Raw genomic sequence first — 288,358 nt, 5'->3', positions numbered from 1 at the left:
CGCACGCCGACCGGCACATAGCAGCTGGAGACTCTGCCCTGTTTGCCACCGGAGCCTGCATCAGCCTGCTACAGCAACTCGCCGGACCCGCTTCGCGGGTCCCGCAGCGAAGCCATAGCCGCGGGAGCAGTGTTGTTAAAGGGGCTGTTCTTCACTGACCGGCAGGGCTGCGAGCACCAAGCAGGGACTCCAAGGACCAGGCGTCCCTGCGCGCCCTATCACGATCAGCTGTGCTGCTCTCCCTGCCGGCCCCGCCCACCCGCCCACGGAGTTAAAGGATTGCACAACCAGCAAGCGAGTGGGTTTCTCACCTGGACGCCGCACGCCGACCGGCACATAGCAGCTGGAGACTCTGCCCTGTTTGCTACCGGAGCCTGCATCAGCCTGCTAGAGCAACTCGCCTGACCCGCTTCGCGGGTCCCGCAGGGCGGCCATAACCGCGGGAGCAGTGTTGTTAAAGGGGCTGTTCTTCACAGACCGGCAGGGCTGCGAGCACCAAGCAGGGACTCCAAGGACCAGGAGTCCCTGCGCGCCCTATCACGATCAGCTGGGCTGCTCTCCCTGCCGGCCCCGCCCACCCGCCCACGGAGTTAAAGGATTGCACAACCAGCAAGCGAGTGGGTTTCTCACCTGGACGCCGCACGCCGACCGGCACATAGCAGCTGGAGACTCTGCCCTGTTTGCCACCGGAGCCTGCATCAGCCTGCTACAGCAACTCGCCGGACCCGCTTCGCGGGTCCCGCAGCGAAGCCATAACCGCGGGAGCAGTGTTGTTAAAGGGGCTGTTCTTCACTGACCGGCAGGGCTGCGAGCACCAAGCAGGGACTCCAAGGACCAGGAGTCCCTGCGCGCCCTATCACGATCAGCTGGGCTGCTCTCCCTGCCGGTCCCGCCACCCGCCCACGGAGTTAAAGGATTGCACAACCAGCAAGCGAGTGGGTTTCTCACCTGGACGCCGCACGCCGACCGGCACATAGCAGCTGGAGACTCTGCCCTGTTTGCCACCGGAGCCTGCATCAGCCTGCTACAGCAACTCGCCGGACCCGCATCGCGGGTCCCGCAGCGCGGCCATAACCGCGGGAGCAGTGTTGTTAAAGGGGCTGTTCTTCACTGACCGGCAGGGCTGCGAGCACCAAGCAGGGACTCCAAGGACCAGGAGTCCCTGCGCGCCCTATCACGATCAGCTGGGCTGCTCTCCCTGCCGGCCCCGCCCACCCGCCCACGGAGTTAAAGGATTGCACAACCAGCAAGCGAGTGGGTTTCTCACCTGGACGCCGCACGCCGACCGGCACATAGCAGCTGGAGACTCTGCCCTGTTTGCCACCGGAGCCTGCATCAGCCTGCTACAGCAACTCGCCGGACCCGCTTCGCGGGTCCCGCAGCGCGGCCATAACCGCGGGAGCAGTGTTGTTAAAGGGGCTGTTCTTCACTGACCGGCAGGGCTGCGAGCACCAAGCAGGGACTCCAAGGACCAGGAGTCCCTGCGCGCCCTATCACGATCAGCTGGGCTGCTCTCCCTGCCGGCCCCACCCACCCGCCCACGGAGTTAAAGGATTGCACAACCAGCAAGCGAGTGGGTTTCTCACCTGGACGCCGCACGCCGACCGGCACATAGCAGCTGGAGACTCTGCCCTGTTTGCCACCGGAGCCTGCATCAGCCTGCTACAGCAACTCGCCGGACCCGCTTCGCGGGTCCCGCAGCGCGGCCATAACCGCGGGAGCAGTGTTGTTAAAGGGGCTGTTCTTCACTGACCGGCAGGGCTGCGAGCACCAAGCAGGGACTCCAAGGACCAGGAGTCCCTGCGCGCCCTATCACGATCAGCTGGGCTGCTCTCCCTGCCGGCCCCGCCCACCCGCCCACGGAGTTAAAGGATTGCACAACCAGCAAGCGAGTGGGTTTCTCACCTGGACGCCGCACGCCGACCGGCACATAGCAGCTGGAGACTCTGCCCTGTTTGCCACTGGAGCCTGCATCAGCCTGCTACAGCAACTCGCCTGACCCCCTTCGCGGGTCCCGCAGCGCAGCCATAACCGCGGGAGCAGTGTTGTTAAAGGGGCTGTTCTTCACTGACCGGCAGGGCTGCGAGCACCAAGCAGGGACTCCAAGGACCAGGAGTCCCTGCGCGCCCTATCACGATCAGCTGGGCTGCTCTCCCTGCCGGTCCCGCCACCCGCCCACGGAGTTAAAGGATTGCACAACCAGCAAGCGAGTGGGTTTCTCACCTGGACGCCGCACGCCGACCGGCACATAGCAGCTGGAGACTCTGCCCTGTTTGCCACCGGAGCCTGCATCAGCCTGCTACAGCAACTAGCCGGACCCGCTTCGCGGGTCCCGCAGCGCGGCCATAACCGCGGGAGCAGTGTTGTTAAAGGGGCTGTTCTTCACTGACCGGCAGGGCTGCGAGCACCAAGCAGGGACTCCAAGGACCAGGAGTCCCTGCGCGCCCTATCACGATCAGCTGGGCTGCTCTGCCTACTGGCCTCACCCACCCGCCCACGGAGTTAAAGGATTGCACAACCAGCAAGCGAGTGGGTTTCTCACCTGGACGCCGCACGCCGACCGGCACATAGCAGCTGGAGACTCTGCCCTGTTTGCCACCGGAGCCTGCATCAGCCTGCTACAGCAACTCGCCGGACCCGCATCGCGGGTCCCGCAGCGCGGCCATAACCGCGGGAGCAGTGTTGTTAAAGGGGCTGTTCTTCACTGACCGGCAGGGCTGCGAGCACCAAGCAGGGACTCCAAGGACCAGGAGTCCCTGCGCGCCCTATCACGATCAGCTGGGCTGCTCTCCCTGCCGGCCCCGCCCACCCGCCCACGGAGTTAAAGGATTGCACAACCAGCAAGCGAGTGGGTTTCTCACCTGGACGCCGCACGCCGACCGGCACATAGCAGCTGGAGACTCTGCCCTGTTTGCCACCGGAGCCTGCATCAGCCTGCTACAGCAACTCGCCGGACCCGCTTCGCGGGTCCCGCAGCGAGGCCATAACCGCAGGAGCAGTGTTGTTAAAGGGGCTGTTCTTCACTGACCGGCAGGGCTGCGAGCACCAAGCAGGGACTCCAAGGACCAGGAGTCCCTGCGCGCCCTATCACGATCAGCTGGGCTGCTCTCCCTGCCGGTCCCGCCACCCGCCCACGGAGTTAAAGGATTGCACAACCAGCAAGCGAGTGGGTTTCTCACCTGGACGCCGCATGCCGACCGGCACATAGCAGCTGGAGACTCTGCCCTGTTTGCCACCGGAGCCTGCATCAGCCTGCTACAGCAACTCGCCGGACCCGCTTCGCGGGTCCCGCAGCGCGGCCATAACCGCGGGAGCAGTGTTGTTAAAGGGGCTGTTCTTCACTGACCGGCAGGGCTGCGAGCACCAAGCAGGGACTCCAAGGACCAGGAGTCCCTGCGCGCCCTATCACAATCAGCTGGGCTGCTCTCCCTGCCGGCCTCACCCACCCGCCCACGGAGTTAAAGGATTGCACAACCAGCAAGCGAGTGGGTTTCTCACCTGGACGCCGCACGCCGACCGGCACATAGCAGCTGGAGACTCTGCCCTGTTTGCCACCGGAGCCTGCATCAGCCTGCTACAGCAACTCGCCGGACCCGCATCGCAGGTCCCGCAGCGCGGCCATAACCGCGGGAGCAGTGTTGTTAAAGGGGCTGTTCTTCACTGACCGGCAGGGCTGCGAGCACCAAGCAGGGACTCCAAGGACCAGGAGTCCCTGCGCGCCCTATCACGATCAGCTGGGCTGCTCTCCCTGCCGGCCCCGCCCACCCGCCCACGGAGTTAAAGGATTGCACAACCAGCAAGCGAGTGGGTTTCTCACCTGGACGCCGCACGCCGACCGGCACATAGCAGCTGGAGACTCTGCCCTGTTTGCCACCGGAGCCTGCATCAGCCTGCTATAGCAACTCGCCGGACCCGATTCGCGGGTCACGCAGCGCGGCCATAACCGCGGGAGCAGTGTTGTTAAAGGGGCTGTTCTTCACTGACCGGCAGGGCTGCGAGCACCAAGCAGGGACTCCAAGGACCAGGAGTCCCTGCGCGCCCTATCACGATCAGCTGGGCTGCTCTCCCTGCCGGCCCCGCCCACCCGCCCACGGAGTTAAAGGATTGCACAACCAGCAAGCGAGTGGGTTTCTCACCTGGATGCCGCACGCCGACCGGCACATAGCAGCTGGAGACTCTGCCCTGTTTGCCACCGGAGCCTGCATCAGCCTGCTACAGCAACTCGCCGGACCCGCTTCGCGGGTCCCGCAGCGAGGCCATAACCGCAGGAGCAGTGTTGTTAAAGGGGCTGTTCTTCACTGACCGGCAGGGCTGCGAGCACCAAGCAGGGACTCCAAGGACCAGGAGTCCCTGCGCGCCCTATCACGATCAGCTGGGCTGCTCTCCCTGCCGGTCCCGCCACCCGCCCACGGAGTTAAAGGATTGCACAACCAGCAAGCGAGTGGGTTTCTCACCTGGACGCCGCATGCCGACCGGCACATAGCAGCTGGAGACTCTGCCCTGTTTGCCACCGGAGCCTGCATCAGCCTGCTACAGCAACTCGCCGGACCCGCTTCGCGGGTCCCGCAGCGCGGCCATAACCGCGGGAGCAGTGTTGTTAAAGGGGCTGTTCTTCACTGACCGGCAGGGCTGCGAGCACCAAGCAGGGACTCCAAGGAACAGGAGTCCCTGCGCGCCCTATCACGATCAGCTGGGCTGCTCTCCCTGCCGGCCTCACCCACCCGCCCACGGAGTTAAAGGATTGCACAACCAGCAAGCGAGTGGGTTTCTCACCTGGACGCCGCACGCCGACCGGCACATAGCAGCTGGAGACTCTGCCCTGTTTGCCACCGGAGCCTGCATCAGCCTGCTACAGCAACTCGCCGGACCCGCATCGCGGGTCCCGCAGCGCGGCCATAACCGCGGGAGCAGTGTTGTTAAAGGGGCTGTTCTTCACTGACCGGCAGGGCTGCGAGCACCAAGCAGGGACTCCAAGGACCAGGAGTCCCTGCGCGCCCTATCACGATCAGCTGGGCTGCTCTCCCTGCCGGCCCCGCCCACCCGCCCACGGAGTTAAAGGATTGCACAACCAGCAAGCGAGTGGGTTTCTCACCTGGATGCCGCACGCCGACCGGCACATAGCAGCTGGAGACTCTGCCCTGTTTGCCACCGGAGCCTGCATCAGCCTGCTACAGCAACTCGCCGGACCCGCTTCGCGGGTCACGCAGCGCGGCCATAACCGCGGGAGCAGTGTTGTTAAAGGGGCTGTTCTTCACTGACCGGCAGGGCTGCGAGCACCAAGCAGGGACTCCAAGGACCAGGAGTCCCTGCGCGCCCTATCACGATCAGCTGGGCTGCTCTCCCTGCCGGTCCCGCCCACCCGCCAATTACACTTTTTGCTATTTAAAGATAGTCGTGTTCCCGCAGCGCGGGAGTGCGCCGGGAGAAGCCCGGGACAAGGGCGGGACCGTCTGTGGCCGTCCGTGGTCGGACGAGGTTGGGTTGGGCCCGGACCCCTGTCAAAATTGCTACTCATACAATTAGCTGCTTTACAATCATTGTGCGGGACCTAAAGGTAAATTGATATAGTTCGTACTTGCAAGGGAGGGCGACACATAATATTTAAAGCACTGAAGGTTAAATTTAATCAACACAAACTGAAAATCATCATGCCACTGAGATCAGGGAAAGAACGGTTAGTTCAGCTACAAACATCAAAGGGTGTACTTTCTGGCCCACTGGATGCCTTCATCACCAGAGCCACAGGGATTCTGGAAAAAGAAATGAAATGGTGGAAAAAAGGCTGTCCTTAGACTTAGTTACTGGAAAGCGCTCCTCAATGGGTGGTTTGGCATTAGCTAAAAGCCCTGTCCCCCTTGCAGCGTCTAACTGCATTTATTCTATGGAGACAGAGGCGATAGTCCATGTGGATGGAGAGGGGTGGTTCTACCCTCATCCCCAGACACTAGAGCCCCGAAACTTAATGACAGCCAGTCAAGGGAGGGGGATGAAAGCCAGAATAATGGGGACAATGAACACAACTCAGACAACTCTTCCCAATCTATTGATTCCACCTCACCTAATTTGACTGAGGTGATTCCCACGAGTCCGAATTTGACATCTCGAAAGAGAAAGCATGATTCGAGCCCCCAGGGGGCGAAAGATCAAAAACAGCCTAAATTGACTGACACCCGTTGTGTGACTCTACCAGCCCCTCAACCACCCTATGGTTTTCCAAATGTGTACTGTCCATCATTCACTCCCTTGGGGTCATCTAATACTTGCCCAACATGCCTCAATAGTGATGATATTCTTTTGGTCAAAATTGAGGCCATGGTAAAAACTACTCTGCTTCCGGTTTTGGAGCGAACAAGGCTGATGACCTCCAAAATTGACGCTCTGGAAAGTGTATTTAATACTAATCTGGGTATACTGCAAAAACTATCCACACCTAGACTTGTGGTAGGGGCCCGCAATCAGACACAGGGCAAAATCCCCCAGTGACTCAGGTAACTAAGCCCGCACCATCAGGGGTAGCCATTAATAAACTTATAGCAGGGGTAAGGTCAGTTGACACTTCCTCTACTATCGTTAGTGGAGGCTCTTTGACCCAAGCACCTAGTAAAATATGCCCACCTAAACCCAAAGTGAACCCTTCTATGTTAGAAGGCAGGATAAAACCATCCAATAGCACTTCAGCTCAGACACCTAGAAGGGGAAAAACCAATCCTCAACCCCCTAGGATGCCTTTTGTGGGCAAACAAAAGATGCGTTCAGCACCCCGAGTTAATTTACCCCTGGAGGCGACCCAATACACTATAGTCCTAACTGGTGTCGTCCCTTAAGAGATGGTATTAAGGAGACACATGGGGAATTGCGCAATAAAGCGATATTTTGGCTAAACAAAAACCGACCACTACCACCATCATCCCCAACAGAAATTCTTTGTTAGGAGAGTAGATTGGGTGAGTAATGGCACCAAAGATCTGGAAGGGGACTGTATTCTAATTTCATTCAAAGACCCCTGGGTGGTCGATTTTATACGGCGGAAAGCTAGATTTGCTCGCCAGGGTGATGTCCAATCTCTGGATCTTGCTTATTTTTACCCTCATAGATAAAGCAACTATCCCTTAGGCCCAATTCGGTGGAGAGAGAGAGATGGGAGGTATAAAGGGCCAAGAACTCCTCATTTACAGCAGTACCCCCTTCTCTTTAACCATTTTGGGCCCTTGTCTGACCTGGAGCTGGTAGACTGACTGAATACACCTAGTACGTTGAATAACCCCATTGATGTTAGTGGGAACGAGGCACTTACTCCACATAAAGCCCCAATGGTATTTGAACCTGGTTATCAGTTTATACCAGACAAAATGGAAGAAATAATGGCCACGGTAGAGGGGGAAAGCATGCAAAAAAGTAACATAGAAGAAACAGGGGAGATAAACGGGCTTACAGGGACTACCCTAATGAATCCCCTACCCCCGCTAATTTTAAAAATAACACAGCAGAACCTACAACAGCAACATTTAATATTGTGTCCTGGAATGTAGCGGGAGTGAAGGCTCGCATGGACTCTGAGGACTGGCTGGAATTTGTCGATAAATATGACCTTGTGTTATTACAAGAGACATGGGCACCCGAACCAATACATAAAGCAGGATTTATAAACTTTTTTAAACCCGCAATCAAGAGCAGTAAAGGGCGAGCATCAGGGGGCCTGACAATGTGGGTTAAACAGGCATGGGGATATAAAATTACCGAACTTTATGAGGACAACCCCGATCTACTGTTCATCAAGTTGAGCAAGGGGGGGCGGACAGGATATGATTATCATTAACATTTATTCTCATGGCCTCCCTGGTGGTCGGTGCCCTCCGATTGTGGAAGTTCTGGACAGACAATTAACGGGGTGGAGTAAAGAAACTTTAATCCTCCTAGCCGGTGATTTGAACTGTACAATCGAGCCGCTCTATGCTGCAGGGGACAGCTGGGGGTCCGCAGAGGACGCAACATGGAACATACCGGATTTACTGACCAGCAAAACTGTTAAAGCAATGGAGGCTGCCTTGAATTGGACAGCACTATGCCTCACTTGGGGGTTAAGGGCAGTAAATGGTCGTTCTCCCTCAGACCTTGGTGCAAACTTTACCTTTGATAATGGACTGAGGAAATGTCGTATAGACTATTTCCTCTTAAAAATGGAATTTTGGTCACTGATGGTCGATATGGAAGTTGTTATTCGCCCAGAAAGCGACCATAACCCCCTGTCATTGAAACTAAGGTTGCATGGTTTGGTAAGACCGGAAGATCCAGATCCCACAGGGCAAGGGGTTGTAACTCTATCTAATGATCGCAGGAGGCTGAACTGGTCAAACATATCAGGCGACGAAACCCTACAGTCTAACATAGAGAATGTGGTTATGATTGCATTAAACAAAATGCTGCCAGGATATTGGGAGGGGAACCTTAGAACCCAACACAATCATGGATCTGCATGAACATTGTTTTGATAAGCTCAAGTTTCTCCTCTCTAAACCTTGTCAGAAGGGTGTAGCACGACCACATGTTAATCGGGCAAAGTTGTATAATAAAGAATGCAGGGAGGCTCACAGTAATTTGGTTGTTAAAGTTAAATCTAGAAATATGTGTGCTGTAAAGGAGGCTAGGACAATGTATAAAAGAGTCCAGTGGGAAGCCAAAAGAACGTGGGAGGATGGTTATTGGGCTGATCTCTTGGATGCCTCCAAGACGAACAACCAGACTAAATTCTGGGACATCGTTAAATGGGGGAAGGATGTTGATGCCCGTATTCCAACTAATCATGTGTCCCCAGAAGCCTGGATAACGCTTTATTCGTCCCAATTTAGTATAGTGGACACTGAACCTCCACCCATGCCGGACATGCTGTATGTAACGCCCACACGTGGAGAAAATCTGACCTTTACTAATATTGAGGCGGCGTCTGCCCTTGGTTTGACACAGCGGGGGAAAGCCCCGGGGTTGGACCAAATACCAGCGGATTTGTTCAAAGCAAATACAGATCTCTGGGTGCCATATATAACCAGTATAGCAAATGCCATAGCAAAGGGTGCATGCGTCCCCAAATCATGGAAGGGGGCTGAGATTCTTCCAATATATAAAAAAGGAGACCGGTCTAATCCGGGCAATTATCGCCCGATTAGTTTAATTGACTGCCTCCAAAAGGTCATTGCTCGAATGATCTTGGCTAGAGTGCAAGGGTGGATAGTATCAGAGAATATATTGTCACCCATGCAGGCAGGCTTTAGATCTGGGACGAGCACCATCGACCAGGTCTTCCGATTTTGTATGATTTTCTGGAAGGTGGTTATGCTCGGCGGTGGTACTATCTTTGCCGCATTTATTGACCTGAAGTCAGCCTTCAATTTAGTGCCCAGGGGCAAATTGTGGCAGGTACTGAGGGACCTTGGGTTACCAGGAGAACTACTTGAGTTAATCATTAGAATACATGAAGACAACTACGCGAGGTTAAGGTGGGGAGGCCAAGGACAATATACAGACTCCTTCCCGGTCACTCGTGGAGTTCGCCAGGGGTGCGTCCTTGCGCCTACACTCTTCCTGCTCTTCATTGACCAGGTAGCTAAATTTTTCTTGGCTACCCATACCCACGCCCCATCATTGGCAGGGACAAAATTCCCCATGCTTATCTTCGCTGACGACACCCTACTCTTATCCAAGACTCGGATAGGCCTACAGCGGGCCTTGAACCGTTTTGAGGAGTTCTGTGTGAAAAATAATCTCGAGATAAACGTGGGTAAAACCAAGTTCATGGTTCTAACTAGGAATAACATCGTCCGTAGTAACGTAAAATTGAGTGGGGTCAACTTGGAACAAGTTGAAACCATGACTTATTTAGGCGTCATCTTGGATCGCAGTTTGGTATGGAAAGAGCAAATCGCGGCCCAACAGCTAAAATTTGCTCAACTGACCGGCTGTCTTTTGCAAGAGCAGAAGAGATCCATAACTAAACGGGTTATCCCTGCTATGAAAATCTATGACACCAAAATAAACGCCGCCATACTATACGGCGCAGATATATGGGGATTTATGGACCTCTCGAGTCTTTATAAAACTCAGTGTAAATTCCTTCGGAACTTGGTAGGATTAGCTCAATCCTCTCCATCGATACCCCTCTGCCATGACATGGGATGCTCTCCAATTAATGATTTGGCAAGATTTAGAGTAGTGGCTCTTTGGAGGCGATTGTGGACCGCCCCGGATCTTACTTTATTTGCAAAGGAGTTAGCAGAAGTGAGGTCGATGGGGGGCTCCGAAAGAATCCCCTGGCTTCGCTCCGTGAAAAGGAGCTTGCAAGATATGGGATTAGAACATCTGTGGGCTTCTCCTGGCACCAACACCTTCCCATCCAAAAAGGAATTCAAAGAACTATATTGGGCCTCGACTCGCCAATCTTTGGTAATTGCTTCCAGTTCTGGCAGTCTTACGGGAAGATTCCTAAGCTTTAAGCTGGACCCCTCCCGTGAGACTTACTGGGACATCATCACCAGACCCTGGATAAGAAACTTTATCATCAGTTTCGAGTAGGTGCCCTACCGCGGAATTCATTTACATCATCTTGGGGTAAAGCAACCTCAAGCTCCTGTTGTTGGTGTTCAGGCCAAAAGGAAACAGAGGGTCATCTATTGTTTGCCTGCCCGCAGTACTCAGAACCTCGCATTAAATGGTTAAAACCTCTGCTTCAGCGCCTCTCATGTAGAAGGTCCTCCGAGGCAATATGGGTCCTAAAAACCAATACCTCTGAAATTTTTGTGGTATGCTTGGCCAAATGTTTAGGTTGGGCATGGGCAATAAGGGCCAGAAGGAATTCTCATTAACTATGTATGACTATATTAACTCGGTAAAATGAAACCTGCAAATTTTAGTTTACTTTAGGTCCAGGTTTATTTCTGTCTTTGTAACTTCTCAAGGTTTAATAATTAGTTTTAGCTGTGATTTAAGTGTAACATAACAACATTGTCAATGTTTTCTTTTTCTATTTATTGTATAGTGGTTAATATGCTTTGTAATGCTTTTTAAACTCTGTCTTTTATGATTTTATCATCGAAATAAAGACATTAAAAACCTGAAAAACCTGAGTGAGAATGCTCTTAGCAAATAATTTCCCAGTCGCATCCAGGAGAGACATCTGTCTAAAACTGGCAGGTGAATTTTTTTAACCCTTTTTGTATAGTGGAACTAATATACTTCCCTTTCAGGATTGTGGGATATCACCATGGACGAACAACGGATGCAGAAATTTCGCCCACTCTTCACCATCCTGTTTTATTATGGCTATTGGTACATCATTTGGGCCCATTGCACTGGAATATCTTGCCCCTTTAATGTAACCCTCAATCTCCAAGCATGACGGTGCACCATAGTCACTCCACGCGCTCGGGGCAATGCTAACCTCTTGATTCTGCAAAACTGCGAGATTTGAAGCATAAAGCTGGGAAATATACGTGATTCAGAAAAGGGGGCGGTGGTGAACAGAGTGTCTGAATTAAGCAGACTACTCTTACCCAGTCCAAAGATCAGGGCTTGATCCATCACCGTTATTTAGCTCACTGCGCCATCCCAGCTCAGAACCTGGCTATATGCAAATTAGTCTGTCCCTGGCCCAGTGCATCATGGGAACAGGGCAGACCAAACTACCAAGCCAATTCTTCACCAGAAAGAAGACAAGCTTCCGGGGACCGGTTTCTGGCATTTCAGCCGTCGTCTGCCCGGCTTGCTTGAATCCTGATGGTGCAGTGAGCAAGGGACTCATGTCTGAGTATACCCTGCCACACCTATAGTGGGAAATATACGTGGACCATTCTGCTTGTGGGATTGAAATAGGTTTTGACTTCTCTCTCCCATCACAACATTTTGCAATCAGTGCCCAATACTTCCTAGTGTCCCCAGAAAGAGCCACCTCTCGAAGTCTAACCCATTTTGCGTCTTCAACCCTTCTACGATCCGATGTCATTTTCCTTTTCCGTACCTGTTTTAGTCTACCAATTTGTTCTTTGCCTTTTTATCATGGGCTGCCTAAATGGGTCTCTAAGTAAACCGTTAATTTCCCGATTCCGTTTTTTAATTTTCCATGGTATTATTACTAATGGTTTAAAACTGATGACTTGCTTCTTTCTTCCAAAGGTTCTAATTGCAGCCAAGACTCTCTCAAACCTATGAACCGGGGTTACTTGGTTGGAAATAAAGACAGTATTTTCAAAGACCCTCTTGAAATTTGGAAGCAAATTATTTGTCCAGCAAGTACGCCCCTGATTGCGATTATATGAGACCTTTTCATTCCTCTGATTCCAGAGTTCAGGATTCTCTATTTATATATCCATATTTACAGCTAAAATACTGTGGTCACTCATATTTGTGGAAAAATTCCTTAAATTGTGTTCATACATTGAATAGTTAGAAAGATACTGCCATGTAATCAATTAGGGAGTGAATAAATAAATGTGGAAAACAATTCCTAGGCAACTACGAAATCATACAAATATGTATCAATTTAAAAGAAGTAAGTCAGAAAAAGACAAACAACTTATATTAAAAAGTTCTGTAGTATTTATGAAATTATAACTACAGATATCTCATTAGTGTTAAAAACATTCATAAATGTAAACATACAATTAAAAAAGACAAAAGTAATGTGATTGTACTTTGTCTAACCAATGAAAAGAATACATACAATGTTAAAAAAACATCAACAACAATTAATACAGATATTACATATATAGAATTCGGTCTTCTTGTAGTAATTATTAAATTTAATAATTACTATAAGAAGTTTTAATTTAATAAATACTACAGAACTTTTTAATATAAGTTTTTTGCCTTTTTCTGACTTATTTTAAATTGAAAATCAACAAAAAGAGAGGTAGGGAAAAAGCAACACTCTTAGTCCCCACTATAACTAGAAAAATAACAACAAAAGAGTGTTACTAGATTGGAAACACAAAAGTAAATGAGCACAAGAAGTCAACAACACCAATTAGGTTTGTTTAGAAAGCCCTCACTCACCGACCTGGTCGGTGACATGCTTCATCATCGGGCCCCACTGGGTGTGACCGAATGTCACCCCAGTGTGCTTCAACGCCAGATTTACTACGGAGCTGGTAATGTGAAGGTGTGAAGGCTAGGTGATGAGTGATGTGCTCGGTAGCGGTCCCCAACGGGGAGCATTTTGGACCGTGCACAGCCGGTAGCGGTCGCACTTATTCAAATTGCACCGCCTGTGAGCGCGTGATCTTGTGACACGCTGCCCTTAAACTACTGATGGCTGCTGGTATGCAGCTAATGGGCAGCCATCAGGTCGTCTGAATTGAGAAAAACATAACCCGAATCAGTAACCCCGATTTTGCCCTGACGAATTTGCTGAAGTAATAGCAATGAAACATGTCGGCATCATTTAAGCATGGTATAATTTGAACCATTTTTAATCTGGACTACTTGAAGCAACAGAATAAAGTTATCACAGCTAGCAAGTGGGTCCACATTTTAATAGCGTTGGCCATTTTTCCGCACTTTGGCCATTGCAGGGGTTTTAGGTGCACGCACTCACTTTTGGTTACTTTGGGATATAGATGAGTGGTTGATTAGATCGTTTTTATACACAGCACTTTACACATTTACACTTCCATAATTATTTGGGTGTTTTTCTCTGTTTGTTTTGTCACGACGAAGAGAGAGCGACCAATGATGAGAAGTGGGTAAACTGGCAATTCCAGGCCAGGAATTCCCCCTGTGTTACTACCGTGAGGCGCTCCCTCTTTGTTTCCACACGTTTTGTACTCTTGTTCCACTAGTGGGAATTAGATAAGACTGTAGTACATTTTGTAACATATACACCACGACCTGTAGACTAGTGTTAAGTATAAGCTTCTTGAGTGAGAGTATGACCTTTTGTGCAACTCTGCCCCAGGTCTGTTTGACATGATGGTGTTTGTTGGAGGAGCTGGTTATTAGCCCCAGGACACCTTTTGGTAACAGTAGCGCACTACAAATGTAAATAATAGGCAGAAGCAGGGGATCCACTAGACCCAAACTTCGGGGGGGGGGGTTAACACTCCCAGCCAGGGCTTGTCTAAGCACTGGTCGCACACAGTGCAACAGTCTTTCCACCTTCTCCATGAATTCCCTCACTACCATTCACCAACAATACACCTCATCTCTCTATAGCACCTGTCTGACAAACATTTCATTTTTTTATAGCGCTACTCATAGTTTACTCACACTCAGTTCTGTGATGTGCATGGTACATCGTCTTTGTACCAGGCACTTTAACCTTCTGCACTGTGTGGGTGACAAGAGTGCCCACGGTGAGCAATGCAACAGTGTGAGAGTATGGTAAAAGGAGTGACAGCCGGGTGAGTGAGGTGACCATATGAATTTGGGTTCGGCTAAAACTGCAAAGTGGGACGAATTAGTGCATGGTTAGTGATGGCCTTGTTTGAGTGAGCTACAGATTGAGCAGTAAGGGGGGGATAGGTGAGTGGAGTGTCACATGAGTGCAGGGTGATAAGTGTGCTCGTGTGACTGCAGGGTGAGGTACAGAGTGAACAATGCAAGGGAATTTTTAGTGCAGAGTGATCACTGTGAGAGCAGGGTGAGCGGGTGAATGTTGTGAGTGCATGGTGATCAGTGTGAGTGCATGGTGATCAGTGTGAGTGCATGGTGATCAGTGTGAGTGCATGGTGAATAGTGTGAGTGCATGGTGAATAGTGTGAGTGCATTGTGAATAGTGTGAGTGCATTGTGATCAGTGTGAGTGCATTGTGATCAGTGTGAGTGCATTGTGATCAGTGTGAGTGCATTGTGATCAGTGTGAGTGCATTGTGATCGCTATGAGTGCATGGTGATCGCTATGAGTGCATGGCGATCAGTGTGAGTGCATTGTGATCGCTGTGAGTGCAGGGTGAGCATGAAAGTGAAGGCAAGAATGAGGAGTGAGTTGTCTGAATGCAGGGTGCAATCCCAGAAACTTGAAGCGTAGGGTTTCAGATATGAGTTAAACTATTGCTATAATTTCATTAATCTGGGTTCGAGGGTGGAGGAAATAAATATTGTGCTGATCCTGCAACAAACTTCCAGTCTAATGATTAGGGTCACCAGCTCATTATTTTGATGGCCCAGAAATAAGCAGTCACCTACAGCTGTATTTTTTTCACTTATCTGTGAATACTTAGAACAGCAAATATAAATAGAAAGCACTTTTAATTGTGTTCTAGGGCTGCCTCAATGATCCATGACTAATAATTAAAGAAAATAAAGACAGAAAAGTCACATCACTAATTAATACATACTTTTTTATTTATAACTCAATTTAGTGTCAAGAGCAGGTCTCTGCAGGATCTTTAAACAACACATAGCAGGCATGTTTCTTTTGGCAACCCAACTTTATATTTCTTTTCATTAAATGCATTCTCACACTACAGCAGTAAGTGTAAAAATACAAATGTAAGGAATAGGCAGAGTGGGGGCCAAGGGGGTACTGGAACCATAAAAAAACTAAGCTTTGGTAATCAGTTAACAAAGGCATGTAAATATGCTAATGGTCTTTAAAGACTTGTGAAAAACTCGGGCGGAGATAAGACTCCAGACACTGCCCAGCCGAGGCCCCAAGAGCGCGAGCTGCACTGCAGCAGCCCGGGCTGAGACACAGGATGGGGGAGGAGGGGGGCTGAAGCCCTGGAGGCCAGGGCAGAAGTGACACTGTGAAGGCGCGACCCCCTTTGCATCGCTCCACGGCCCCCCTGGGGGTCGGGCCACACAGTTTGAAGACCCCTGCCTTAGATGGACCAGCAATACAGAATCTCGGATGGCCCATACCTCCTCCAATTCAGGGTTTGAAAAAAACATAACTGTACTATTGGATAATTTAGCATTAAAGTCACCCACCATCATTATACATGAGCATTCTTCGTTGTTACTTAACCTTTGCACAAAAGTACAGATTGAATCGACCAATACGTTTGACGCCCTCCCTGAAGGAATATACACATTTACCAGTAAAAGAGAAATTGCTTGCCCCAAGTTATCTTCACCAATCCTCAACTTTACTCCAATACAGCATTTTGAGGGGTGCTTATAGATCACAGGATCCCATCTTATGGCAAAGCTAAGTAAAAAAGCTAAACCACCACTTGCATGCCCTTTTACAGATTATTTTGCTGTACAACAATACACATAAAAATTCTCAAACTGAAAAGAAAATCCTCGCACATCCATGTTTCCTGGAGGCAAATTATTTTAGAGTCAAATTCTAATTGTGATTTAAGCTTGCAACTCCTTTTTCCTACCCCCGCTACATTCCAGGACAGGATTCTTCCCAATTGGCTATCCCCGCACTTTGGGCTTTGTGGTGGATATTTTTTACCCTTTCAGGGTATCAGCTACCCAGCTCCACTTATCTACCTCATCCTCCACATTGGAATTACTAAACCTTTGGGCTTCAGGACCTAAAATGTTGAGTTCTCTGTTTCCTAGATTTCTCCCTACCGTTATTTCAATGTCTTTAAGGTTTATAGGGATTTTTGCTCCCCTGTTATTAGAGAACCCATACCCTTGCATCTGATGAATCATTCCTGATCTTTCAGATGGGACTCGGCAAGGGGGTATACTAGAAATCACATCTATACCTCTATTTCATAAGCAATATACATTAGGTATTACTAACGTTGAAACGACCCCAGACGAGAATGTAACTCTAGTACTTGGGGGTGTGCTCCTCCACTCTAAGTAGACCGTCTCAAGGTCTTTACTTGTTATTGGACCCAAGTCCTTTATCTCTGTTAACAACTGTAGAAGGGCACTTCTATTCAGTAACATTGGTTCAGTTTCGAACAGAGAGGCACAAAACAAGGTCCTGCTCACCTGCCTGACTACTGGCCCTGTATTCCTTATTAACCTATTACCGGGCTGCCCTAAAACCAAGCCCCTCCCTAACATGCCCCTATTTCTGTTAGAAACTGTGATCCAGTCCCCCTCCCCAACTATCCCCTGGCCGGAATCAAACCATGCTGGAAAAGTATCCCGTCCACGGGAATGGAGAGGGGCACCTCCAGTAGCTAAATCTTGATCTGTTGCAGGCTCATGTGAGTTTTCCAATACGTTTCCAGGTATGGGGTCTCCACTTATCTCATAAATAATCCAACTTTCTTCCTGTCCCTCTTGGCTCTGTGGGTAAGTAAGCACCAAGTTCGAACAGATCAATTGGTTATCATTATCTTGCCCAGTTTTTTGACCCGTATTCAATTTGAGTTGCCCTAAAGTCCCTGTGACCTTTCAACTTGGAGGAGATTTTGTACTATTTAATTCTTCACTTACTGGAGGAAACTGCCATATTTTCTGTTTCCATTTAGGAATACATTGAATCCTGTTCTTCTTCTTACCCCTTCGACCAAGTCTGATATTACTTTCTCTCAATACGGGGGCCTCCCCTGAGGGTGCAATATCTGAAGTATTTGCTGATTCTTCAATTAACTGTAGACAGCATTATGATCTATTATACAAAGAGGCCTATAGGGAATCTATTAAGACGTATCACAGAGACATCACCCTGGAAAAAAAATCTTATTTTGCTAGAAGAATTGAGGCAGCCACTAACACCAGCAAAGACATTTTCTCAATAGTTAAAGAATTTACTTCTCCCTCTTCGAGTACACCAAAATGCGCCCACTCTGAATTATGGGTTACTCAATTAGCTGACTTTTTTGCCAGCAAAACTAAAAATATTCAGGCATCTTTCTTGCCTTCTGGTGCCGTGGCAGCATCTTGTGCTACGCTTCTCCCATCCCCCTCGGTTGCCGAAGGCCCTACTCTTTCGAGTTTCCCTTTCCTTTCCCTCTCGGCTTCTTTGGACTTTCTCACTAAACTAAAGTCAGGCTCCCCTTTAGATCCCTGCCCGGCCAAATTTCTAGCAAAAACAGCGCAAGTGACTAACTCCCTAATCAGTCCAGTGCTTAATTTATCCCTCAGCACGGGAGTGGTCCCCCAGGCCTGGAAGCAGGCCCTTATTCTCACGCTTTTGAAAAATGCCAACTACAGACCTATCTCTCTTCTGCCTGCCTTTGCTAAGGATGTAGAGAAGCATGTCTATTCCTCTCCAATTTCTTGGAGTCTAATGACATCTTGCATCACACCCAGTCTGGTTTTCGTGCACATTTGAGCATGGAAACAGCATTGCTGGAAGTGACGGAGGCAATCCAGGAGGATTTGGACACTGGGGGAAAGGCCATGCTGGTAATGTTGGATCTCTCGGCGGCCTTTGACACCGTCCCTCAACGCCGCCTCCTTTTAAGACTCCAGGAGATAGGTCTGAGGGGGACGGTGTACAGCTGGTTTGAGTCCTTTTTAGCTGACCACCAACAAACGGTCTGGGCCCCTCCTTACTCCGCTTTAGTGCCGCCACTGGAGGTAGGAGTTCCTCAGGGCTCAATTTTGAGCCCTACTCTTTTCAACCTCTATATGGCCCCTCTGGCGGCTCTGGCTGAGTCCCACGGTGCCCTGATCGTTTCGTACGCGGATGACACCCAGCTTCTCTTTTCCTGGGGTAAGAACTCAGATTTTAATGGAGAGAGCATCAGGAGTTGTCTTGAGGCCGTCTTTGACTGGTTTCAACTTAATAGCCTCAAGTGCAACTCCGATAAATCTGAGGTGCTTTTCTTCGGCTGCCCTCCCGATGCGGGCTGGAAGTCCTGGTGGCCAGCGGCTATGTTTCCACCCTCTGCCGCTACCTCTGCGGCCAAGAATCTTGGAGTAAAGGTTGACAGCGGTCTTACCTTGAAGCCACAGATCCTTGGCCTTGTGGGAAAGTGTTTTGGTCTCCTAAAAATGCTAAGGAAGTTTCTGCCAATACTATCTCTCGCCCACAGAAGAACCACTGTTCAAGCACTGATAGGATCCAGCCTGGATTATGCCAACGTGTTGTACCTTGGCCTCCCTGAATTCCTTTTATCGCGTTTGCAAATTGTGCAAAACTCTGCGGCGCGAGCCATCTTTGTTCTTCATCATAGATCTAGTGGGAAAGACCTTTTAAAAGCTCTTCACTGGCTTCCAGTTAGGAAACGTATTATTTTCAAAACTCTTACTCTGGCCTTTAAGGCACTCTATGGCATAGGTGCCAAATATATTAGGAAAAGATTGGACTTTTATCTGCCTTCGCGGTCGCTCAGGTCGTCTTCTTTGGCCTTGGCTTCTGTCCCGGCAATCATAAGAGCTCGTATTGGAGGTCGCTCCTTCAAACGCTTGGCTCCCCAACTGTGGAATGCCTTGCCTTTGTCCTTGAGGAAGAATGTCAATCTCCTGGCCTTCAGGAAGGACTTCAAGTCGTGGCTTTTTGTTCAGTAAGTCTGCCATCCTCTCCTGCTCCGCACCCCTTTGGGTTTTCAGCGCCGGGACACTCTTCTGAGTAGCTGAGCGCTATATAAAACTCATTTTAACATAACATAACATAACATGGATTGTTTGGGCTACTTTTTTAAAAAATAGGGTAGACCCGTAATGGGAGGGTTACCGGGGATACTTTTAAATTTAAATTTCCCCCTTGGCTGGTATGCTGGGCACTCTCAGGGTGTTTAACTGAGGATAATCTTACATTTGAGCTACCTCTGAGCGGGACACTTTTAGAGCCCTCATTCCATTCCTGACTGAGGCACTCCAGCTGTACACCCCCAAAAGACTGCTGAGATCTGCTAACACTTGCCTTCTACCTGTATGTCGCACCAGAACGGCAACTTGGAGAGACCGTCGCTTTTTAGTGGCTGCACCAAAACTCTGGAACCTTCTTCCACTAAATATCAAAAATGCCCCTAACCTGATGAGCTTCCGGAGGCTCGTAAATACATGGCTGTTTGACCAGTGAACTCTACTATTGTGGTCCTGCTAGCTCACACATGCGCCGAGACACCCCAGGGTAATTGTTTGCGCAATAAAAATCTCAAAAATAAAAATAAATAAATAAATAAATTTGTTTCCTTCGTTTCCCCACCCTCTAATTTAGTACCACTTTTTGGCATCCCATTACATATCTGACATGAGCGACTAGGTGCCTCAGGAACCTTTACCAATTTACTTATGGCTTGATTGATCTGATTAAGCTCTTGGACCCCTATTAGTATGGGAGACAGGACTTCCAATATATGATCAGAATTTACCATACGTTTTTTCTAACAAAGATAAAATTGAGGAGAGAATTCTCTCCAGTGCATAGAAAATCTCCAAGGTTCCCCCTCCGTGCATTCTCAAATGAGTTCATGATGTTCTCTGCCCCCTTATCCAATAATACTCCTGATGTCCCTTCAGTAGAAAATTCTAATAAATGAACGTGGGATGAATTAGTTGGTGTGCTACTATACAGAGCAGGCATATGTGATTGACCGGTTAATAAAACCGAGACACTCCCAATTCCGGATCCATTTCCATGGCGCCTGTTTTTTTAATATGTGCCATCAGTTCTTCATTCTTTTCCATTTGTTTAGCAATATCTGGTAGAATGTAGCCAGTTCAGAACTAGCACTAAGTTCTGTACACTGTGGCACCTTTAGCAACAGTTCACCCAATTTAGGCGGGGAGAGACCTGACTCAAATCCGTTCGTACTTCTTGGATTTACTTGATAATTGTCTAAAAGAGATACCAACCCTGCCAATGGTGATAATGGTGTAATTCCCTTTCTTTTCAAGTTCTCTTTTGAGGAGGCTCCTGCTTTGCCCACCAACATATCCATTTCCATCTTGCTAACCTCCCCTCCTGTTTGTAAAACAACAATGTCACCTTGTGGCTGTGCAGATGACAACAACTGAGTATTTTCACCATTATTGTTCTGTTAAATAATTACGGCAGGGTAAAGGGCTGCTTTAACTTCTAGATTAGTGGACTGAATGCCCTCCTCGTTCCCTAATGTTACATGAGTGTCCATCGCCACATCTTCCTGGACCTCCTTTTTCTCTTCCTTTGTCCCCTTCCCGCGCTGGGAGCACCTTACACCTTTTGTAAACATTGATATCACTGATGGGTAAGTTTTCAGATGAGAAAGGTGATCCTTATTTCTCCTGCGCCAGATGTTTTTTTGAAGTTTAAGGTGACTACTATGGCTCATATAACAACTTACTGAGCTGGCTGACGGCCCTAACTGGCTTGCTGCTGTTTTCGCTGATATGCTTGAGCGCAAACACCTAGATGGCATTACAAGATACTTAATTAAATGTTGTTATGGTTTTTTACAATGAACCACTGAAATCACACTGGGCGGGAAGTGTGAAGAATAAGAGGTCCAGTTCTCTGCTTCTCTACAGTTACTCTGCTTTCACCAACTCCCACCACCTCGCCCACAGTCATTAACTGTGTCCTTTGTAAGTTACTACAACTTACTGGGCTGCTTGAAGGAAATGGGAGTGGGTAATTCAATGCTCTCAACTGACCGTTACTGACATTTACCGATCTTTACTGGACAGTACTGCGAAGTATGAGTACCCCCCCACAAGTCCGGAGGGCCACTAGGCCATAGGCCCACAGAAATCCACAGAGAGCCACAGCTTCTTTCAAGGGCGTTTCATTATGCACGCCACCGCTGTTTCCACCACCGCCCCTGACCACTGCCTTTGACCACCACTGACCTTAACCTCAGCTTCCTATGTCGAGCGGCGCCGTATGGGATGCCAGATGGGATGCAGGAATGGGATGCGGGGTCTGGATGCGGGGTCAATCGAGAGCCTCTTGATCATGAAGCACAGGTCACACAGCGCAAATAGACAGACAGGACATAAAGGAGCTTGCTCTGGAGTGACTCCAGGCTGCTCCCACTTCTCGCCCACTCAACGCAACGCAACACAGCTCAACCTGCTTCGGCATAGAGTTCAGGGCAGGGCAGGATTTCAGAATTCAGGTGCAGGTCGCGAGCGAGTCGTGGGTAATTTTGGGCACTCCTCTCTTCCCACTCGGCCTGCACCTGCACAACAACGCCCAACCTGCTTACGGCTTCTGCTTTGGCTTTCAGCCACTCAGACCGTGCAGCAGGCAGGCAGGCAACACCAACGCTCCGATACACCAACGGTCCTTAACCAAAACCGGAACTCAGACCTGTATCAAACCAGAAGCGCCTCCACTCCAGACACCCGTAGCAGGAACCACACCAGACAAATTGAGTGGAGCGAATATTTGTTAATCCAATATAAGGGTATAATGGCCGTTGCGACTCGGACTGCTTGTTTCTATGTTGTCTCTAAAAGAGGTGACCAAATGGTAAGGTCTTTATTTCAATTCTTCAATTACCCTGCAATTTTCTGGACGGCTCTCACACGGTGAACTTTGGAACGAAAGTGGGCATATCACAGCCCTTTGGTGCCTCGACATTTTATGAAAATTTTATGGGCTTATTTTGGTCCATGAGGTGCTAAAATTAACCTTTCTACCCAATAACAAGTTCATACGTACAGAACTGAAGAATTGAAATAAAGACCTTACCATTTGGTCACCTCTTTTAGAGGCAACATTGGACTACTTTTAATAGAAACAAGCTGTCCGAGTCCCAAGGGCCATTATACCTATATATTGGATTAGCAAATATTCGACCTACTGAATTTGAATGGTGTGGTTCCTGCTACGGGTGTCTGGCATGGAGGCGCTTCTGGTTTGATACAGGTCTGAGTTCCGGTTTGTATGGTGTGGTTCTTGCTACAGATGACATTTACGCAGTGACTTAATAGGACTTGGTCAACCTTAGAGGAAGACCCTGTGTGTTCACAACAAAATGTACTGGATTGTTTTTTTAAGCCTTGAAAAAGTTACTATGTAACGAAACACGTGTCGGCTGCCGATCCATCGCTCTACAGGAGGTTTACTGTATTACACCCTCCATCTCTGTAATACTGTGTCATTGCAATTCATGTTTTTTGAATAAAATTGAATGAAATGTATTGAGAATATTGCTGAGTTTTTGTATCGTATATACATTAAATGGAACTGCAAATTGTTTATTGTTTCTTGTTTGAATTGGGTATCATAGAATAGGATAATTCTCCACGAATAAATCATTGAACTATTACTTATGGAATTGGCCAACTGAACCGCTCATTAAGTAGCACTTCTGTGTCCCCTTTTTTAAGAGTAATTAAGAGTAATAAAGGCAACCTTAGCTCCAGCTTTGCAGTATGGTCACTTTGCTTATCCTGGCGCACTGGATGATGCGTTGGATTATGCCAAAATAAAGCATAGAAAAAAATATTCCACCAACCACGATACATCCGATACTCCAGATTAAGACTTGAGCTAGGGTTAGTAATCCAATCAATAGAGTGTAAGCCATCCTTTTTAGGTCGAGAACCGTAAGGCTGCGCTTGCGAGTCTCCGGTAGGAGATTTAATGATTTCTAGTATGGGGGCTTGAACCCGCCTCTTTCCTCCATTGGCTGGCTTCCTAAACGGAGCCAGCCATTGGAGGAGAGGGGCGTCACTCCTTTCAAGCCCCGTCTCTTTCGGATTCGGGGGAATGTTTTTTTGCGTTCTTTCGACCTGTGACATCATCCATCAATCAGAACGCCAAAACACGCCCCCGATTCCGAAATTTTCGGAGTTGCGGCCACCATTTTGCTGCTTCGGCCTTCCCAGACAATCATGGAAGGCATCCCAGGGGGGCAAGGCAGTCACTGGGGGCATGGGGCTCCACACTGCTGCCACCACTTTGCAACCACGTTCTACATGCAGCCTCCCAGCACCATAGGCAATCAGACCCCCAAGCGGTCTCCTCGCAGTCTCGAGATGCGGCCTGCCAGAAGTCATGCAGGCTGCCACCACCGCGGCCTCGCGTCACTTACTCCACTAGCCCACGAGGTCCCGTCAGTCGCTACCTCCTGCACGTCGTCAATTACACCGCAGGAGGTGCCGTTCCATCATCGCCGTTGTACGGCTAGACTCACTGCGATCTCCTGGGCTCTTCTGTTTTCCCCCGATGTGCGCCTCCCTAGCGCCACCATGAGGTCCCCGGCACACTGGGACCAGGAGTCCGGTAAGGCCGCCACAGCTCTCTACCCAGAAAGAGGCCGCGGCCCCTTTGATCACTTTCCCCCAGCCCGCGGAGACCTTCCGTCAGCCACAGCTGCCTGGCGCCTCCTGTCCGCGTTCTTTTGTTCCCCCTCCTGGGATCAAGGTTCGGTTTCTGCTACTCGGCTGGACACCCCAGTGTCATGGGCCTCCACCACTGTCCTGCAGGCACCCCTGGTCAAAGACGAGAGACGGCCGCTATTACGTGCTTCAGGATTCCCCCAAGTTCCTCTCAGCCTGCACCGCCGTCCCGTCACAGCAGGCTGTTTTCTCCGTGCACCGCCAAGGTAGGGGAGGTTACTGCTGTTTGCATGCATTATGACTCACCACGATCTCCTGGGCTCTTCTGTTTTCCCCCGATGTGAGCTTCCCTAGCGCCACCAGGAGGTCCCCAGCGGTCCTTAGGGTAGAACATTTTTAACCATTCAATGACATATAGACTCCAGTCAGTACTATATCAGAAAGTTTTTCAGTACCCAGCCGGTCCTGAATCTTTTAAGCAAAAATATGAACATAAATACGAGAAGACCACCAGAAGGGTCTGATTCAGAAACTGATAGGGTACAAGCCTGTACCTATCCAGAGCACACTCGAACAAGGTTCGGGGGTGGGAAAAAGGTAAGAAAAAGAAAAAAGATTATAGAATATCAGGCAAAGAGAACGTGGGAGCCAACTGTCCCTTGCATCATTAACACAATTGTAAAGCAAGTTCAGACAGACAATTACTGTAACAACATTTGACACAATAGAAAGGGTTACAGAATTGTTAAAATTGTCGACGACGTTTCGATCCCTGGCTCCTAGTGAACTGGGATCATCATCAGGACTTTGTGATAGTTTGCCTGTTTGTACTTTTGGAAAAGCCTTCAGAGCAATTTGCAATGTGCTCCAGTAAGTCGAGAAGGGGGTCGGGATCAGTGGTTGGAGGACTGATTCCTCGAGATTTCTATTGGTGGACCTGGTACAGTCAACCGCCTGCGATAATTCTTCCCAAAAGGGGGTGTGTATTAGGATCCAATACACACGTTGGTGGGCACTCGAGTTAATACAAGGTCTTAGAAGAACAGACGCTGCTGCCTTGCTCGCAATTCGAGCGGGGATCAGTCGGCGTGTACAATGGCACCGTTCCGACTATGCGGGATTCCCAAGGGAACAAGGTGGACCGAGGTCAACAACAGCGAGACAGGTAAAACTCCAAGGACCTAGGCACAACAACAGAAGTGTTCCCCTTCCCTTATTAGAATGGCAACTCCAAGCACTTTAAATGCATTTGGGACTGCAACAGATAGTGGACCAAATCTGGAATGGAGCAGAAAAACAGAATGAAAAGAATAACTAGAATACAGAGACTGAAACTAGAGACTACACTAGCACAGAGAATAATTGAGATGATAAGGATTCAGAGAGAAAAACAACACAAGGAATTATGAGATCAAGCACCCCAAAAGCCATGCCTACTATGGTAAGCTGTGAGATTCCATGTAACAAATTCATGTCTACATAACTCAGTGAAAAAAATCCACTTTTAACGCACTATTTGCTTTCTAAAAATGCTTCTCACAATGAATAGCCCAGGCCTACTGTCTTTATCGTAGATTTGCATAATAAGCAGATCTGATCTGTCATATCTGACTTAACATACCCCAATAAACGAATCAGGCCTTTAGCCTTTATCATTATCTTGTCACTCTTTAAAGAAATCAGTTACTGTATTGGCCCTAAGTTTCCCAAAAAAGCAGCCATCAGAAATATATAGATATAATACTACAATCGCATATAAAATTGCAATTAGCAAGAAATATACAACCTTTCCTAAACGGGCCTAACAAAACTATCACTGTGAAAATCAGCTATACCTGGGGATGTCGTAGCGGAAGAGCAACACAAAATGTCTTGCTTTCTACAGTAATCTCTATTCCCTGTGACAAAATATCTACAGACTTTAAAATGTTTACTATCTATCACTCTTAAAGACCTATTGTCTTTTACACATGATTTTCACATATAATAAGATGGGCCTACACTCATGCCCTTTCATAATAAGCAAATAAGACATATTGCATGGAATATCTTTCCCTTCCCAAATATCAAATGACTTGTAGCCGTTGTCAATGGCTTGTCAAAATAACCATCTCCGGCCTACTCAATAGAGCACAAGATTTCCCACAAGGCAACAGTCATAAAATTACAAATACGTACAACATTTGATCCGGCAAAACAATGTACAAGTCCTTCTAATACAGTCTAACGGGGATTACCACGATCCAAATATTCTACCTTCAGGATTTATCAGAGTAGTTAGCCAACATCAAAATCTTTGCCTACTACAATAAACTGTGATATCCTGTCAAACAAAACACTTGGTTACAGGCTTTAACATAGTGTAATAACAATCCTCCCTTTAAGGCCTATTGGCTTCAACATGTATGTTTACCCTATAAAAAGCCTTCCCTATAACCTTGGTCATAGCTTTTCATTAAAAAAACATATCAGGCCTATGGAATCTGACAAATGACATCATTGCCTTGTCGCAGTAAACATTTCAGGCCTAATGAACAGAAAATAGGTGTTCAGGTTTTCCCACAAGGTAATAATTTACATGTAGTCATTAAATCACAAATATGTAGAAAAGTACATTTTGCAACACAATATAAACTTTCTCCTAATAGGGCCAAACGAGGATTACCTATATACAGGGTCGGACTATGAGAGAAAAATAGGCACCAAAATTAAAGTTGCTCGCAATAGCTAAAAAGTGTTAATACCATGAACATCAACTGTGAAAAACTGCCCAACTGTCATTAACCTGACCCACAACTGCTACGAAACCGTCCCACACACTGATCTGTCAGACCAGCCCATGGCGCACTGCCTGATTACCCTATAGGCCAGTCGGACCCTGCCTATATACTAGTATACATGTTTCACTACAGTTTAGTTACATTTAGGGCTCCCGGTTTTATGGTATTTTTTTTTTTTTACTTTTCCGTCTGTATTTATCCATATTAATCTTTTGCTAATTTTATCTGTATTTATCTCTATTTTCTTTGGGTTTGTTAAAGAAAAGGAGCTTCAATAACTGATAAATGTGCACTCATGCTTAAATGCCTGAGAGGTGTAAATAGATTAAAACCCACAGATGATAAATCAATCCACTTACATGAAAACATACACATTTTAGTATCAAACTTGTGCATATCTACTGCGGTTTAAGCCTCTTAACTAAAATCCCTTTCTTTTTTTAACCCCCTTGCCTGTCAATCCACATAGCTATTTGTTTGACTGCCACGACTGACAGCATTTAGAATAACTCAAAATACAACCCAATTTCAGTTTTTATCCACATTTACAAATAAATACAAACAGTAAAGTAAATGGGTTTCTGTCTGTATTTAGCTGTAAAAATCAGCAAAAATGGAAAACAGGGAGTCTTAACTACAATCCATCCTTACAGACCTATTGACTTTAACATATGCTTTTCAAAATACAGAAGTCTGGCTTACTGCTTTTGTTGTAACTTCTAATAGCAGATCAGACCTGTGGTATTTGACTTATTACATAGTTGGTTTCTCATCGCAACCAGTTCAGGCCTAATGTACTGAGCACAAACTTCCCAACAAGGCACAATTTGAAGCGCACAACTTCTTGCCAATCAAAAGCTGTAGATAAAAAAGGTATGTAGGTATCATTGGTGCTGCATCGGCAGAATTAAGGCTGTTTTACTATCCTCCCATTTTTAAAAGGGGACCAGTGAATGCTTGCTGCGCCAGTGTTGCTTTAGGCCTAGAGCAAAGCCCATTGGAGGGGAAAATTAAAGCTTATGAGACACCTTAGTTTGGGCATCAGAGAGATAGGAAAGAGAAGGATGGAGGAGATAGCCTCCTTTGCAAGACGGTAGCTATCATTAGTAAAGCAGGTGCAGTGGCACTGGTGCACAGGGGTCTAAGGGACCCATTCAATCAATCAGTCATTTGTTAAGCGCACTACATACCTGCAAGGGTCTCAAGGCGCTGAAGGGGGGGTGGGGGCCGCTACTGATGGAACAGCCAGGTCTTTAGTGTCCTCCTGAAGGCCAGCAGGTCTTGGGTCTGTCGTAGGCTCAGTGGGAGGGTGTTCCATGTCTTGGCGGCGAGGTGGAAGAAGGATCTCCCGCTGGCGGTTCTTCGGATGCGCGGGACGGTGGCGAGTGAGAGGTCGGCGGAGCGTAGCTGGCGGTTGGGGGTGTAGAAGGAGAGCCGTCTGTTGAGGTAGGCTGGGCCGGTCTTGTGGAGTGCCTTGTGTGCGTGGATGAGGTGATTGAAGGATATCCTCTTGTTGACGGGGAGCCAGTGCAGGTTTCTCAGGTGGGTGGTGATGTGGCCGTGTCGTGGTACATCGAGGATCCGTCGTGCCGATGCGTTGTAGTCGATTGATGAGCTTGGTCGGGGTGATAGAGCGCGCTGGTCACCCGACTAACTTCGTTACCGGATAATGCACACTTGGGCCCATAAAAAATAATATTTTCACTATACCTTAATCAGGTAACCTACACACTATTATCAGTAATTCAGTTCACTTCTGTTTGTTTCCGTGTACCTGACTTACCATTCTTTGAAACAGGTACCTATGATCACAATGGATCAGGGAGCTAGCTGTGGGAGTAAGTAGACAACACAATACCATATACCTTTGAATAATGTTTGTACTCCTTATAAGGACCACAGACGCAAGAAGTTTTAAACACCTTTATCTAATCATTTAAGTGCATTGCGCATGAGCAACAAATTCCCACCAGAACTGCGAGTATGTCACATCACATGGGTATGACCGACGCATGCGCAGACTAAATTCCTGCAAAGCAGCGGCCATTTTAGAGGCATGCGTTATTACTGTTTAGTAAACACATAGGCAAGCGTCTCTGGGACACCCCTGTGTAGTGTAAATGTGCAATATTAGTAAGACAAAACAGATTGATTACAAAGTTAAGGTTATTTGAGGTTCTTGAATACAAGCAAGTCGCGTAACATGCAAATACTTGCTCCATCAATCCCCTCTTTGATGATATTTACTATCATCACTATTAATGGAACCAGATGCCAACTTTTCACATTTCACCCAACTCAATTTCTTCAAACTTTTTTTTCAACCTTTTCCCTGCATCCTTATTAGGATGGAAATTCTTTGCTCTTTTGTAAATCTGATTATTTAGTTCTTCTAATTCGAGTTCATCAACATTCCGTTTCATTCCTCTCTTATTCACAGCATACCTCTTTTTGTGTTTTTGACATTTGCAACAAATTATCATGATCAGCACAATTAAACTTACTCCTGCTATTGGCATCAGTGTTTTACTCACAAGACTTTTACCTATTTTAGAAAACCAATTACCTACAGAGGAGAGACCATCAGTTAGTCTCTTCCAGGCACTGTCAACCTCCAGTGGTTTGAGCTCTTTTTCCAAATTTGTTATGTTTCTCACATATTTCTTAATTTCAACACTTTTGTCAGGAATGTAAGTGCAACAATGTTGCGCTTTCAACATTCTACAGACTCCGCCCTCTTTTGCCAGTAAGGTGTCAAGAGCAAGTCTATTCTGTAAAACCATAGATCTGATCGCAACCATTTCGGTATTGATCATCAGGAAACCTGCAGCAGTGTCAGTTGATAACCGATCTACTACTGTAGACAATTTACAAATTCTGTGTGTATTCAGAGTCACTCCCACTGCAGGTATCAATGCACTAAATATATCACCTAATATTTCTCCTACACTTTCTCTTTTACTACGCACTAATCCATTAGTATTTTCATTGCTTCCAGCAACTTCATTCACATGGTATATTTTTGGGAAGACAATTCCAAAGTAACAGCTTCCATACCAGTGATCCGGCAATTTGAAATAAGCCTTGTTTCCACATATATAATAAATTCTGGGAAACACAGGTTCTGACCCATTTTTGAAACCCCAACCTCAATTACCTTGTAATTGTGTTCGCATTCACTGGAACCAATGAATATGTTATTATAATAACTAGTCTTTTCAAAGACAACGTTTCCCTTTCTTTTCGAAATCCAGCAACAAAGCAGGATTAGCTCCACCATTTGAGGTGCTTCCCATGTTTTCTGCCCACTTAGGAGTTTTCTGTCTTTTATCATTTGCTTTTCTTTGGAAACTTTCTCTTCTTTTCTCTGCCATATTTAGAAACATTTTCTCTTGTTCATGTAATGAACATGTTAAGTTATCTCTATGTGCTTCACCTAAATCTATTGTACCTATTGTTAGAAAGTATTCTCCCATATAACGTGTTACATCACTTTTAGTATGTACAGGATTCAGATTTCCACGTATAGGAAGTTCAGAAAATATCACGTCTGAGTTAGAATAATAGTACTGCAATGGTCCTCTTTTATAGAACAAACTAGCTAAAATACTACAGGAAATTCCATAGGTTAGTGGTAAATGATGGTAGGTCACACCCTCAGCTACTGAAGTAGGTAGCTTCATACAGACATAGCAGTCTTCTATTTCCACTGCTTCTACATAGTGTACTAACAGGTTTACAAATACATTTAAGTGAGTTCCATTCTTGATTCTGTGATAATGTAGTCCTTCCTCATCTGATGTATCTAAGTCCCTTCCAGTTTGTCTAAGGCTAAGTGTTTTCTCTAGTGTCTCTCCTCTTTGTGGTGTATCTTTCGTTTGCAGTTCTTCAATGTCCTTTGTCACTAATTTAGTAGGGTACAAATTAGTATCTTTACTCATCATGTAAGGAATAGTAATTGTTAGTCCTATCCATAATATCAGTACTAATGCTATACTACACAAACATACTTTGCAGCATGTTTTACAACAATTGCGTCTAGGTCTTCCATTCACATTGGAATCAGACATTTTAGCTCAAAAGAAGTTTCTCAACCCCTCTTTGTAACTTTGCACAGGTTGCTTACACAGGGCAATGTTCAGGTTGGTTCTTCTTTTTCGGTAGTCTGGTCAGCAATCAATTCTTCATCACTTTCGTCAATTATATCAAGATTTTCAAATTCCTCTAACACCAGATAAGTCCATTCAGGATTCTGATATTTATTGTTTAGTCTTTTTATTCGGGCACTTCTTCTCTTGGGCTTTGCTCCAGACTGCTCTGCTTCACTGGAGTCTTGATTCTCTCGCTCAAGTTTTTCCTCTACAATTTTTAGTCTTAGTCTCAGTCTTTTGACAAATCTTGGTTCTCTATTTTTCTTCTTGAATCTTTTAACTGGCACTGTTATTTGGCTTCCTTCAAATGCTCTTTTATTTTTGTTCAGTTGTGGCACATCTACTTCAACGTCTTCTTCTTCCCTTTCTGTCTGACTAGTCCGAAGTCTTATTTCGGTTTCTTCTGCCTGGTTACTAAACTGGCCTTGTTCAGGTGTATGCTGATTTTGAATTTTGGTTGTTTCAACTTCTATTTCCTGAACACATTTGTCGAGCTCTATCTGATCCTGTTCAAGCACTTCGAACTTTTGATTTTCTTCAGCTTGAACTTCCGCCCTATTTTCTATCTGTCCCTTTTCAGGCTCAGGAGTTCTTGGAGGTGTGTCGATAACCTGTCCTGTCCCTATCTGATTTTCCTCATCATCTGCTTTGACGTGGATTTCGATGATCTGATTATCTCCTTCTATTCCTGTCTCGTCCTCACTATCCTACTCTCTGTCCAAGTACGTTTGTCTTCTGGTTCTTATTGGGTCGAGTGTCAGGTCGATTACTGGGACCCAATCATCTTGACTGGTGCTCGGTTGTTCTTCTTCAGCTACTTCAGGACCAACTTCAGGAGACCCCTCAGCTGCACAACCTTCAGCCTCAGTTTCTTCTTCATCTTCTGTCACCTTTTTCGTATGGCTGGCATGGATCCACCGTGGCACACCCGCACACTTCACCGCTGTTGTGGTAACAAGAATCACTTGTCTTTTCTTTCCCCACTTCGGTGCAAGGCAACTCGACCGAGTATGTTTCTTAATTACAACCCAATCACCAGGGTTCAAATCATGGGCTGGAGTTGCTGGCCTGGCGACGGCGTCTTCCCCAATCTGGTGAGAGATAGAACGCTCTTGGTCACCCAGTTGCTTGCAGTACTCTAGCACCAAATCATCAGAAATGCTTATCAGTTTGTGTCCTGGTACCCATGCCTGTCGCATTACTCTTCCCATCAGGATTTCATGGGGGCTCAGGCCTGTCTTCCGATCTGGAATACTTCTGAGTCCCATCAAGACAAGGGGCAAAGCGTCTATCCAATTCATTCCAGTAGATTCACACATTTTTCCCACTCTTGACTTGATAGTGCCATTCAGTTGTTCTACCACTCCAGAAGCCTCTGGGCGATATGCACAGTGCAGTTTTTGTGTAATTTTGAATGCTTCACAGATTTGGCTTATTATTTCATTCTGAAAATGCCCACCTCTGTCTGATTCAATTGTGACTGGAAAACCATACCTAGGTATTAGTTTTCTCAGTAACAATTTGGCTACAGTGATGCTATCATTTTTTCTTGCAGGATAAGCTTCTACCCACTTTGAAAATAGGCAAACAATGACAAGGACTTACTTCATTCCTTTACAGGGGGGTAACTGAATAAAGTCAATTTGTAATCTTATAAAAGGACCTTCTGCTTTCCCAATTTTACCTGGTAAAACTACTGTTTTCTTTCCAGGATTGTATTGTTGACAGGTCAAGCACCTCTGGCAGAGTGCCTCTGCAATGTTTCTGAACTTCGAATTGAACCATGTCTGTCTAAAGACACGAACCATTGCGTCTCTTTCTACATGTGCATCTCCATGTATTAACCTAGCCATAGGAGCAAGCAATCTGTCTGGCAACACAGGCATCTCATCGATGGAAACAATGACACCATCCTCATTCCTTCTCTGACAACCAAATTTTCTCCACCTTTTCTTTTCCTTTGGTCCTGCTGCATTCTGAAACTCTTTCAGTTCTTCCATGTTTGTACATCTTCAAACACCATAAGTTGGCAGCTGTTTCCACCCCCCAATTTGATATTGACCGCCATTTTATGTTTTGCACAATGTTGGGCCAGTTGGTCAGCATATCGTTTACCTGCTGTCACCTTGTCATCGCCAGATTTGTGAGCTGCACACTTGACCACAGCCAATTCTTTTGGTAACTCGATTGCTTCCAGTAGTTCTTGTACTACCTTTCCGTTTCTGATAGGAGTACCTGAAGAAGTCAGGAATTCTCTTTGCAGCCACAATTGGCCGAAGTCATGAACAACCCCATAACCATACTGGCTATCCGTGTATATGGTTATTCTCTTATTTTTCCCAACTTTACAGGCTCTTGCCAATTCAACCAATTCGGCTACTTGTGCAGACTTAACTCCATACAAATAGGATGCTTCTACTGGACGTTCTAACGTACACACAGCATAGGCAGCACTTAAGCCTCCATCCGCATGTTTCAGACATGAGCCATCTACAAACAGCTCGTAATCTTCAACAGTCAGGGGCATCTCCTTAATGCCTGGGCGTGGTTTTGCACTAAACTCAGTCAGGTCAAGGCAATCATGCTCGACCTCTCCCTTTACTTCTGCAATGAGTGAATTTGGTAATAGGGTAGCTGGATTCAGTATGTTACATCGAGTAATAGTTACATTTACTGCACCCACTAGAATTCTTTCATACTTAGTCAGCCGACTAGGTGTGAGATACTGGGTTTTAGTTCTGGTCAGTAAGATTACAACTGCATGTGGAACATACACAGTTACAGGATGTCCCATAATGATGGATTCACTCTGTTCAACACTCATGCAAGTTGCAGCTACTGCCTTCAGGCATCCAGGTAATCCAGCAGCCACTGGATCCAAAGTAGCAGAAAAATATGCCACTGGGCGTCTAGTCAAACCATGCATTTGGGTTAGGACTGAAAGTGCACAATTGTCTCGTGTGTCAAAAAACAGTGCAAATTCTTTCGAGTAATCAGGCATTCCTAATGCGGGAGCTGTACACAGACATTCTCGTAACTTTGTAAAAGCTGACATGCTTTCATCATCCCACTCCACTGGGTCTTTTGCTCCTTTCTTTGTCATTTTTATCAATGGTTTTGCTAGGACTGCAAATCCCACAATCCACTGCCTACAGTATCCTACAACTCCTAGGAACATTCTGATTTTTTTCTGGGTATTTGGTAGTTCCATGTTTCGAATTTATCTAATTCTTTCTGTGGTAGCCTTCCTGATACCTCTCTCTATCTGGTGTCCCAGATATTTCACTGAAGAGGTGCAGAACTGTAATTTGTCTGGTGATACTTTATGCCCTCCTTCACCTAAATGGTTCAGTAAGGCAATGGTGTCAACAACACAGTCTTTCCGACTTTTAGACGCCACCAAGAGGTCGTCTATGTATTGGACCAGGACCGATTCTCTAGGTAAGACCAAAGATTCAAGGCATTTTTTCAGAATCTGATTAAAAATTGAAGGACTCTCTGTGTACCCTTGAGGGACACGATTCCAGACGTACACATGACTGTCGAATTCAAATGAGAAAAGAAATTTGCTGTCTGGATGCAATGGAATTGAAAAGAATGCGTGACATAGGTCAATGACGATAAACCATCCATCATTCCATGGAATTTGGTACAAAATCACTGCAGGGTTTGGCACAATAGGACAGCAAGGAACAACGATTTTATTTACCTTGCGCAGGTCCTGCACTACCCTGTACTTTCCACTAGGTTTCTTGATTCCAATTATGGGCGAATTACAAGGACTGCTCATCACTTCTTGTACAATGTTTGCTTCTAACAGTCTTTTTATTTCGATGGCAACCCCTGCTTTTAATTCTGCACTCATTTTATACTGTTTAGTGTTCGGGCAAACTGCATCTTCTTTTATGGAAATTTTAATTGGGTCAACATTTGCCATTAATCCTACATCTTTTCCAGTAAAATCCCATACCTCTGGTTTCACTGTCTGTTGGAGTTCTTCAGGTAAGTCTTGTATTGTCAGTCTTTTGATTTCTGAGTCAGGTCTTATTAACATTAATTTATATATTCCGTCTTCATCTGGGGGTTGTATTTCGACGCCTTTTGGTGTGCAAAAGATGGTACAATTCGTTTTGCACAGCAAATCTCGTCCAAAGAGTTCACAGGACTTGAGTCACAGACAACAAATCTATGCATTTCTTTGAAATTCCCTATTGTAATCTCCATGGGCTCGGTAACTGGGGTACTAATTAATTGATTAGAAACACCCACTACTTGGATTGCTTCTCCCGAGAGGGGTAGGTTTGGAACGTCTGCTGTTCTCACAGTAGAACGGGTAGCACCAGTGTCCAATAGAAAGGTGACATAATTTCCTTCAACCTTTCCTTCAATGTATGGCCCTGACTGGTCCACCGGCAAGGAGGCGCCAAGCACGCACTCCTCGTCCTCCCCCCTCAGGCACCGTCAGTAAGGTTCATCACAGAGGAAATTATCATTCAACAGGAATTGCGAAGTTGCTGCATTTCTATCCTCCTTTCCTTCCCAAACCTCTGTTTCCTCACCCTGTTGTGCTTTGCTCCTATAGTTTGGCCTAGGTGCACGAGGCAACTGTTGCTGTTTTACCTGTTGCTGTGTCTTTCGTGGTCCCTCATTCTGCACCTGCGGATTTAAATCATTAATTTGTACATTATCATTCTGCACAGCCTTACACTCATCCCTCCAGTGCCCTATCTTTCCGCACCCGTGACAGGGAAACTTTTTCCGAGCCTCTTCTCAGCTCATTTTCACCCGGGGCTTTCCTCCACCCCCCGGGCCTTGATTCTGGGTATTATTCATTTTACTTAACTGTTGTTCTTGGCGCTCTGCTAATTTTACTTGTGCTCACATAACTTTTTCTTTTAATTCTTTTTGTTTATTTTCCAGCTCATCTTCGCAATATTTTGCATACTTCAGGACCTCATCAGTAGGTTTAGCTTGCCAGCAGATGTTATTGTCTTGGATCCACTGAGAAATCTCAGGTCTTAACCCTAACACGAATCGATAATTGAAATGGGTCATGTCCTTCATTTCAATATTATCTAGCCCACTGTACGTTTTGAACACTTGTAACAAACGTTCATAATATGAATGCACAGTTTCATCTCGATTTTGGGTAGTTCTATCTATGCGGGTCCAATCAGTTTCTTTAGCAGGCACCTTTCCTTTCAAGTACAGTATTACCTGGTTGTATTTCCTCATTACTTCTCCTGAAGGAGCTCCTGTCTTTAGGTCTCTGGCATATTCTTCACTTGGCCAATCAACAGCAATTTTACATTCTGTCCATAAATCTACGGGAACTACAATGTCAAAGAACCCATCTAGATCTTTCAGGAGACATTTTTGAACTTTAATAAATATCTCAACCTGTCTGTACCATTCTACAGGTTTTTCTCGCAATTTTGGGAAATCATTTGTGAATGACACAATATCCTGTCGGGACCATGGCACATGTACATATCCTCCACCTGGTACTTCTCGCATAGGATACAATCTTTCTGCCTTGTCTGCTTCTTTTAGGACATATTCAGAAGTCATTTGTCTGGATCTACTGCCTTCCTTTTTCTTTGCCCACCTGGCTTTCCATTTTTCTAGGTCTCCCCATTTCTGTAACAGATTCAATAATTCTCTTATCTGAACCTTTTTCCCGGACACATTCATGTTTTCTAAGTCTTTGTCAGAAAATTCTGCTCTGTAGGGCTTTTGCAACACTTTAGATCTGCTAACGTCTATTCCCATGCTAGCTGATGTGTCCATTAGTTTCTCATGGAACACTCTGGTGTTTCTGGTAATTCTTTTACAAATGAACAGTAATTCTTCCTCACTAAGGGTGTTCAGCCTTTCTAGTCCCACATTCCCAGCCATTAGTTCTTCCAATTCTATTCTTAATTTGTAAATATCTAATGGTTTTGGCTAAGGATTTATTTTCTCTAATTCTCGGGTCCATCGATCTATTTCTTCCGGAGTCACTACTGTGGCACTTCTAGTACCTGAAGATGACTCTATCTGGACTTCTCTTGCACCAATCTGAGTGTTTCTTCTCTGTGAATTGCCTTCTGGTTCCCTTATGGGCAAATCCATTAGGGAAATTACAGACTCGCATTCACTTGCCTGATCATCAACTATTAAGGGCTCTTTTCTTGGCTGCACCACAGCTGGAGTAATAACTGTAGTCTTTGGGCTAGCCTGTTTATCCCCATATAGAGGAACAACTGGTCCAATAGTTACTGGAATTGTCAGAGCTTCAGGACTTGAATTTAACTGGGATATTTTCTGGATGAGTTCATTTCTCTGTTTAACTAGAGCTTCTCTTTCTCGGTCCTGTAAAACCTTTTCCATGGAGGTTTCATGTATTACTTGTGGAATTAAGGGAGGGTAAAGATTAGGTGCAGTTGGAATTGTCATTCTTGGTCCCTCACCACAAGCAGGCCTATAATATGGAACAGTTGGATCGGGCATGCTCGACCCCTCATTACCGCTAGGCCTATATCCTGGACCTGGCGGATCAGATGCGCTTGCCCTTCTATTACTGGAAGGTCTAAAGAACGCATTTTTCGTACTCCGGGACCTAGACTCCTCATCATATGGCGGTGGATTTTTCATTAATAAATCCTCCAGGTATTCATCCTCAGAATCACCAGCAGTCATTAAGTGTCTGGTTTTCTCTGTCCTTTTTCCTCCTACCATTTCTTCTACAGTACGTACTGGGAACAGTCCTTCTATCATCATGTTTTGTCTCCACTGCTTCATTTTTTTCTCCTTTGCTTCTCCATGCATTTTCGGATACCATTTGCTTATTCCTTTGTCAATTCTAGGTTTATCTCGCTTAAAGGCCTCAATCTCCCATTCTTCTAAAGCCTCATATTGCGTCAATCTTGGTCTGGGATGTAAATCATTCACTCGAGTCCTCAAATTAAACAAAATTCTACCATTAAAGGTACCGTCTAGAGGGAATGCTAAAACTCCGTCATCTTTGGTATATTCCACCCAATTTTCCAACCATACACAGGTATGATACCCTTTGTCAAATAACATGAATGATGCGGGAGTATTAGGTGGTGGAATGATTATACCCTCTCTAGTCTTGATGGGTTTATCCTTCTTGAAATAATTTTTAACTTTGTCTACGAGAGTCATTTTTCTCTTGCTTCCGTACATATTAGAAGGTCTACCTTTTAACATCTGTTCTTTAGCAAAACCTAAATATTTCGGATCAGGTAAAAATTCTGGATACCACATATAATTCGTAAAACCTAGTTTGTGTGTGAATTACGTACCCCTGTTTATTAATTTTCTTCCAATGCTAGCGCGTCTTGTAAATTCCAACAACCAATAAACACTGTGGTTGCAAATAATTTTTAACCAATGGGAGCGCGGCCTTTTCGTGAGACCGGTTCTCACGCTTCTGCGCTCACCCCTCCTTTACAATACCAGCTCCGTTACACACCCGCTGTTTCGACCAATACCAACGCGGCACAGAGTGACGTCAGCGCAGCTCCGCGACTGACTCCCTCCTTCATAAGGTAACAGAAACTTGATTTCTTTCTTAAAGTGCAAGTGCTCTATTTAATTTACAACGTATAACATTCGCCACTGTACTCGAGTGTCTAGAAAGGAAAGATTTGTTTCACTGCAAGTAAACCTTTTCTGTCTACTTTTCGTAAACTGCGGATAGATCCCTTCTGCCTATCCTTCACACAAGCATTAGAGAACCTGCTACTTCTTTGACTCATCCACTCTTTTCGGGATATATATACTAAGTCTAAAGTTTCACTAGGGAACTCCTTTGCTATCACTCAAGCTCCGACGAACCTACTACTCCTTCGGTGTGACCCTTACTAGGTTATATCACAATTGAAGTTTCGTTAGCGAACTCGTTGCTATCATTTATTCAACTATTCATACAGAAAACCCTAATTAGCGCTTCCAGTTCTGCCTAACTATGCACTAATTTTCCTTGAGTCACTGACCTCACCACAAGGTGGATTCTCCTCACCACCCGCTATTCTGCCTCCGGAGATTCCAGACAAACATATAACAATCACTAATGAGTTGTTAATACATATAACAATATAGCAGCATTTCATTACAACATTTAAAAAAACATTTCATAACATTTCAAAGCAATTTTTTATTCGATCGATCGATACTTTTAGCAGCAATAAAATTTTAGCAGCAATTTAATTTTTTCACAGTTTATCAACTAGTAACCTATCTACCTATCTTAACTAGTCCCTAGCCATTTCCTCTGCTACCAGAAAATTACTGATAGAGCGCGCAGGTCACCCGACTAACTTTGTTACCGGATAATGCACACTTGGGCCCATAAAAAAGAATATTTTCACAATACCTTAATCAGGTAACCTACACACTATTATCAGTAATTCAGTTCACTTCTGTTTGTTTCCGTGTACCTGACTTACCATTCTTTGAAACAGGTACCTATGATCACAATGGATCAGGGAGCTAGCTGTGGGAGTAAGTAGACAACACAATACCATATACCTTTGAATAATGTTTGTACTCCTTATAATGACCACAGATGCAAGAAGTTTTAAACACCTTTATCTAATCATCTTCATCATCATATGCCATGAACATAAAATTTACACAGATCAGACTAGTTCTATAACTAGAATTAGAAATATCGTATAGCTATGAATGAGAGTAAGAATGATTTAGAAATCGAAAATAAAGGGAAGGGAAAAATAAGGAACACGCTATTTTAGCTTAACAGACTTTCACAACTTCACTAAAGGCGGGTAAAGAAAGGGAACATACTAATCAAAATAGACTTTCGAAACTTCACTAACGGTTCAGAGGAAACGAAACTTATGAAATTCAATTTATCTAGATATACTTATTCTCTATAGGGAGGGTAAGAATGGAACAAAACTATGTATGCAAACTATTCTGCATTTGACTAAAGGTAGGTAGAAAAGTGGAACATGCTAATAGACAATAAGACATGAAAATCCAATTTCTAGAAGACTGGGGAAGAGAAGGAAAACATATGCAATTATGCTTTATTTGAGACATTAGGAAGGATGTTTTTAGAAAAAGACGAACACCCACATAGATTATAATTACCTAGGATAGATTGAAGACTAACCCTGGCCACGGGTCAGTTGGGAAAGGCAGGAAAGGACCCTCAAGGACTTAGGTTGCCAGTAGGCGAGCAGGTACAGCTCATGGACAGTCAGGACAGGATAACCCCAGGATTGGATCAGGACCGGTTTCACCAAAGGGTACGACCAACACCCGCAGCTTCGGTTGCAACGCCTGTGCTACTCCCTCTCTGCAAGGAATCTGCCAATAACCCCAATTGGGTTCTCGAATCTCCCAGCAAAGTGCTTCGCCAGCACTTAAGGTTCCCAAAACCCCGATTGGGTCTTTGGAAATTACGGACAGAGTGCTCCGCAGCTCTCTGTATCAATCACCTATAGAGTTCGTTGGGTCAGTGACAGGTCAGTTATTCGGACAAGTCGGACAATTTCTCTAGCTAAACCTAGGCTAGTTATACTGTTTTCGGGTCAGTGTACCTCACACCAATGTTGCAATTGAAAGGATCCCCAAGTTCTGATTGGACAAAGGAGGAGGTTAAGTCATCACACCACCTACATTTTAGGTTTAATATTCATTTTCGAACCCACCCCTTAAATTCTAACTTCCCATGGCATATGTTATACAGAGAACAATAAGGTACACAAAAGTAAATACAATTGTATCAGAATTAGGTACAAGTCAGCTTCTTCGGCTAGGTTGGAGTTCAGGTTCCCAGGAGCATCTTGGCTTCGGCTGCCAGCTGGCTGGGTTCCACTGCGGCAGGGTTCATTTCCCTCATCACATGACAAATACCATACAAGCTCCTCAAGATGGAGTAGCAAGCGCCTCCCAGGCCCAAAGAATACGATACATGAAAAGTACGCGAAAACAATTTAGAAACACAGAATAAAAAAATTACACTGTATACCATGAAATGGCTTTACTATACCCCTTACTTTATAATAACTATTGCATTAGGGTAAGTGCAGAACAAACAGCTTTGCAAAAGCGACGATGCAAGCTAGGAGCATATGAGAAACAAAGCAGCCATCTTTAAGTGCATTGCGCATGAGCAACAAATTCCCACCAGAACTGCGAGTACGTCACATCACATGGGTATGACCGACGCATGCGCAGACTAAATTCCTGCAAAGCAGCGGCCATTTTAGAGGCAAGCGTTATTACTGTTTAGTAAACACATAGGCAAGCGTCTCTGGGACACCCCCGTGTAGTGTAAATGTGCAATATTAGTAAGACAAAACAGATTGATTACAAAGTTAAGGTTATTTGAGGTTCTTGAATACAAGCAAGTCGCGTAACATGCAAATACTTGCTCCATCAGAGGCTCCCGCATAGAGGGCGTTTCCGTAGTTGAGTCTGCTGCTGACAAGGGCCTGGGTGACTGTTTTTCTTGTATCAGTCCGAATCCATCTGTAGATCTTGCGGAGCATGCAGAGGGTGTTGAAGCAGGAGGAGGAGACGGCGTTGACTTGCTTGGTCTTTGAGAGCGTTGAGTCGAGGATGCTTCCCAGGTTGCGTGCATGGTCGTGGAGGTTAGGGCCGCCCTCAGTGCCGTTGGCCACCAGGAGTCGCCCCAGGCTGACGGGTTGGAGCCCAGGATGAGGACCTCCATCTTGTCCGAGTTCAGCTTCAGACAGCTGATCTTCATCCAGTCGGCGACGGCCTTCATTCCTTCATGGAGGTTGGCATTGGCGGTGATGGGGTCCTTGGTGAGGGAGATGATCAGTTGAGTGTCGTCGGCGTAGGAGATTATGTTGAGGTCGTGCTGTCGGGCGACATGTGCAAGCGGGCCATGTAAATGTTGCACAGTGTCGGGCTGAGGGAGGATCCTTGGGGTACGCCGCAGATGATCTCCGAGGCTTCGGAACGGAACGGGGGGAGGCAGACGCTCTGGGTTCTGCCGGAGAGGAAGGAGGTGGCCCATTCCAGGGCCTTGTCTCGGATCCCTGCTGCGTGAAGGGTGTGCGCATAGTGTGCAGTGGCAGACGGTGTCAAAGGCGGCGGAGAGGTCTACGAGGATGAGTGCTGCAGTCTCCCTGTTGTCTAGCAGGGTCCTGATGTCATCGGTGGCGGCGATGAGGGCGGTCTTGGTGCTGTGGTTGCTGCGGAACCCTGACTGGGAAGGGTCCAGGATTCTGTTCTCTTCGAGGTATCGGGTTAGCTGTCTGTTAACGATTTTCTCGATGGCCTTGGCTGGGAAGGGGAGCAGAGAGATGGGTCGGAAGTTCTTGAGGTCTCTTGGGTCTGCCTTGGGTTTTTTGAGTAGGGCGTTGATCTTGGCGTGTTTCCAGCTCTTTGGGAAGGTCGCGGTCTCAAGCAAGAGATTGATGACATTGCGTAGGTGGGGTGCGATGGAGCTGCTGGCTTTGTTGAAGAGGATGTGCAGGAATGGGTCTGACGGAGAGCTGGAGTGGATTGTGCTCATGGTCTTGATGGTGTCATCGACGCTCACGCTGATCCAGGCTAGCAAGTGGACGTGGTCGATAGTGTGCGGAGGGTCTGTTGTGTGGCTGTCTGTTGGGGCTGTCTGGGTGTTGAAGCTGTCGTGGATGTCTGCTATCTTGCTGTGGAAGAAGGTGGCGAGGGAGTCGCACAGGGCTTGTGACGGTGGGATGTCGTTGGTGTTGGAGCTGAGGTTGGAGAGTTCCTTCACGATGTTGAAGAGCTCCTTGCTGTCGTGTGTGTTGTTGTCGAGGCGGTCTTTGAAGGAGGTCTTCTTGGCAGCCCTGATGAGGTGGTGGTGGTTGCGGACGGCATCCTTGTGTGCCGCGTGGCTGTCCGGAGTTTGTTCACTGTGCCATTTCTTCTCTAGTTTCCTGCAGGCTTGCTTGGAATCTAGGAGTTCTGCGGTGAACCAGCTGGCCCTCTTGCTGGTGTCTCTGTGGGGGTGGTTTCTTCAGCAGGGCAAGGGTGTTGGCACAGTCCTCGATCCAGCGTCTGAGGTTGTGGGCAGCGACGTCGGTGTTGGAAGGTTTGGTGGGTGGGCTGAGAGCGAGGTTTGCATGTAGTTGGTCTTCTGTGATTTTGCTCTAGCGGCGGCGGGGGATCTGTTGGGTGCGGTGGTGTGTGGTGGGTTTCTGGAAGGTGAAGTGGATGCAGCGGTGGTCGGTCCAGAGGAGTTTGGTGGTGTGGCTGACAGAGATGTGCGGGCTTGAGGAGAAGACGGGGTCGAGCGTGTGGCCAGCGGAGTGGGTGGGCGTTGTGACGAGTTGTCTCAGTCCGAGGTTGGCGAGGTTATCGATCAGGGTTGTGGAGTTGTTGTCGTTGTTGTTCTCAAGGTGAAAGTTCAGGTCTCCGAGGAGGATGTAGTTGGTGGAGGTCAGGGCGTGCGTGCTGATGAAGTCGGCAATGGAGTCGCTGAACTGGGGGCGGGGTCCGGGGGTTCGGTAGACGAGGGTGCCTCTGAGGGTGGAGTTGGGGGTCTGTGTGGATCTGGAAATGCATGTGTTCAGCGGTGCTGAGCGCGTCGTCAGTGCTAGTCGAGACCCTGTTGCTGTTCTTGTGGACGATGGTGATTCCTCCTCTGACTCCGTTGGTGCAGTCTCTGTGGGTGATCTTGTAGCCGTCTGGGATGGCTATGGCGATGTCATGTGCGGAGGAGTTGTTCAACCAGGTCTCTGTCAGGAAGGCGGCCTCCGGGGAGTTTGTGTTGAGCAGGTCCTAGAGCTCAACTGCATGTTTGCGTGCGGAGCGGGTTATCAGTAGTATGCATCGGATGTGATTGAGGTCTTTCTTGGCGGGTGGTTCGTCGGCTCTGTGGCAGGTGTAGCTGCAGTTCCGACAGGTGAAGGGACCGTGTGTGCGTTTCGGGGCAGCCTTGACGCAGTTGTGGGTCCGTCCGGGGTTAAGAGGTTGCAGAGTGCTGGCATCGTAGTGGCGGCAGTCGTCATGGCGGGTGTGGGGGCCAAGGGTTCTGATGCGGTCCAGGAGCGGACGGGCGCAGACGGGCTTGCCACGCGCCAGCGGCGCGAACGCGCAGCAGCCAGCATGTATGGGGAGGTGAGGAGCAGCTGGGAGGCGGGGCAGCGAATGGGCAGTCAGGGGGGCAGAGCCGCAGGGGACGCAGCGGCGGGGGCGGTGAGGGGCGACGAAGGAACAGAAGGCAAAAGAGCACAACAATTAAGGTGGAAACGAGTGGCACAGAGGGCAGAAACGTCACGAAAAGGGCAAAAAGGTCTCAAGAGTACAGGGGGAAACGAGTGCCACAGAAGGCAAAAGGTCACAAGAAAGGGCAGAAAGGTCCCAAAAAACGGGGGAAACGAGTGGCAGAGAAGGCAGAAACGTCACAGAAATGCCGGGGCAGCTAGGCAAAAACGGGCAGAGAGACACGGGGCCGCGAGGGGAGCAGAAGGAAAAACCAGGCAGAGAGACACAGGGAGGCGAGGGGAGCAGAAGGGAAACCGGCAAGAGAGACACGGGGTCAGCGAGGGGAACAGAGGAAGAGAACAGGCACAGACCACGTACAGGCAGCGGGGGAGACAGACAACAGCAGTCACAGACACAACAATCAAAACGCAGTCACTAAAACGGGAGCAATGAAAGAAAATACAGGCAATACAATGGAGGATGAGCAAACCTGCGGCCTACCACTGGCCACCAGGGATGAGGCGCAGGTGGTAGTCTGCGGGTGGAGGAGGGCCTCAAACTTCCTCAGCAGCGGCATCTGGGCAGGGAGGCACAGGCGGTGCTGTGCGGAGGGGGAGCGACCTACCTGGAAGGGTCGCTCTCCTCACTGCGCAGCGGCCGGCCTATATGGGGGGGTGGGAGGGAGGAGCAGCTGGGAGGCGGGAGGTGGGGGCAGCAAATGGGCAGTCAGGGGGGCGGGCCGCAAGGGACGCAGCAGTGGGGGGCGACGAAGAAAACAGAAGGCAAAAGGGCACAACAATTGAGGGGGAAAAGGAGTGGCACAGAAGGCAGGGGAAACGAGTGGCACAGAAGGCAGAAAGGTCACAAAAAGGGCAAAAAGGTCACAAATATACAGGGGGAAACGAGTGGCACAGAGGCACAAAGGTCCCAAGAAAGGTAACAAAAAACGGGGGGAAACGAGTGGCACAGAGGCACAAGGGTCCCAAGTAAGGGCAGAAAGGTCACAAAAAACGGGGGGAATCGAGTAGCACAGAGGCACAAAGGTAACAAGAAAGGGCAGAAGGTCAGATAAAATGGGGGGAAACGAGTGGCACAGAGGCACAAAGGTTACAAGAACGGGCCGAAAAAACGGGGGGAAACAAGTGGCACAGAGGCAGAAAGGTCCCAAGAAAGGACAGAAAGGTCACAAAAAACGGGTGGAAACGAGTGACACAGAGGGCAGAAAGGTCCCAAGAAAGGGCAGAAAGATCACAAAAAACGGGGGGAAACGAGTGGCACAGAAGGCAGAAAGGTCCCAGAAAAGGGCAGAACGGTCACAAAAAACGGGGAGAAACGAGTGGCACAAAGGGCAGAAAGATTCAGAAAAGGGGGTGGTGATGAACAGAGTGTCTGAATTAAGCAGACCACTCTTACCCAGTCCAAAGATCAGGGCGTGATCCATCACCGTTTTTTAGCTCACTGCACCATCCCAGCTCAGAACCTGGCTACATGCAAATTAGTCTGTTCCTGTCCCAGTGCATGATGGGAACAGGGCAAACCAAACTACCAAGCCAATTCTTATACTGGGAAGGAAACAAGCTTCCGGGGACCGGTTTCTGGCATTTCAGCCGTCGTCGGCCCAACTTGCTTGAATCCTGATGGTGCAATGAGCAAGGGACTCGCATCTGAGTATACCCTTCCACGCTTATGGTGGACAAAATGATTCAGAAAAGGGGGTGGTGATGATCAGAGTGTCTGAATTAAGCAGACCACTCTTACCCAGTCCAAAGATCAGGGCTTGATCCATCACCGTTTTTTAGCTCACTGCACCATCCCAGCTCAGAACCTGGCTACATGCAAATCAGTCTGTTCCTGTCCCAGTGCATGATGGGAACAGGGCAAACCAAACTACCAAGCCAATTCTTATACTGGGAAGGAAACAAGCTTCCGGGGACCGGTTTCTGGCATTTCAGCCGTCGTCGGCCCGGCTTGCTTGAATCCTGATGGTGCAATGAGCAAGGAACTCACATCTGAGTATACCCTTCCACGGTTATGGTGGACAAAATGATTCAGAAAAGGGGGTGGTGATGAACAGAGTGTCTGAATTAAGCAGACCACTCTTACCCAGTCCAAAGATCAGGGCTTGATCCATCATCGTTTTTTAGCTCACTGCACCAACCCAGCTCAGAACATGGCTACATGCAAATTAGTCTGTTCCTGTCCCAGTGCATGATGGGAACAGGGCAAACCAAACTACCAAGCCAATTCTTATACTGGGAAGGAAGCAAGCTTCCGGGGACCAGTTTCTGGCATTTCAGCCATCGTCGGCCCGGCTTGCTTGAAATCCTGATGGTGCAATGAGCAAGGGACTCACATCTGAGTATACCCTTCCACGCTTATGGTGGACAAAATGATTCAGAAAAGGGGGTGGTGATGAACAGAGTGTCTGAATTAAGCAGACCACTCCTACCCAGTCCAAAGATCAGGGCTTGATCCATCACCGTTTTTTAGCTCACTGCACCATCCCAGCTCAGAACCTGGCTACATGCAAATTAGTCTGTTCCTGTACCAGTGCATGGTGGGAACAAGGCAAACCAAACTACCAAGCCAATTCTTATACTGGGAAGGAAACAAGCTTCCGGGGACCGGTTTCTGGCATTTCAGTCGTCGTCGGCCCGGCTTGCTGAATCCTGATGGTGCAATGAGCAAGGGACTCACATCTGAGTATACCCTTCCACGCTTATGGTGGACAAAATGATTCAGAAAAGGGGGTGGTGATGAACAGAGTGTCTGAATTAAGCAGACCACTCTTACCCAGTCCAAAGATCAGGGCTTGATCCAGCACCGTTTTTTAGCTCACTGCACCATCCCAGCTCAGAACCTGGCTACATGCAAATTAGTCTGTTCCTGTCCCAGTGCATGATGGGAACAGGGCAAACCAAACTACCAAGCCAATTCTTATACTGGAAAGGAAACAAGCTTCCGGGGACCGGTTTCTGGCATTTCAGCCGTCGTCGGCCCGGCTTGCTTGAATCCTGATGGTGCAATGAGCAAGGGACTCACATCTGAGTATACCCTTCCACGCTTATGGTGGACAAAATGATTCAGAAAAGGGGGTGGTGATGAACAGAGTGTCTGAATTAAGCAGACCACTCTTACCCAGTCCAAAGATCAGGGCTTGATCCATCACCGTTTTTTAGCTCACTGCACCATCCCCGCTCAATACCTGGCTACATGAAAATTAGTCTGTTCCTGTCCCAGTGCATGGTGGGAACAGGGCAAACCAAACTACCAAGCCAATTCTTATACTGGGAAGGAAACAAGCTTCCGGGGACCGGTTTCTGGCATTTCAGCCGTCGTCGGCCCGGCTTGCTGAATCCTGATGGTGCAATGAGCAAGGGACTCACATCTGAGTATACCCTTCCACGCTTATGGTGGACAAAATGATTCAGAAAAGGGGGTGGTGATGAACAGAGTGTCTGAATTAAGCAGACCACTCTTACCCAGTCCAAAGATCAGGGCTTGATCCAGCACCGTTTTTTAGCTCACTGCACCATCCCAGCTCAGAACCTGGCTACATGCAAATTAGTCTGTTCCTGTCCCAGTGCATGATGGGAACAGGGCAAACCAAACTACCAAGCCAATTCTTATACTGGGAAGGAAACAAGCTTCCGGGGACCGGTTTCTGGCATTTCAGCCGTCGTCGGCCCGGCTTGCTTGAATCCTGATGGTGCAATGAGCAAGGGACTCACATCTGAGTATACCCTTCCACGCTTATGGTGGACAAAATGATTCAGAAAAGGGGGTGGTGATGAACAGAGTGTCTGAATTAAGCAGACTACTCTTACCCAGTCCAAAGATCAGGGCTTGATCCATCACCGTTTTTTAGCTCACTGCACCATCCCAGCTCAGAACCTGGCTACATGCAAATTAGTCTGTTCCTGTCCCAGTGCATGATGGGAACAGGGCAAACCAAACTACCAAGCCAATTATTATACTGGGAAGGAAACAAGCTTCCGGGGACCGGTTTCTGGCATTTCAGCCGTCGTCGGCCCGGCTTGCTTGAATCCTGATGGTGCAATGAGCAAGGGACTCACTTCTGAGTATACCCTTCCACGCTTATGGTGGACAAAATGATTCAGAAAAGGGGGTGGTGATGAACAGAGTGTCTGAATTAAGCAGACCACTCTTACCCAGTCCAAAGATCAGGGCTTGATCCATCACCGTTTTTTAGCTCACTGCACCAACCCAGCTCAGAACCTGGCTACATGCAAATTAGTCTGTTCCTGTCCCAGTGCATGATGGGAACAGGGCAAACCAAACTACCAAGCCAATTCTTATACTGGGAAGGAAACAAGCTTCCGGGGACCGGTTTCTGGCATTTCAGCCGTCGTCGGCCCGGCTTGCTTGAATCCTGATGGTGCAATGAGCAAGGGACTCACATCTGAGTATACCCTTCCACGCTTATGGTGGACAAAATGATTCAGAAAAGGGGGTGGTGATGAACAGAGTGTCTGAATTAAGCAGACCACTCTTACCCAGTCCAAAGATCAGGGCTTGATCCATCACCGTTTTTTAGCTCACTGCACCATCCCAGCTCAGAACCTGGCTACATGCAAATTAGTCTGTTCCTGTCCCAGTGCATGGTGGGAACAGGGCAAACCAAACTACCAAGCCAATTCTTATACTGGGAAGGAAACAAGCTTCCTGGGACCGGTTTCTGGCATTTCAGCCGTCGTCGGCCCGGCTTGCTGAATCCTGATGGTTGTGAGAAGGTGGCCTGATATGCAGTGCTCACTATTCTAGTGATCACTATGTATCAGTCCAACAACCCTTATTGATGATTGGTTATAAGTCAACCTTATAGACCAGCTATCCTAGTAGCGTGGATACGAGCAGTCTTCGGGCTAAACTCTAGAGGGTGTGTTAAGCCAGCTGTTATACCATCACATATACCCCTTGAACACCAAGTGAAAGGACACCACACAAGTGTTATGAAAATAAACAGTGTATTTATTAGAATCACAACAGCCCTGTACTCTTTGAGGACAGGGTACTAAGCACAAAACAAAACTCTTACGAAAATACTTAAGTTAGCACAATATACACAAATGCCCGAGGGGCACGAAAAACCATATACTCTAAAAGTGGAATGCGAAATTACTAGCAGGTAAGTACTGTACTAATAGGCTTTGGAATCGCTAGGACTTGACTACTGAACCTTCAGATTACTAATAGGAGGCCTAGGGGACTCGGGTGCAGAGTGTGCACTCTCACGCGGGATGCGGGACAAAGTCTATGGTAGCTAGTAAAGACAAAGTTAGTGTTCTCGGGCGAACCCGACCTGGTAGGAGAAAAACGAAAGTGGATCCTGACCCTTGGATAGTGAGGCTATGCTGGGGCACTGAAATGCCGAAGTTACCTAGCCCAGGGGCTGCAGCTGCATAGGTCTCAAAAGACGTCGGGAATCCTCGTAGACGAACCAGGAGCCTGAAGAAAAGATGCTGGCAGGCGACCAGTGAAGAGAGTTCGAAGTGATCCAAGCCTGGATCTTGAAGATGGACGATACCTGAAAGCAGAGGGGACCAAGTTCGTGACTACTAGCCAGTATGTTGTAAATAGTTGGGTTGAACCCATGTAGTCAGTGGGACCTGGGTGAGTAGTCGGTATAGGTATAAAGGGGTCCCAGACCAAGCATACAATCATTTATTCTTAATCACACAATTAAGTTGAATTGATCCAAAACAGATGAGGGTGCATAGTGTTTTTATTCTCACTGCACCATTAACCATTCAATGATGGAAGAATCAATAATAATACACACAAAATTAAATGCGCCCACAAGGAGAAGGGGAAAGTGCAAGGAAAAAACACACTTCTGATAGTTATACATCACTACTCAGATTCCATATGCATAAGTTCAAAGGTCAAATCATAATTGCCATTGATCCACACAAGAGGTCAAATAAAATATGCATATATCAACAAAACTTTGGGAAAAAGAGACTCCTAGGTTGCTGAATCTATCAAGCTAATATTAGGAGTTCTTGGTTGTAGATAAATGTCTACGTTTCGACCCATAAATTGTAGGACAGTAATCCCTTACTGCGCGGGTCTTCGTCAGGACGTGGGGGGAAGGGTAGGGGGTGAGTGGGGCTGATTCCTAAACATATTGGAAGGAAAAAAGAACTAATTACTTGAAATGGTCTGTAAAAGTCCCAAAGCAGTGAATAAACGGAAAAGGTTCGTTACATAAAGGATTAAAGGGTTTAAATTAGATTGGATTAAGTTAAGGGTCGAGGGTTATACTGAGGCATGTAGAGCATAGTCGGAGTTACCTGTTTAAAAAGACAAAAAGCGGCCCGAAAAAAACGTGGTCCATAACAGGGCTGTGGCTTTGTCGGTTGTTATTTGCTGGGGCTTCGTTATCCGTATCTAAGGACATTAATAAATTAAATTAGGCGCCAAAAACTCATATGCTGAGGACATCGTTATGGCCGTGTACAATGTGGACAAATTAAATATAGCCTACCTCGCCACAGCGGGATAGTGGAAATAGGGGTATATAGTTGCCAGCTCCTTTTCCAGAAACGCGGATGTTTCAAAATTGTCCGTAAAGTGAAAGGATCACTCAGCAAATCTGTAAGGGCAAGGGGTCAGGATAAGTGAACTGATAGGTTTTGCATCAGCAGCCGATTACAAAGACGGCAGATATCGCCTGTAGCGGACTTACCAGAAAAGATTAATCTATTCGCGGAGCGTGCGGGCCAGCGTCTCGCCGCGTGTGCTGCAACCAGGAAGTGTTGCCCCGGTAACTAGGTAGGTTAACAAGCCTCGGTGAAGAAAGACTCCCGTTGTTGTGGTAACCGGGAAAGCAAAAAACCGCGGTTGCTGTCACATATCCAAAAAATGAAAAAAGACTCCCAAGGTAGCGAGACTTATTAAAGGGGGAAATTGAGAACCTCGCTAGGTTAGGTGGAATGTACCATTGTCGTACTTGTGAGAAAAGTTTCAGCTAGAAATAAGTCGCGCAGACCTGCCTAAACGGATCAGTCAAAACGCACTATGGAACCTAAGAATTAATTGGCCACAAAGAACTGCAAAAATGTATCAGGTAAAACACATGCTGAAGGATCCTTCTAAAGGCGCGGACCTACCAAGCATGGTGGTCAGGCGCACGATTTGACAATTAAAGGGGGGGAAAAACAGAGATTTTGTGAATAGTAAAAAGGGGAGAAGTCACAAAATTTAAAAAAAAAACCTCAGTAAGGTCTCAGAGTTACATCAAATAGCACAATGCAATACAGTATTCATTATAAAGGCGCGAACCTGCCAAATATGGTGGTCAGGCGCCAGTCATATCAGAGAAATTCAATTTAACATGTGAATAACATTACATGCTGCAGCATTCTTTGTGAAGGCACGAACCTACCGAGTATGGTGGTCAGGTGCCCGTCATATACCCAAAAAGTTAAATTGACACATGAAGAAACAGCACAGAGGCTTATTGAAAACATGGACAGAAAACAGTGGGTGATCATGTCACCGGGTTCGCGCGAGCTTACTGCATGATGGTTAATCATTTTAGAGGATAGCCATTTGCGCAAAATTGCTCTCGGACTCATTCAAACCCATGCGTACTGAGTCAAAAAATCGGATCCATTTAATCTCCCTAACATTGAGAATTGGTTCTATGCTGCCACCCCTTGGGCCTAATTTGACCTGTTCCAAAACAATCCACCTCAAACTTTCCGGGGGGTGATTTTTCTCATTACAATGGTCAACTAAGGGGGCTCCTACAACCTTACACCTTACACGGCTGCAGTGCTTCAAAAAACGCACTTTGGCTCGTTGTTGTGTCTGTCCCACATATATCAAATCACAGGGGCATGTTATGCAGTACACCACATTAGTGGAATTACAGTTTGTATGTGATTTAAGTGGAACTTGTTGTTGTTTGTGACTGAACACTTTGGTTTGAATTGTCTCTGGGCAGGCCTTACATGAACCGCATCGGTAATGTCCCACAATGGGAGGTAGGTTCCACATGGTTGTTATGGATGGGTCATTGGGGGTCGTGAGGAATGAGGACACCACATGATCCCGGATGTTCTTCGCTTTTTTGAAAGCGTGAAGGGGTGGACCGCTGCTGTCGAGGTCCTCAGATACCAGATTCCAGTAGTTATTGATGGTTTTCTTTATCATATTACTTTTTGTAGAAAAAGTGGTTACACAGATAAGACGTTCGTCATTGTTGCTCTGTCTTTCTCCCGGTTGTAATAAGGTTTCTCTTGGGTTGAACCATGCTCGCTTCTTGGCTTGCTTGACCAATCGCCTCGGGTATCCACGTTCAAGTAGTCTGTCCATGAGTATTATCGATTGCTCCATGTAGTCATCTTTCCTGCTGCAATTACGTCGAATCCGTAAAAACTGGCCGAAACGTAAGTTATCACGGAGTCAGGGTGGCACCAGGAGGGCACCGGATGGTAGTCACCTCGACTAGGTGAGTGGGCGACGCTGGGCTCTGCAGATCTCACGGACCAGGAGGCGTTGTCGGCGACCAGGATGGAGGAGCGAGCTGTCCCACGATGGATGAAGTTGTAGGCGTCGCAGGACCCAATTGGGCAACAAAGCCTTGGCTAATTCAAGCCCACGCAGTGGACCTAAAATGGCGTCTTGAGTGGACCAGGAGGGTCCGGGGTGCTCCTCTTTTGGAAGGGAGCAAGGGCCAGTCTGGAGCAACCAGACCAGCAGCGGTGATGTCGTCGGGCGTCGTTCAGAAGGCCACAAGCCAGCGGGCTAGTAGCCAAACAACGCGGTGAGCAGCAAAAAGCAGAAGGGCCCCACGCAGATCGTGGAGATGCTGGGAGGCTGTACTTCGGTGCTGGAGCTGCTCAGGGTCGGGGCTTCTCGGACCCCAAAGCACTCACCAGAGGATCCCTCGGCGGTCGTGCTGGAAAGAAGTGGTGCAGTCTTGAAGATGGCCGGTCCCTTGAGGTCTCGTCGCACCCACAGTTCTCAGCTTTGCTGTAGAGGTGAGTAGAGGTCAGAGGTGCCAGGGAAGCCGGTTCTCGTCGAGCTGGGCAGTCGGATTCCGGAGGAAGGACTTGCAGCAGACCGCAGTGTTCTTAAGATGGTGCCTGCGGATGCAGGGTGACTACTCCTTAGTCACAAGGGAGAATCTTGAAGAAGAAATCTTGAAGTCCTTTCGTAGAAAGTCGTGTCTTGATTCCAAAGATGATCTAATTTGGAAGGGGGCCCGCTCCTAACTTAATACTAGGAAAAGGGGCTGGCCTGGTGACTAGGTCCTGCCTATGGGTGGGACTAGGAGGGGGGTGGTTACACCCCTCTCCCATGCCGGACTTTCCCCAGGCCAGGGGCTGGTGTGCCCCTGGAACTGGTTCTAGCCGGCCTATGCGTAGTGAGCACCGGGGTGCCACTCAGCAGTCACCTTCCTGTAAAGCCCTGCCTACCCAGGATACACAAAACCCTGTCTGGGATGGTGATAGCACCGCCCCGGACAGGAAACCCTTTGTCCAAGCACTCCTCGCTGGAAGGACTCCCAGCAGCAGGAGGTCAGACTCGTGTCTGTGGTGGCAGCATCCATTTTGTGGAGCTGAGGCTTCAGTTAACTTTAACCGGGGTTCACAGTTACATACATGTCGTGTCCCTCTAGAAGGGTGGAATGCTAACCCCGTCGCCAGAATTGGCGAGGGGTTAGTATTCCAATTCGTATGACACCTTACTCGACATGTTTTGATAAAGCAATACCAAAGATAGGATTTAACCGCGAGGATTATAATGCACTTAAGAGTATATGGTATGCGTTATCATGGAACAGCTATTAGGACTTGGTTCTGCAAGCTGCAGACAGGCTCAGCTCATGCCAGAGCACCATCTCACACGATTCCAAGCACTCTGCCTTCAGGATTGTCAAGGCCTGCCATAGGAGTGACTGATAGGAATCTGTGTGTCCATTTTTAGGGTTAGATATAGGTATACTATATCTAAAGCAAGGGGTGATTACACCACCTTGCCCCAGCTGTCGTGCAGCCAGTTGTGTCAGATTTAGATGGCCATCCAGGGGTGGCATAATACATGCTTCAGCCCCTGGTAGGCCCTGGGTACACCTATGCCCTGAGTTACAATTGGGTAATGCACCTAAGGTACACATGTCAATTTAGTGAGAGAACAGCTAGGCTGTGGGTCTGATTGGCAGGCCCACAGCCAGAGAAAGTTGTAAACCAGTGAAACAAAAGCAAAAAATCTGGGAGATCATAGGATTGCAGACCCTACTCTCCTACAATGGTGCAATGAGCAAGGGACTCACATCTGAGTATACCCTTCCACGCTTATGGTGGACAAAATGATTCAGAAAAGGGGGTGGTGATGAACAGAGTGTCTGAATTAAGCAGACCACTCTTACCCAGTCCAAAGATCAGGGCTTGATCCATCACCGTTTTTTAGCTCACTGCACCATCCCAGCTCAGAACCTGGCTACATGCAAATTAGTCTGTTCCTGTCCCGGTGCATGATGGGAACAGGGCAAACCAAACTACCAAGCCAATTCTTATACTGGGACGGAAACAAGCTTCTGGGGACCGGTTTCTGGCATTTCAGCCGTCGTCGGCCCGGCTTGCTGAATCCTGATGGTGCAATGAGCAAGGGACTCACATCTGAGTATACCCTTCCACGCTTATGGTGGACAAAATGATTCAGAAAAGGGGGTGGTGATGAACAGAGTGTCTGAATTAAGCAGACCACTCTTACCCAGTCCAAAGATCAGGGCTTGATCCATCACCGTTTTTTAGCTCACTGCACCATCCCAGCTCAGAACCTGGCTACATGCAAATTAGTCTGTTCCTGTCCCAGTGCATGATGGGAACAGGGCAAACCAAACTACCAAGCCAATTCTTATACTGGGAAGGAAACAAGCTTCCGGGGACCGGTTTCTGGCATTTCAGCCGTCGTCGGCCCGGCTTGCTTGAATCCTGATGGTGCAATGAGCAAGGGACTCACATCTGAGTATACCCTTCCACGCTTATGGTGGACAAAATGATTCAGAAAAAGGGGTGGTGATGAACAGAGTGTCTGAATTAAGCAGACCACTCTTACCCAGTCCAAAGATCAGGGCTTGATCCATCACCGTTTTTTAGCTCACTGCACCATCCCAGCTCAGAACCTGGCTACATGCAAATTAGTCTGTTCCTGTCCCAGTGCATGATGGGAACAGGGCAAACCAAACTACCAAGCCAATTCTTATACTGGGAAGGAAACAAGCTTCCGGGGACCGGTTTCTGGCATTTCAGCCATCGTCGGCCCGGCTTTCTTGAATCAAGATGGTGCAATGAGAGGGGGGCTTGGCTTAGCAGCATGCAGAGCTAGACGCAAGGCTCGGGAGCTCTCGGCCGTCGCTACCTAAATCCGCCGTAAATTTAATGCCACAGATTTAAAAATCACCACATGGATCTCCTGAAGGGACGCCGAAGCTGCGACGCTGCCGAGAGAGGTCCGCTGAATCGCAGGAAGCCTGTATTCCGCGATTCCCCTGGTCAGAGAAGGAGGAGGCGGCGAAACCAAGATGGCGCCCCGGGATCGGCGCTAGCCTCAGCCGGACACCGGATGACAGGGAGCGGAGCGCAGCTACCGGGAGGTGCTCGCACTGGCACTGCAGGGCGCGGGGCAGGAGAAGAGGGTGTTGCGGCCCGACTGCCCGCACGGACTGACCCCGAGTGACGGTGGAGCCGCGGTTGTCGGAAGAGGTGCTAGCGGTGAGGAGTCCAGAAGCCTGTACCGGGGGAGAACACCAAACTGCACAGCAGACCCCGGCCGGAGCCTGAGACCCCCGGCGGCGGCGACCCACGGAGAGCCCCAAGTAAGAGGAGGGAGTCCCCCCCCCCCCCCCCCCCCCCGCACTGCTCCTCGGCCGCGACCGCACTTTACCAACATGGCGGCCTGACTTGCGGTCGGGGGCCCGGGATTGCCTGGTGGGGACTTGGCCTTCCTGGGACCAGGGTGCGCTGCCAGAAGGAACTCCCCACTTGCCCGCAGAAGATCAGGCGCATCGGCGAGCGGTCCGCACACTTTATTCAAACGGGGCCGCCCTTCACCAACATGGCGCCCAAATGAGGCAACCCCGCGCCTGACAGCGACGCGCACGGGAGCAGCATTGGTGCTGGCGCGGAGAGGGGGCGGACAGCAACGAGCGGAGGTGCCGGCGGACCCTGGAGCTAGTCGGTGCCGGTCCAGGGGAGGCTGCTCACGCATACGCCGGCGAACACCGGAGTGAGGTGTCCCGAGACGGGACACGACGGTGGGGCCCTGTGTTGCTGGGGTGGCAGGCCCAGAAGAAAACGGTGCTGTCCCCGACCTAGATTGTATCAGATCACGGACCTGGAGACTTGCCCGTCCCCCCATCCACGTGGGCTTTATCCCTCATGACCAACTGCCCATCCACTACCATCGACGAGCGATTGGCAGCCGAGCGAGATCCTCCAGGGGAGCGCCCAAGTGACCCTTGAGACTTGAGGAGCAATACGGATACCGTGGCGCAGCAGTGGCGATTAACCATCAGCCTACGGTGTGGAGGAAACCCAACGGGCAGAGAGCGGGAACACGTGGAGCTATCCCGGGACACGGAGTGGGCTCTGGCGGCTGATATGCGCAATCTCTAGAACCATACGGACTGCATCCACCAGTGCGCGGGGGGGAGTGGAACTCACCGGCTCCAGAGCCATACACCTCGTCGGTGGGCGAACATGGGAAAGAAGGATCCTGTCCCTAAAGCCCTGAAGCAAGGCCCTATGGACAATTTTGCGACCTCCCGCCCAGGAAGGGAACACCCCAACGCAGCTCAGGAAGGCTCGCCGGACACCGATAGACTCCTAGCGGCCATTCAAGCCTCAAGATCCGACATCCAGGAGTCGAGAGCGGCGTTGGAAGTTAAAATAGGCGAGGTGGGGTCCGAGGTCACCCTCCTCCGGCAGGATTTCAGGAACCTTTCGGCGCGAGTCACTGAAACTGAAACACGAATTGGAGAGGCGGAAGACTCCCTTACCACGCTCCGCAAAGAAATGGTGGAACTCCAAGCATCTCACAGACAACTCCTTTGGAAGGTGGATGATGCGGAAAATAGGGAACGCCCAAACAACCTACGCTTTGTGGGCTTTAGGGAAGGAATCGAGGGGAACGATATGGCGGCCTTCCTCCACACGTGGCTGACCACGACCTTCCCGACGGCACGCTTCTCGGCGTGCTTCGTAATCGAAAGAGCCCATAGGGCACTGCTGGCGAAGCCCCCGGAAGGTGCAAGACCTAGACCAGTGATAGCACGTTTCCTGAACTTTGCGGATAGAGATCTAATTCTTCGTGAGGCCAGGAAAATGGGGGAGATTCGGCTAGAGAACACCAACATCATTATTTTCCCAGACTATAGCCAGGAGGTCCAGAAACAGCGTCGCTCTTTCGACCTGGTGAAAGCAAAATTGAGGGCACTAAAGATCACCTACATGCTGCTCTTCCCAGCAAAACTCAAGGTTCTATACAAGGACAAATCAATCTTCTTTACACACCCTGAGGACGCTTGGCAGTGGCTGGAGGAGAGGCCTGTCCTCAACAGCAGAGAGGCGGCGGACGCGAGGAATTGGACAGGTCACTGAGAGAGAGAGTCAGCTGGGGGCTCCCAAAACCACAAAGGCGGAAATCAAGGAGGCTGCACTCCCGCGCTCCTGGGACGCCATATCAAGCCCGCACATCCGCGGGGGCCAGAAGAGGGCGATCGGAATCGCCGGGAGAGTCCTCCACAGCGGGTGCACGAATACAAGTCCCACGCCAATCGGCATTCTCGGACGGAGACGGCGAGGATCGAGCGGAAGATGGAGAATCGGAACCTGAGGAGGTGGACCCCAGTGAGGAACGGGACTCGATGCACCTGCTGGAGAAGGAGATCCACCATCTGGAACGGGACTCATCCGGCAAACAAAGCGGAACTGACTCCGCTACGCAAGACTCACACTCATGAAAACTGCAGAGTGGCATACCGGAGAAGACGGCCGGGAGGCACGAAGACACGCAAGTTGACAGTCCTCTCTTGTGTTTGTTATCTTTCCCCTGCCCAGTGTATATGTTTTCTTTCCTTGAACTGGTTGAGACATTGGGCTAGAAATGACACCGGACCTAGTGCTCTCACAGCCTTTCGAGTTGGGGTGAAAGGTGAGGGCTAGTTAAGTTGAGGGGAGGAGTGGGTGGGTGACAGACCGTCTCCCGCTGAAAGCTCGGTCCTATATTGGGATGAGTCTGAAAGGGGAGGGTGGTGGGAAGGGGGGAGGGGGTTCAAGGGGGACCAGAGTTATCTTGAGTTGGGGGAGGGGGGAACAAGGTTGGGGGGAAGCCACAGTTGGGGAACACCCACGAAAACATACTCTACCACTTTCACAGACACACCCACCGTACGCACCGCTAACAGCTGAGAATCAACACACACGATGGCAGGTACACTAACAGCGCAACCAGGAGAGGAAGAGGCACTATCCATTTTAACGTGGAACGTCAATGGCCTCGGGTCGAAAGTCAAACGGGGTCTAGTGAACGCATATCTTAAGAGGCTAGCACCGGATGTCGTTCTCCTGCAGGAGACTCACCTTAAAGGTGACAACTGTGCATTCATAGCGAGAGGTAGGCTCAGGGTCCTGGCACACGCGGGGTACACCTCGGACTCGAGGGGAGTAGCGATTCTGGTTAAAAAGTCACCACCATTCTGCGTCACACACACATGGAGCGACCCACAGGGCACGTACGTGGGGGTTCAAGGGACGTGGAGGAGACAGCGATACACTATAGTGTTGGTCTATGCGCCGCCAAAGCTTCAGCCACGTACACTTCAAGCGATCACGTCACTCCTCATCGACATGGCAGACACCATACAGATAGTGGGATGTGACTTCAATGACGTGATGTCGGACGAACTAGACCGTACGGGGCAACCACGTAGAGGGGGACGACAGACAGTTCTGGCACAAACGATGACCACAATAGGACTCACGGATATATGGCGATGGCGACACCCCACACAACCCGCCTACTCCTTTTACTCGGGGGCAAACAAAGTCTTTTCCAGACTAGATTATCTTTTTATGGCGAGGCAACACTTAACGGCGGGAGATGTAGTGGACTACAAGGCGAGGGGTATTTCTGACCACTCACCCCTGTACGCGAAAGTGGGGGGTGCGAGACGGAGGAGAGGAACTGAATGGCGCCTGGCAGCATGGGACATCCAATCCCCAGAACTTGCCCGCGGCATCAGGGCGGACATTAAAGTGTACATAGCCGAAAATGAAGGGTCCGTTGCCTCTAAGATAACCCTCTGGGAGGCGATGAAGCCAGTACTAAGAGACAGAATACAGGGTAGACTGAAAGAGGCGAGACAGAGGCAGCAGGAGGAAGTGGCGGCCTTAGAGGCCTCCATCCTGACACTGGAGGAGGACTATCAGGCACATAAGGGGGAGGACATGTTGCGGCGCCTGCTGGATACCCAACGGAAATATAGGGAGATGGTATCAAATGAGGCAAAGACACAGTCGCTGGCAACTCTACATCGTCTGTACGATGTGGGGGATAAGTCGGGTAGGCTCTTGGCCTGGCTCAGCAGGAAAGTAAGAGATGCACGGTGGGTGGAGCAAATCAAAACGGGAGATGGTGGTGTGCGCTGCACCAACGCTGAGATAGCGGAGGCGTTCGCGACCCATTACGAGCAATTTTACCCAGCTAGAGACCTAGGGGACGTAGCTGTGGCGCTACAATACCTGGAACAGATGGAGATACCAGCCCTATCTCCTGAGTCCAGTGCGGCCCTGGATGCCGACATAACGCTTGACGAGATTGCAGACGCCATAGCGAAACTAAAAACGGGCAAGACGCCGGGCCCCAACGGGTTCCCAGCGGAATTCTTCAAAAAAGCGTCGGACCTCCTGACTCGGCACCTTAAAAATCTCCTTACTGAATCTTTCCAACAGAATGCGCTGCCACCAGACCTTGCGCTGGCCACAGTTGTGCCGATCCACAAAGAGGGCAAACCTAGAGAGGACTGTGCATCATATCGCCCCATTTCCCTCCTTAATATCGAAGTGAAGGTGTTAGCGACCATCCTGGCAACACGCATGAGGGGGGTGATCCCAGACCTTGTCCATATGGACCAGTCAGGGTTTCTCCCGGACAGGGCGACAAAACTAAACCTTAGACGCACCCACAACTGGCTGCAGGCGGTCAAGGGAAGGAGCGAACCACACTGGTTCCTCTCCCTTGACGCAGAAAAAGCATTTGACGCGGTGCACTGGCCCTTCCTTATGGCGGTGCTCCAGCGGTTTGGTTTCGGTCCGGCAATCTGCAGCTGGATACGGCTCCTATATCATGCCCCAAGAGCTCGAGTGAGAGTGAACGGGAAACTATCCAGCAAATTTAAGGTGGCACGGGGCACGCGGCAGGGGTGCCCGCTATCCCCCCTACTGTTCACACTTACCATCGAAATCTTGGCAATTAACATCAGACGGAACCCAAACATCCACGGCTTTTCACTAGACACCCCAGGGGCGATACAGGAAAAGATATCACTCTACACAGATGATGTGCTCCTGTACATCACCAACCCCGACATAACAGTGCCAGAATTATTCCAGGAACTGGGCAGCTTTGGTGCACGGGCTGGCCACACCATCAATTGGCACAAGTCGGTCCTATATGATCCGCAGGGGAGGGAGCAATGGGGAAACGTCCCAGAACGCCTGGTCACGACCTCTACGGGTTTTCTATACTTGGGGATATATATCACACGGGACGAGAAACTTTCCTTCTCCAAAAATATTGACAGAATCATGGGAGACGCGGTACGTGACATGGACAGATGGAAACTGTTACCGCTCACGCTCCTGGGCCGGGCAGCAATGTACAAAATGATCACCCTGCCTAAGTTCCTCTATGCACTCCAAAATGAATACTACCCACTCCCGACCGATACGATACGGAAGATACATGCAGATCTCCGTACCTTCCTATGGCTGGGAAAGCAGCCGCGAATAGCCCTACAGACACTCCAACGACACCAATACAGTGGGGGCATATCTCTACCGAATCTGGAGGACTACTACTGGGCGGAACACCTGACGCCCATAAACGATTGGATCCATGTCCCGGCGGACCACCCGACATATATGCTTGAAAGACACACGCTATCAAACAGAAACATTCTATATTATTTGTATGGTGGAGGAATTGGGAAATCGCTGCTACCGGCGACGCCAATCACATTAAAGGCATGGCGGCAAGCAACCAAACGTATGGGCTGGGAGGGAAAGCTCACCAGACAAACACCGTTGTGGCACTGCCAGTGGCTCCCGGAACTTGGTAAGCTCAGGGGCTTCCAACGATGGGACGACATTGGTATGTCCCACATAGGCGACATGATCTATAGGGGGAATTGAAGGCGTTCCAGGTTCTCAAGACGAAATTTGGGCTCCACCACTCACAATTGCTCAAATACATGCAATTGAGACACGCTTGGAGGGCACAAAAGATACAACTCGCAGACATACCTGAGTATGCGCCACTAGAGGGTAGACTACTCCAGGAACACATATTGGGTAAAGCGGTCTCCCTCACCTATAAAACCTTGACTAATAATATGCTGGGCGACCTAATGAGACTGAGGGGAGTGTGGGAGGCAGAGGTGGGTGAGATGGAAGATATTGACTGGGAGATGGTCCTTATGCACCCCCGGGAGGTGGCGATCAAATCCAGGCTCCGCCTCATCCAGTTAAACGTACTACACAGGATAGAGTGAAACTGCTCAGGATGGGGAAAATAGCAGACTCCACCTTGTTGAAACAGCCTCTGAGGCGGAAGCCGGAGGACTGCACGCCACCACCTGATTTTAAACTGTCACCTTTATTGAATTTGTGTGTTTTTTAAATCGAACGAAGCTCACCTTCGCTACAGCGCTGGTACCCACGCGCTAAGGCAGCCCTCACAGACCCTCCTGACACAGCGTGCCCACCGCTGACACAGGGGAACACGCCCACACCGCCAGCGCGGTCTCAAGGCGGAGCCACGCCCACTGCGAGGCCACGCCCACCTGAAAAGCATATTTAAACGCTGTCAGTCAGCGCAACGAATCACCTTGTTGAAACAGCCTCTGAGGCGGAAGCCGGAGGACTGCACGCCACCACCTGATTTTAAACTGTCACCTTTATTGAATTTGTGTGTTTTTTAAAACGAACGAAGCTCACCTTCGCTACAGCGCTGGTACCCACGCGCTAAGGCAGCCCTCCCAGACCCTCCTGACACAGCGTGCCCACCGCTGATACAGGGGAACACGCCCACACCGCCAGCGCGGTCTCAAGGCGGAGCCACGCCCACTGCGAGGCCACGCCCTTTATTCTTACTACAAATGTGCCGGCCATACCAGCGCAGCGGACGAGCGCCTAAGGCAAGCCCGTCTGCGCCCGTCCGCGCACGACCGGGCCTAGGGCCAGACTCTATGCCTGTCCCTGCCGCCACAAAGGTAAGCTACTCGCGTAGAGAGCTACTCAGCCTAAGACCCACTAAAAACAGTTCCTGTCTTGTATTACATGACCCTACTGTCCCTTTTCCCCGCTGTGACAAATGCAAACCAGGAAATCTCTTCCTACCGAAACCCCCTGTCCCCCCCCCCTGTACTTAAAATCTCGACTCTCAACTGCAGATCGCTTCCTAAACATTCCCTGCTCATTAACCATCTCATTGTCGACCTCAATCTGGACATACTTCTCCTCACAGAAACGTGGATTACGGAGCATTCCAACGCAGACACAGTTCTGGCCCTTCCCCCGGGCTTCCTTATCATGTCTCAACCACGCCCCCTAGGTAGAGGAGGTGGTTTAGCCATAATCCACAGGGACCACTTCACCTGTCGCACCAAAGAATGCGCGATTCAGGATTCAGAGAGCTGCCTCTTCACGATTCAGCTTTCCTCGACTAACTCCCTGTCAGGCCTCCTGGTGTATCGGCCGCCCGGCCACTCTGGCCCCTTCACGGCCGCCCTTTTGGAAACTGTTTCCTCCTCGGCACACCTGACACCCAACTTCCTTATAACAGGCGACCTAAACATTCATTTCGAGGATCCTCTTGACGCAGGAGCAGCCGACCTAATTGGCGAACTAGCGGCCTTTGATCTGTTTCTTGCCAACTCTGGTCCAACACATACGAAAGGGCACCTTCTCGACCCGGTGTTTTCCAACATCCCCTCCCTCCTTTTCATTAATTCTCAACCTCTCCCGTGGACGGACCATTTTCTGGTCACGACCCACCTCCCTGGAGCATTCAAGAAGCCCCAAAAACCCCCTACCTTCACTAGAGACAGAGCGTGGGCCAGTCTCTCGGTGGAGGACTGGTCCATAGCCCTGGACGCTTCGACCCCAAGTCTCACGGAGGACTCCTCCACCGCCGACTCCCAAGTTAGAGATTGGATATCCTCCTCCCTCGACAGTATCATCCCCATAAAAAATCGAGAGATTAAAAACAGGATAAAGGGCCAGGCTCCCTGGTACACCTCTGACCTCCGTGACCTCCGCAAAGAGTGCAAAAAGGCTGAGAGACAGTGGAGAAAGGACTGGCTCCACAGTAACAAAGACATCTACAATAGCACGGTAAGACGCTACAAATCGGCCCTCAAACTAGCCAAGGCAGGATACTATGACAATAGAATACATAACGCCACTAATTCCGCAAAAGAATCTTACCTGATTGTCAAGGAACTCCTCAATATTCCCTCGGCACCTACTGATTCCCACGCCCCCCCGGACAGAAGTAACGACCTTGCCTCCTTCTTCGACTCAAAAATCTCGCGAATACTGGACTCTCTCCCTACCACCACCCCCCATAATTACGCTGATACAGAGGTCTGTACTAACAGCCCGCGGCTGCCCTCCTTTAGAGCAGTCTCCCTCAGTGAGGTCACCTCTACGTTAGCCAAAATGAAAAGCGGCTCACCCCTTGATCCGGCCCCGGCCAGACTCTTAAAATCTGTGTCTCCCAGCATAGCCCCTACCATCATGGATCTCATTAACATCTCCCTCCTCCAAGGCACAGTGCCTCCCAACTGGAAAAACGCGGTCGTCAAGGCCCTGCTTAAAAAGCCCCATCTGAACCCGGACGACATGTCCAACTACAGACCTATATCTCTCCTTCCCTGTATCAGCAAGATGGCTGAGAAACTAGTTAACTCGCAACTCTCCCAATTCCTTGAGACCAACAAAATCCTGCGCACATCTCAAACCGGCTTTCGGCCCGGCCAGGGCACGGACACAGCCCTCCTCTCCGTCATCGAGGAGTCAAGGTGCATTCTGGATTCAGGAGGATCAGTGGCAGTGATCCTCCTGGACCTCAGTGCCGCCTTTGATACGGTTGATCACCGTGTCCTTCTACATCGCCTGGCCAGGGCAGGAATTGTGGGTACAGCACATGCTTGAATTAACTCCTTCTTATCAGGTCGTTCATTCCAGGTGTGGGACGGCAACTCTCGCTCCGACCCCCTACCACTCACCTGTGGAGTTCCCCAGGGGTCCTCGCTTAGTCCCACCCTGTTTAATGTTTATATGGCCCCCCTGGAAGATGTCGTGACCCCCCACGGGATAAAAATAGTAAACTACGCTGACGACACCCAACTTGTCGTCTCTCTCTCCCAGCTGGATAAACACCCAGACAGCCTGCGGAACTGTCTCCAGGACATTTACACCTGGATGTGCGAATCCTCCCTGAAGCTGAACGGTGCAAAAACCGAAATTATGCTTCTGGGCAACAAATGGTCCTCCATCCCTCCCGCGGTTTGGCCAGACGCCTTTGGTGAGATACCCACACCAAAGACAGAAATCAAAACGCTAGGTGTCTGGCTGGAACCGAACCTCACCATGAAGACCCAGGCTACCAAGACCGCTGGAACATGTTTTGGCCTCCTGCGGTCAATTCGCAAAATTCTTCCTCTCCTCCCCCCCCTCTCCAGGAAACTTCTGGTTCAAGGGCTCATCTTAGCCCGGCTTGACTACAGTAACGCCGTCTACCTCGGCGCACCGGAATTCACCTTGGCCAAACTCCAACGGGCACAAAACGCCGCGGCAAGGCTCATTATGAACCTCCCTCCCAGAGCCTCTGCCAAACCAGCCCTCAAGGCTCTGCACTGGCTCCCTGTCCGCCAGCGAGTAGAGTTTAAAGCCATGTGCACCAGCCACAAACTCATCAATGGTGCCGGCCCGGCCGCCCTGAAAGATCTGGTCGCCCCCTACAAAGCCCCAAGATCACTTCGCTCCGACGACGAACATCTGGCCATCGTCCCTAAATTTAAGAAGGCTCGTACTGGTGGCCGTCGCTTCTCGGTCAAAGCCTCTGCAGGTTGGAACGCACTTCCCCGCAATTTGCGTCTGGAACCCTGCCACGCCCTCTTCAGGAAAAAACTAAAAACCTTTTTATTCCCCAACTAGTCTTCCGGTCCTTTCTCCTCCTGGTTATTTCAACTCTATAGCGCGGGGATGCCTACGGGTCACCAGGCGCTCTATAAATTTATAAATAAATAAATTTATAAATAAATAAATTAAGGTGCGGTAGTCAGCAGGGGGACTTCTACCACATCCTATGGCAATGTACAAACATACAAAACTACTGGACAGCCATCTTTACAGAGCTGGGGGAGGTTTTGGGGGCGGAACTCTCCCAGGAGCCTAAGCTAGCCCTACTGGGCTTGACCACTGAAGTGGACCTGCCTCGACCCCTGCTCATTTTTCTGGTTCTAGCGCTAGTCGTCGCCAAGCGAGACATAGCAAAATATTGGGGAGCAGCAGAATCGCCGACCCTTGAGGAATGGAGACGGGGACTCGACCTTTACATGGCAGCGGAGAGGGTGACCTATAAAGCGAGGGGATGTCCCAAAAAGTTCCGAAGGGTGTGGGCCAAGTGGAGGCAGTATCATGGTCTGGAGGGAGGGCAATGAGGGAGAGAGTCGAAGGGAAAAGGAGGACTGGAATGTGAACTGTGAAGTACCACGAGATGTGTTGACTGTGCCACCCAACAATGAGGTACCTCTAGTACATGAGACCCCGTGGGGTGACAGAAATGCTGAAAGCGGTTGCGGAGGGGGGGGGGGGGGTGGGAGGGGTTGGAGTGGGAATGGTTGTAGATAGATTGGTCTATGTACGTGAACAACGACTCTTGAAAACAACCCAAGGTGCATCAAGTGGCTGTACAGTTGACAAGTTGAAGGGGGGAGGGGGGAGGGAGGGGAAGTTGAGGGTTCAATGGGTTCCACGCCCAAACCACAAACGCAGATATTTACTGTGATATAGACTATTCCCACCGGCTAAATTGGTTTGCCTTCAATATACATCTTGCAAACGCCGCCCAACCTCCGGGGTGTGGGCTGAACGGCTGGGTGACGAAGTGTTTTTTATGCATATTGCCTCTCCCGCATCGGGGACGGCAGAGAAATTGCATACCATGCTAGTCTTTCTGCAATAAAAATACTTTACAAAAAAAAAAAGATGGTGCAATGAGCAAGGGACTCACATCTGAGTATACGCTTCCACGCTTATGGTGGACAAAATGATTCAGAAAAGGGGGTGGCGATGAACAAGGTGTCTGAATTAAGCAGACCACTCTTACCCAGTCCAAAGATCAGGGCTTGATCCATCACGGTTTTTTAGCTCACTGCACCATCCCAGCTCAGAACCTGGCTACATGCAAATTAGTCTGTTCCTGTCCCAGTGCATGATGGGAACAGGGCAAACCAAACTACCAAGCCAATTCTTATACTGGGAAGGAAACAAGCTTCCGGGGACCGGTTTCTGGCATTTCAGCCGTCGTCAGCCCAGCTTGCTTGAATCCTGATGGTGCAATGAGCAAGGGACTCACATCTGAGTATACCCTTCCACGCTTATGGTGGACAAAATGATTCAGAAAAGGGGGTGGTGATGAACAGAGTGTCTGAATTAAGCAGACCACTCTTACCCAGTCCAAAGATCAGAGCTTGATCCATCACCGTTTTTTAGCTCACTGCACCATCCCAGCTCAGAACCTGGCTACATGCAAATTAGTCTGTTCCTGTCCCAGTGCATGATGGGAACAGGGCAAACCAAACTACCAAGCCAATTATTATACTGGGAAGGAAACAAGCTTCCGGGGACCGGTTTCTGGCATTTCAGCCGTCGTCGGCCCGGCTTGCTTGAATCCTGATGGTGCAATGAGCAAGGGACTCACATCTGAGTATACCCTTCCACGCTTAAGGTGGACAAATGATTCAGAAAAGGGGGTGGTGATGAACAGAGTGTCTGAATTAAGCAGACCACTCTTACCCAGTCCAAAGATCAGGGCTTGATCCATCACCGTTTTTTAGCTCACTGCACCATCCCAGCTCAGAACCTGGCTACATGCAAATTAGTCTGTTCCTGTCCCAGTGCATGGTGGGAACAGGGCAAACCAAACTACCAAGCCAATTCTTATACTGCGAAGGAAACAAGCTTCCGGGGACCGGTTTCTGGCATTTCAGCCGTCGTCGGCCCGGCTTGCTGAATCCTGATGGTGCAACGAGCAAGGGACTCACATCTGAGTATACCCTTCCACGCTTATGGTGGACAAAATGATTCAGAAAAGGGGGTGGTGATGAACAGAGTGTCTGAATTAAGCAGACCACTCTTACCCAGTCCAAAGATCAGGGCTTGATCCATCACCGTTTTTTAGCTCACTGCACCATCCCAGCTCAGAACCTGGCTACATGCAAATTAGTCTGTTCCTGTCCCAGTGCATGATGGGAACAGGGCAAACCAAACTACCAAGCCAATTCTTATACTGGGAAGGAAAAAAGCTTCCGGGGACCGGTTTCTGGCATTTCAGCCGTCGTCGGCCCGGCTTGCTTGAATCCTGATGGTGCAATGAGCAAGGGACTCAGATCTGAGTATACCCTTCCACGCTTATGGTGGACAAAATGATTCAGAAAAAGGGGTGGTGATGAACAGAGTGTCTGAATTAAGCAGACCACTCTTACCCAGTCCAAAGATCAGGGCTTGATCCATCACCGTTTTTTAGCTCACTGCACCATCCCAGCTCAGAACCTGGCTACATGCAAATTAGTCTGTTCCTGTCCCAGTGCATGATGGGAACAGGGCAAACCAAACTACCAAGCCAATTCTTATACTGGGAAGGAAACAAGCTTCTGGGGACCGGTTTCTGGCATTTCAGCCGTCGTCGGCCCGGCTTTCTTGCATTCTGATGGTGCAATGAGCAAGGGACTCACATCTGAGTATACCCTTCCACGCTTATGGTGGACAAAATGATTCAGAAAAGGGGATGGTGATGAACAGAGTGTCTGAATTAAGCAGACCACTCTTACCCAGTCCAAAGATCAGGGCTTGATCCATCACGGTTTTTTAGCTCACTGCACCATCCCAGCTCAGAACCTGGCTACATGCAAATTAGTCTGTTCCTGTCCCAGTGCATGATGGGAACAGGGCAAACCAAACTACCAAGCCAATTCTTATACTGGGAAGGAAACAAGCTTCCGGGGACCGGTTTCTGGCATTTCAGCCGTCGTCGGCCCGGCTTGCTTGAATCCTGATGGTGCAATGAGCAAGGGACTCACATCTGAGTATACCCTTCCACGCTTATGGTGGACAAAATGATTCAGAAAAGGGGATGGTGATGAACAGAGTGTCTGAATTAAGCAGACCACTCTTACCCAGTCCAAAGATCAGGGCTTGATCCATCACGGTTTTTTAGCTCACTGCACCATCCCAGCTCAGAACCTGGCTACATGCAAATTAGTCTGTTCCTGTCCCAGTGCATGATGGGAACAGGGCAAACCAAACTACCAAGCCAATTCTTATACTGGGAAGGAAACAAGCTTCCGGGGACCGGTTTCTGGCATTTCAGCCGTCGTCGGCCCGGCTTGCTTGAATCCTGATGGTGCAATGAGCAAGGGACTCACATCTGAGTATACCCTTCCATGCTTATGGTGGACAAAATGATTCAGAAAAGGAGGTGGTGATGAACAGAGTGTCTGAATTAAGCAGACCACTCTTACCCAGTCCAAAGATCAGGGCTTGATCCATCACCGTTTTTTAGCTCACTGCACCATCCCAGCTCAGAACCTGGCTACATGCAAATTAGTCTGTTCCTGTCCCAGTGCATGATGGGAACAGGGCAAACCAAACTACCAAGCCAATTCTTATACTGGGAAGGAAACAAGCTTCCGGGGACCGGTTTCTGGCATTTCAGCCGTCGTCGGCCCGGCTTGCTTGAATCATTTCTTACAAAGGGCAGAAAGGTCACAAAAAACGGGGGGGGGGGGGGGAAACGAGTGGCACAGAGGCACAAAGGTCCCAAGAAAGGGCGGAACGGGGAGAAATGAGTGGCACAGAGGCACAAAGGTCACAAGAAAGGGCAGAAAGGTCACAGAAATGCAGGGGCAGCTAAGCAACAGAAGGCAAAAACGGGCAGAGAGACACGGGCCGAAAGGGGAGCAGAAGGAAAAAACGGGCAGAGAGACACGGGGGCAGCAAGAGGAACAGAGGGAAAGAACGGGCACAGACCACGTACAGGCAGCGGGGGAGACAGACAACAGCAGTCACAGACACAACAATGAAAATGTAGTCACTACAACGGGAGCAATGAAAGAAAATACAGGCAATACAATGGAGGATGAGCAAACCTACGGCCTACCACTGGCCACCAGGGATGAGGCGCAGGTGGTAGCCTGCGGGTGGAGGAGGGCATCGAACTTCCGCAGCAGCGGCAGCTGGGCAGGGAGGCACAGGCAGTGCTGTGCGGAGGGGGAGCAACCTACCTGGAAGGGTCAAGGGTCGCTCATTCATAACTGCATCACAGTTATGAATGTCTTACTATTGTAATGAAAAGTCAGGAAGCTGAGGTGTATATTATAAAAGATGATTTATTTATTAGTCTCAGTTGCAGATAAGTATATTCATAGTAGGTTCTCATCCTAGTCCTTTAGACAGCCAACCATGAGCAGCCTCCCTGCTACTTAGCCCATTCTCCAACTGACCCTCCCCACCTCGCAGGCACCCAAGAATTCCATTGCATCACCACACACTCCAGCATTCCACACAGCACATTCACAATGGCTGAACAACAAGGACCAGAGCACCAGGTAATATGCATAGTAAAGTATAAAAGATATAACACTTACATTAAAAAGAGGCATGGGGGCTTATTTTCCTTGCTAACATTATGGCAGAGGGCACCTTTGCTGCAAAAGGGGGGGGGCAAATGTGTGTGCTCAATTCTTCTAATAAAGGCACACACACATACATGCAGATAGAGCCGGTTCAGGTGGGAGCCTCCTGATTTTTTTTAAGCCAAATTGGCTTTATTTTGGCTGTCTCCCGCCTGAAATTGCCTTTGTTTCAATAGAATTCATTGGGGTAAATACATTCTCTTGATTGTTTGTTAAAAATCTCCCACTTTCCTCTTCTAAAATGTTGGCATCTATGTAAAAAGTCTGTTTCAAGATTGAAGTGATGGTCTGGCATTGTGAAAGAAGAAGAGGAGAGAGACTGCATCTCAGGGTCACATCTATCATTAATGCAGCTGCCGCAGATACATGCGAGCCCAGGAGTGCAAGGGGCTCACAGCACTCCAATTATGAGGAGTAGTGTTTTTGGTCAATTCTGTTTATTTTGTTTTTTACTGTTCATAATACCTGATTGCAGTTCATAGTCTTTACATTTCTGTAGCCTTTTATGTCATTATGTAGGTTGGGTTTGTTTTGGGGTTATTTTATTTTCGATTGGGCTCTTTCATAGGTGCCCAATTACAGTAAAGACAGGAAGTTATTTTGACGTTTCTGCTGTCTATAGGGGCATTTAACAAGGAGTCGTTTAAGCTGGATGTGTCACCTTTTATTGTGCAGACTCTAACCTCGGACTGCGGCCAGTTATAGCTGCATTTAGTTGATTTTTTTTCGCACCTGCACCTGATCTGCTGCTTTCTGCGCCTGGGTGTTATCGGTGCTCACCGGGAAAGCGCCGCTGGTGATGGTGCTGTCTGAGCTGGCCGTGAGGCTGAACAATGCCGACTACAAGAACTGGGTGAAGGCCGGCCACTGCCTGCTGCTGCTCAAGAGCTCCCTGGAGGGCTTCGTGGGCTCCCAGATGAAAAGCTTCCACCAGCGCCTCCTCACCGAGAGCCCCGTGCTCGGCCGAGGGAGGCAGCGCTGCACGGGGCACTGCCGGGCACAGGGCAGGCAGGTGAGTGCAGCGCGAGGACTGAGCGTTCACGTCAGACACAGGTGCGGGAGCCGCACCATTCCTCGGGGTTAATAGCGATAGCTACAGAGCCTAGACGGACGCACTAAGGTCTAGCACCTGGGACCCTTATGTGTCGCCCTCTACGGGCAACTTACTTCTCAGAAATTTAGTTTTAATAACAGGGTGACTGACCACCTGACATGGAGGCAAATTATGGGCAGGACTAAAAATTCAGGAAAAAGAGTCAAAATCCGGAATAAATTATGACTTTCAAGGACACAACAGAGGCGATGGGCATTCCCTACCCTTTATTAGTGTATTTATTTGTTATTTTTGTTGTTGTATTTATTTATTCACTCTGCTACGTATGCAAGTTTCTCTAGGCATGTTACATTCATGTGCTGCATTATGTTGTTGTTCAATAGTTAATTGATGCCATTGAGCACTATGTCAAGGGCATATATGCCAAATATTTTTGAAGAGGAAAGTTGGAGATTTAAAAAAATAATAATAATCTGGAGAATGTATTTCTGCCGTTCACGGCTGTTGAAGCAGAGGCAGTTTCAGGCGAGAGACAGCCAAAATAAAGTAATTTTTGGGTTCAAAAGCCGGGAGTCTCCCTCCTGAATTGGGTCTATTGGCATGTGTGCAAGGGCACAGCCCCTATCAGAATTTACCCAAGAAAGTCCAAGTAACATTTTGATTACGTTTGTAAATATTTCAAACACCATGGTTAGCAGTTTTGGAAGTATTAGGGGAAAGTGACTTTATCACCATTTGTTAGTTAAGACAATATGAATAAAAGCATCTGGTTCACTTCACCCTCCATCAGACATCAACCCCCCCAAAAAAATAAGGGCTAGAAAGGACTCCTATTCAACAATTTGAAAAATCTCTCGACTATTTCATGTGCATGGTGCCAGGCATATGCTAAAGAATGCACCACCATGTACTGCACAGTCTTCAGTTCATTAGGGTCATGCAAACAACAGCGACCCTCTCATTCGCTCCAGTGATTAAACAAATTACTTTTAATAATTGTTAACGTGCTGCATGTGATACGCCCCTCTGCTTTAGCACCACTTCAGCCCTACTTGCCCCCTCCCATCTCCCTCTGATCTCTTCCACCACACGCAAACAACCCGTGTCCCTGAACAAGCAATTTAGTATCAGCATGACCGAGCCAAGCTGAGTGATAAAGGTAAGTTGGGGGGCAGGGGAGTAAAAGTGTTTGTATTCGGAGGCCAGTCACTGCTGTATTTAGCCGGGGACTGAGCAGTAAACACAAATGGACCTACCCTGCTCCATCATCTTATGCAGGAGCAGGTAGGGTGCGACATATCTTCCTGCCCAGGGCACTATCCTAGCAAGGACCGGCTCTGGTAGAAGGCCTCCATAGTGCATCACCATCCACGGAACAGTGTATCATCACCACTGTGTTGTGTTTGTAAGTGCTCTGGTGGAGACAATTAGGGCTGGAATAGGCCAAGGTTAATGTTACAGAAGAGGACATACCTCCAGAATCTAGCCTCACTCCCCACACACATTGACCTGTGATGGAGAGCAGGATCCTGCATCTGGCTGACCCAGAAGATATTGTCAGAAAATGGCAATAATTTAAAGGTTATAAATGTGCCAAAAATGTTGCTCTGAACGGCCTCCTACAGAGCAAAGAACAGTATGCTAGCTCCCGTTGTCAACTGTGTAAATACAGCATATATAACAAGCATTGGCTTAGCCAATAGCTCTCGCCATTGGGACCTTATGTGTTTAGCTATGCACCTGCCCTTGCAAAGTTCTTAAAAGGAACCAAGCCCCGCCCCCTCTGCCAACACCACCGTCCTGGAAGAGGGGCCGCCTGCGAGGCGGAAGAATTGTTCTACCAGAGACATTTATACTGGGCAGGGACAAGCAACACAGGCAGGATGTTAAGCGTCAGTATCTAGCGTCTGTGACTCGTGATGACACCTGCATGGTCAGTCACACACTGACCAGTGCGATGGTGCAGTGGGCCGAGCACCTGCGGCTGAGATCTGTGTGTAACTCGCAGGCTAGTGCTTTAGATTTCCACAGGGCCAACTCAGCCTTTCAATCCCCAAAGGTCGATAAAAACGATAACCTCTTTTAGCAATAGCTATGACTTAAGAGCTATGGCATGATAAAAGTGTTGGAGTCTGTGCTTTAAGAACAGTAAGCATTGCGGCTACTGGCCAATGTGGTAGGTGTTCCTGCAAGATAGATCTATAATGGCTTCTGGAAATGTCGCTCCCCCATCCTACAGTGAGCTAAGATTTCGACAGAAACGCTTGGTACTCAAAAGCACGAGGACGGAAACATCCTGAATGAGCCATTAGGCCCCGGGCTCGGCCAACAGGAAGTAAGGGAATGTCTGGACACTTCCGAGGCGGATGAGATGGTATAGGTCCCTGATGAGTGTTGGAAGGTGCGGAAGGAGGGCCTTCTAGGAACGCCTGGAGCCAGCAATCAAAGGCGGTGGGTCATGGGAAAATATCTGCCATGGAAAAATGTGTCACGCCATTAAAGCCTCGCTTTGAGACCCCGTCATGGCAGGAGACCCCCTTACACACGCCGTGTGGCCAATAATATAGAGAATATGGAAGGAGTCCAAAAGGATAGTATAAAAACATCCAATAAGTATAATTGTAAACAAAAATCACTGTGCACTGAACTGTAAGTAGGACGAGATGTGAAAAATGAGATGCCGCTTGTTAGTGAAGAGACCATATCCATAGAAGGACACTTGTTCTCCCAAGAGTTTAATGTTCTGATGACAAGATGAAAAAAATGAAGTAAACAAGGGCAAAAAGTGACAGACAGATGAGGCCTGGGAGGGGGTGAAACAAATGGGCCAGGAGTTTAGTGAGGTGGGAGGGAACGAAGAGCACAGAAAACATGTAGTGCAACACAAGAATGAACATTACGCAAAGCATGATGAAAGGCGCAGCTGCCATAATTACAGATAAAGCGCTGCTTGACCCAACAAGCCCAGGAGTGGTGCCCGTGTGCGCGCCGCAAAGAATTTAAAGAATGCAGCTGGCACACTGCAGGCCGCAGCTCGCTCCCGAGACCCCTAGGCCATGGGAGTGAAAGTTTTGAGTAAAGGCGGGACATGCACCAGTCTTTGGCCGTTTGTGTGCTTTCATTATTGAAAGCCACATGCAAAGGCCAATGGGATGTGTGTTAGGAACCAGACCCACACGGAGAAGTCTCTTGGAAGTCTGAAGTGATTCCAAGAGGCCCTTTCCTAGGGCAGTGCATGCGCGCTGCGCTAGGCGAGACCGAAAAAAGTAGAGAGCAGCAAAGAAATGAAATTTAAAACAAGTCCTACTGTTCAGGATGGTAGACTGAGTTGTGTGCGGTAGAGACAGGCCTGTACAGGTCTTTGTAACAGGTATAAAACTAGACAGACTGCAAGCTTCTATCCATGGCGGTGGTATCGGGTGTCAGAACCTTTTCAGGGGGCAATGGGAGAGACTAGAGGTTTGCACCGGTGTGTCAGCCTCAGTAATACTTGCATCCAAAGGTTCCCAAAGGGCCCGCCCTCCTCTTTATGATTCTCTTATCAGCGCCATCTCCTTCCTTAGATGTTCCTTGGCCGCTTTGACGAGTGACCTTTCAGAATCAAAGAGCCCCTAGTGATGTGCACCAAAGAGTCTGGCTCTTCCTTCTTCCATTGTGTGTCCTACCAGCTCTCATGACTGCAGTACTTGTTGCCTGACTATGAGAGGTTCAAATGGACCAACTTTCTATTCCCACCTGCACTAATGGAACATTACAACTGGTGGAGGCATTAATGGTGCCTTTCTCCTCCCTCCTGACTTACTGCTTATTTGGCAAGTGGGAAAGGTTATACAGAACCGCAGGGTGTCTCTGCTCATCACTGTCCAGCAGAACAGAGGGTCCAACCTATCTTAGGTTTTTCAAAAGCCCAGGTGTCTTACCATGGGCACTTCATGGGACTGTGAGAACAGGAAATACATGTGCACCAACAGAACTTCTTGCTAGGTTCTAGCTCAGGAGTGACAGGTTCACTCTACAGTAGGCCATCCTCCCAGCCAATATAGTGTTTCACAGCTACTCCTTTGCTGTTCTGTTCTGTGGCTTCCTTCCGCAGTCCCACTGTCATTGGGCACTCTTCCTGTTCCATGGGGAAATCATCCTGGGTAGGCCCCCCAGCAGCTAGCCAACCCTGCAGGACTGTAAGCAACCCAGACTCCAGCACCTAGACCTCCATGACCAGTGCCTTCTCAGAGTCTGCCCTTTCCTGCAAACTACCTTGTCTCCGTCCTTGCAAAACAGGATGGTTCCAGTCTCCTCCTGAGTCTGCTGTGGGGCCTGTACGTTTGTCAACACCTCTGACATGATCCAAGCCATAAAGCTGGCCTTGAGAAAATCATAAAAATGTTACCAGGCCAGCCGGTCTAGTGACTTAAATAATCTACTCAACCTATTTGTTTATGCTCTTGCCCCATAAACATGGGATTCAAATGATGTGATCGAGGGAAAATAATTATTAATTGAGCTGCCATTTTCTTCATTATCACTTTCAAATGTGCGAGTTCAGCATGTCTGCTGTACAAAAAAACTCTTTTGTTTGATTTAATAAACTAAACATTCTTTCCATATGTAATGCAAATCTAGCCACATATAGGATGCACATGACCCCTGACTTGCCTCTTAGTTCATTAACAGCATTTTCATCAGGGCTGAGGCCGGAATGTTTCTCAAATCATGTTTAAAAACTATCACTTTTAACAAATACATAACTAAACATGAAGTGGTAGCACACTGTCATTTGTAATCAGCAGATTTTACATTGAAATGGCCACACACATTCCCACTGACATGCAGCTTTACTGATAAAACTATATAGTGTACAAACAATAATGTTTGGTAATACAGTATTCGAGGCATATGGGCTGCAGACCACACACTGTTGCATTAGATCACCATCTGGTCGTGGGCCCGGATAATTATACTTTGTTGTTGTCCTGGAAGAGTCTTTGTCTGCTAGGTGACTCCTCCCTTAGACCGTAGTACGCATGGGCAGCGACTCCATCCTCAGATTGTTTTTTTCCGCTATCGGGCTCGGATGTGTTCATTGTTCTGTCCCGTAACCGATCTCTTTTCAAATCCATAAATCCATCTACAACATCAATATCGTCTTCGACACTGATTTCGGTCGCCTGCGTCGAAGAGAGCAACCACTTCTCCATTCCAGCGCTCGTCGGGGCCGTCAGGCCCAACTGCGCCATTGGGCCTTTGGCTCATGGAAAGAACACTGTTCAAGAAGTGCCCTCCCTGTGGACACAAGTTTCCCCACACCGATCTACATGAGGTTTGCAACCTGTGCTTGTCTCCAGAGCACGAGAGTAGAGACTGTAAGGCCTGTGCTTCGTTCCGGTCCAAGAAAACAATCAGGGACCGTCGAGCTCGAAGATCCATGGAGCAGTCATCGTCGTCGACACCAGACCTCATTATAGACGAGGCGCCAATCGAGATAGACGTTGAAGAACAGCAAGAAAACGTCGCTTCCGAAGCAGAGGAGTCAGCTTCCGGAGCCGAGGATCGATCTGAAGATGAGGATCTTCTTCCAGCTAGTCAACAGGTCGTGAGTAAGAGCGTCGACCCTGTTCACCCCCCATACCGGGACAGGCTTCGGTTCCACCCCCACCTTCGGTTCCGGGTGCACACCGATCGAAACCTTCCGACGCGCCGCCTTCAGGCTCAGCAGCGAAGAGTATTAAAAAGCCTCCAGTCGACTCGGGCTCGAGTCAGTCTGTCGATCCCGAAAAGCAAAAAGTGCTTAAGCCGAAGTCAACACCGGCACCGAAACACCCAACGATACCAAGAGTTACCAATCCTAAAACCAAGTACGGCACCAAAAGAGGTTCCCAAGGTTACCGAAACAAAAACAACTCCGGTAACTAAAAAAGCGAGCCGAAAGTAGTTTCCATACCGAAACACACTTCGGCACCAAAGGCAGACGAGTCTAAACACTCAGCAACAAAAGCTTCAGATCCAAAAAGCACAGATCCAAAGAAAAGGCAAGAAAAGTCTTTGGAACCGAAACCAAGACCCGTTCCAAAGATAATAGACACTGTGAAGCCTAAACCTGTCAGCTACAAACAAGATAAATCGGCGCCGAAAAAGGATTTACCAATAGAAGAGCTTTTCCAACCTGATGTAAGGCAAAAGACTCTAAAAATTCATCCAAAGACTGGACATGTGTACACAGTGCCTGAAAAGAGGAAAATGGACTGTCCTAAACCATCACCTGTTCCTCCAAAGAAGCATGTTCAAACTTCCCCTATAAGACTTCCTTCACCAGAAGTAGAAATACCAGCAGATATTTCTCCTGTACATTCACCAGCTAGCACACATAACCTTTTACCACTGGATGAGGATTATGGGGATACATACTCACAAGAGAGTTATCATCAAATGGATGATATTAATGGCCCAGGTGATATGACTGGGCCATCAGGTGACCCATGGGAAGATTACAATGCACCAGATCTACCACAAGACGAGGCATACCCGTCTAGGCCATCTCCACCAGATGACACCATTGGGTTCACACAACTCATCCATAGAGCAGCTACTTTCCATGGAGTAGATTTGCATACAGATCCAATAGAAGAAGACGTTCTTATGGATACACTATTAACGTCACATAAAACCACAACCAAACTTCCAATATTTAATGGATTGGTAAGACACAAACCAGAAATATTTAAAGACCCAGTCAGGGCCAGGGTAATTAACCCCAGACTGGAAAAGAAATACAAAGCGGCGCCATCTGATCCAGCATATGTTAAGGGACAGTTGACACTAGACTCACTGGTAGTGTCAAATGCGAGAAAAAGAGCCAACTCGCAGACAACAGGGGATGCACCACCCCTGACAAAAAATCTAAGCTTTTAGATGCTTCAGGGAAACACACACTCTCACAAGCTGCCAATATATGGAGGTTTGCTAACACTCAAGCTCTGTTAGCAAGATATGACAGAGCTTATTATGATGAGTTAGAGTCACTCATGCAACACCTGCCAGAACAATATAAGGCTAGGAACAACATTCATGTATTCCCATATCTCGACGACTGTTTAATAAAATCCAAGTCATACAACCAATGTGTACAGCACACGCATCAGACAATCTGCCTGCTACACATGTTGGGGTTTACAGTGAATCAAAATCACATCTACAACCGTCCCTATCTCAGCAGTATCTAGGTGCCACAATAGATACTTCCAAGGCAATAGCGTACCCCAACTTAGTAAGAATACAAGCTATGCAGACTCTCATCAAACAATTCCAGTCACAAAGCTCACTACATGCTCGAGTGTTCATGCAGCTAATAGGAATGATGGCATCTTGCATTTTCATAGTACCATACGTAAGACTACAAATGCGCCCCATACAAGAATGCTTGGCAGGTCAGTGGAATCAGGCTCGACAAGAAATAACAGATCTGGTGGTGGTAGACGACCAGACGCATCGCTCTCTGCAATGATGGACCACCAAAAACCTTTCCAAGAGCCGGGCGTTTATAGAACCTGTTCCACAAATGATACTGACCACAGACGCATCTCTCACTGGATGGGGAGCGCATTTACAAAGTCAAACACTACAAGGTACGCGGACAACAAAACAAAAAGTACTCCACATAAATTATCTGGAGTGACTAGCAATTTTTCAAGCTGTAAAATCGTTCCAGCATTACATATCAAACAAAGCTGTACTAGTCCGGACGGACAATATGACAACAATGTATTACATTAAAAAACAAGGAGGGACATAATCCCTACAGCTCTCCCGGCTGGCGGAGAGCATTTGAAGATGGGCCATCCCTCAAAACATTTTTCTGTTAGCAGAACATCTACCAGGAGTTCACAATCAATTGGCAGATCTGTTAAGTCGTCAAAGACAACAGATACACGAATGGGAGCTTCATCCTCAAATTCCTCTTGCCATTTTTTCAAAGGTGGGGACAACCAGAGATAGATCTGTTTGCCACACACTGCAATTCCAAATGCCCAAGCTTCGCCGCCAGATACCCACACCCATTATCCAAAGACAATGCAGTATGGATGAACTGGTCAAACAAATTTGCGTACGCTTTTCCACCGCTGCCACTAATTCCATTAGTGGTACACAAACTACTGCAACATTCTCTCACATTGATTCTAATAGCACCAACGTGGGCGAGACAACCATGGTACACAACACTACTACTATCTGTAGTACCACATCACAAACTAAAACTCTCCCCACATCTACTAACACAGAACCATGGAGAGATTATGCATCCAGACCCAATGCAGCTCAATCTAGCTATCTGGCTCCTGAGGTCTTAGAGTTTGGATATCTGAATTTACCTCCTGATTGCATGGATGTCATTAAGAAGGCAAGACGTCCTACCACTAGAGCATGCTATGCAGCAAAATGGAAAAGATTTGTTGTCTATTGCACAAATAATGTTAACCACTTAGATGTTTCTATACAAAACATCATATGCTATCTCTTACATCTACAAAGATCTAATTTAGCGTACTCCTCAATCAGATTACATCTTGCTGCTATAGCAACATATCTCCAAAACAGACAACGTTTGTCATTGTTTAGAGGACCTGCAATCAAAGCTTTTATGGAAGGGCTTAAAATATTAATTCCTCCCAGAATACCACCTTCTCCAGTATGGAATTTAAATATTGTTCTCACAAGACTTATGGGTCCACCCTTTGAACCATTGCATACGTGTGAGTTACAGTTTCTAACATTGAAAGTTGCTTTTTAGTAGCAATTACCTCACTAAGAAGGGTGAGTGAGATCCAGGCATTAACAATTCAAGAACCATTTATACAACTTCATCATAATAAACTGGTTCTCAAAACAAATCCAAAGTTTCTGCCAAAGGTCATTTCACTGTTTCATCTCAACCAATCAATTGAGTTTCCAGTATTTTTTCCACAACCGCAACGGGTTGCAGAAAGAGCTCTACACACACTAGATGTAAAAAGAGCAATTCTATACTACATCGATAGGACAAAACCTTTATGTAAGACTAAACAACTGTTTGTGTCCTTTTCACCTCCACATAAAGGCAATCCTATTTCTAAATCAGGCATTGCTAGATGGATTGTTAAGTGTATTCAAATTTGTTACCAAAAAGCAAAGCCTAGGGCTCATTTTACCCGTTAGTTAGGAGCATCTATGGCATTCTTAGGAAACATACCATTAGATGATATCTGTAAAGCAGATACATGGGCTACTACGCACACTACAAAACACTACTGTGTAGATGTGCAGGCAAAACAGCAAGCAAGTGTGGGCCAGGCTGTACTAAAAACATTATTTCAACCTACTGCAACAGATGTGGGTGACCACCGCTAAGGGAGAAACTGCTGTGCAATCTATGCAACAGTGTGTGATCTGCAGCCCATATGCCTCGAACGGAAAATGCTACTTACCAGTATGCATCTGTTCTTGGCATGTAGGGCTGCAGAACCACACACGCCCACCCGCCTCCCCGGCTACCTATATCTGTTCCAGTATTATCTTATTTAGATACACAATACATGGTCATCCTTATCTGTACTGATACAACTCCATCATTTGCCCAATGGCGAAAACAATATGAGGATGGAGTCGATGCCCATGCGCACTACGGTCTAAGGGAGGAGTCACCTAGCAGACAAAGACTCTTCCAGGACAACAACAAAGTGTAATCATCCGGGCCCACCACCAGATGGTGATCTAATGCAACAGTGTGTGGTTCTGCAGCCCTACATGCCAAGAACAGATGCATACTGGTAAGTAGCATTTTCCTTCTGCAAATATGTGTCATTTACGCATCACCAAGTAAAGCGTTCTGGTTTGTTTTGCTCCTATTTAACTCTTTGTTTGCAGCACATTTCTTAAATACAAAAACATGTGCTTTTGTAATTCCTGATATATTTTGAAATAGTTGTAATATTAATTTACGGGCTATTTATTTAAATGTTATGTGTTAGAGAAAAATAACTGACATCTTCAGACAGCTCACTTGACAAAAACCCTCTAAATGTAGTAAGAGAGAGAAAAATAAACCTAATTAGTTAAAAGACAAAGTGGCATTTGACATCTTTAGTTGAACAGACAGCAAATCTGTTGAGATAAAAACAAGATTTAATGGCATCTTTATTGCTCTCAATGTCAGCTCTCTGTGAACATGATGAGCTCCGCTTGGTAATTGTCCCAGGCTACTACTACTGGCTATGACTCGGCATCCTCTGGCCCCTCAGCAACAGGAATATACTCTTTGGCTTGGTATCTTTTGACTAACCGATTATACTACAACTCTACCACATGCCTCCAGTGTTTGCTGATAGAACCAGACATGCTAACATCGTGGAATGGCTCCGGTAATTTAACACCTTGGCTGCTAAGGCAATTCCCCATCTGTGCTGGAAACTGCTATTTGGCTTTATTCATGACGAGCTCAGCTCGTCATCAGCACAGCTCAACTGTGCCTCATGACGAGCTGAGCTCGTCATGAGCAGGGAAGGGGTTAAAAGGCAGGGTGCAGGCACCCCCAGCGACTAACTATGACAAGGAAATTTCTCTGCCACATCAGGAACTGGGTGTATTACCTTCACGACTACACTCGCTTCCTGAATGGGGCAATCACTTAACACGGGCGGCAACTCCCTACCTATGCGCATCTCTAGACTGCACTTCCGCCCCAGTTACTTAGGTACCACTTTATGCTTGTACTGCCTTTAATTAATAAAAAATAACGTACAATGGCTGTTAATCTAACTGGAAACTGCTAAGTTATAGATATATTCAACATATGTACCTCTCTCCATGTTAACGTTATAACCCCACGCAGTCTTCCACAACTTTTTTCAGTTCCTTAAACTAACATAGTACCTGTTAGTCTTAGCACATGATACGCGATTTGTAACCTATGACCTTGAAAGCTTTTCCCAATGAAGGTGTCCCTCAAATTGACTGGGACCCTTCTTCCTTTCTAAGGAGAATCTTTCTAAATATCTCACGTTAAGTCCCTTCCATGCCAAACGTAGATATTACCTCTACACGTGTGTAAACCCTTTTTTCTACTTGGTTGCGTGCATGGATTAGATGTATATAATTATACCACCATCCACATGCTACCTCTACGTGTTGCTACCTAGATATATTTTTATTGTATGTTTGTTTAATTTCGATCAGTGAGCGTTGTTCACCTCACTGTATGGCTGAGGCCCACGTCACCTATTCTAGATACATGAATGAATTCACCAATGTACCACTAGGGTAACTGAGAACTCATTTTTTTTTAAACTTATTTTTATTGTATTAAACATGGAAGGCGGTTAAACATACAGTTACAGCATCGTATACATATACAGTACATTCACAGTCAGGTCTGCATCAATATAGCATCTGTAAAGCAGTAGGAATTCCGTTAGGTCAGAAAAAGACAAAGAATAGCATACAAACGTGCAAGTAAAACTCTCAATCTGAAAGGGTCTCTTCCCCGTAAATCCGTGGGGGCTCACATATATTTCCCCTGTACTTGTTCCATGCACCCTAAACGTGCTCCCACTTCCCCGGGCATCCCCGGTGGACAAACACCGCTTTTTCGGCCACCATCGCATCATCCATGTCTCTGCACCAGTCTCTCAATGTGGGTGGCACATCAGAGCCCCATAGCCTAGCTATGTTGCGTTTTACCATTGCCATACCCAACATGGCCCAGTCTTGCTGACGATAGGTTCGGTCCGTTGCCTCTCATACATTTAACAGGCAGCGCCGGGGATCGGGCAACAGGGAAACCGTTGTGGTCTGGGAAATGGTGCGCATCACAGCCGTCCAGTACATTGCCACCCGACCACAGTCCCATATAGGGTGATAAAATGTTCCCTCTTCCCCGCATCCACGGAGACAATACACATGGGAAGCCTTTCCTATCTTGTAGAGGACTGTTCTGGTGTAGTATGTGCGGTGCAATACTTTCAGTTGGACCAATTTAAGTCTGGAGGGGATAGCCGTCTCCCGTGGCGAGGAAAGGGCCTCTTGCCACTCCGAGTCATCAAATTCACCGATGTCACTAGACCAGCTCAGTCTCAACTTAGATGACATGTCAGGGAGGTTGTTAACCAGTTTTCGGTATGTAAAGGATGTTGCCTTGCATGACATGTGTTCTGTCAACAATCTATCTTCAAGAGGGGTAGATTCCTGCAGGTCCACCCCCGCCGGGATGGCTGTCTGCAGCGCATGTCGAATTTGGATATATCTAAATCGTTCTGACTGCGCCATGTCGTAATTGGTTTGCAGGAATGAAAAGTCCACCACCCTACGTTTTTTCCAAAGGTCTCCCACCACTGAAATGCCTATGCTGTCCCAGGCCTGGAAACCCTTACTGTTGCGCAGGAAACCCAACCTATGCGAGTCCCACAAGGGTGTCATTTGTGTGATAACGTCAGAGCACTTAAGGCGCCTATGCGCTTTATACCAGAGTAGCACCGTGTGACGTGTAGGACCCAACAGGTCCGACGACACTCCGCGACTGTAGAGGTTCCCCAACAGACCTCTGGACTCCAAACATTGTCTGTCTGCTAAGTATGCAGGCTCAGTCTGCGGAGCATGCATCCAATAATTGATTTGCTTGAGGTGGGCCTCCCAGTAGTACAGTTCGATATTTGGGAGTGCGATACCCCATCGTACCAGTCTTTCACCAGTTTGCATTGCGCAATACGTGCTGGCTTCCCATCCCATAGCAAGGTAGAGACCGCTGCTGCGATCGCTGTAAAATAGGAGGTCGGGACCGGGAACGGGGTATTTTCAAGGAGATACAGGAAGCGAGGGAGGGACATCATTTTGAATAGGGCAGCTTTGCCCAGAAGGGTCAGAGGGAGGGAGCACCATACCTTTGCATCTCGCTTGAACCGGTCCAGCGGGTGTTTCAAATTCAGGGCGAAGAACTCGTCTGGGTCCGATGTTACATAAACACCCAGGTATTTGAAAGCCGTCTCGGTGGGACGCAAAGGACAACTCGCAGGGAGCCGAGGTGGGAGGCCGGCAAGAACGAATAAGACTGATTTAGCCCAGTTGATCCTATAGCCCGACACTCTCCCAAATTTGTTGCAGACATTAAGGAGCTCAAGAAATGATTTTTTGGGGGATGTGAGATAGAGAAGGATATCGTCCGTATAGAGGGATATACGATCTTCCCATACAGCCGACCACCGGATGCCCTTAATAGAGGGCTCCCACCGGATCCAGATCGCTAATGGCTCAAGGATCAGAGATAATAACAAGGGGGATAACAGGCATCCCTGCCTTGTTCCGCGGCCGAGTGGGAAGTCTCTAGAGACGTTACCATTAGCCGCCACCTGGGCCAGGGGTTTGGAATAGAGTAGACGTATCCAGGCGCAGAACTTAGGACCAAAGCCCATGTGTTGAAGCACTTTAACAGATAAGGCCACTCCACAGTATCGGACACCATTGTAGCGTCAAGGGAAAGGAGGACAGCGGGTTCCTGTATATATTCCCTGCGGGCCAGTACCGCCTGCAGGCGGCGTAGGTTGAGGGCTGTGCTGCGATGTGGCATAAAGCCAGACTGATCAGGATGCACCAGAGTGTGAAGGTGGGGGGCCAATCGCAACACCAGCAATTGAGAACTCCTTTTTTAATTACCTGTCGCATGTATCTTTCCATCTTATGTCTCCCTATCTTTTAGGTGGATCAATATGCCTGCATACGTTAAGGGGTAAGCCGGTTAACCTTGTGAGGGCATCCCTTATTAGAAGGGAGACCTGAAGCCCCAAACAGGGGCTTACCGTCCTACCTTTGGTCCTGACGAAGTGCTGCCCGGTCTTTTGGCACTTGAGGCACAATACATGTTGACCACTCCACACTAGAAGCTATCCTTGTACTTCAAGATTACATGATAGCACCACTGGTTTTATTTAGACCTGGTATCTGTTCTCTATAAAAATGTGTCTATTGGATACCAGAGCCTATTTTAGCCACAACTCACTTACTCCACTAGTTACACGGTTATTTAGCTCCCTTACTTGCACTCATCTATACGGCGTCCTCAGATCAAAAGATCGCCAACAAAGAACCCCTAGGCCCGTCTGGCATTGTAGCGCCGGCCTGACGAGGACCGCTCAATGATGAAGCATGACACGCTAACCGGTGTGTGAGGGCACCAAGATCTGACCTTCAGGTCTTCCTGCAACAGGACTACCAGCCACTTGGGTCAACACTTGGTGACCATTTAGGCAAAGGAGGAACTAACCCAATATTGATATCTTTGTTTCTCATTGACTTTCTGAATGAACGAACACCTGTTCCTTTCCAGCCTAAGTTTACTGCCAGGTGGGACTAGTAGGTGCTAAAAATAGCTTGACCTGATCAAATTTTGTCGCAATTGTAGATTTTTCGAGGCCTGCGTAAAGGCTGCTGGTCCTGGGACCAAGGCAGGCACAATCATATCTTTGGCCAAGAGACAACATGCACCTTGCTTCTCCCATACCCCAACATTGAGCTCAGTCTGAACCCTTTCAAGCGGGTAGTCCATGCCCTATCCATTGGCTACTAAACATGTATCCTTGGTATAAAAAAAAATCCACTCCGGCTTAAGGTACTTTCTCTCAACTGTTGTGCGGCGGGCTCTAGTATCCCTCAGGAGAGGTACTTTCCTCCTTTTGATATTTAACTTCCTGCACAAACTCCATCTTGTTAAGGTGAATGTGCTTCAGAGCATCTTGGTTCCTCTCCCAGATGTCCATAGCCACTAGTTTGAGTGCAACTGGGCCCTCCTGGGATCCCTCGCCCATGTAAAGCATATTCACAATCATGGCTGGTACAGGATCTTTCACCGGACAGTCTCTTTTAAGATGTCCAACCAGGTGGCACTTGTAGCAAGTGGACTTGGAAGAAGTTCCCTGACCTCTCCTCTCCTCTCATGATATTCCTTACTAGACGCACCATTGCCAATTAAATTTTTCCTGGTCCCTCCTCTGATCCCATAGGAAAGAGCTCTTCTCTTACTCAGGCTCATAATTGTGCTGTTAGCCACTTGTCAGCCAATGCTGCAAGCTTCCCTGGATTCTTCTCAGTCTGATCTGACAAGCAATGCCTAAGTGGGCCGAGCACTTCTTCTTGAGTCGCTTTGCCACCATCAGCTGGTTAAGGGACTGAAAGTCCTTGTCTCCATCCCTCTCACCCACTCATTCCAATCCTGCAATACTTCATGAATCCATGTCTCAAAATAGACCATTTGCTTTGCCACTGGCATCCATCCTTCCAATGATGGCTGTCCCTTCCAATAGCAAGTACCCCTTTAAGGCAGCTGCAATAGATTCCTCCTTCTAAGTCTGCGCCTTACAAGTGACCTCAAAGCTCATAAACCATTCTAAGATGTCCTGACCTTCCACATACACATGCACAGGCTCTCTTGGAATCTTGGCCACAGCCTGGACTGATTTGGTGGTTGAGTCACTTTTACCAGATGGAGCTGTCCTTGCTGCCATCCTAAGCTTCTCTCTCTCAAGGACTATCTTTTTTCATTCCTTTTCCTTCTGTTTCTTCTCTCATTCTCCCTGTTCCTCCTTCATTTCTATCTTTTTCTCCTCCCTCTCTCCCAACTTCTCTTGGGCACATTCCTCCTGTCTTTCTCGCCTCCGCTCCTCTTGTTCGTGGTAAGCTCGTATCAGCTTCTTCCTCTCAAGCTCCCAGGCTTTCTCCTCTTGCTCAGGATTGGCCTCTGGAGAGCCAACTGCAACTTCAGGGTCTCTGCTAGACGCAACCCACAAAAGGGATTTACTCCTGGAATTGGTGATAGTGGTACTCAAGGTGGTGTAGACACCTGGGGCATTCTACAAACAAAAGACGGTGAGAGTATCTGGGGGAAACTCCAGTAAGTACATTAGGGGACACACTTGGTGTGTGTCTGTGATTGCTTTGGGCAAATGGGACTTGAGAGCCTGCCTCATGAGCCCTCTTCTCATGTGTCCCTAACATGGTTCCCTCCTGAGTCTACTGCAGCCTTTTCCCTTTCACCCAGTGGCTCAAACTGTTCCATTATGAAATCAGCCAGGACCTCACTGTCCTAACTCCTGGGAGTCTTCCACCCTCTGTCTATACATAGAGTCTCCATCTGATCAACAGACAAGGTGCTGAGTTATATTCCCAATCCTGTGTTTTCCAGAATTTAGGTGTACAGAATGCATACGTATAACTAGACCTATTTTGTTACATATGTAAATTGAAAATGGCCAATGCCAACATTCTGCTCTCCTAATCGTTGGTATCCTGCCGCCAGTTGTCAGAACCCCTTTCAGAGAGCCAAGGAAGTGACTAGGGGTTTGCAGTTGGATGTCAGCCTCAGTGATATGTGTATCAAAAGGTTACCAAAGGGCCCGAGCCCTCCTCTTTGAGATTGTATTATCAGACCCATCTCCTTCCTCAAATGTGCCCAGGTCCCTTTGACCAGTGACTTCCTTTCAAAATCAAAAGCTATTAATGTGCACTGAAGAACCTGGCTTCTCCTTCCTCCACTCTGTTTCCCACCCACCTCGCAGGAATGCAGCGATACACAAATCGGTTTGGGTAAAACCTCTGCCTCTACCTCTTCCTGTTCTTCCAGCAAGCCCTTTGTCTCCCAAAATGGAACATAGTGTATTCCATGTGTTGTGTCCATTGTGAGCATCCACACACACACCTCTGAGCACACACATGCAAATCCGCACACCCTATATGCGCACACCCTTCTATGTACTGTACCCTCACATGGGCATCCACACATCCCGGCGCTTCACAGAACACTGAGCTAGCTGCTACATGCGGTGTCACCTTATAGGCCCACATATATCCCTGCGCATGCACTTAATCACATGCACTATGTCCTGATGCACTGTACCTTCTCAGGGGCACACATGTATCCCAATGTGGTCACATAAGCTATGTCCTGATGCACCGTACCTTCTCGCAGGCACACATGTATCGCAGCGCGCATACACAACCAAAAGCGCTATTGCCTGATGCACTGTACCTTTCCAGAGACACCCATGTATTCCAACACACATGCAACTATACACACTATTTCCTGATGAACTGTACCCTTCCACAGGCTCACATAAATCCTAGCTCTGCACAAAATCCAATGCAAGCCAACGATGAATTAAGCACACAGCAGCAGAACTTCACCAGAGGGGGCCAGGAGGTGCCACTCTCATGAAACAGGTCAAAAGGAACTCTTCATTCAGTCTACTGATCACTAAAACTTTAGACGCTGTACGCTGTCACTGCTGCTCATGTGCTACTTAACTCCTGATAACGTTTTTAGATTTTACACTGCCTCGTGGTAGCGCTATGGGTTCCCTTCCTGATTTACGGAGACCCCAGTCCACGAGAGAGGCCTAGGTTATAGCGCATATGCATGATCCAGGTTTGCTCATGATCAAACATTGTTTCCAAAAATCACCACAGTTGAGGCACCTAGGGCAGCAGTACATGTGCATTACTATGCCCCGGACTTTTCGTCCCAACATCAGGCAACGAACAAAACTTTGGAAATGTACTTCCATACTATTCCGCTGTGGACATTGATGTTCTGGAGGTGTGATGTTGCTATGTGACACAGTGGGGATGGTGATGTTGGGTGACCAGTGACTTGCTAAGGGGATTTAGCTCTCGTATAGAATAAAATATTTCACTCAGAGCTTTGGTCTAATTTTCAGCAAGATAGCTCAGTAGATTTTTCCCAAGACTCATAGGTCTATTTGTACCGTGCAGGTCAATGAAGCAAATCTTGGCAGGATCAGCTTAGCCTTTTACTCTCTCCATAATGATCAAATCTGTGTAGCTGAGTTTTTTAAACAATTATGTGTTTGTGTGCGCCAGATAAAAGGGCAGGATGATAGGAATGCATTATTGTCCACTCTGACATTTTGATGACAATAAACACAATTTACTGGGCACGGATATGCTCCTTGCATACTTTACAGGAGTGTTCCCTTGCCCTGAGTGCTCTACTGCGTGTGTATCTGGTATCCTGCCTGTTTTATTTTTGCCCTGGCATCAAGCTGATTTAAACATGTGCACAGAGGCCTAGGCCTGGCACTCCCCATGAGGGTTTCAGACTCAGCACATTTGAACTGTAGGTACGAAATCACTGCACTTGAACCTGATTCAACTTCATTGTGTCTGCTGGTTGATTGTTGAGTGCCGATTCCTGAGGAGCCTGTGATTGCTTTCCCTCACAACCAAGAGGGCCAAGTGCAGAAGGTATTCTAGAGTATAGTAGAATGGGCCCTGGGGCATCAATGACTGAAGATCTCAACCCCACAGCAGAGTCCTAGTATTTCTTGTCTGCCCTGTGGCCCTCTGAAAGGGGTCTGAAAACAGGGGTGTCAGGCAAGCTGTGTGATAATCTTACAGTGGCAGCTTTTACCACTGTGTATTTCATAGCTGGGGCAGAAGACACCCAACAAGTGCCAATCACCTATGAAGCAGCAGTATATATGGACATCCAGATGTGTGCCACTTGCTCTAGTTCAGATAATACAGAGAATGCATCCACGAGAAGCTTTGAGAAAGCACAGAAGCCTTAAAGGGACAGATTTATCATGCCAGCCCATGACACTAGACTGTGCAATAACTGCCTGTGCAGAAACAAGGCAGAGCAAACTGTGTGGGGGACGGACTCACGCCTCTTATCAGGATGCGAGGTACCCACAGCTATCCTCCGGTCTACCAGCTCTAAGGCCTGACTGTTGTAAAAGAGTGTGTTTATATATCAAAGGGGGGGGGGGGGGTGGTAGAAGCGTTCTGAGGATCTCACTCAGCTTCCGAATATACAGCGCTAAATCAAAACGGAGTGGTGCCAAGGGGCCTTGAAGGATCTGGCACAAATATGTAGAAGACCCTCAACAGCAACTTTCCACCTTTGGTGTATTTTTGGCCATTGGCGTAATCTTGGTTGATAGCATCATCATCGGGCCTTTTGTTGGCCTCAACCAGGAGGAGAATCCTCAAAGAATAGTTAGGATCTAGTTTGTGCAATGTTGAAAGTTTAAAATTACCTCTTTACCATTAAGTGCAATTTATTCTAAAAATGATAAGGGTAAGATTAAAAACGGTGGATGTGAAATATGGGACATACAATGTGACCTTCGCATCACTTTGTCAACATGTTTCAGCCTACATGCGCCCTAACCAGGTTTCTATGGAGACAGAGATGCACTGGATGCTGCCAAAGTTGAGAACATCCAAGATGCCTCCCCAACTACCTTGATGACTGAGGTGAGAAGTCTCCGGGGGTGGTTAACTATTATGGCCGTTTCATTATGTAAACTTATCAAACCATCTGCCGTGTGGGAGTCAGGAGTATGATTTTAATGGGCCACACTTCGCAGGTGGTTACAGAGTGGCCGAGTTACTTCTTTATTGCTGTGCCTGCACATATTTTAATCTCTGAAACCCAATTTGACATTTCATGGGGAGTGCAGGGGGCATTATAATAGGAAATTATGTAATATCTACTCTTAATGAATATGGACAAGCCCTCTAAACAAACATTTATGAATTTATGCCCAATGTGCACTCCTGTATCAGATGATTTTCTATTAGTAGAAAAGCTCACCTTTTTCTGGGTGTTTTCCAATTTGGTTTTATGGCTAAGCAGTATCTTATAAAAATTCTATTTAAGCTGCTGTTTGGATAACAACGAAAACATCTGGGTACTTCGATAAGAGCCTTAGTTTGATCAATAAGCCTTTTAGTCTTTGGAACAGGGAATGTCTAAATTTATTAGGGAATCTTGTGCATAAATCATTGAAAATAGCATATAATTCATTTGATCCATAGCTAGTGTAGGATCCTTCCTATCCTTGTCACCCTTTGAACTTGGGTTTTGTCTGGTTTGACTAGTTTACTCTTCCATAAAGGAAGAAAAACAGTATCCTGTATTTTCACCATGGATTTGCTTTTGATAGATCTAAGATTATGCAGAGATTGGTTTCAGCTGGGGATTGTCCTGAAACTAATATAGACCGGAACGATCCAGACTTTAATAAATACTTCTCAACCATGAGCCTTGGTTTATCGACGTTTGGGTGTAAGTTAGCTCAGAAAAGCCTGGAGGTGATTTAAAAAGTGGATAAATATTTGTTGAAATCAGCAAATCCTATACCATGCACATTTTTTTTAAAGTTTGGATTTCGGTATTTGTGGCCGTTGTTGGGCCAAATACCTAAAAGATAAACTCTTCCGTATCCTTGAAAAATGATGGTGGAGATCCTAGCCATAACATTTTTCTTGCATAAATAACAATGGGGTGAAGTATATTTTAGTTGTACCTATCCATCCCCAATAACTTACAAAGTAGACAATTGTTGATTTATGTTACTCTACCTTTCTGCATTATCAGTTTAGCATTCAGTCTCGTGATTTCTTTCATAACAAGGCATCAATCCCATGGATGTTATTGGCTCCCTGTCCATTTCACCTCTAATTGCTCAATATTGCTCGATAATTGATTTGGAGCATAAACAATTTAACAGCACGCAATCAGAGTTTGTCTTATTTGAGGAGGATCCCAGTTCAAGCTGGGAATGGTTAGGTAACAAAATATAACCATAAAACATACCTATGAGGGACACTGCAATGACTTCGGCTCCCAACGTCAGTGCGGAGCAGTCAGGGCACTTGGACACCAGTGGAGCAAATTTCCACTAATGACATGTCTAAATGAATTTAAATTAATTATTTATACAGATGTTATGTTACTCAAAGCTGTAGGATGGATAAGAAAATCCCATGTTCAAGATCTCCATCGTTTGCCATGCTGTCCTGGCATGGTGGGCCAGGGGACATTGATTGCTTATGCTTAAGCTGCTCCAACTTGTAGTCGAAAAAGGACTGTCACACCAACAGCAAGCTTAGAGTATGGCTGCACGGCAGTTGGTCGCGGGTCCACCAAAGCTTAATTGAGTCCCATAGTGTTTGAAGAATTTAAGTTGGGGCCATTTCTTTCTGTAACATTAAAAAGAGAAATGACGGTGGCTTCAATGAAGTTGTCCTTCCCTGTGGGCTTGTGTCCGATGTCTTAATTTCAGCTATAAAATCTTATCCGGGTGGCTTTCCTCACCTGAAACAATATTCATATTACGGTCTTCATGTGCTGACTGGGCCAAGCCCCACATAGTTTTAGCAACAAAACAAGAAACTGTTATGAGGCTCGATGCTCTGTGGTGGTCCAGTGGAGGCGCCTCTAGAAGAGGGCCAAACCAAGGCAATTTAAGTCTATATCATGGCATCTTAAAAACACTCTAAGCGTGTCGCCATCCTGTGTTCAATAAGAACAAACAGATAAAGTAAGGGTCCTAGGGAAATTTTAAAGACCGAGCGCAGTTACGATCCCCAAATTGCAAAACATGAAAAAACACAAAGTAACTGTGGGTCTGAATAAGCTAGTTGTTAAACGTGTCTGACCACCAACCTTATCCCAACTAAAGCATAATCTCAAAAGATAAGTGATACTTCCAGAGTGTAAAAGTACCCATCAGTTATCGTTCGGTGCCGCCCTTGTCATCACTTGGGACTCCTTACACCAAGGCGGATATTCCTGCATCCATAATAAGTGTGGAAAATTTGAACGGATGCCCCAGTGTAACTAAGGGTGTGTAAAAGGTAATCTTATGTTGATAACTGAAAAGCAGTGCGTGATAGGGTGTGTGAATAAGGTGAATAATATTAAATTTGCGAGTGGAGAGGGAAAGGAATTTATTAGATACCTCTCATACTTCCAAAGATAAAAGCCAGTGCGGGAACATACAGGTAGATTCATCATCGGCCCGTTTTGCAAGTCTGTAATAGCGCTTATTAAGGAATCGCTATTACTGACTCGCAAAACGGGAATCCTGTACAAATTGCAATTTTGTTTGCGATTCCTACAGCTTCCTTATTTGCGATTAGCTAATTGCTAATCGCAAATAAGGAATAACTCCCCATTCATTCGAATGGGAAGACATATCCATGTGCGAATCGCTATTAGCGATTCGCATTCTGAGTTTGCGATTTCAAGGGTGCAGGGGTGTCCAAAGGACACCCTGTTGCACCCCTGAAATGATATTAGATGCTGGTGTTACGCACACACATGTCCCAAGGACATGTGTGTGTGTAACATAGAACTTAGAAAAATGCACTTAAGTGCATTTTTCTAAGTTTCCACTATTTACCACGAGGTTTGACTTCGCGGTAAATAGCAGGTCGAAATTGCGAATTCGCAATTTTTTAATGTTTCATGAATTGCATTTAAAGAATCGCTAGTACCGAAAGGAGGTTATCTTTGCCGCCAACAATATTTCTGGCTGACACCCAAGAGGCGGCAGTTGATCTTGATCTTGTAGGTCCCTCACAAGATGCTACTGACGACCTAGATATAAGCCTTGGAGTCACCGCCTCTTTTGCTGATCTTTCATGCGGTCAGCCTTTAATCGAATCTCAGGGAAACCTTCAAAACATGTCATCTGACCCAGTTCCCCTAAGGGTAGATGGAATGCCAGCCAGTGTATCGCCAGAACTAGGGAATATAGGTCCTACTAAGAACGAACCCAAGACAAAGAAAAAAACCTAAAAATAACACCAGGAACCATAACTTAGTGTCACCCGCCCCAAATTCTGCATCAGGCATACCTTGTTGGGTTGAAAATATGGTAGCAGATCTAAAATCGGACCTTGAAGCAACGATAACAGCTCACATTAAGCCCTTAATGTCCAAAATCGATAGATTAACATCACTAATCAACACAAAATGGACTAATAAGGCAAGTGGAAATGTGCCCATACAGACGCACGGGAAAACAAAAGAAGTGCCCCTGGGAAATACCACTAGTAGCAAATCTTCAAAAGATCTTATCACAAAGGCTAAAACTTTACCAGATAACTCAGGAGCAGCATCACAACATCTGTCTCAAAAAGGGGAAAAAGCCGCTGCACCTCCCCCAACTCCTAGCGTTACTGGCCCTACCCCGGAGTCACAAACAACCTCTGGTCCCAAAAAAGTGCTTAATCAACCTGCAAAGGGCTCTAAAAGTTTGGACACTAATTTGACATCAACTACCTCCCCAAACAAGACTCAAGAACCAAAAACAAGGCCGGCTCGTTTTAAGACAATTAACTTGCCGCCGGAAGTCTCACCCTTTGTGGTTGTACTGACGGGTGTACCACCACTGAAGGAGGGTAGAAGAGAAACCTTTGTCGAATTGAAAAACAAGTGTGCCCAGTGGCTTCAGCTGCATAAACCACTACCCATTCACATGTGTGGTGAAATACTTGCAGTTAGAAGAGGAGAGTGGGTGGGCAGAAATACCAAGACTATAGCAGGAGATGTTGTAACTGTCAACTTCAGGGATACAGGGGTAGTGAATTATATATGTAATGCACCTAGTAGTGGACCAGCTACCCAAATCCATCCACTTCCTTTGTCCTATTTTCTACCCATGCCCCCAAGACAACATCCCCCTAGATTCAGTTTTCCAATTAATAGAGGGTATACACAAGCTCCACAACATACTATCCATCAGTGGCAGCAGCCATGGCAAGGACCACCTCCTCCATTTGACCCCTTTGTATCCCAGTTTGCCCACTGGAATAGATTATGTGCTCTTGATGAGGTAGACTGACTTACCTTTGATGAAACTTCCTTCTTACATCTGGACATCAATAGGGGTGAGGAGGAAGGTTCTCAAGTCACACCATATTCGATATGCCCTAATTTTCCAACTACGATGGCCACTAGCCAGATTCAGTTAACATCTTCTGTTCTAGAGAGGGAACGTGCAGAACCTCAAAGTCATAGCGACGTTATTGGCACTAGAGGAGAAACCACCAAGGAGAAAATAAAAATCCTTAGCTGGAACCTCGCGGGCATCCATAGGAAATTGGGTCTGCCCGAGTGGAGTTGGTTGAAGCACACAAGATCTGCATGTTCCAGGAGACCTGGAGCACTGAACCACTCCACCGGGTTGGGTTCGTAACCTACTTTGTCCCAGCTGAGAAACCCAGGGGGGCCTCATTATCTGGGTAAGCATTTCCCTTAACTGCCGAATAACATCTAAGCAGATAAACAACTCAGATATCCTAGGTATTTTATTGTCCAACCCCTGTAGAGGTTTGTCTCTAGTTCTTTATAACGTCTATGCTAGAGGCACAAAAAATGGGTGCACCTCATCTGTAATATCTGATCTTGAGGTGCAGCTTAGGGACCATAAGGAAGCTGATCATACCCTAGTAGCAGGCGATTTTAATTGCACCTACGAGCCACTTCCCTTGGATGGTATCCCTGACCTGGGTGAAGAAGATAGTAGATGGGGTATTCCCTCACTCTCCATCCCTCCGATTAAGCGTTGGACCCGTAGTGCAGTGCAGTTAAATGCACTGACTTTAGAGTTTGGGCTAAGAGCCACTAATGGCCGTACATCTTCTGACCGGATGGGTGCTCCTACGTTCAACAGAGTTGGTCATACCTCGAGGATTGACTATATTCTGTTGGACTTAAAACTCTGGAGTCTGGTCGAAGATATGGTAGTTACACCGACTGTGGAGAGCGACCATAATTCGCTTTCCCTAATTATCACGAAGCCCTGGTCCAATGGTGCATTGTTAGCACCATCCAAATGCATACACAAGATTACTGTCTCCTCTTGCGGAAGACGCTTAAAGTGGAATAAAGTTGCCAGTAATGCTGATAAACTTTCTAGTATAGACGAGGTTCTTATGGCCTCACAAACAGAGCTTGATAACACCAACTTAGCCACGCTAGCCGATAAGGCAACACCCATTTTTGAAGCAGCTGTCAAGGTTATAGGCGAAGCTTTTTGGGTAAAGGGCTCCGCAGGGAGGAATATGTCCCAGCACAAATCTAAGGGGATACATGACTGGTACACCACAGCATGTAGGAAAGCTAAGACTCGCCTAATCGAGGCTGTTAAAGGCAAATCCCAGCCCCTGATACAGATAGCCAGGAAAGAGCACAAGAGAACACTGGTACAAGCAAAAAAGGAGTGGGAAGAGGCCTATTGGTCTACCCTTAAAGAAGCTAGCTCCAAGAAAGATTCAAAATGTTTTTGGGACACCATAAGAGCTAGAAATAGGCCAGATAGTGACTTGATTACTTGTAATATTCCAAGTCCGGCGTGGGTTAAACATTTCTCAAAGCTCTACACCCGCCAAGATGATCATCTTACTCCCATTGCTTCCAGTGATCCTGAAGGGGGGGGTTGTGGCTCCACTATCGTTTCCTCCAATTTGGGACACCCATCCTAAAGATTTCGACTTTACAATTAAAGAAGTGGAATATGCAATAGGCACTATCATCCCTCAAAAAGCTGTTGGCCCGGACGGTATCCCCGGCGACCTTTTGAGATCTGACATCCCGAAGTGGGGAAAACTGATTCACTCCCTACTTGTCGCCATCTGTAGGGGCGCCCCTATCCCCTCTTCATGGAAAGGGGCGGAGGTGGTCCCTATTTATAAAAAAAGGCCCCAGAGAAGATCCATCAAACTATAGGCCCATTAGCCTGTTAGACATTAGTCAAAAAGTAGTTGGCAAGGTCTTACTGGTCAGAATACTAGACTGGGTAGAAGAAAATAAAATCCTTTCTGACTACCAGGCGGGCTTTAGAGTGGGCACCGGGACAATCGAACAAGCTTTTAGATTAATGATGGTGCATTGGAAAGTCGTGGTTATAGGCAAGGGCAGTCTTTACCTCGCGTTCATCGATTTAAAGACTGCCTTTGACCTTGTACCTAGGGAGACCCTATGGAGTGTAATGGCTGATATGGGGTTGCCCCACTACTTACTATCACTACTGGTTAGGCTACATGAAAATAGCTTTGCCCAGATTAGGTGGGGCCCAGGGGGGGAAAAACAAGCAGTATTCCGGTTGAGAGAGGTGTCCGCCAGGGTTGTGTGTTAGCTCCCACCCTCTTTTCCCTTTACACCAATGGGGTGGTTGAGCATCTCCGGGAACATCCTTCAGATGAACCATCCCTGGCTGGCGAACGCAAACCTACCCTCCTCTTTGCGGATGATACGCTTTTAAAATCAAAAACCCCAATAGGTCTCCAAAGGCTCCTAAATAACTTTCAATCCTTCTGCTCTAAACGAGGCCTGGTAATCAACACAAGCAAGACAAAATACCTTGTGTTGAATCCTCCTAAAAAACCAGTCCGCTCTCCTACCCTGAACGCTGAACCTTTGGAGAGGGTAGAAGTCTTCGACTATCTTGGTATTCGCCTCTCACATAAAATGGAATGGACCCCACATTTGGACAAAATGCTGCTAACCCACAAGAGGATAACAGGAGCTCTCCTGAAAGAACAACGCTCCTGTACAATAAGACCAATAGCTGTAGTCCTTGAGATCTATTCGGCCAAAGGGGTTAGTTCTGCTCTCTATGGGGCAGAACTTTGGGGGTCATCCATCACTGACGATTTACCAAGATCCGAGAAGAAAATTTGCAGAGCGATTATGTCACTCCCTCAGGGTACTCCCACGGTCCCGCTAATGTTGGACCTAGGTGGTCGCCCAATTGATGACCTTGCAAGATTCCGCCCACTTTTGCTATGGGCACGACTGTGGCGTGTGGAGGAACTTGGTAAATATGCGCAAGGTCTAGCAGAAATCATGTCATTACCAGGGTGGCATAAAATCAAATGGTTGAGAGATATGAAGACATTGTTACTAAATCTGGGCTTAAACGAAGCGTGGGCAAACAGATCCTCACCCCTGAAGTCAACTCTTAAGAAACTTTATTGGGACTAGATTTTGCTACAAAGGAACACTAGCAATACTATGGGCAGACTTACGGAGGACTTCTTGAAGTTTAAGGACCAACCAAAACGGGAAGTGTACCTTGATATTATCGTAAAACCCTTTGATAGGGCTTTGTACTTCAAAGTTAGAGCAGGAACTCTTCCTTTGTACTCTTTTACTTCACGTTGGAAATCCCCTGCACAGACTACAGAGCTTTGCCCAGTATGCCTAGATAAACCAGAGACAGTGGCACATTTTATGTTTGAATGCGGAGAGTATGCCCTTCCCAGGAGGGTTTGGCTCAAAAATGTATGCAGGCAGCTGGGCACTAGGAGCCACATGGCCGCAATTCGGATATTAATGTCTGACAGTCGTGCCATTTATGCTTGCGCCCTAGCCAAATTTTTATCATGGGCCTGGTCCATTCGAACTAAAAGGCTAAAATTAACTGTTGAATTCTCTTTTTAAACTGAATGCCAAATGAACTGTTTCGTAAATTTGTAAAAATTTTTAACCAACTTTTTCTATTGGGTTAAACTTTTACTGTATGTCCATGTTTGCTTTTTGCTTTTAAACTTGATGTATTTGTGATTTATGTCCAGCTTTTATGATAACTTTTTATCGAAATAAAGCCTTTTTGACTTGATTTAAAGAATCTCAAATAGAGATTCCTTAAATGCAATTCCTCGCAAATTTGCGAATTCTATAATAGCGATTTTTGCATTTGGGATGATGAATCCCAAATGAAAAAATTGCGCTCGCAAAGGGACAGATTCTCAGATTCTGGCCCTTTGCGAGCCGATTTTCCGTTCATGAATCTGGCCGATAGTAGTTTTCAACAAATAGCTACTACTTAGAAAGAATAGGTCGACATGTTTCAGCAGTATGTGGACCCTACCAAATGTCTGCTGCTTTCTTCAGGACCAAAACTTCGCTACTGCCCGTCGGTACTCCGGGCGTCCCTCTGGGCCGTCACCTCCCCGAGACGGCCCAGAGGGTCGCCCGGAGTACCGACGGGCAGAGCGGTGCTCTTCCTACCTGAGCCGCAGCCAGGTGAGGCGCAGCGCCCACGTCCTACCAATTAGAATCTTGGAGGACTATTACTTATCCAAGACGTCCAGGTGACACTTTTGGATTATATTTACACTTGTGATTTTTCTCATTTTGTTTCCCACCACAATGCAGTAGGGAAGTTTTGGTCCTGAAGGAAGCAGCGGACACCTGGTAGGGTCCACATATTGCTGAAACATGTCGACCTATTCTATCTAAATAGTAGCTATTTGTTGAAAACTACTATGTTCCTGCACTGGCTTTTATCTTTGGAAGTTTGAGAGGTATCTAATAAATTCCTTTCCCTCTCCACTCTCCAATTTTATATTATTCACCTTCTTCACACACCCTATCACAGCCTGCTTTTCAGTTATCAACATAAGGTTACCTTTTACACACCCTTAGTTATACTGGGGCATCCGTTCAAATTTTCCACACTTATTATGGATGCAGGAATATCCTCCTTGGTGTAAGGAGTCCCAAGTGATGACAAGAGCGGCACCGAACGATAACTGATGGGTACTTTTACACTCTGGAAGTATCACTTATCTTTTGAGATTTTGTTTTAGTTGGGATCAGGTTGGTGCTCAGACATTTTTAACAACTAGCTTATTCAGACCCATAGTTACTTTGTGTTTTTTCATGGCATCCTGTGTTCACCAGTCTTCATCAGACATCTGTGCTATATCTTTTAACCTTTAGAGTTCGCATAGTTTAGAAATGATGTGAAGAATTATGAAATCTATTACGAGAACCAAAACAAGAAAGCAAATTTATGTAGTGACCCTTATGTCTGAAAGTATTAGGAAATGACTAAAGGTAGCCAGAGGGGAGGGGAACGTTGTGGGTGGAGAGATAATTTTGTATGTTCGGGTTGTTTTCTATTCCTGAGCATTTTCTGATCTTTACAAAAATATGAAAAGTATTTGCCTTGGCTCTAAGGGGCAGCTGACAAATACGGTAAAGTACAGAACTCTTGTGAGCAATGTGATGTAAATGTCAATAAAGTTTTCTTAAATAAAAAATAAATAATTGGTAATACAACTTTTTATTTGCATATCTGTTTATTCCATCTCTGTCTTACTGCCCTGCATTAGTTTCAGCCTCGATGTTCAGTGTGCGCCGAGTGGAAAAAACAGATTTTAAATCATCACATGAACAGGAATGGAGAGGTACACTGGGGGAACTGCAAACCTTCTAATTTTTCCACCAACTACTGGGAACTCGCAAAGGTAACATCACTTTTTTATATATAGATGTATATTTGTAGTATGCAACTCTACACGTGTAACCCAAATGTATTACTTGGGAAAGTTTTGCATTAAACATTCCATAATTGTAATTGTGTACCTTGTATCTATTTACTCTTATTTAAATGTTTAGCATTGAATCATAACTTGAGTTAACAGACCTGAAGAATAACATAAAGATTCCTGAAGAATGTAGACACATCTGGATAGAGCAAAGTGTGTTGCACCAAGGTCTAGTGATTGAGAACAGTATGCATGCTGTCCAGTTGCAAGAGGTCTTGGCGCTGTGAATATGCAGGTGCGTTGAGGCAGAGAGTACTTGCCCTATTTAGTAAAAAACTAAGAGATGAGCACCATAGGAGTGAGCATCCGCTGGCCCACACTAACAGTCTTATCTATGAATCAATTATTCATACATTTTGTCCATGCGTTTTTATTCTGGCACTTATGTGCATTTCTCTTTTAATCTTTTAGGTCTTTCCAAGTTTGAAATGTTGTCTAAGAACAAACTGCCTGACAGCTTCAACAAAATATTAATACTGAATGATACTTACCATATTTTGAGATCCTTCCATTGAAACTGTAGCTCAGTGAACCTGTGTTTGGGGGGCTCTTTCTTCTCTTTCTCGTTGAGATTACTACTTCCATAGTAAAACTGTAGTGTAGGCCCTATGTTGGCACCAACTGTATTGGGTCAGAGGTAGAGCCGTCCCAAAATCCTCTAATTTTCTTTGACACTCTTTGGAACAGTATGAGAAGAACAAAATATGGGATCTCACTCTCTCAGTAATAATGGGCAGAGGCGAAATTGGCCTTAATTCTTTAGAAATTCTAAAGATGCTTACTCAATTGTGTGTATAAATATATATATAGTTAGACATGAAACATGACGAGAAAATTACGATCCTCACAATCCTATTAATTTAGTGCCTTCACTGTGCCACACCTGAAACCCTGATACAGGTTTCAACATTTTGTGTGTTAATGGGCAGATTCAAAGACATCATTACAGGAACATAAAGCGCACATTATGTACAACACTGGTGGGGGGAGCGCATTACACATTTAATCATTACAACATGATCTTACTTTTTATGTAAGAAATACACTTTATTTCTAACAAACACAACATCTAAAACTAACTTATAAAGTGAAGTTTTTATCTCTATTTCGATTTTGAAAGATCCACTACACATCCTTTTCTTCAAGGGCACACCTCCAAAAGTCCTTCAAGACTCAGTTTTTGCAAATAATAATCTTTTCTGCCCACAATAGGTTTTGCAGGATAATCCCTTCCAGAGTAAGATCTTGAATCTAACTGGGGCATTTAGAAAAAGGAAATGAATCAGTCTTATGATCAAAGCTTTGGTGTGGGCAAACAAGCACCAAACAATTGTACCCCAATCGAAGGAGTGAAACCTATAGTCGATATTATGTTTAATGCACAGTAGGACCACACCAGTGATCCACATTGAAGAAGGAGCCAACATAGGTTTCCCTGCATTTTAAGCATCATATTTGTGAGGATATGAGAATATCCTTATCTTCCATACTTCATGAGATGATTTTTAGTGTCGATGTTATGCGCAATCACAATCCTGCCTTCATCGATCAGACACCGATTATTATTTTATTGTCTGATGCCAAATCTATGTTTGCGTTCAATTGGTAATTAAGTAGTTGGGCACCCTATTCAGCCTTCACAGGGCTTACATATTGTCTGTGCCTGAGTTGCTGCCAGCCTTGTACAGAAATGGGTCACTTGGAGTGTAAATGTCTATTACTGCTGAGTTTGTAAACTGAATTGGCTCTCCCACTGGGCCTTTTTTGCTTGAGGTGTGCTTGGAGTGCTTCCTCAAGGGTCTGCTGACCTTTTTTATTCTCTGAGGGTAACCTCTTGTATGAGACTTTCTTTGATGGCCAGCGAGGCTGGGCATATGCTGATTCCCTGTACTGGGTTCTGCACCTGGAGCTTCTTGACGCATACACTTACCCCCTCCGGAACCTGTGTCATTTGCCAGGAATCTAGGTGTCAGGTTCAATACCAAACTTTCTTGCAAAAATCAAATCGACCAAGTTTCTGCAGCCTGTTTCGGGAAACTCCACATGATCCAAAAATGTTTCACCTTCCTACCTCAGGAATCTCGCCGGATCGTTGTCCACGCACGCATCACCTCCCACTTAGACTACGCTAATAGTCTGTATACACGGGCTCCCGCATATCTGATCAGACGTTTACAGATGGTCCAGAATGCTGCGGCTAGGCTGATATACAACATCCCTTATCGCCACTCGATCTCCCCCTACCTCAGAAGCTTCACTGGCTTCCAGTGGCCAAACGCATCCAATTTAAATCTATGGTTCTGGTCTTCAGATCAATACGGAATACGGGCCCGGCCTACCTGAGAGCCCGGCTCAAACTTGCCCAGTCTAGCCTCGCTCTTAGATCCAACCACCTGTGCCTCCTCATATACCCATGTTTTCGTCACGCCAGAATGGGCGGCAGAGCATTTGCAGTGATCGCCGCTAAAACCTGGAGCAGCTTGCCTCTGCCATTGCGATTGACTAATTCAGAATCTATTTTCTGCCGAGACCTTAAGACGTGGCTCTTCTCCAGCACCTAAATACCACTGAGCTTACTCACCTCCTTCGCCTATCCAAGCGCCGGGACACCCCCGTTGGGGGTAGCTGCGCGCTATACAAGCTCCTAGAATAAATACATAAATACACTTAGGAATTACCAACGAGACATTGATCAGCTTTGACATGGGTTGACTCCCTTGAGTGGTCTACCACTGGGCTCTGCTTGCTGGGTTTTTCTTTCTTTAAAGAGTGTCATAGATGGTAACCTGGCCTTCTCTTTGAGTTTGACCCCTTTATGCCCCTTTGTACTTTATATTGGGTCGACCCTGAGTAACCTATTGACCCTACGCTTGGAAACAGCTTATGACCTGATGGCGCTGCATCAAGAGGGTTACGGCCTGGAATGTCCCATTCTGGGGCTTTCTAGCTTACATGAAGCTCTGCTGAGATTGACGGTCTCTATCAGCTGGTCAGACCGGAGACCTGTGCTCCGCAGTTTTAGAAACAATGACCTACCATGGGCTTCCTTTCAAAGATATCGTTGTAGGGGATTTGCATTCCCAGCACATAAGTGTATGCTCTTCTCATGTGTGACCTTGGGGTTGGATAGACACATTTTCAGTCAGTTAAGACTCAGAAGTGATGGGTGAAATGAATGCTTGCACGTCTCAGCCACTAGCACTCGATCAAGCCACATTCCCTACCTTTGTGTTTTTTTTGTCCTACAGTGCCACGCAAGAGACCTACCTTGTGCAAGGCCCTGCTCCAGTAGGAATAGTTCACCTGAATCTGCCAGGTCCCCTCTGGACAGAACCGCAAGCAATCCCAGACCAGTTCCAACCTTTTTCATCTCATTAGTGTGGTGCAGCATGATTGCTGTGGCACAGTGAGCATACCAGTCACAGAGCATCACACATGTATTTGCTTAATGACTTTAGATCCAACAATTACACACCTGAGTTGGCTTTAGCTAAAAAATGGACTCAAGCAATAATCAAGTTTCCTACACACTCTCCTTGGTAAGCCATTAACACCAATTGCAATATCCTGCGGGGCTTCGGAGAAAGATATTTTGATATTGCAAGGAAAAGTTCCACCAGGCAGTAGGCAGACCCTGATGCAGAGGTCTAGCCCGGGACCAGGGTTCAATTCCCCGCCTCGGCTTGTCTTGGGCTCAAAAATTCCACGGACCTGATAATTCTCGCCTCGGTGCCTATTCCAATCATGGAGTCCCACTCTGCAACTCTGGGCAATAGCTTGCTTAATCTCCACAACGGCCCCCACAACGCTAAGGGTGCCTGGCCTCCACCTTTGGGGCGCCCAGGAGTGGACGCCTGTGAGAAGTTGGCCTGATATATAATGTTCACTATTCTAGTGAGCACTTTGTATCAGTCCAAACAACCCTTATTGATGATTGGTTGTAAGTCAACCGTAGACCAGCTATCCTAGTAGCATGGACAAGAGCCGTCTTAAGGCTAAACTCTAGAGGGCGTGTTAAGCCAGCTGTTATACCATCACATATACCCCTTGAACACCAAGTGAAAGGACACCACACAAGTTGTTATGAAAATAAAAGGATATTTATTTAGAACACAACAACCCTGGACTCTTTATGAGGACAGGGTGCTAAGCACAATACAAAGCTCTTTGGAAAAATACTCAAATCGCACAATTTACACAAATGCCCGAGGGGCAAGAAAAACCATATACTCTAAAAGTGGAATGCGAAATTACTAGCAGGTAAGTACTACGCTAATAGGCTTTGGGATCGCTAGGACTTGACTACTGAACCTTCAGATTACTAGCAGGAGGCCTAGGGAGATCGGGTGCAGTGTGTGCACTCTCACGCGGGATGCGGAACAAAGTCTATGGTTGCTAGGAATTACAAAGTTAGTGTTATCGGACGAATCCGACTAGGTAGAGCTGAAACGAAAAAGGATCTGGACCCTTGGATAGTGAGGCTATGCTGGGGCACCGAAATGCCGAAGTTGCCTAGCCCAGGGGCTGCGGCTGCATAGGTCTGGAAAGACGTCGGGAATCCTCGTTGCAGTCTATAGAGCCTGAAAGAAGAGGTTGCTGGCAGGCGACCAGTGAAGAAATTCGGATGGATCCAAGCCTGGATCGTGGATGGAAGACACCTGTAAGCAGAGGGGACCAAGTTCTGAATCACTAGCCAGTGATTAGATGGGCACCAGGATGGCACCGGATGGAGTCACCTCGACCAGGTGAGTGGGCGACGCTGGGCTCTGCAGTCTCACGGACCCGGAGGCGTTGTCGGCGACCAGGATGGAGGTGCGAGCTGTCCCACGATGGTATCTGCTGTCGACGTCGCTGGACCCAGGATTGGGGCAACAAGTCTTGGCAAATGCAAGCCCACGCGGTGGACTTAAAATGGCATCTGGAGTGGACCAGGAGGGCCTGGGTGCTCCTCTGTTGGAGGGGAGCAAGGGCCAGTCTGGAGCAACCAGACCAGCAGTGTTGATGTCGTCGTTCGTCGTCGGGAAGGCCACAAGCCAGCGGGCTAGTAGCCAGACAACGCTGTGAGCAGCAAAGAGCAGAAGGGCCCCACGCAGATCTCGTGGAGGCTGGGAGGCTGAACTTCGGTGCTGGAGCTGCTCAGGGTTGGGGCTTCTCGGACCCCAAAGCACTCACTCGAGGATCCCTCGGCGGTCGTGCTGGGCAAGCGTTGTGCAGTCTTGAAGATGGCCGGTCCCTCGAGGTCTCGTCGCACCCACGGATCTCAGCTGAGCTGACGATGTGGGTAGAGGTCAGAGGTGCCAGGGAAGCCGGGTCTCGTCGTGCTGGTAGGTCGGATTCCGGAGGAAGGACGTGCAGCAAACCGCAGTGTTCTTGGATGGTGCCTGTGGGTGCAGGGTGACTACTCCTTAGTCACAAGGGAGAAATCTTGAGAAGTAGTCGAGAGTTCCTTTCGTAGAAAGTAGTTTCAGGATTCAAAGATGATCTAATTTGGAAGGGGGCCCGCTCCTATCTTTATACTAGGAAAAGGGGCTGGCACGGGAGTAGGTCCTGCCCATGGGTGGGACCAGGAAGGGGGGTGGTTACACCCCTCTCCCATGCCGGACTTTCCCCAGCTCAGGGGCTGGTGTGCCCCTGGAACTGGTTCTAGCCAGCAGATGCATAGTGAGCACCGGGGTGCCACTTGCAGTCACCTTCCTCTAAAGCCCTGCCTACCCAGGATACACAAAACCCTGTCTGGGATGGTGCTAGCACCGCCCCTGACAGGAAACCCTTTGTCCAAGCCTCCCTCGCTGGAAGGACTCCCAGCAGCAGGAGGTCAGACTTGTGTCTGTGGTGGCAGCATCCATTTTGTGATGCTGAGGCTTGAGTTAACTTTAACCGGGGTTCACAGTTACACACATGTCGTGTCCCTCTAGAAGGGTGGAATGCTAACCCCGTCGCCAGAATTGGCGAGGGGTTAGTATTCCGATTCGTATGACACCTTACTCGACATGTTTTGATAAAGCGATACCAGAGTTAGCATATAACCGCGAGGATTATAATGCACTTAAGAGTATATGGTACGTGTTATCATGGAACAGCTATTAGGACTTGGTTCCGCAAGCTGCAAACGGGCTCAGCTCATGCCAGAGCACCATCTCACACGATTCCAAGCACTCTGCCTTCAGGATTGTCAAGGCCTGCCATAGGAGTGACTGATAGGACTGCGGGTGTCCATTTTAGGGTTAGATATAGGTATACTATATCTAAAGCAAAGGGTGATTACACCACCTTGCCCCATGTGTCGTGCAGCCAGTTGTGTCAGATCTAGATGGCCAGCCAGGGGTGGCATAATACATGCTGCAGCCCCTGGTAGGCCCTGGGTACACCTATGCCCTGAGTTACAGGGTCTGATAAGGTGGCCCAGTACCAATTAGATATGTACCTAGGGTACATGGAATCCATTTTAGAGAGAGAGCAGTAGGCCTGGGGGCCTGAATAGCAGGGTCCCAGGTCAACCAAGTCGAAAAACCAGTAAAACACCAGGCAAAAAGTTGGGGGCAACCATAGTCAGGTATCCACCTTCCTACAACGCCTCACAGGGAAAGCCAGGATGGGTTCCACAGCGGTATTCGTACAAGCGCCTTGAGACCCTTGCAGGGGAGTAGTGCGCTATACAAGTATCAATTTACATTTTATACGTGGATAGCTCTAAAGTTCTTCATGTGATGTATCTTCTTTGTAGCCTCAATCTTTGTTCGTAAGTGAGGATATAGTGCCCCAGCATCTTTACCCACCATAACTTCAACTCTTTCTACACCCCCCAATGCATGCCTCTGTACTCGTACACAGACTTTTGAAGGGTAATTCTCATCAGCTATGCTTATGGTGTGGTTGTGGGGCCTCACTGTATAATCAACTTACAACCCTGTCTCAGCCCCAGTCAGCCTCTTTTGTGAAACCTTAGCTCAACCTGGAAAGCTGTGAATTCAAGCAGACAGGCTTTAACAAAGGAACTAGTGCAAAGTATTTAGAAGTACCAACACAATTGAATAAGAAAGAAAGTTAACACTAAGGAATTCCGAATTTTTAGACACCAAAATGAACAAAATCCACTACAAGGTTACTGGAGAAATGAATTTGAAATGTAAATCGTAAATAACTGCTTATCACTCCAAAGATAAACAAGCACAGGCAACTACCATGGTAGTTTTATAATGTAGTGTTTGGGTATTCCTGCCTGCTTTGGCTTAACAGCACAGGCACCTTGCAGTCAAAGCAGTTTTCAGTCCAGTTCCAGGCTCTTTGGATGAATCACCGTAGGCAATATGGGGGGTGGTCCTGACCCAAGGGATTCAAGATGCTGAGGATTCTGATCTGATTGACTGGGGTCTTCCTGGGACCACTCCTCAGTCCATGAACATGGTGGAGTGACATCTGCCATAGATTTCGATGTCCCTTAAAGTCCAGGTGAAGGCCAACCAGAAACAACGTGCCACTGGTCTCTGGTAACAGCAAAATCAGCAGTTCACTGATTTCCCGACCAAACTGCCCTTTGACAACTCTCCCGGGTCCAGCAGACTGTCAGTCAGTGGTGATCAAACAATTGTGGCTAATAACTCAGCCAAGGTGTCTTCTTCAGCTTTTATGGCCTTAGAGCTGTAACAGGAAGTCAGCCAACTGACTCTTGAAGTTCACTTCTTCTGTCTGGTGCTCGAGGACATCTTTGGGACAGGGAAACGTTTCCTAGAGCAGGGCACTACAGGCACAATCCTCCCTTTGCTAGCCCAGGAGCAGCAGGTGCAGTCCAGTCTTTAGTGTAGCATCTCCTTGCCAGATCCAGGGAACAGCAAGGCAACCCTTCTTCATTTTTTTCTTCAGTGCAGATATGATCTGAGGTCTGGGTGTCAGAGGTGCCACTTTTATGCCCACAACATTCCCTCTGAAGATTCAGTGACTATTAGTCAAAAAGCTACCAGGGCCCCTCCCGCCTGATGATGACTTCCTGCAAAATGTGGCATCTAACTATCCCAGAATGCAACATTCTGCCCACTTACATGATGGCAGGACCCCCTCCCAATGTGTGGAGCTTGGGTGGAGCTTGGTAGCCCACACTAGAGGTGTGGCTATCTGAGGGCTACACTCCCATGGGAAAACTGGTTTGGCAACTGTTTTTTCCTCTCTGTCCCTGATGCTAAACATTCTACCAGAGAAAAAGTGCAGCCCATCTTGTGTGTGTCCACTATTTGCCCTTCAAAGGCAGCTTTCTCCTTTGAAACTCATCCTTTGGGCTCACGCCCATGTGGCTTCCTACCAGGCAGAGTTAACACCCTTTAAAAGGGAGGCCTCTTTTGTGTCCTCAGCTGGGAACCATTCGCACGTTTCCCCAGGAGGGCAGAAAGCTCTCTTGTGGCCAGCATCTGCGAACGGTCGCTGAAAAACTTGGGCAACAAGGTGGCAACTTTCTAAAGTTTCCTTTTACATAAAAGTTACATTAAATTCGGCATGGGCAACTAGTCAGGTTTAATGGAAAGATTCTTTTGATACCTTGAAGTACCAGTTTTAGTAGTCCCAATCAGAAGTTAGCACAGCTGCGTTGCCAGTGTGTAACAGTGCACTCGCCAGCGGAGCTACTAGCCTTTCTAAATTACTAATGACAATTTGGGGGTTTCACAGCTAGGAAGTATACAAACACATGTCCTACCTTTTCATATACAGCACACTGCCTTAGGGCTCAATAAGTCTACCTTAGCAGTGACTGATTTATATATTTTTTTTAAATGGCAAAGTCGAGGTAGCAGTTACAAACTGCTCTACCAGTCTGCAGTGTTGTGCTGGGAGTCATGTTTTACTTTGTTGAACTCATGGTGGCTCAACAAGTGGTGCATTTCATGAGGTACATTTCAACTTATAGGCTCTGTATGCTCTGGGTACCATATACCAAGGACTCATAAGTAAGTTAACTTATGACGATTGAGTATAAGCCTATTAAATAAACCCTTTTAATGGTCACAACTGAGTACTTGGCGCTCTTGCACAGTCGGAAAAAACAGTACCTAATAGTCAAAAAGTGGGGTTGAACCTACAAAAAGTCATTTCCTCACACATCTGTCATGCCAGATAGCAATGGGCACTGCCTCACTACAGTGATTAGACCTAAACCTATTTGTTAGTTATAATGAGGGGATAGTAGTAGGCTGATATAATATCAGTATAAAGTGTCATTCCATATACTTGAGCAAAACTTTCATATTTAATTCATGTTGTAAATAGCTACGCTTTGTTAATAAAATCCTAAAGAAGAGAGTATGATTATACGCTAGTTATATGCATTTGGTTCCCGGGTGTATAAAATGCTTGACTTGTATTTTATTTCCGGCAGGCCTATATGCCACGTGGCCAGACAGAGAAACCAGGACCTGACAAGTGTGATGCTGCTGCTCTCCTCAACCTCATCCAGTTCTGCTCTCAGTTTAAATATGTTGATCGAAAGAAAGTTCAAGAGGTATGATCAAACAGTAAAAAATATCACAAGAGATTTTAAAAGATAGTGCATATGGCTGTCAAATAATGTACATCACTTTCTATCATCAACTGTATGGTGCCAACATTTAAGTCTTTCCCACAGTGTCAGCTGGGGCGACGATAAAAAAAACGGTATACTTACGCCTGGCCGCTTTCCCTTATTGAAATTGGAAGTATTCCTGCCTCTTAGTGGCAAATCCATAAACTAGTTGTGTATCTAATAATACAGAGTTTTCACTCCTATATTGTGCCTACATGTGTTCATCGCGGTCGTCCACCAAACGGTCTATGGATCAGAACCTTCTTCTCTGAACTAGTTCCATACATCAACCCAGTTCTGATACCATGACATATTTTGGGGATTTTTAGATGTGTTTTTGTCCTCTGTTCTGTTTTTACTTCAACCTGACTAGGTATGCTGCAATGCTATCTTCAATATAAATGGCATTTGTGATAGAGAGAGAGAGAGAGAGAGAAAGAGAGAGAGAGAGAGAGTACCATCCTCAGGAAGTAGAGAGCTGTTGTGCAAAATTAAGTGGGTGAGGGAGGACTTCCCCAAGGTTGGGGCATAATATCAGTCCTCCTGAAAAACAAGAGGCAATATAAGAAGCAGAAGCACAGAGAGGAAAGGGTTGCCCCCAATGTACCCTATCTGGAAACTCAGCCACTCGGTTCCTGCTGAGCTTTTGCCTCAATACCAGTGCTGCATTGCACCCAGAAGTATGTGACCCTGCTACCTTCTCTTCTAGTAAGCTTCCAAAGTGAGCAAGGATTGGCACTGAATTCCCACAAGGGTTGTGGACTCCATGGTTGACCAAGCAGATTAATTTGATAAAGGTTTTTTATTTGGAGCTGCAAGAAATACAACAGTACAAAAGACCAGTTCGTGAACTTACATACATTGCTATAATAAAATCATAAATAAAAAAGAATTATGAACTTTGCTGCTGGTTACGTAAATTGCATTCTGTAATACAGGCGAGTCCAGATAAAAACATAAGACCAGAAACAAAAAACAAAGGGTCCACACATAATGTCTAATATGCAGATGTAGACGAGTTGCGTCCAAAGTAACACGATGACTTGTTTAGCATGACCATTATCACATGACATGACCTGTGGAGAAAAGAACACCAACATTGGATAGCAGAGGCAACATGAGCTAAGCATTTGTGTAGATCTACACTGTATACAATGGGAGGATGCACATGACAGCTTATGCAGAGAAGTGCACTGAGTACCATGTGCTCAGATTCATGGAGGTTTGAATGCGTCAAAGTGATCATCTAGTGCGGACCAGAGTTTCCTGAGCGGCGGCCTCCATGGGGTGGAAGTTAAAGATATGTTATCTGCACCTCTTAAGTGGGAGACCCAATTTAGCCAGTGGGGAAAGGAAGCTTTGTGCGCGCTTTTCCAGTTATTAAGTATGATTTTGACCCCAGCCGTCAGCAGCAGGTCCAGTAGGGCTTTGTCATCATCATTGAGTGTGACGGCTTTGGCAAAACCTAGAACAAGCGTTGAAAATTCCCTTGGAAAGGTGATATGGAGTACTGTGTGTATGAAACCAAAGATCCTGTCCCAATAGGAGGTAACACAGGGGCATTTGAAGATTAGATGTTCCAGATCTCCTCCCATATTCGCACAATTCCAACATGTGTCGTCGGGTTTGATTTTGTGCCCCCTTCTGTATCACAAAACAAGAAGGATTACACTCCCTGCTGCTCTGTCAACGGGTAATGTCTGTGGGAATGGGCATGGTACAATGGCATGTTACTGCTACGCCCCACATTGCTGGGATCAACGTCTGACTAGGGTTCTTTCCTTGTCTAGCTACTGGGAGATTTCTCCAGGAAGTCGTTGACTCCTAACTTCTACTCTGTTTCGCATTTCTATGAATTTATTTTCCAATACCTTTGTTTCTCCAGTATTAGGATGTCTTTCATAGATTCATATGCTTGAATATTCCCCGTCGTCGAAGTGGGAGTCCCACGGTAAATAAAATAGCAATAAAATACTAATAACAAATGCTTGTAAAAACATAACGCATAAAATACACACTAGAAATGGTTGCAAATACCAAGTCATAATTCCTGCATAGGAATACATGGCAAGAGAGAAAAAACACTTGTAACATATCCTTGTCATTATGTTAGTCAAAACTACAGCCAATCAGGCGCAAGCACCCCTCCAGAACCTTCTCCTCAAAGCTCAGTCCCTCAGATTTTCTACCGCACGTCGTGTGAAGGGAGTCTCCCTGAGCTCTGCTCAGTTTTTTCTCCTACTTCTTACTTGAAGACATAGCAGAATTCACTTGAAATCAGAAGTCTTTATTTAGACCTTGTTCTTCTTGTGGGAAGTTGTGGCTCTACTCTGAAGATGCCCACAAGAAGTGTATCTACTGTTTTATCCGGACCATGAGGTAGGCAAATGTAAGATCTGTAGGACCTTCTCCACTAAGACCCTTGAAGATAGGGAAGGTCGTCTTCTCCTCTGGTTACAAAGGTTAAAGGACAAAGATTAAGCTCTTTCTGATGCAGAAAGCCTGGTGTCAGGAACTTCAAAAGACGCCTCAAAACATAGCAGTGTGCAGGAATTGCCTTCTCCATTCTTGAAGAAAAAGAAACTGTCACTCAAAGAGGCTCCTGTGGTGTCTTCACCTCCTCCTGCTACGCCTACGCCCACGAAATCTGACTCTCAGGCGTCTTCGGCTTCTTCACATCATGTTTCTACCAAAAAACGTGTGAAATCGTCGACGGGAGCGCCGACGGTCATCCATGTCGACTAAGGTATGCCTCAGCTTTAAAACGGTCTCGTTGACGATACCTATCGCCTCGTCGCCATAAAAGACTCCCTCGTCGACAACAAGATCTTCGTTGACGAAGGTAGTTAGAAGGGCCTCCTCGTCGTCCATTCCGTCGACGAGTGCTTCATCGACGGCAGCTTCATCAACGACGACTTTGTCGACGGTGTTTGACGGCAGACCCATCGACGGCGGGCCCCATTGACGGTGGACCTGTCAATGACAGCTTCATCGATGGCGGCTCCATCGACGCCTATGCCGTCGTCAGCGTCTGTTTCGACAACGACTTAGTCGTCGACGATATCATCCTCTTTTGCTTCAATGCCACTGGTACCACTTCCTTCATCAGGGTCTGCTTCTTCTAACGTTGACCCTTTGCACCAGCGTCGACAAGTCCCTGTGGACCAGATCTCCATTCCAAGTGACACACAACCTCCATCACCCTTGTTTGCCACAGGTTCTGAACAGGACTCTGATTCTGAGGAGGATGTAGATGATCATTTTCGAGCGGCACGAAGCCCGTCTGAATTGGTTATTAAATGCCAGGACTATGGCGATGACCATGAAGATGAATATTTTCAGGAAGAAGACCATTCCATTCAAGTTCCTACAGCGACAATGCTGCTGTCTCTCATCTCCAATGTCCAGCACATGTTGGATAATTACAATAGGCGTTTCCTGTCATCTCACCAGGGTTCCCCGGGGCCAAATGCACCTGCGCCTGCTACGGCTCCTGCTGCTGCTCCACTGCCACAACCAGCAGCGCCATCTCCTCAAGTTCAAACTTCTGTTCGGATACACACTAAAGTGTATCCTGATGAGGATGATGAAGATGTCCGTCCAGAGCAAGAGGATGTTGAAGTTCGGGATGATGACGATGATGATGGTAATATGGCCGAGTGGGACGATTACCAGATACAGACCCCATCCCCGCCTCCCGTGACGCCAGGGGATTCCCCTCCTGTGGACAACGCTTTAAGCTGCCTAGGGTCCAAAGAGATGAGGACTGTTTTCTATACGACTTCAAAAGTCAACCTTTTAAGCAGGTCCATACGGTTCATCTGGAATGAGGGGGTAAAATTGATGAAAACGCCTAATTCCATCCCGGCGCAACTGCCTCGCTTAGAGAAGAAGTACAAGGCACCACCTGGTTCACCAGCTTGCCTGATTGCACAGCCTAAACCTGCTTCTGTGGTAACCCAGGCAGCTAAGCGCCGCTCCAGGAACCCAACTTCTCCCATTACGGCTCCTCCTGATCTGGATGGTCGTTGCCTTGACGCCGTTGGGCGTAAATTCTCTACAATGGCCTCTACTACAGTGGGGGCGGCAACTTCCTTAGCCATATTGGGGCGCTACGACCGTCAGATGTGGTCTGACATGTCTGCCTTTGTGGCCCTCATTCCGGAGTCTTCCAAAGCAGAAGCTTTAAAGATCCTTCAAGAGGTAGAGAGAGCGTCGGAAGAAATCATTGACTGCTCTGTACACATCGCTTGCACTGGCTTCCGTCAGCTCGCAGGAGCAGCTGTCTTACGACGTCAGGGTTGGCTCCGTTCGACCTCTTTTCGCCAGGAGGTTCAGGCGAAAATCCTGGATATGCCGTATGACGGCGAATCCCTCTTTGGTGCACACGTTGATGAGGCACTGCAAACGATAAATAAAAAAGGACACTGACACCGCTCGTTCCTTAGGCACTTTGCAGTTCCGTAAGCAGCCCTTTCGTGGTGCGCGCGTACGCGGCACCTCCTCTAGTTTTCGTGGTGGAGCCACTCAATACCTCTCCTAAAATCAAGGAATTCAGCGATATTCCTCCCAGCCACAACAGTCCTCCCGTCAGTAATCTTCTAAATCCTATCGAGGGAAGTCTTCCTATAGAGATTCCGCTTCCAAGAGACAATGACTTGCTTTCACCACACAAAGTTGGAGGAGGAATCTCCCTGTTCTCTTCTCAATGGTCCTTATTCACCTCGGATCGTTGGGTACTGTACATTGTAGCAAAGGGCCATGCTCTGGAGTTCATCAATTTCCTCCTCACACTCCTCCATCTGGCCGACCTCCAGCCCACCTCAAAGAACTTTTCAAACAAATTCTTATTATGATCCAAAAAGGTGCCATCAAAGTGGTTCCCAAGTCTGGGGGGGCGCTAGAGGGTGCACAGCGGGATGGCTGCCTTGTAAGACAGCTCCGCCGGCCAGGTTGTGTAAGCGGCGAAATATAGCGAAATGCGATTTCCAAAGCAGCTGAAAATGTGAGCGCCCGCTGTCGGAACGTCTCGAGCACCTGCAGAGCGCAACAGATGGACTGAGTGAAGACCACAAGCCCCTTAAAACTGTAAGAAAATTGTTGCGGGCTGTCCAGTCCTGCACATCAAGATGGCGGCGCCCTGAGCGACTAACGGACGGGGAGTCTGCGATACCGGCGGCGATGCCTGACCCACATTGCTGGTGCGATTCACAAGCGGACTGGAAATAGAACTGAGACCAGGTTGCAGCCTATTTTCTCGCTACTATAACATAAACCATTATAATTTTAAATATCGGCGCGGAACGAGAAAGGCGCGAATGCGGGCTTTAAGATGGCGGCACCCATGATCCGAAACGCGGATGGTTGCGGAGAGTAGATCGGGCTACGGAGACCTTCCCCTCTCCCACCCGAGGTGACCAGTAAGTGGCGCGAGGGCATTCGAGACGGCTGATGTGGCGACACCCCTGACTGCTGCGTGTAGGTGGACGGACAGCCGGGACACGCTGCGGGGCGATGTCACTGTTCCTAACTCAATGTGCAAGAGTGCTGCCCTCCAATCTGCGCACAGGCAGTCGGATCCTTGTACTAATAGCGGGCATCAATGATTTCCGGTACCTGTGACCCACAGTAAGCCGCAGAGTGCGAGACGAGCTGCGCGAGTGTATACTCATTACCTGCGCCCAGAAACTGTGTACCCCGGAGGCTGGTGTCAATGTGGGTTTGATACTGCACCTACCACGTTCACAGAGTTCGCCTGACAACGCCTTTCTATTGCCCCCTGATGTCCTATCACTACTGCGACCTGGGGCATGTATGGCTGCATGATTCTGATACTCTAGGGATATACACAGCGTAGGAGGTGTGTGTGGAGGGGCCCATAGACGCACTCTTGCAGCGCTCCTCTTCATAAACACACTGTGAACTTGCCGCCATGGGCAAACTGGAGAAACTACAGTCCATGCTGGCATTTCCTGCAGAAAAGCCCGCGAAGGGTGCCACGTCGCAATCAGACACTGAGGCAGACAATGAGGCGGCATCCCACAACGGCATGGAACAAGTCCTCAAAGCCATACAGAAAAGTCTTCAGGATGTGCATGGAAAGCTGGATACCATCTCACAAAGGGTGGACAACATGGCAGCCAAATTAGATAAACATGGCGAACGCATTGAGGAGACCGAGGCCCGACTCTGTGCAGTGGAGGATGAGTCGCGCACCACCACACAGAAATGCTCTGAGATGGACAGGCTTCTGGAAGTCATTAAAAACAAGTCGGAAGACCTAGAAGCGAGGTCTTGACGCAACAACGTTCGGATCGCTGGCCTTCCGGAGTCGACAAACACGGGTAAGATGGAGAGCTAGGTGGAGGATTTGATAAAAAATATCTTTGGAACTGAACACTTGTCCGCAGTATTTATAGTCGAACGCGCTCACAGATCCCTTGCACCGCGACCAAAACCAGGTGCACCTCCACGACAAATAGTCGCCCGTCTTCTCAACTACAGGGACAGAGATGTTATTCTGAAATTGGCGAGAGAAAAGAAAGTCATTGACTACCAGGGCAATAAGCTGGAATTTTACCCAGATTTCACAATGAATGTCCAACTGGCCAGGAGAGAATTTGCCTGTAAAATCGAAACTGAGAGACCTGGGCATAGAGTACGCAATGCTATATCCCGCCCGGCTGCGGATTCCGCAAGATGGTAAACACGTGATATGTCGGACACCGAAGGAAGCACAAGACTACATCAAGAAACTCAGGAGGAGGCGTCGGGACCAACGAAGACCTGGACAACAGCCAGGTTCAGACTAAACAATCGACGAAATGGGAGGACCCATCAGCCACCATGACGGATCCCGCTGCAGCCATTCGGGAACCCTCATTTGCACAGCTTTGTGGATCGCCTGCAGGTGGCCCACTCTTGCACCAGACTCCTCATTGTGCTGTTGGGTGTTGAGTGTGTGGCCTCTTACAGTGTCGGAGGGGGAGTCGGCGGATTCCCACTGTTGGATGTTAACTGATTGCTGAGTGAGTACTGGGCGGGGTGGGAGTGTTCTGCTCATTGAGGGTGCTGTGAGGGAATATAAGTACATTGCATCGGCTGGTTGTTATGGTGTAAGTAAGACTTTGCCCACTACCTGATTAAGGGGCCTTGCACATCCTTCAATTGATGCCAAATATATCCTACATCCCCATTCGGAGAACTATTTGTTGATTTGCATCCCACTGGAATAGGGAGTGGAAGGCTCTGACAGGGGAGTAACGATAATACACAGGACCTAATGTTGGGCGTTTCAGCCTTTAGTCATCATGTCAGCTCGATGACGGGGAGAGCGGGGAAACTATCTGTTACTTGCGTTATAATTGTGAACCTGGCCACATCCACTATGTTGGATGCAGTCGTGTGACACTAGTGGACCCCCCAACAGGGTGTCCCCCTACTACAGTTTTGACAAGTTTTATGTTTGCACTGGGGAGTGTCTTTGGTATAATTGGGATGCTAAAGTGGGTGGGGGGCGGGAGTGAGGGATTGTGGGTATTTGTTTTGTTCTACTGCATTTGAGAAGCACTGCCATAATCCAAAGTGCATACATGCACGTCATTGTTCTTACATGGAGATCGCCCTAGACACACGCAGATAGTACATCACACATACACGTGACTAGGTTTGTGAATAGGATGGGAGATGAGTGACACGCTAATGTCGGACAAATTACGGCTTATCACCTGGAATGTGTGGGGGCTTAAAAATCCAAAAAAGATACGTCAGATACTGGCATACTTCACGAGGCATCATATCGACATAGCTTTCCTCCAGGAAACTCATATACATCCGCACGCCTTGACTCGCATAGGACAGAAATGGGCAGAATCGATGCATGGGGCGGCATATTCATCGTACTCAAGAGGGGTTCTTATCCTAATTTGCAAAGGGGTACATTTTAAAGTTGAACAGGTTTACCCAGATACAGACGGGAGAAACATTGTGGTGACAGGCATACTTAGAGGGCAGAGGGTGACCCTCCTCAACATTTATGCACCAAACGTAGACGATCCGGACTTCTTCCATACACTATGGCAGAAACTACATGTGCATCCAGAGGTCCCGTTGGTATGGGGTGGGGACTTCAACCTCGCCTTGAATGACGTTGTAGATAGGTCACCAACATCGTCAGAAACACACAAACGTGCTTTACAAAAATTGTGTGATATCATGTTAGATAATCAATTAATAGACCTGTGGAGAATGAAGCATCCAACCCAACTAGAAGCCACACACACAACGGCAGCGCATGGTAGTTGGTCTAGGATAGATTATTGGTTAGGTTCCCTAGATATATCCTTATGGACGGACAATGTCTCTCATTTGCCCCGTACGCTGTCAGACCTCAACCCGGTGGTACTTACTTTTAAAATACCGCATTATGTGCCACCACCGTTTAGCTGGAGATTTAATGGGAAAGCACTGCTAGATCCCCTCTACACTGAAACGATTAAGAAAGCAATCATTGAATATTTTGAACTGAATGAACCATCCACGGACGACCCTGGGCTACTGTGGGAGGCTTTCAAAGCCTCTATTAGGGGGATTTGCATCAGCAACCCTGCGGGCATCTTAAAGGACTTGTGTCCCCAGCTAGCTAAGCGGGAAGCGCGGATAAAAGCCTTGGAAGTAGAATATAGTCAAACACACAATCCCGCTCTCTTGGGGGACATCAGAACAGAAATATCGGACTATCAAGTGAGTGCGGAAGAGGAACTCCGCTACATATCCAAACGTCATGTAGCCAGGAACTATGGTGAGGGAGGCAGACCAGGAGCAATCTTGGCGGACAAAATATGCGCTAGGAAACCGCCTCCAGTAATACAGGCAGTTAGGGACGCGGGGGGGACTCTAAAACACGACATACAGGGAATACTGAAAGCCTTCATGCACACAAATGGGAAACTATATACCAGGGAAGATACGGCGACAGTTGCTCAAATTGAGCACTGCTGTGACGATATAGCACTTGCTTGGCTCTCCGATGCACAGCGGTCATACCTCTCCTTGCCCGTAACGGTGGAGGAGGTCACAGAGGTAATCCGGACGCTGCCCAATGGAAAAGCGCCCGGCCCAGACGGGTTCACAGGAGAGTTCTATAAGGCTTATGTAGATCAACTAGCTCCTCACATAGTAGCAATGCTTGAAGACGCGCATGAGAAGATGCTATTGCCACCATCACTACGAGAAGCAGTGATTTTGGCCCTGCTCAAGCCATACAAAGACCCCGAGGACTGTGATTCCTACCGGCCCCTATCCCTCATGAATGTGGACATGAAAATATTATCCAAACTGTTAGCCAACAGGCTGCAGCACCTAATGACAAGATTGGTGCTGCCTGATCAATCCGGGTTTATTCCTACACGTTCCACATCTCACAACGCTAGGTCGCTTTTTGCTTTATCACACTACCTGACCCCCACTACTAAAGCAGCCGCGATTTTGTTAGATGCTGCTAAAGCGTTCGACACGATAGCTTGGACCTACTTACACGCGATACTACACAGGATGGGGTTTCCTCCAGTATTTCTCCAATGGGTGAAACTACTATATGCGGCACCCACTGCTCGCATACGGATTAACAAATACATTTCAGAAGAAATACATATAGCAAGAGGTACTAGACAGGGGTGCCCCCTATCCCTGCTACTGTTTGTCATTGCCCTAGAACCCTTAGCTTGTAAACTGCGGCAGGGACATCACTATTCAGCGCTGCAATTTCCACAGAGGCCACTCCACATATCTTTATACGCTGACGACATGTTATTGTACGTACGAGACCCAGCGACTAACATGAACCCCTTGCTACGGGAATACGTTAAATTTGGGTGGCAATCAGGACTTAGGATTAACTGAGCCAAATCGACAATCATACCACTGACTGATACCACTCAACGCTTTAATACGGACTATCCGTTAGAATGGCAGACAGACCCGGTGTGATACCTGGTGGTTTGGTTCTACAGGGACCCCGAAGTGGTTATCCGTACGAATTATGGAAGGGTGGTCACCGCTATCGAGGAGAAAATAGAAAGATGGATCCAGCTGCCTCTGTCACTAGCAGACCGGTTGGCGATAGTGAAAATGGTGATCCTCCCTAAACTATTATATTTATCCAAGAACATCCCCATCAAACCTCCAATGGCGGTATTTCGTAGGTTGACTTCACTGACACCGAGGCTGATATGGGCTGGGAAGACGGCTCAAATTGACTTGCACTCGTTGACACTACCATACTCGCGAGGCGGGTTCAAAGCACCTGACTTTTTCTTATATTATTTGTGCGCCCAGGCCCAATATGCTCATTATTGGTATCATAAAGTCCTTTTCCTCACACATGTGTCGATTGAAGAAGGCGATGCTGCTCCAATTCCGCTAGACGCCATACTGACACACAGGAGGCCCCCATTACACAGACTGGACATTAACACTCTAGATGCCACAAATGAGGCCTGGCGACTCATAGGTCAAAAAACAAACAACCTTTCGTTGTACACCCCACAATTGCCACTTCACTATCACCTGAGCATATCAGTGACGCAGGAGAAAGTAGGTATGGAGCTACTTAAACAAGTGGGGATAGATTCCATGGGAGACTTGTATCATGATGGAGTGTTTAGAACACTGGAGGATTTGTCCTATGTGCAGAACCAAACAATGCTTTTTAAATTCACATATTATCTCCTGCAGAGGGCAGTGAAAGTCTTGTACCCTACATACCCAACCGAACCTCAACCGTCGAAGACGCTCCTATTACTGCTCACATTGCCCACACCTATACACATAGTGTCCAAATTATACATTGAGCTGCAATCCGAAATAGGGGACACAGCTCATAAGGTGATACAAAGGTGGAACAGTTGCTTGGATACTCCGCTGACTGAGGATGAGTGGGCCGCCACGGGCACACTTACAGAATTGTTGACACCAAATGGTAATTTACGCATGATACACATTAAATACTTGCATCAAACGTATCACACCCCAACACGATTGTTTAAATTTGGACTACGAGCTGACTCCAAATGCCAAAGATGCGGTGTTGGGGAGGCAGACTTTATACATCTTGCTTGGTACTGTCCGAGTGTGGCAGAATATTGGGAGAGGGTGGTGCAAGCACTGGGAGTCATGGTGGATGTTTTGATAGACTTCAATATTAAGACTTGTTTATTGGGATTGTTGCCAGGGGTCTGAGCAATAAAACATAAGTTCTGCGCAATAGAGCTACTTGTGGCAAAGCGTAGAGTGTCCATTACATGGGGCAGTAAAAATATACCTCAGTTCAAACACTGGATACAAGACCTAGTCTATTGCAGGGACACCCTGAAGACGTATGAGGAAGAACTACCACTAGGATCACGCCCTAGGGACTACTGGACTCACCTCATTTCCTATCTCGAGGAACCCGATGTACAACTGTGAGCTGCGTGATCTGTATCATGGGGACAATAAGAATGTATTTATCGTTCTATCTCTTTTTATTACTGTATAAAAACATGTGCTATTGGAGGAGGAGTACTGTAATGCAGTGGGGTTGTAAAGTGTTCTAGACTGTATGATTGACACAGGATGTCGTTGTAAAGCTTTGAAATGCCAATAAAAATTTTTTTTAAAAGTGGTTCCCAAGTCTCAAAAGGGGATGGGATTCTATTCCTGTTTTTTCCTAATCCTCAAGAAGACAGGAGATTGGCTTCCGATCCTGGATTTACGAGCACTAAACAAGTATCTCAAGTGCTGTTATGGCAGGGTTTTTGGCTCTATTTAGCAGTGATATAGACTTTAATCTTGCTCACATCTAGGATAGGTATTCTTAGCTTGTGTTGGCCCTTTTAAGCCCTTTCTTCCAGACCTAGAAGAGGATAGCTGCTTAATATGATGATAGATCCCTTATTCTTGACTCTAACCTGTCTATTGCCTATTGGCTTTGACATACTTGCTTATATTAGACACATTGGTATGGTTTATGTAGGTATTCTGACAGAGCTAAGGGGTATTTCATCCCTTTCAGGCCTACAGGCCTAGAACTAGAGGGACTCCATCTTGATGGAGCTGAGAGGCTTTTTAGAGTAAAGGTAAAGTTTATAGTTAAAGCTGTTGTTCGCCCTAAGCGAACCGGAGAGAACCAGCCAGAGCTGAATCTAATCAGGAATTGTTCCCGGGCTCAGGTCTCTAGACGAAACAAGCAGACTGGTCACTGTGGGAGCGTCTAGCGCAAGGAGCCTGGTGCATGGGATTGGTGGGAGGAAGCTGCTGGCTGGAACTTTCCATGAGGAAACAGCATTCTATATCAGTGAAGTGCAGAGGCGGAGTCAGAGAGTCGAGTGGAGGTGGCGGAGCGGAGAGGAGTCAAGCTGGAGTGGTAGAAGAGTGAGGAGGTGTTGGAGTAGGAGAGAGAGAGAGGGTTCAAGCTGAAGAGAGCTGAGTTGAATAGTGAGCTGGAACTGAAGGAAGCAGTCAGAAGCAGTTACTTATCAGGAGGAGGTGTGAATAGCTGGAGTCTGAAGTAATGCCTTTTAGAAGAGACAGAGGAGAGATCGTGGACTAACCTGTGGGAGCAGCTGGAGTTAATTGGACATTGGCGCAGAGACAGAGTGAACAAGCTAGTGGAATGAAAAGCATTAGAGCGGCAGGAACCATTAGATTGAAGCTGGAAGGTGGAGACAGTTCGTGGGGGAGAGGAGTCCAGTGCAAAGTGATCAGCGCAGAGGTGTATCCAAGAGTGCAGGAGAGAGAGAGTCTGAGATGAGCCAAGGCACAGACGAGAGAGGAACCCAGATGACAGCTAGAACAAGACTTCACACTAATCAGGTGATATTGATTCTTTCACATTAGTTTACTTTACACTTGCATCTTAATCTTGTCTTATTCCCTAGGCTATTGTATGTCTAATCCTTTTCTTTCAGCGGTGTGTTAAAGTTACTGCTAGTTATAGAGACCCCATAGTTTTGTATATGTGTACTTTATTATTGTTACAATAAACAACCCCCAGTTTGTAGTAAACTGAAAGGTGCCTTGTATTCTTGTTCAATCCAGGTAAATGTATCTCCTAGGTGGTTATTGTGTACATGAATGGATGAGTAACCCCAATCAGGTAAGTGGTGATCACATAAATAGGGAGCGAGTGGACCTATGATGCCAAGAATAAGAGGTACATTATATTAATTGGCTAACTCCTAATATTGTAGTAGCAAGCCCTTAGTGAATAGGGAGAGAGAGACTTCCCAACATATAACTGAAGGTGTTCATAGGAATGTGGTCGTCGTTGATATGCGGCGTTAGTGAGAACGCTGGGTTGGATTACCAGCGTGTATACCCACAGGATTGTGGCTTGTGTAAGTGAGAGCGTCAGGGGGGATGACTGGCGTGTAGGTTTGCCGGATTGTAAACCATTTGGAAAAGAGAGCATTGGGTTCTGCAGGCCCATGTGTAGACGCACTGGATTGTGTGTCATATCTGCCCTGGGGTAGATTAGTCTGGGTCTGAGTGGCCGCGAGACTATAAGGTATGAGTGTAGTGTAGGGCATGGATATCCTTAGTAATTAGTGAGTATTCTTAGTATCCCTATAGATTTAGTGGTGTTTCTAATAATATGAGCTTGTATATTGCGAGTTCCCCATCCTCAGGTAGGTACCCAGGTTCCTGGATAGATGGTCCTGAGGAGGGATGTGGTTACGTTCTGGCTGGGTTGGAGGGGCCCCTAGGGGCTGATCCCATCTAATCAGAAAACCCGGCCATGACAAGTGCCAATCCTTCCGCATGCTAACGCTCATGGAGATCTTGCGTCTTCTCTCCAAGGACGACTTCATGACCACCACCGACCTCTAGGACGCCTATTTTCATGTGCCAGTACTCCACAGCATCGGAAGTACTTGCGCTTCCGGGTGGGAAGGAGAGACTTTCAGTTCAGGGTGTCGCCTTTCGGCCTACGCACCGCCCCTCGTGTCTTCACAAAAGTTTTGGCTCCAGTGGTGGCTTACCTGTGTCTGCAGGGCGTCCAAATTTTTCCATACCTGGGCGGTTGCCTCATAAAATCACAATATTGCAGTCAGCTGTCTCGGGATACTCAACTCTGTCAGGACGTTTTTCGCTCCCTCGGTCTTTCCATCAATGCCGAGAGGTCGCAGGTCGACCCAGCTCCCTGCAGAAACTTTCTAGGTGCCACTCTGGATACGTCACTAGCCAAAGCATTCATTTCTCACGAGCGTCAGCTGAAGATTCTCCGCCTGGTGGCTCTTATTTGTTCAAAACTGTCCGTTTCAGTCTGGATCTTGAAGTCATTTCTGGGGATGGCGTCATCATGCATCTCTCTGATCGCAAATTGCAGGCTAAAGACTCACCCCGTCCAAGAGAAATTGGACAGACAGTGGCGTCAGGTCACCGGCTCTTTGAACGACCTGATCTGTGTAACCGCTTGCATGAAGGTGGCTCTCAAGTGGTGGGCGCAACCGCCCAACATTGCAGCAGGGACTTCGTTCCTCTCCACCGCTCCAGAACTCATTCTGACCACGGACGCCTCCTTGGACGGATGGGGCGCGCACCTTCAAGGGCTGTCTATAAAGGGCAAGTGGACTCAGCGCTCTTGGCACATCAACAGGCTGGAATTGATGGCCATTTTTCTGGCACTCAAATCATTCCATTGTCTGATCCAGGGTGAATCTGTGCTTATCCAAACAGACAATACGACCAGCATACACTGTCAACAAGCAGGGCGGAACCAAATCTCCTCTCCTGTCTCGACTGGCTCAGATGATCTGGGATTGGTCACTTAGACACCAAATTACCCTGACCGCTGTTCACCTACCAGGCATCTCCAATATCCTAGCGGATTCTCTAAGCAGGTCCACGTCTTCGACCCACGAGTGGAAATTACATCAGCCAACGATCGACTCAGTTTTTCAACTGTGGGGTCGTTCGCCCTTGGATCTCTTTGCAACCCCGGAGAACCGGAAATGCCCATCTTACGCAAGTTGGCATCCCCACCACGGATCGTGCGGGAATGCCCTTTTGATGAACTGGTGCGATCTATTCGCCTACGCCTTTCCTCCGATTCTGCTGGTGCCTCGTGTATTGTGGAAAATGCGGAGACAGCCTTGCCACATTCTCCTGATGGCCTCGACAAGCGTGGTTCTCGGAGCTGCTTCTCCTCTCACAGTGCGAGCCCATCCTCCTTCCTCTTCGAACGGACCTTCTCACAATGGACAAGGGTCAGATTTGTCATCCGAACCCCTCCTTTCTGAAATTATCGGCATGGAACCTGAGCACCTTGAATTTGCCCATTTGAGCATTTCGCCAGAATGCAGGGACATTCTTGCTCAAGCGAGAGCTCCGTCTACAGTTAAGACTTACAAGCTCAAGTGGAAGAGATTCTGTCACTGGTGCGCAGCTAACAACACCCATCCTGTTCATTCCACGCAGGCTCAGCTGCTGCCATTCTTTTTACAACTGGCTTAGACAGGACTTTCCCATTCCCCTTTAAGAGTTTTCTTGGTGGCAATTTCTCGTTTCCGTCAAGATGGCTCCTCCTCGCTCTGCTCTTCAAGAGTCATTCGACAATTTTTCAAAGGACTATTCAGGAAGTTCCCGCCCATTCGGCGTCCTCCTCCTACCTGGCATCTCCATGTTGTTTCGGCACAATTAATGAAGGCACCATTCAAACCTATCCACAAAGCGGATTTAAAGTTTCTGACCTGGAAGGTGGCCCTTCTTCTTGCTCTAACCTCCTCACGACGAGTGAGTGACATTCACGCTTTCACCATTAAGCCTCCTTTCCTCCAATTCATATCGGACTGTGTGGTGCTTCGCACTAACCCAGCGTTTCTGCCTAAGGTGCCTACTGATTTTCACATTAATGAACCTGTTTTCTTAAAAACTTTCTTTGCCAATCCTCGATCTCCGGCAGAGCAACGCGTACACTCCCTGGACATTAAGAGATGCCTTAAATTTTACATCAACAGGACGGCGCCCTTTCGCAGGTCCGATCAACTGTTCATTGCCTATGGACGCATGCGCAAAGGACGTCCTGTTACCAAGCCAACTATTGCACGTTGGATTTCTTCTGCAATTGTCTTGTGCCATCATAAAGCCGGCAGGCCTCTTCAGTCTACAGTGAGGGCTGATTCCACCAGAGCGATGTCATCCTCTACTGCCCTCTTTGCTGGTGTATCGCTCCATCAAATTTGTCAAGCAGCTACGTGGTCCAGCAGGCACACTTTCACGAAACACTACTGCCTGGAGGCCATCAACGAAGCTGATACGGCAGTGGGACAGGCAGTACTTCGCAATCTTTTTAACTAAGGTGAGCCTCTGTCTTCCCCCCACCTTTATGGTTTTATATGGCTGTTATGAGTACTTGCATAACTTTATTATGTCTCTTTGAGTTTTATACATGCTCTTGCATTACTGGTTCGAGCATCACACCGGCTACTACTGCTCACTATTCTATTCAAGCATGTGAATCTATGAAAGACACCCTAATACCGGAGAAGAACAATTGTTACTTACCTGTAAACAAGTGGTTCTCCAGTATTGGTGTCTTTCATAGATTCACATGCAACCCACCCACCTCCCCTCAGAGGCTCGCTTCTCCTCATAGACTCTTTGGTCACTCCTGTGCTACGAAAATCTGAGAGACTGAGCTCTGAGGAGAAGGTTATGGAGGGGTGCTTGTGCCTGATTGGCTGTAGTTTGGACTAACATAATGACAAGGATATGTTACAAGTGTTTTTACTCTCTTGCCATGTATTCCTATGCAGGAATTATGACTTGGTATTTGCAACCATTTCTAGTGTGTATTTTATGTGTTATGTTTTTACAAACATATGTTATTAGTATTTTATTTACCGTGGGACTTCCACTTCGACGACGGTGAATATTCAAGCATGTGAATCTATGAAAGACACCAATACTGGAGAACCACCTGTTTACAGGTAAGTAACAATTGTTCATAGTTTTGGACACTGCAGCTTCACCCAACTTATATTATACAGTATGGGAGAGAGATGGATAATAGACTAAAAGGATGGAAAACATCATGGAAAAGATGCACAACATGGTGCAAAACTCTGTGGGGAAAGAACAGATGTGTAAATAATTCCTTATATGGTACAGTGTGATAGTAGGGAATGAGAGGTTCCCAAACTGGTGAATGTTGTGTAATACCCTAATACATCTAAGGGAATTTTGGAATATGATGACAACCTCCACAAAAGTCAAATACTTGGCTTGCATAACGTTCTATTAGCGAACCTATCAGTTGAAGGACAGTATTTCTCCATGCACACAGAAGTAGAAAGAGATAGGTCAGTTGCTGTTATCCTGACGAGCGGGTAGTCACTTAGCTTTGGTGGAAAATTACACTACAAATAATTACAGCTTGACTACAATGAGTGTGGCACCTTTGAGGCATAGAAAAAGAGGTTCCTATAGTGAACGGAGTTGGGAGGGAGCTTGATGCACATTAGACAGCATGTTTAAAATTTGCTTTCTAGATTTTAGGGAACTAATATCAGCTATTGAAATCTAAGTATACAGAAACTTTCTTGTTACAGTGTGACTGTGATTTGAGCCCATACCATTAACTCGGCACAAGGCCCCCTTTAGATACACCAGTGCGCTTTCATGAATAAATGTAGTTTTGGAAACTTCACGTTAACATCTTAGATTCAAATTGTTTTAGGAGATTATAGCTAACTGTTAATAAGGCATTTTTAACTGTATTGAGATTTTTTGCCTTGTTGTGCTACCGGATGAGTTGTTACTTCTTAATTGGCGGGGGGGGGGTGAATGGACGTAGGTATTTCTCTTCAACGGCTAGGATATGAGGCATGACACTAACACAAGCTGAAGGCACCTATGGTATTTTGCCACTGTAGTTTTGGAGGTATTTGATGTACACTGACTAGTAGAAATAAGAAGTTGTAGTGTACATAGGTTTGACGAGTGGCTGAAGCAATTTTGAGAACAAATGATGTGTGACATGACAACTGAGAAGGCAAATTCCCATGAGATTTCCTCATTGCACACTGCTCCAAAAGATGGGTTGGGGCCCAGAAAGGACAATTTTTGCTTAGTTTATAGGTTTGAAATGTTGCTAAATAATTCCTTTGAATGCGAAGTTGTGCCACCTTGCCTTTGGCCATCTTTAAGATGCATACCTCACTGAAGAGCTGTCTCACTTGGCTAAATGTCTGCTGCATTGAAAATTGCTTCCCAAACTGGTTTGCAAGTCTTATGATGAATGCATGGGACCATCTCGCTGTGACACCAGTTCCCCTAGGCCCCAAAGAAGCAGAGCCTGGTAGATATGGTGAATTGTCTTTAAGCGGTAAGGGAACTGAGGAGCTGTCAGTCTAGACGTTATCCTGGAGAAACTGGCAACATAGCTACTTGAGGCTGAGGGATTTTATCTTAACGCTTTGACCAGAAAACAGAAGAAGCTGGATACTGTAGTGTTTTTGTGCCATGTGTAAGATTGAGTTAACTTTGATTTGCTGGCAGAGTGTCAGTTAATTGGGAGTCTTAAATCCTCTGATATGTGTACTAGGAACTGTTTAATCCAAATTCCTCAAAAACCTGGGAAACTGATTTAAGGATCCAAAGAAGTCTTACTATTCTCAGCCTCCTGCAACACCTATCCCTCTCTATCAGAAATCTTCTCTTTGAGATCCCACCGAGCTGATTCAATGCTGTGACAGTATTCTGGTCTCTTTTGTTTTGGGCATCGTATGGTCTTAAGTATTATTCCCATATAAACCGAATCACTCCCTAACCTTCTTGGCAATGTTCGTTTAGAACCACTCTTATTTACATGGATTTACAGTTTTGATCGTAGATGTAAACTGAGGTATTCTTTCATGGCCTCACATGATTTTTTGTTCAGAAGTGATCAAATTTGCTAGGTGTGTAATTATTTCTAGAACTTGTGACAAAGTGTCATGTTTAACGGGGTGTGGCCGAGCGACAACCAAGATGGCCTTCTGACTTTGAAGCTCCTGAGCCGCCACAGATAGCCGCACCCACCCACCGATCTACCAGCCCCCCTGGGCGACGATCATGAGCGGCGGGGATGCCACATTGATGGGGCATGGATTGAGCTGCAAGCGGGCTTGATCAGCTGGAGAGTGGCACCGCCGCGACTAGCTCTGCCTGAGGCCTGGCGCGGCCCTCGGAGGCCCTGAGAAGATAGGGGTCTCGGGAGAGCCTGAGGGCAGGGACTCAGGCGTGCAGAGCTGCGGCAGTACAGGCCTCTGACTCCATGGTGACTGCGAGCCACTGAGCCTGAGTGCGGTTGTTCTACCACCGCTGGGGTCACCTTCTACAAAGAAGACCCAAAATGTGCTCAGTGAATGGCCACGGCGGTAAAAGCCAGTGAGTACGGAAGTTCAAAGATATCGCTGGCATAAAAAGCGCTGGGAGGCGGGGCATCGCACTAAACCCATGCCGATCCCTGGGAGCTGGCTGAAAGGTGGCACTCCTGTATCCCCTCCCCCAGTTTGTGTGGCTGTGGGGTGTGAGACAGAGGGGAACAGCTAACACACATATCCTGCAGGTCTTGTGACAGGGGTCTGCTGGTCTGTCTTGCCCCCAGGTGCGAAGTGAGACCGGACAAACGCGCCTACATAGTCTAACATTGGTGGGCACTACTGAAAAACCACGCACCGAACCAGCTGATTAGACCTAATCAGGACACCCCAGTACTTGAAATTGCATTCCTGACCTTGGGCTTTGCTGAGGGCGCTGCTATGCAGCAGGATACTCCTGTGCATGATACTGCTACACACTGCTTTTCCCAGCGATGGGGCGCAGGGATCAAAATCAGCGGCAGCTATCTTTTGATGCTGCAAAGTCCCCTAGGCGTGAGGATGCGGATGTCCAACAGGGAGCTGAGACCCCTCCGTTAGGTGGCACAGATGCTATCATGACAGAGCTGCAGGATAGATTTAAGCCTATTGATGCGAGGCTAGACACGCTTTCATCCTGGCTGGAAGACATGCATGAGCGAATCAATCAACAGGAGACCCGTAGACGAAGTGGAACAGCGTGTGTCGAATCTAGAGGTTTTGCAGCCAACCACTAGTAAAAGATTGGAGAGAGCTGAACGACTTCTTAAAATGATGGCCCGAAAAGGCCGAAGATTTGAAGGCACGATCACGCCATAACATACGCATAGCCGGGGTGGCTGAATCCACAACACTGACCATATTGCCAGCTTTGTCAAGAAGGTCCTAGTTGACTTGTTTCGCAGAGAAGTCTTTTCCGCAACATTTGCTGCGGAGAGGCCGCACAGTTCACTTGGGCCATGCCCGGCACCGGGGACACCTCCAAGATTAATCATTGCGAAACTCCTCAATTACCATGATCTGGATGTGGCGATCTATCCAGCTTTTTTTTTTTTTTTAGTCTTCATACGCCAAAGATATTCTAGAAGTTCACTCAACTGTTAACCGTCCACTGACAACAGGTGTGTCTAGGAATGCTTATAAACTCCGAAGATCTTATTGGAAGCACTTTTTGTAGATACCCAGCTGACATAATAATCAATTCAGTTCATCTAACTAGCCACCATGGAACTGATCTAAGGGTACATTAATCCATAAAAAGGCATAATCATTGGACCTTGTTCTTAAAGCTTATCTAGCCAGGAAATGCACGGAGTCCAGAAATGTTTTTTACTCTTCCAATTTATACTATCTAGTTTCAAAGTATATTTAATTGCATTAATCCAGTCTAAATAAGTTGGTGCGGTGTCTTTTATCCATAATTTACAGATTTCTCTTCAAGCTAATATAACTAAATAAAACAACAACTTGTTAACATCACGAGAGAGTGATTCAAAATTCAAGGCAATACCAAAAAATATAACTGAAGTACTAACCTGTATATTTAACTTCAACACACTTTCCATACCTTCAGATACCACACACCAATAATTTTGCAAGACCGGACATGTTAAAAACATATGGAGATCATCTGCCTTTTCCATCTTACATTTTGGACAACAAGGGATAATGTCTTTCGAAAATGTAGCGAGCTTAGCAGGAGACCAATAAACTCTGTGAAGATAAAAAAATGATTGCGTTTTAAATTGGCGGGAGAGACTGTAGTGTGTAGTATGTCAAAAGATACTTGCCATAGCTTCTCCAAATCGACGTCCGAAATATGTTCTCCCCACAGATGAGCTGGCAGGGTGAAATCGCCATCTTCTACTTCTAGAATGGCCCAATAAAGGATTGCTGTCTTTATCTTCCTGTTCTTCCTTGGAGCAAATCCTCTAAGACGCTTGTTGTTCCTACTTGCGATCCTACAGGCTGACTCCAGCTCTTTATTTGAAAGTATTTAAACTTAGATAGGTTGTTATTAGTCACTCTGGAAATCTCTTCCCAAAATACAGGCGTCCCCTGCGACATTAGCTGACACCAATACTTAATGCCCCCGTCAAGCAAAGGCTTTGCGAGGCTGTCCTTAGTCTACTCCAGGGAACCAGGAGTATCCCAGATAGGAGACATGGATGTATAGTATGTAAGTTTCAAAGCCTTCCTTACTCTAGATCAGGTAAGAGCCATATCCCTCAACATCTTCAATCGCACCTTTTTTTTTTTTAAAACTCGGGTCCCCATATTTAAATAGGAAACCATTTAAACCCCCTTGGGTTCCTGTCAACATTTCCTTAAACATTATGCTTACTTCTGACCTCTCTGGACAGTTAAAAAGCAAGATCCCTGCTTTAAGTAGTTAGGTCTACGCAAATAGCTTCATATCCGGGGCAGACAAACAAACCACCTTTACTTTTTTTCCTACTCAATTTCCTCCACGAAATCCTGATACCCTTTGAGGCCTATACAAAGGAATTAAATTTAGCTTGTATTTGTCTGAGCTTAACCTCATTAAAAGCTAGGGGGATATTCTGGAACAAAAAAATCAGTTTGGGGAGAAGCATCATCTTTATAATATTTACTCTTCCGATTAGTGTCAGGGGAAGAAGAGACCAGCCCTTTAATGACTCAGTAATTTCTTTATTTACTTTATCTAAATTTCTATCCGTTAATTTTGCGATATCCTGAGTGATTTGAACTCCTAAATATCTTATCTCATGTTTTAAAATAGGAAGCTGAGCTTCCACATTCCAAAGCATACACTCTGTTTTGGGCTGGTTGATCTGATACCCAGAATGCTGACCAAACTGAATTGCAGCACTGTATATTAACGGAATTGCCTGTATTGGGTCCGACGTATATATCAGCATATCGTCAGCATATAATGACACTTTTTTTCCCAATTCCTGAATTTAAAAAGCACAATGCTTATATCTTGCCTGATTATCTCCGACAGGGACTCAATATATAAATTAAAAAGCAGGGGCGAAAGAGGGCATCCCTGTCTTGTCCCTCTTTTGATACATATGGGTGCTGATAGATTCCCGTTAACCAGTACTCTAGCTGTTGCATGCTGATAAATTGAAGATATGGCTCTGCAGAAATTTTTCCCCAGATTACATTTCTCTAATACTCTAGTTAAGTAGACCCAATTTACACGGTCAAATGCCTTGGCGGCGTCACGCGTGATAGTAGCCATAGGCAGTTTATATAGAGATGCTATATCTATAGCTCCCACTAATGCTTGATTCAGGTTCTGAATAGATCGACCTCTAACAAATCCCTTCTGATCCTCGTGCACCAATTTATCAGCGACACCATTCAGTCTCTCTGCTAAAATCCCAGCAAAAATGTTATAGTCAAGATTCAGCAGAGAGACTAGCCTCTATGAATCATATGAAAGACGTGGCTTTTCACCCAGCCACGTTAACTCCCCTACTTCTTGCCTCAGGCTACCTGTGGTCTACTAGCGCCGGGACACCTCCTCGTGAGGTAGCTGTTCGCGCTGTATAAAACCCAGTATTATTATTATTATTATTATAACACCTGCGGCTTAGATGGTTTGAGAATTAGCACTACAGTTGCTTCATTCCATGATGAGGGAATATTTCCTCCCTCCTCAAAAATGGAAGAAAACACCCTACAGAGGATTGGGGCAACAACTGGAGACAACATTTTATATAGCTCTGCTGGCAGCCCATCTGGGCCAGGTGCCTTGCCCCTCTTGCTTGAGTTAACTGCAGAGACCACTTCCCTCAGATCTATCTTTCTGTTTAAGTTGTTAGCTGCTTCATCCTCAATTCTCCGAACTGCTTATTGCTCTAACGATGCTTAGATAGTATTCTGAGGAGACAAGTCCTCATTATACACCTGTTCAAAGTGGCTAAAAAAGGCTTTTTCTATGTCAGAAGCCTTCTCTCAGCTCTCACCCGTTATATCCGACAGCACCTCTTTGATTCTATTCCTAGATTGATCTTTTTTAGTTTTCCAAGCCAAAAGCTTCCCCATATTCAAAATGGGCAAGAGAGCTAGCCTGCCACCGTTTCCTGAGTCTAGCATCCAAACCTTCTTCTAATTGAGATTCACAAAATGGTAATTATTGTAGAATAGATGGTTCCGACTGATGTTTCTGAGCTGACAGATCTTGTTCTAGCCTGGCTATTTTAACTTCTATTTCAGATACCTTAGCACTGAATCTTTTTTGCCGAATGGATTGAATAGCCAGGATCACCCTCCCTCAAGAAAGCCTTATGAGCGTCCCAAACAACTTCAATTGGGGCGGTTCCTAGATTTAACTAAAAAAAAACCTCCGACTCCTCTATCAGTTTTTTTGTCACATCATCCTCCAAGAGAATAGTTCGATCCAGAGTCCACCTCTTCCTACATTGTTGTCCCAAGAGCTTTAAAACTAAAGAAACTGCTGAATGATCTGAGAAGTGACCACCCAGATGCTTAACCTCCTTAAACTTTCCCCCCAACTCCTCTGCGATTAAGAAAAAATCTAGCCTTGATTTGTGACCTAACTTCTTGTTATGAAATGTGTACTCCTTTTTTGATCCCCATTTTTTTCTACAAATATCCATCCATCCCAACTGATGCATGGCGGTCACCCAAAAATTCCTTGTTTTAGAATTATATATGGATCTATCCCTGTATGTTTTATTTATTTGGGGATCCAGGACCATATTAAAATCTCCCATAAGATTAGGGGATCCTTAAACTCTAACAGTTCTTCCATCATTTCTCTAAGCGAAAGAGGGTCATCCAGATTCGGACCATAGTACCCCGCGACTGTAAATTTGTGGGAATGAGATTTAATCGGGGCTATAGCCCATCTACCCTTTTTGTCGACTCTGGACTTCTCTACTACTACGGCTGGGTTTGCTTTAACCAGAATAGCTACCCCTCTTATAGTTAGTTGCTGAGAGGTGCAAACCATCTCTTGGATCCATTTTTTCTTATTACAAACTTCCCTCAACTCTTCCTCTGTAAGATGGGTTTCTTGGAGTATGAAAACCTGCTCTGGTGTTATCTTTCAAATGTTGAAATATCCTTTCCTGTCTCTGAACTACTCTCAGACCATTTAAATTCCAAGTTAGGACCTTCAGATATATATCCTAAGTTAACTTAGTCTGTACCATTTCTTCTTTCGTGGATGGAAATTATGATTAAATAAAACAATTAGGCGAATTGGAAATGTTGTTAAAAAAAATTCACATGCTCCCCACCCAGTGCACACCTCCCTCCCAACTCTCCCCTTCCCCCTCCCTTGTGCTCCCCTGGAGAACCCCCTTTCTTCTTCTTGGCCCTACTCTGACCTTGAGGCTCCCCTCCTGACTTCAGACGACTTATTTAAATATTTACAAATTCGTTTTTTGTCTCCCTTGTGTATAATTTGTTTTCCCCTTTTTTCTCAACTATTTACGTATGTAGCTTATACAACTCAGACACAGATAGGGGAGAGTGAAAGAATATTTGTAAAGGAACTCAAGAACTCAAAACGAACTGATTTTTTTTTTGTGTAAAATTTTTATTTTGCATAGAACAAAAAGAAACAGAGAAAAGGGTTCTGAGGTGCCGCACATTTCCCCAAGCAGGGGGCACAATTCGAAATCTAGAGGCTAGCGATCTCATAATGCAGAGACATGTCTAGTCCGATAGCACTTAGTATGATCAAAGTCTTGCAAATCGAAGCTACAAGAAGCCTACCAACGGTGTTGTACAGTGCAAAGAATCAAGTACCAAAGCTACCAGGCCCGCGGGCCTATATGTCCAAGTCGGATATGCCATCAATCCAACAGCATGCACCTCAGGAATCCAAACACCAGAAAAGGTTAACTCCCCCCCTCTCCCCCCCCCCCCCCCCCCCTGGTGGTGACTCACACATACCCACACTCATTCATAGAACCATACTAAACTTGAAAGAGATGTAGTGATCGCAGGGATGCCGGACATACAGCTGATGGTAACCCCTTAGAGAGGAAGGCAACCAAAGGTCCCCATATGAACTGGAAGTTCTTGAAATTACAGAGGAAGATGTCCGCCATTTTTTCCAGGCTTAGAAGCTTCCAGAGTCGTGCGTGCCACAGAGAGATTGCTGGTGCCTCCTTCCATTTCCAGGCAGCGGCCAACGTGAGTTTGGCCGCCCCCAGGCAAAGCCACAAAATCTTTTTGTCAGCCCGAGTCTGATGTTCAAGGCCGGGGTCACGAAGGCCCAACAGGACAAAGGCTATAGAGTCCTCCACGGGATACTGAAGAATGTCCCTGATATGTGAGAGAATTTCCTCCCAGTATGGCCGGATCACTGGGCAGTCCCACCCGATATGGCGAAAGTCCCCGAGGAGCCCACAGCCCCGCCAGCATTTATCGGAAGTAGCTGGGTATATGCGGTGGAGCCTGGTAGGGCATAGGTACCATTGCATGAGCGTCTTGAGATGAGCTTCCCTCAGATGTAGCAAGTGATTAAACTTGGTCAGATCCCGCCATAGCGCCGACCACTCAATATCGGTGATATCTCTCCCCACCATCTCCTCCCACTGTTCCATATAGCGTGGCCTAGGCGTCATTGCCGATTTTAAGCAAAAGCTGATATAGAAAGGAGATAACTCCTTTCATGGCAGACGTCCGCAGCAAAAAAGCTTCGAATGGCGTCGGAGGTCTCGTGGCTGCCTCCAGTATCCCCGGCGAGGTGGCCCAATGCAATAACTGGACATGACGATATCGATCAGATGGGGGCACCCGATAGTCCCTCATACAGTTAGTGAATGTAAGGGGGTCCGTTCCATGAAACAGGTGGGTCAAGGCCCTGCAGCCTCCTTCCCTCCACGCGTCAAAGGCCCCCTCTCTAAGCGCCGGCGGGAAAGCCGGGTTGAAGTAAAAGGGTGTGAATGGCGAGGGAAACGTCGTCCAACGATCATCCGTGGCCAAGGTGTCCCAGACCTTTAGCGTGGTACCCGTGGGAGTACTGATAAGGCATTCAAGGGACGGTCCTTCTTCGGCTTCCAGGCAAGATCCCATATCGACCTGCCAGCCACGCTCCGGTCCATGTGCAGCCAGTGTTTTTCTGACATCTGCTGCGACCACTCCACCAGAACCCTCGGTTGGGCCGCCCTGCAGTAAAGCTGCAGGTCTGGAAGCCCCACCACGCCCTCCGATCTAGGCCGGCGCAGGACCGCAAAGGATAGACGCGCCCGTCCCCCTTGCCAAACAAATCGCAGTATCTGAGTCTTGAGCCGCCGAAAGTAATCGCTGTCTAGCGGAATGGGCAGAGCCTGAAATAAGTACAAATATTTAGGAAGAAGAACCATCTTAATTGCATGAATTCTGCCCAACCATGACAAAAATTTTGGCTTCCATCTGTCCAATTCAGCACGGGTCTTCGCTAGCAGGGGCGGGAAGTTAGCCGAGAACAATTTTCCCACTGTTGGAGTCAAGTGGACCCCTAGGTACACAATTGAACCAGCGGCCCAGGCTAGGGGCGTCAATAGCCGCACGCGGTCCACCTCCGCCTGCGAAAGAGTCAGGTTCAAAATATACGACTTGCTATAGTTGACCCTGAAGCCAGCCACCTCTTCATATTCCAGTAAGATCTCCCCAATACAGGGTAGCGAGTGCTCCGAATCTGCCACAGAAAATAATACATCGTCCGCGAATAGTGTCATCTTGTGTTGCTCTCCTGTGAACGGTAAGCCCCGAACCCCCTCATGTTCTCGCACCGCCATCGCCAAGGGTTCGATGCTGAGCGCGAACAGAAGGGGGGAGAGGGGGCAACCCTGCCTGGTGCCCCTAGAGTGCGGAAAGAATGCCGACATATGGCCATTCACCGCCACTCGAGATCTGGGGCTGCAAAAATTTGCCCGCACCATGGTGATAAATTTTTCCGAAAACCCAAAAGCCGTCAGCGTGTTGAACAGAAAGCCCCAATCCACCCGATCAAAAGCCTTTTCTGCATCCAAACCCACAAGAACCGCCGGGATGCGGAACCTGTCCGCCTTTTCAATTAAGTGAACCACCCTGCGGGTATTGTCATGGGTCTGGTGCCCCTTGATGAATCCGGATTGATCAGGGTGTATGATCGCAGGCATCAGATCTTGTAGCCTATGAGCGAGGATCACCTTATATAGTTTAGCGTCAATGTTGAGTAACGCTATGGGGCGGAACGAGGCACAATGAGCGAGGTCCTTCCCAGGCTTCGGTAAAACCGTGATCACCGCCAAGGAACCCGTAGAGGACCCGGACACAGCCATGTCGTTAAAAAGGGACACTAGGAAATCACATAACTCGGAGGCATACGATTTGTAAAAGACAGCGGTATAGCCATCCGGCCCCGGTGCCTTGTGTAGTTTTACATTTTTGATGGCTTCAAGGACTTCCTCCCTAGTGATCGGTGCCTCCAACAACTCATTCCACTCTTTAGATATCTGGGGTATGGGCAAGCGCCGCAAGTATTCCCTTTGTGCTTCTGCTCCAAGGCTGTCCCCCGTGTAGAGGTCCGCATAGTAGCGGCCAAAAATGTCCGCCTTTGTTTCATCTCGATGCTGCAATACACCAGCTGCATCTCGAATTCCTCCTATATATTCGCGTTCTCTCCTATCACGCAGTTGACGTGCCAGATGCCTACTGACCTTGTTCCCACAGGCGTAAGACTGGCGCCCCAGCCTCAATAGCGTGAGCTCTGCCCTGTTATTGTAGTGAGCCCTCAACTTCCCCGTTACCGCCGTCAATGGTCGGAGGGTCACTCTTGAGGGGTTAAGCTTGTGGGCCTTCTCGAGGATAGCCACCTCAGCCTCCAAGGCCTCCTGGTCTTTCCGTCGCAGTCTATTGAGTTGCGCATTGAGGCCCAGACACGTGCCCCGGATAGATGCCTTAAAGGCGTTCCAGGTGTTAGAGACCAATGTATCAGATGGGGGGTTAAGCTCGAAGAATTCCTTAATGGCAGCTCTCAGCGCCTTATTGGAAGTATCGTCCCTGACCACCGAGGCCGGGAAGTACCACTTCCGCTGACCTGCACCAGACGACGACCAACGGAGGCTAAGCACCAGCAAACTGTGATCCGAGACTGACAGAGGAAGAATGGTGGCATCAAGGACATCTCCTCTAAGAGATTGTCCAAGGAAGATGTGATCCAATCGGGAGTAGGAGTGGTGCGCATGAGAGAAAAATGTGTAGTCCCTTAAGGTAGGATGAAAAAAGCGCCACCCATCAATCAACCCCAGCTCCCCCACCACCTGCTGCGATGATGTAGAAAACACACCCGTGCCAGCCCTTTGGCCCCCAGAGCTATCCACCACCTTATCCCACACCAAGTTAAAGTCCCTCAGAAGGAACAAGTGCCCCTCCGCAAAGTCCCCCACTTTCTGTAACAGGCTTTGTAAAAATTTATTTTGACCAGAGTTGGGGAGATACACTACCACAAAGGTGCACAGCCGCCCCTGAACAAGACCCTTCACCATCAGCCATCGGCCGTCCTTATCATTGCGTACCTCTACCGGTTGGAAATGCAGTGCAGCGCGGAAGATAAGGGCTACCCCTCTATGTTTCGTGGTGGCAGAAGATCTATATATAAGAGGATATGCCCTATGCCGAAGGAGTAGCTCATCCTTCCGTGCTAAATTAGTTTCTTGTAACCCCACAATATCCAGCTGATGATTAGTCACATATTTCCATACTTTCTGCCTCTTCTGCGGTGAGTTCAGACCCTTGACATTCCAAGTCCCTATGCTAACTGGCATAGTGCAGTAAGAAACCAGGACTCTCTACAGCCACCTCTTGATTCCCCTCTCCCGTACATAGGAGCCCTCCAGTCGAAGGCAATGTCAAAGGGCAATCCAGGAAACGTCCCCCCGGCACCACCCAGTCAACAACAAGCTTGTAACAGCCTTGGCAACAACCCCTCCCAATCCTCACCCGCCCGAATCACTCGCACACACCCCAGCCAGCCATTCAACAGAACCCTCCCGTCACCACCATGGAACCCCCCAGCACCCTTCACCCCAGACCCCCCATCCCCCAACCCCCCCTGCAAAAAAAAGAACAAGAAGAAGAAATAACTCAATACACTGAATTTGAAAATGGTACTCATCAGTTCCAGTAGGCCACAGTTCGCAAGGGTCCCTCCAGGCTGGAATCGGGGCAGGGGTACCAACTCGGTGACCCCCAAGGCCACGGTCCGAGGAGTCTCCTCCAAAAGTACAACCATACCCCGGAGCCTAAGGGCCGGTGCCCCTCCGGCGCCAACCCGCCATTAGGTCAGGAATCATGCCGCTCCAGAGCTTTGTTGAGAATCTGCCATGGTCGCCGAGGCCACCGAAGCCACCGCGTCTCCCCTTTCCTGCAAGCTGGCAGCGCGGTCCGGCCGCCGCCGGTCTGGAGATGAGCCTACTCTGTGCCAGGAGGAAGAACGATGACGCCTCCGCGATGGAGAAGTGCTTGCCCCCTGAGAGGGCGCGACGTCGTCCAGGCCCAGTAAATCCTTCGCCACTTGGAGAGATCGAATCTGTGCCAGCCTATTCTGCCAGCGGAAGATGATCCGGAAGGGGTGTCCCCAGGAATAGGAGATGTTGCGTTCCCTCAGGAAGGAGGTCACGGGACGGAACTCCCTTCTCTTCTGTAGCGTTGAGGCTGCTAGGTCCCGGTAGAGCTGCGGACGATGGTCCCTGAATTGCAGTGATGTGATAGCTCTGGCCTTACGCAGGATGCGTTCTTTCACCTGGAAATCGTGTACACAAACGAGGATGTCAGGAGGGGGCCCCCCTCCTCGCCTGGGCAACCCCACTCTATGCACTCTGTCCATCCTAATTTCCTGCACATCCTCTTCATCCAGAATCTGCAAGAACAAGGCCTGAACATAGCCACGCAGGTCCCCCGCCTCACCATCCCACGGCACTGCGCGGATGCGGATGTTGTTTCTTCGGGAACGGTTTTCCAAGTCCTCCGTGTGGGTCTGCAAGTCCAAGTTCTGTTCCGTGAGACGGATGATGTCTTGCTGCAGCTGGTGCACATCGTTCGCCACACTCCGGTCATGGTCCTCCAGTGTCGCCACCCTCTCGCCAATTCCATCCACATCTCTCCGCACCTCCCGGAGGTCCGACGCCAGTTGTGCGCGGAGTTCAGAAATATCCTCTTTAATGGAGGCAAAGAGCTCAGACATAAAGGCCTTGGTTGCAGGCGCCTCGTCGTCCGATTGCCTCGACGAGCCACTGGCTCCCAGAGACGCCGGCTGCTGCGAGGATTTAGAGGGCCCATCTTTCCCCGGACGCTCCTTGCGCAGCGTAGTAGACATTGTGGTGGTCCGGGTGTAGCACTTGGCCGGAGCGACCCTCTCTCCCCAGGGATTCCAGATAACAAGTCACTATGGGATCTCCGGATCTGTAGCTGGGGCGATGCCCCCTGCCGTCCAGCCCAAACAGGGGTACGATCCCTCCCCCTCCGACCAAGAAACCCTCAGAGGCCTCACCGCCTGTCGATATCTCCGTGTGATAATTCACTGTAGAGATTCCGGCTCACTCAGGCAGCCCTCGTGGCGGTGTAGGGACCTTGCTACCCCGAGCCTCCGTGCTCCCCAGTTACCGGTTCCAGCCCCAGCAACGTTTGTCTTTAAATGCTCAGGCCGGATGATCAAGATCACCGCAACCCCACTCCGGGTGAATCCGCAGTGAAATTAGTCAGGGCCCGGTTCCGCCTTCCAGCCGGGCCTCCTCCTCAACACCGGCTCTCCTCGTTCCCTCTTCCACCAACTGCAATGCTCCCTTCAGCCGTTCCGACTCACCCCGGCAGCTTGAGAGCGGGCGCAGCCCCCGACGGCCGCCCTGACGCCTCCGATCCCCCTTCCAGCAGCCGCCTCCGGTGGCTCTCGGCTCCGCCGCCTCCGGGTCTCCCTCTTCTTTCAGGGCCCGGCCCGCCGCCGCCCCTCTCCTGAGTGCACAGGTGACCCGAGCAGCCGCCCCCACAGGCAAATCGCGCTCCACGCTAGTTACAGGGGAGACCGGCAGCGAACGGGGCCAATGCGGGCCTCTTCCCCACAGCTTTTAGGAGCCGCCGAACTCCAGGGCCGGCCTCTCTTTCACGCGAGGCCGGTGCTTACAGGCCTCAAATCGCCACTGCGCCTCAGGCCGTTGCAGGCGTCGCACCGCTCCACCAACAGCACCGGACCGCACCTCTATGCGTCGGTGACCTCCGCTGGTCTTCTGGAGCCGGTCAGCACGCCCTGGACCGTGCTATTCGATGCTATGCTGGATCGGCGCCGGAGAGGCTCGAAGAAGCGTCCTACTCCGACGCCATCTTGGCCACGCCCCACGACGAACTGATTTTTAAACCACTCCTGCCTCCTGAGCAGATTCTAATATTAATTGTAGATATGCTTCTGCTTCCTCCACTCTTTTAAATACTCTCATCTTATTTTTAAACATGATCTTTAAAGGTGCCAGGAACTGCAACTGTGCTGTTGCGCCCTGCTGTCTGAACTGGCTGTCTAATTTCCCTAGCTTCCATTGTCTGGATGCCGTGATTGATGAAACGTCTGATCTGATTTTAAAAGTAATCCCCCCTGCTGAAAGGGAATTGCTCTTTAAAGCTCTATTAAGAATCTCCTCTTTCAAAGAATAAGTTAGAAAATGGATCAGAATCTTTCTTGGCCTTGTCTTGTTTGACTTCAATCTGTATGGGTCTCTATGAACTCTCTGTATATCTTTAATTATATCCTGCTCTGACATTTCAATTGATGTGGCTTGTTTTATTAGTTTAGCTACAAACTCAGTGATGTTCTCCCCCTCTGCCCCTTCTGTTACTTTCAGCAAACGAAGATTGTTTCTTCTTTGAGCATTTTCAATTGATTTCAGTTTTTCCAGGTATCCCTGCTCTCGCTGTCTTATATCGTCAATTTTCTTTGTATGTTGCAAGGTTAGCCTTTTCAATTCTGTGATTGTGGCATCTAAATCCGATGTTCTAACAGCTAATGTCTCAAATTTTTCCTCTAATTGTTCACAGTACATTTTAATTTCTTGCTGATTCTTCTGAGAGACCTTAAACCCGTTACTCCTTTCATGGCTCAAAGACTGCAACATTAGCAGAACTGAGTGGTCATTAGAGGTCTTATCATCTTTATCCAGTATTTCCGTCTCCAAGCTATCTAGCATTAAATCCGGGCATACCTGGGTCTTATCCTCCATATTTAACTGGGAGTCTTTATTTTCTTTAGAAAATACGTCTTCATTGCTAAATGTTGCTAATGCGCTTTGTGGACTAGATGGATTATCGCTTAGCCCTAAACTCTGCATATCTATTATATCTTCCTGATCCACCAAGGGCTGATATCTGTTCGGGCTAAAAAAGCCTTCTGAAAAGTTAAAGTCTGTGCAAGTAAGACCCCCAGGTAATGTTTTTAACTCCAAAATAGGAGGTATCACCTTAAAATATTGTTTAAGTGAAGGAGCGGGCTTTGTTTAATTTTTAGCAGCTTGAGGGGGTGAATTTTTTAAACCAACTTTCCTCTTCTTCGATTTTCCCTTGGCTTTAGAGGAGAGGGGTGGTTTATTTATAGAGAGCGGCACTTTGTTTTTCGGGAGTGTTATAACTTTTTTCACCGGTACCGAGATTTTTGAACGCTTAGATATCACCACGCCTTGCTTCCTGCTTCTTAAACAATACCTTAAGCCTTGTGGTTCTTGTAAATCACTCCTTAAATCAAGTGGTACTTCCTCTACTGCTCCAGTAGGTGGGGTACTATCAACCTGACTTTGCCTTTGATTACCCACCCCAGTGGATTCTGGGGATTGTAGTCCATAGGTGTAATTTAGCCCCCTGCCTCTACCTGCATGTGAAATTCTAGAGGCTGCGCTGCGCCCCCTTCTCACCTCTAACACGGCTCTAAACCACTGAGCAACCCCTCCTTCCAACCTACAGTCTTGAAACCTCCTTCTCTACGCTAGGAGCCGGTGGATCCTCACCAGCAATGGCAGCGTCCACCCCGGTGTTAAAGCCTGTTTCAGCCAGGTCCTCTTACCTCCCAGGAGGTTGCCCCGGGAGCTTGCTAAATCCAAAAAGAGATTCCAGTGAGCGTGGGGCACGGAGCGTGTCCTGCAGAGCACTGCGTACTGCCGAGACACAAGCTGCCAAGTCTCACCCGCACGGAAATCCAATCACCGTACTAAATCATCAAATACCCGGTAACAAAGCTTCTTAGTATCACGCGACAATGCCCAGATTCTGTTACAATGTGTCTGTTGCACGAGGATTCATATTGCCTCGGGAGATGCTGAAAGAGCTCTGTCTGGGTCGCGGAGCCTCCCGACTAGCTACTGCCGCTAGCCGCCATGTTCTCCCACCAATGTGGCGATCCAGCTTGCTCGAGAGTGTGGAACAGTTACATATCAGGGCTCGGAGCTGGCATTTTACCCGGACTTCATACAGATGTTGCAAAAGTCATGCCGCAAATTCGGGGACATCAAGCGTATATTACAGAAGGCAAATGTGCGCTATGTCATGCTCTACCCGACACTGCTACGAATTCAGGTTAACAGCAATGTGCAGATTTTTGAATCACTGGTAGAAGCCACCAAATTCTGGAAACAACAAGTCAAGCTAAATTCCTGAGTTGGTTGCGAAGTGGCGACACGATCCCAATTGGAACAGGTTGGTAAATAGATATTCCGCTTACTATTTGCCTGTGCCCGATTTAGCTGGTGCTACCGGACCTACTGGAAATGATGAGATACTTGGAATCTGATAATTACGTAATAATGTGTGATGGAGGTGGACATAACTTGTTCATATCACATTTGTAATGCAGTACTGAACACTTGCGGACACACAGTTCTAATTGACGGGCTCCTAAGAGTGTTGCCTACCCCTTAGGAATTTTCCTACATTGTTGAATTGAAGTTTCTGTTAGGGAAAATGAAAGGATTCACCGGGTGCTGGTTTATTTGTATCTGATGTGGGTGGGGGTGAAATTCAATTCAATTCAATTAATTTATATAGCGCGCTACATACCCAGAGGGTCTCAAGGCGCTAGGAGAAGGGTGGGGGATTACTTGTTGAATATCCAGGTTTTAAGTTGCTTTCTGAATGCTAGGTGGTACTGAGTGAGGCGAAGGTGAATGGGAAGTGAGTTCCAGGTTTTAGCCGCCAGGTAGGAGAAGGATCTTCCTCCCATGGTGGTTTTGTTGATACGAGGTACAGCAGCAAGGGCTTGGTTGGAGGAGCGTAGCTGGCGGGAGGGGGTGTAGAAGGAAAGTCTTGTGTTGAGGCATTCGGGTCCAAGTTCGTAAAGTGCTTTGTGTGCGTGGGTTAGGAGTCGGAATGTTATCCTCTTATTGACGGGGAGCCAGTGGAGGTTTTTCAGGTGATCAGAAATGTGGTCGTTACGCGGGATGTCTAGTATGAGTCTGGCTGATGCGTTCTGGATGCGTTGGAGTTTTTTCTGAAGTTTTGCGGTGGTACCGGCGTAAAGGGTGTTTCCGTAGTCCAGGCGGCTTGTGACCAGTGCGTGGGTGACCGTTTTTCTAGTTTCGGTGGGGATCCAGCTAAATGTTTTTTTTGAGCATGCGAAGAATGTTGAAGCAAGATGAGGAAATGGCGTTGACTTGTCTGGTCATCGAGAGTGAGGAGTCCAGAATGACGCCCAGGTTCCGTGCGTGGTCTGTCGGGATGGGTGCTTTTCCAAGGGACTCTGGCCACCAAGAGTCGTCCCAGGCAGAGGGGGAGGTACCTAAGATAAGGACTTCTGTTTTGTCGGAATTCAGTTTCAGACGGCTGTGCTTCATCCACTCGGCTACTTCTTTCATTCCTTCATGTAGGTTGGTTTTGGCGGTGTTGGGATCTTTGGTGAGTGAGAGGATAAGTTGAGTGTCATCAGCGTAGGAGATGATGTTGAGGTTGTGTTGGGGTGCGATGGCCGCGAGGGGGCTCATGTATACGTTGAAGAGGGTGGGACTGAGCGAGGATCCTTGTGGCACAACGCAAATGACTTCAGTGGCCTCTGACTTGAATGGTGGGAGTCGGACTCTCTGGGTTCTTCCGGTGAGGAACGAGGTGATCCATTCCAGTGCTTTTCCCTGGATTCCGATGTTTCTGAGGCGTTGTATCAGGGTGCTATGACAGACTGTGTCGAAGGCTGCGGAGAGGTCGAGGAGAATGAGGGCGACTGTGTCTCCATTGTCCAGTAGAGTACGAATGTCGTCTGTTGCTGCGATGAGTGCGGTCTCAGTGCTGTGTTTGGCTCGGAAGCGGGACTGTGAGGAGTCGAGGGATTTGTTGGTTTCGAGGAAGGTGGCGAGTTGTTTGTTGACAGCTTTCTCGATGACTTTGACCGGGAATGGATGGAGCGAGATGAGGCGGTAGTTTTTGAGTTCGGTGGGGTCAGCTGTGGGTTTTTTCAGAAGGGCGCTGAGTTCGGCGTGTTTCCAGCTTTCCGGGAAGGTGGCGGAGTTGAGGGAGCAGTTGATGACGTCTCGGAGGTGTGGTGCTATGATGGAATCTGCTTTGTTGAAGATGTGGTGAGGGCATGGGTCTGTGGGGGATCCTGAGTGGATGGAGTTCATCAGGCGGATGGTGTCCTCAGTGGAGATTGGGTTCCATTCGTTAAGGATGTTCAAGGGGGTGAAGGTACGGCAGAAGGTTGGGTGGGTTGGTCTCCGGGTTGATTGTCGAAGCTGTTGTGGATGTCTGCGATTTTGTCATGGAAGAACGAAGCTAGGGAGTCGCAAAGGGTTTGAGAGGGAGTGATGTCGTTGGAGTTGGCAGTGGGGTTGGTAAACTCTTTGACGATGTTGAATAATTCCTTGCTGTTGTGGGCGTTGTTGTCTAGTCGGTCTTTGAATGCGGCTTTCTTGGCAGTCCGGATCAGTTGGTGGTGTATGCGGGTGGCGTTTTTGAAGGCGTCCCTAGTGCTGGTGTTTGGGTCTTTTTTCCAGGCCTTCTCAAGGGAGCGACAGAGTTTCTTGGATTTCTTGAAATCATCGTTGAACCAGGGGGCCTTTTTGTTGCCTAGTTTGATTTGACGTTTTTTCAGGGGTGCTAGGTTGTCGGCGCTGTTGGTTAGCCACTGGGTGAGGTTAATGGCTGCTTGGTTGGGGTTCGAAGAGTGGTTCGAAGAGTGGGCAGGGGGGTTTTGAAGAAGCGATGAGGAGATCTGGTCGATGGTGATTTTGTTCCAGTTTCTTCGCAGAGTAGGTTGAGGATGGTTGTGGGTTGTGGTCTTATTGTTGATAAAGAGAACGCAGCTGTGGTCCGTCCAATGGAGAGCAGTGGTGTGACTGAAGGAGATATGTTTGCTGGAGGTGAAGATAGGGTCGAGTGTGTGACCTGCGTGGTGAGTGGGGGTATTAACAAGTTGTTTGAGTCCGAGGTTGGCAAGATTGTCCAGTAGGGCGGTGGTGTTGCTGTCGTTGCTTTTTTCCAGGTGAAAATTGAGGTCTTCCAATAGGATGTAGTTCTCGGAGGGGAGGGCGTGTGGGGTGATAAAGTCAGTGATGTCTTCACTGAATTGTGCACGGGGTCCTGGTGGTCTGTAGATGATGGGTGCCTCTGAGTGTGGTCTTGGGGTCGGTGTGGATCTGGAAGTGAAGGTGTTCGGCGCTAGCGAGGTTGACGTCTGAGCTGGTTGAGATGCGGATGGAATTCTTGTGGACGATAGCGATGCCTCCTCCTATTTGCTTGTTGCGGTCTTTTCGGATGATCTTGTAGCCTTCCGGGATGGCAATGGTGATATCTGGGGCTGAAGAGGTGTTCATCCATGTTTCAGTTAGGAAGGCGACGTCCGGAGAGATGGTGTCTAGTAGATTCCAGAGGTCGATGGCGTGTCTGTGGACCGATCGGGTGTTGAGCAGGATGCATTTTAGGTGGTTGGTGTCAGGTCTCTGTTTGGTGTTGGTGGATGAGGAGTTGGTCTTGGTGCCGTCAAACTTGCAGGAGATGCATGTGAAGGGTCCATGGGTGTGTCCAGGGGCGGCTTGGGCGGAGTTGGGGAGTCGGCCGGGGTTAAGGGCTAGGAGGGTGGAGGCGGCGTAAGTGATGCGGGAGGGGTGGGTGATGCGAGGACCAGGGGGTCTGGCGCTGGGCGCGGGCCAGGCGCGGACGGGCGTAGACGGGCTTACCTTTGGCGCACCTTCGGCGCGGCCGCAGCGCGTGGACGCTGCGCGTGTGGACATCTGACATAAATGGAGAGTGGGGGGGGGGGGCGGAACGTGGGAGGGGCAGCAGGGAGGCGGTAGCGGGGATGAGGGGCGGGCCAGGGGAAACCAACAACAAAATGGAGGGTCAAAGGGAAAGCAAGACAGGGGCAGCAAATGCTCAAATGCGCCGAGTGTGCAGTCTAATGAAATAAAAGCACAACAGCCTCAGCGGTGCAGTCTATAAAAATATTAAGCAGAACAGCCTCAGCAAGGTCGCGCTATTATGTAAATCAGATAGTGCGGCGCTACGCGTGCAAAGCGCTAGAATGCTTCGAGGATCGGCAAAACAATGCTATGACAATAACAGTTGGAACGATACCGATCAGGCGTTACAGCACAGAGCGTCGTAGCTGCAGGTGATCAATAGCGTGGGGGAGCGACCGATCTGAGGATGGTCCAGGCGGTCACAGTTTGGTCGGGGAAGTGGAAGGCTCAGTAATCGTGGGTGGGAGGGGCAACAGGAAGGCGGTAGCGGGGATGAGGGGCGGGCCAGGGGAAACCAACAACAAAATGGAGGGAGTTTTGATTGTTTAGAAATTGCACGTTTATGAATTTTATGACACAGGACAGAGCTAGTATGGTTGTACAGACATGAGCATATCACACACCCGTTCAGATATCCATTGATCACAAAATCACATAAATGTCATCACCTGACATGAAACAAGAGGGAATACTACTCAAGTGCCTTACGTGGAACATCAGAGGGCTCTCCAACCCCCAAAAAGGGTGCCCGGTTCTGGCGTATTTGGCCAGGCACGCCATAAAGGTGGCATTTCTGCAAGTTACTCACTATGCCCCTCTTCCCACAAATCGCTTTGCATTGACATGGGGGGACAATCGTTTTTTGCCAACTATAGTACCTGTTCCCGGGGAGTGTGCATATTTGTCCATAAGTCACTTCCTTTCCGAGTCCGGGAAGTGGTGGCTGATGAAGAGGGGCATTACCACCTGGTGGTGGGTACGATGGGAAAGGACCCGCTCCTTTTGATTAATGTATATGCCCCAACTGTAGTCTCTGCTGAATTCTTCCCTGGCATAGCGGCACACATAGCACGATTAGACATTGACAATATACTAATGGGGGGACTTCAATCTCACCCTGGACCCCGCTATGGACACGACGCGGACAGGACAGACCACTAAACCCCACGCAGTTCGGACACTCACCTCTCTATTGCAGTCTATTTTTCTTAAAGACCCCTGGAGGGTGCATCACCCTGCGGCGCAGGATTACTCATTTTATTCTTCCCCACACAGCTCGTGGTCACGAATAAACCATTGTATCTCTCTCTCTCCACCTTCTGCTAGCTGTGACCACAGTTGATTATCAGCCACGTACACTATCAGCTCACTCAACTGTACTACTGACATTAACCATATCCAATGTTACACAACCCTATGTGTACTGGCGATTTCCCTGGGAGGAGTTATTAGATCAGGTTTTTAGTAATGAGGTCTGGGAATCCATAATTGAGTATTTCCAATTCAACGAAGGAACAGTGGAGCGGCAATCCACGCTCAGGGAGGCGTTCAAAGTATACATCAAGGAAGTGTGTATTGCTAAACAGGCGGGAGTGCTGCGGTGCGTAGGTAGGGAGCTTGAGACAGTAGGGGGAAACTGGGATATAGACAGCCGTGCAAGGACAGCAGATCCCCCTGGACGTTACATGAACGATCTGCGCTTCTGACAGAATTTCAGGAACTAGCAGTGCGGGAGGTAAACTACATGGGCAAGTGTCATGTTTAATATGTGGCATGTTTAAGTGTTTAAGAACAGTTCCATATACTAAGGATTCAGTCATTGCAATGTTGACCAATATTTGCTTAATGGATGCAGGAGTATATGTTAAAACATGTCACTTCACTTTCTAGACAATTTACCAGCTACAAAAGCTTTTATAATATGCTTGATGGCAAAGGAGTGATTCTGTTTTAGTTCTTTGGATTATCATGTTTTTTATGTCCTGCAAGTCAATGGCACTCCTGTTATTGACCCTATTGGGATTTAGACCGGTTGCCTCTTGTTTACATGCTAGTAGTGTCTGAAGCAGCTTTAACATGCTGTTATTTCACCATCCACAAGTGTGCACTTCATGCTATTCACGATTGTCAGCTTTTTCAGTCCATTTGGTTAGACTGAACTGAGAAAAAACTAGAGCACCTTTAAACAAGATACTCAATAATTCAGTATTACTTTATATACAGCAAGGCCATACTGTATTTCTGTCTTTTTAGGTGATAAAGGGTCGGAATGAGTTGATGCACTCTTCAGAAATGAAGGTTTCCTCCGAGTGGTTGGAAGATTTTGGGAAGCAAATACAAAATGTCATCAGTGAACTCCGTGATGTTCCAGATATCAAGGCAATAGGTACAAGAATAGATAAGGTACACCTTGGAAATTACTGTGCACAAAGCTGGTTTTAAACATGTGTTGATGTACATGTGTTTGATTTTTTTTGACCGAGATTTGGTATGGAAGCTGTGTGGCCTAGTATTCTTATGCAGAAATCTATAATGTCTTCATTGTAATTTCACTGAACAAATTCTGTTAATTGAGTATCAAAGGACTGGTAGAACCCAGTAGTCAAAATGTAGTGTTTTTTTTTAAATAACATGATGGTGTTTCCAAATGAGTTAATTTGCATCGTTATTGAGAGACAGCATAAGTAAACTACACAATTCAGTGAAAAAATAAGGAACTGGGGAACTTTCTTGAAGAAAAATGTTATTAATAATCATAATTCTATGTAAAATTCTATGACTTTTGGAGCTTGAGGGAGTTGAACCCTTCCCCACCTTGTCCCATGGCTCCCAAGCCTTTGTTTCACAGCTCTTGCTATGATCGTTCAACAGATAACAGCCGCTAACAGGCTGTTAGATATTGAATATTCACAGCATTAGCTATGAAGGGAGGCTAAAGTGAGCTCCTCTTTCTCCCAGGGCTCAACTAAACTGCCTTTCCTCGTTCAGCCGAGCCAGGAATACCCAGGAGCTGAGCAGCATTCCCTCCCCCTCCTGCCTAGACAGCTGTGACACTGTGGGCAACGGGGGCGTGTGGGATATCCTGTATGCCTTGCTGCACACTTTCCCCTGTCCAATCCATGTATTTTGGAGAGGGAGAGACCAGAAAGAGTCATAGGTTGTCTATTAGGACATTATAATGTTGAGAGCAGCAGGCTTAAACCAGTTTGTATAAGTTACTGCTGCTCCATTATCTTCAATTGAGCTCTCAACATTCCAATCTTTTAATACTCAGTTAATGTCATTACAGTACCCTCATCAGAAGTAGGAACAGTTCTTCTCACAATTATAGAATGTATAACACTGGCTACTAGATAGTACGCAATCTTAAACTCATCTTTCCCTCTGCTGCCTCAGAGTGTGATTAATGCACTGTTATTAGCAACAACAGCAGCTTAGGTGTTAATTGTGTAACATGCAGATAAAGACCAGTGAAAAAGACACATCACAGCCTCTGACTTAATCTATTTTGCATCTTGGGTTTGTGTTCGTTTTGCCACATCTGCTGTACTGTATTGCTCTCTAACAAACTTAGTGAAGCAGGCAACAATGTTTTTTGATTATTTTAAATAAAAAGAGTGAAACTTACTTCAATGTTAATGTTATATGTATTCATTATTATCTTTCAAACACATTTATGTTTAATGTTCCTAGTAAATGCACTTAGACAAAGCAGATTCTCATTTTGCATATGATATACATACATATACTGAGAGACCAACTTTGTGAATGGTGTGGAAAACTTACAATAATGCACACCAACATGGAACTATGGGGAATACAAAATGGTTTACATTTTGGGAAAAATACATATTTTATTTTATTTCTCTGCATGTCAGACTTGCATAGTAAAAAGCAGATCCAGCACACTACTATTAGCCACTCGTCATTTTCATCCTAAAAACTAGAAATTTACCAATAATAAATTTATCATTATTTTCTATACAGTTTATTGTTATTTCCTTTCAGATTCCACTGGCAAATCTACGTCTAGCTGTTGCAAACAAATTAAATTCCTAAATTGGTCGTCATCCCTGCTATGCCACATGATGATATTTAAGTAACATTTTCACACTTTTTCTATGTTTAAAGCTGCATGTAATGATTTGAGCCTCCTATTTTCTAGAACTTTGGTTCCATAAATAGGAGGTACAAATTCGGAAGCTTCCATTATAACCTCTCTTTAAATGTAAGACATGTGTCATTACATTTAGTCCAGCCATAGGAATTCTTTAGGTATACTGTGTCGTGACTTGAGTTAATGGACTCTCAGATGAAAAATTATGGCAAAAGTAGTGCACGTTTTCCTATAAATTGATATCTGACCAACTTTAAATTTAGTAATATCAGTATTTATTTTATTGTCATCTGCTCTACACCTTTGTAGCATGAGTATAACAAGTTTTGAACTCTGTCTTTAAAGTAAAGCAGATAGCACTTCGGCTCTACATTCATTCTGCTTGAATGGAAACAATTAACACATTCATGATTCCATGAGTAGCTTATTCCAAAGAATTCATTAATTGGAATTCCTTCATTTTCTAGTACGTTCAGCTTTATTATTAGAAAATGCTGAGCATCCTGTTGCGCATTCAAACAGAAGTGTGAAACACCAGTACAGTGGTCAACAAAGTCATGTAGAGCTGTAGTTGAAGAACACACATGCTTTTGAGCCTGTATTGAATGGAATACTATTGTCAGACCTTGGCACAAATCTTTGACCTTGTTTTGTTTAATATTTCAACTACTCGAGGAAAGTGGAATAAAACATTGACAACTACATTACAGTAACAAGAAACACCTGAACTGTTTGAAAATTGAAAACCTACCACATCCTTCATTTATTTACTTTTCATTCATTTTGAAAGGCCTTTAGACTATTTACTTACTGCTGGAGCCTTTCCATTATCATAAAGGTTTACTAATATACACTTTCTATAAATTCCACATTTTTCACAATGGACTTAGGCCCAGATGAAAAACGTACTGCTCTCTCAAACGATTGTATACTTTTGCACATGACGTGTCAGCATTCACTTTGCTGTTGTCAAACTGAAGAAGGTACAACCCTGATAGTGACCTAACCCATCATAAAGCGACATAAGACATCCCTTCTTTGAATACTGTTTGAAATATATTTATCATAGCTGCATCCATATTTCATCCATGAGATGTGTGAATGGTGACAGCCTAGGCCAAGCACAGAGGAAACTGTTGTCTTCTGACATATAGTTCCTTTACCAAGAGGAACCTAGCAATGCACATGACATTTTTGTTGCCGTCTTCAATATGGTCAAATGTATTCAAACTATTCTCGTACTCTGCTTTATTGGGATATGTGATGAAATCTAGCACATTCCCCATTCCTCTATTGACTAAACCCTCCTTGAACTTTAGATTTTGCCTCAAAATTATTCTGCAGTTTTTAAAGAGGTTCAGAGTCTTTTCTAAACCAACAGTATGTGAAGCTGTTTTCTCAAGTGATTCCAGTTTCTTTACTACTGTTTGATGTAGTGGTACGTTTAAACTTTGATTTTCAATATTATCTATACTACTAAGATTAACAATTTCCTGTTTTCCAATTAAAGCATTTCTGAGTCAAACTATGCTCACTCATGCAATGTTGGCTTGAGGCACACAATCTGATTGCAACATTTCAGAAGATATGTCATTACAGGAGAAGGAGGCTCATTGTGTGGAAAGAGAGTACTTACCAGGCTACTAGAGAGAGTTTTCTTTACTTCTTTTCTGATTATTCCTATTCTCATGTCTTTTTTTCCACAACAAAGTTTATTGTTGATAGACACAAAAGGCCCTGGTGACACCAGGGCAGCAAACTGTATACGTATCATGGTGATGGTAAAGATGTCAACTTTTACAATATACAACTGTCGAAACAAGGAATATGCAAAAGACTAAATTAAACGCATATAAACATTATATACTAGAAACATCCGTGTCACAAAGTCCATATGTATATTATCGTACAAAGTCACCAATCGTAACATGTGAGTTAAATAACAATTGTTGTATTGTATTGTATTGTATTGTATATAGATTTGTTAAGCGCGATTGCTGCCCAAGGGCGTCCAATATGAATACCACACATTTGATCTTTATGGCAGATCTTCATTGCGTAACGCAGGGGGGATAGGTTCAAGATACAGACCCTGATAATCAGCCCACAGCTTCCATATCTTCGGTTGTTCTGGGGACGTCCCCGTGCTTTACAAATTGGTATTACTAACCCCATGGAAAAATCAAGGCCCCATTTCCAGACCCCTACAGATGGCGATGCAGTCGCCTTCCGAACCTTAGCAATGTCACTCTTAGCGAGAGTAAGCCCCAGGAATAGCAGATGTCTTTTGTATCTGTTACCTCCAATGCCCTCCGTAACGTGAAGCATAGTTAGAAGCGGTAACTGTGGAATGTTCCTATTCTTTTGACTTTTAATGTCTTGCCATACTCCATGTCTGCAGCCTATCTCTTTTTTGGTTAACTCTGCCTACTGGAAATCTAACCATATGTTACCATTGCTAATACTTCCAAAGGATTTTTTTCCCTCACAAAGCAGTTCATTAAAAACTGGTTGACTTTTCACAGGTGTCAACTGTAGAAGGTCACCAAAAACGACGATGTGTTTACCACCAAAGAGAACGCCATAGTCAGTGCTCAGAACCTCTTGCATCCTTAGATGAATGAAAGCCTCCTTAAGTTTGACACCAAGCTGCCCTCATCAATAATTAGGACCTTCTTTTTTTTCAGAACCATTGAGACTTCATGACAAGCATCCCCAGATAACTTCAAGTACTCCAGGTTGTTGTTATGTTCCACAGGCAACATTAGTAGAAAATGCAATGTGATTCCTTTAATATTGTGAGTAGCTAATCCAGTAGGCGCGGTAACAACACATGAAAAGTTACAATTTGTGTTTCTGTGAACAAACGCAGTTAGCTCTTTAATCAAAAAACTTTTGCCAGTGTCTGCCTGACCACTAACATGCAGAAGGGTAGGCTTCAATGTTGTACATGAACATTTAGACTTATCGTGTAAAAATGCATCCTCCATTGATTTAGTTATTTGCTAAAACCTACTAGCTGTTCTTCATTAAGCTAAGCTACTAAATGTTTCTGAATCAATGCTCTTGGTTCTCACTTGGCCCATAACATTTTTCACCCCATTCATTGCTATGGCTGCCTCATTTCCAATGATAGGCTGGCCAAGCGGATCTTGACTATCCGTGACTGAGCTCTGGCTCCCTTGTGAACTGTCCTTTGCAACCTCTGCTGCAATTGTTTCCTCTTGTTGAATTTGATCATATTATCTTTAGCTGCATTGAAAGCATGTTGTTTGCAATCATGTTCACCTAATGATTAAATCTCGGAACGCCATGATTTAAAAAGTTGCAAACGAGAACTATTTTTGTGGGGTTTAATTTGAGTTTTATACCAAATAAAATATAACTTATCTCTGGTGTTCTTTATGAATTTTAATGGATTTTATAATGTTAGTAACAATGTTGTAATATTCGTCCAGTTTAGTTTTGGGGAATGGACTTTTAAGTGGAGTGTGGTACAATATAGTGGCGAATAGTGTTTTAAAGTGTACTGTGGTTCAGTATATTGTGGTATAGTGCGGTGGAATAAAGTGGAATAAGTATAGTGAAGTAGCTTATACTGAAATGGCATATACTGGAGTCGCATACAGTGGAGTAGCTTACAGTGAACCTGGATACACTAGAGTGGGGTATATTGGAGTGGCATACAGTGTAGTCGTGTACAGTACCATGGTAAACAGTGGGTTAGCATACACTAGAGTGTGGTAAAGTGGATTTATGTCGGGGGCGCTAGAGGGCGCACTGCGGAATGGCCGCACTGTCGTGAGGCTCCCGCTGCCCGGAGCTATTATCCGCCTAGGTATCCTGGTTACCATCGCTGCGCCCTGAACTGACCCCACGGATCGGTTGGGATATCGGCTGTCCACCCACGGTCCAACTCCTGAGCCATTCGAAGGTTGCTGGCCGAAGTTATGTGGATCCCAAGTTTCTCCGACTCGTGCTCTGGAGGTCTGATGCCATCTTGCCCGGCGTCACTGTTCATGCCAGTCCGGGGCTCTGCACGTGGGGTGTAGGCCTAGCTCCGCCCTTCTCCACCAGGCCTGTTCGCTGGTCGGGCGAGACGCTTGGCTCTTCCTTGTTGTCGGACTCGTCTATCGGCTATCCCATCTGCCTGCCCAGATACCAGTGCTTACGGAGGCGCAACGGATCTTCTTCTTGGATTCTGAGAGTTTGCCCCCTTGGGCTGGAAGTGAAGACGGCCATTTCTCGTCGTTGGGAGTGGCGGGGCGTGCTGGCCTGCTCGTGCCCCCACGATTCGAGCTGCTTTCTACTTGGCCGGTTCCCTTGTCCGATCTCTATCCTGACTCCTAGTTGCCTCGATCCCCTGCTGCACCACCATCATGGGGAAGCCGGACACTAAACAGTCCAAATTGTCCTTTGACTCTGGAGGGGCTCGGCGTGGGACGCGTTTGCTCCAGGAAGCTGGGACTTCGCGGTCCCCCCCCCCGAATGTCGCTGAGAGTGTCCCGCACCCGCCACCACCGGACTTTTCCCAAATGATGCAGGAGATGAGGCAGGGGTTCGCCACTATAGTGGACAAAGTGGACAAGATATCGTCGCGCATGGATGCGGTCGTTCAGAAATTGGACGTGCATGAGGAGCGCTTGACGGCGGCGGAACAGCGCATTTCGGACCATGATGACACGGCGGCCACCCATACCACCCAACTGGCGAGAATGGACAATATCTTGCGAGTCATTGCCGCTAAGAACGAAGAGTTGGAAGCGAGGAGTAGGCGCAACAACGTGCGCATCGTAGGTGTCCCGGAGTCCACGAATGTGGGCAAAATGGAGACTTATGTGGAGAGGCTACTGGTGGGCGCCATTGGGACAGAAGTTTTCTCGTCCCAGTTCATTGTTGAGAGAGCGCATCGGACATTGGGGCCTCGTCCGGCCTCTGGGGCTGCACCGCGTCCCATCATAGCGCGCCTCTTGAATTATCGTGATCGAGACGCTGCTCTTCAGGCCGCCCGCACTAACAGGGCTCTCTCCTTCGAAGGGGTGTCTTTCACCATGTACCCCGACTTCACACCGATGGTGCAGGACCAGCGTCGGAAGTTCTTGGGGGTGAAAAAGAAGCTTCGGGACCTCCAGGTGGACTACGCCTTGCTTTATCCGGCTAAACTTAGAGTGACGCACCAGGCTAAACAACATTTCTTCACCAACCCACAGCATGCTGAGGACTTTGCGAAGCGCCTCCAGCGCGAGCGAGCTGCTGCGGATCGGGGTGCCGATCGAGATCCGGAGGGTAAACATTCGGCGGCTGAGGAGGAGGTCGCCTGATTCTGGTGACTTTGGACCTTGATCTTCTTCCCGGTTTTTGGAGTACTGTGGACATGTATCTTTTGTATTGAGTCCTGCTGTTTTCCTTCTCCGTATTTGCGGCCTGGCTATCGTACGTTTTTGTTTTTTGCTGCTGCGTGGGTCATGTCTGTGTTTTGCTGAATGAGTGCGTTTTGCTACTTATTTTTGAGGGGTCGGTATGGCACCGCAGGATGGTGATATTTGGTGTTGCGCTCTGGGCACCCACCCCCCCGCGCTGTGCCTGGGGCCGCCTGATACCTGTTGGCGCGGACACTGGCGTGGCGTGAGGGAGTGGCGTCGTGCACCTCTGGAAGGTTCCCCGGAGGGTGTGCCCCATGTTTACCTTTTGTTTGGATTCTAGTCCTCTGTTGGTTGACTGGATGTGTGTTGCGGGACGGGGGGGGGGAGGGGGGATATGCGTGGCCTGATAGTTGGGGTGGTGTCAGGTGGGTGGATGGGGTGGGAATGAAGCTGTCCATGTCTGTTTGCCTGGGACTTCTGGTTCGCTATGGGAGCTGCCGCTGTTGTTTGAGTGCACGGAAATGTTGTGGCGCCCGCTATCCAGGCTGTTCCACTTTTCTATCTGGCGGGACTGGTCCTGGGGGCCGTGTTCCCGTCCATTTTGGGCCCGAGTGCAGCGGCCGCCATTTTAGGCTGCCACGTGACGGGCCGCACTCTGCAAGCGTAGCATGTGTGCGAGTTGTGGGCTGTGTGGGATGGCTTGGCGGCGTGCGGCGCGCAGTCTGTCCTGAGTGCTTGCTGCATGGATGGGTTGGTTGGGGGGGGGCTGTTGTGTTCTTGTTTGGTTGGTTCGGAGATGACTGGGAAATGTGTGGAGTGTATGTGGGGGTCTGTCCGTGCCCTGGGGCGTGGACATATTCTTGGCTGTTGCTGGTAGTTGGATACCCTATATTTGTGTATAGGGTCCCGTGGGGCCCTGAATCTGTGTGATGTCGACTGCTGTAGTAGACCAGATTTCGATTTTGTCCTGGAATGTACGGGGCCTTAATGATGCCAGGAAGTGTCGTAGTGTGATCCAGTATTTGGACAGGCATGCTATTCATGTTGCTCTTCTCCAGGAGACGCATCTGCGCCCCGCTCCCTCCCCCACTTTTGGCGGGAGGTGGGCTGCGGCCAGGGGGTTTGCTTCCTATTCTTCTTATGCTCGTGGGGTTGTCATCCTTGTAAAAAGATCGCTCTCATTTCAGGAACTTGGATCTGTGGGGGACCCTGAGGGGCGCTATGTGCTGCTGTGGGGACGGCTTGGGCAGAACACTGTACTGTTTGTTAATTGCTATGCTCCTAATGTTGATACGCCAATCTTTTTTGTCACTCTGTGGGGTCATGTCCTTGCTGTGGATGCTACTGACATTGTGTGGGGGGGCGACTTTAATTTTGCATTTCAGGCCCAGTTGGATAGATCGGAGGGCAGCCCTCAGTACAATGTACAGGCTAGAGAAGTGTTGCGGGGGATTGTGGAGGAGGCTGGGATGGTTGACAGCTGGAGGTACACCCACCCTGCCACCAAGGAGGGCACTCACTACACCACACATGCTCGCTCATGGGCGAGACTGGACTATGTGTTTCTCTCTAGAGGTTTGATGGCTGGCCTAAGGGAGGTTACACATCTGGCTCGGACGTACTCTGATCACTGTCCGGTGAAGGTTGCTTTATCCGTTCCCGGGCTGCATAGGCCGCGCCCGCCTTGGCGTTTGTTTCCGACTGCTTTGCTTGACCCGGTGTTCAAGGAGGAACTTGGTGAGGAGGTGGAGGCGTTCTTCCCTAGGAACAAGGGCTCTGTGGACAGCATTGAGGTCATTTGGGAGGCATTCAAGGTTACGATCCGGGGTGTCACTATTTCTAAAAGTTGTGGAGTACTCCGTCTGATTGTTCGGGCCCTCGAGAGCTTGGAGGCTGATTTGCGAGACTTGGAGCGCAGGATGCAGGTCGATCCGGACCCCGCCCTTCAGGCGCAGTTCCGCACTAAGCTCTCCGAGTACGAGGAGGAGGCTGCTCGAGAGGCTAAGCATAGGGGGAAATACTGGACGTCGAGGCGATACTGCGAGGGGGAGCGACCCGGTAAGGTCCTCGCCGCCCTTACTAGACATCCAAGGCATGGGTCGGACGTATTGGAATTGGTGTCTCCGGATGGCACTCGCTGTCGAGACACTTCGGAGATTCAGCGCACTTTTATTGATCACTATGCACACCTTTACACGACGCAGCAGACGGGAGAGACTCGATACGGCGGCTTCCTCGATGAGTTAGCGCTTTGTTGGTTATCGGATGGACATCGGGAGTTCTTAGGCAGGCCCCTAGAGGTAGAGGAGGTCAGGAATGCCATCATGTCTCTTTCTAATGGGAAGGCCGCCGGGCTGGATGGCCTTCCTGCTGAATTTTATAAGTGTTATGTGGACATCATGGCCCCTGTGCTCCGTGAGGTGTTTGAGGAGTCTCTGGAGGAGGGACGTCTACCGGGCTCCATGCGGGAGGTCGCCATTACGTCGCTGCTCAAGCCGGGTAAGGATCCGCTGGATGTGGGCTCCTACAGGCCCCTCTCATTGCTCAACTGCGATGTTAAAATTCTCGCGAAGGTCTTGGCGGTGAGACTAGCCGAACTCATGCCCGTTATCGTGTTGCCTGATCAGTCGGGATTCGTGCCCGGCCGTGCTACCTCTCACAATCTTCGCACTTTGTTTTCGCTTGTGTCGACCATTGATCCCACTGTCCCGGTTGCCGCTATCTTTCTTGATGCCACTAAGGCGTTTGACTCTGTTGAGTGGGGCTACCTTATTGATGTTCTCTGTCGGATGGGTTTCCCCAGGATTTTCATCTCTTGGGTTAAGCTTTTATATACTGATCCGATGGCGAGGGTAGTAGTGAATGGGGTGCTATCCCCCTCGTTCCCTCTTACGAGAGGGACCCGACAGGGTTGCCCCCTCTCACCCCTCTTGTTTGCTATCGCCATTGAGCCGCTAGCCTGTAGGATTCGTCAGTTTCATCAGCAGAGCGCCTTTAATTGTCTTCAGCGACAGGTCGGCATTTCTTTATACGCCGATGATATCACACTCTATGTCAAGGACCCTGAGAACAACCTTAATTCGCTCCTGCGTGAGCTGGTCGCTTTTGGAGGTGTCTCCGGGGTTCATATCAACTGGCGGAAATCTCAATTTTTCCCCCTCACTGCTGCGGTGGCCAGGTTTCCCCTTGACTATCCTCTGGAATGGTGTGACTCGGAGTTGCGATATCTTGGTATTGTCATATCTTTGGACAGGGAAGACGCGGTTCGGCTTAACTATGGTGTGGCCATTACTAAACTGGCGGATGATGTCACCAGGTGGATGTCTTTACCTCTCTCCATGGCCGGTAGGGCGTCTCTTATTAAGATGGTCGTTCTGCCCCGCTTTCTTTATCTCTTTCAAAACCTCCCATATCATCCTGGTGCTTATTTCTTTCGTAGACTTCGCTCCGAGCTCCTGCGGTTGTTCTGGGGGGGCAAGCAGCCACGGGTGGCCTGGGCCACCCTTACGTTGCCCTATGCTGATGGCGGTTTCGACGTCCCTGACTTTGAACTTTATTATCTCAGCGCTCAGGCGCATTATGCTTATCACTGGATGCGCCCCACGCCGTTCATGCCCCAGATTGCTGCTGAGCATTGGGTCGCCCACCCGCTCCCTCTTGAGGGGATGGTTTTGGGCAAGGTGTCCGATGTGGAAACGCCCCGCACGACGGTGACGTGCACGGTGGATGCTTGGAAGCGGGTGGCTCATTTGCTCGGCGTTTCCTTTCTCTACTCGCCGGCCTTGCCTCTGTCTTATCATCCGGATTTGTCGCTGTTGTTGGAGACGGGTTTTCAGCGAATGTGCAAGCGGCTGGGTATTCTCACGTGGGGCGACTTGTTCCATGAAGGTGCCTTCCGTACACAGGCTCATTTCTTCGGTGCGGCTGCTTGCTCCCCTCTAGACCTGTTCTACTTTGTCCGCCTGCGGCAGGGCATGCGTGCTCTGCTTCCAGACTACCCTTCGGAGCCTGGGGTTACCCTCCCCCTCCACGTGCTGTTGGTCTCAGATGGGCGACACCTGGTGTCGAAATTATACGGGGCTATTCGCCGACAGCGATCGGTCCCGGCCAATCGGGTGCGCGAGCAGTGGGTTGCCGAATTGGGTGCTCCTATTACAGATGAGCAGTGGAAATACTGTTGCGGGCTCACGGCCAATGTTTCTTCTAGTTGTCGCCTTAAAATCATCCATTACAAGTTTGTTCAGAGGTATTACTATACCCCGGCGAGGAAACTACGGTTCCATTTGGCGGAGGATGACCGGTGTGCTAGGTGTCGTGCGGAAGGCGCAGACTTTCTGCATTTGGCTTGGAGCTGTGCGGGGGTATTGGAATATTGGACTCATGTTCATGACGCCCTGCAGGTTATGGCGGAGGATGGGGTGGCGTTTGACCCCTTGGTGATGTTACTTGGCTTCTCTAAGGACGTACCTGCCTCTCACCGTAGATTTGTTGACGTGGCCCTGCTGCTGGCTAGGCGTAGGGTGGCTTGTTGCTGGGGTCGTGGTAGGGTGCCGCGCTTTCAGGACTGGGTGACTGACCTCATATACTGTCAGGACCAATACAATGTCTATTCTGACTTGATGCCTGTTCGATGCAGACCAAAGGACTTTTGGAGTCCGCTCCAGGTGTACCTCCTGACCAGGGCTGTGCGGGACTCTGATTCTGAATCTGGGGACCGCGAAGGGATAGGTTGATAACATCATGATAGACTGGGATTTTACACAACGCCTGCTTCTCTTCCGATATCGGGGGAGGGGCTGACTGTCTCCTTTTCCTGCGGGCTATTGGGGGGTTGAAGTCCCCTTTACGATTGGTGTATTACTGGTACTTCAGATTGCATCCCTGTGCGGCACCTTTATTTCCTGTGTTCCTCCTTTTTGAGTCCCCTCTGCCTCATGTGCTCTCCGCTTATGTAATGTGTTCATACTGCATTGTCTTATTGGCTTGCCTGCCCATGCTGGATCATGGTATTCTAACCGCTACTGTACATTTCGCTATTGCTCCTTGTATTGACTGGTGCCCTGCCCTGTACTTCCTTGTATCTCCTTGCATTTTTTTTTTATTTCCTTGGCACTGACGTACCACTGTAATGGCCATATGTGACTGTCTGTTTTGTATGTACACTTCCCTGGAACCTGTTTGTCTCCAAATAAAGGTTTAAAAAAAAAAAAAAAAAAAAGTGGATTTATGTCCTAAAAATATTGTACAGTATATTCACATACACTGTAGTGGTGTAGAGTAGAGTGCACTGGAGTGTGCTACAGTGTAGGGGCATATATTGGAATGTCATGCACTGAAATAGTATACAGTGGAGTGGCTTATAGTGGTGTATAGTACACTGAAGTGGTGTAATATCAAATAAGGTACACTGGAGTGGGGTACAGTGGAGTGCTATACACTGGATTGGGGTACAGTTGAGTGGTGTACAGTGGGCTTACGTAAAGTGGAGTGTGGTACAGTGTACTGTTGTAAAGTTAAATTGTGTAAAATGGAGTGGTGTATATTGAAGTGCCCTACAGTGCAGTAGTGAAGAGCGGAATAGCATACACTATAGTAGGGTACAGTGTAATATACAGTACAGTGCAAATAGTGTTTAGTGCAGTAGAATAAACTGTAGTGTGACACAGTAGAGTAGCTTAGAATTTAGTAGGGTTTAGTGTAATAACATTGAGTTTAGTGGCTTTAAGTGTTCAGATGTACAGTTGAGTCCCATATAGTGGAGTAACTCACAGTAGACTGTCAAACAACTCAATAGGGCAGATTATGGAAGAGTAGAGTCTATTCACGTACAATGAAGTGTGGTTTTAAGGAGTGCCGCAGAATGTAGTCATGTAGAGTGAAATGGCATACAGTGGATGGTGGTATAATCCAGTGGCATAAATTTTATTTTCCACACCAGGTATTTAATTTATTTCAAAGTCATAATCCTCTAAGGAAATCACCCATTTAGTTATGCTTCCAGACACCAGAATCAATTCCCTTTTTTCTGAATATCTCACACAGAGGCCCATATTGTTGCAGAACAGCCCCCAATCCTTTTTGGCTGGCTGATGTTCGTTGTTATTATTGACTTTTCCTTCGGGTCAAAATCTTTTAATGTGGGCGCTTTGTTGAGTTCCTCCTTCAACACTTGGGACTTCCTCTCACAAGACCTATCCCACACAAAATCTATTCCTTTCCTCAAAAAACGTCTCATGTTGACATTGCAAAGTTCTGGACAAACTTGCTATAATATTCAGACAATCCGAGAAATGTCATCAACGATTCTCTGAAGTGGGTGAACTCATCCTGTGAATAGTGTGAACCAATTCAGTTTTTAATACGACCCCGTCTTCTGTAATAGTGTGTCCCAAATAGTCTATGGAATATACCAAATTTACACTTCTAAGTTTTATTGTGAGATTACATTCACACAGCTTCTTTAGAACCTCCCTAACATGGGTATTATGTTCCACAGCATCTTTGCCAAACACAAGAATATCATCCTGATAAACACAGACATCTCTTGTGCCCTTTAGACCTCTCCACATCACAATCCAACACAGGGGCCGCAGACACAAGACCGATGGGCAACCTCACATAATGAAAGGTTCCAAAAGGCATTAAAAAAAACGTCAAATCCTTAGATGTGTCTTCCAACTCCACCTGATGATAGAATGAGAAGAGATCTATTGCACTTAAAACTTGGCCCCATCCAGCAACATCTGCAATTCTGAAATATTTGGAAGTGGATGCTTGTCTACCAATACATTTCTATTTAGTGGTCTCAAATCTACACACAAATGTAGACTTCCATCTGATTTCGGCTACAACGACAGGTGCACGCCATTTGGTGTCTTCAACAACATTCTCAAAATCCGGTTTGCTTTTATCTTTCAATTTTCAGTTTCATCTCCTCTCTAATGGCTATAGGAATATTCCTAATCTTACAACACACAGGTTGCACATTGGCTCTCAAACAAATTCTATGCTTGTAGCCTTTAAGACTTCCTAAACGCTCTGTTTGGGGAATCCTTCTTTATTTCCTCCAAAAATGACCCACTTGATTCTGACACCTCCACCTCCTTCCCATCAGTTCTATCTTTTAAATAAACCGGTTTATCACTGTTAGGATCTAACAAGACCCCTGAGTCTCTTTGATGCAACTAACTGATTATGCTGTCACCTTTCTTTAAAACATAAACTATCCCTGCCACAAATTTCTCTGTTTATATTCAATAAGCCCATTGAAGTATCCATGCACTTTAATGGGCTTACCCACCATAAGCACATGACCTAAAATCTGGTCTGCGCAATGTAACCTTTCCTTGTACATTCTCATGATAAAATGTATTTCAAATTATTGTGATTTTGGCACCTGAATCAAAAATTACTTTTGCGTTCAGCCCTTACACTGTAGTTTTGTCAACAGGACTGATTCTTACCCTTTCACCTATCTGTAACCCTATTTGTCCACATTCAAAATCGGTGTCATCGCTATTCTGATCTTCATTCATCGCAACTGCTCTAACCTTCTGCTTTGGATTCTTTGATCTTCATACAACCACAAAAGGTCCCCTCTTTTTACATATTGTACTAGTTGCTCTAAGAGCAGGTCACATTTTATTATTGGCCATGTGACCACTTTTATCACCTCTATAACACTTTCTTACAGCATTTTTCTCCTTATCGCTATAGTCATTCTTAAAACTCTGTTCACTTATACTTATCTTTGTTAGATTTGTCCTTTACAGCATGCAAAGTTTGATCCTTTTCATGCTCTCTGCTAATTACTTCTACACATTTTATTGAATGCTCGATTTTATTAGCTACTCAGACCCCCCAGGATATAGCGGCATAGATTTGCAAATTTAGCGGCACACAAATGGAAATTTAGCGGCACAAAAATGAAAATTTTGCGGCATTATTGCGGCACTTTATTTTACTGTTAATCATTCCTTTTTAGCCTTAAATCTATGCAAACTGATTTAGCAGAGTATTTAACTATGCAATAGGCATTATTAACTGTATTAGAGTTTATTTGCTATATTCTCCTTTGTGGTAACATTCCAGGAGCATAGGCCCAGTCAAGCACAGGAAGACCCCAGAGACGCCCCTGACCATGGAGACGTCAGAGACCCCACTGACCATGAAGACGTCAGGGACACCCCGGACCTTGGAGACATCATGTACTCACCCTCTCTTCTAACAACAATGCTGTTACAGGAAAGAGTTTAAAATGACACCGCTATTAACTGGCCCACTCTGTAAAGTGCCGCTAATTGTCTTTGCATGTGACAGAAAACACTGGTCACTTTGCAAACACATGCAGTTATTTTCCATTCTTTGTATTGTATCTTGTATTTATTTACCCCTACCGCCCCGAGGCTGCAGCTCGAACAGAATACTGCAGAGAAAGACAGCATTTCCAACAAAATGTTTCTTTCTTTTTTGGATCAATTTCACAAGGCAACGAATGAAGGAGAGGTAGGAACGGCTTGCTGAAGTCACGATTTTCCTTCAGCAAGCTTGGGTGGGGGAGGACATAGGACTCCATGGACCAACAAACCTCCCCCTTCCCCCCCCCACCCCCCCCCCGCCCCCTTACTTCCTGAACCTGCCGACGGAACAGAAAATGCCAGAGAAAGATGCCTTCCCCCCAAAAATGTTCCTTTCCTATTTTTCATTCATTAAATGTGGGAACGAATGAATTAAAGTTAAGAGAAGGCAAGAATTGCTTGCTGAAGTCACGGTTTTACTTCAGCAAGCTTGGACGAGGGGAGAGCAAAGTGTCGCAGGGTGCTGGGTGGTTGGTGGCTCAGGAGAAGCCCCCGCTCCTTCGCAGAACTTTCAAGTACTCAGCTTCCTGGGGGAGGAAGAGTTGTAACTCTACACGTCACGAGCCCTGTGCTCTCCGTAATCATTCCGAAACGTGGCTTTATTTAAACAAATGTAAAGAGCACTTTCTCAAGCCGAAATTCAAACACGGCTTTCTGCCCTCTGCAACCCCACATCATCACTCAGCGCTACCCCAGCATCACTCAGCACCACCACATTATCACTCAGCAGCACCACATTATCACTCCGCACCGCCACATTATCACTCGGCACCACCACAGCACCACCCAGCACCACCACAGCACCACTCAGCACCACCACATCATTCAGCAACACCACTCAGCACCACCACATTATCACTCAGCTTCACCACATTATCACTCAGAACCACCACATTATCACTCAGCACCACCACATTATCACTCAGCACCACCACATAATCACTCGGCAGCACCACTCTGCACCACCACAGCATCATTCGGCACCACCACAGCACCACTCAGCACCACCACATTATCACTCAGCACCACCACATTATCCCTCAGCACCACCACATTATCCCTCAGCACCACCACAGCACCACTCAGCACCACCACAGCATCACTCAGCACCACCACAGCATCACTCAGCGCAACCACAGCATCACTCAGCGCAACTACAGCATCACTCAGCGCAACCATAGCATCACTCAGCGCAACCACAGCATCACTCAGCACCACCACAGCATCACTGGTTCAAATATGTTCTCTCAATGTTTCAAGCTTTATTGCAAATGTCACAAAAAGATGTTAATATTTCACTTCTGTTATTTACAAAAGTTTAAGCTATTGCCATTATAAATTACAATCACTTTTATTTATGTTTTAATTATTTAAAACATTAAAAGCCATTGTTATTTGTAATATCAATACATCTAAGTCATGTAAATACAAAACATGTTGCATTACAAATGCTATAGGTGTCACATTTGCGAAAGTTATAACTATTGACATTGTAAATGACAAAGCTATTAATTTAGCTATTTTCAAAAACAACACATAAATACAAAAATTGTCATTTACAAGACCAATAGCTCAAACTTTCCTAATGCCAGACCTATTGCAATGCAACTGCTTGTTCCAAGATGAAGGCATGCCTTTACCTCTGTACGTCCCTCTTCATACTGCATAAATCGTACTTCTAAGATGATGGCATGCGTCACAACAAACGTGCACTTCGCAGCGCTCAGGCACATCCCACTATGTGTTTCAGTTATGCTACCGTCGCAGAATGAAATGCTTGCACTGTTCAAATACAAAGGTCCCTAACTTCCCCTCCAAGAAACATTGCAAGTATATAATTAGCCAATTAGCGCTTGGCTATGGTTTTTCTTTGCAGTTTATCTCTATTCTGCTCCTTCGCTTATAGTTATTTGCAGAAATACATCGCCATGCGCACACCACTTGTGGTAAACTGCCGAATACACAGGCGCAAACAGCTCTTTCCTCCTTTGCTTTACACACAGCACACAGCTTGTAGAGAGTAACAGCCTGATTCATGAAAACCGAAATCTGCGATTTTCAAATTGCGATTAACAGCGAATCGCAATTTAGAAATCGCAGATCGGTATTCATGAAATTTTCCGAGAAAAAAATGCGATTCGCACGCGGCCGCAAAAAGCGATTGCGAGTTATGGGAATCGCAGAATAATCGCTATTTTCGGCAACATCCGTGTAGGAATTGCGATATCGCAAATAGCGATATGGCAAATAGCGATATCGCTAATTGCGAGATCGCAAAATGCGAGATCGCAAATTCGCAAGATCGGGAAAACGAGAAGTCGCATTTCGAGCACAGTGATGACATCACAACCAGGAAGCAGCCAGTTCCCACCCCCATTCTCAACAGTGAGGCAGACCTCGAGGTAGCAAGCAACTCAGCTCCTACCAGGGCACCTGCAAACTTGTTTTTCAACACCCTCTCTCAGTGCAGCTATGGCAGAGGAGGCTGTACCTGGGCGGAGCAACACCGGGCACAAGAGAAAACTGAAGTTCTCCGAACAGGAGTTGGAGCACCTCATCGAAGGTGTGGTGGAGAACCACTCTAAACTGTTTGGCAGAGAATCAAGGAGGGTGCCTGAGTAGGAGAAAAGGCGAATCTGGGTCGGGATAGCGGCCACAGTGAACTCCGTGGGCGTGGCACACAGGTCCTTGGAAGAACTAAAGAAGAGGTGGTACGACCTCCGAGGTCGTGCCAAAGAGAAGGTGGCCGAGAGGCTGGGCGAGACCCTGGCTAGTGGAGGGGGAGGACCTACAGTCTCACCCAACACCCCCATGGAGGACCGCGTCGAAGACACGTTGGAGCCCGAGGCGTGCATTGGGGTCACAAGATTGGACTCATCCCGCCCCACCCAAGAGAGCCAAGGTAAGTGGCATGCGACTGCGACCCTGTCCCCTATCAATGGCCATGACCCTATAGCGTCCCATAATATTCCAAAGTCATGCCTTCCGTGCACATTAGGTAATGCCCTGAAGCATTGTGGGACATGTAGTCTGCCCACAATGTACAAGTACCCCAATGCAGCCAGACAGGTCCCAAAGTACGCAATGCCACAGCCAGTCAGGGAATGTCAGCCAGCATGCATGTAGCAACTGCACGTGTGACAGATACATGCAACTAATGAACGTCCACTTCCCCTCACAGGTGGCGCAGACAGCAGCGACAGTGGCAGGCTGCTCATCGACGCGCAACCACTGGATGCCGAGGAGGTGCCGTCACCAACACAGCCTGCACCAACAGGCGCAGCACCTACCCCTGCAGCCAGGCCCACAACATCTGTGCCTCCACCGTCTGGCACAACATCTACCCCTTCAGCCAGGCCCACAACATCTGTGCCTCCACCGTCTGGCGCACCATGTACCCCTGCAGCCAGGGTTTGTGGGAGACGGGTGCATTCCTTCATTATCCATTATTTCAACATTTTTAAACCATTTGCTTCAAAGTTTCAATCTTTAAGCGTGCAGACTTCTTAAGTGCAATGCCCAAACGCACTTCCGTGAACAAAACACCAAATGTAGGAACGCACTCGCGCGCCAATCCGTTGCACAGCATCAATGCCTTTTGGCACATTATCCTTCAGTTATACCATCATTTTTTTCTTCGACTTGTTTCTCAGTAAATTTGATTATATTTATCTTCACATTGTTTCATACTCCTCACTCGAAATAATCATGCCATTTTTTCCAGGTTTCTAGTGTTTCCACCGCGTCCATCCGAACTTTACAGAGAAAACACGACTAGGGCATGTTGTATTCAGGACAGAGTTTATTTTTGAATAAAAAACCCAATGCATTTCGTGCATATTTGCACTTCGTCAGGGGTCACTCTAAATAAAAAAGATAATAGAATATACACATCAGTTGATCGTCTTTCCATCAAATGCACAAACATTACCTATTATTTGAACGTTACCCTCAAAACTCTACCCAGTCTATGAAAATTAACTAGTCTCCTCACAGACTTAAAAAACCAGACGTTCTATGAAAGTTGACGCGTAATACACCTCGCTATCTTTTGCTGTTGTCCCTAATGTTACCACAGTATGACACGTTGATTTAACGATATCTATGTAATTACAACATAAATGCGGTTTGGCGCTAAACTCTTCACTATTTAGAGCATATTTGGGAGTAACTTGTTTCACTTTCAATGCTAAACAGGTGATGTGAACGATATAAATACCGATTTTTTTTAAAAAAATGTCACGAGTAAACAATCCTACGACTGCATTATTCTCTATACATGCTTTGGTCTTTAGTCGAGTTTCACATACCTGTCATGAACTTTTATGTAAAAACACCATCCGTATCGCTTACAGCTGCATAACTAACTTTCGTACACCCAAACCTGCTCCGTTTTAAACACACCTTGCCTGTAACCCCGCCTAGTTCCCGCATCTGTGTAAGAATCTCGCGCTCTTTCTGGATTTCTATTGCTAACGCCTGTATGCTTGCGCTTATGTACTACATGTCCCACAATTCATCATTAATCATAATCTGACAGCGTATAGAGCTTTATCACAAAAATTGTGCATATGCTAATAAAGTGGCCTCCTTTTCAAGGTGATATTTGGTAACCTTCCTGAGTACACAAAGTTCTTTTCGAATGAGTGAATCACCATGTTCTTCCAGAGTCATTATATTTATCTACTCTTGTGGGTGCAACCCGTGAAGGGCATTTCGTGAGTCAACGTTTGTGGGAGACGGGTGCACTCCTTCATTATCCATTATTTCAACATTTTTAAACCATTTGCTTCAAAGTTTCAATCTTTAAGCGTGCAGACTTCTTAAGTGCAATGCCCAAACGCACTTCCGTGAACAAAACACCAAATGTAGGAACGCACTCGCGCGCCAATCCGTTGCACAGCATCAATGCCTTTTGGCACATTATCCTTCAGTTATACCATCATTTTTTTCTTCGACTTGTTTCTCAGTAAATTTGATTATATTTATCTTCACATTGTTTCATACTCCTCACTCGAAATAATCATGCCATTTTTTCCAGGTTTCTAGTGTTTCCACCGCGTCCATCCGAACTTTACAGAGAAAACACGACTAGGGCATGTTGTATTCAGGACAGAGTTTATTTTTGAATAAAAAACCCAATGCATTTCGTGCATATTTGCACTTCGTCAGGGGTCACTCTAAATAAAAAAGATAATAGAATATACACATCAGTTGATCGTCTTTCCATCAAATGCACAAACATTACCTATTATTTGAACGTTACCCTCAAAACTCTACCCAGTCTATAAAAATTAACTAGTCTCCTCACAGACTTGCAGCCAGGCCCACAACATCTGTGCCTCCACCGTCTGGCGCACCATCTACGCCTAGCTCAACTCCACCAGCAGCTGGAGCATCCACATCTGGTCCAGCGACAGCGGTGACACAGCGGCCACCCACTGTGGCCAGCCAGCAGAGCAGGCGTGGCAGGGCTCGCCTGCAGAACAATGCACCCAGCGCCAGGAGGGGGATGGAAGTGCGCTTGCCGAGCATGAGCATAGAGCGTAGAATGCTACGCATTCACCAGCTGCAGGCACGCTTGCAAGGGGCCATACAGATGCAGCTACACAATATAGGCCGCAATGTGGCAAATGTGGCTGAGCGGATGGACCGCATGACGGCAGCCATGGAGGCCAACACAGCTGCGCTGATATCCCAGCGCAACACCGCCCGCCGCCGCCACCGGCAGCTACTGACGCGGCTGTCCGCTTACACTAGATCAAACTACGTGATCGGGAATGTGACGTCCCAGCTATCGCGACTGTCCCTGGCGCAGCAGTAGCAGCTAATCCAATGCTGCGAGGATGTGGCCAGAGTGTTAGAGCACCTCATCACTGCCGTTATGGCACTCCATCCCGCTCTACCTGGCAATGTCGGGGGGGACGATGCCAGCGAGGGCACATCAAGTGTGAGCAGCCAGTCTGCCTCACAGGTGGCGGTGTTGAGACGTAGCAACAGGCCCACTGCAGGGTCACGTCCGGTGGCAGAGGAGGAGCCGGAGAGGCGCTTGGGTGCTTCGCGCCGGAGGCGCACATGAGTAACATGTACTTCTACAGGGACATGCTGACACTATAAGCCTGCCCTGTGTTTTGGACGCATCAGTATGGGGCAATACTGATTGCATAGGAAGGATGGCAACTTGCACTATTATTGTGAATCAAACAATAATATTTATTTTTGCATCATACATTGGCGTCCTGTCATTATTTCCATTTGCATGCAATTATGATTTGTTGGGTGAGGGGAGTGGGTGCACTAGAAACTGTTCATTGTGATGTGGTTGCGGCGTCTGTGGCCTTCAGCTGGGTTCTCCCCGTGTGCATGGCGCATATGTGCAGGTGGCCGGTCGTCCCCTTCCGACTCACTGCCAGAGATGTCTACAGGTATCCGGCGCTTGGTAGCAATGTTGTGTAGTATTGCACACACAGCCACAATGCGGCAGCACACATCAGGACTGTAGTACATGGCCCCACCTGTCTTGTGAAGTATGCGGAATCTGCTCTTCAGTAGCTCAAAAGTCCTCTCAATGCAATTACTTGTGCGTATGTGTGATACGTTGTACCGCCGTTGCTGTGGTGTAGCAGGGTTGAGGTATGGGGTGAGGAGGTATTCACGCAGGGCGTAGCCACTGTCACCTGAATGAGAGGAGCAGAGGGTGAGTGCCTGTGCAGCGCAGCTACTTCATCGCAGTGTGACATTGTGGGCAAGGTGTACTTACCAAGTAGGTGTCCTTCACCGAAGTCTCCCCTGGCCAGTCGTGTGTGGAGGCCGCTGTGCCGGAATATGAATGAGTTATGTGTACTCCCCGGGTACTGTGCCACTATGTCCGTGATGTATGTCTTAGCATTGCAGACCATCTGGATGTTGAGGGAGTGGTAGGACTTGCGATTGCGGTACATGTACTCCGTTGCAGCTGGTGGGCAGATGTGGATGTGGGTACAGTCAATGCATCCTATCACGTGTGGGAAATGGGCGACATTGTAGAATTGAAGCTTGGTCTCATCCAAATCCTGTTGGCTTGTTGGAAATTTGATGTGGTGGTGTAGCTGGGTCAGCATTGCGTCAAGGAAACTCCCTAGGCAGCGGGACATGGTGGGCTGGGATATCCCCCCAGCAGCCACAACTATCCCCTGGAAGCTCCCGGAGGCCAGGAGGTGCAGGCTACACAATACCTGGACATGTGTTGGCACGGCATTAGTCCGCCTTGTTGGGTGCTGCATCAGGGGTCAAGATCCTGAATTAGCTTGATGATCATTGCCCCATTCAGGCGGTACTTTGCATATATTTGCTCTCAGGTTTGGCCCAGCAGGGTGACCCGCTGGCGGAATATCCTGGCCTGGATTCTGCGTCTCCTCCGTGCTGCTCGCTGTAGCCTTCGCCACCTGACCACCATGTACATTCCTGGCATTGTGACACTCCTTATGCTGATGCTGCTTCTCCTTAAGTGTGTTTGGTCAGGCCAGCCCCAGTTGCTGATTGGCCAACGGTTTTTCAAATTTTCTTTTACTATGGGTTTGATGGTTACCACCTTCTTTGGGTTGTCCTTAAATTGCGCCTCGCAAACTGCGATTTTGGTTTTTTTCGCAAATTGAGATTTTTCATGAATCCCGATTGCGAGGATATTGCGATTTCGCTATTTTTTTCGCAGAATCCGTGCTTTCTCGCTATTTCCGATTCGCAAATGGTCTACTGCCGGGATTCTGCGATTCTTTTAGCGATTTCGCAATTCTGTGTTAGCGAATTCGCTATTTTCGTGGTGAATACCGATTAGGGAAATTGCGCCCGCGATAGCATTTTCGCAGCTATTGCGAGCGCAATTTTGCTTCATGAATCAGGCTGTAAGTTTCTTTTCACAGCACAATTAATACTATGCAAACCATTTGCAGACGACTCCAACAAAAACACATTTTAAAGTCAACTTGATGTCACCTAGGTTCTCCAACAATGTTAAGGGTAAAATGAATCTGTTTCTTCCCACAGGATGAATGTGTTGAGATCTTCTTTCCTTTCATTTCCGTCCCGTCTCCAGTGTGGTAATTTAAGAATCACTCGTATAACCAGCTTCAAGTTAATAGCAAATTCGGTCCTTTATTAGTAGCAAAACAATGGTTCCTGTGGCATATCACTAAATGAATCTACAATAAATTGGGCACTTAATGCTTAGATAGGCATTAAGTGCCCAATTTATTGTAGATTCATTTAGTGATATGCCACAGGAACCATTGTTTTTCTGGATAAACACTATACCCTGGTTCCGTTGTGAGTAGGGTCTCCCTTGTTCCCCTTTTTCGCTTTATTAGTAGCAAGCAGGTCCCATCCAACTTCCTCCTGGCATAGTCTCCCAGCTTCTACCACTTCCAACAGTCCATGTCATATATGCACATTCTGTATGACATGCTAACATTCCACTTAGGATATCTGCTACCACAGGTCCCCAGGGTCTAATTAGGCTTGGGGAGGGGGGCCATGCTGCCCTTCCCCATGTTATTAAAAAGAAAATTAGGACCTGGGAATGAGGACGCCATGGCCTAAGAAAGCTTGGGGAGACGGCATGTGGATCCCTACCCTTTAAAAAACATAAGGCCATGCGGCCAACCCCTTGCTGCGCACGGCCAAAAGCCAAGCGCAGCAGGGAGTTGTCTTTATGTATGGTAATAAAATGTTACTTTACTTTAAAATAACCCTAGAGTTTCACTCAAAAAAACGAAAGGCTAAAGTAACATTATAGCTAAGTGTGATTAAAAAAAGATCTGTTCTGGTCTGGTGTACTCTGCAGTAGATGGAGTGTGCCTGTGATTTTGTAGAACCTATTTGTTTGAGCTGACCCTGGTAGGTGAGGTACGAATTGAACCATTTATGAAGAGAGCCTGAAAAATCCCATGCGTATTTTCAGGGCATTTCAGCTGCTTGAAGTGGGCTGTCTAAGTGCCACTGTGTTATCTGAAGCCTGATTGGTAGTCCTGTAGAAAATTATTCTTGCTGATGTCCTCCTGTAGCTGGGTGGCAACTGCTTCCTAAATGATTTTCCTCATACAATTTTAAGGCTTTAGGGGGAAGAATATTGAACAGTGCTTCGTTTAAGTGTATATCAACCTACCATTAGCGACTGCCTGTAAATAAGGTACAAGAGGTGGGGGAACTCCCAATGACAGCCCCCCCCCCTCAAAATGTGCTGAGTGACCCTTACAGTTTGACTGGTGCAAAGTTTCTTAAAGATTCACTAAGACCTTGGGTTTAGGGGTAGTTGGCCTGAACATAGGAGTCCCCCCTTCACCACAGGGTTCCCCCTTGAACGTATTCTCCAGAATACATTTAGGACTTTATGACTCAAGTAGTTAGAAATGGAGAGCTTACACATACTTGAAAACTTTTTGTTCAAGCATTCAAAACGTTATACCTCCTTTTCCAGAGGTGAGCATTGTTTACTTATTGCAATTGTAGCTAAAGTGTGTCCAGTAGCGACTGGTGAACCCTGTAAGTGGTGGAGTGTAAATACCCACCCTAAATTACACATAGCAAAAAGGTGAAGTGAGCAAGCTTGACTTGCACGATGAGGGCTCAGGAGGTAGGATTCCCTCTGGAAAAACATGAACAAATGGGGCCAAATGGTGAATTTTGCAACCCAAGTTTCACATAAATTGACTTAAACATGTATACTGATGGGTAACCCATGAAAGATTCGATGCACACAATCTGTCAAGCTTTCTCAAGAAAACTTTCAGAGATTTGCAGAAAAGTAATGCATTTTTAGAGCAACATGCGTAAAAGTTGGGTAAAGGTGGCCAAGATGGCGTCGGAGTAAGACGTGCTTTTGAGTCGCTCCGGCGCCCGACCTGCTAAGCATTGTACAGCATCGCCTACGGGGCCTCGATCCGCTCCCGAACGACAACAGCAGTCCGTGGTGCTGGGCGGAGTGGTCTGGTGCTATCGGCGCCCTCCGGAGTGGTCGTCCGGCGCCATTCAGAGCTCTACAGCAACGGGCCTACTGAGCACCGCCCTTGCGTACAGACGAGCCCGCCTTGGAGCGCAGTGGACCGGCGGCGGCTGGGCGGGGCTTCACGGAGCAGCGGACGCCCTCTGCCTTCTCGGCTTTCAGGCCCCCTTCGCTGCAACGGAACGTTGGTTTGGAGGTTCACCTCTTGCTTTGGTCGGCTGGGAGGCTCAACGGCCGACTACTTGGTGCAACTTGGCTGTCGCACGGCCCATCCACCGGGCCCGAGCGACCGGGAGACGGAGGGCTCAGTTGTGCACTGTGCCGAGTGACTGATTACGGCCTGGCCCTGCGAGTCCGGTCCGTCGACTTTGCTGCCACTCCCTGGCTCCTCGGCTGGGGAACCTTTCTCGAGCGTCCATTGCTGTGTGCAGGTGCTCTTCCCTGCAGCTCGGACGGCCTTGTGCCGCTACCCCGCCGCCATGTCGACCTTGCCCCGCAAAGGAAGGACGGTGAAGGAGGGGACCTCCAAGGCATCGCAACCGCCCAACTCCCCAGGGGCGAGTGGCTCGGCGAGACAATCGGATGAAGAGGCGCCGGCCACTAAGGCCTTCATGTCGGAGCTCTTTGCCTCGATCAAGGAGGACATCTCCGACCTGCGAGCCCAACTAGCTTCGGACCTCCGTGAAGTCCGGAGGGACGTGGACGGCATTGGTGAGCGAGTGGCCGTACTGGAAGACCATGACCTAAGTATGGCGAATGACGTCCACCAGCTGCAGCAAGATGTTCTTCGCCTTACGGACCAGAACTTGAATTTGCAAGCCTACGCCGAGGACCTGGAGAACCGCTCCAGGAGAAACAACATCCGGATCAGAGCGGTCCCCTGGGACGGTGAGGCTGGTGATTTGAGGGGCTACGTACAGGCCCTCTTCCTCCAGGTGCTTGATGAGGAGGACGTTCTAGAGATTAAACTGGACAGGGTGCATCGAGTGGGCCTGCCCAGGCGAGGGGGCCCTCCTCCAGATATCCTGGCTTGTGTTCATGACTTTCAGATCAAGGAACGCATCCTCCGGAATGCCAGGGCCCTCTCCTCCTTGACCTTTCGAGACCATCGGCCACAGTTGTTCCAGGACTTGGCGGCGTCTACCCTTCAGAAACGGAGGGAGTTCCGGCCGGTGACTGCCTATCTGAGGGAACAGGGCATCTCTTACTCTTGGGGTCACCCTTTCCGAATCATCTTCCGGTGGCAGAACCGGCTGGTGCAAATCCGCTCCTTGAAGTCCGCGAGGGAGCTGTTGGGACTGGAGGAAGAGCCACCCTCACAGGCAGCACGATCCTCGCCTTCACGGCGCCGCCATCGCTCCTCGTCATGGCACAGAGTTGGGGCCTCCCCGGAGCGGCTGCGACCGGACCACTCCGCTCGCCTGCAGGAGAGAGGATCAGCAGTGGCGTCGGTGGCCTCGGCCACTCTTGCAGACTCTCAGCACTCCTCTGGAGCGGCTTGACCCCTGATTTCTTTCAAGGTTGGGCGCCGGAGCGCCTCTACTTCGACGGCCCTGGGGTACTATGGTACTTTTGGAGAAGACACCCCGGGCCTTGGCCCTGGGGGCCCTTGATCTGGTGCCCCCGTCCCGATACCAGTCTGATGCGGACCGTGTGACCTGTGGCCCATTGGAACTGCTGACTGTAATCTTCAGGTTGCGGGCCTTGTGCTCTGTTTTTTTGGTTTTTGGGTTGTTTGGGGGGGGTGGGCCAGTGGGTGCTTGGCAAGCGCTTGTAGTGGCAGTACAGTTTTGGTTGGGGCTGGGGCTTGGGGGGGTGGTGGTGGCGACCTGGTGTGTTAGCGGTGTGGTGTATGTGATTACAACCCTGTTTATTCCCACGCTTCCTGAAATGCTCTGTTTGAGGGGTCCTTGGGCCCTGGTGCCTCTTTGGGCCTTTGACCGCGAGGTTCTGACTGGGCTGTGTGGCTGTTCGGACGTATGCATGGCGTGGCTTTCTAGTCTCCCGTTATGACTATTAGCATAGGTACATGGAATGTGAAGGGCCTCAACTCCCCGCAGAAGAGGCAGAAGTTATGGAAGTATATTGTGGACCACCACTTAGACGTGGTTGCCCTTCAGGAGACCCATCTGGCTAGGAAAGATGAACTGCGGCTCCGCCACAGGCAGTTTCCTCTTATCTACAGGGCGTCTGCGGCCACGAAACATAGGGGAGTGGCCCTTCTATTCCGAGCTTCCCTGCATTTTCAGCCCCTTGCAATGAATGTTGATAAGGAGGGTCGCTGGCTGATGGTGAAGGGGGGGTTACATGGCCACCTCTGTACCTTTGTTGTAATGTATGCCCCGAATACGGGTCAAAATGGCTTTTTGCAAGGCTTGCTTGATAAGGTGGGGAATTTTGTGGAGGGACACTTGATCTTGCTGGGTGACTTTAATATGGTATGGGACAGTGACCTGGACGCTTCTGGAGCACGAAGGGCGGTCACTGGAGTCTTTTCGGAGGAAACTAAGCGTCAGTTGGGTGATATGGGATTGGTGGATGGTTGGCGCTTTGTCCATGCACAGGCTAGGGACTACACTTTTTTCTCTAATGTTCACCGCTCGTACTCTCGCATTGATTATGTCTTGGTGGGCCAAGCTCTCCGGGGTGATGTACAACTAGCTAATATCTTTCCACTTTCTTTATCCGACTATAGCCTGGTGGTTCTGGGACTACACTGGGCCCCTGGGGGGGACGGTTGGCGCAAATGGTACTTCCCAGCAGCCCTGGCGAGGGATGACCTGTCCTGTAAGGCCTTACGTAAGGCAATCGGCGATTTCTTTCTTCTCAATCCTCCTTCGGACACCTCGGTGTACAACACCTGGGATGCGTGCAAGGCCTCCTTAAGGGGCACTTGCCTCGCTCTCAATGCGCGCCTGAACAAACTGCGACGCGAGGAGAGGGAGGCTCTTGAAGCGGAACTTGCCACTCTGGAGCAGGCCCACAAAGCGAACCCCTCCAGGGTGACTTTACGGCCCCTAACGGCGGTGCGCGGGAAGCTGAGTGCCCATTATAATAACAGGGCGGAGTTCACTCTTCTGCGCCTGCGGCGTACCTCTTACTCCCAGGGCAACAAGATTGGGCGCCATCTTGCCCGGCACCTCCGTGACAAGCGCGAGCGGGAATACATTGGAGGGGTGCGTGATCGCACGGGCTTGGTTCAGCATAAGGATGCGGACAAGGCGGCCATCTTTGGGCGCTTCTACGCAGCACTCTACTCGAGTGATGCTCTCGACCCGGAGGCTCAGTCCAGATTCCTGGAGGGGCTCCCTCTCCCGAAGGTCTCCAATGAATGGAACAATTTGTTGTCCTCCCCCATCACTCGGGAGGAAGTCCTGGACGCTATCAAGGCCCTGAAGCTGCATAAGGCGCCTGGGCCTGACGGCTACACGGCCCTCTTCTATAAGACGTTCGCCTCGGAGATTTGTGACTACTTGGTCTCCCTCTTCAATGCTATGGCGACCGACGGTAGGACTACGGACTCCATGGCCGAAGCGCTGATCACCATAATCCCCAAACCGGGGAAGGACCCTTCCTCCTGTACGTCTTATCGCCCGATAGCGCTCCTCAACCTGGACGCTAAACTGTATTCCTCCATCTTGGCGGGCAGACTGCAGGACCTCATGCCGGCCTTGATCCATCCTGACCAATCTGGTTTCATCAAAGGTCGGCAGACTCATGACAATCTGCGCCGCGTGGTACATCTCATAGAAAAGGCGGAACGGTTCCGCATACCTGCGGTGCTGGTAGGGCTGGATGCGGAGAAGGCCTTCGGTCGCGTGGATTGGGGGTTCCTGCACCGGACGCTGGAGGCCTTCGGATTCTCGCCCGGTTTCATTCGCATGATCGAGGCCAATTATCGAGGTCCTACCTCCCGGGTTCTGGTCAACGGCCACAGATCCGAGAGTTTTAGCCATTCCAGGGGGACGCGCCAGGGATGTCCCCTCTCGCCCCTCCTTTTCGCCCTCAGCATCGAACCCTTGGCATTGGCGGTACGGGAAAATGAGCGGATCTTGGGGCTTCCCTTTACAGGTGAACAACATAAGATCTCGCTCTTTGCCGACGACGTCCTCCTGTCCATACGCGACCCTGCTCAGTCCCTACCCCATGTCCTCTCAGTCCTCTCCGCCTACGAGGCTGTGGCAGGCTTTAAGGTTAACTTTGATAAGTCCTATATCTTGAATCTGACCCTGTCCCCAGGAGACGTGCAACAGACCCGGATGCTTACTACGCTTGCTTGGGCGTCCACGTCCCTGCTTTATTTGGGGGTGCGACTGACTTCCACCGTGGGAGCCCTGTTTCAGGCTAATTTTCCGCCGATATTGTCCTCAATCCGGGCTGAACTGGAACGGTGGAAGCCCAAATTCATCTCCTGGCTTGGCAGGATTCACGCCCTCAAAATGGTTCTTCTCCCCAAACTCTTGTACCTCTTTCAGGCTTTGCCGATTCCGGTGGGGCTGGACTATTTCCGCCGATTGAAGACCGTGATGCTGAAATATGTGTGGCAGGGTGGCCGGGCCCGGCTTCCATTTGCGGTTCTTCGGCGCCCACGCTTAGATGGGGGGGTGGGTTTCCCGGACATGCAATTGTACTACAAAGTGGCTCAACTGAGAGTTCTGGTGGAGTGGTCCCAACAACGCTCGGAAAAACATTGGCTCCATATGGATCGGAGTGTGGCGGGCCGCTCCATATGGGATCTGGCATGGAAGCCTAAGATGGACCGGCCCAGGAACGCATACATTAGCACCCCCACGAGCACGGTATTGAAGGTGTGGGACGCGGTGAGTGGCGATGACCGCTGGACCACATTTCCGTCCCCGTTCACCCCGATTCATTTTAACCCGGCCTTCCCCCCGGCCTTGACGGAGGGTCCTTTTGAGGCTTGGAGGGAGGGCGGCTGTAGAGCCCTCACCCATTTATTTCATGGTACTGAGCCCCTCACTTTCCACAACTGTATGAGGGATTACGGGGTGCTGCCAACGGAGCGATTTAGACATCTCCAGCTCCTCCACTGGGCGACGTCGCCCTCAGTGGTGGATGCCGCCACCAGGCCCCTGACGACTTTCGAATCTTTCCTTCTTCGCACCTCCACCATGAAGGGGGCGATCTCTTTCATATATAAGCTGCTATTGGACACTACTATATCTCCGAGACCGCGGTACCAGGACCATTGGGAGTCTACGTTGGGAAGGGACATCTCAGCTTGTGAATGGCGGGGCCTGTGGCGGGACGTGTCGGCGCATAACCACTCCACTGATCTCAGGGAGGCCCATATGAAACTCATCTTTGATTGGTACCTGTATCCCTCTAAATTGCGACGCATATTTCCGACTGCTTCAGATAGGTGCTGGAGGGGCTGTGGAATGTTAGGGGATTTTAGCCATATCTGGTGGGACTGCCCCTCCATCAAGCCATTCTGGGCCGAGATTCTCTCGCACATGAGGGATATCTTGGGTTACCCAATCCCAGACTCCATGGCTTTTGTCCTTTTAGGCCTTAGGGACCCTCTGCTCGAGCATCAAACTAGGGCGGATAAGCGTATCATGTGGTTGTGTTTGGGTGCGGCTAAGATGACCTTGGCAGCCGCCTGGAAGGCTCCGTCTGCCCCTGCAGTCTCCTTGTGGCACGCCCGTTTGTGGCGCTTGTTGAGCATGGAACGTCTCTCTGACATTTTTCTGGGTAACTTTAAGAACTTTATGCACAACTGGGGCCCACTTGTACGATTTCTGTCCCGGGGCCTTCCTTCGGCAGTGTGTCCGTCAGCACTGCGATCCCTTCATCTTTTCCAGATCTGATTGTGGGAGTAACTGTGATGGATTGTGTGTTTGGTGTCGCCACCACTGGGGGGAGGTGAATGTTGGGGTGGGATGAGGGTGGGAGGGTAGTTGGGGACGTTCTCTTTTTTTGCGACTTACTTTACTCTTGGGATGAACATTACATCTTGCTTAGGGCTGGAGCTGCTCCCCCTCTCCAGGGACACTACCTCTATTGTTGGTACGCCTGGCTTAATGTGGACGCTATGATGGGTAGGCCTCCTACCCGTGCCTCTGTTGCTTGCCCGGTCCCTGGCGTCATGATGTGGACTTTGGAGTTCAGCTGGCCTTGCTTTGCGGACGTTTCCTCTCCCCAATCATTGCTCCCCCTGTGTGGGGTTTGTGGCGGCATGTCGCCTGTTCTTCTTTCCTTCTCCTTTGCTCCTCTTGCTCTATACCCTTCCCCCCTTTCCGTTTCACCTTGCATACTACAAAATAAAAATTTTACAAAAAAAAAAGTTGGGTAAAATATTTTTTCATCTTATAGGCACCTCACTTAATCGGGATAAGCAAATTGATGTAGCCTGTCGCTTTCCCATGTTTGCTTGGGATCTTTCTTCAATTTCAGCTGGTATTACATTGTTGTGTGAGTTTTGTATAGCTTTCATATTCCGTGAGGTCTTTTTGAGCTGAGAGGGAGTCACAATCAAAGGACCTTCCACATCCTTAGATTATTTTTTTTTACCATTTAACCCTTCTTAGGTTTTTTGGGAACACAGCAGCTCTTGAACAACAGCAACTTCAGACTGCTTATTTTAATTTAGATTTTTAAGTAGGAAGGAACCACTGTGTTCTCTGTCTTTAGTATCCACCATCCTCCTTATAGGCACTCCTGGTAACCCTGAGGGCCTGGTTTGTTCTGTACCAAAAATAAAAATAAAACAACAGTCCTGATCCTGATACGTGCTGTTGTTTGGTATACTTGATGACCCTTCTTCTGTAGTGTGTCTGCCTAATTCTTATAAAACATCTGTAATTTCTTACGGATTGTGTCCATGAAGCATTTTTAGATGTATGCAAATACATTAAGTGCACACAACTGAGTCAAGACAATGAAAAATAAATATGAAACTGGCTCGAAATGTAGTGGGAGGGTTAGCAGGCTATGTTAAGGTCGGGCAAACAGTTAGACGTACAAATAGAATGATTTGGTAGGTATACATTGTTCATTACTTTGTCTCGTTACTTACCTGTAAAATTTGGGATATCTTTCTACATTTTCCTTTGAATAGCCCATTGACTTTCAGCATAATTTGTCTTGTTTCTATTTATAATTGATTGTTGTGAGTGTTCCTTGTTATCAAATATCAAACAGGTTTTGTCTTCAGACTGGGCTGTACAGATCCCCGGGGGCGATGATGTGGATGGGCTGCAGGCCGTCTGTGGCATCTCCATGGAAGAAGTAGAAATGGAATTATTAAGGGAGAAACTTCAGGAAATGTATGATCTAGCCGAGGAACAGGACATGATTTCAGACAAGGTACCTTGGGAAAGTGATTTATAATACTTACACACTTTATAATTTTCATTATACAAGGTGCAAATGTACTAAGAAAACCTGCAACTCTATGCGACTGGCATAGTATTCAGATTGAAATGTTACATATTCAGTTTTCATATCCTTTGTGGAAATTAGTAAAATTCCATGTTTTCCTTTGTATGTTATGGTCTTGGTAAAAGACTACTTTGCATTTGGTTGCTTGGTGACAGATGCCAAGCTCCTTTACTGGTCCTTATAAGACCAAGCCAGAGTGCGGGGGAAACTTTGGCAGCAGAAAATACTGTGTTTGTGTTTTTGTATGTGTACCTTTGTGCCATTCTTCTCAGCACCGCTGTACAAGGCTAGGTAGATGGAAACCTGGAGTGTGGGGTCCCGCAGAGGTAACCAAACATAAACAGTTACAGATGTCTAGTTGTGCCTTCCACCGAGGGGTTCCATGTAATCAACATTGAAAGAAAAGCTTGAGGTGTCTGTGATATTAGTTGGAACCGAGAGGTAGAAACATCCCCATTATTGACACATACCCATTCTATGATTTTATATTGTGTATGACAGCTCATGAGAACCATAAGTTAATACCATGGATCAGCTGTGCAGGGGGAATTGTGTCACTGAAGTATAAAACAAAATGCCTTTTGCCTCCTTTCCCTCCAGCCGCAGGCACCCATTCCCTTTTGTTGTTGTAACATTTTATTAAAGACTTGCAATATTGACATGTGCAGCATGACTCGTTCCTATGATACGTTTCCATCACATTTAACATTAGCATAGCTACATCTTACATCAGACATACATTGTAGATTTACAATGAATAAATAGTATTTTTATTCTTCCTCACCATCTGAGCTCTAACCTTTAGTCGGAGGGGTACAAATACCTCCTCCAAAGGTGTTCCATTTACCCCACATTCTCTCCCATTTTGTAGGTCACCCTCTGTGGATATACATGTTTTTTGCCGTCACCATAGTCGCATCCATATCTTTACCCCAGTCTTCGAGAATTGGGGCGACAGCCGCCCCCCAATGTTTGGTCACATTTCATTTTGCTATCATCATCCCTAGTGTAGCCCAAGCTCGTGCTGTGTGATTCAGGTCTGTTGGCTCTCAAATGTTCAGGAGGCATCGTTTAGGGCCGGGCGGAACGGAAATGGCGCTAACCTCAGTAATGGTGTTCATCACTGCAGGCCAATACAGTTTGATTGCAGGGCATTCCCAAAGTGTGTGGTAGAAAGTGCCCACTCCCCCACATGGCAGGACTGATCAGTGGTGTTTCCTATCTTGCATAATTTCACTCTAGTGAAATAAGTCCTGTGAAGTACTTTAAGTTGTATTAGGCGTAATCTAGAGGGCACCGCCACCACCCTAGGGGATTCTGTCGCCTCCTGCCGGTCTGTGTTGTCTAATTCTCCTATTTCAGCCTGAAATTTGACCCGCAGCTTTTGCATAGGGTCTAGCTGATGATTGACAATCTTCCGGAATGTGAGGGAGATCGCTTTTTTCCCATGTAATCTGTTAGGAGTCGGTCTTCTAATGGAGAGGCCTCAGGAAGGATCGTGTTCAGTGGTATGGCCGCTTCCAGCGCGTTTGATCTGAATGTAGTCCTCAAGCCTCACCCCAGGACCTCGTCCCAGGACCTCGCTCATCCTCCCTGGCAGCTCTGCAGTGCTCTGCGCCGCCTGGCATCCAGCAAGCTCCCTGTTGCAGGATTCGAGTCCCCCCTGACCCTCTTTTTGCCATATTTCGGTTAACGGTAAAATGTGCCTTGTAGTGTTTTTGTGAGTTAGATCATTGCCTAGGACTGCTTCTGTTGTTTAACTTTTCCTCTGTTACTGTGATTTTATTTTCCTCTTGGGCCCCTCGTTGCTTCCTGTTCACCTCTGTTTCTCCTCCGGCGCTGACCCCTCCCCTTCCGCCCCGCTCCCACCTCCTCGTCCCTCCCCCCTCCCCTACAAATGCTAACCGATACGCAGCCGTGCAGCGGATGTGCACATCGCCAAAGGCGCGCCTAAGGCAAGCCCGTCTGCGGCCGTCCGCGCCTGGACCGCGCCAGACACCCTGGCCCCGCAACCTCCACTGGACCAGACGCCGCTACAACGCCAACACCCTCCACGCACTCAACAGCAGCCGAAATCCCAACTGCTACCAGGCCACCCCGAAGCTCACCCACGGACCTTTCACCTGCCGAAACTGCAGTTACACCAGTGGGCGCACACCAGCACGTCCAGCCCACCCCAACACTGAAGGCAATAACCAACTCAGATGCATACTACTCAACACCCGCTCAGTCCACAAGCACGCCGTCGAACTCTGGGACCTGCTCGACTCCTCCGACCCAAATGTAGCCTTCCTGACGGAGACCTGTATGAACACCTCCTCGGTGCCGGACATAGCCATAGCCATCCCGGACGGCTACAAGGTCACACGCAGGGACCGGAACAACAACAAACCAGGAGGAGGCATCGCCATCATCCGCAGGAACACCATCACAATCTCAACCAACACCAAAGACACCCTCAGCATGGCCGAACACCTACACTTCCAGATCCACATCGATTACAACACCACCCTCGGAGAAACCCTCATCTACAGACCACAGTTAAGTGAATCTATTGCCGACCTCATCAGCACGCGCGCCCTCGCCTACACAGACTATATCCTCCTCTGAGATCTGAATTTCCACCTCGAGAACGCCAACAACAACAACTCCACAACACTGATCGACAACCTCGGATTCAAAATACTCGCCACAACACCCACCTAGTCTGCCGGACACACGCTCTACCCCTTTTTCTCCGCCAGCTACCACGTCACAGTCAGCCACACCACCGAACTCCACAGGACCGACCACCACTGCGTCCCCCTCTCCTTCAAGAAAGGCGCACAACCATCCGCAATGGACCCCATACTGCAACTGGAAGAAAGTAACCGAAGACCAACTCATCACCACACTCGCTCGAGACCCTCCACCCAAGCCCACCGAGACCGACGCAGCAGCCCACAACCTCAGAAAATGGATCAACGACTGCGCCAACACCCTTGCCCCAATCAGGAAACCCCCCAACAGGCACACTGACACAAGAGCCATCTGGTTCAACGCCGACCTTCAGAACTCCAAGCGCACCAGCAGATTTGAGAGGCAATGGCGCAATGAATAGACACGAGACAACCACGCAGCTTTCACGAACGCTAGACACAAACACCACCATCTCATCCGATCCACCAAAAGATCCCCCTTCAAGGAACACATCGACAACAACGCACACAACAGAAAAGAGCTCTTCAACATCCTGAAAGAACTCGCAACCCCCAGCTCCAATGACGTACCGCCGTCACAAGAACTCTGCGACTCCCTGGCTACCTTCTTCCACTGCAAGATTGCAGACATGCACAACAGCTTCGACACCCAGACACCGACAATAGACGCGGACCCCCTGACACAACACCCACCAAACACACCGACCTTCTGCTCTCCTGGAACAACGTCACCGACGAAGACACCATCAAAATCATGAACACCATCCACTCCTGTGCACCATCTGACCCCTGCCCCCACCACATCTTCAACAAGGCAAGCTCCATCATCGCACTTCAACTCCGAAAGATAATCAACAGCTCCTTCAACGCCGTCACCTTCCCTGAGATCTGAAAACACGCCAAGATTAACGCCCTCCTAAAGAAGCCCAAGGCAAAGCCAAAGGACCTCAAGAACGTCCGACCCTTCTCCCGTTCCCGGCAAAAGTCATTGAGAAGACCGCCAACAGACAACTGACCCACTTCCTGGAGGAGAACAATGTCCTGGACTCCTCCCAATCTGGATTCCGCTGCAACCACAGCACCAAAACCGCCCTCCTCGCCGCCACGGACGACATCAGGTCCATACTGGACAAGGGGGACACCGCAACCCTCATCCTCCTGGACCTCTCGGCCATCTTCGACACCGTCTGCCACCACACCCTGCAGGGGTCCGAGGCAAAACCCTGGATTGGATCACCTCCTTCCTCACCGGCAGACCCAGAAAGTCTGCCTCCCCCCCGTACCGATCTGAAGCCACCACGATCACCTGCGGCGTACCCCAAGGATCATCCCTCAGCCCGACACTCTTCAACATCTACATGACACCACTGCCAACATCGTCAGAGCACACTACCTCAACATTGTCTCGTACGCCCACAACACCCAGCTGATCCTTTCCCTCACCAAGGACCTGAACACCGCCAAGTCCAACGTCCATGAGGGAATGAAGGCCATCAAAGATTGGATGAAGACCAGCCGCCTTAAACTGAACTCTGACAAGACGGAGGTCCTCATCCTCTGCTCCACCCTCTCCGTATGGGATGACTCCTGGTGGCCGACCAAGCTGGGAGCTGCTCCGGCACACACTAACCACGCAAGCAATCTGGGGTTCATCCTGGACTCAACGTCTCTATGACCCAGCAAGTCAACACTGTCTCCTCCTCCTTCAACACCCTCCGCATGCTCCACAAGATCTACAGATGGATCCTCACCGAAACAAGGAGAACGGTCACCCAAGCACTCGTCGGAAGCAGGCTGGACTACGGCAATGCCCTCTACGCAGGAACCAAGGCTACACTCCAGAAGAGACCCCAACGCATACAAAATGCCTCCGCACGCCTCATCCTCGGACTCCTTAGCCACAGCCACGTCACCACCCACCTTAGCGATCTGCACTGGCTCCCAGTCAACAAGATGATCACCTTCAAACTCCTCACCCACGCTCACAAAGCACTCCACAATGTCGGACCAGCATACCCCAACGAACAACTGTCCTTCCACAACACAAACGGCCAGCTTCGCTCCGCCGACCTCGCCCCACGCTTCCGCCGAACGACCGCAGGCGGAAGATCCTTCTCCCACCTTGCCGCAAAGACCTGGACCCTCCCCGCCCACCTGCAGCAGACCTAGGACCTGCTGACCTTCAGGATACTCTTCAAGACCTGTCCGTTCGACCAGTAGCTGCCTCCCCTCAGCGCCTTGAGACCCTCACGGGTGAGTAGCGCGCTTTACAAATGCTTGATTGATTGAATGTAGCGAAACAACTCAGTGGGTGCCATTTCATATTGCTCCTGCAAGTGGGAAATGGTGATGACTTTCCCCCCACCCATTCCCTTTTTTAATTATAGCTTTGTATTGAGTTTTCTAATAACACAACATTAACAAGTAACAAGCAGAACTATATATACATATAAAACAGAGGGATATAGTGTAAACGCTCTTCAGACCCCAGCGTAAATAAAGGTCAAATATCTTCTCTCCTCTGTTTTATCTTACCTATTTGTTCAATTTTTGACCTTTGACAGATACTGTTCAAGGAAATATAAATATTTTCTTCAAATAGTATTAAAAAGTTAAGCTTGTTGCTTACTGTAAAATATATTTTTTCCATATTGGCTAGTTTAGGTTACTCCTTTGCCTAAATTCTTAAGTTTACACAGTAGTCTGCATTTGTGCAGGATTACTTTATTTCCTAGTGTGAAGTTTAGGAATATACTTGAAAGGAATTCGTTTTATCCCTATGGTTATTGGTTCACCAAGTATTAATAATAGTTTGTTATTGACTTTGTTCTAAAAGAGTTCAGTTTTGGGGCATCTAAGAAACGTTTAAAAAATTGTTCATTGTCTTTATAACACTTCCAACATATGTCTGTTAATCTATAGGTTTTGTTTTTATTTTTGAGGGTGTCCATTAAATCGCTACCTGATTTCTGTTGCTTCAGTCTATTGGGCATATCTATCAGAGAATTTGGGATAGATCATATCTATGTGCCCCATTTTGAAGTTGTAACTTCAGGATCATGTTCTGTAGATCGATCACTTCTGTGCTTTGAGAATATTTGTATGCTGTTTTGACCAATTTCATCATATGAATTTGGAATAGAAACCAAATAGGTATTTTCTTTCAACACTCCTTTGAGAATTGGGAAGTAGATGTGTGTGCGTCAATTATTCATGTTTTCAACCAATTCAAAATGCATTATTTCAATGTTCTAATGGGTTTGGGTGTAATAATTTCGCAACATAAACCAGGAAGAGAAACACCCAGGAATCTAATCCCTCATGCTAGTGAAGTCTGTCTGATGTGGAAAATAAATATTCAGAAACTGAAAAAGAAAGTTAAGTGGTTTAAGCATGTGAACTTTATCTTACTTTTGGATATGGGAAACTATTTGTAATAGTCACTCATCAATAAGCATTAAACATTTTTTGGTAATCTAAAAGCAAAGATACCATCACATATAGAAAGATGCAAAATGAGGTTGATCGATTATGATTTTAAAATTTTCATAAACTGGGAAAGAAATATAATCCAGTGGATTGTTTATCTAAACATCCTGTCATCAAAGAGCAAAATCAAAAACAAATTCAAAGGTCCAGTCCTGAGGAATTCACATTCTTTTTGTTTAAGACTGCAGTTACAGAGAGAGTTTCAGAGAAGGATCTAAAAGAAACATTGATGGCGTATCGCACAATTTTAAAATTGAAAAAGATAATTACTATGAACAGGTAGAGATATGTAAATGATAAAATATTTTTCACGCTCTGTGCCAGAATGAAAGGCATTCTTATTTTCAAAAGTATACAAGAAGAACTATTGCATCATCTGGTATCATATTAACACCTTAAGAGCGTCGAACGTTCAGCGCCCAGTGCTGAACGTTCGACGAACGAATGCTGGCCCGTCGGCCAACGGTCGTGCGCAGCACTGGGGAGGTAGTGCTCACGACGACCGTTGGCCGACGGCAGCACTTAAGGTATTAAGAGGAACAAAGTTAGTAATTCCATGCACTTGACAAAGACATGTGATTGAAGTTGTACATGAGAGCCATTGAAGAGAGACTGCAACAAAGACATTTTTATGTGATAGGGGCATATAAGACAAGATAGGCAAGCTGAACAAAATGTACAATCTTGGCATGAATGTCAATGTACAGCAAGAAAGTGATTTCCAGGGAAACCAGCAATGTATTCACAATTTTCATTACTAAAACAAGTATCCTCAGCATCTGGTGTACTTCCTCTTCTGGCAAGACCATATGTCTTCCCTTTGGGACCTATTGGTTTTGCCATTGGTTTTAGCCATGCTGCACAGCATAGTTAATAAATAAGGTAAAAAGCCTGTGTTGCGGACAGTGTCATTTTGAAGGCAGAAGCACCAAACATGCCTGTGTCTACAAAATGACTCAAGCTTTTTTATCTTTTTGTTTACCAATCAGAGTTCAATCAGTAAAAAAAAAGTAACTCAGGAGGGTGGACTCAACACAGATGGCGGAATCATAGATAGCAGGGAAACTACCGGGGGAACAACACTAAGGTCAGGTGGAAAAAAGACAGGGGTGCCTGGAGGACATGAGTGGGGTTCAGCAAAGCAGAAGGCTCAGTGAGAGAATCAAATGGAGATAGAGCAACAAGGGGGGTGGTGGAAGCAAACAAACAAGAGAGAGCACAACATGAAGTGGAAGCACACAGGAGAGCGCCTCGAAGGGCAAAATTGTATAAAAGTGAATGTCTATGTAAGAGCGGCTCAAGCAACAAAGTTGTGGAAAATTACATTTACTATAATCGTATGGAAAGAAATGTGGTGGGAGAAAGAGGACGGGGTAAACGTTCCCACTCTCATTGATTGCTTTTAGAAAGTGACAATAATAGTTCCTGAAAAGCAGATACTTATGGAAGAATTAAAGGTGTCAGTCAGAGAGATGGTAAGCAGGCTGTCCTCAACCGGAGGGGCAAAGACTAGATGGATGGTCTGAAGCAAATAAAATCATTTAATAGAAAGCAAGAAAATAAGAGTGTCAAAACACAAAGCCAATGGAATTCAACAGGCAGAGTTGCTTTCCAGGTCCGCTATCCACATATTCCCAACAAGCGTTTCGCAACCAGACAGCCATGTTGTCTGGCAGACTATGACCTAAATAGACCATGGCCAACCTTGTAAGGGGTATGAGTTCTAAAAGTTTCTAAATTGTGTGGGATTAATTCACGGGAGAAGAACATGGATATGGCCACAAACAAATGGAATGGTAGAAAGGCTGATGGCTACTCCTAAAAGGACAAGGCAAAGAGTGAAGTTGGCTAAAGTAACTGTGAATGATGTTCTGTGTCAAGTAATATGGTAGTCTAGGAGTATGGGATTATAGGAATACTCAATATGAGTCGACAGGAAAGTGTCCTTTAAGTAGGTGTAAAAGCCCCAGAAAGTCATAAAGGAATTGTAAAGAGAGGTAAGTTAATGAAGTATAAAATGAAATATTATGCAGACAAGCAGAGGAATGTGTGCATACTAAGATAACAAGTGGAACATTTGGTGTTGTCAAACAAGTAAAGAAATCTTAAAGCACATTTCATCCTAGGCCTTTAACAGTGGAATGTCTGAAGGATTCAATTAAGAAAGATCAATAGCTATCATGCTACCCTCCCTTAGCTGGCCCTCTCTTTCCAAAATTCATATTCTGCTGTTTGTGAGAGAGTAGAGAAGAGGCCTTTTTGCTGGCAGTGGCTTTGCCAACGCTAAACAAGCAGAGAATCGTGCTATCTACTCTGAGTCACAGGCCACCTAGGGGACTGTGGATGGTGGTGCTACAGTATCTCTCTCTGTTACCTGTGGGCTGCCGTGACTGAGGTAGGCGGAAACCATCTGCCACTCGCTCATCTCCTTTAGGGTAAATGACTTTCCCTGGAAGTAATGCACAGCACAATAACCCCAGGTGGCATTCCATCTTGGGATAATGTGCTTATCTGTGACATCGCTATTGACCTCTTGTAGAAAGTTGCTCTGTTCAACTTAATGAGCATTACCAATTTCGATATGTTTACAGTTTGATGGTAATAGTCAGGAGCTCATTGTGTAAAGTTATAATGCCACTAGTGTTGATCATCCAGGTCTTAAGAGAATGATACCACAGAACAAGTCTTTTCACTGTCATCAAGTGGAAAACATATTCCTTTGTCTCCTGTTTTCTTATAATTGTAGATAGATTACATCTACCAGATTAAACCATAATAAGAAGGGTAGTAGACCGCTCCTTTCCTAGTTTGGGGATTGCACTGCAGCATACTGAAATAGCAAAAATGCTACCCTGAGCGTAGTAAACTCAGAGTAAACTATGCGTTTATATGCCCTTTTCAGGGTTTTCTAGGGTTCCATTAATATTTCTCAAAGTTAATCAGGTCAAAATTCCCCAACATTTCATAGGGAGCAATTCACAAACATCATTTTAAAAGGTGTAAATCTACGATCAAAAATGTGAGCTTAGTATCTGTGCAAATTTTCAATTAGTAGGGATTCAAAGAAATTCTTGCGAGTACTTTTGGAAATTCACACACTTTATAGATTTCCAAGCATTCTCCAGCTGGCCTACACTTACACTTTAGGATTATCCTGAAGCAGAAATGTTTATCATCACAACAAACCTTTTTTACTTTATCAGGAACGTTTTCTTGGTGGAGGACTCATTTTCCTTGTATCCCTGAAATATGGTGGCATTTGGGGGGCTTTTTAACTCCATTCGCATTCTTACTCCTGTATTTTGTGGGACGAAAGGTATGTGTGCCAACAAGATAGAAAAACCTTTAGGAAGGTAGTGAATGTCCACAAATTGATGACTTTATAAATGTTCACATCCTTCCCGTCCTCTAGTAACACCCATGTTCCCACTCCCAACCTTCAACTCACATCTGTGGAAAATTCCCTGAGTCATACATTTCATCTTCTGGCATTGAGCGCCAGGTCAGCAGTCTAGTTGCTGGGCCCAGGCGTCTCCTTCCTCCGCTACAAAAGCGCGTGAAGATGCGAACAATCTTAGGCTAATACGGACCGGAGGTGGATCACTCGAACATACAGAGTGAGTCTCCTGGTCAAATTGATTGCTTGTTTGAAGAAAAAAAAAACGACTTCTAAAACTTTTAATCCACTTTTACCTGTAGTGAAATGTGTATTACTGTGTTTCTCTTTGTGGGGGCAGAGCTGTGTTAAATGCTCTGGGGCTCATAGGGGGAACATTTACTTCCGCATTGAGCGCCAGGTCCCCAGTCTAGTTGCTGGGCCCAGGCGTCTCCTTCCTCCGCTACAAATGCATGTAATGACGCGACCGCGCAGCGGATGCGCCGAAGGCGTGACTAAGGCAAGCTCGTCTGCGCCCGGCCGTGCCCGACCGGGTCCAGGGGCCAGAAACCCTGCATTTTTTTCTCTCAATCAGTACCAGTATTCCACCTCCCAGCTGAAACAGTTTAGCATATCCCCTGGAACTTCATGTATCCATTCCATCTCACCGAAAAACTTTCCCGAACGCTGCTCACACTGCCGACACAAATTTACACCTATTAGCTCGCAGCCCTCCATTCTCCCCAAGTAATTCAGAATTCTTCTCTCCCTAAACACACAACGGATATCTGGATGCTCCTCAAAGATTCAGACCCAGATGTGCTGTTTCTCACAGAAACATGGCTTAACACCTGCTCCGAACCTGACATCATTCAAGCTCTTCCCCAAGGCTTTGTAATGCAGAGGGCTGATCGGACATCAGGCAGAACGGGTGGGATTGCCATTATCCATAAGGATCTATTCACCTGCCGTCTGCTAGGGAATCCAGTCGCAGACTGCTAGAATGTACACTTTAATCTAGAACTCTCGCCCCTCTTATCATTTACAGGCGTCCTTATCTATCACCCCCCTGGAGCGATAGGATCCTTTAATCAATCACTACTGGAGGCAGTAGTCAATTTAGCGAGCTCAGCGCCCAACTTCACTCTCCTCGGAGACTTTAATCTCCACTTTGAAGACTTTCAAGCTACTAATGCAAATGAGTTGACAAGGAACCTCCTAGCGCTTCAATTGACGCAAAAAAACATACAAGCCACCCATGTGAAAGGCCACCTCTTAGATAAGGTGTTCTCGAGACTAGAGGACCTCCAAGGATCCGACCCCACCCCCTCCCATGGTCAGACCACTTCTTGGTCTCCTTTTACTGGTCCCCTCAACACTTAAAATCCCCTCTCAACCTACTTGGACCGTAGGCCGCCTCTGGTCCAAACTCCCCTTAGAGAAATCGATCCAAGAACTAGAAAGAACTAAACCCATACCCAACCCTTGCCCAGCTATAGCCAACGAAGACTTCGCAAACTGGATAGAACAATCACTCGACTCGGTCCTCCCTAAGACCAGAATAAGAAAGTCTGACGGTCCCCACAACTCACCCTGGTTTTCCCTCAATCTGCGTGCACTTAAACAGCAATGTAAGATTAAGGAAAGGCAATGGAGGAAAGAATTCCTCCCCTCAAAAAAATCAGAATACTGAGCTGCTATCCGTACATATAAGGCAGAAACTAAAAAAGCTCAAGCCTCTTGTTATGAGGACAAGATCCTATCAGCCTCCAACTCGCCCAGAGAAACTTTCATCATTATTAAAAAATTACTGAAAACACACGCCCCTCGCATTGCGCCTGACCACTCCAGCCAACGGTGCAACAAACTAGCCAGCTTTTTTAACACCAAGGTAAAATTAATTCTTGAATCCCGAACATATAGGAATGAAGAATTGGTAACGCAGGTAAACCCAGACCCACGAAACACAAAGCAAATCCTAGAGACCTTCCCCACGTTGTCCCCGGAAGCTTTGCTCACCTTGCTGTCCTCCGTCAAGAGCAGATCTCCAACAGACCCAGCGCCCCATAATATTATGAAACAAGCAGCCGCAACCTTAGTCCCTAACATAATGAATCTGATTAACATATCATTAGCTACAGGAATGGTCCCCACTAGTTGGAAAAGGGCCATGGTCAAGGCCCTACTTAAGAAACCTAGACTCAGCAGAATTGGGCAACTACCGCCCAATATCTCTTCTGCCAGGAATGAGTAAAGTGGCAGAAAAGTATGTTAATCAAATCCTCTTGGGATTCCTCGAAACCCACAATCTGCTCCAATCCTCCCAAACAGGGTTTCAACCCAGTCAGAGTACCGAAACAGCCTTTGCTGGCAGTGGTAGAGGAAAGCAGAAAAATCCTTGACTCAGGAGGCTCCACAGCTATCATTCTCCTGGACCTAAGCGCAGCGTTCGATACGGTGAACCATAAGACCCTAATTGCCCGTCTGAGGAATATAGGAGTCACAGGCACTGTACTTCAATGGCTGCACTCTTTCCTAGAGGGACGAACCTTTCAGGTTTTTGAGGAGAATGTCCTATCCGAACGCACCCCCTTAACAAGCGAGGTTCCTCGCTTAGCCCTACCCTTTTTAACGTATATATGGCCCCTCTGGCAGCCACTGTAGCCCCCTCAGGAATCCGCATAGTGACCTATGCGAATGATACGCAATTGGTGGTCGCACTCAACCAGGCAGACCAAAAAACCAACAATCTCCATACCTGCCTAGAAAACATTTCAAAATGGATGGACACATCCCAGCTCAAACTTAATGGTGGAAAAAGACGGAGATCATGGTGCTGGGTAACCCCTCACCTTCATCCATAGCCTGATGTGGCCCACAGGTAGGAGTCCCCCACCCCGCCCCAAAATCTGAGATCAAGAGCCTGGGCATTTGGCTGGATCAGGACCTGAATTTCAGGACACAGACCAGGAAGACAGCAGCGACTTGCTTTGGCTTACTTAGAATGGCCTGAAAAATTCTCCCTCTTCTCCCCCCTCTAGCAAAAAAGGTATTGATACAATCCCTTATACTCTCTAGGCTGGATTACGGGAATGCACTATACCTGGGTCCCCCCGCCTCAGTCATTTCCAAACTCCAGCTAGTCCAGAATAGCGCAGCCAGTCTCTTGACAGGATCATCTAATAGACAATCTGCTAAACCGTCAATTCGCTCCCTCCACTGGCTCCCTGTGAATGAACGCATTAGATTCAAGACCCTGTGTATTGCTCATCAGACATTGTAAGGGATAAGCCCTTCTATTAATTTAGCAGTGATCCACCCCTACAAAGCTAATAGAAAACTTCTGTCAGACGAATTGCGTCTGGCTGAGGTCCCCAGAATAAAGAAGGCCAGAAGTGGCGGACGGCCTTTCTCCTACAATGTCGCCAAGCTTTGGAATTCCTTGCCACTCCACCTGCGCACGATTACTAATCACCTGACCTTCCACAAATAACTCAAGACTCTTCTGTTTCCTTAGCTTCGTTCTCCTCTGTGTTGTTTCTTAGCGCAGGGACACTCCCGGGTAGCCATGCGCTCTATGAATGCCTTTTCATTTAATTTCATTCATAAGTAGCTACATATCTTGATTTTATTAATCAGGATCTAGACTAGAAATTATGGGGCCGATTATGATCGCGGACGGACTTGCGTCCGTCCGCGATCATTGAGGAGGAGGGGACGTCCGCATGGGCTGCGGAGTCCCCTCCTGTGCGATTAGGATGTGACCGCCACCCTGGCGGTCACATCCTCTATTTTTCAAGCTGCACCCGCGGCAATGTTAAAAATGCACGCATTGCATTTGCATGCAGAAAGAGGCAGGCACCGCGCGGTGCCTGCCGCTTTCTGCATGCAAATGCAGGGGGGTACCATAGGTACCCCCCATGTGCACCCCCCACCCCTTCTTCACCTAGGGGGCCCGCAACGGGCCCCCTAGGTGAAGATCCGTATGCTTTTCCACGGCGGAAAACCCGCCGCGGAAAAGCACTTTTAAAATCCCATCCTGTTATGGCGGACGGTGTCTGAGAGACACCGTCACCATATCAGAGCTTTTCCGCCGCGGTTGTAAGCCAGCCGCGGCGGAAAAGCTGCGTACGGAAACCAGGACCCACCAGCCATCCTAATGTGGCGGTGGGTCCTTGGTCAGTCCGCTGCGGTTTTTCCGCATCCTCGGGGCCGGCGGTGGCTTCCGCCGGCCCCGAGGATGCGGAAAAACCGCAATCCTAATGACCCCCTAAGTCTGAAGATTGTGCCCCTAACATAAACTTAGGTACTCAGTAAAGTTTGTGACTAGGGCCCATTGTTTGTAATCTGCATTTGTGTTCTTGCATTTCTGAATGAATTTAAGAGAACTTTCAGATTTGCCTTTCCCTTAAATATGCAGGGCTACAGGATGATTAAGGAAGGAATGAAGAGGAGCTATATTATGTTCTAAGAGCCTCCAACAATGCCATAGGCCCATGTGAAGTGATATTATTTGTAAGATGCACAGTATACGCTGAATTGCCTCTAGGCACAATTCATTTGCCAAGGGATGGAGTGTTTGGAGTAAGGGTGAGTGGGTGATGGGTGAAGATGAAAGTCTTTAGAAACTTCTGTAGGAAATAAGTATAGACTGGACTCTGATATGTTGTTCTAAGTCTAGGACTTGATCGCAGGAATTTCCCTGAGACGTGGACTAACTGTTGGTAGCCCTCCATCGGCTTGTTGCCTGCATTCCAGAACTTTCCTCTCCCTCCATTCTGGTTCTTTCTTTCCAGTTGTCTGAAGGTTGGCTGTTCCGACTTTCACCTTGTTGACCCAACTGTTGACCAGCAACAAGGACTATTCAGGCGTCATTCTGCACACACGCCGGGACACCCTAAAAAGGCAAAATATAACATGTCATTCTTCTCATGATTAAACGTTTTATGGTTTGTTCATAGTAACTCTCCAGTAAAAGAATATGACGGAAATGCATGCTTGTCATTTTTGTGCACTGGACATTAAAACACGATATTTCAGATCTGCAATTATTCCTTTTCATTTGAGTAAGAAAAAATAATAAACCAATCCCAGAGTCTGTCGGTCCCAGTGGTAATTGTAGTTTTTATTCTGTGGTTTCCTTCTAGGATCTCATCAGCATAGAGAAGGTGAAGACCTTTATAAAAGACAACAAAGACCTCAAAGAAAGTCTAGCTGAAGACCTGCAAAGACTGGAGAGTCTGGAAGAAGAGATGCACAGTCCGGTCTCCAGCCTCAAAGATGGACAGAGAGATGAGGCTGACCCGGAAGAAGAAGGCAGGTTCTACGGTTTGATTTATTTTTAATAATAGTGCGCTTGCATTTATCCAAAATGCCAAATATCCGAGAACGATTATTGTGAACTTTAGGGATTTTCAAGCTAAGGAAAAAATTATAGCATGTGCAATCCTTGCCAAAGGTTATCAGACAAGTGATAACTCAAGTCAAGTCAAATGATCTTTATTCGGAGTAAAAACATCCATAAAAGTACAGTATACATAAAAATCATCATAAATTAAAACAACAGGTACATCATATTAGTGCAATTAATAAACAAGTAATGATTTGTACAAAAGTTATATTAAAGATAAAAATATCATTTCATATAAAGGAGAGCTTGCACATGTACAATCGTAAACATGCGCCAAGTGATAACTCTTCTTTAAAAAAAAAATTCAGACATGTCTGCCCTGTCATGCTGAATTGTTTTCAACAAGTAGGGGCCCCAGTTGCGATAGTTCAACAATCTAAATTGAAGGGCCTTCATAAGGGAAGAGCTCATATTTTTCAGGCAGTTGGAGCGGCGCAAGAGTTTCTCCACCCCCTACAACACCCGGCGGGTGGGTGGGATAAATGAGTCATAGATTGAAAATGAACAGCTGATTGCGATGAGCCTAGTTTATCTTTTTTTTTTTTTTTTCTCTAATTTCTTTCGTTTTTTCTCTCTTTTCACTGGCTCACCACTTTGGGTGCCATGTCACAGCAACCCAATGTAAGGGGGGTTGGGAAGGGGGCACATAGGGTAGGAGGGAGGGCGGTAGGGTTAACCTTGGTAGAGGGGGATCCCCCAGGGACTCCCAGACAGGGGAGGCTCCGACATCAAGGGGGTCCATGGTTGGGGGAGATAAGGGTTCATGGAGGGTAGTTGGGAGTAAGGGGGGATGGGTTCACGGGGACTGGGGGGGGGGGGGAAATAATATGTAGCGGAACTGGCAGTAATGCAATAGATTCATATAATTTATTTAATCTTTATTTTGTATTTAAATGTCAGCTAGATCACTAAAAGTTATTTTCTGTAATGTAAATGGCTTCCATTATAGACTGAAGCGGTGTTCAATGCTGGCTTGGTTTAAGACTTTACAAGCCGATATAATTTTCCTCCAGGAGACTCACTACAAGGAAGGGTCATTAAGAGACAAAACTACCGCCTTTGTCCACTATGAATGTTATGCTTCCTCAAATGCAGGCTATTAGGGATGTAGCCATACTAGTGAGTAAAAAGTGCAGGGCGATATTAAAATGGTCCAAAGGGACAATAGCGCTAGGTGGCTCTGGATGCAAATGAGGATCTTTAATCAACTATTTAATTTTGTGTGTTTGAATGGTTCTATTGAAGACTCACTTGAGACGGTACAGTCTTTAAATGATTTTGCTGCGGCCCAAACAGGGTCTATGGTGAGCGAGGGAGATTTTAATTTGTTATTGATCCAGCTATTGATTCCTTACAACCTCAGAAAATGCAGACAAAATCTAAAACGATCAGGGTCTGTCAGGATTTAATACAGGACTTTAGGCTAGTGGATTGCTGGAGACTAATTTCCTCATGAGACTTTGTTTACATGTAATTCAAAGAGATATCATTCTTCATCGCAAATTGATTTATTTCTTATGTCCCATGCTCTTTTAAATACCGAATCCGAGATCATTGAAAATCCCTACTCTGACCAAGCACTAATTTCAATGCAATTTCAAATTCAAACTCAAGCGCAAACCGAGGATAGATGGTCATTTGCTAAGTCTCTCGCAGTCAATGAGCAGTGGGTGGCCTATATGTGCTTGGCATTAGAAGAGTTTTTGAAACATAATGTGGATATGGTTTCCCTGTTTTCCTGTTTGCAGTATGGGGGGCTCTAGGCCTTTTTTGAGGGGAAGTAATAACTTATAAATCGTACAAGAGGGAAAAAAGTATGAAGAAAGGTCTTAATTAGAAAAACAACTCTCGATATCCACGGCTAACTATGTAGCAGTACCCTCTTTGGAAAGTAAAATTAAGCTCCATCAGGCAAAGTACAATTTACAAGACTTTTATACCTCTAAGGAGATTCTAGCACACAGTGCTGTACTGCAAAAAAGATATTAAGAAAATGATCATATTGGTAGATACCTTGCTTGGTCAGCAAAACGCAGGGCTAAGAAGAATAGTATTAAAATTATAAAAGACCCAGTTACTGTGAGAGCTACATCTCATCCCCAGGAAATTCCAGCTATTTTCCTCGAACATTACAGGGAGCTGTATTCTGACCCCCACAGTGCCTCAACAGAGGAAGCTGCTAGTTGGCTTAATGCCCTTCACTTTCCCTGGAGCAAAGAGATTTTTTGCTAACGGATATCACATTAGAGGAAGTTAATCACGCAGTGATGCTATCACCATCGGCAAAAGCAAGCAGGCTTGACGGGATCCCAATTGAGGTTTATAAGTTATTTATACCTCAGCTTAGCACTTTTTGGAGATTATTATTTAATGGACTTCTTAAAGGTGAAATGGCCCTGCAACTTTCAATCAAGCTGTAGTAGTCAGCTGTGTCAAAAAAGGAAAATCAAAGGAGTAGGTCAATTCTTATTGTCCGATAAGTTTACTTAACAACGACTATAAGATCTTTTCGAAGAACCTTGCTAGTCGATTAGCTCAGGCAACCCTGTCTCTTATACATAGGGACCAGAATGGGTGCATCCCAGGCAGTCTTCTAGCCACTAATACTCCCTACTTATGTCAATCGGTCGACTATTTTAATACTAATAAAATAGCAGTAGTCTTAATGTTAGACTCTGAAAAAGCTTTTGACAGAGTTCAGTGGAATGTATTATTAGCTATTTTGAATAAATTCGCAGTTCCAGCTTAATTCTGTCAAGCTGTGAGAATTGTATACTCAGTCGTCTATAATTATAAATGGGAATAAGCCGTGTAACATCTCTATTAGTCGGGGGACGTGCCAGGGCTGCCCCCTCTCTCCAAAATTCTTCTCTTTATTTCTTGAACCACTAGCCTGTGCAATAAGGCAGGAATATACTATCCTACCCCTGTTCCCTGGTTCTTCTAAACTTAAGCTGTTTGCAGATGACATGGCTTTGTACTTAGCAGCTGAGGAAGATAACATCTTGTGCACCCTTACTAAAATAAGAGCATTTATGGCTATTGGGGGATATAAAATAAACCATGCGAAGTCAGATGCCCTGCTTTTTAATTGCTCCTCGGATATATTACCTCTTTCAATGCGAGGACATGAATATCTAATGACCCAGCCTATAAGGTATGTAGGGATATTTGTCACCTCCAACCTGGAAAACTTGTTCTCGCTCAATTTTATTCCTACACTTAATAAAATGTGTAATCTGCTTGTTCAATGGGAGGACCTCCCTTTAACAATCATGGGAGAAGTGGCGCTTATTAAAATGAATATACTACCTCTTTTTTTTTATTATTATTTAATCTGATGGTCAAGGTCCCTCAGTCTTTTTTTTCAGCAGATCAACTCTGAAATAAGGTGCTTCATATGGCATGGTAAAAAACGTAGACTGAAACTAGAAATATTACAACTAGATGTGGAAGATTGAGGCGTTACCTAATTTTTCAATTATACTACCAAGCGTCACTTATCAAGTGGCTGAATTATAATGATTCAGAAGAAATGTCTCCCAATAACTTTTTCTTGACTTTAATGCTGAGGGAAACCGAGATTGCCTTTGCTTCTTTTTTGCGAATTCCCAAACTCCTGGTATAAAATTCCTAGGATTATATTCTCTCGGTTCCAAAAGGTCTGGGAGGCCTTCAGAATCCCTTGGCTACACCCTTAACTGAGATTGTTAGAATGCCTCCCACCTGGGACTTTGCATGTGTGTTCGGACCTGTGAACTTTGGGCAAAATTCGGGTTTCTTAATCTTCAAGATTTTTTTAAAAACTAAAGCTTGCTAACCTGGCAGGAAATCAGAGAGCGCAATAGTAGTATAAAGAGGTCTCTTTTGTTTAGTTATTTTCAGATAAAGAAATTCTCAGGCATAGCTGTGAAGGCTCTCTTTTGAGCAAAGATCATTTTATACTTAGAATCAGGGGAACTGGGAACTGATATAAATTTATCAAGTCTACTCAGAATGAACAAATGGTGTTAAACCACCTAGTAAGAATTTTTTAGTCAATTGGCTGTCGTCTCAATTTCCAACAATGGCAAGGCTTGAACAAAATGTGCTGTAAGGTGGTAAGAGCTGCTAATTCAAGGAGGTTGGCATGTTTAAGCAAATGGATGATTTATTATACTCGGGCCAAACTCCATAAAATGTATCCAGCAGTTGATCCTCGGTGTTTTAGGTGTCAACAGGCAATGGGAGATTTGCTACATGTAGTAATTACATGTACCCATGTGATTAATTTTGAAAAAATGTTTTCTCAAAAATCGAAAGAAGCTGGCAGTCGATCTTTGTTCCAAGGCCTGTGCAGTCCTTTTAGGCCGAGTAGAAGCTCGAGATGAACTCACTTTGACCCAACGCCAATTTATTTTTAATTCTACTTTGGTTGCAATATCATTATTTCTTGCCAACTTTTAATCAGTAACAATACCAACAACTTCCCAATGGTTAATTAAAATGAAAAGTTTTTAAGCGGGAAACTACATAAGCAAGAAGGGTGGGTTCTGTAATCAAATTGTATAGAATATGGAAGGAATGGAAATAATCAATTTTAGAGGGAAGTCATGACATTCGGCAAGGTATTATTTTAATATTTAAGAGTAACTCTGTAAGGATCATATTTATGTATCAGCTAACCGTATGGATTTCCATCTCTATATGCACTTGATGTAAATATCTAGCTGAAGGAAATGTGAAATGTTTTATATGCTACATTGAAAAAACAAAAGAAAAAAAACAATTTACACTAATGCCTGGCCACTCCTCCTCCTGCATTCTCTTCCCTATGGCTTGAATCTCTCCTCCCTGTTCACAGGCACAGAATACACGAGTTAATAATTCTACCTCCACCCCCTACACTGCCACCTCTCTGAGGAAAGTCTGCCTGCGCTGCTATCCAGATAGAACATTGGCAGGTTGCACAGCGAGTTAATGTGCCTGAAAAAAACAACATGCGTTGCCTAGCAAGGGTGGCAAAGGTCTTAATCCTTGCATGGAAAATACCACCCACTCCCTAGTTGGGTAGTAAAAGTAAGCCATAATTGGCCCGCAGTGTGCCCCACCCGTCATCCGGGCTTGGTGCCACTGCCCCTGCTGTGCTAATATCGGCTGCTTACGGTACTAAGAAGCCATGTACCTTCCTGACTGAGGCTGGGGACCCGGGTTCCCTTGTGTGCCGATAAATATTCACTGTATCAAGCTGTGGAAATAAATGGAAGTGGTTGAGACCCAGTTGGTGCTGGAGAAGAAGGAAAGGAAACCAAGGGTCATCTATGAGGCACTATAGTGCTCGCAGTAACAAAGAGGACTTAAGTGATCAGGCCATTTTCACCTTGGGTAGCTTACACCATGCAGGCCTTGCAGAACAGTGAATGCCAAGCAGAAATACACTCTGGAACAAGTACCATCCTGGCCAGTTAATTGTAGTGCCACCAGTGAGGGAATGAAAGGTTTTAATCCGAACGCGGACTCATAGAACTCAACAGGTGTGACCCAAAGGCATTTGCTGGACCTTAGTGTGCATTTATAATGCAGCATAAGTCATTTGGGGTCAGCCATTTGGTTGGCTTGCACAGTGCTTTGAAAACCGCGACCCTGACCCTGACACTCAACTGAGATTATAGTCATAGCAAAGTCGATATTACTTGAATAAGGAGAGCAAGCAAGCCAAAGATGGAAGGCAATTACTAAATCCAATGTATCTCCACGTTGTAACTGGCCAGCAACCAGTTGAACTGTGTTAAGAGTAGACCTCAGCTAATGCATTCACTAAGGAAAGGATCTATTGTTTCTGTAAAGGAACCACGTTTCGTAGAACACAATAAATGAAACAAGTAATGCAATAATGACAGCAAGGTCAGATAGTACAGTCTAAAGGAGAGAAGGAATGTAGAGAATATGAAAGTGGACAGCAGTTAACGGTGAAGCCGTGGAGGCAACAGAAATACTGCTGCAAAGAGTGTTGTAACAAAACTTGCACACTGCCCCTAACTACACAGAGCAGTCAGTTCTTAAAATACCAACTACCTCTGGGATCAAAAGATCATACATCGAGGAATAAGAAGGGCTTAAACCTAGCTTCTTCTTTTTTATGGGGCGTGAATCTCTTCCCAAGAAAGAAGCATATCGTGCAGCACAGCACATAGGGCTAGAAGGAGAGCAAAGAATCTACAAAGGCAACATACCTTGGTAGAAAAAAAAGAAAACAGACGGACGTATGGATAAGGTACGGTTGATCACCCAATATAATACAGAGTCCAAAGCACTGTATTCCATTGTTAGTAGGCATTGGCATCTATTAAAAGCAGATAACGATCTGCTGCCGTATATTACAGAAAGACCATCAATTACATTTAGGAAGGGCAAAACACTAGCTAATGATTTGAGCCCAAGTTATCCCATCAAAGCTAAGAAAGAAATTTGGTTAACTGGTGCGACGAAGGGTTTCCACAAATGTGGTTGATGTAACTCCTATAGATGGGCAAAGAAAAAAGTGCTTCACTTTAGTTATAATGGCTCGGATACATTTGTCATTGATACATTCATTAATTGTGACACGACTTATGTCATATATGTTATATCTTGCTCATGTGGACAAATATATGTGGGTAGCACCATCAGAAGATTGAGAGACAGGATGACGGAACACTTCCGAGCTTGGAAGAACGGTGACACGAGATACCCAATTGCTGCCCATAGTGTTCAAAATAATGGTAACCAAGAACAACACCAGTTTAGTTACCATGGGATTGATCATGTAACACAAGACCCCAGGGGGGGTAATAGACAATTAAAGTTAAGAAGAAGAGAAGTGATTTGGATCATGAAGTTGAGAGCAGTAGAAAGAGGACTCAATATTGATAACGAGTATCAGTATTATCTGGGGCAAGAGTAACAGTGATGAATATACATGCCTAAAGCAGTGGAATGTTAATGTATAATATCTCATGTAATACGTCTGTTATTATTTATACTTGTCTGTGAGATAGGTAATGATAATGAATGTCAAGTAATTATGGTCATGTGGAATTATTCAACTATAACATGCGAGAATATGTTGCTAATGAGATTTGATGTTATCTCCTATCTATAGCTTATTGTTAGACGGAGGTCTTTGATATATGCATATATATATATATGTATGAATAATGCATAGTGTTATTATGTTTACTATGAATACTGTGGCGATGCTTTGGTTAGTGGTCTACTAATACACCTTTCTCTATACTTACTATACTTCAACCTATTTCCTTTATTCTGTACTTTACTTTACCTAGAGTTGATTTTATTGATTTCCAACTCGAAAGTTAGACCAGCAGCTACGTACGCTAACACTACTATGTAGAGGTTATTTCATTGGGTTAGCGTAGTATTTATAGAGATACTACAGTGGCTCATATATATATATAATTTCCACAGATAGGATCGTTCGAGGGGAGTGCCTTCTCTTACAACCATTGTTATTAATGGAATATGGTAATTAGGAGAGTCTATACTTTTTTGCGATAGTTACGTGTTAATATCTGATATTTGCGATACTTTACTTTACCCCACCATCAGAATGGATTGGTTTTGGGGAACATATTTCTGAATATTGAAAAAACAATATCGGACTAAAATTAAAGAACGACTATAAAACAAAATACAATAAATAAAAATAAAGAAGGGATTAGACCTTTTTCGGAATTAACTATAAATAACACTTTTTAATACTAACAAATCGTAAATAGCATTAAGTAAGATCCCGGAGATTATGTCGTTAAAAATTCCCCACTACAATATGGCGGCCACTTTTGTTCAGGATAAATGGACCTTTCAAGATGGCGCACACGCGGAACGCCGTCGAACAGCGAGGATATTTGCCGCTGTTACTTAGGTAGGATATTATTGTTTTACTTAGGAGGCGAATACTAAGACTTAACGCTGTAACCTGTTAATATCCTGTTGTATGATTATATAACAGGCTTCTCCTTTTACAGGAGGAACTTATTGAAATTGGATAGGACCGAGTGATATTACCATTTGGGTAAACTTATATCGGGCAGGGATCTCACAATGCGAGACGTATAGTGATTTAGCGTGTATATCACCGCAATTATTTTTTGTTGTATAGGTTCTTTGAATTTAATGTGACTACGTTTGAATAAGCGACGCTTACTGTGTGGAGAGGAGACGATTGGGGACATTGAAATATTCGTATATTTTAATGGTAAGAATTAGGTCTACTAATAAATAGGTGGTGTTATGACTAGATCTATAGATAGAATTGTGAATAGGGTATATTCTTTATCTTACAGTACATGTCCTCATATCGCAATAAACACGGATGGTGTTGGTAAGTTAAGGCACTCTGCTCCCGCTCTCTCTTTTTTATACAATTAGATAGATCTTCAGTTTAAGGTTAACATTCAATTTTTATGTTGCCAATTACAGATACTGATAGATGATCCGATTATATATTAGCCACACTCCGATTAATAATATTTACGCGACCCCCAGCACAAACTAAGGTGGGTCGTCATGAAAACTTCTAATTAGAAATATGACAGTGATATGCACAATGTACAGAACAAATAAGGTATTTTGTCTTTTAGGTTTTACGAAGTAGTGAGAGGCATATCTTATGTGAGGAATATTGGTATTCTCGTTCTTTCTAGGTGAGTGTTACGTTTCACACTTACACCTAGAGAACTGAATTAGCCTGCGTATATTTTTGGTTTAACTTGAGCTTGGAAATGTACCGGTTCTGGCAAATACTATGGATAATATTCATATCCTCGGTTGCAAATATATACATCAAACTCAAACATATGAGTTTTATTATGGTGATGTGACTTCTGATTAGATCGTAGGGAGTTATTGATAGCATGGTTTGGAGATGTATTTATAATGTTTGGTTCATATCTATTTGCGCTTAATTTGCAATTTAGACGCTTTGCCTGGTAAACAGGAAGAGGAGGTCATACTTACAGGAGAGAATTACTAATTCGAGGTGAATATTCTCTATTACCTCTTGTTTGAATGCTACTGGGTTATAAGGAAGTCACAGGTATTCAGAATGTCTATAATCTTTGATTTTCAATGGGATACTTTCTCTCTATGAATTTCTCACGTAAAATGCCTACATGATAGCATGTACAGAACACTTTCTTGAGGTGAAGGGGACTATACTTTCTTTTTCCTTGCAAGTTTTATAATTGGATTTATTCTAATGGTGGGCAATATATATTCTTGTTACAGCCCTGAGGAAGTCTATGTGTTAGATTTACACACAACAAAACACGTGTTGGCAGATGTATGGCAGCTGTATCATCCTCTCTGAAATTGATGCATTGAAGACTTGTAATTGGAACTTTGAAATTAACTTGGAACTTTGGAATAAACTTGTGAAGACTTATAAGAGACTATTACTTCGGAAGAATGGACTTGCAACTATTTTGAATATTGTGGACTGCTGAGTAATTTGGAGCATAAGTACATTATTACGGCACACTAGACCATAATGTATAGTAATTGAGTACTCAGGGGTATTTGAACTGTTGATTTCTGTGTACAACGGAAAATTTGGGGTGTAGGATACACGCCCTCCCTCTAGATGCACCTAACTTAGATTAGTAATATAATATAAATTATCCCTGATACTTAGTGAGGAGCGCCTTAAGACTGTTAGTGTCCTTTTTCTAGTGTTTCTACAGGTGCATTTGCGTCTGCCCCGGGGTATCAAAAAAGAAAATATCACAAGGGTCGTGCTGAACATCATTCAATGTACATGCACTCCTATACTGGAGCTGGCGTTACTCATGTGTCGAGGAATAGGGAACACTGTTTTTCCACTAAACAGACTAAAAATAAGAGTCGATGCGCAGCTAAGTAGAACAAAATTTACTGGGACCGGATTAACTAAGATTGTACGCAACACAGTCGGGGAAGGGAAGTTGATGGGCTGTGTTGCGTGAAAGGGAGAGATCAGTAGTGTGCCATATTTACAAAGATATGGCGCAGGTCTCTCTCCTAGCACTGTCCTACTTCTGGCTGCCTAGCACCAATGCAGGCACCCTTATGTCATGTACCTTCCTGCAAGAAAACTATCCTTTGAGGCTATTTTCTCTTTGCATGTGTGCTACATTCTGCAGGATATATACAAAGAGGAAAAAACAAGGAGAAATCAACATATTTTTCTGTGTTATGCCAGCCTCAGGTAGGCGTGCAAACCCACGTTTACAAGTCTTTCTAAATATGGGTTGCATCAAAATACTTTGGTCGATGCACGAGAACGCCCATGCTCCACCCATGTAACGCCTACCGTACGTAAGGTAAGGCTTGCATAACTTTGTTTTTACAACACTATGTAAAATGACACAAATCGGGCATGCGTTGCTTTGTAAATCCCAAAATAGATTTTGCGTTGGGGCTGCCTTAAGAAACCAATAGGTGACCAACCCTGATGCAAAATCTTAGTAAATCAGGGCCAAAGTTTCCCCATCCCTCGCCATCACCGAACAGGTGCTGGCAATGTGTTCGCCATTTTGGCAGTGGCCCCAATGACCTGGTAGAGAGAGTACAGTACAGTGTGCAGCCGAATAAAAAGAATCTGCTTTTCACTTAGCCGTAACTGACGACCAACAAAGGTATTGTCTTGCTTGTTCTATTGTGCCTTCTCTTGCTTGTAGTGCTGTTAAGATGATGGCAGGTTTTGGTGCTGTATTGGGACAAAAATAAATAAAAGTGTCGATTCTTTCATAAAAAATCACTGTGCATATAATTTCATGTCCCAAAACTATTTCATATCTTCAGTTTTGTATGTGTTTCAAATACTTTTTAACTGTAACCTTAACCTCATTTTCAGCCTTGAAATGTCTGTTCCTGCCATCATAATGGAGAAAACAACCTAGGCGGAAGTCTTAAAATGCCTACACAATGGTTACAGGACAAAAACTGAGAAAAATGGGGGGAGCAGTTTCCAATAAAAATTATACTACTTATATATATACTAAATAGATTTTATTTTTGAACAAAACAGTATAAAAAAGCATATATTTCAATACAAGGTAAAATTGCAATTCATAGACAGAAAAACGTAATAAAAAACACATATAGATTCTTTTTACAAATTCCAAAAAGGTGGTGTGTCAAGTTGAATGTCAACGCGTTTCGGCGTCCAGCGCCTTTATCAAGACAGAAAACACTCCCTATAGCTGAAAGCAGCTCAGAAACGACTCAGTAAAGTTTACATCATTTTCTTATTTTTGTTAAAACCAACATAAATTAAGCAATTTAGTATCAGATATAGAAATGAGGTTTGCATTTGTAAATCAGTGCAAAAATTTGGATTCCCGGGGGGCGTGGCTTAGAGGGCGAAGATGGCGGACGCGGCTCTGTAGAGCTCCTGCCAGCCCGTTCTTTATCCGCTAACTTATCCTGGCCCTACCTCCTCTTCCCCCATCTCTGCTAGTGCAGGAGTTTGCTGGAGTCCAGAGGATCCCGGTGGTGTGCTTCTTCGAGCTCCAGGCGCCCGCTGGCGCGACCATCGGGGGCCGTCCATTCTGGGCCTACTTGCCGCGTGGCGAGCCGGGACCTCGATTTTTCATCCGCCCGCTGGTGGCGCCACGGGGCCGGCTGGGTCTCAGTCATCTTGGCTCGCGCTGTCGGGGCAGAGTCACTGGAGCCGGAGTCAGGGGCTCGTGACCGTGCCCTGCGGAGTGGGGTCCCGGCACGTCGATGGTGGGGACCTACAGCGTATCCTGATCGCCCCGTCCTGTCTCTAGCGGGGCTGCGGCGTGCCCGGAGACGGAGGATCCGGCGTTGGGCCCTGGCTTGGTCGCCCCGGCGCCTCGGTGGAAGGGGGAGCCCCCCCCTCGCTCCAGGGTCTGCATTCTTTCCCGACGACGTGGGACGGCCTACACCTGTATCCGTCCCTCCGGCTGCCTGCTCCTGCGAGGTGACCCGCAGCGGATTCTTTCCACCGGTCCGCCCCATCGGCGGCCATGACGAGGGGCAGAGGCGGCCTCAACGCGGCCACAACGGGACCCATCGACAAATTTACCGGCCCGGGGAATGGTGCTGGAGCGGCCGGGGGGAGTCAGACGGCCGGCCCGGACAATGCAGCGTTGCTCACGGCCATCACGCAATCCCGGGACATGTTGGACGCGAAGATCGGCGCGGTGGGCGCCGACGTGATGTTGCTGCGCCAAGACCTCCGCAATGCGGTGGCCCGCATCACAGAGACAGAAACCCGTGCGGTGGAAGGCGATGTTGATGCCCTGAAGAAGAGGGTCGCCGATCTGGAACAGACGCAGCGGGGCCTAGCGCTCCGGGTGGAGGACGCCGAAGGGCGGGCGCGGCGCAATAACCTCCGCTTTGTGGGCTTTCCGGAGGGATGCGAGAAGGGGCCTATGGACGTCTTCCTTTCCCGGTGGCTGGAGAGTTGGCTGCCCCCGGACGTCCTATCAAGCTGTTTTGTGGTGGAACGAGCCCACCGGGCCCTGACACAAAAGCCTCCGGCTGGGGAGCGGCCTCGCCCGATCATAGCCCGGATCCTGAACTACCACGACAGAGATGTCATCCTCCGGGAGGCGAGGCTCAAGGACACCCTGCTGTTCGATAATTGCAAAATCATGATTTTCCCTGACTATACAAAGTTGGTTCAACAGCAGAGACACTCCTTTCTGGCGGCCAAGGCCAGGCTCCGGGGCCTGAAACTCCAGTACTCCTTGCTGTACCCGGCCCGCCTTCGGGTCATCTACAACTCAAGGACACACTTCTTTGATACCCCGGAGGCCGTCTTTGCTTGGACTGACGAGGCGGTCCGGCTTCGCCCACATGTTCAGCCGGGGCTCCACTCCAGCTCTTCCCGCAGTTCTTCTCAGGAGCGGGGCGAACAGCGGGCCAAAGGGAAGCGGCACCGCAAGTCCCGATCGAGGCGGAGATCCCTGTCTCGGGACCCTCTTTTGGGCGACACGCAGCCGGAGACGGATCATTCTGGCGGGGGGTCGTGACTCCCAACGGCTGGCCCTTGATTTCTACTTCTCGTTTGGAGCCACCTGCTGAGACGGCGGATTGCTGTTCAACGGTCCAGGCCGGATCTGGTGCAGTATTACTTGGCCATTACGGGCCTCAGCGGGACTCCTGTGGACCTATGCACTATATTTGCGATGTTATTGCTGATGCTTATTGATGGGGGGGGGGGGGAGGGCATGTTTGGTGGGCTGCCTCCTGCTGTTGGGGAGGTTCTTGTTTTGGGGTGTGTGCTTGGTTAGTACTTGAGGGTTAAGTGGGATCCATTGGCGTGCCTAACTTTTGGTGCTCTGTTTTGTGCCTAAACTACCGTATGCCGTGACAGGTACTTCATTGTTTCTTGAGGTATTGGGGTGGGGGTGGGGGGTCTGGGATGGTTTGGTGTTGTGTTGGGGGGGTTGGCAGTGTGGGGGTTGAGGGTATTGGGGTACTGTTCGTTGGGGTGCACGTGATCTTTCTGACCTATGCTACTGTGGGGGTTGGGGCCAGGGCCGGGGGCCGGGGTGAGTGGGGTTTGATGTATCGAGATGATGGCTGACGTCCCTCGCTTGGCGCCTACTGGCACCGCTATGCATATTCTTAGCTGGAATGTCCGGGGTCTCTTGGATAAGATAAAACCGGGGGCGGTACTACGCTGGGCCAAAAGGGATCTTGCGGACGTGCTCATGCTCCAAGAAACACACATGCTAGGTACGAAGGCCCTCAGTCTCCAGCGCTTTGGTTTCCACCAGGTGTTCCATGCCGGGTTTGCCAGGGGTTCCAGGGGGGTGGCTATTCTTGTTCATAGGCGCCTGGCGTACACACACGAGCGCCAATGGCTTGACCCTCAGGGGCGCTTTGTGTTCATCCAGGGGAGAGTTGGTGTGGAGCCGGTGGTGTTTGGGTGTGTGTATGCTCCCCCCCCCTCTGCAATGGGCTTTGGCTGAACGGTTATTCGCTTTATGGGCTGAACTCCCTGATTCCTTGGCAGTGATTGGCGGCGATTGGAACGATGTTGTGAATGTGGCTGTGGACCGGCAGCGGAGGCTCGGGGTGGCGCCTATCACCCCTCCTACGCGGTTGGGCGCTATGTCGGATGTACTGGGTTGGGCTGATGTATGGCGGCATCTACATGCGGAGCGCCGCGAGTACACTTACGTCTCAGCGGTTCATGGCTCCCTTTCGCGCCTAGACTATGTCTTCGTCCCACGGGCCTACCTTGCCAGAGTGAAAGGGGCGGCAATACGGCCTCGCGGGCTCTCCGACCATTCCCCGGTGGCGGTCCAGATAGACCTGCATAGACCACGCCAGCCCTTCCGATGGCGGATGTCCACGTGGCATCTGCAGCGACCCGACTACTCCCAGCATATTCGTGGCGCTATTGCCCAGTACTGGCAAGATAATCTAGATGTGGGGGTGGACGCAGTGACAGTCTGGGAAGCCATGAAACCCACACTGCGGGGTATCGACCTGGCTTGGTGCGCGTCGGCTCGCCGGGCACGGTTAGAGGGCATAGCCGCGGCGGCGGAACGGGTGGAAGAACTAGAGGCTCGCCACAGAACTGAGGCGGATGACATCACCCTGCGACAACTCCTGCAGGCGCAGCAAACGCACTCTTCAGTCTTATTGAATGAGGCTCGACAAGCGTGGCTGGCCACCCGTAGCCGGGTATATCAGTGGGGCGACAAATCATGCACGATGCTTCATCGGCTATGTCAACAAACCCTGCAGCCCCTTACGCTCCCAGGCCTTGTGGACGCTGCGGGTGTGGCTATCACAGACCCGGCTACTTTGGCCGCAAGCTTTGCGCATTACTATAGGTGTCAGTACGCCTCCCGGGAGACTCTCGCTCCCGCTGCCATCGCCGACTATCTTGCCTCGGTCCCCCCAGCTGCGGTGTCTGATGAGGTGCGGGATGCTCTCGACCTCCCCCTGACTGCAGAGGAACTTGGAGACGCGCTGGGTCAGTTGAATGTGGGCAAAGCACCTGGACCAAGCGGCTTCCCCGGTGAGTTCTATAGAAAATTCCATCTGCAGCTCGGACCACATTACCTACGTGCATTGGAGACGGCGCGTGAGCAGGGCCGCCTCCCACCAGACTGGCGACATGCCGAGATCGTTGTGTTCCAGAAGCCGGGGCGACCCCCGGACCGTCACGACTCCTACCGACCTATCTCCCTTATTAATTTTGAGGCCAAGCTCTTGGCCAAAGCACTCGCGAACCGCCTGCTTCCCCACATCACTGCCCTCGTACATCCTGATCAGGCTGGCTTTATGCCGCGCCGGGCGACGCGGCACAACATACGGCGGGCGCAGGCGGCGATTGACGCTATCGATGCTTCAGAGGACCAGGCTGCGTTGTTGCTGGCCGACATCGACAGCGCCTTTGACTCAGTTAGTTGGACCTTCCTATTCACTCTTCTACCGCTGTTGAACCTTGGCCCGATTTTCATCTCCTACGTTCGCTTGCTTTACACGGAGGTTACTGCCTCTGTGCGGATCTCGGGGGCGGCCTCGGCACGATTCCCGGTTACCCGGGGCACACGTCAGGGGTGTCCACTCTCTCCCTACCTATTCGCGCTGGCCATGGAGCCACTGGCTGCTAGAGTCCGCGCTGACGCGCTGTATCAGGGCTTCGTCTGGAGCACGGACCACACGGACCGCATTGCCTTATATGCGGACGATGTGCTGTTCTTTATGACCGACCTTCGAGTTACAGGCCCCCGGGTTCTGGAGCTGATGCAGGGCTTCGGCCAGGCGTCGGGACTCTATCTTAACCCGCGCAAATCGACTCTCTGGGTGCTGGGTGATGGCGCGGTGGACCTTCAGTGGGCAGCATCCCTTCGGATGGCAGTGGAGGGAGTGAAATATTTAGGAGTTTTTCTCTCTGCCTCGCCTACGGAGGCATGGGGCCGGAACATTCAGCCGGTCTGGGACCGGGTCCAGCTGGACATCAAAACATGGACACGTATGCCCCTTAACATCTACGGCCGGTCGGCCATTTTCAAAATGGTGGCCTTGCCCCGTCTCCTTTACCAGCTGCAGAATCATCCCTACCCGATTGACCCGCAGTGGTTTCGAAGTGTTGACTCAGTGTTAGGCAGGTTCTTGTGGGCTGGTGGTGCCTCTAGAGTGGCGCTCCGTACGTGCTTCCTCTCTACCTACTGCAGTGGCTTGGCTACCGCGGATATGCTGTCCTACTATCAGGCCTCCCATCTCCTGGTGCTCAATGAGTGGTGGTATGGGGACCGTGGTGACCCGGCCTATGCCCTGGAGCACATTCTGATGGGCGACGCCTCCCTTCACACTCTGCTGTACTCGGCCAGGAGGAGACGATTGCTCCCACGTGTTACCCAGGTAGTGTTTGCCGTTTGGCGGAGGGCCCTACACCGCATGGGGTGGTGGGGCAAACTGACGGCGGAGACTCCGCTGTGGCGTAACGGCATGCTGCCGGCGCTGGCGTCGCTGCAGGACTTCGACGGCTGGGACGCAATCGGGGTTTCGTCCTTGGGGCATGTCCTCTCCGGCACCACTCTTAAATCCTTTCAGGAGCTTAGCACTGAATTCAACATGCCCAGGTCCCAGTTCTTTCGCTACCTCCAATTCCGCCACGCCCTTACCCCTAGCCTGGTAGGGCTGGAGCAGCTCCCAGACTTCAGTCCCATAGAAGCAAAGCTGTTTATGGGTGACTTGGGTGACAAAAAAGTCTCCCAGATCTACCGATCCCTGGTCACGCACTGCTCCCCCTCGCTCTCGACACTGAAGGCCCTATGGGAAGCCGATGTCGGCCCCTTGGACGAAGACGATTGGCGCGAAGCCCTAGAATCCCCCCGGGGGACTGCCATTGCAGTCCGCCTCCGCTTTATTCAATTCAAATATCTGCATCGAGCTTATTTTACGAGGGAGCGACTGTGGCGGGCGGGCTTGATTGCAAACCCAGAATGTCTGCGGTGTGGTTCAGAGAGGGGCACCCTCCTTCATACTGTATGGTCGTGTGAGCGGTTGACTCGGTTTTGGGCCGGGGTTTGGGATTGCCTGTCTGAGGTGCTGGGATGGGATCTGCCCCGTACGCCCCGGTTGGGCCTTCTGCATGTGTTAGAAAATATTGGGGGCAACATCTAAAAGCGCCACCTACTGCTGTTGGGACTGGTGGTGGCAAAGAGGGACCTGGCGCAGGCCTGGAAAAGCGAGCGAGCCCCTCCCCTTAGTGCCTGGAAGGCGGGCCTGGACTTCGTCATGGGCCTGGAGCAGCATGTTTTTGAGGCTCGGGGGTGCCCCCGCAAACATTTCAAAATATGGAAACGGTGGGCGGACTATAGGGGCCTCCCCCTCGACCCTCCTATGGACATGGACGATGCATTGCCTCAAGATGTGGACCCTGCACCTTAGGCCGTTGGCCGGCCCCACCTATGTACATCTTCTATTCTGGTTGATTAATGATCACGTGCACAGGGTTAGGGTGGGATAAGGGGTGGGTAGTAGTTTGGGGTTGGGGGGAGTTCTAGGGGGTTGGTGGGTGGGTGTGTGTCCTTTGTTTTTAAAAATTGCTGTACACGAGGGGTTCGATGCTATGCCATAAATGTGCCTTTTCATGCTCACTGTTGACAGTCTCCTCCTGATTGTGGAGGGCTGTGCCTGCACTTGATTGAACCTCTAATAAAAATGGTTTTGAAAAAAATTTGGATTCCCGAATTCTGATTCGCAGAATCATGACTTATAGAATTTCTCGACCTTAAATCTCAGTTCCAACACCATAATATGTGCATGTGTGGTGTATTTTCCATTTTAGTATTTTCCATTTTAGTATGGAGGTAGTGATCCCAGGGTACAAGCAGGGAAGTGGAGATTGAGAATGTGTGAACTCGTAACATTTTGGGTATTTACAAAATTCCCTACTATTATTCACTGAACATTTCTTCACTTAACTTTGGTGGCACAAATGCTGGAGTAAGTATACCCTCCATATCTTTTTTTTTTAAAGATCTTTATTGCATTATTCCACAATACACAGCTTCCAGCCTACAACCCTTCGGGCTGGCCGCACAATACGTAACACATGCATTGCTTTCTAGAGTACACAGCCCATTGCCGTCAACCCTGGGGTACGGCGGCGTTATAAAGTGCAAGTGGTTCATAGTCTGAAGGAAGATAGTGAAGGTCTGGTTTTTCTTTTTTTTTTCAAAGCCATAAACCAAGAGCATGTTTCCAAAAATATCGTCAAATGAAGGCTAACAACAGAACAAACCCCCCCCCCCCAACACGGTCACTATGTTGAGCACAGTAAAGTCCACCTTTGTACCAGTGATGCAGCAATAGTGCCCCACGCTCAAGCACCTGGAACCACAGGGTCGTTAGGGTCCTTATATATCCTCTGAGCTGGTTTGCGTGGTGGGCGGAGGCTCGCAGATGCCACCCCTGAAATCGTTCCAAATGGTCCATACTTCCACCCATTTCCGGGGACACCCTCTCGCAACATACACAGTCTTTTCCTGTAGCATACACCAGTCCATATCACTGTGCCAGTCTGTAAGTTTTGGTGGATTAGGGCTTCCCCATAGTCTGGCAATGTTTCTTTTCGCTACCGTTTGTCCGAGCGTCACCCTAAGTCTCCCTTTCGGTGGCAGGTCCGTTGGCTCCCAGATATTGAGGAGACCTCTCTTGGCCTCTGGACGAATCTCCACCTCCCATACCTCCTGCATACACTGCACCACCCTTCTCCAATACCGTTGAATCTTCGGGCAGCCCCATAGTATATGGAAGAAGGTGCCCGTGCCACCACAACCCCTCTGCAGAGTACAGTTTCAGCCCTCCCCATTAAGTATAACCTTGTACATGAGATATATATTCTATGTAGTATCTACAGTTGGATTAGCCGCAATCGGGCTGATATCGCGACCTCACGCGGTGAGGCCAAAGCATACATACATTCTTCTTCGTCTATCTCCAACTCATCTGCAACCCATTTCTCTCTCAGGGGAAGGAGCATGTCGGGGGGGTTATTGATTAGTTTTTTATATGTAAGTGATATGGCGTGTTCTGTCATGTGCCCATCAAGTAATCTATCTTCGAGCGGGGAGGTTTGTGGTAGTTTAGTCTCAGGTGAGATATTAGCCTGCAGGGAGTGTCGCACCTGTAAGTATCGAAAGTATTCGGTTTGTGCCAGTTCGTATGTGAACCTGTAAGTGGGCGAATGTGTGGATCCCTGTAGGGCCCCAGATATCCTTGATTTGAGAGATTCCGATCAAGTCCCAGTTGCGGAAGCCCTTGGTGTGTCCCAATCCCTCCATATCTTCAAGGGGTGTAATGAACCGCTTATTTGGACATGGAAGAGAAAAATTGAAATGTGTGAATGGATATTTCTGCCATACAGTGTAGCAATTCCTCAGAAATGGTATACATGCCTTCTGTGTTTCCATCCTGAAGCAGAATGTTCCCTCCTTCATATCACCACCAGTTCTTCCACTGATAACAACCCATGCCACATCTCATCATTTATTTTTTAGGTCGAAGCCTAGAGCTGTGCACATGCGCAGTCTCGCTGGCGAGATTTAGTGTTTTCAGGAGGTTTCAGTAACGGGCTTTAAGCCCCGCCCCTCTTTCCTATTGGCTGGCGTCACCGTTTATGTAAACGGCTATTAAGAAACAGCACTTTGTGAGGTACAGTTTTCTCTCTTTGAGCCGTCCCACTTGGACGGGCTCACTTGACTTACTGCCGTTGCAAAAGGATTCTTATGTTTACGGGGCCATGTGTTTCAAACACATGGCCCCATAAAGATAAGCTCCGGCACGATCCTCTTTCGAATACCATCTGCTATTTTCACCGCTGCGGCCCGGGGCCGTGAATGCTTTGTGCCACTTTCGTGAATGTTTTGTGCCACTTTCACCGCTGTGGCCCGCAGTGAATACTAGCTGCAACTTGCACCACCGCGGCCCGGGAGCCGTGAATACTGCTTGCAGACTTCACCGCTGTGGCCCGGGGGTCTGCAGACCCCTTTTGGTAAAAAATAAATAAATCATCGCTACCGCAATCACCGCTGCAGCCCGGAGTCTGCAGATGTCACAGAAGGGCTGCGCAGGGATTGGCACAAGCGCTCAAGTGTCCCCCGGCAACGAAGGGGAGCATCCAGGAGGAGCCGCGCTGGGATTGGCCCCAGCGCCGACACATCACTTGGCCACCGAGGATTCTAGGAAGCGCAAGGCATCCCCATCAACCCGACGAGCAGCTGTTGCGTACCCGGAGAGACGCGAGAGACCACCTTGCTTCAGGTGCGCTCGCTCTCAATCCCCACGTGTGGGCCTGTTGGGAGACTGTTTCTGTTCACATCTTTCCTGTGGTGAAGAGTGCTGTGTTGGGCAGATGCGTGCGGCAGATCTCTACAGTTATTCCATGCCTGCCCGGTCCATTCACCCCAGCTCGGAGTTGAATTTTATTAATAGTCTTCCAGTTATTTACTTTCCTCAAAGGTGAAGGCTTTTATTATTAGTGGCATGGCCATCTAGTCACCAAATGCCAAGTGTAGAGTAAGTCACCCTTTAGATTCCATTCACATCACGTCGTAACACAGGAAGTGACCTCACATAACCTTTAACCCATATGATTTCATAGGATGTGACGTATTGTGATCACCCCCTACTTGCTATTTTCAGTTCACATACAGACCCACATAGATGTGTGTTTAGATATAAGTACATATAAGTACATACATTGTGCATAAATGCACTGCTGTTGGAATATGGAGACTATAATCTCAGCTCGAATACAGGAAAACACTAAAATCATGGTTGCTTCCCTTGCTGGATGGATTTCACCTTCCGACCCGCCACTATGTACAAAAGTAGACTTTATCTGGAACAGAAACAAAATATCTAAGACCTGATTATGCCCTACTATATTCAGATGAAATGTGCAGTGTAGCATTGTCTAGGCCCTACAACTATCCACAGCGTGCACCACTGCCTCTACACGGGAAACGGCCACTACAACGTGGCCGTTTCCACGAAAACCTTAACCTCGCATGCATTACAACGCATGCGTGGTTACCACGAAAGCCTTTACCACACATACCTTTACTACAAGGTACGTAGTAAAGGCATGTGTGGTAAAGGGTAAAATTTGAAAAAGGGGCTTGGGGGGGGTCTCTCTCCTCCCCCCCCCCAAAAAAAACTCACCTGAACTCACGCCGAGATGTGCAGGCAATCGGCGTTGTTTAAGAGGAAACGGAAAGAAACTTCTGCTTCCTCTTTACAACGTACAATGTCACCACGGAAGAATTCGAGGAAAAGGTTATGCGTTGAAATACTATTCCGTTGTAACGCATGCGTGGTAAAGGCATGCGTTGCAACGGAATGCGTTGTAAGAACATACAACCCCTCTACACCAGACCCGTGATCACTGGAATGGGTTCCACAAATAATGGGATGATAAGATGTGCTCTATTTACCTCTTCATTATTCACAGGGGCTTTTAGAGTTTGTGATATTTAGACATCATCAGTACTTAGATGTTAAAAATGTAGAGATCATTTCAGGGTTTGATTTCGGTTCCGTTTACCTCCGCTCCTGTTAAGTTTTTTTAGTTTGAATGTTTAGATTAGTTTCGTTTATTTTACTCGCGTACCATAAACAATGCAAAAATAAAGCAGCTTCAAGGCACTTGAAAAAAAACATGACCTCTCAAACAGTAACGTGACCAGACTGACAACAAAATATAATATATTAAAATATTATAAATCTCAATAAAAGGTATAACTACAAAAACGAAGTCCACAATTAATAACTATCTAAAGCACCTGATGCACATATCTAGGAAGGCGAGTTAAAGCAAAGATGTTCAGTTTACCTTTAAAACATTGAAAAGTCAGTTGGCTAAATGTATATTGGTAGCTGATTCCAAAACATGTGCCAGCCACTCCAAGTTTCCTACAGCCCAGTAACGTGTGCAACAATTAAGGGACAATAATACGGGCATTTAGGTATTCCTATTTCATAATTCGAAATTGTTGTACAACATACCTGGGAGAATTATCATGAATACGTTTCCTAATCATGCAAGGCGCAGTCATATTGAATTGTGTATTAGATTGTGGCTTGCCAAGTTAAACATTTGTTTAGAATGATCAATGTTCAAATCAAATTTCGTAAGGCCATTAGGTATAGGAACATTAATTTGAATGACCTGCTACCTTTCCATATGCTATATCAAGATGTTTAGATTTGTCTCTGCACCGAAATAAAGCAGCTTCTTTCCATGCTATGACTAATGAAGGCCTACTCCCCACAAACTGTGAACAAACATGAATCATAAATCCGGACCGTGGCCCTGTACAGAACATTGTTGCCCTTGTAAGTTTCACGCTACCACCACCTGTACATACATGCAATAACACCTTGAGAAACCATCACCTGAACTAGATTTGATCATGGAGCAATCAATAGCAGGGTCTCAGTTATACACTGATTGAGTTGATGGTATTTTGCTAGTTTGCCACCACATTGATGGTAGAGTCAAAGATGAAAGTTACATTCCGTGCATCACTTGGTGGTTCAGGAGTGGGGCCCAGAGTAGAAGACCATTCAAAGGCCAATATGCTTAGGAACTTATTACAAGATTTCAGTTTTAAGACCCAGCTAGTTAACTGATATGCAAGTCTTAATGTCCAGGAGTTGGATTGTATTCGAACTGGAGTGAGTCACACTTCTCAGTGGTCCAAAAGGCAAGTCAATGGTGTCCTATTGATTTTGAACAATAGGGCGAGAGGACTGTGACCAGTAGGTACTGCATGTTTAAAGCGGTGAGGAAGAACTTGCTTCTGATGATTAGATAAAAATGAACCAATCCACTCTAGGGTCTAGTTTAGCCCCGCCAAGTCTGGATTAGGTCAACTATGCAGTAGTCCATTGTCTAGGCTATCAAAGGCTATTGAGAAATCCAATAAAATGAATGCAGCAGTTTAGCTATCATCATGTGTATCTCGCATCTGTTGCCTACTGACCAAAGCGTACGAGTTTTTAACATTAGTTTACCGTACATAATCCTGAAACTAGCCTGTGGCCACTATTTCTAGTTTTTTGCAGACATATAATGCTAGAAACAGGCCTGTAATTTACCCAGGATCTAAATTTGGAGTGGCCAAAGCCTGCTTCAGTGCATCCATATTTATCCCAATTAACTAAAATGCATTTATCGAAGAGAATGTCTTCCACCAACCATGTGATATCAACTTTATTGAGAGAAGCCTCAAATACATCAAAAAGATCCTGAATGACACATATTAGCATTTATGGCACTTACATTCAAACAAACCAATTGTAATTGGGGAAATTATTTCACAAGTTGGATCACTGAAGTAGCTTCATCATAGGACACGAATATAGACAGAATGATCACTTTACACTGTAGCTCAAGGGGCTATGATATATATGTTTCTTTCTTTTAAACAAAAAAGTTCCCTAGTATTCCCAGCAATGTAGCATGTAAGTCCACCTAGAAGGTATTTTTTTTTTAAGTTGCAGGGAGCTTAGTTTATCTCATGTTAATTGCTCAACGTCGGTGTCTCTGTACCTCTTCTTAACAACAATTCTCAGCAAGCGCAGTAGACCGGCTAGTTACCTCAAGGCATCTGCTTTTTTCAGGTTTGGGCCTCACTGAGGACAATAGTCTCAGAGGTAATCAATATAGTAGGCTGTGCAGCAACGTCTGTTTTGAGCAGTAGCAGTCCTTTTAACTGGCTACGGCAATGCCATGGTATGGCAGTTTCAGCCGGTATGACGATTGATCGCGAAGGTGTCCTCCAGCAAATCTCCTTGGCAATGAGTCGTCCCTACCTCACTATGTAAGCAGTGGCAGGATCACCTCAATCTACTAGGTAATGCAGGTAGTTGTTGAGGTAAAGCCTTAAATGCGGAAACTAAGCAGGGCAATTAGTGGGGGGTAGGGGAGGAGCGGGAGGGGGAGGCTTCGCGACACACAGGTCACTCCTTGATTTGTGCTGTAGACTTTGGGGGTGCTAAACGCTAAAATTCTCCCTCTGGCCAGGCTGTCCTTCAGCAGAGCCAGGCACACTCCTAAGGTAAGCAGTACCAGCTCTTTCCGTATATTTAACACGTCACTTTTAATAGGACAGTTCCAGCACAATACATATAGTCCACAACTCCACACTCTTAGTGGGACAGCGCCAGCATGTCTCCGATTATATTCTACGCTTTTAACAGGGCAGTACCAGCACTTTGCAAATATTTTACACTACTAATGGGACAATTCTTTTCAGTTTATGAACAGATACGGGGTAATTTATTAATATTTTGTACGAGCTTTTGTACGAAACAACACAAAGCACTTACGTGGAATCATTTACCACTCTTATAGCACAATATTGTGCAGCGCAACGCTTAGTAAAAAAAAGAACCTCACTTTATTTTGCTTCTTGCTTCAGTATGCCCCCCACCCACCTCCCCCTTTGCCTCAATACAGATTCCAGTATTTCCCCTTACAATCAGCCCACACTACCCCTTCTTGATATATGTTATAATATAGGTTATTTTGTGCCTGCTTTTATTAGTAACCACGTTGTGCCCTTACCTGCAGCACTTATAACTTTTCAACATGCTGTACAGCAGCCGCACTACTCTACAACATAGCTTAAACCCATTGGCAAAGCCAATAGCTCTGGCAAAACACATACAAGGTCCCAAAGGCGAGACCTATTGGCTATGCAATAGGTCTCACCTTTCATTAAGTTAAAGTCAAATTTGCTTTGCTAATGGTATTATATAGCAAAGCAAATGGATTTAACTTGATAAAAGGTGAGACCTATTGCATTTTTTAAGCTTGTACTGTTCCTGTCATGTATTGGCCGGGCTGTTCCCCCAGCACAAATTTTGATTTTCAGCTGTTAACTCCATTCTATGTCTTACATTTAGATATTTAAAGGTTTCTGTTGGCAAACAGGCTATTGTGCCCGTTTAGAAATAGAGTAGGCCTTGTGTCCGCCCCTTGCTCATGATTCACTTGCTTTCTTGTCAATCTCAGTTCCCTGCTGTTGATTCAATTACTTTTCTCCCTATTCTTGTTAGTCCCACTGTAGGAGCATTTCGGTCTCACTGCGTTTTGTTGGATGAGTTGTACTCTTCTGCTGCTGATATACCCTTGCATTGCTTTGCACAAGGGATTATTTTCCCTCCTCCTTTGTCTCTCTCTTGCTCCGTCTTTCTTCTTTGGACCACTCCGCCATGGCTCTCTATATAATTTGTTAGCTCCCCAGTGCCTTCTTTCCCCCCCACAGATCGCGCGCACTCTCACTGAAACGCGCTGCTTTGTTGGCCAGCGGCTCCTTTAAATGGATTGCAATCTATTCCAGGATGGCTGTTTGTGTGTTCGTGTCCATTCTATTTTAATTTTTTTAAACATTCAGTGTCATAGGCACAGAGTACGATCCAAAATCGTTGGGGTGGGAGGGGGGAGTGAGGGAGGTGTTGGTAAGGGAAGGGGGCGGGGATGCTGTAGTCGGTAAAGTGTGAGGGATTTTTTTAAGCTGTCCAAATGCAGTGTTTTTAGGTCTCGTAGAGAGACCTATTACCGTCAAACCAGAAAGCTAAAACCAGGCGGATTTTGCCGAGTGCACGTGTGTCCGTGCACGCGCTCTCCATTTGCTTCCCGAGCCGCCTGCCTGCTTCACACATCAAAGCCATCAGCCTCCCTCCCACCTCCCCCTAATTGCTTTACCTTATCACGGCAGCGAGGCCATGAGCTACTTCAAAGGGATCCGCTCCCCGCCTCCCCCCGACCCCCCTGCCGCTTGTCCTGTCTATTGAGCCTTTCTCACCTCTCTCCTCATATCCTTTTCTCTCCCACTAGCTTCACTTCTGTGGTTTTCTGCTGTCAACCCTCATTTCTTCCTTCCACTTTATTCCCTCCTGTCTATCGTTCTCTTTCTATGTATATCCAAGTCACCAGCCTTACCTCTGCTATTTTCTTTTCTCTTTCTCCTACACCTATGTTTCTCTACCCACTCTACCCCCAGAATTTTCCCACTTTATTTTCTTTTATAATCGCCTCTTTTGTCTAATCGCCCACAACCTTTTCACCTGCCTTTCTCCCTGTTTCAACCCTGCATTTGCTTCTCTGTCTGCCTTTAACAATTTATTTTCGCTTTTACTTTCTACATGTAATGGTCTCTAGCTCTGTGCCTCTCTCCAGACTGCCAACCCCTTGTTCTTTCTGTGTCTCACTCCCCGCAGTCACTAACAGCCCTGGCTTATCGTTGCCAAAACTGTTTGCTATCGAGTATCCATTTCCAACCTTGCATCCAGCAACAGGCTGTACTAGAGTGACGTTTTATAAATCACGCCGCAATTTGTTTAAAAAATCCATGCTGTGTTCATCCTGGTCACATTCGGTACTTTTAACTGGCCTGTCCGGCTTCACTGCGGTCCCCCCAAACAGCCCTTTCTTGCATTGGCTCAGGGGAGTTTGCAGGCAGTTAGACTCCCACGGTTAATCAATCAAATCAATCAGGATTTATAAAGCGCAGATGCCCTTGCCTGGTGTTGCTGCAGTTTGAAACATCTTGTCATGGAAGTCTTTTTATTCATCTTTATTCAGGACTTTTCAGACATCCATGCCTCTTCAGTGGATATTTTGTGATTTTAGATTCGAAGTTTGGCTGTCGCTTGGATGCAAGTTGCATAGAACAATTTACATTAAAGTATAGTTCTGTTTTTATTATGCTCTGGCAGGTTTAATGTGTGGGTTCATGTAACTATTATTGAAGTATTCTGCTTATGAAGGTGCTGGTTGTCAGACCCAAGTTGTGGGTTATACTGCATGATGTGTTACAGCAACTGTGTGATGTTTATTCCATGCCAGAGTCCCTTCAACCAAAACTTGAAAGAGGTTTTAATTCATATGCTTGTAAAGAGTACATTTCTTTCTGGTGCTCTCTTAACCTCATTACTGGAACCACATATATTCACTCCATAATACACGGGGAAAATACATTGTCTGGCTCTGCTTCCTGCTTGTTTATCTCCAAGTCTCTCTTTCTTTTCAGTGTGATTCCACTGACAACACTTGTGCACTAGTCCTACTAGAGCACAACTGCCGTTTTATTTTTTTCTTTGTTTTCAGTGTGATTCCACTGACAGCACATCTACCATTCTGCGCTCCCTGGCAATGGGTTAATGTGCTAGTTATAGAGTACTTGTGTGTTCGTACCCCCCCCCCCACACAACCCCCCCCCCCACACAGACACACCCCACACGCACCCCCCACACACAACCCCCCACACACAACCCCTCACACACACCCAGACCCCCCACACACACAACCCCCCCACACACAACCTCCCACACAACCCTACCCACACAACTCCACACACAACCCCCCACACACCCACACACACACACACACAGCCCCCCACACACACCACACCCCACACACACAACTCGACACACAACCCCACACCCACACAACCAACCACACACACACAGCTCCCCCACACACACACAACCCCCCCACCCCCACCCCCACAAACACACCCCACACACAACCCCACACACAAACACAACCCCACCCACACAACCCCCACACACAACCCCCCCACACACACACAACCACACTCAACCACACACACAACCTGCACACACAACCAACCCCCCCCACACACACACAACCCCACACAATCCCCCACACACACAACCCTACACACACAACCTCCCACACCCAACCCAACACCCAACCCCCCACACCCACGCAACCCCCACACACAACCCCCTACACACACACAACCCCCCCCACACACAACCCCAAACACACACACCCCCCACACCCAACCCCCACGCACACAACCCCCACACACACAACCCCCACACCCAACCACCACACACCCACACACACAACCCCCCACACAGAACACCGCACACACAACCCCCCCACACACAACCATCTATCTATCTATCTATCTGTCGCCCTCACTCTATCTATCACCCTCACTCTATCTATTGGCCCCACTTTATCGGCCTCACTCTATCGGCCTCACTCTATCTATCGCCCTGACTATCTCTATCTATCGCCCTGACTCTATCTATCTATTGCCCTCACTCTATCTATTTATTGCCCTCACTCTATCTATTGCCCTCACTCTATCCATCTGTCGCCCTCACTCTATCGCCCTCACTCTATCCATCACCCTCACTCTATCTATCGCCCTCACTCTATCTATCGCCCTCACTCTATCGCCCTCACTCTATCTATCGCCCTCACTCTATTGCCCTCCCCCTATCTATCACCATCACTCTATCACTCTATCTATCTATCTGTCGCCCTCACTCTATCTATCTATCGCCCTCACTCTATCTATCTATCGCCCTCACTCTATCTATCTATCGCCCTCACTCTATCTATCGCCCTCACTCTATCTATCTCCCTCACTCTATCTATCTATCGCCCTCACTCTATCTATCTATCGCCCTCACTCTATCTATCTATCGCCCTCACTCTATCTATCGCCCTCACTCTATCTATCGCCCTCACTCTATCTATCGCATCACCACAGAATCACTCAGGGGCACCACAACATCACTATGCGCTACCACAGCATCACTGAACGCCACAGCATCACTCACCGCCACCACAACATCACTCAGCGCCACCACAGCATCAATCTGTGCAACCATTCAACAACAACTGGTTTAAATATGTTCTCTCAATGTTTCCAGCTTTATTACAAATGTCACAAAAAGATGTCAATATTTCACTTCTGTTCTTGGATTTTCGTTACAATAAAATACACTGAACATAATCTTCACAAAAGTTAGTTACAAAAGTTAAAGCTATTGCCATTATAAATTACAATAACTTTTATGTAAGTATTAATTATTTAAAAAAATTAAAAGCCATTGTTATTTGTAATATCAATACATCTAAGTCACGTAAATACAACACATATTGAATTACAAATACTATAGGTGTCACATTTGCGAAAGTTAAAACCATTGGCATTGTAAATGACAAAGCTATTAATTTCGCTATTTTCAAAACCAACACATAAATAAAAGATTTGGCATTAACAATACCAATAGCTCAAACTTTCCTAATACGAGACCTATTGCATTGCAAATGCTTGTTTAAGAGGTGAGTATTCAGCTCTTTCCTGAATTAGATGAGTGTTTGAGCAGTTCTAGTGGTTATGGAGATATTTACAGCGATATCATAAGCAAATCAGACTCTGTTAACGCTTCGAGTTTTTGCTACACAAATGGCGCTCACATAACTATAATTGTTTGCACGCGTGCACCTAAAGTGGCTTCATATATTATTTCCATAGAGTCTGTTCCAAACGTGGATCATTAATTATTTCGTTCGCAGTTGGCTCATCGGCAGCTAATGCTTAATTCGCATTTTCATATGAGCCCCCTATTAGGTGCTTATGGCATTTTGGAATGTTGGAGCCGCAATCAGTAAAAACTCGTAGTTTGAATGAATAAATATTTCTTTTATTTCCCTTTAGAGTGCTTACCGTGTAAGCGGAAGTGTGATGCCTGAAGACCGCTTTCTACGACCATGGCATACAGCACGAGAAGCATGTATGGAGAATTCCCACATGTTAAGCATTGAAAGCTCTATTTTATCTTTTTGATCACTGCATGCTAGCATGTATGTCTTTATAGACAACTGGAAGAGGCAATCAAATCCAAAGAGCCCGCAATGATGTTTTTGTTTGCACTATTTACTTTAAAATTTCTTTGTGAAGATATTTTTGTGCACAGGGGGGCTGATTTGAATACTCCAAACTACCAAGATGAAGTGCACTGAAGACGGATTGCTTTATTATGATCAGTACGGTACTCTTAAACCAGCGCTCCATGTACAACTTCCGTGATTTTTTCATTGCAACGTCATTAACTGATGCAGTTTTTATGATGCCATAAACTATTTTTTAAATAAGTCAAATGTCTTTCATGGTATTAAAACTATTATTGTGTGCAATGATAAAGAGTGGTATACTTATTATATATTTCACAATGTACTTATCTGGAATAAGCCATTAAGGAGCAGCAGGTGAAGGGAATAGATGTGTTTGTCTGAATTCTGAAGACTATAATTCTTAGACACATTGATTTAAAATATATAGATTGCTCTGTGTATCCTCCCACTTTTACCTAGGGTTCCTCATTATATCAGTAGAGATATTACCTAGAAATGAAAGAATCATCTAATCTCCCTCTGCTCAACATGTCGGATCACCTTAGTACTTTGAGGAAGTAATGTAACATATTTGCATTCTAAATTTACAGGCAATTTGGCGGTGAATAACATGTTTGCTGTTAACCCACTTATTCTTACATCTGGGATTAGAACTCACCAAAAACAGTGGTGTGTCAACTAGGCCTCGCATTCATGGAGTATAAGGCAACATGCCTTTTGTTCTTGCAGGTGGCTTATGGAGAAGAGTCTTCTCCTGTGCTGCTCAGTCAGTGTTGGTGGTTCTGTGGCCACAGACTTCCACAAGGTTGTTCTTTGTGTGATGCTGAAAATTGGTCTGAGATGGTAGTGGGCAAAGAGTGGGAGTATGGAGGGACAAATGGATGTGGGGTTCTTCTCAAGCCATTATCTGGAAGACGAAGAGACAAAAGCGTGACTAGCCTTAAATCTATTGCTAGCAAAAATGTTTGCCTTTCTAGTGTGTGATCTGAAGTTTACAATCCAAAATGCTGCTAACCTATTTTCCTGTGATCTCATTTCCCTTCTAGACTATATATATATATATATGCAAGCCTTCCTCTTAGCCGAATGTTTTCTTAGTGTGTTCGTTCTGCTATTTTTGTATCACATTCCTTACCCACTATTATGCCCTTTTGTCTCTGATTTATATTCCATTTTTCTGCAGCTGGGTTCTTGTTTGGATTCCCTGGTGAGGGACAATCTTGTGCCTGATTCAGGGTGGCATTGGTATCTTGCTCTTCAACTCTAATATCTTTTACACTTTACAATCAAGAGCTACTATTCTTGCCAGTTAAGTTTTTCACCGTGTGGCTTTTTCTTCCAATCTGGGACACTTTTAAGGAGACAGTTGAAACCCTAGAAATGAACAGTATGTGCAGGGTGGAGTCGTGGCTAGTGAGAGGAGTCACTCTGTCTTCAGGAAATAAGAAGGGAACTTAAGAGACTGTTGCAGCTTACAGCCCTTGACAGATTGCAACATCAACGACTCCAAGTTCTGTTCGTGCCTCGGATCCCTCTCTAGACCTGGCACAAGCACTAGAACAACCTTGCCTGGCAAGTTCAGCCTTAAAATAAACCTCCATATTAAGGTTTTCTGATACCCTACTAGTCCCTTTGGGTACCCTGCATTTGCTCTGGGGGTTCACTGAAGTTAAAGGAATCTTTGGATTCCCTAATAGGGCATTCGACTACCACGCCGCACAGGTTCCTCAAGATTGCTCTATCCTGACTCTATTGATGCCTGGGTGGGAAGACTACGACTCCCATTTTGCTCTTGCTCTCGAAGGAGAAAGAACAAACCTCTTCTACTATTGTTAGTTTTGACAGCTTGCTGTGGAGGTAGATTATAAGAAACTAGCCCAGCTGAGAAAGGATTACCAGCTTCATCATGTTTGTGGCTCCCTATCTCCCCCCCCCCCCTAATTTTGGACCCTTTTAAGTGAGAAGTAGGTTTCCTTAATCGGGCAGTTTAACATCATTCATATTCAGGAAACCTGGAATAGCACAGCCATGTATGGTGATGGTTTTTCATCCTTGTAGTTCCTGCAACCTCCTCTTCTTCAGGTACTTCCAAAGGAGCTCTGTTAGTGTGGATTGGGGTTTCCCTAGGTGGTGATGTAATTTCTAGTCCTTTTGGCAGTCCAAGAATTCAACTCTTCTCAATCAAAGTGCAGCAAGTACATTAGTTTTAATTTTAATCCAGGTAATTACTGACATGTAAAATTATTGTTTAGGACCATTGATGATATTGTCTCATCTACTACTTAGGTTACACTTCTATTATTTTAGCAGGGGAGGTTAATACAAAGTTAAGCTCGAAAGGCCTCACACAACATAGTGGACCGTACTAATAACGCACAGACTCTTGCTAGTAGGAAACCGGATCCCAGAGACTGGAATCAAGCAGAGAAGATCCAGCCACAGGGGGCATATAATACCCAGTGCCTCATCTCTATGGCAAAAACCTCCAAACCCCCTTTAGTTTGCCCTTAGTGGTACACAACCACCCTGTGGGAGGCAGGATCAGACATTCCTTCATGGGTGGTGAAACACAACATCTGTCAGGTGGGTCCTTCAGATTGTTCAACAGAGTTATGCCATTCCTTTATGACTCACCACATCTTCCACATACATCAGACCGGGTTTGAGCGGCGCACCTATACTTGTTTCAGTGGATGTAGGCTGTTTTGGCAATAGGTGCCATAGAGAGGGTTCTGGCCACAGAAATTGAGACTGGACATCATACCTGTTATTCCTCATACCAGAGAAATACAGAGGCCATGTTCTGTTTGTCCTGGATCCAGGTGACTGGATGGTGGCTTTCGACCTGAAGGATGCATGTTTTCCTCCTGTAGTCCCACAGACAGCACTAGCTCCCCTTCAACCTCACCAGTGCCCCTCGTGTGATGCAGGTTGTCGCAACACACGTTCAGAGGTTGAGGATTCCATCTTTCCCCAACCTTCACAACTGGCTGTTGATGGCAGGCTCGCCACAGTCAGTCATAGACCACCACCAGAAGGCAGTGAACCTCCAGACTTTTTTGGGGTTCACCATGTTATGCTATGTGCTTCACAAAAGCTCCTTTTTATCGGGCCATTCTGGATACAATGCTGTTTCAGGTCTTCCCTCCAGATCAGCAAGTTTAGGACTTTTGGGCTATGATCCCAATGCAGACAGAGGATCAGCAGATTTTGTTGCACACCAAGCCACAAACATGTCCCATTGGTAGGCGTAATTTGTTTTTGTGGAGTGATGCCAGAATGGCATCACACACTTAGGGAGGGAGATCAAACATGCAGAACTATTGCTGCTCAATCTCCACGAATGTAGTGTGCAGCTTTGGGTGCAGGAACCTGCCCTGCTGCTGCGACAGGAGATCCTCCCGAAGAAGCAGCTCGGACAAATGCACATGCTGAGGAGTTCATGATAACATACCCTCCTTGCCCAATCCTGAGCCACTAAAATTACTTGGGCCCGGTAGTTCTTGATCTTCTTGAGAAATCTGGACAGGAGTCTTATCGGTGGAAAGGGTGTATAGGAATCCTGAGCTCCACTAGAGATGAAATGCATCTCTGAGCGAGAGTCACTTTGGAAACTCCAGCATGCATCAGTGCTACCATTGCATGTTCTCGGCAGTGGCGAATAGATCTAACCAAGGCTGTCCCCAATCTTTGAAAATACCTTGAACCGATGAAGATGCCATTTGTGATCTGTAAGGCATCAATGGCTGAGTTTTGTTTGCTCTGGCATTCAGAGAGCCTGCCAGATGTTGAACCACCAGGATTATGTCCCGACGTTCGAGCCATGTCTAGAGACAAAGGGTCCACAAACCTTCCATTCTTGATTGTTGCTGTACCACATAGAGGTGTTACTGAACTAGCTTTCCCTTGAAAGGAAGAAAGGCTTTCAATGCCAGCCGGAGCATTCTCAGTTCCAACAGGTTGATGTGGAGCTGAGACTCTGCAGGAGACCAGATTCCCCTGATCTCCACCTCTCCCAGATGGCCACCCCAACCCAGGAGTGAGACATGTCACCACTGTGAGCTCTGGATTGGGAAGGGAGAGGGGTCTACCTCTTACCCATTGGCGGTCCATAAGCACCACTGCAAGTCTTTTGCAGTTCTCTTCGAGATCTGGACCAGATCAGAGAGAGTTCCCTGATGTTGAGCCTGCTGGGTCTTCAAGTCCAAATGCAGAGCCCGTATCTGGTAACAGGCATGTTTTACCAACACTGTGGGTGTGTTATGTGGTGTGAGTTTGCGACCTCACCATGTAATGCACTTACCAACCCCTTTAGGACCAGTAGGTTTCACCTGTAAAACCCTCTGCTCAACCCTGGGTAGCTGTGGCACCGAGCAGCAAAGTGTGCACAGAGGAGCAAATGTAAAGCATTTAAACAATTGAAAAAGAAACGACACAACACTCAAGAAATTTGACACCAATTTATAAAAATAGGCTGTATTATTATCAGACTTTAGACACTAAAATCAAAAAGATTCACTGGAGGGTTCCGGAAATGTAGATTTTACAACTCAATTTCACTCAACCGCAAACAAACCTTGGCAAAGTCAATGAATTGGACACTTTGAAACTTTTTCAAGGAAAACACAGGTAAGTATCAATTCAGTTCGTCAGAAGTACTTGGGGTGGCCAAATCGGACATGGAGCTAGTCGGGGGATTAGCAAGGTCCTCAAGAACAGTTGCCTTCACATAAGAAGCAGTCCTTCAGCAGTTCCAGGTACTTTATCTGCATTGCAATGGATTCTTATGGAGTGGTCCTGATGCAAGGGATGAAGGATGCTGTGAATGCCACAGGATCGACAGGGCTCTTCCTGCAGGGATCCCTTGCTTCACAAAGGTGATGAGGGGATCCTGGTTGCTGGGTCAACGTCCCACAAAGTCCTCTCCGATCTGGCCGAAGGCCAGTCGTTTCTCGACTACCAGTCACCTGTTGTGGCGGTCACAGGGCAATCTTATATGGGTCATTGACTTGCCTTCTGAAGGTCCTAGCAGCTCCCCGACAGCACTTTCGGTCTTAGCAAACTTTGGTGCAACTCTGAGCTTTGGATCCTGGTCCTCAGTGCTGCATGGCAGTGGTGGTAGAAACTTGAGGGCATATTATCAAGAACTGCGTTAAAATTATCGCCGCTTTAGCGGCAGGAAGCTGCCGCTAAAGTGGCGATAATGGGCTTGATAATATGCCCTTGTGAATTTCCATAGAACCCAGGTTCTGGTGTGAACCTGGGCTTCTATGGGAATTCACAAGGGCATATTATCAAGCCCATTATCGCCGCTTTAGCAGCGATCATTTTAAAGCCGTTCTTGATAATATGCCCCTAGAAAACTTTGGGCTACCAACTTGCCCCAGCAAGCTTCTTCAAATGTTGTGTTTGTGTGCTGCAAACAGGAGACCAGTCAGTTGGCACTTAGAGTTCTCTTTGCATGACTGGGCTCTGGAAACAACTTCTTCTTGAACAGTACACTGCAGGCACAGCCCCTCTCTTTGCTAGCCACCAGGTGTAGTAAGTGCAGTCCTCGTTGGTGCAGTCTCTCCTTGCTGCTCCCTCGGTGCAGCAGGGAAGTCTTTCTTTGGTCCTTCATCCAAGTTGGTCGAGATCTGGGTCTGGGTGCCAGGTATTTCCCCTTTAAGCTTGGAAAGTGCCCTCACAGCAGGATGCCGTTGGTAGCCAAGGGCAACCACGTTCCCTCCCACCTGGTGAACACTTCCTGTGGAGTGTTGAATCTGCCTATCCCAGGATACACCATTCTACCCACTCCCAAGATAGTGTAACCCCTCTCTGTGTGTACAGACCTCACTAGCCCATCCCCAGGGTGCGGCTACCTGAGGGCTACAAGCGCCTAAGGGGGAACCGGTTTGGCAACTGGTTTCCCCCCTCTCTGCTCACCTTGCCAGCTGGTCTGCCTAATCAATTGGACAGCCCTCCTCCCTAGTGTGATACATCTACCCCTCAAAGGCAGTTTTTAGATGTTCGCACCAAAAGACAGACTTCAAAGTGGCTTCCTGCAGGAGGGAGGTAACCCCTCCGTGGCCTGCTGTCCCGGATTGTTCTCTGTCCTGAGAGTTGTGGCATGTCTCTCCAGGAGGACAGAAAGCTGTCTCGTGGAACAGGCTCCAAGTGTGCCTGGGAAGGCACAGAAGTTTTAAAGGTCATAAAGTGGCAGCTTTGCTAAAGCTGCAGACTGCAACAAGTTACATTAATTTCAAATTGAGATACAAGTCGTACTTAATTTAACAATTTGCTTAATACATTGTAGTACCCACTTTGGTGTTACTGTTCAGGAGTTCGCACAGCTGAGGGGTCAGCGTGTAATCATGTATTTGTCAATTGGGCAACCAGGCCTTTCCACATTAAAAATAGTAGTTTTGTGTGTTTACTGCCAGGACAAGTAAAGTACATGTCTTGCCTTTGACATAATGTCGCTCCCTTCCTTAGGACTCATGCAGAGTCCAGGGGAAGGGGGAGAGATTGGGAAACCTTGAGCTGCTATGATCTACCCATGAAGTCTTGCTTATAACGCTTTTCAAACACAAAAACGCATCGTTATTATTATTTTAGTTTTCCTATTAGAGTCAGTGGCTTTCGGGGCGGGTGGGGCTCAGCATAGCAGGGAGAGGAGTGGTTTGCACTCCGTAAGGGCGCATGACTGCTTGGCCGGACCTCTTGGGATGGCCAAACACTAATGTGCACTTTGCATGTTCTCCACCAGGCTGCAATACACAGCCTGGTGAGGAACAGGCAAAGCCTCCCAGTCCCGGTATGAGTGCTGAGCTACAGCACTCAGACCAATCACCAGGCTGCATTGCAGACACGGCCGGCCGTAGCAAAGGTAAGTGGCTTTTTTTTTCTTTTTTGTGCCCGTGCTCGCTCTCCTCCCTTAGCCTTCCCCACCACCTGGGTCCAGTAGCAGCTGCTACTGCTTTCCCTACACAATTTTGATATAAAAATACTGGTGAAACTTCTAGCAAATCGATGGTCTCTCCTGATGCTGCACCTGGAGCAATCAGATCAGTCCAGCTTCATTTACGTGCATAATCATGCTATTTAAGGGCACCGTTTGATGTACTGTAGGATTTTGATCCGGATTTAAATGCTGTGGCTGCCTTTTTGGACACTAGTAAAGCATTTGACTCACTGGAATGGAACTACCTTTGTAGCATTCTCCACCAAATGGGCTTTCCAGTAAAGTTTCTGACCTGGATCAAGTTAGTTAAATTTCTGGCCTGGATCAAGTTACAGTCACCAAACCTGTGGCAAAGGTGCACATTAATGGGACAGTATCCAAGCTCTTTGAGATCTTGCTTGGCACCAGGCAGTGCCCATTGTCAATGTTTTTGTTTGCCTTGGCCATGGAGCCCCTTGCATCCCAGCCAAGACAACACTACAGAGTAGACGCCCCCTGATATTCAAGTAGACATCTTCTGATCTCACTTTATGCAGACGACATTACTCTTTATTTACGAAATCCACATCTTAATTTAAATAGAATTCTAAGTGAATGTTTCCGCTTTGGCAATCTTTCAGGTGTAACCATTAATGGGGTCGGGGGTGACAGAGGTTCGGGGACAGGGAGTCCTAGCTTTTTCCACTCACATAAAACACCCTCCAGAATTACCTCTTGAATGGCATGCTGATAGTCTCAGATACTTGGGTTTATGGATATATCGTGATAGGGATGAGGTAATTTGTGCCAATTATGGTGTTACGCTAACCAACATTACAAACTAGATATCCCTTCCCTTGTCGGGCTGCGTAGCCCTGATAAAGATGTTCTTGTTGCCAAAATTGCTGTATTTGTTTCTGAACATCCCAATCCCATGCATTAAGACATTCTTTATTACACTGCAATCACAATTGGTCAGGTTAGCTTGGGCAGGCAAACAACCTTGCATCAGTTGGGTCACATTGCTGTTCTATCACTGCGGGTTTTAGGCGCCGGATATACAACTTTATTGCCAAATCTGGTGGCATAGTGGACTAATGCGTCCACTGTAGGAACTGGTGTTCGACCTTATTGGTCACAGGTTAAAATAGGTCGATAAAACGAGTACCATTGAGTTGGGTAACAAACATCTGTTATTCAGCGCCAAGATACCCTTCGGGGTGAAAGTGCACTTTACAAATACAAGTTATGTTTATTACCACTGCGCTCAAGTGCATTATGTAATATACTGGTACCAACCAATCCCTTTTCTTCTGCACTCAGCAATAGAAGAGAATGATATGGTCCCTCCCCCCACCCTCTTTTATGGGCATCCTCCAGTCGAAAGACATAAAGGGGCCCATCTACTGAGCCTTGAACAAATAAAGCATGGGAGTAAATCCGCCGCAAATTAGGAAAAATGGTCACGTGTTCCCTGAGGCTCCCATTTGACTTCTTATTTATTGCCGGTTACGCACAAAGCTTTGGTACGTACGATTTGGGCCATATTTAACATTCACACAGTGCAGCAAGCCACCTTGCTGCACTGTGTAAAGGTGAGAATGCAGTGAATTTAACATTATATGACGCATTCCTGCTCTCCGCGCTAGTGCACAAACTCCTGCGTAGCTCCAAAACCGGCACGGTGAACAATTCTACAAGAGTGCCTGCGCTGTAGGGAGGATTGTTTTTGTCAGACGAGGCACAATGCAGCACACTTAGAAACAGAAAGGAGGAGAAATGAAGGTATTTCCCCCTCATGTACCTCTGGTGGGAAGGTGCACAATTCTGACGCATACCCAGGTCTAAATGTAAATGTCATGGTACTTATAGAGCGCACTGTCACCAGACGGTCACCTTGCGGTGTCGCCTATTCGGCTTCCTGGCGCGGATACTCAAACCGCTGTGGAACCCCTCCTGGCTTTCCCTGTGAAGTGTCCACTCCTGGGCACCACCAGGGTGAAGCCAGGCATCCTTAGCGCTGTTGGGGCCGGTGTGGAGGCTAAGCAAACTATTGCCCAGAGTTGCAGCGTGGGACCCATGATTAGAATAGGCACCAAGGCGAGAATTAACAGGTCCGAAGAAATTGAGCCCGAGACCCCGCCGAGGCAGGAATCGAACCCTGGTCCCTGGCCAGAACTCTGCATTGGGGTCTGTCGCTCTAACCATTGAGCCACACTCCTCCACCAGCGGGTCTACCAGCGTTGGTCAATCGAAATGTGTCCGAATGCATGGGTGGATGTGTGGAAACACCCACGCCCCGCCCATAACACAGACAAATGCAAGGCAGCAATTTGTTCTGCCTTGCGTTACTCTAGATTTATCAAACCACGCAGCGCCATACAAGGTGGCCTTGTGTGGCTTGGTAAAATCTAATTTTAGGTGTTGCATCGCCCTGCATCTCCTTGCACGACAACGCAAAACCTTTCATAAATTTGGCCCCCAGTTAAAAGCAAAGGGACCAACACACTGGGGATATCTACACAGAAGGCAGCTTTCTCGAGCCCAGCACATGAGAAGGTCCCCTGGGATGCCCCTTGAGGTATTTATATATTACCGATTGGAAAGCAACTGCAGGGGCTCCCTCCCCGATTTTCAGATGGAACACTGCCCCGTTCTCCCTACATTTAACATGCTACATCACTCAGCACAGTCCATGTCTATGAGGAAATGGGGTGTATCCTAAGGTGTGGTTGTGCGACCTTACTGGGTAATACATTTACCAACCCCTTTAGGTCTAGTAGGTTTCATCCGTAAAACCCTCAGTACAACTCTGGGTAGCTATGGCACTGAACAGCAAAGCTTACGCTAAGGAACAAATGGTAAGCACTTAAATAGAACCTTTACAATTCAAGTAATCAACACGACACTAAAGAAATACAACACCAATTTATAAGGATAGACTGTATTTTTATAAGATTTTAGACACTAGAATGAAAAAGATCAACAGGAGGGTTTTGGAGATCTAGATTTTACAACCAATAATAAATCAATAAAAATTTCACTCAACTGCAAATAAGTCTTGGCAAAGTCAACGAACTGAACACTTCGGTAAGTGTCAATGCGGTTGGTTAGAAGCACTTAGGGCAACGAACTCTGGCAGGGAGCAAGTCAGTAGGACCAGCAAGGTCCTCAAGAACAGTTACCTGCACAGAAGAAGCAGTCTTTCCGCAGTTCTAGGTACTTTATCCTTGTTCCCATTAGGCCTGGTTAGAGTTTGTGGAGTTATGCTAAGTGGGACTCCGCTGTGCTCTGAGGAGTTCCGCAAGCGGCAGAGTGCAGCAAGTCATGCTGATTTTTAGCGCAGGGATATGGTCCGGTGACCGGCACCACATGCAGTGCAAGAGGCGCTTCTTCTTTTTGTCGCTTGAGTAGATGTTCTACTCTATCTGCAGCTTCCTCAATGAGAGCAGCAGGTTTCTCAACGCTAGCGGTAGCGACCTGCTGCGACCGCCCACATTGAGAAAACTTGCCAGGAGGTGGTCTAGCGTTTGATTTTCTTCGCTCGCCAACTTAACGTTGGCGAGCAGCGAGAGAGGAAAAATTCAGCTCCGCAGTGTTTTTCGGAACTTCACGTTCTACGCGGAGTGGGCAAAACTCTGCAAAATCTGCTGATGGAGCAGAGTTCACCACCTACCCCTTGTTTCAACGGATTCCTATGGAATGGCCCTGATGCACGGGATTAAGGATGCCGAAGATGCTCCAAGAATGTTGTGAATTCGATGCGGTAAACAGTGGTCTCCCTGCAGGGGTTTTTCGGTGCACGAAGATGGGGAGGGGGTCCTGGTTGAAGAGTCAATGTCCCACGAACAAATCTCCGGTCTGGCCAAAGTCCTGTTGCCACTAGACTACCAGTCACCTGTTGTTGCGGCCACAGGCCAACCCTTCATGTGTTGATAATTTGCCTTCTGAAGGTCCCATCAACTCTCTGACAGCATTCCCAGGCAACTCTGTGCATCGGGTCTTGATCCTTGGTGCTGCATGGCCGTGGAGGCAGAGGCTAGAAAACTTTGGACTACCAACTTGCCCCAGCAGGTTTCTTCAGCTGTTGTGTCCCTGTGCTGTAAACAGGAAGTCAGTCAGCTGGCCCTTGGAATTCTCTTGGCTTGAGTGGGCTCTGACAACAGTTTCTCTTCGAGCAGGACTCAGCAGGCACAGCCACTAGGTGTAGCAGATCCAATTCTCGTCGGTGCAGCCATCTTTGCTGGTCCCTCGGTTAAGCAGGGCAGTCATTCTTTGGTCCTTCTTCCGAGGCAGTCGAGATCTGTGTGTCAGGGGTGCCCTGTTTATGCTCGGAAAGTGCCCTCAGGGCAGGATGCAATTGGTAGCCAATGGGCAACCAGGTTCCCTCCCATTCGGCGACCACGTCCTGTGGTGTGTGGCATCTATCCCCTATCCCTTTATGCACCATCTGCCCACTCCCAAGATGGTGAGACCCCTCTCCTGATGAACAGCCCTCAGTAGCCCACCCCTGTGGTGTGACCACCTCAGGGTTACATGCCCATAGGTAAACCAGTTTGGCAACTGGCTTCCCCTCTATGCCTCCCATGCCAGCCTGTCTACCTGGCAATGGGCAGCCCTTCCCTGGTGCTAGATATCTACCTTTCAAAGGCAGCTTCACCTTTGAAGCCTGCCTTTTGGGTCTAACACCCAAGTGGCTTCCTGCAGGAGGGAAGTGTCGCCTCCCTGGCCTGCAAACCCCGATGGTTCTTCCTGAGAGCCGGCTACATGTGTGTCCGGGAAGGGACAAGAGTTATAAAGGCAACAAAGTGGCAGCTTTGCTAAAGCTTCACCCTGCAAAAAGTTACATTAATTTCGACTTGAAATACAAGTCGGGCTTAATGGAACAAGTTATTTGATACCCTGAAGTGCCTACTTTGGTCGCACCATTCCAGAATTGGCACAGCTGAGGGGTCAGAGTGTAACCTTGTACTCGCCAATTAGGCGACCAAGTCTGTCATATGTTGCACACTGCCTTTAGGGCCCGGTAGGCCTGCCAGAGGGGTGACTTACAAACATGTCCTGTGGAAGTGGTGGCTTTGCCATTGCTTCCAAAGGCAAAGTCGGGCTAGCAGTACGTGACTGCTCTACCAGTCTGCAATGGCGGACTGGGGGACTTGTTTTACTTGGGGGAGCTCCAGGGTGGCACATTCAGTGCTGCAAGCCCTGGAGTACTCCTTAAACTTACACGCCCTGGTTACCAAGGTACCATTTACTAGGGACTTAAAGGTAAGTTTGCCCCTTTCAATTGGGTGCAGCCAATTTCAACACACATTTTAGGGTCAGGGCACTGATTAGCAGACCTTCTGCACTCTGAGTAAAAAAAACAAATTCAGCAGCATCAGTCAAAAAACTTGGGGGTGAGCATACAAAAAGGCATTTCCCTACAATGTTATCTAAACTGTTTGTTTTGTCCCTTTATCGCTTGTTTTCAAGCGGAGTGCCCCGTTCCCCAAATGCATGTCCTCCAGCTCGTCCTGAGTCACAGTGGATTCATTCGCCCGCACAGGTGGGAAATCAATCGCGCGAGGGTGCTGCGCAGCCGTTATGACGAGCCCAGCTCATCATGAGCACAGCTCCACTGTGACTCATGACTAGCTGGGCTTGTCATGAGCGCCGAAGGAGTTGAATTACAGGCCGTCCTAATCAGCATGATAAGCGGACATGTCCAGCTGTCCACTATGGCGGCCTACTAGGATATGTGAGGGATGTCCCGGCCTCTTTCAGGAGATATGTGGCACAAGCGCTGGTAATGGCTAAGAGGCAAATGACTTGCGGCGGGGGAAGAGACCGAGCGCCAAAATTCAAGATATGGCTAAATGACTGTTGTTGATTAGAATATATATGGACTCTATATGCTGAATTACTGCCATCCATGTCCAGGTCCCCATATTTTTGGCAACTACTGCATACTTACCTGCTTGCCCTTCCATCTGTCGTCCCCTAGTGAATTGAAAGGAACTTTTGGTCAATAACCGGGAGCAATGGAATGGTGGGTGCACCCAGCGCCGCAGACACTGGACTGATGTTCAATCTGAATATCACATGAATCTGCAATCAAGTGAACTCTAAAATATGTTTATTGGGGTCATCCTGGTAAACAGTGCTGGAGTGGAGGGGGCAACGAGATCGCTTTAGCATTGGCCAGTCCCTGTGTCCATGAGCCGTTGTATACATTGTTGTTTTTTACTTTGAAAGTTCTAAATAACATTTTAAACAATAAAACAGCTGACGAAAACAATAAAAAAAAACTTAACTTAGATGACTTGAGATACTTTCTTTGCAGCCAGAGAAAAATGGGATGAGACGAGTTGGGCCATTGACCTTTATGGTGACTCAATTATTCCAACCTTAGAGGCTTATTCCCTACTCCTAAGCAGTTAGCGTGTGACTCCTAGGACTGGAAATTGCATTTAAAGTTATTAATACAGAGCACTGCATGGCTGATGCTGCTTACGGATGAGCAACCCTACACAGCCATAGCACTCACCCCCTCCTTTCAATACAAACCCTTGTAGGGATAGAAGATCACATATGGCAAGAAATGATGTGCCAGCATGCTCACTAGAGGGACTTGATATTTCTAGTGATATCCGGTATCAGAGCACATGGCTTTGCTAGTCAAGGTGCACTCAAAGACTACCTCTAGCCAATCCCGATTATTGGTACTGTGCCCTCATACAAGTCTATGAAGCCTGAGATGGTTGGGGAAGCCGATTTTAGATCATGGCTATAGGCATGTTACTTGTACTTTATGGTGACAGTGTTTACCAGCCCTCTACTGTAAAATGCTTCCAACCCCCCCCCCATAACTGGGGAATTTACTGATCTCTCCCACCCAAAACACATACATGTAGGGGGTTAGACTTCTGAGTAATTTTATTCTTTTAAGGAAGTTTACTACTTTCTGTATTCACAAACTCATTGTGTATATTTATTACCTAAGTGGAAGTTACATGTCTTCACCCTCAAAGACACGCAACTAGAGTACTCTTGTGGGGGAAGGTGACGTCAGCTACAAAACCATCCTGATCCCATCCCCATTAGTGAGACTGCCCCTTTTCCCCACACAGTCCTGTGTCTCTCCCATATTTAATACTAAAATCTATACTTGCATATTCAGGGAACTAATCAGAACTCCGCACATACAAATCGTACACTTTACAGTAGTTGTGTAGTACTAAAAGAGCACTTTGTGAATCTGGTCTGTAGTGTGTAGATAAAAGATGGGTTCAGAGTAACTGGTGGCCTGGGAGGACATGTTGATTGCTGGACAATATGATGTTCTTGGGTTTGGCTATCCTATGAATGTGACAACTTTCATGCGTCTGTCCCTCGGTCCCTTTAACAGTAGACAGACAGCGTGTGGGTTCTACTAATATAAAACCACACCCTGCCAGCTGCACCATCTTCTCTGCAGCAGTACCGGAGATTTGTGTTATGTTGCAAGTAAGAGGCCTTGGCCAATAGAGCATGGTTTCGCTCAGCTCAAAACATATGTCTTGGCTTACTGGTGCCAGCGTTTCATCTGCGCTCGAAAAGGCCTGCGAAAATGCAGTCTCCCCACTTTGGCAGAAAGTTTAAAGGGAGACTGGGATGTGTTTACTGTTATTTGACCGTAGTAAGATAAATATTCATAGAACATAACACCTGGAATATGATAAGAAGGAGCTCTCTTCAGTCCAAATCAGTTTGACCTGCCCTAGACTAACATGAAACTGTTTTGCATGTGGATTAGGCCAAAGTACTAACTAGAGCATGTGTAGAATTAATGTTGTGAAAGTGAGCAATCAAAGAACACGCAGCCCAATTGACTAAAATAGACCCAAGCACATTGATCAAGCGGGCCAAAGACCTGAAGAAAGCTTTCCAGGACATTGTGTAAAGAGCCTGCATCATGGATATCTGGTCGCCCCCCCCCCCCCGTAGCCCCCCCTCCCGTCGCCCGCCCCCCCCCCCCCCCGTAGCCCGCCCCCCCCCCCCGGTCGCCCCCCCGTCGCCCCCCCCCTTCGCTCGCCCCCCCCCCCCCCGTCGCACCCTCTCTCAACCTTTAGAGTCAGTGTACGAAGATTGTAAGTCAATTATGCAATCAGGGGCGTAGCTCAGTGAAATTCCGCAGGGTGAATAGGTGAGATGACCAAGGTTTGATATGGACTGTTCCCATAAGGAGCAGGGTCAGGGTCAGTACTGATTTGCATTAGATGGGCCCAGGCCCGGACTGGCCATAGCGGGCAATCCCCCGGTGCGCCGCACGGGTGGGGACCGGTTTTGGGCCCCTGGGGGCCAATTTTGTCACAAGGTCTTTTTTGCAGCATAGCTGCAAAATCGGCCCTGTAACAAAATCGACGAAAACCGGCCCTGGCAAAGAGCTCGACGGCACCCCCAACCCCCGGGAAGTGGGCGGCCGAGCACTTTGCCAGGGCTGGTTTTGGTTCCCAGTCCGGCCCTGGATGGGCCTCTGGTACCGATTTAGAGTTTAGCGGACAGGTACTTCATTGCAACAGTGATGGAGTGCCCTGTCCACTAATAATACGGTCTGCCTACCCGATTTTGAGTCAGGTGGACCACAAAAGAAAATTTACTGCATTGTAAAACGTCTTCTGATTGCTCGACGGAGTAGGCACTGTCAGAGGTAAGCCATCTGACCTATTTAGAGTGACTGTTGGATGGCTTTTTTTTTTTTTACACTATTTGTCACTGCCAGGTGTATTCTGGCAGAGGCACAGGGAAAAACAAGAACAATTACCCCCACATGCTGGGTGTGTCATTGTTTTTTTTTCTTTTCTCAAAAATAAACTCCTGCTTTGAGAGATTGTTTTTGAAAAGCAAAAAAAACTTTGGAAAAGTTAGATGGCTAGCTATTATGTTTGACAGAGGTGGCTGTCAAACTTTCCTACATTGATAGGAACAACTAAGACAACAGTTCCTGCCAATGTATAGAGAGGTCTGTGGAGCTGGGGAACATTTCTAATTTTGGTGGCGGGTTAAAGGGAAGGTGGTGGACGTAAATTCCTCCCCATTCAGGTCTGCCTTTAGTCTGTCAACCAAACCCTGAATCAGACCTTTGTTAAGAGGCATTCTGGGTGAAAAATGATGGTTTGGAATGCTTAGCCAATCAATTGTCAGTGGTATTCGTCCCATCAGCAATTGGGTGTTTGATCGCCAGTAGTATGCCAGGAAACCCGAGGCTGGCACAGCTTTCCAAGCCCTTCTATTGCCAAAGTCTATGAATTCTAAAAGAAAGAAGTACATTTGCATCAATTTAAAGAGTACTCTGACGGGTGAAACTGTAGTACTTTTTTGATAAACCAGTAACTATATATATTCAAGTACCTGATCCAAAATAATAAGCATGTTAAAACCCCTTTGTGAAATCAGGACAACAAGAACAACCAACAGTCATAGGTGCCCCGACACTCAGGCCACCAAGATCAAATTGCTTAGAAATGCATTTAATTGGGGGAAGGGGGTTGTCACACCAAAACCCCCCTGAAGCTATACCCCTGTAAGCAACTAGATTGTAACAATACATGGGGCATCAAGGCACATGTGGTAAATGGAAGGGTTCAACATGAATAGTGACCCGTAAACATGGATTGTCTCAGAACACGGAGAAACGTCCCCACAAAAGTGCTCAGTCCCCAGTCTTACAAAAGCAATTTATAGGAGCAATTGTTTCTAAAAATAGCAGATGCATGGGTGGGAGATAGCGGGGAACATCCCAGAGTCCTATGGAGTTGACAGTGAACCTAATGAGAAGGCACCCTTATCAGAAACCCGGTTTCAGTCAGATTCCACAGCAAGAAAATAATAGTAAGGGATGAATAAAGAGCATTGCCTAGCCAACGAGTAAAGCTGACACATTTCACAGATCTCTTTGCTGACTTGTTCATTGCAATAGGATGAAGCACTGAAACTGTAGGACTTGCCAAATGCACGTGGAGGGACTGTTGTAGCCACTGTGCAAATCAGTGCATACATGCAGAAGTCCATTACATTATACATTACACTACTGGTGAAATGTCCCTGGATCTTCCAAGCAAGGGGTACCCCTTATAAGTGGCAATCCATTTGGCAATTGTAATTTTTATTGAATGGCGTTTCCGGTGTCAGAAACCTTTAAACAAGTGTGGTAAGCAGATTTCTTTCTTATGGCCTCTTCCTCTCTGCAGCACTTTTAAAGTCCTGATGGTAGAGGTATGAAAAAGGGAACCTGCCTAGAGCTAGTACAGTGCGGATTTTAGCAACAAAATTTGACCAAACACAATATATTTTCAGCAACCGTAGCCTTCCTGTTCCAACTCTTCTACATCCACACACTTATTCCTACTGAATAACCAATTGTAAACATATATTAGTGAAGGTTACTAATCTTACAAAACAGTTGCCAAGTGGAGGCACATACTCGAATCAATTATCCTAGTGAGAATCGCCATTCTACACAGCTAGAAGCAAAGTAAAAACGTACAGCTATATAAGTAAACCCTGACCGATGAGTAAATCTCTTCAGTCTACTCTAGCAAGATTAAATGAAGAAAATAATTCTTACCGAATAACCATTCTTCGTTGGCACCCCATGATACCACCTCTGTGGACTGGGAGAAGTCCTCTTGTGCACTCCATTACTGACGGCTCCTACTAAATTGTCATTAGCTAGACATTCACATCTAAAGCCACAATATCAGTAAACATTTGTGAAAAAATAAAATAAAACGCATACTAATTTACCTTGAATAAATAATGGCATGAGGCTGACACAGAAAGAAGTTGTACTTTCCATCACTTTATTGTTTATTTTTTCGTTTTTACTCTTTGTACAATCAATGGTTCTACTCTATCAGACTAAAACAGAAGAGATCTTTAAATAACTTGTATAATAAGCTATCAAACACAAGGAGAGAGCAGATCTGGAGTGAAGTGACCTGACATACACTGTTCCTTAGTATATTTCAAGCACCTGGCCAAATGCGGTTTACCTCATATTAGCTGACTGCACTTTTTACAATTTCTGTATGAACCCAGATTATATTTTTGTCCTTAACTCCCTCAAATAAGTTAATACCTACAGCTTCTTGGTTGCCTAAAATTCTACTTGAATTTAAATTGGATGAGACACCCAAGAAATAACAGGTCATAGAATTTTCTTTTTTTTTTTTACAACTCGAGCACAGGCATTTGCCAGAGAACACAACACAGGTTTATTTTTGTTCCCATATAAGCAGTGAGTTCGCGCAACAGCGTTACTAAAATATCAGAAGAGGCATTTGGAGTTTGTAAAATCAGGCAACCCAAACTTACTGTAAAACATTACAAATTCACCTCCCATAGAAAAAATAATAATGAAACTCAAGGTCCCATTGCCAAGTAGCTGATATAAAAATAGTTCCAATCAGATGCTCATTAACAGTGCTTTCAATTGTGCTTCTTACATAAAAGGAGCATATTAAGAACTGCACGTGTCTAAAACAAATACATTTCAAGCCAATAATTCACATTGTAATGTTTCAGCCTACTATACTTTCAGTGGCTGTGTGCTGGCCACATCTGAGAAAAGCTTGCTTTAAATAAAGGCAATTTATAATTTCGTCTGTGCAGAATCAACACCATATCCGTCAAAAAAACAGCTATGGAACAAGTATGCCAGGCCGGTGACAAGTAGAGAAAAAAAATATAATCCCATCTTCCCTAAAATCCACCACTGCAAGAACTCTGTTTAAGGTACCCGCGTATATTTGAGACGAAAGCAACTTGTGGTTGGTACAATTTATACAGATAAAGTCACCATTATTTCTCCAGTGTACAATTTCTTTTAAACTCCAAGTAACGATAAAGGGTTACATTTATAATAACTTAAACATTTACAATAAATTTTTACACGGTAGCATACAACTAATATTTTAATCAAATTGCACAGAACATAGCATTTGAAAGTTGTATTCTACTGTAAAACACTTTCATTGCATGTCACACACATTCACTTACAGCAGGAAAGCACAATTCATGAACAGACATTTCACAATCAATTTCCTAACGTTATTTATCGGGCGGAGAAGAAGGATGTCATACATATTCTGAGGGATTTACAAAAAAAAGAGAAAGAATTTGTGGCAAGATGCTCAAGGAAAACATCCACTTGAGAAATTGTAAAATTGTGAATTACGCTTTATAGGTAATGTCACATTTGTTTTAGGTTTACACATTGTTCAGGAATGTTGTGTTTATAACACATCTTAAAAGCATCATGCCTTTTGAATTTGTTGAGATGGAATGTTGGAATGGCATTGTTGTGCCTTGTGAGGTCTTACGATGGTTTAGGTTTCGTATGGTGAGCAAAGAGACATCTTATTTGCAAGGATGCTTTTAACTGCTAACAGGAAAAAAGCTGTGCATAGTGCCTAAAAAATTGAAATCTACCAGAAGGGCGCATTTCTTTTTCATTCAAGCTACCCAAGTTGGGAACTTGTGTGACAGCCTTTCAAGAAAACTGCATGGGTTTCCAGAGGTCAGAATGTCATTGAGGATGTTGGAACATAATTACACCAGTGGTAAATACACTTTCATACCTTAGAAATCACTGGATCGTTTATGGATAGGGAATGCATCAACAAAATTAAGGAGGCAACACGCATCCCTTTAAATTTCATGTGACCGACAACAGATTGAATATTTCGCTTCACTGAGCATAGAGTCAATAGAATTACATTGTTGTTTGCATCTCACTTCATGTACCTGATCCAGGTACATATAGTAATAACCTTTTAAATTGCACATTGTGATGGTTAAAGGGGGTAATTCAAGTTTTAATCGACATCAGCAAAACGGGCTGCTGTGGGATTTTGTCACCATGTATTGAGAGATTTAGCGATATATTAATTGTGTACGGTCTGTGCAGCTAATTAAATTTTTAATCTGGCCTTCAGAGCAGCAGAATCTTCTGGCTCTGCCTTTGTAAAGAATACCATTATCCAAGAAATTGCTCAATCCATTCTGATCTTTTGATTTGTCATCCTGTAAATGATGCTGTCGTATCCAGGATCCATATTCCAGAGGTTGTAAGAGATGACAATAACCGCTATTGCAAGGCCAATCATCAGCCACAGGACTATGTTGAAGACCACCGCATACTCAAAGTTGTAATCGTAAGCCAGGTTAAATGGACTTCCAGGGTTACTCTGCATATGATGGGGTGGAAAGAAACCACAACAAATCAATAATTGGCTGTTCTGTTGAAACAAATTTGCATAAAATGTCGCAAAATCCTAAAAGTTCATTTTTATAAAACATCAAATATACAAATTATGAATGATTTGTGACTGGTGTGGTTAAAAGGTAGTGCAACCATAAGCATACGCTAACAAACCAGCATATTAACACACCATACAAACAAAAGCAAAAGTAGAATTAAGTAGCCACCAGTAATTATGTAATAGAACAAACTTGAGACTGCACCGAGAAGGAACGGAGTACTCGCCATGTAAGCATCTATAGTAATGTGTAATGCTGTAGGTTCACATGCTCTGCATACTCCTGCCATCTAGTATTGGAATCCGACACTAAAACTGGTTTCTCTTCAAAGATGTTTTGAGTCACAGGATGTCGGACTCCTTCTTTTGCCCACAATGCGCATGGGCACAGACTCCATCTTAGATGGTATTCCATTCAGCAGGTGAGAGATAAAAGTGCAGAGTAAGACTACTGTGAAGCGCTGTGTGCAGTGTTAAAAAGTTTCAGGAGTTTGGGGGGGGGGGTGCATGTATATCTTCAGTAATACATGATACTAACAGATGCTTACAGAGAAATTAACATTTTACATTGTAGAACATGTAGCTGTAGATACAAATGCTCTGCATAGACTGTAAAGCAGTGGCTAACAGGCAGTTGATATAGAGGTTTGGAACAGTGTTTTTAACACTATTTGACCAATCATAATCTGTTGATTATAACAACAACAAATTAGTGCTTTGTGAAGGTGTGTGATGTACACCAGACAGCTGGCTGCAGATGTCTGCTTATGGGATGTTAATGAGAGAAGTTGTGGTTGCCTGCCTCTATGCATGTAGTATGCCCTAGAAAGTACAGTGAGTATACGTGTGGGGTTTAACAAAAGCTACAAATAGATGGGTAGCTTTGTGGAAGGACTGAAGTCCTGTTAATATAATACAGTAGCACTTGCTTGACATTGAAGGCGAGCAATACATTTTCTACTACTGTATCAGGAGTTCAATAGACTGGTTAGTGTGGAAGGTGAGACTACCTTGGGAACAAACTTTGGATTAGTTCTAAGGACAACCTTATCCTTGGGCACCTTAATTAAATTGTTCTTGAAAGGTGAGTGCTTGTAATTTGCTGATGGACCAAAGCATGGTAATGGCTACTAGAAAGAAAGAAAAAATTCCAGGATACAAAGTGCAGGTTGCAAGAGTGTAAGGGTTCAAAGGATGAACCCATACACCCTATTATCACTAGGTTTAATTTTCCACACAGGATCTGGGTGTGGACTTGGAGCTATTACCTTTTTAAGTCCCTTCCTTGCTAACTTATTGATGGGGATTTTGAAGGGGGATGAGTTTTTCCTGTTCTGCATATATGATGCGACATCGGTCAGGTGTAAACTTACGGCGGTATGAGAAAGACCTGCTTTCTGTGGATATACAAGGCAACAGATGTCTTGAACCCTGACTTTGAAGGGATGCAGATGCTTTGAGAGGAAATAGTGGACACATTTCTTCCACTTGGCTGCGTAGCACATGCATGGCCATACACTCATCAGGGAGGTTTACGTAGTCAAAGTATAGTGCCAGCTTGCTAGGCTGAGCTTCTTGGAATCTGGGTGCCTGATATGGCCTTGTTGTTGCCTGAGAAAGTCCATCCTGAGCAATAGCTTCTTGTGGAAACTGATCTCCAGGAGGATTAAGTACCAGGGTTGTATGGCCCAAGTTGGGGATATTAGGATAAGGGTCATGCATCAGTCTCGCCTTCCTCACCATGTAGAGAATGAGTGTGAGAGGAGGAAAAGCATAGGCACACATCCCACACCAGTTTATCCATAATGCACTGCCCATGGGCATGCATTTTGTATTTTCTGGGGGAGGCAAAGGGGTTGATGGCACGGTTTAGGACTTGTGGGTGGAGTTCCCACTATTGGACTTGTTAATGAATCCTGCTTAGCAGGACCGCAAAGTCTTTCTCCACTGCCATTAGGTGCTCCACTACAAGGTGAATTTTAGTGTGCATTTCTAAAAGTCAGATCTCCTGTGCTAACGCAGACTGCTGAGGGAAGAGAGTGCCCCCCTGTTTCTCTATGAAATATATGGCCATCATGTTGTCCATGTTTAGGATTACTCTCTGCCCTAGATAAATCTGAAAAAGACTGAAGTTATATGGATGGCCAGCAGTTCTAGGTAGTTGATGCGTTGAACCGGATGCTGAGGGATCAAAGTGCCTTGCACGGTTATGCTGTCAAGATGTGCACATCACCCCGCAAACAATGCATCTGTGGTGATGGTCACCTGCAGAAGTGGGCCCCAAAAAAGGCCCCCTGTGCAGACGGTTGCTGTTCCACCTTTGCAGAAAGTTTTTTTTTTTTTTTTTTTAAACCTTTATTTATAAAAGCACAATACACAGCGTCTGCCTACAACCCCACCGGGTTGCAGAAAGTTTTGAGTGCTGGTCTGCAGCAACCCTAGATCTTTTCTAATGACCCTCCACTTTGACCACTGCCTCACAAGGCATTGTAGAAGTGGGTACAGAATAATCTGGTGTGCAGGAAGCAGTCATATGCTAGAGCTTCATTACAATTCTCACAGTGAGCGGTCTGAAGAGGAGATAGCAGCTGTTGCAATGCAATCTCCTGGATGGGATATTTTTCCCTGCGACAGTGTTTTAACACCAAGCCCAAAAGAGTTGATTCTGTTGGGTGTTGAAGGTGGGATTTGTTTGCGATTATGGTGAACCCTAGGCTGTGGAGTAGGGTCACAGTTGTTTGAGTGGTGCTCTTGATTATCCAGCAGTCCTTGTATGGGAAGACATGTATGCAGTGTCTGCAAGGCATACCGTCACCACTGCCAGGCACTTTGCCAACACTCTGGAAGTCATTATGACTCCAAAGAGTAGGACTTTATGGCAAGTAGAGAACACTCCTGTTTCAAACTGAAGGTACTGGTGATGGGCTGGGTGGATGTGGATATGATAGTAGGAGTCTTTTAAGTTTAACACTAACACTAACTACCCTGGATGGAGCAGCAGGATGGTGTCCTGCAGGGTTGTCATGAAATTTCTGAGGCACAATGAAGTGGTTTAATATCCTCAGGTCTAGAACAGGCCAGAGGGAACTGTCTTACTTTGGGATAAAAAAGTAGACCCCTTTTTTACGTTGGTTTGGTGGCATGAGATGTATCACACCCTCCTGAAGGAACGCTTCAAGCTGCTTGTCAAGGAGAATGAGGTAGTCTTGTCCGCCGAGCTGGAAGATCACAGAGGGAACTGTCCTCCTTTGGGATAAGAAAGTAGATGCATTTACCTTGTTGGTTTGGTGGCTTGAGCTGTATTGTGTCCGCATGGAGGAATGTCCTCTTCAAGGAGACCGAGGTGATTTTGTCACAGGACATTGCAGTGGGTTGGGATGGTGCTGAGTGGTGTTCAATTGAATATAAAAGCCCTGCTGAACTACTGCTAAAACCCAATGATCCGAGGCGATTTCCTCCCAGTGGAGGTGTAAGTCCTTTAGCCGCCCTGACAAGCTTTGTGTGCTTGGGAGGTGTTGTGAGGATGGACAAGTCAATGTTTACAGGGGAAGCCTCCTTAGCCAGAGACACCTCTGCTCTTGCTTTGGTTATTGCTTCCCTGTTAGCCACCACTTGTGTATCCTTTGCCTACCATGGACTCATGAAAGGCCTACTGCTGGAGCTGGTAGGTTTTCACCAGGCAGGGCATGTGTCTTTTGCCCTTGCTTTGTGGGATCTGAAAGGTTACTCTTGGAAAGGCAAATTCATGTGCACCCATGGATTTAGCTATTTTGATATCCTTTATTTTTTTCAAACATGTTCAAGCAGCGTTGCACCTCTGGTTTGAACCCGAAATGCATGGCCATGCCTAGTGGTGCACACGATGCTGGTGTTAATGCCAAGGGAAGCAGTAACAGCAGCATCCAGCAAGTGCATAGCAAATATTTGCAGTGGAGATGATCTTCCCATCAGATATTCCCTACTCTTCCAGTAGGTCTTCAAGAAGTGTGCACCAATGCCTCTATTTCCTCTCCATACACCTCAACAGCAAATGAACCAAACAGGCGGATGCCAGTGGGTGTCTGCTCGGGTTGCCACAAGCTTCTGGACATCATCAAGACACTAGCTTTCCCTGTACAGCAGGGAGGGTGTTACTTGCGGCTTGTGCAGCGGGATGCTTACGCGCTGTATGTACAACCAACAATTCTGGGGCAAAAGGTGGAGGGGAGGAGCGGACCATGGATGTAGAGTGGGTCATAGGGAGAAGCTTAGGACTTCTCAACCTGTGGTGAGACTACCTTACTCTTAACAGGGTCCTTGAAATTATCTGGTGCCAAATTTGGAATGCCCATGAGCATGAGAGGAACTGAACCCAATTACAGTTTGAGAAAGTTTCCACTAGGAAGACATAATTTTCCTGCAGGGCATGCATGTCTACCTTATGGCGGCAGGCTACCCTCTGTTGCTTTAAAGAGTATCAGGGTTATTGATATGGTCGACACTATAATCGTAACATGGATCGCCCCATCCCCTGTCTATAGAGGTTGGTCATAGTGGTCAAACTCGCCAAAGGGTTCCGAGCAGGAGTGCACTCTTGTCATGGTGGAGGAGTTTAGTATGCAGATGGTGGTAGTGGGTGCGGAGGAGGAGGCAGTGATTGCCTGGGGAAGGGTGGTTAGAATGGGGGCTTACAGCCTTGATCTTGTGTTTCTTCTGCACCGGAGAGCTTTTACTTCAAAGTCAGCCTCCAATTCTTTGGAATCGGGAGCTGTGCGGTTGACTTCTGTCCTGGGAACACTTTAGTGGTGATCCTGACAGTCCCAGTGTTAATGAAGTACTGCTTCTCTCTTGCAATGAGCTCCTCAGCTTTTACAGGATAGGAGCATCGGATTAGCGCAATCTCCTCATCAGAGGGGCCCATGGCATCATCTTGGCAGTCTGTTTTGGAGGCACTTCATTCAAGGGGGAGTCGACAAATGTCACAACCCAATGCCCTTCACTGGAAGCCTGTTCAGTTCCAAAGTCATTTTACTGTGCTGGCAGCAGTCTATTGGTGACAGACGAGTGGCTGGGCATTTATTTCTCACCTGCCATGGGCTTGATGCCAGACTTCATTAGGTACTGTGCTGTGCCTCGGCAAATGAGATTTTATCAGAGTGGGTTTTTGTCCCCTGGCTTTGCTGTGCTTGAGTCAAACTCACACCACCTCTGAGTCTTCTTTGGCCCAGGCCCTGCTGGGTTTGTTGCTAAAGCTGCTCAGTCTTGGTATTCTACCCAGTAAGAGGTCTCAGATGAACACTGCTTTTGCATTTTTGTGTACTCCCAGCCATTCAATTCCATTGTTGTTTTTTTTTTGCTTTTTTGTGCAATGGCGGCAGAACTCGCAGATCATTTCGCTGGGGTTGCGCGAGTGATAGAGGTACCAAATGGCATGCTTGCCCGACCAAGAATGATTATGGGGTGAAGGGGTGCAAAGCACTGCTGCCGCTTGTCACAGGGGGCCGATATTGTTGCACTTATGCAGAATCGCCCCCAGTAACAAAACAGGGCCCCCCCCCCACTCACCGCTCCAAAGCCAGCCGCCACCCTTTTAGCCCCCCGGGAAAACACTTAGGAGCCCGCTACAGTCCTGCCTTGTTGAGTAAATCCTAATATTCAGAAAACTTATCTTTAAATTGGTCTGAATAACAAGCATTTTTGTACACCAAAGTATAATTTATGTGTGCAAGAAATAATCTTTCGGAATATAAATTCCAAAACCCGACTCTCCAGTGTCTTTTGAGTGAGAGGTTAGAGTCCAGGGTTTTTCTTGGCAGAAAAAAACACTGACAGGATGAGCTACTCAACCGTGGGCCTGGAAAACTTTAGAGTTCTGGGATTGGTGGAATATTGCATTCTGAAAATCAAGTTATGCGTTTGGCAATTCAGCAGGTATAGTACTGTGTAAAAACAGGTAATTATCCATACACTCATACACTTTAGGAATTAATATATTTCAAGAAGGTAGTTTGAGCCGACCACATACTTATATTTGCTCCTGTCAAAAGGTAAGAAATATTACCATATCTAGCAGGAATGTACAGAATTATTAGAATTCTGAAAAAGCACCCAGGAATCTACATCTATCTTAATTTCCTAGAGTAGTCCAAGGATCCATGTGAATCTATCAAGATGGAAATCTGCTCAAATATAGACAAAATCATCTTGAAGGGTATTTAAGTTTTCACTTCCAAACCTTTTTTAATCAGCCTCTTTAAGGTTAACATGCAAACTAAAGTGCAAGTTACTCACCATAGGGACTCTTTTACTGGCATGCCATATAGTTCCCACCCACTAGATTTCTGAGAAATAGCTAAGGTACCTTAACTCTCATAGCAAGAGTTTGTTTGGATGTGGGTTGGGGCATGTGAATATACATACCTTCACACTCAACCCATCAATAGTAGACAGAACAGCAAGATGTGAATTCTCATGACATGGACGCCCACCATGGAGGCACTCTGGCCAGAATTGCATCTGCCAGAGAGGGGCCCATGGTGTCTTGCAGAATCTTGTGACTTCTCTGCTGAGGTTAAAGAGTCATGGCTTGGCAAAGACAAGACTCTTCCCAAGCAAGGGAAAGTAGACCCATTCAGTACGGTCCTTCCCCCTGCTGGAAAAGCGCAACACACTAGCAACACCGAAGATTCTCTGCATGAGGACCTTGTGATGGGCGCTCATTCCAGGACACATATCCTCCTCTAAGCCATCCAAACTTCCTAGTAGAGTTGAAAACCAAAATAGATGAGGTTGGTGCAGAAGTATCCCATTTAACACCACACAGTGAGCAGAGGTACCAAAGTCAAAAGTAGCATGTAAGTGCTGGAAGACACAGTCAAGAATTTTACCGGACAGTCCAGAAGTTGAAGATGTGGAGGGCTAATCGATACGAAATAACCTTCAATTTGTGGGGCTCCCAGAGGGCCTTGAAAGCACACATCCTGAGCACTTTGTGGAGGCTTGGCTTCAAGGTTTGTCAGCGGACCCCATATCATCCTGCTTCTTGATTGAGAGGGGATACAGCGCCCTAGTTCGAATCCATCAACCTGAACCCCCAACTAGACTAATGATAATCTGTTTTTTCAACTTCAGAGACAGAAATCAAATCCTTCGGATGATGAGAGGATTGGGTAAGATAATGAATGGCTTGCGAAAAAATTAAATTTTCCCGTGGTACACTAGACTCATGCAATGCAGTGGAAGCCCAACGAGCTCGTAAAGCAGAAGCTTTATGCGATGGAGATAAAATATATGCTTTTGTGCACAGTAAACCTAAAAGATGTCCACCAAAGAATAGCACAAGTGTTTGATCAACTTGACCAGGTATGAACATGGGTGGAAGAGCATGTTCCACCATCGGCTGGATCTAGTATAGTGTAGCAATTAACTGAAAGGAGAAGACAACACAAAAACTGAAAGATAAATGATGCCAGCACAGCCAAAGAGCAGACAACACACTGGTTGAGAAGACGGTGGTCCAGAAGCTAAATGGCAGCAAAGAACCATGTACCGAAGCCTCAGACACAGAAGACAACGAGACGATAGCCTGAAGTCAATCCGGAAACCAACCATTTGTGGAGGCTAGTATGCAACCAACTAATGTGCTGCTCGACATACTTGTTTAGCTGGTGCTTTTTGCATTGTGATAAGGGAAGGCAGATAAAAGGGAGGAGAGGGTGCTGCACCTTTTCATTGTAAGGCTCTTAGTTAATGCTATTGCAACAGATGATTCTACATAGGAAGTATGGGCTGTTGAGGAGTTTCACAGTTGGACACAGTTATGTTCAGTGTGGCAGATGGAGTTACCAGTGGCAGGACACTGAAACTGGTGAATGACATTCATGCTGACTACAGGCAAAGCCCAGAGGTATTAGAGGGTTTAACGTTGAACATCAGTGGGCTCCAAAACAGAATTAACACCTTAGCTGCTTTGGAACGTCCAGCTCCAGTGCTGAACGTTCCATTGCGCAGGTGCAGTTGGAACATCCAACGGCAGCACTCCCGAGGTAGTGGTGCCGTCGGCCACTGGACGGGCGCAGCGCTTAAGGGGCTATAAGAGGTGTGAATATGTTATACGGCAATAAAACAAGCTCCACATGTTCACCTGCTGCAGGAGATGTGCCTCCTGGGCACCAGATGTGGTTGTCTGGGGAGGCACATTTACAACAGAGTTTATCATGCAGGGATTAATAAAGGCTTCATGGGAGTGGCTATCCTTTTACATAAGACCTACTTGTCCGTGTTTGCCACGATACAGACAGATGATCCAGGTAGATTTGTAACTATAACAAAGATGTCTGAAGGGATGTTCTGGTCAATCTATAGTGTTTATGGAATTGCATTTATATAGTGCTTACTACCCCTGGCAAAGCATTACAGTACTTTACGCTGGGCAGCACGCTGCTCCATAACCCAAGGTTAGTTCAGTGCAATTGGTTGTCAGTTATTGGAATTAGTCTAGTGCGTTCATCACACCATTCCATGCATTCACTCCAGTTTATTTGTGATTACATTAATGAGTTAGATGTGATCATTAGTTGGGGGTTATGCAAGTTAATTTACATGGTTGGTGGGGTTAGTAGATGCATTTGAAAAGGTTTAAGAACTGTTATTCTGCAGGGGTATGACTTTCAACAAAGGAGAAGTTGTGATCTTTCATATGAGCCGTGGGTGTTTTTCAGAAATACAACCATAGACATTAAGGTAACTATGCATGTGATTTTGAGGAGGTTGTGCTCGGAGAGAGGAGGAATGCAGAGGATGGAAGGGGAGGGCCGTTTGAAAGAGGAGAGGTAACATCTGAAAATTTTCATTAAAGATCAGTTTTCATGCTGGATTTATAAATATTGAGGTTGATTTTGAGACGACATGCAATTCGAGAAACCAAAAGTATAAGAAATATCAGTATAATTTGTATACAGAAATAGTGATTTATCATATGCTTCTGGTAGACTCTTGAGTCAGGTGATCAGTCTTTCTACTGTATGGCTCCTACTAGACCACCGCTACAGCAAAGTGAGCTGATTAGCGCAGGGAATGCAAAGCATAAAGTAATGCCTGGACACATATACCAGGAAATATTAGGAGCTCTAGGCTGTGCTTGAAGGAACCAGTAAACTCATCATCATAGCAATGTGAGAAATGACATGGGTAAACAGTGTTAACATTGAAAAGGAGATTCTGCAAATACTGGAGTGGATGTCTGGTGAGGTTTATCACCAAGTGTGGCTCATAATTTTAATTATAAGAAGCAAAGCAGGATCCATTTAGATGCACCCAGGTTGAAGCTTGGACGAATTCTTCATACAGGGGAAGTGTATTGCTTTTATTACTGATGATCGAGGGCAGAGATTCAGACACCTAACGGAGGACAATGTGACTGGGTTCCCTTTAAAAATGGAATGAAGACTTTGTTAGCTAAGGGCTGCTGATTACACTTCCTGAAGTACTGCCCTTTGGTGAATGATAAGGAGACTGCAGACTGTTGTGAAAGGTGAAAGGTGTCCTTTTAGGTGAGGCCCAGCCTTTTGTCATTCTTGATCACAGCAAATACAGAAACCTCACACCATTTTGTGCATGATCCAGGCCGGAGACTACTCTGCTGTGTGAGGGGTAACAATACACAAAGCTTGTGTCTGGAGAACAGTCAGAAAAGAACAAGTACATTCTTTACAAATGCAAATATACAAACCTAAGGTGTTTTTATTTTCGCAAAATGGTGTCTCACACACACACCTTTTAAGGTGGGAAGAATAACGCCACACTGACACAATGTTAACTGAAGAAAAAAAGCTGCATGGAGTCCAACCCTTTTTTCAGTTTTCCGCCCAAGAATCAATGACCAGCCGCATATCCTAGACTCGAGTATGCACAGTTTGGTTCTATGTTACTATCTGTCCTTAAACCCCCATTTGGCTATAAAATAATACGAGCACAGATAGGAAGCACCACTGCAAACGAAAACACAAAAATAGCTCAGAATACTACAGAGACCAGGGAAGCTAATCTCCCTCCGCCCAATACAGTATAACGTAGCAAGATGGCAGCAAAGAGACTGGCCTGCCTGGCGCCAATGATGAGCGCTGTGGAGGGAAGATACCGTAATGAGCTGCACTTATTTGCTGTGCATTCTTTCCCATTCAATCTTTGGCTTCTCTTGTTAAGAATGCAAACAGGGGTGCCACCAAAGGGCCCCGTGGGTCACTGGATCTGATCACATGCGAAACTAAGTCATGCAGCAAACCGAGGACTGTATGTGAAAAGATCTCAGACTGCAAACTGTCGTCCTACACAACAGACTGCATATGCACTCATTACAGGAGTGTCTTGCGTCACAATGATCAAAAGTGGGGGGACGTTTAGAGGATTCAGGGCCAGAGGTACGATCCTCAGCGTTTGTGACTCGCAATTTGCATTTTTTGGTGAGTCAAAAAAACAGATTTACAACAGCGTCTAAGAGTTTGTTATTCCTAAATGTGTCGCAAAGGACCTGCCTTATTAATATTCTTAAGGCAGGTCACATTTTGCAACCCTTTGGGAATGGCCAGCGCTCACAGGGATGGTGGCCTGCTGGGGTCAGCAGACCACCCATATCTGTGACTGCTTTTTAAATTAAAGCAGATTTTTTTTTTTTTTTTTTTTTTAAATGCAGGCCATTTTCCTTAAAGGAAATTGGAATGCATTTCAAAAATACAAACGAAACTTTCAATTTCATTTTTAAGAGCAGGCAGTGGTCCGTGGGACACCAAAACTAATTTCCATAAAGTGGGCATTAAAATGGTAGCAGCTCCTAACCCAAGCTAACACTCCTCCTAATACTGCGATTTAATGCAAGAGTAAAGAAGACACAAACAAAGGACCATCAAATAAAACATGCTAAAAACAATGTAAAAGCCTTAAATAATTAATTCAGAAAAACTTACAATCTGAGGTGACTCAAGGATGGACCGGGACTTCCTAACCAGTGGAGTGTCAAAAGACTTCACTGTCAGAATATGCACCATAGCGTTTCCACTATAGATGTTGGACATTTCATCTGCAAACTAAACATTGGTGAAAGTCAGACATGTACATAACATACCACAACCTAAGTTTTACTATTTTTACATTCACAGGTGAAAGGGTATAATCCAAGAAGTTAACTTGCACAATCAATTTCATGATAAAGGATGCTTGCTTACATTCTCTTGTACACTTAAGACTGAGGTTCCATCTTACTTATGAATTAGTGGTAAACATAACATTAAGAGGCGAGTGGACAAATTGCTCTTAAAAACAGCTAGTAATATGGGTACTACATAATTTCTTTCAATATAAAATGTGTTTTGTAACAAACCTTCAAAACAGTATCAATTGTTTCCTTTTGTAATAACGTTTGATCTGGAGTTAATTTAGCTCAAAGACCGTTGTCAGTAGTTAACAACAAACTTGATTTGAAAACCGCATTGATGACCTAACCACCACTGGAACACTCCCTGTGTAACTTCCTCTTCCTGCCATCACATTTTCTCACTCCCCCACTCATCCCCCTTCAACCTGCTCCTTACAAATGACCTCAACATTTATCGATGTTGGTCAATTTCTGGGAAAGAGTGGTACAAAGCACAAAGGAATGGACTGGCTACTCCTTGGTAACCCTCTACTTTCTAGGAACATTTACCATCCATGTTCAACTCTCCAGCCTGGGAATAGCTAATTAGTCAATGGATCAGGAAGAACTATATGCGACTTGCCGGCCTATGGGATCAAAAGCCATAACGTTTTTATCCCTAAAGAAAAGTCATGAATTTAAATATTTAACATGGGTAGGGGTAGCGAACGGGTGGAGAACATGGCGGCCGCAGGCTAGTGCGGTGCGCGCGCTGGTCATCTGAGCTCCTCTGACATGGGGAAGCACTCCTCTCCGCTCTGAACGATGATCGGGCACTTTTGAGTTACCGTTGCTTTTCTTCGTTTCCCCTACCTGACTCGGCGTGATGATCTAAGCCGCCGGACTGACCGCCGTCGGATTGGAACAGCGGAGCAAGGTCGGAGGTCGGAGGCTGCCGGGTCGATTCCCCTCGCCAGGTCAGGTGCGCTCCGGAGGTGTTGGGGGTGTTGCTGCCCTGCCCCCCGGTCTCGCGGAGTCCGCTGACTGAAGCCGCTGGGACTGGTGAGCGGAGTCGGAGTAGCAGCAGTGTAAAGGAAAGGATTGCCGGCTTGCTTTTTTTCCTTTGCCGTGTCAGCCGGCTTCACCTCGGATGTGTTTCGCCCTGCCCTCCGGCAGCTCTCCGCCCCCCCAGAGTTCGTGGAGCAGAGCAGCCGTGGAGCTTCGCCGGGGTCGCTCGGCGCGAGGTCTGCTTAGAGGCAGACTTGAATGCGTGGGCTCCGGAGGCGCAGTGGTTCAGCTGCTACAGAAGCAGTCTGAGCCCATTAGCAAGTCCCAGGCGCGAGCTGGTGCCGGAGGCTCAGCAACGTGCAACACTTGTGACAGCAAGGCACCGCGGGTGGGGTTGTCTTTGCATTTGGAGGGATCGGGGAAATCAAGTCTGGACAGTAGCAAGGGCACCTCATCAGGGGTGGCAAGTAACCTCAACTCTTTAGTTAAGAATCTAAAAGAAATTAAAAGGGTCAGCCAGTCGTTACTACAGCTACCAGAATCCCCTGGTTTAGAGACAGTGTCTCATACAACAGCAGCAATTGAGTCCTCTGTCCCCGCCCTGCCCTGCCTCCCCTCCCTGCTGTAAGCAACCCTTCAAGCGAGCCTGTCCCTTTTAGTCTTCCAGCTTTACCAAAAAAGAAAGGGATAAGGAAAATCAGTCAGAAACCCAAACCGACAGCTACAAGAACGAAAGCCAAAGGGAGGGGAAATAAAAGAATCAGTAAAAACAGCCAAGAAGGGGCTAAGACTTTAGTCTCAACTAACAGTGCTGCGAAAATCACCCCCTCTTTACGCTCTTTTTTTAAAGTCCTGCCTCAAGTGCTGGATCTAAGCCCAGTTAATAATCAGGAAGAGAGCCCTGACACTCCTCTGGGTATTGATATCCCCTCAGTGAATTTACCCCCACTAACAGAAATGGCAGACCCAACACCGTCCGCTCCGTCACAGTTGGTGGAGGTAAACATTCCATGCGATGATGAAGGAGAGGCCCTGAGCACGACACCAACAGGTCCCTCAAAGGCTTTAGGGGAGAGAGATGAAGAAGAGGAGGAGGCTAGTAACACAACTTACTCTGCTACCGAGTCGGCATTGGCAGCTTTGGCAGCTTCAATGAGAGAAGAAATTCGTAGTGATTTTTTGGTTTCTAAAGCAAACCAAAACGACATTCGCTCATCTTGTGAAGCTCTGGAAAGGAAAGTAGATGGCTTGGGTGAAAGAACGGAGGCACTGGAGAACACAGTGGGAGCGGTAAAAGCTAACCTGGAAGCAGCTGTGCTAAAAATTCACAACCTACGTAAGGAGGGAGATGCGATGAAAGAAAGAATGGAAACTTTAGAGAATTTCTCACGTAGAAACAACCTGCGTCTTCTCAAAATACCGGAGGGGAAAGAAGGCGGGGACATCAAGAGTTTCGTTGCAAATCTTTTGAAGGAAGCTTTGGATCTCGAGGAAACAGTTGAAGTGTTGGAGAAAGACATCCAGAGGATCCATCGTGACCCGTTCCGTCTTAACGCAGGCAGGTCTAAACCTCGGAAAATCCTTGTCAACTTCTTGACCTATGCCTTAAAGGAGAAAATTCTTAACACTGCGCTTAAACTTAAAACTACAAAATGCTCTGAATTCCCTTTCGAGATCCGCTCTGATCTATCCAAGACTACACTTGATAGGCAGTGGGAGTTGGGACAGAAGATGGATAGTTTTAGAACGGCTGGTGCAACAGTCCAGATGAGATTCCCGGCCTACTTGCGCATCATGTATAACAACAAGATGTATAATGTCAGAACACCATTCGAGGCGGATGAGCTCCTGGAGTCCATTCAGAACCACTCGCAGGGCAAATGTTGAACGACTAGGTCCCCCCCCCTCATCTCAGTCTACTAGTCCTTACTCAATAGGCTGAATAACGTAATAATTAAGTAGGCGTCTTATGAGCTTTTGGAAACCCTCATATAATATAAATGAAAAAAAAAAAAAAAAAAAGGAAATGGTAGAGGGCCCACCAAGGAAAAAAGGGGAGAGGGAGGGGGGAAGAATGAAGAATAGAGGAAAAAAATACAAATATAAATAAAAAGAGGAGAAAAAGGATATAAAAAAAAGGGGGAAAGAAAGGAAGAAAGGAAGAAAAAAAAAAAAGAAGATAATAAAAAGAAAAAAAAAAAGAAAAAATAAATTGCACTATTTCATAAATAAATCTTTTTGTGTAGATAAACAAATAAATAAAACCCACACTATCTGGAGAAAGCAAACAACAAATCAATAGGGGGAAGGTGATGGTGATGGTGATGGTGAATGCACATGACAGAACAATGTTTTTTTTTCACAGATAACTTTAAGGAGTGCAACTCCGTGTTGAGAGTAGAGCTCAGATCAGCGCAAACCGGCCCATCAACTGGCCGGAGTAAGTACGGATGGGTTCTCCAAAGGGGTGGGGAGGGGGGGGGGGGGGGGGGGGGGACACAAAAGCATAAAAATTCAAAATTATCCTCAGAAGCTTGGCCCTTCAAAACAGATTTTTCTTTTTAACAGTCCAACCGCCTTAGATACAATAACTAAAAGAAACAAAGCAATAAATACTAAACTGGGTGGAATGGAAGTGAGTAATGGGATGGAAAAATGACATCGATACCTTTTTTATCTTGGAACGTGAATGGTCTGCGCGTGCAGGGGAGAAGAGAACGCATTTTTCAATATTTGCGTGATTCCCCGGCGCAGATCATCATTATCCAAGAATCACATCTTTTAAAAAACGAGGCAGATGCAATTTTAAAAAAGCAAAAATGGATTGACGTATTCTTAAGCACTGACCATAATGCAAATATAAGAGGAATTCTCTTAATCTGCAAAAAATCAGCTAACGTACGGATTCTTGAATTCAGAGAGGACAAATGTGGAAGATGGCTCATAGTTAACCTCTCTATACATGGGCAGAAATACAATTTAGTCGGATATTATGGTCCTAACACTGATGACCCATCTTTTTTGGAAACAATAAGGAACGATTTAACAACCACCTCTGACCCCATAATTTGGACAGGGGACTTTAACGTTATTTTGAACCCAAAACTAGATAAAACCACTAATAGTTGCAGGCATAGCTGTCAACCCCCTTCAAAATCTAGACAGACTCTAAAAGGGATTATGGAGGACCTGGGCCTGGCAGATCTATGGAGAGAAAGAGCCGGCACTAAACCAGGGGTATCTTATAGGAATTTAAAATATAAACATACTTCACGAATAGATTTTGCCCTGTTTAGCTACTGTCTCCAAAACTCCACAGCCAGTATTAAGTATATACCCTCTCACTTATCCGACCATTCAGCCCTGTCTTTCACCTTAATACTTCAAACTCAAAAAAAACATCCCTCCTGGGCATTTGATCAAACTATTCTATTGGTCCCGGAGGAAGTGACATACCTCAACTCCGAAGCTAGGATGTTTTTAGATAGCAATTTGCACTCAACCTCCCTTGCTTTAGTTTGGGAAACTCTTAAGGCATACCTGAGAGGTTGCATTACCAACAGAGCTTCCTTTATGAGGAAAAACTATCTATCCAAAATCCAAAACCTAGAACAGGAGCTGGAGATAATTGAACAAAGGCTTGGGGGCACAACTGGCTCACTACAAGATCAAAAAAATATGTCAGACCTCAAAAGTCAGATAGAAGATATCCTACAAGAAAGGGTCTCAAAGAAATGGGAGGCGAGCAAACTGTCCAGCTTTGAATTCGGAGAAACCGCAGGAAAGATTCTAGCCTGGAGGGTTAAAGCAGACCAAGCAAAAAACCACATAAGAGGGATTATGGTCGCGGGGGAAAATCAGCTCAGGTCATCAGATGTAGGAATTAGTACTGCCTTTACGCAGTTTTTTGCGGAAATATATAGGGATGACATTATAGAGGACCAACAGGCAAGGAAGTCATGGCTGGATAAGTTATCTCTTCCACATTTATCGCAAGCGCAGAGTGAGGCAGTGGAATTGGACATCTCAGAGTCAGAGGTTAAAAAGGCCGTATCCGCACTAAAACATGGCAAAGCTACAGGTCCTGACGGACTCCCCGGAGAACTGTATAGAGCCTTGGCCGATACAATTGTCCCGACCCTGACGGCCCTTTTCAACGGTATTCTGAAGGACGGTAATGACCCACCTCAATCATGGAGCGAGGCAACTATAGTCTTGATATTAAAACCTGGAAAAGACCCAACACTATGTGGTTCTTACCGCCCTATATCATTGTTGAACAATGACTACAAGATATTTGCCTCTATTTTAGCAGCTAGATTGGGATCAGTAATGGGGGAAATAATCCATCAAGATCAAAAGGGATTCATTAAAGGGCGTCAGCTCTCTGACCTAACATATGATCTAGTGGGGGCAATCGACATCGCCTCAGCTTTTTCTATCCCACTGGCAACCCTTGTAGGAGAGTAGGGTCTGCAATCCTATGATCACCCAGATTTTTTGCTTTTGTTTCACTGGTTTACGACTTTCTCTGGCTGTGGGCCTGCCAATCAGACCCACAGCCTGGCTGTTCTCTTTCTAAATTACGAGATGTACCCTAGGTGCATTTACCAATTGGTACTGGGCCACCTTATCAGACCCTGTAACCCAGGGCGTAGGTGTACCCAGGGCCGTCAGGGGCTGCAGCATGTATTATGCCACCCCTGGCTGGCCTCCTAAAGTTGACACAACTGGCTGCATGACAGCTGGGGCAAAGTCGTGTAATCACCCTTTGCTATAGATATAGTAGCCCTATATCTAACCCCCCAATGGACACCCGAGTTCCTATCAGTCACTCCTATGGCAGGCCTTGACAATCCTGAAGGCAGGGTGCATGGGCTCGCGTGAACTAAGCTCTGGCCCGAGCCGAGCCCGGTTGCAGCTTGCGGAATCAAGACCCAATGGCTGTTCCATGATAACGCGTACCATATCGGTAACTTCGGTGTCGCGTTATCAAGACATGTCGAGTAAGGTGTCATACGAATCGGGATGCTGCCCTCTCACCACCTCTGGCGACGAGGTTAGCGTTCCGCCCTTCTAGAGGGACACGACATGTACGTAACTGTGAACCCCGGTTAAAGTTAACGAAGGCCTCAGCTCCACAAAATGGATGCTGCCACCACAGACACAAGTCTGACCTCCTGCTGCTGGGAGTCCTTCCAGCGAGGAGCACTTGGACAAAGGGTTTCCTGTCGAGGGCGGTGTTCGCACCGTCCCAGACAGGGTTTGTGTATTCTGGGTAGGTAGGGCTTTTGCGAGAAGGTGACTGCGGAGTGGCACCCCGGTGCTCACTACGCATCTGCCGGTTAGAACCAGTTCCAGGGGCGACAGCCCTGGCCTGGGGAAAGTCCGGCAGGGGAGAGGGGTGTAACTACCCCCCTTCCTGGTCCCACCCTTAGGGCAGGACCTAGTCATGTACCCACCCCTTTCTTTAGGATAAAGGCCGGAGCGGGGACCCTTCCAAATTAGATCATCTTTGAATCAAGAATACTTTCTACGAAAGGACTTCAAGACTCTTCTTAAGATTTCTCCCTTGTGGCTAAGGAGTAGTCACCCTGCATCAGCAGGCACCATCTAAGAACTCTGCGGTTTGCTGTAAGTCCTTCCTCAAGGAATCCGACGGCCCAGCTCGACGAGAACCGGCTTCCCTGGCACCTCTGACCTCTACCCACGTCATCAGCTCAGCTGTGATCTGTGGGTGCGACGAGACCTCGAGGGACCGGCCATCATCAGAACCTGCACGCTCTTAAAAACCAGCACGACCATCGAGGTAACTCTCTGGTGAGTGCTCTGGGGTCCGAGAAGCCCCGACCCTGAGCCGCTCCAGCACCGAAGTGCAGTCTCCCAGCATCTCCACGATCTGCGTGGGGCCCTTCTGCTCGCTGCTCAGCACGTTGTCTGGTCACTGGCCGCTGGCTTGTGCCCTTCTGTGACGACGACCAAGAATCAACACTGCCGGTCTGGTTGCTCCAGACTGGCCCCTGCTTCCATCTTTTGAGAAGCACCCCGGACCCTCCTGGTCCACACAAGACGCCGACAGCGACATCCGTCGTGGGACAGCTCGCACCTCCACCGTGGTCGCCGACAACGCCTCCTGGTCCGTGAGACTGCAGAGCCTAGCGTCGCCCACTCACCTGGTCGAGGTGACGGCCAACCGGTGCCTTCCTGGTACCCTCTAACTACTGGCTAGTAGTACGAACTTGGTCCCCTCTGCTTTCAGGTTTCATCAATCTCTACGAACTATTCAACACTGGTCGCCGGCCAGCAACTCCTTTTCTTCCGGCTCCTGGCTCGTCAGCGAAGACCCCGACGCCTGTAAGACTTGCAGCCGCAGCCCTCGTGGCTAGGTAACTCGGCATTTCGGTGCCTGCATAGCCTCCTTACTCTAGGGTCCCGAGTCCCTCGCTTCCGACTTGCCTTAACCTTTCCGTGTCCTCTGACACTTGTCTTTAAACTGTGCACTTGAAGTATCTGCTAAAGCGATTTGGTTTGTGCTTAGTACCCTGTCCTCTTAAAGAGTACAGGGCTGTTGTGATTCTTAATAAATATACTGTTTATTTTCATAACACTTGTGTGGTGTCCTTTCACTGGGTGTTCAAGGGGTACATGTGTGGTAAACAGCTGGCTTAACACGCCCTCTCGAGTCTTTAGCCTTAGACTGCTCGTATCCACGCTACTAGGATAGCTGGTCTATAGGTTGACTTACAACCAAACACCATAAGGGTCGTTGGAACGATACATAGCGGTCGCTAGAATAGCGAACGTTGCATATCGGGCCAACTTCTCACATTGGTGAGCAGCGGTTGGGATTTGAGCTTGCTGTTGTTTTACCACACGTATCCTAAGAATATCTTGTTGAAAGATCGCACAAGTACTGTTAGTACATATAACTAAAAGCTTAGAATACTCTGAGTTCTACTGAACCAGCTGTTGTAGCTCCTCAAGGCTTAGCACACCTTGGCTACAACTCTTAGCAAGGGAAAAGTAGGAAAACACATAGTGTAGGTAGGTGCATCACTTACACCACACTAGAAACAGTATGTCGGGCCAAGGAGGAAACTCTGAGTCTCCCCTTGTGTCAGTTGACCCTCCACAGGTCATCCCTTCAGGATATACTGTGCTGAGCTTCAAGGAGTTAAGACGATTGTGTCACTCCCGGAAGATTCAGCAGGGGTCTAACCCCACAACGTCCTTTCTGATTGGTCTCTTGGAGACTTATGATGCCAGGAGAGCTGAGAAACTTCGTAGCTCTTCTAATCCAGAAGGAGACATGCCTCCCCTCGAGGGAACCCGGGACGATCCTGACCTCATTCACCTCGCAACCGAGAACGAGGATGTGGAGGAGGATGAGGATGAGGATCTCTCTGGGGACGAGGCAGATAAGGGACAGGTAGAGGTCGTCAGACTAAGCAGGTCCAACTTAAGCAAACATGATAGCGGTACTGGGGGACCCCTGGGCCCACTATCAGGTCAGCTTAACGTGGGGAATGGACGAGCCAGATCTCTATCAAGAGGCTCTGGCAGATCCCTTCATACCAACGGCTCTCACAACTCTTCTCAAAGAGGGATGACGTCCCCTCAGAGGAGAGTGTACGAAGCGAAGGAAAGAGCAGCTAATCTGCGGATCGAAAGGGAAGAACTTGCCCTGGCCAAGGAAAAGCTTGCTTTCGCTAGAGAGCAACAGTTAAGTGGGGCAGTCCCCACTGGTGGCAGCAATGTACCTAGTAATAGGGAAAAGAGTTTCGATACGAAACACCTTGGGAAGATAGTGCCCCCCTTTAAACAAGGGGACGACATCCACAAATGGATTACTGCTTTGGAGAGGGCCTGCACTGTGCAAGGCGTTCCCCAGAGTCAGTGGGCAGCTATCTTGTGGCTCTCCTTTGAAGGTAAAGGAAGAGACAAGCTCCTCACCACAAGGGTAGAGGACGCTAACAATTACCAAGTCTTGAAGAATACACTCGTTGAAGGGTTCGGCCTAACCACTGAGCAGTACAGGGTGCTGTTCAGGGATACCCAGAAAACGCAGTCTCAAGACTGGTCTGATTTTGTCGATTGTGCCACTAAGGCTTTTGAGGGCTGGTTGCTGGGCAGTAAGGTTACTGATTACAAAGGATTGTATAATTTGATGATGAGAGAACAAATTTTAAACAATTGTCAGAACCAGTTGTTGCATCAGCATCTTGTCGACTCGGATCTGACCTCTCCTCAAGAATTGGGGCAGAAGGCAGACAAATGGGTTCGTACGAGAGTTAAACAGAACCAGGGCCAGAATCAAGGTGGTCAGAAGAAAGCAGACCAGAAGGGTAAAGATTCTAAGGGGGAACAAAATGACCAGAAGTCTTCGACAGGTCCCCAACAACCCAAAGAGGGTGGGGGTCAGGCTCCCCAAAAGAAGAAAGAAGGCCAATCCAAACGATGGTGCCAGTACTGTAAAAGTAAGTCTCACTGGTTTAGTGAGTGCACCAAGAAAGGAGGAGGGCAGACTCCTGCCACTGCAGCCCCTAAGGCACCTGTGCCCCCTAGTACAGTCAGCAGTGGTAGTGCGCCTCCCAAGGGTTTAGTAGGGTTAACCCTGGGTTCTGAGGGGCGTGACAACTTAGTTGGCACACTCACTCAGGCTGTCCTTGTCAGTACAGGGGACGTAGACGTGTCCCCTGACGTAAGCCCCAATACTTTGGGCAAATACAGACAGACGCCTTTTATAAATGGAAAGATGGCTCAGGCCTATAGGGACACTTGTGCCAGCGTCACCATGGTGACGCCTAACTTTGTGGACCCTGGACAGATCATGCCAGGTACAGAATTCCTGGTGACCAATGCAAGCAATGTCACTACCAATCACAGTATGGCAATTGTAGCTTTCTCCTGGGGAGGGGTAACTGGCCAAAAGAAGGTTGTAGTTAGTCCAGACCTCCCAGTGGATTGTTTGTTGGGCAATGATTTGGAGTCGTCACAATGGTCAGAAGTGGAGCACCGGACTCACATGGAAATGTTAGGTTTGCCAGCACATGTGTTCGCTGTGACTAGGTCACAGGTCAGGAAATGCCCCACTGAACAGGTGCTGGATCCTGGAACAACGGACCAGACACCTCCCAAGAAAAAGAGCAGTAGGGTTAAGGCTGCGCCTTCCCCCTTGCCCCAGGTCGAGGATCAAGTCTCAGAGGAGGCTGACCTACAGGAATTGAGGGAAACTGAGCCGAGAGAGTTCGAACTTGATCAAGTTGAATTCTTGGGCTCAGGGGGACCCTCAAGGGAAGATCTGGGGAAGGACCAATTAGACTGCCCTTCTCTTGAACCCCTCAGACAGCAGGCTGCTGCTGAGGCTGCTGGGAACGCCACAGGTACCCACAAGGTATACTGGGAAGATGGACTCCTGTACACTGAGGCAAAAGACCCCAAGCCTGGCATGACCAGGAGGCTGGTCGTCCCCTTGTCTCAGCGTGGTTTCCTACTTACCTTGGCCCACGAGATTCCCTTAGCAGGTCACTTAGGCCAGACGAAAACGTGGGACAGGCTTGTCTCGCACTTTCACTGGCCTCACATGAACGAAGATACCAAGGAGTTTTGCCGCTCCTGTGTCACTTGCCAAGCCAGTGGTAAGTCAGGTGGCACGACAAAGGCCCCCCTTATACCAATGCCTGTGGTGGGGGTGCCCTTTGAACGGGTGGGGATCGACATCGTCGGTCCCATGGAACCACCGACAGCATCAGGGCACAAGTTTATACTGGTGGTAGTGGATCATGCCACCAGGTATCCTGAAGCTATTCCCCTTAGGACCACTACAGCACCTGTTGTGGCAAGAGCCCTAGTTGGAGTATTCTCCAGAGTGGGCTTCCCTAAGGAGGTCGTCTCCGACAGAGGTGCAAACTTTATGTCGAGCTACTTAACTGCTATGTGGAAGGAATGTGGTGTCAACTACAAGTTCACTACACCCTATCATCCACAATGCAATGGGCTTGTTGAGAGATTCAACAGGACCCTAAAAGGGATGATTCATGGACTACCGGAAAAGCTTCGGCGTAGATGGGACGTCCTGATCCCCTGCCTCTTGTTCGCCTACAGAGAAGTCCCACAGAAGGGGGTTGGCTACAGCCCTTTTGAACTTTTGTACGGGCATCCTGTAAGAGGACCCCTGTGTTTGGTGAAGGAAGGATGGGAGAGACCTCTCAAAAAGCCTGCAGCCAACATAGTGGACTATGTGCTCGGCCTCCGCTCGCGGATGGCTGAATACATGGAAAAGGCATCCGAAAACCTTAAGGCCAGCCAAGAACTCCAAAAAGCTTGGCATGACCAAAAGGCTGTCTTGACTGTTTACCAGCCCGGACAGAAGGTGTGGGTGTTGGAGCCAGTGGCCCCAGCAGCACTCAAGGACAAATGGTCCGGGCCCCACACCATCCTGGAGAAAAAGGGAGAGGTCACCTACCTGGTCGACCTGGGAACTCCCCGGAGCCCCCACAGGGTGCTTCATGTCAACAGGCTAAAAGCATATGTCGACAGGAAGGACATGAGTTTGCTCATGGCCATAGATGAGGGACAGGAGGAGGAGAGTGACCCTCTCCCCGACCTGCTCTCTCAGAATCCTGACGATGGCTCGGTAGATGGTGTTGTCTTTTGCGGCAGCCTCTCCGACCATCAGCAGAGCGACTGTAAACAGGTTCTTCAGTCGTTCCGACATCTGTTTTCTCTGACACCCAGTCAGACCGATTGGTGCACCCATGAAGTCGACACTGGTGACAGCCTGCCCGTAAAGAGTAAAATCTACAGGCAGCCTGATCACGTCAGAGACTGCATCAAAAGTGAAGTGCAGAAAATGTTGGAGCTGGGAGTCATTGAACCCTCGGATAGCCCTTGGGCTAGTCCCGTAGTTCTAGTGCCGAAACCTCACACCCAGGGTGGTAAGAGAGAGATGAGGTTCTGCGTAGACTACAGGGGTCTCAATGCAGTCACTAAGACTGACGCCCACCCAATACCAAGGGCAGACGAGCTTATTGATAGGCTGGCTTCGGCCAACTACTTAAGCACGTTTGACCTGACAGCTGGGTATTGGCAAATCAGGTTAGCTGAGGACGCCAAGCCTAAGACAGCATTTTCAACCCCTGGTGGGCATTATCAGTTCGTGGTGATGCCCTTTGGTCTGAAAAATGCACCTGCCACCTTCCAACGGTTGGTGAATCATGTCCTTACTGGGCTGGATGACTTCTGTGCGGCGTATCTTGACGATATTGCTGTCTTTAGCTCCACCTGGGAGGATCACCTGGTCCACCTGCGGAAGACGTTAGAGGCACTGCAAGCAGCAGGTCTCACTATCAAGGCTACCAAGTGCCAGATAGGGCAGACACAGGTTGTATACCTGGGCCACCTTGTAGGTGGAGGTCAGGTTCAGCCACTGGAGAGCAAGATACAGTCAATCAGGGACTGGGCTCCTCCAACCACCCAGACTCAGGTTCGAGCTTTCTTGGGCCTGACTGGATACTACAGGAAGTTTGTCAGGAACTATGGGTCCATCGTGACACCATTAAATGAACTGACAAGTAAGAAAATGCCAAAAAAGGTTCAGTGGACAGCGAGCTGTCAAAAAGCATTCGATGACCTAAAGCAGGCCATGTGCACGGCGCCTATCCTCAAGAGTCCGGACTACTCCAAACCATTCATTGTCCAAACAGATGCTTCTGAGTTGGGTGTGGGAGCTGTTCTTTCTCAACTGAATTTTGATGGTCAAGACCAGCCCATTGCTTTTATAAGCAGACGGCTGACCCCTAGAGAGAAGAATTGGTCAGCTATTGAGAGGGAGGCCTTTGCTGTGGTTTGGGCCCTGAAGAAGCTGAGGCCATACTTGTTTGGCACTCACTTCAAGATTCAGACCGACCATAAGCCCCTCTTGTGGCTAAATCAGATGAAGGGTGAAAACCCCAAACTGCTTAGGTGGTCCATTTCCCTACAGGGGATGGACTTCACAGTGGAACATAGACCTGGTACTGATCATGGCAATGCCGATGGGCTCTCCAGATATTTCCACTTAGAACAAGAAGACTTACCTGGTCAAGGTTAGTTAGTTGTTCCGACGTTTGGGGGGGGGGTCATGTAGGAGAGTAGGGTCTGCAATCCTATGATCACCCAGATTTTTTGCTTTTGTTTCACTGGTTTACGACTTTCTCTGGCTGTGGGCCTGCCAATCAGACCCACAGCCTGGCTGTTCTCTTTCTAAATTACGAGATGTACCCTAGGTGCATTTACCAATTGGTACTGGGCCACCTTATCAGACCCTGTAACCCAGGGCGTAGGTGTACCCAGGGCCGTCAGGGGCTGCAGCATGTATTATGCCACCCCTGGCTGGCCTCCTAAAGTTGACACAACTGGCTGCATGACAGCTGGGGCAAAGTCGTGTAATCACCCTTTGCTATAGATATAGTAGCCCTATATCTAACCCCCCAATGGACACCCGAGTTCCTATCAGTCACTCCTATGGCAGGCCTTGACAATCCTGAAGGCAGAGTGCATGGGCTCGCGTGAACTAAGCTCTGGCCCGAGCCGAGCCCGGTTGCAGCTTGCGGAATCAAGACCCAATGGCTGTTCCATGATAACGCGTACCATATCGGTAACTTCGGTGTCGCGTTATCAAGACATGTCGAGTAAGGTGTCATACGAATCGGGATGCTGCCCTCTCACCACCTCTGGCGACGAGGTTAGCGTTCCGCCCTTCTAGAGGGACACGACATGTACGTAACTGTGAACCCCGGTTAAAGTTAACGAAGGCCTCAGCTCCACAAAATGGATGCTGCCACCACAGACACAAGTCTGACCTCCTGCTGCTGGGAGTCCTTCCAGCGAGGAGCACTTGGACAAAGGGTTTCCTGTCGAGGGCGGTGTTCGCACCGTCCCAGACAGGGTTTGTGTATTCTGGGTAGGTAGGGCTTTTGCGAGAAGGTGACTGCGGAGTGGCACCCCGGTGCTCACTACGCATCTGCCGGTTAGAACCAGTTCCAGGGGCGACAGCCCTGGCCTGGGGAAAGTCCGGCAGGGGAGAGGGGTGTAACTACCCCCCTTCCTGGTCCCACCCTTAGGGCAGGACCTAGTCATGTACCCACCCCTTTCTTTAGGATAAAGGCCGGAGCGGGGACCCTTCCAAATTAGATTTTTGAATCAAGAATACTTTCTACGAAAGGACTTCAAGACTCTTCTTAAGATTTCTCCCTTGTGGCTAAGGAGTAGTCACCCTGCATCAGCAGGCACCATCTAAGAACTCTGCGGTTTGCTGTAAGTCCTTCCTCAAGGAATCCGACGGCCCAGCTCGACGAGAACCGGCTTCCCTGGCACCTCTGACCTCTACCCACGTCATCAGCTCAGCTGTGATCTGTGGGTGCGACGAGACCTCGAGGGACCGGCCATCATCAGAACCTGCACGCTCTTAAAAACCAGCACGACCATCGAGGTAACTCTCTGGTGAGTGCTCTGGGGTCCGAGAAGCCCCGACCCTGAGCCGCTCCAGCACCGAAGTGCAGTCTCCCAGCATCTCCACGATCTGCGTGGGGCCCTTCTGCTCGCTGCTCAGCACGTTGTCTGGTCACTGGCCGCTGGCTTGTGCCCTTCTGTGACGACGACCAAGAATCAACACTGCCGGTCTGGTTGCTCCAGACTGGCCCCTGCTTCCATCTTTTGAGAAGCACCCCGGACCCTCCTGGTCCACACAAGACGCCGACAGCGACATCCGTCGTGGGACAGCTCGCACCTCCACCGTGGTCGCCGACAACGCCTCCTGGTCCGTGAGACTGCAGAGCCTAGCGTCGCCCACTCACCTGGTCGAGGTGACGGCCAACCGGTGCCTTCCTGGTACCCTCTAACTACTGGCTAGTAGTACGAACTTGGTCCCCTCTGCTTTCAGGTTTCATCAATCTCTACGAACTATTCAACACTGGTCGCCGGCCAGCAACTCCTTTTCTTCCGGCTCCTGGCTCGTCAGCGAAGACCCCGACGCCTGTAAGACTTGCAGCCGCAGCCCTCGTGGCTAGGTAACTCGGCATTTCGGTGCCTGCATAGCCTCCTTACTCTAGGGTCCCGAGTCCCTCGCTTCCGACTTGCCTTAACCTTTCCGTGTCCTCTGACACTTGTCTTTAAACTGTGCACTTGAAGTATCTGCTAAAGCGATTTGGTTTGTGCTTAGTACCCTGTCCTCTTAAAGAGTACAGGGCTGTTGTGATTCTTAATAAATATACTGTTTATTTTCATAACACTTGTGTGGTGTCCTTTCACTGGGTGTTCAAGGGGTACATGTGTGGTAAACAGCTGGCTTAACACGCCCTCTCGAGTCTTTAGCCTTAGACTGCTCGTATCCACGCTACTAGGATAGCTGGTCTATAGGTTGACTTACAACCAAACACCATAAGGGTCGTTGGAACGATACATAGCGGTCGCTAGAATAGCGAACGTTGCATATCGGGCCAACTTCTCACAACCCTCACCCTAGACGCAGCTAAAGCTTTCGACAGGGTAAACTGGCCCTATTTAAACGACGTTTTAAAGAAGGCCAACTTAGGGGAGAAACTCTGTCGAACAATAAAACTTATATATAAATCACCAACAGCGCGGCTTCTAATAAATGGCAAACTGTCTGAATCGTTCAGGATCTTTAGAGGCACAAGACAGGGCTGCCCGCTTTCCCCCCTCCTCTTCAACCTATACATAGAACCGTTTGCAGAAGTTCTCAGACGAGAAGATTCTATTCCATCTTTTAGGTTCGGGGATTGGGAAAAGCGGGTAGCCTTGTACGCAGATGACATCTTGGTCTTTACCTCAGACCCGGAGATCGCTCTACCAGTAGTCATCGAGAGAGCCGAAGATTTCGGCCGTATCTCGGGCTATGAGATAAACGCCTCCAAAACAGACATTATGGCATGGAACATACCTGACCTGCGGTTAAACAAATCAAACTCAATGAGATATTTGGGAATTCGGATAGTGCAAGACATCGCACAAATTGCCCAAGTCAATCTTGAGAGAATTCTTAAGGAAATTAAAAAATCTTTAAAATCTTGGTCTAATCTCCCACTAACTATCCTAGGCAGAGTAAGTCTGATAAAGATGTCAATTCTTCCCAAGTTTACCTTCTTATTTAACACGATCCCCCTCGCATTTGATAAAACAGCGCTAGAGAAATGCCAGAGAGAGCTTAACTCCTTCGTTTGGGGATATAAGTCAGCAAGAATATCCTGGAAAAAGCTGAGGAGGAGGAGGGAAAAGGGGGGCCTATCCCTACCCGATCTACAATACTACGCGTGGGCATTCCAACTATCTCATTCGAGAATGCTCTTAAAAGTGCCATCTAACACATCAATAGGTATCATGTTCATGGCAATGCTGATTGGTGCTGGCTTACCAACTAACGGCTACATGTTCAAGTTTGGAGAACAGAAATACTTCAAGAAAGTTAAATTAAAAATTCTTATGTCCCAAGCGAAGCTATGGTCACATATAAGGAGGAACCTGGGTTTGTCATACTACTCCAACCTTGCGCCCATCTGGGAATCCCCAGGGCTCCCTTCCTGCTGGGATGATAGGCTTACTATTCCGTTGAGAGCAGGAGGGATACTAACATGGGGAGAAGTGTTGACAGGTGACTCTCTGAGGCCCTGGGAGGATTTGCGGGAGCAGCGGGGGATAGAGCTCTCGAGGTTTAAGTATCTACAATTAGATAGTTGGGTTAAGGCAACAAACAGGTCTGGGGTACCATTAGGGAAGCATAGCATCACCGAAGAGAAATTGGTAGCGCAACCTGCAGGGGGTAAAGAGGTCTCGATATGGTACTGGTGCCTGCTAGAAGAGATAGACAGAGATTTCACCCTACCGGAACAACTATGGGGCTCAGATCTGGGGGCCCAGAGCATCGAAACCTGGCAGAATTCCTGTACCCTATTATATAAATGTGTCAAACCCGCATGGCTTAGGCGTAATCATTTTTTTACAATTCACCGTGCATATTTTACACCGCTAAAACTTTCTAAATTTATCCCAGGGAAGAAATGTAATAAATGTGGCCATATCGCAGCCTCAGACATCCATATGTTCAAAGAATGCCCCAACATATCACAATTTTGGAATGAAGTTAAAGCAACTCTGGACTCTATTCTTAATATTTCGATCTCCATCACACTCTCCTTGATTATATTTGGATGGGACAACAATATAAAGGGCCACGCTAGGACATTTCTGTTTTTTGCCATACTGCTTGCAAGAAGAGAGATATGCAAGGTTTGGATTGAAAATTCAGCACCAACCCACGCAAACTGGCTGTCGTCTCTCTACGCAACCTCAAAAACTGATTTGAGGAGATCAGGCGGTGAGCGTAGCCGTATCTTTTGGGACGTTTTGGTTCGTTGGAGACAAGAACCGGGGTTCTTTTTTTTTTTTTTTTTCCCCCGGTCCTATGATTATGCCTTGAAACTCCAAGAACTAGGCCCCCCCCAGTCGGCTCAGAATGGCTAGTTCAACTGAATAAAACTTCAAGTTTGGAGTCTTTTCCCACGATACTCTTCGGGCCATATATTGCCGAGTTCCACCTAATAGAGCACAGGATGCTGAGGAAACTCTGCACCTGGATTGAGTGGTTGGCAGTTGGAGGCTAAATAAGAGGTGGTCAGGCAAATGAGGATAAAGAAAAAAAAAAAAAAATGGGTAGGGGTAGCGCAGAAGCACTGTGCAGTAGTGTGGCTCACTGGTTAGAGGCGGCAGACCCGAGAGCAGAGGACGGCCCGGGACCAGGGTTCGATTCCCGACGCGGCAGGTTTCTGGACCAGGGTCAGCGGACTCGATAATTCTCTCGCCTCGGTGCCCACTCTGATCAGCGATCACACTCGGCAACTCTGGGCATAAGCTTGCCTCATCTGCACTAACGGCCCCACCAGACCGCCGGGGATGCCTGGTCTCACCCTGGAGATACCCATTAAGGGACCATCTCTCAGGGAAGCCAGGAAGGGTTTCGCAGCGGTCGAAGCGCGGAGATACTCCTCCGGGAGTCTATCCTAGCGCTATATAAACCCACAATTAATTAATTTTTTAATTAATGAACAGGCAGGTAAGGCACTTTGTTTGCAATACTTTTTTAATCAAAATAGAGATCATAGCAATTTCATTGCCTGCTTCTAAAATGTACATTGGTACCGGGAATATAGGATCCTCTCACAAAATCAAATATGTTCATAAAGGCAAGTAGCACCTTACAATGGGACTTCTTTCATCCAGAAACTGAAAACTGTCGAACCATCAAGGGGAAAGCTTTTTTAGAGAGGAACAGGAGGTAGATCGGAAGGATAACACTACTCTTGGAGACACCTTAAGCCACTGTACCGAACCCATCCCAATCATATTCTATGTCCCCTAAAATTGAGGCTATCTTGAAAAATGAAACTTAGATGGACTGTAAAGCAGAGAGATCAATTTACTGGTCCATCTACCAAAATATTGCTGTGATGGCCACGTACAACTAGATCATACAAATGTTGTTGTTGAGTCTATGCTTCCTTTGCAATAAATGACAGAAGCCTATGTTTAGGTCTCATAAATGCAAGAGCAGTGACCATTGCCACAGATGGTCCCATCCCTGAAGGCTGTGCATTCCTTGAAATGAGAATTCTCAGACTCCAAAATGGTGCCAGACCCGAAAAAGCTGAAAGGCCATAATTAATTGTACACAAATGCTGTCAATCCAGCTCAAAGTCTAACTATTTGGACTAGTCTCTGAAGTCTTTTTTTCTTTACTTAAAAAAAATAGCAATACTTAATTTTATTGATCATAAAACACAATGAATAAACGGCAGAAAAAATACATAGACAAAAATACCACAACTCGTGGTTTGGGCTTAAATGCAATTTCTCACAATAGGTGTTTTTTGGCAGAGCATAAGGGTTTAGACCTTTCAGACCATTCGAATTACCTTCTTCAACTAGTTTGATTAACAGTGACCGACCGATTACAAAGATTCACCTCTGCAAAAGAACTGAACTAACAGCTCCCTGTGGTCTTTGAAGGATACCTGCCCCTAATTCAAAAAACAAGGCCCAGTCCTCATCCCTCTACTACCACCCATGTCCAAAATATACACTCCATGCTCAGTCATGGGAAGCCACTGGCTTCAGTAAGTCTCACTCAACCTTTCTCCCTTCACAAAAAGCTCTTGTCGATTACGTTTAGGATTTTCCTGTACAGCTTCTAGTGCTACTTCTGGTAAAATCATGATCTCATGATCTTTTAAGAGAAAGGAAGAAAGTACACGTTGCTTATTCTTAAAAGATGTTATCTTGAAACCACGTTTTTAGCTTGGGAATTTGAGGATTGCCCTTAGTTCATTAACTAATTGAAAATCTGTGTTAGATTTGATTCTGTGGGGCCCATCAATGCAACAGGTTGCACCACAGCATCCATGCTGAATGATACCATGATTCAAACTGAAATAAACTACTGGAGATCCTTCCCTTCTACTAAAGGTGGAAGACAGTACCCTGTGTGCATTCATGGCCTCATTATGCTTAATAATTTTGATGACGCTTTTCTTCAGTCATGGGCACTACAGTAAAGGTGAAGCACAATTCTTACATATTTGTGACAAACATGCGACAATGTTTCATCTTTTTACCACACCACACTTTTAGCAGACCGGTAAAGCCATGACTGCTGTTTGTAATTCATTTCTGTTATGGTTAATTTATTTCGTTATTTGCAGTGCACAAAAAGGGTGGACTAGAGAGAGAGGTAAACATCGCTCTAGTATGTTTCAATAACTTGTCAGACCTAGAAACGGAAATTCATTTACCACACCTCAAAGCTCTGAAGCACCTTTCTGAGTCTGCGATCTTTACTTCATTTTAATTAAAATAAAAGCATACTTGTGTGTGATCTGTAAATGTGACCTTTAAAAACAAACAAAACAAGCATTTGCAATGCAATAGGTCTCGCATTTACGAGAGTTTGAGCTATTGGCATTGTAAATGACAATGCCTTTTATTTATGTTTTGGTTTCTAAAACATACATAAAAGGCATTGTCATTTACAATGCCAATAGCTTAAGCTTGCGTAAATGCGAGACCTATTGCATTGCAAATGCTTGTTGTTATATAGTGCGAACTCGACCCGAAGGTATTGGAGCTCTTTACATGAGCACCAGTTACGTTACACAATGACACATTTTTTAGGTGGCACGGGGAGACTAAGTGATTTGCCCAGAATCACAGGATGTTGGGCCGACACCGAGGCCCGAACCAGTTTCCCCAGGTCCAAAGTTGGCAGCTCTGACCGTTAAGCCACATCATGCCCCCCAGCTGTGCCATTCCCTCTACACTCGTCACTCCTGCCCATTAGTAATTATCAACACTTGCCCTACATCCCCACTCTTCATTTCCAGAGGCATCCCCTACTCCTCCCTCTTACATCACCCATCCTTACTAGAAGCTTCATCCCCAATCCCTCCCCCCACACATGAGAACACGATCCTCATTGTTACAGACTGCGGCACTGCCTTCACACGGTCTCCTCAACATCACATCCTTACTTACAGCTGCACCGCTCCCCTGGTACATCTCCTATTTCATCGCCCCCTGGGCCCACTCCCTTACAGCTGTTGAGTCGTCACTACTCATCTTCTCTCCGAGTCACCACGCATGCGCATAACTCACGGTTTGCCAGTGTGCCTTTTACTAACAGTGCCAGGATTTACACCTCCTAGCATCTGCATTTACTCACATCGTGTACACTACAAACACGACCGTCTAAATGAATCCCCCCAAATTAAGAACAGACAGATTTGCACTCTCCTTACAATTCAATGTTTCAATTCATTACATAAGCCATCTGCTTCAAAAGACATATCGACCCGCGCCCTAATAATACTGGCCCCCTGAGGCTCCTCTTGCAAGAACTTAAATGCACCCCCACCTTCGTCCACTGAAGATAATAGCTCATGTACGTGTGCAAAAGGAACACGGAGATGTGAACTACAAGGAGTTCACTTTCTCGTAAGATTTCGTTAACTAACATTATTTAAAGGAAAGACGGACCCCCGGTGTAATTGCAGGTTTACATAAATGTCCATAACGCAATAACACCGATATACCAACATATATACAGTTAAAACATGTAAAAGCAGCAATCAAACTCTCTCAAGCCCAAAAAAAAAAAACATACTCACACACATATACATATATATTGTTACACACGGTTCTGCCACTTATATAAATTCGGAACATTTCAATGTTTTGTACCCCCACACAATCTTCGGGTAAGTGGTGGGGTATTTTAGAGATGGGGGTCTGGCAGGTTGGCGCAGTCTAGGTATGGTTTACGCAACGGATATGGGTTGTTTGGGGCAATTAAAGTATGCATGACTGCGTTCATGCGGGTGGCTGTGTGCCAGTGATTGGATGTGTGCCACTGTACTAGTATTTTGCTGTGTGTATGCACACTGCTGATTGTTGCCATTTTCAGTGTGTAGCGCAGTGCCAGTGGTCCCAGAAATGTGTGCCATTCAGTGTGTGCATGTTAGCGTGTGCGGATCTCCGAGTCTGCACCCCAGCTACGCTCTTAGTTTGCATGGCTAGTGCCAGTGCATCTGTAGATGTGTTGTGTATGTTGGCGTGTGCCTGGCAGTGCCTGCACGCTACTCTTTGTGCATGGCATTGGATTTGCTGGTCCTCAAAACTATGTTGTCTATTTGCATTTCACTTTCAAGCATGTACGTGTATCAGAAGTATGTGTTTGTGCACTCGTCTCAAATCACACAAAAAACGTGCAGTAATTTACCACCTATTCTCTACATACAATTGTAATCTCTGTTAGTGTGTGCGCCTTCGCTATTACCATGTATGTGTGCATATGAATGCGCATCCACAAGCTTCGGATGTATGACATCACAACGCATGCTTTTACATCACAAGTTTTACAACGCATGCCTTTACAACGCATAGTGTTGAGGGGTGCTGGATAGTGAATAGTTTAATTTACTATTCCAACTCCAGTCCCCGTGGATAGTAGGGAAGGTGTTGGATGGAAAATTATTTCTATTCCCTATCCTAGAGCGCCCCCAGCGCAATGCGTTAATGGTTTGCGTTGTAAAAGTTGCGATGTAAAAGCACTGCGTGGTAAAAGTTGCGTTGTAAAGGATGTTTCCCACAAGCTTCACTTCCCAGAACACACACATGTAATAATAGGTCTGTGCTTAGCAGGAGCTGCAGTATGTATGCATACGCGTGTGCACTGCGAGAATAATTTGAACAGCTTGCTTAATTGGCACTACCTTGCTGGTGAATGAACCGCACTATCCAGTGATATGCATGTGCACAGTACTGACGTGTTGACAGCACGGAGGAGTGTGCACTGTACTGTGGGTGTTTTGTGTACTGCACCTGATTTATGTGTGCACGTCTCTGCCAAGTATATGCCTCATGCAGGACTGCACACGTTATTGGTCAGTTCACAATCGAAAGGACTGTGCACCAGGTTGTCGACAGCGAGTAGCTTCACAACCTTGTACATCACTGGCACTTATGTGCAAAATCAACACTTATGCACATTATTACTGGGTGTGCGTGGCACGAATGGCATCACTGCCGAGTGTGCATCGAGTGTCTGAGTGCACACAGTGAACAGCGTGTTTAAGTGTGCACAGCACTGGAATGTATGCAGTGCATGTAGGAGTTTCAACATCACTGGTGCAAGTGCAGAAGCATTCACGCTCTTGATGAGTTTTCAAGTGTGTGCCTGATCCTTCGTGGGCAGGGTTGAGTTCATCGTTGATTGTGCACATAAGTGTGTTCATTATTGGCGAGGGTGGAGGCATTTTCCATGATCAGCTATATCATTAACAGATTTGGACAGTACATTTAAAAATGCACGTTAGAAATAAGTGTACACAGTAACAAGCATTGGCAAGGTCAGCAAGTCATGCGGGCGCCTGTTGAGTTTTTAAGCATGGCGCCTGTGTTGCTGATAATGTTGAAAGTTGAGTGTGCGCCCAGGGGGCGGGATGGCAAAGAGGAGCAAGGTGCAATGATGGGAAAAGAAAAAAAAAAAGAAAAAAAAAAAAAGAAGAACAGAAGGTTTGCGGCTGTTAAAAATTAACGCGTGCCGGTTAGTAAAATAAAACAAATACATAGAAATTGAAAGCAGCAACATGCAAGGAAAAAAAGGTGCGCAACAGCAATAAGGAGCAAGCGGTCACGGTTCCTACAAAAAACAAGCATTGATCTCTTGTCTTTATGGGGCCATTTGTTTCTAATTAGAAACACATTGCCCCATAAAGATAAGATAGTACTTTGCGACAGACGCAAAGCAGGTGAGCCAGACCGGCTCGCAGGCAAAAGGGCATGAACCCAAAACCCTCATTTCCAATGGTAGGCCACCGCTTAGCATAAACGGTCTTGCCAGCCAATGGAAATGAAGGGCGGGTCTACAAGCCCTCTACTGAAACTCATCATCAACAATAAATCTCGCAGAGGCGAGCAACGCTTTGCGCTGCAACGCCACGCGAGACCTAAAAACCACCAGAGATAGTTCACAGAGACAATACATCCAAGGTTAGCTTTTCAGATGTACAGTATTATACATTTATGACACTTACCTGTTTAAGAGAGTCAGAAAGTATCTGAGAAGCATCCTTGAACTGCGAAGAGTCCTCCCCATAACGTTTACCAATCTCTTCCAAACCAGACAGCTCCAAGGAATAAATATCTGGTGAGTGGTCCTTGGCGAGATGCTTGTGTCTTGACAGCTTGCAGTGAAGAGAAGCAGGAAAGGAAGAAAAGTAATCATTGATGTTATGCCCCTCCCACCACAACACTCCGGAGGAGGAGGAAGAAGCCAATGACAGTCTACAATCAATGAATACTCCCTTGAAGGATCTAATATAGTGAAATGTTGGTTACATATTCTTTCTAAGCCACACACATCTACTGCTCCAACAATTATTATTTATCTGGTCTGACTATTGGGTATTGTATTTAACAAAGAACTACCTAAGGCTCCGAGCAGCAATTCCTATCAGCAGCATTCATTTTTGTTTAAAGTGGCTTAATGTTTTATATCTAATGACTTCTATTTTAGATCCTGGTGTTAAGAAACCAGTGTTCAGAAGCCCAGCTAGCTCTGAATTAAATCAGTTATAGTTCACATGGTGATCTTTGGTCATTGTCTCCTAATAAACTAAACAGAGGGTATATGGATTACTTCTAAAGTTAGTCTAATCTACGACAAGATTAATTGCTAAATTGCCCAATCAAAACTCATGAGCGGAGGAGAACTTATTTCAACCATTTGGGAGTAAAGGAAATCTGTCCAAGCCTGTTCTGCTCTCAATGTCCGATTATGAGGTGAGAAACTTGATTTTTTTTATAACACCCGCTGATAGACTAAAGTAGCATTGAGACAAATTTAAATATGATGGCATGGTTGTTAATTTTATTGTCATTTTAAATTCTGATTATAAAACTGCTTGATTGTTAACTTGAATTTTTTGACACTGTAATTAATCTTTTTGAGCATAAGTAATTGATTCCTAGGTTTTGATAACTCACTTGCATGTTTATATGGTTTTATAAATTGTATAAAAATAAATCTAAAACAATTATTTAAGATGGGCATCCTAAGCTAACACTAGGAGCTGCCAAGCGGAGTTAGACAGAAGAAAAATTTAAGGAGCACAAGAATGAAAGAGGAAGGATCTACAGGATATTAATGCATGTTTTATGCTAGTCTGTAATGGTGCTTATTAAAGGTTAAGAGTGTTTCGTAAAGACTGTTCCTAAAGCTGGGCACAATATGCATAATATTTATAAATCAACTTAGTAAGGACAAAACTGGACTGAAAGGGGAGGCTCTTACATGGCTTTCCAAGGAAAAAGCTGTAAATTCAACAAGGCTGGAAACTATTCTTAATTTGAGCTGGTGGTTGCCGTAAGGGGCACAACACTTATTTTTTGTATCAGATATTAACAGAGTGAAAGAGAGGGAAAAACACAAATTGAAAAGACTGACGTAGGGGAAGACAGCAAAAAGTCACTAACAGAAGCAGGAACCTGCAAGAGCGAGAAAAGGGACAGGGATTGTCTGATAGTGGATTAAAGACTACAGAGCCTTGGTTTTTGGCAGCTTGCCATTTAGTGTCTCCAGCCGCCAACTTCTGAGCACATGTTCTAGCACCATTACTTTTTCTTTCACAAATTAGGCAAGTTGGCAACATATGTACTACAGGATGCTTTCAGAGCAGTATAGCAAACACTACTACTACATGTTAACAGGGTGAAGGACTGAAAATGAATGAACTCCGCAACTATGGTGCCAAAATGCACTTTGCATTAGACGGACACTGACAAACTGATTGATGAAATAATTGACAGTTTACTCACCAGTGCAGAGATATCACGTAGGACTTGGAGTTCCGAAAGAAACAACAGGTCAACCTATAATGTCCGCAAACAAAAATATTTTTGACCGAATTATAACAAATTATTTACAAAAATCTCTTTCTAGTTTGAAGATTTCTTGCAGACATTTTAAAGTTAGGCCATAATCGATAACAATCTTTCTGGAGAATTCTCCATTTAATCCCAGATTTCTCACCTTTTTAATAAACCCTAGGTGTCACACTGGATTCAAAAACTTTTAGAGCAGTTCTCTTGAGCTCTGCTAGGTGGCATCATGATGCTATAAAAGCAAACTCCCATGCTTTGACTTGAGTTGCTTTCTAGACTGTCTGCACCCTCAGACGTGCAGTCTAATGGCTAATTGGTATGACCAGTGTGCAAATCTCTAGGTTGGCACCTTTTTAGATAGAAAAGGGTCCAGTTCACAGCCTGGGAAAATGTGAAGGTCAGTGAGGAATTTACAGTTAGATAGAATATCCACTAGAAAGACGGTTACTAAAGGCAAGTAACTTGTTCTTCTGGTAGATAATTTTTACCGTGATTCTTCATCTGGAGAATAGACACCATAGCAGTACCTTCCAACATGGTTGGTCTGTGAACTGGCTCAAACTAAACATTCCTGCAGGCCTTAGTGGGCAAAATGCTTTTCTTTCAGCATACTTGACTGTCTAGGAAGTAGCCCTTTGTAAACCCGTTTATCAAACTCACTGTAGTGGTAGCAGCTTTGGCCATGGTGAAATGAGCATGTATGCTTTATGGGGTCTGGTTTTCACCAGTGCGTAGTAGCTTTTTGTACAGGGAACAATCAATCAGGAGATGGTGAAATTTCGCACTGCTCTACCGTCCTTTGCTCCTGAAAACCCTGATAAGACCTGATCATCCACTTAATGCTCCTTCTATTTTCAATATTGAAATTCAATGCTCTTTAAGCAGCCAAACTATGGAGTTTACCTACCTCCTTACAGAGATGAGGTGGAGCAAAGAATGCTTGAAGCGTGATAGCCTGGCCGGCATTAAAAGGAGTAAGTATTTTATTTATAAATGGAATCTCGGTCCATAAAACCAACTTGGCAGGGAATAAGGTGGATGGACACAGAGCCTGAAGCTTACTCACACATTTAGCAGATGTTCTGGTAATTCGAAAGACCATCTTTAAGGTCAGAAGTCTCAAGGGACAATTGTGCAATGGCTCAAAAGGAGTGCATGTCAAAAAAGTGGGGACGGAGTTGAAGTCCTATCAAGGCATTAGCAAGGGTTTTGTTGAAAAGAAATGTTGCAACCCTTTCAAAAACCTCATCACAACAGGGGATTTAAAAAATAAAGGCTGATCTGCAACCACAAAGAAGCAGAAAGAGCTGCTAAATAGTCCAAAACAGTGCCCACAGCATGTCAGTGTTGGGCTAGGAACTGATCAAACAATGACATTTTAGAAAACTTGGCATTTAAAGGGTCAATTTGTCAGGTTCCCGACCCATCCAAAAATGTGTCCCAGTGGCTGGGGTAGACTGATGGAGGGACACCTTGCTGCCAAAAGGATATTAACAAACTTGAAGGAAGTCAACTGTCGCCAACTAATCTCCAAGAATGGAAATGCAAACTTTTTATTTTTTTTATAAATTCTTTTTATTGTTGCATCAGGCGAATCACAAAAAACAAAATAAAGACAGCGCGGAGGAGCGTCAACATTCCGCTCTCACCGCCATATGCGCAACTTTTTTACATCAGAGGGACACATCGTGTTCATCATGTTGAACTTATTTTGCATTTTTTCCTTAACTCCCCCCCCTTAAACTGCAAGAAAAGACGTCAACTGTAAACACACCATTGGAACCCCCCCCTCCCCCCTTCCCCCCCACCCAAGCAGCTTGTCACCCTTCCCAGCCTCCCCCCAACCCCCGAGTCCATCACATCCCTTCATTGTTATGTAGCATTCGATGCAGTCAACCCCGTGGCCTGAAACCCCCGAAAATCGCTATAAATGAGTCGGTGACAAATGTACCACCCCGGTGCCCCACCCCGCATTCCACCCTCTAACCCTGACAGTCCTTGGCCTCTTACTCCAACCCATGGTAGTGCCTCCACTTGGCCCATATTTTTCGGAATTTTCGAGGGCACCCTCTAGCTTTGTAGGTGACCCTTTCAGCTGCCATGTACAAATCCAAACCCCTTCTCCATTCTTCCAAGTCAGGTTTCCCGGGCGCCCCCCAGAGTCTCGCAATGTCTCTCTTCGCAACTACCAGAGCCAGCAGCAGGAAAATGAGCAGGGGGCGTGTGAGATCCACCTCTGTGGTCATGCCCAAAAGCGCCAGTTTGGGGTCCCTAGGTACATCTACCTCCAATATCTCACCCAGCTCACTGAAGACCTCATCCCAGTATTCTTGAATCACTGTACACCCCCAAATGATATGGAAGAAATCGCCTGTGTGGTGGTGGCATCGTAGGCAAGTTGTGTCGGCGATCCTCCCCATTCGAAAGAGTCTCACCCTGTCAAAATAGGCTCGATGAAGCACTTTAAACTGTATGAGACGGAGCCTCGACTGTATGGCTACTTCTCGCGGGTGCATGAGGATGAGTTCCCAGTCCAGGTTCTCCAGGGTGCCCACATCTGCCTCCCACCTCTCCCTCAGGGCCTGCATTCATCAGTGTTTTGTATGTCATAGACACCGCCCCCCTCTGTATCTGTTCCTGCAATAGACTGCCCTCTAATGGTGCAAACTGTGGTATGTCAGTGAGTGATATGTTTTGCGTCCCCCATGCATGTCGAAACTGCAGGTATTTGTAGTATTGGGTTTTCAGAAGGCCAAATTCATGCTGTAGTGCCTGGAAAGTTTTCAGTTCCCCCCTTGCGATCACATCCCCCACTGTGGAGATGCCGATATCGTCCCACCTGTGATAGCCCCTCAGTTTGTTCAGCTCAGCCAACCATTTACAAGACCATAGTGGTGTTAGACGGGTGGGCCTCTCATACCAGCCCATTCTCATAGTGGCTCTGCGCCACGCCGACAAGGTAATCCTGGTCGCAGGGAGGAGGTGACGGCCCCCCTTGCCCCCATACAAGAAATGCAGCACCGTCTTATTCTCCCATTTGGATCTCTCCAGTGCATATGTAGAGTGATCAGCTGGGGCGGGTATCCAATCATTGATCGGGGTAAGGTGCTCTGCCCAGTAGTAGGCCTCCAGATTAGGAAGCGAGATTCCCCCGCTGTATTGGTGGCGCTGTAAAGTTGTGAGCGCCACTCGAGGCTGCTTCCCCAGCCACAGGAAGGTGCGGAGATCGGCATGGATCTTGTTCACAGTCATGGTCGGTAGGGGATAATACTCATTTTGGAGTGCATACAGGAATTTCGGTAACAGGATCATTTTATAGAGGGCAGCCCGGCCTAATATGGTGAGCGGGAGCGGCCTCCACCTATCCATCTCCGCCTTCGCAGCCACCAGTACTCTATTGATATGTTCCGTGTATCAGCGTTGCCTATCGAGTGATAAAGACCCCAAGGTACCGAAAACCGTCCGTAGTGTGTATGAGCAGATCAGGGAGGCACTCCCCCCATGGAACCCCCTGCGGGTCGTAGAGGACCGATTTGTGCCAGTTATTAGTATGTCCTGCTACTGCCCCAAATTCGTCTAGCTCCTTGAATAGAGCCGGGATTGTCCTATCCGGGTTCGTCACGTATAGCAGCACATCATCCGCGTATAGAGAGATCTTCTCCTGGTTCGTGTCCGAGTCCCCCCAATGAAAGCCAGTGATAGCCTGGTTAAGCCGGATACGGATCGCGAGGATCTCGATCGTGAGGGTAAAGAGGAGCGGGGACAGCGGGCACCCCTGGCGGGTCCCCCTCTCTATCGGGAGTTCTCGAGACATTCGCCCGTTCATCCGTACTCGAGCCCTGGGGTTTGAATACAGTAGTCGCACCCAGTGCA

General features: G+C 47.0%; 2 protein-coding genes across 2 annotated transcripts; one reads left to right on the top strand and one right to left on the bottom strand.

Annotated features, from left to right (window-relative positions):
* Positions 1-70,992: 70,992 nt before the first annotated feature.
* On the top strand, positions 70,993-227,965 carry CUNHXorf38 (chromosome unknown CXorf38 homolog). The gene is made up of 7 exons (XM_086950436.1): positions 70,993-71,438; positions 100,431-100,565; positions 110,008-110,130; positions 150,014-150,163; positions 182,741-182,905; positions 197,692-197,860; positions 227,480-227,965. The coding sequence occupies exons 1-7, from the start codon at positions 71,226-71,228 to the stop codon at positions 227,512-227,514; spliced, it is 990 nt and encodes a 329-aa protein (XP_086806562.1). The 5' UTR covers positions 70,993-71,225; the 3' UTR covers positions 227,515-227,965.
* Positions 227,966-245,400: 17,435 nt separating this feature from the next.
* On the bottom strand, positions 245,401-287,737 carry LOC147663459 (renin receptor-like). The gene is made up of 5 exons (XM_086950435.1): positions 287,507-287,737; positions 284,420-284,473; positions 282,637-282,786; positions 258,822-258,941; positions 245,401-247,809 (listed from the first exon to the last, which is right to left on the bottom strand). The coding sequence occupies exons 1-5, from the start codon at positions 287,735-287,737 to the stop codon at positions 247,615-247,617; spliced, it is 750 nt and encodes a 249-aa protein (XP_086806561.1). The 3' UTR covers positions 245,401-247,614.
* Positions 287,738-288,358: the final 621 nt, after the last annotated feature.

The sequence above is a fragment of the Lissotriton vulgaris genome, unplaced genomic scaffold (assembly GCF_964263255.1).
Source record: "Lissotriton vulgaris unplaced genomic scaffold, aLisVul1.2 SCAFFOLD_1625, whole genome shotgun sequence".
Lineage (NCBI taxonomy): Eukaryota > Metazoa > Chordata > Amphibia > Caudata > Salamandridae > Lissotriton > Lissotriton vulgaris.
Note: the sequence above shows the minus strand (reverse complement) of the source record. Positions and strands in the feature narration are given on the sequence as shown.

What these genes read in the sequence shown, in the direction of transcription:
- CUNHXorf38 (XM_086950436.1), top strand. Translation starts at nt 71,226, where the DNA reads ATGGTGCTGTCTGAGCTGGCCGTGAGGCTGAACAATGCCGACTACAAG. An exon ending in GCCGGGCACAGGGCAGGCAG is followed by an intron (nt 71,439 to 100,430) that starts GTGAGTGCAGCG and finishes GCCCTGCATTAG; the next exon opens with TTTCAGCCTCGATGTTCAGT. An exon ending in TAGGTACAAGAATAGATAAG is followed by an intron (nt 150,164 to 182,740) that starts GTACACCTTGGA and finishes AATATCAAACAG; the next exon opens with GTTTTGTCTTCAGACTGGGC.
- LOC147663459 (XM_086950435.1), bottom strand. Translation starts at nt 287,737, where the DNA reads ATGACTGTGAACAAGATCCATGCCGATCTCCGCACCTTCCTGTGGCTG. An exon ending in CCAAATGGGAGAATAAGACG is followed by an intron (nt 284,474 to 287,506) that starts GTGCTGCATTTC and finishes CGGACATTATAG; the next exon opens with GTTGACCTGTTGTTTCTTTC. An exon ending in TTTCTGACTCTCTTAAACAG is followed by an intron (nt 258,942 to 282,636) that starts GTAAGTGTCATA and finishes ACCAATGTTTAG; the next exon opens with TTTGCAGATGAAATGTCCAA.